The following is a 219,819-nucleotide window of genomic DNA, read 5'->3' as shown; positions in this document are numbered from 1 at the left end:
TTCCTTGATTTCGTAAAAACTTGCAATCATATGAAAGAAATAAAATAATAAACACGCGGCGACTCTCACTTCGCTTCTACTGGTTTCGTAGATGCCTTTGGCAGTAATTATAAAGGCGGAACTTTCTTTATTACTATGCTTTTCAAAAAGCAACATTTTTCTTTTGGTTACTATTAATTAATTGCAATCGTTCAAACTTAGAATGTATTAAAAAAAAACCTCAATAAAACTTATTGAAAGTATAGAACACACATTTGTACTAATGTAAAGATACTAATGTAACATCTTTAGTAGCCGCTCCGAGAGAATCCCGAGCACGTGGGCCTCGCTTATGTCGCCGCACGTGAGAATGGTGCTTTAAGGTGCGTGGACACAGCGGGGGCTGGTACGAGGTAATCTGAGATGCTCCGCTTCTTATCAGATCGCATCTCTGATTCGCGTGCCTTGCGGCTAAACTCTTTGACAGTGCCGACACGTATCCGCCTTTTGACCTCGTTTTTCTACTTAGGCGCAGCAGGAAGTAAAAAAAGAAAAAAACATATATTTTTGCGATTTACATTTTGTATATTAAACGATAGAAGATTTTCAAATATAATGGGAATAGCGTGAAAAGAGATAATGCAAAATTATATCTGAAATTTATTTTCAAATCTATAGCGTGCGATTTCGGTATTATTAAAATATGTCAGGAATATATATAAAGAATCAAATATAAATTTGTTTTAATGTAAAATAAGATATTCATTCAGCACTCGAAAAAAATCTCTTCAAAGAATGATAAATGATTTAAAATATATAATAGATACATCTCACAATCAACTTTATTGTTCGAACTATTCCCTTTACATTTAGATAGTCAACCATGCGAATTAAAATAGTGTTACAACAGAATTATTACTAAGTAATATATAGACGTTCTGCTCTGAAATAGTTTTTAAGTTTTGTTATTATGTTACGTTTTAATTATAAGTTATTATATATATATATATATATATATATATATATATATATAAATCAGTTCGAATACAATTATATTTGCACCTATGTGTTATATAATGGAACAAGTTGCAATTAAGTATGCTAGTCATAAAAAACTCTTCGAGTATGGAAGGAGTTTCGTTTAATAATTTTTTATAATAGTGATAATATACAGTCGGAGTTTATGAAATATTCATAAATCAATTATGCAATCCGAAAGCGTATTAAGTAGACCGTCACGATTTCGTCTGACTCACTGACAACTTCGATAAGAAGTAAATATATTTTAATAATTTGCTTTCCTTTTTATATACAATGCATTTTCTATTATATTTTGTACTTGTATACAAAATATAATATAAAATGCATCGTATATAAAAAAAGAAAACAAATTATTAAAATATATTTACTTCTTATCGAAGTTGTCACTACGTCAGATGAAGTCGTGACGGTACATATCTATAATTTAGGAAAATATAACTAAAGAGAAAAGTGTTTTATATGTACATATAAAACACTTTTCTCTTTAGTTATATTTTCCTAAATTATAGATATGTACCGTCACGACTTCATCTGACGTAGTGACAACTTCGATAAGAAGTAAATATATTTTAATAATTTATTTTTCTTTTTATATTCGATGCATTATATATATATATATATATGTATGTACAAAGTGACGCGTAATTGGTGAAAAATCTGCTAATGGCAGATTCTTGAGATCATTTAGAGACAATTTTTCACAATCAGCGAAAATGTCGAGGCATTATTAATTTCCGAGTTATAAGCGATTAAAAAAAAGGCGATTTTCGCAAACTAAACTTTTTGAAGTTAAAAAATGACCAAAACTACATTCTTCAATTAATTTCGGATAGAGTTTACTGTAATAGAATTTTAATTTAAGGCTTAATTACAAAGATATATAATGGTAAAAATTGGAAACTTGCAAAAAATGATGACGTCTCTCGATATTTTCGATGCGGAAAAATCGACTCCAAATGATTTCAAGAATCTGCCATTAACAGGTTTTTCACCAATTACCGGACACCCTGTACATATATATATATATATATATATATATATATATATTATTTATGGCAACACAACATCAAATTAAAAGTGTCATTTTTAACGAAATGATTCTTCAAATATTCATCAATTGTGCGCATCTTTTAAGTAAATTATGTTTATGAAAAATAAATTTCTGACAATTTATAATTCTAAATAAAAAGGTATTCTAAGGTAGACAGTTACAAATGCACTTTCAACAGATCGCGTAACAGTTCATTTCATACATGATCGGACGAGACTCGTTCTGCCTGCGACTTGGACATATGGTTATCTTGTAGCAATGTGATTTAAATATGCGGATTTCATGTTAATATCTCTTATCTAATTATGCCCACGTTTCTCGAAATCTACCATCTGACAGACCGCGTTACTTACAACGGCAGGCAGGGAGTCACGCCAAGTCCTAATTATTTAGATAACGATCATAGCGGTTTTAATTATTATTCCCTCTCCCTTCTATCGTTGCTCCGTTGGCCGTATGCTAATGGCACTTAATGCAGATAGCAACGCCGATATTAATTTTTTTGCCGTACCGCTTACTAATTGCGAACTCATACTTGCGAGCGCGCGTCCAACGGACGATGATGGATTTGAAAATCCAAAAAGGACATGAACCATCAACTCTGTTATGAATCTTATTACGTAATATGTTCGTTTTTCCAGCTAGCTGAGATAAAGTGCAACTGCTTATTTATGTAAATTTATTAAATAGTGGTACTGTAGATTAATGTTATAGATTACGAATTAAAATAATGTAACAGAGAGAAGTAAAAAATTTGCTCATTTATTCTGTTTGAAATACATACGTTACATATATATCTGTTGGATAATCTACTGCTATAATGACTTATTTATAACAATGAATGCAAATTATATAATTTTCAATCAATCTTTTCACCTCCGGATAAGTTGGATCGTTCCCATAAAGGCTGTTGAAAAAGGTGAAAGAAAGAAATGAAAAACACAGCGGATGGTTCCGCGAAGATCCGTAAAAGAAAAATGGAACGAAGCATATTAAATAACGACGATGTCGATTAGTATTGACAACGGCGATTAAAGATCCCGAATTGCCAGTCGGTAATGACTGAGCAGGCTGCGCGAGCACAGTGAGCACTGTAATTTCATTGATAATATTTAAATACGGGCTTTTGATAGCTGTCTTCTCTTGGCTGGCATTAGCGCGGGCCTGAAGGCTTCCTCTCCCTCTCCTCCCTGCCCCAACTGTTCGAATCATCCGCCCCTAAAAGAGAGAGATGAGCAGAGAGGCGTACTATTTATCGACCTGGTCCCATCATTATTTCATCGAACTCTTTCATCGCCTTGCCTCGTTAATCGATGGCCCGTAAAGACGAAACTCGACCGCCAGAAACTCGAGCCAACTTATCATTTGAACTGCAACGAAAAATTGTTTTTCAATCTTAATACATGATAATTAATTTATTTCTATAATCCTTTAAAAACTTCACGCTTATTTCCGGTTTTGATTCAGATCAATCGCGCTACCAATTTTACGAATAGCACAGAACATGTTCTAAAAGGAAGCCGGGGAGAGAGAAATAGAGAAAAAGAAAGAACAAGCGATGGTGGACGAGAGATTGGTGGAATTATAATGTAAATGAGATGCGATAGTTATTTGCTTAAATATACACGCGAATTGTTTAGCGTACTTTTAATTAGCGCGACTCTGCTGTGATCGTAATCGCGAGCCGCGCGATTCTAAGGTTAATGTGCATTTAATTCACAATACGGAGAGAAACAACGCGAATAGCATGACCGACGTATTCCTTAGACTTTAGTCGGCCAACACGATCTATAATTCAAGTACCGAAGTGTAATCGCTTTCTAAGAAAATCCTGATGTGTAACGCACGCAAAGAATGATAATGTTTTTTACGCATAAAATAAGTGATGTATACTGATTACGAGATAAATATAAAATTGTTCTATGTAAATCACATGGCACAACAATTATATTCGTTTCAAAAAAGAAAAAAATTTTTTTTTCACATATATGAAACACAAAAATCAGGAAACTAAAATATAATTATTAAAATGTAATTTTGTATATTTAATATTTAAATGCGTAATACTTATATATTTTTATAGAGGTAGTAGAGTGCAAAAAATAATACTTTAAATTTCAAGATGTAAATTTTTTGTCCCGTGTCCCGCGACATCATATTTTCGAATGCATATTTGGAGAAATAGGAAATTAAAAGTAAATAAATAGGATTTTTGCACATAAATACAATTTGATTGGATATGAAATTAAGTCAACGAAATTCCAATAAAAATACAAGCGCGAGGCGGTGAAATTTAAAATTTATATCTCCTGTCTGCACAAGCGGGCTGCTTCGCGTACGCTGATGCATCCGTCATCTTTTTCTACAGAGTAAGAGTCCCCTGAGTGCATAATTGCACTACTGTATACAACCTTCTCGAACAAGCATCAAGCGCTCACTGAGAAACTTCGTCGTTTTGTTAAAAAAAATATTTAATCAAAGCAGCATTTCTTACAGCGCAAAGAAGTTGAATCTACCGTCGTATTAAAAATATACAAACGAATTAATGACATCGACAAAAGTACAGCGAGGCAAATAATGAATAAATAAGCAATTTGATTAAATTTTGTATATATGAGTATAAGAAGTGGATAATATAATGTTTATTTAATTAATAAAATAGAAATGTATAATAATTAGATTAATAGTAATAAACTATAATTAGAAAGAGACAATCGATCTCATTTTTACGTCATGGAATTTTCTAATCCACAATATATTACATCGATCAATTCACGATCCCGTACTATGTACGTCAATGCGATTGATTTCCTGCGATTTTAACGGTTCACGGTCACGAGAAGGCGGAGATGTCGCGTGCTTGATCGCCGCACCCAACATCTACCGTTGACGTGAATGACGGTAGGTTTTCGTCGATTCATCTCGTCTGGCTCTGTTCCAGTCCGGTCAGGCGACTTTCTGTGCCAGTATTGGCTTAAGTATATCTCTGTCTAAAGTAGATCCTACTTCTAAGGTCAATGCGAGATAACTCAAGCGTGCAAGCTATCGCATAGACAATTCCTTATCCAACTGTATGTCGGTTATATTAAATGTAGCTTTTTGTAACAAGTTTGATCGCCATAAGAACAAAACAACAGATTTTACAGTGTTTTCGTAGCATCCTTTCCGTAGCGCGGAAACAAATTGTTTCGTAACGATGCCCGATCGTTTGATTCTCGCTACAATCGCTCGTTTCGCGAGGTGCCCCGGTGTTTTAAGACGAGACGAAGAAGACGGAGGGAAGAACGACAGAGAGAGAAAGAAAGCGCGGCGCTTCTTCTTGTCGGTCGGTTCTTCGTTTCGATGTAGGTAATCATGCGCCGCATTCCCCGAGTGCCGTGGAGATTTTCGGTTTCATTGTATGCGAGGGGTTGAGCCCGAACCGAGAGGAGTCCTCTCTCTTTCTCTCTCTCTCTCACTCTCTTTCTCCCGGGCTCGAGGCAGGAAAAAGAGAAGCCGCGAGGCACTGGGAGAGGAAGACGTCGCGCGGAAGGAAGGAGAGAAAGAGGATCACGCAGATGAAGAAGGGGAAGGATGAAGAAGAAGAAGGAGAAGAAGAGAGACCGAGGCGGGCGGACGTGGAGGAAAACAGGGGGAGAAGCGGAGCTGCCGGCAGATTCATCGTCCGTCTCCGTGGAAGCAAACGACGCAAAAACTGGCGTGCATTGTCCCCAACTGGGCGGGGGAGAGCAGAGAGGGAAAGAGAGAGAGAGGAAGATTATCTGGCGAGGAGAGTAGCAGAGAGAAACGAGGAGAACCTCTGTGTTTCTGTCGTCGGTAGAGCCACACGCATACCAACTTTACGTCCACTACGTTCTACCGAGAGAAGAGCAAGGGTGGCGAGAGGTAAAGGGGAGAAGGAAGGGTGATTTGATTTTTAAATGCAAACAAATCTACATCCCGTGGCAAAAGCGCCGCCGATCGACGTTATTCTGCTACTGTCGCCGCGTCGCGTCGGCACGATAGAAGGACTAAGAGCGTCATCGTCAACCTGCCGGATATTTTTTTCAATCATCGAAGACCGCCACGAAGAGACTTCTGGTCCTTATTCTTCTGTTTTCCACTCGTTTCGTCGTTTCTCTCCACGCGAGAGAAACCAGTCAACTTCACTTACGATATAATCGTCAGAATTGTAATTAAAAACGGATAAGTATAGTACCTGATTAGATAATGATGAAAGAGAAATAATATTATAAACAAGCATTATAAACTTATTAACTATAATTAAAATTGTAATAATAAAATCAATTAATTATGGTAATAATAGAATTAATTTATTGTACTAGAGTCAAGGTCGTCTTTCTTTCAGCCTTTATTTAGAAAATTAGCAATTTCGAAAGTATCTAAAATTTAATTTTTAAGGTACGATATCAGACAGAATTTCAAAAATAAAATCGTAATAAAAACCACGATCAGATAAGAATTCGTATGTGCCTTGTAAATTATTCGCGATACTCGATTAAGAGTCTTCCTCTTCCGTGCACTTCGAAAAATTCATCGACGGTTTCTATCTCGATTTCTTTCCGGTGCCGGTGCAGTGAAAAAAGAAAAGAACAGCCGGGCGAGTTCTCTTTGGTTCCAAGTAGGGTGTAATTGCCGCTTCCGACGACGAGAGGAACGATCAACGCTTGTCCCAGCATTGCTGCATGTGCGCGTCGACATTCATAAGTTAAGGAACCGGCGGATAAAGTCCTGCTCGATGTCAGTGCTCTCCCGCGCCCGCAGAGGTTCCTCGACCGCGGAAGGAAGAAACGGAATGAGCGATAGGTCGAAGGCCCAAGAACTCTGGGAGCGAACACGCGGCCGATCGAAATGGCCGAAGGGTACGGAGAGGGAGGGGGGGAGCTGGAGAGTTGGAGTCGGGGAAGCGAGTAGGGCATAATTGCCGGTGGATTAATGAGACGGCATAATTGCACGATAATCGACGATCGTTTTATTAGGCGACTGAATCTTCTCTCTTTCCTCCTTCCTTTCGGTCTGGAACTCTGGACCGCAGTACACAGAAGACACCGCTTCATCGCGATCGCATATTATTATGACGAGAAGACTACGCTCGGAGGGGTGCGGTAGACAGGTATGTCAGGCTGGCCAGAAATGACAATTACCGAAGACGCGGTTAAACGCCATCCTGTCGTCTCCCTCGGCTGTCGATTCCACGGCACTCGGAATGCAATGTCATTGCTGTTTAGCACAGCCGGTATTATTGCAACCACATAACAAAGTGGACTCTTCTCAGCAATATCAGAAAAACGGCACTTAAAAAATAATGTTTAGAACTAGGAAGATTAGAATAATGTAAATGTTTCGATGCTATTCAAATATATACATAGATAAATAGATGTATATAAGCAAATGATTATTTTAGGCAAATGGCTTTCATTCGTTTATTTGTGTTCAAATGCTATTTTCCTAGGCAAACAGCATTTGTCTGAATACTATTTAGGAAGATAGAAATAAAGATTATTTTGTAAAGCAAAAATAGAGTGGAAAGAGTATTTCGGTTTAATAGGATTAATAAGATAATTAACTGAAATATATTAAAAACCAATCCAGAATTTGCAAGTTTATAAAAACATGCTATAGATATTATTATCAATGTGAGGACAAAATAATATATATAAGCCTAATCAATTCAGTCGCTAGTAAAGTATTTATTGTTGTGTAATGTTCTTGAACATAGATATTTGAAGAAATGTCAAAATTCTGTATTTGTTAAGAGCATTATTTTTTCTAATTGATGAAACAAAAAAAAATCTTAATTTAAAAAAGCATAAAGAGAAAATTTTTACAATAAAACATATTTATTATGAACTGTCATGCGCTTTTTAAATTTATTATTAATTTGTATTGTGAGGGTTTATTTTTTATACAATGTATATTATGTATTTAAAACAAGACTATGTTTGCATAGGAGTAAAAAATATCAAAGTAGTATATTTTTAAATATCCACTATTTTTGCTTTACAAAATAATCTTTAAGTATTTCTATTTTCCTAAATAGTGTTCAGACGAATGTTGTTTGCCTAGGAAAATAACATTTGAACACAAATAAATGAATGAAAGCCATTTGACCAGGTAGATAGCATTTGCCTAGTCTAAAGCTATTTTCCTAAAATAACCATTTGCTTACGACATATATATTTGAAAATTATATATATATACACATAATCTAATGTATGTATATAGATAGATAGATAGATAGATAGATATTATTTAATAACAGATAACTGCTATGTACACGCATAAATAGTTGATGTCATTTTAACTCTCCGTGAGATTGCAGAATCTCGAAGAGAACTAGTCTTGTGCCGGTGTCCGTTACTAGCTCAATCTCTAAGCTACTCTCGTATCCCTAGACGGTCGTCGAGGGCCGTTGGCTTCTCGGAGATGAGGGACTAAAAACTCGCGGACGCGCATTGCAGAAAGACATTTAAATGATGTCGCGGCTCGACTTGAGAAAGAAAAAGAGAATGAGAGAAAGAGAGAGAAAGAGAGAGAGAGTTACAAGCATCAGGAGTAGGAATAACTCAGAGAGCGATGTGCTTTCCCTCCCGTCTCACTCGTTTCCCGCTCTCGTCTTCTGCCACCGAAGGAGAGGGTTAGAGATGAGCTAGACGGACGGACAGAGGAAGAGACGCGGCTCAGTCAAGACGCGGTCCAGAGTGACATTGCGGAGACTCCTCTGCATTCCCTCTTTTCTCTCTCTCTCTCTCTCTCTCTCTCTCTCTCTCTCTCTTTCTCTCTCCTGATATTCACCGTCATTCTTTCCACGACGGTGACGAAAGGTGAAGTGGAGCGAGGTGGAGCTCGCGACGGAAGAAGGAGGATGCTAATCAGATGCCGACAACAGCGGCGACATCAAAAGGCGGGTAGCGTCAGGGCTTGTCACCAGCTTTCTCTGTTTCTCTCTCTCTTTCTCTTTTTCTCGGAGAGCCCACCGCGCCTTGCCTTTATTTGAATGCGCTATCGTCGGAATATGCGACGATGACGAGCGCGCTTTTTTGGGATCCTCTAGAGACCGACAGAACGACATATGACGGGAATTGTTTCAGGAATCTTGCCAAGCAGTATCGGCTTCGTCGATTGCGAATCGTTATTTTGAAAAGGTAGAATGGCCAAAGATCAGGATAACGCGAAAAATTTTTCTCGCCAACGATAATCCAGGCTCTATATATATAATTTAAAATGGTTGGAATGAAATAGATAAAAAAATTGTCGAGCAGATAAATATTAAAATGATGAATAACATCAAGCATTCTGTCAAGACTCTCGATGACTGTGATCAATATTATGTAATGTGAGAAGGAAGCCCTTTACACTATTGATAACTCGTTTATGCGAACAGGGTGGGAATCTATTATGTAGTCGCACGCGCGCCTCGAGGCAATGATCGGATCTCAACTGAAATCAGCGAGGATAATTGTGAGGTTGCCGACTGGCTGTTTAGCGAACTCGTCGCGTTCTCGTGTTACGGAATAATTACACGGAGCCATTAGCGCCGCGGCGCTAATGCTTATAGGGATGTTTGTCTACGTCTGCGATCTAACACAAACCGGTAAATGTTTCTGGTAATTATTTCCGTATATTTTTATATACAGCACCGTATGTTTTAATACGCGCGGTCTCCGATTTACTGAAACGGAAGCGCTTGCATCGGAAACGCTTATCGCGTTACTATTTCGTATTAAACCGGAAAACAGAAGATATTTGTGTGCGTGTGTGCTAACATAATAGAAATTAAAATGGATGATGTATTTACATGTTGTAATTGGATCGTAAATAAAACGTGCCTCTAGAAAGAAACAATGAAGTTCATCTAATATAGTATTGGACGTTTATGTAGAAGATATTTGCACACACCAATCGCTAGTACATAATTGAACTATATAAAGTAAAAGAAATAAAGAGAAGATTAAAAAAAATGTTTAAATATAATTTTCGGGGAAAATATAATTTTCGCTGAATTTTAATTAAATGCCTGTCATGTTAATATGTTAAATGTATTATTGCATTTCAATACAACACAAATAAACGAACAGATATCCAGATAATTTTCGGCAAATTTTTTAATCGATGCTCCTGCGATTCGAGGAAAAATCAAAAAATGAAACAAGACAGCGTTGAATATACATACGCGAATAAAGCGTACTAAATAACACACGTGTAACGCCGATATTGTGTATATACACCGAGAAAATATATTATATCGCACGAGAGAGAGAGCGCGCGCTGGTTAAGGTTAAGAACGGGGCATAAAGATGTTGTTTGAGGCGTCGGACACCTGTGCCCCGGCCTACCTAGGCCTCTGCATATACTCTCTTCCTCCTTCCGAGATTTCTCTTCCTCTCTCGCGAGAGAAAGAGAGATTCTTCCCCCCTTCCTTCATCCCGCGAAACGCGGCCGTGTGGAAGCACACGCACGTAACGTACCGCTGAACGTTGCACGTAAAACGTATCCTGCATTAAGATGCAGACGATGATAAGGACGGCTTTACGATCTCACGCTCCGACGATTCATAGCCCGGCCGATGTATGAACGGTCGTCGTTCACCAGTCTTTTCGCGCGAGTTGCATCTACCGACTCTTCCTTTCGCAGAGCGAGAAACAACCTTTCGGTGAGAACGCCCATCGTAGATTGATTACAGATCAGGAAATGAGAGAATCGCGGTCGCGAAAGATGCCCAGCTTCCTATTCTGTTGCTTTTGACGTCGGCCCATTCCCGTGATACGTGTAGACTTATGCATTTAATTAGCGTAATTAATTTATCAGAGTATTGACATGATAACCGTTACGTTAATTATCGTTATATATAATAGATTGTATACCGAATCTGTAATATTTTTGAAGAATTACCAAACATGCAAATTTAATAAAATATACGAGTAATTTAATTTCAAGCCAAACGGATTAAAATATTTAAAGTTTCTCAAGAGAGAAAAGACTTGGTGCTCGATTGTTATTTTCTTTTCTATACCACTTTCTAGAAAAATGTACGTCCAAATGTCGGCAGGATGGACTCGTTGTATCACACAAGAAGAAAGAAGAGGAGGAAGGATCATCATTGACAAGTGTACAGGCGCGTACAACGAACACGAACGGACTGCGAGCGCGGATGACGCCTGCTGGATGCGTTCGAGTAGTCCTGGCGCATCCTGTTGCATATTTCACCTGGAGAACCCTTTTAGCCGTTTCAGCGCGGCTACGGAGCGCACGGGCGTGTAAATCAAACGCGCGTTGCCCGCTTGTAAATCTCCGGGTAAATACACACCGCCGAGATAATTTACGCAGCCGCCGAGCGCACTCTCTCGCCCTCCTCACCCTCCTGCGCGATCTCTTCGTCCTTTTCTCTCCTCATCCCTTCCTCGTATCCTTCGGACGAGTCGGTTTTTCGGACCACGCGGACCGAGACCGTGGATCCGGGTGTCCCGGAAGGCGAGGGCCCATCAGGACGTCTCGTTATATCGTACCGATCGTTACGCTATAAGAAAGTCGATACGTTGATAATTTGTGACGTCAGAAAGCCGAATTTCTTCCTTTTTTAAAATCGTATACGTTACTTATCGTGCGATCAGCGCTGTGATATTTGGTATTGTACTTTAAGTATTATATTCTTTTTTATATAATATTATATAATATTTTTTATTAATTTTATAAATTATAATATTTTTTCTTTAAAATTAAAGAATTTTTGAAAACTTGTATTTTTTCTGGATGTACTAAAAAAAAGAGTAATAGTAAGAAATTTTTATTATTTGAAAAAATCAAGGAATTCCCAGAGAAGTTTATTAAGACTTGTAAGAAAATGTCTGCCACACATAAAATTATTTCTTCGAAGATTTAATTTTTATTTCACGAGTAAGCGAGTCACAATGATATGACGATAGCAAGTGTAAAGAGTAAATTTGATCCTTAAGAATTTTTTTTCAAAATATGCTTATTTTATTCTGAAAAAAGATAAAAATTATATACACACAAAATGAAATTTCTTCTTCGCTTTTGAAAGATTTATGTTAAATATTTTTAATACAATACTTGTCAAATGATTTTTCTCATCAATATTTAAAACGTTTAATAAAATCTTAATATAAGTTTTTAATTTGGAAATTTAAATTTAAATAAAAAATCAAAGAATTTTTTTCGCTAAAGTTGAAATATAAATATCCTACTTTTTTCCTATCAACACATCTTGTCCTCGTGTATGCTCTAAAAAAACTTTGTTCGAAATATGCACTTATTACGATCGCAGTCGTGTAATTACGGGCGACGTATGCGAGGTCATAAATTCTTCCGACAAGCGGTGTAGTCCGATGAGAAATATCGCGAATCTTATCAGACACAGCGCGAGCTGAGATCATCCGTTAAATCGTTCGCTCGTATTTTATCGCATCGCGCGCGCCGTAACTGTGGCGTACAATTCGCGAGTATGTATCTAATGCACATGCTGCGCACCAGCCAGATGCATCAGGATGCACGGTCTGTCGACCGGTGGTTTAATGGAGGCAGCGAGGTGACGACAGGTGGGCCAGTTCCTTGATAAATGGGGTGAGAACTCGCGGCTACTTATCCACCGATGCATCAAATCTGTCCACACCGGCGCGGCGGATCGGCTGTATTAAAAGTAGCAGCTACATATCCAGTTATCCGGTTTATTTCTGCAATGTTTCCTCACCCGATGATGAGACAGAGACGTTTTACGTAACGGCTGATAACAGCGATAACGATACGCTAGCGTCATGTGTACTTTCTTCTGTTGACTCATACAAATATGTATACTCGTCCCTCTTGCGTGGTATCATTGAAATCGGGTTTACATTGATATTTTCATGGAAATCATGCCACAAGCATTTTTACCCATATGATATTGCGTTGTAGAAACTCTAGAGCGAATGCAAACTTTACTGCAACGCCAGGCGAGACGCAGCTGGGCGGGCGTAGGGAGCTTTCAATTAAACGCGGATTAAAGACGATTACTACGCGGCACTTTGCTTAACGCGTTGTCCGAGTCGCGTCTATGGAGACCATTCCGGTTATACCGGACACCGGTGAAAATATCGTCTGCCGGACGTCCTGCTGGGCGTAGAATCTAGCATCGAGTGCGCCCGTAGCTGCATGCTCGCATAACTCGCGCTCTACTCTCGCAACCGAGAGACGCGTTTACGCACGCTCACGCGTATACGGAGTTTATGCAGAGCCACTCTTTCGCCTTATTTATCACTTCGACTTACCAATACGCGCGCATTTTTCGAGCGATGCCTGCAGAAATCATATCCCGGTCGTTTTTTCTTCGAGGTCGCAAGGTCAGTCCTGCTCGCACGATCCTTTCCGCGTCGCATCGATATTTCTCTCGTATTTGAATCAATACGATACGAGAATCAGGCCTACTTTATTTTTCCACGATAAAATGCCTAGAAATGCTAGATCTTGCGGTGTAAGTGAGGCTTAACTTAGTATGTATATTAATTAATTATTTTTATATAATAAATTTATTCTTTCGGTCTATTTAAACTTACGTTTAAAGTCATATAAGAATACAAACGAATTTCTGTATATATTGAGTTTTTAAAAAAACAAGATACAAGATAACTTTGATCTCTCATTATTAGTTTTAAATTACAAAATTGGTCAATAATTATTTCGATGAAATCTTCGAGCACCTTTTTTGCATGCAAGATTCAGATAAGTAAATCGCATTATATAATCATTCCGCGTTGCGTACTGTATGAATGCCAATTTTTATTTGCGCGCTTCCATCTACATCTCCTTCGGCCAATCTTCCGCACCTGTCGATCGGCCGGTCGTGAATTACCATCGTGCAAACCTCGGATTGGTCGTGCGTCGATGAATGTACGTAAGGTCTCGGTTTCATTTTGGCCGGGAGCGTCGGGAGAAATCCTTTCCTGCACCCCGTGCACAGCCACCCCGATGGCAAAGTATAAGGCTCGTAACACCCTTCACGATCGGCTGCGCGCTAACGACTTTTAGATCATTAGTTACTGAAACTACCAATACAATTATCGGGCCTGGATATTTATTCCCTTAATCTCAGCCCCGGCACTCCGACCAAGATTGCCGACCGCGCGAGCAATTCGGCGAGGCCATTTCCGTGGCGTTGTTTAGACCTATCGACGTGCCCCGTGACTGCCTTTTATATCCGGGCGCGTTATATCGTAAGGTCTTAATTAAGCCGCCGATTATCATAATAATCCGCGGCGCGTAAGCCGCCCCCCCCCCCCGCGCTTCTCCCTCCCCGTCTGATCTGGATGATTGATTGCGCCGTCGCCGTTTTCAACTTTTTCGAGCATCCTGCGAAAATTATACAGATCATCCACGAAACCCTCGTATACCGCAGGGTATCGGTGGGAAGATTCTTTTCTTTGCGTCTCAAAAACGATTAGCGAACGATCAGACAAATTATCTGCCAAATTCTTAAGTGTTTAAAAATTATAACACAACATGAGAATTATTTTTCTTTAGTATTTATCAAGATGTATCTCCCCTAACAAGTAAAAAGCACTTTGAGCAATATAATAAAAATAGAATATAAAATGTTTCAATATAATGTTTGTGACGTATTATTTTAATGTTTTATCTTTTTGCTCTGTAAAATTTTTTTAAGTATTTACCCTTTAAACAGTTACTGTAATAAGCTCAAAAGAAATATATTTCGCGCTATATTAAACTAGAATTTAAATTTACATCTTGACATATCTAATATAAAAAGAATATAAGGACATAAAGAGACGAAGTTAATCTGATTTTTATTGCACAGTTAAAAAAAATTAATACTTGATATCATACGATCCTTAGAGAATAAACTAGCAAATGTCGCGTATAACAATTAACTGATTTTCGGCTTGTAGCTGATGACACCGCGCGCGCAAAAAAAAAAAAAAAGAAAGAAATCAAGAAAATCCCCTTCTTTCGTTCGCGTTACATCCGTGTAGCTGATTTACCGTCGTGGGTGTGTGCTTTCCATTGGACGGAGTGTGAGGAAACGGAAGACTCGCCCGGCGCGGGAAGAAGACGGGAATTCATTGGACGGCGTTTGCAGAGCAAAGAAGTCATTATATTTTCTCGAAGCGTCGCGAGGAGCTTAATCAAGGTGGCAGCCGAGCGGAATCAGCAAGGACCCCATCAGTTTTACGTTTCGTCCTTTTTTCTCCGCGAACTCCTGGCTCCTTTATCGTACCGGGGACGCTCAGACTCCGGGGACTCATTGTCCAACCTAATAACCGCAACTTTTAATTGAATTTGCGACCGGCGCGAGTCAACTTTCGGCTTCTTCGGCCCGTTCTGATTGGCGATCATTCTTGTCAATTGGTCACCTGGCTCGTATCCTCCGAATTTCCTCCGGCTATTTTTGATACGCTCTTATCGCGCGCTCGAAGAATATAAAACTATATATATCTTTGTATGGTTTATCCACATTCAAACACGGTTTCATACAATTCCTCCATCACCCGCGGTAAAACATTGTAAATGCAACAATTACTAGGACTATCATAATCTTTATCCGATTCACAGTTTTAATAAATCATGTGAAACAACGTATGCTATTATTATTGTATAAATGAATAAAACACAAAGAAAAAAAAAAAAAAAACGAAACGAGAAAGTCAAAACAGGATCGAGAAAATACTGGTGTGTTTAAGCTTGCCAATTAAGCGTGTGTGATTGTCCTCGCGGAGAATTTGGATCGACGCGACGCTGTCACTCGAAACGAAAGAAACGACCGGCTTATTTGTTTTAATTGGCATTTCGAGTGCCGCGAAACGAACATGGACTATTGCACATCGACTGACGACGACAACGGCTGATGGATTATTGTTGTGATTATGTTGTTGTCGTTGGAATTATAACCGATGATGCAGCAGTAAATAACATTAACTTGGCTGCTGCATCTTAAACGGATATTGAAATTCACCGAAAATAACATATTTTCAAAGAAGCAAAAAAAAAAAAGAGAGAGAAAAGGAGAGAGAGAGAAAGAAGGAAAATTCATGTTTTCATGTTAAACTGTCATCTCTTCAATTTTTCTAGTTACTATTATTAAATAATAAAAAATTGAAAATAGAGTCATAAATAAATATAGCATATAATGTATTTGCATTTTTTATAAATATTATCGATTATTTTATTTATGTCATTACAATTTTGTATGTTATTAAAATATTATTAGTGAAAAATTGTTATTATAGAAATTATTTTTTTCTTATGCCAATCAAACGGAACGTTTACAAAGTATATTGGTTTTTAATCGAGACTTTTATCTCGTTTATTTCTCTCTTTCTCTTTCTCGCTTATTTTTGGATTGACTTATTAATTCGCGCGATATTTACGGCAACAGCTGACTCGCATCGTTCATGAAAGAGATAGAAGAGCTATGTAACGGGAGAAGAAGAAGAAGAAGACGAGAGAGGATTATATCCACTTGAGTGTGCGCGTCTGCACGCACCTGACGAGAAGCAGCGCATCGGTGGCTAAAAGAAGAGAATGGCCGTTAATTACAATATATGATTCGTTTAATTGCATTCTTTATGCAGCCGCTTAGTTGGAACGATTTCTTTTGCGACGTAGTAATAGTAGTACTAATCGTCACGAACGAAGACACGAAAAAGTTGCACGGTCAGTATCATCTCAGCTCTGTCGTTTCGAATAAGGATTATTTTAATTATTATAATGATATATAAACCACTGTTAAGGATTTTTTTCATTATTATAATGATATACAATTACAATGTTTAATAAATTTGAAATTCGTATATTTTAAATATACTTTTATTTCTAATATTTAGAGGTATCTTCCACAGGTACATCAATTATACTATTTTGCTACATTTTATGTTTATATAATTTTGATTGGATAAATATTCTCGGGACTCATAATCACGCGACGGCCCGTTATTCGGCCGAGTCCATTGATTTTTAGATGCTACGGAATTCAAGCAGTTGAATTGTCTTCCTCAAGATGGCAGAATCAGCTCTTTATTTTCTGTATCTAAACCTTGCGTATACAGTATGACGAGTATGATATTGACGAGTATTATATATGTATGAAACATGTATTCGCACATACACGCAGAGAAACGTGCTATGTATAATCCATAATAGTGTTATTGTTTTATTATACTCGGCATTAATGCATTACTTTTTTTTTTAAATAATTTTTTTGATTGCATAGAGGAATAAATCCATCAATTAATTTATTAAAGAAATAAAATCATTACACACATATATCTCACATCAATCATTTAATTATCCAGAATAAACCCGTTAATCGTTATCTTGTCGGTTTTATCGGAACGCACATTCCGATGTGGTCGATGCGTTCTTTACGACAATATGTGATGTCATTTTTCTTAGCAAAGCGTGACATTGTGCTATCATCGACGTAGGTAGGCACCGTCAATATGACAGGTCATACTGACTATTAAAAAAATCTGCTCATGTATAAGATATTCCGAAAGAGAAAAGAAATCAGCACATATAAAATAATAAAGCTGAAATTTGATCGTCAGATATTTCGTGAAAATATTTATCAAAAATTCAATTTTAGTATAGATTATCATATATTTTGTTATATTATTTCATGTATGTACAACTTTGTAATTTAAATAGATTCTATTTACTAAAACTAACATTGTATATAGCACATGTATGTTATAAGAGTAACGATATTTATCGAACAGATAGAGTATCGTGACTGTCCAATAAATATTATTATTTTCATAACAAGAGTTAGAATTGCATAAGCTGCAGAGTTCTCTGGTTCGCGGATACGCGGTAAGAAGTCGACGCGTACGACTAGACAATTAGCGGAGCGAATTTATTACCGGCTACTTTCTAGAAAATCGCCATTTAACTTCAATTGCGCACTGGAGATCGTTTCGCGGAGAGAGAATCTCGGTGAAATTGTCAAGGTGACCGAGAAGGAGAAGACGAGGCGAACTTCCCGAGTCGAATCCCGTTGTCGGGAATGCGTTGGAGAAGATGGGGAAGACACCTTGCTCTTTTCCTCTCAGGATCCCCAGTTGGCCGCAATTAAAATCCAAAGGTACGCGGCAGCTGTGTGTCTTCGTCTTCGTTTCCTACTTAACAATATCGCGATCTCTTGCTGCTTAACGTACAAATAAACACGCATTTGTTGACGTTAATTATGAAATTCAAAATAAACTTACAAAAATGTTGATTTTACTTACGATAATATTACGATGACATTCTGTGTGATTAATGTAGGTATTGAAAAAAAACTGAACAAAATTAAATGTGTGATGCACACTCATTGTCAGTGAAAAATATTTTCTGCTTTTCTCTTTCCTATCGCGTATTTTTTCATTCAATGAAATTATGTATTTAAAAATAAACAAAATAAAAAAAAGATTTACATCTTAAAAGGAAAAGGGCATTTAAAAATAAAAATTATTTTTATTTGAAAGAAAAGTAAATAAATATTTTTAAACATTTTGAGTTGTACAAAATAATTTTAAAAAATGTACTTTTTTGCGAAAATCATACTGATACATACAATTGTTATTATATTTTTATTTGTCAAAAAGAAAGTAAGCTATAATTTGATTGTTGAATTTAAAGAAATTGTAATTTTACAATATTGAATGTTACACAAACGATCAAAGTTGCCAAAAAAGTTTATTCAAGTAATAAAACAAATTTCTATCGCGATCTCATCTTACTTGAATATAATTAGCTGTATTGATACGGTGGCGATCGACGAAAACTTGCTTCGTCAGATTCACCAGCGTCGCAGGCAGCTCCTTACAGTCGGCACTCGAGTAAAGAAGCATGATTCCCTTGCCAATTGCCAGACTCCTTGTTCCCGACTATTAAGTGCCCGGTGTCAGGTCATGTTTTGTCGACTAACACGAAAAATGTTCTCTTCGAAAACGCACACGCTCCTTCGCGTCCGACGTTCGTGTTTATGTATGTTGTACCGCGAGCTAGAGATAGCGTTACACGCATCGGCATAATTGCTCGGTAATTATTCATTACGTTTATGTACCATGTTATTCAATAACCCCAGGCCCTGTAATTTACTTACGATTGAGCATTTCACGCTTCGCAATGACTTACTCGCCGCGCGGTCGTTCGAGCGCGGTATGCTCGCCATTAGCGGAGCTGCAGCGCGCATATGCGCGCGGCAATCCTGCATTGTTATGCATTTATGGTCACTTGGATCATAGAAAATCTGCGAATCGTGCGAGAGACCGCGCGCACGAAAAATATTTGTCGAGAATTATTTATAAACGTATAGAGATAATATACGTTGTAACAAAGTGCAAGCTTTTGTAATTAGTATGATCTGTTACGAAAATTATTGAAAATGTTATTAAAATTAAAATATAATAATTATTTCAACTTATTATTTCATCATAAAATGGTTTTGATGTAATTATTAATTTTTAATGTAATTATATTTTTTAAATTAACTTTTTAATATGATTGTTCTTCAATTTAATATCATTATAGTGGTAAATAAATCTTATTGTAATTCAATGTGTACTATATTCGGCGCATTATCTCGCGTATACGAAAGAAATAATTGAAATCTACAAGTATATCTAGATTGTGATGCTTTAATTGATTCTATAACATGTGCATGCAAATATTTTATCTCATAATTAAACAAACTAGAAATAGTTTATTATTTAAATATTCATATTACAAGTTTATGTCTCTTGTTACATTTACTCTTTCATTAATTATAATCTAATCAATAAAAGATAACGATCCAAAGAAGTTGTATTTTTCAAGATAGTACGTCGAGGATTTTTTATCGAATCTTTTGTAATCGAAATCTATCAGTTACGTATATGCTTTACAGAAGGATGAATTGGTCAAAGAATATCTTTCGAAAGATTACATAAAGAAATAGCTATACATCATAAGCATCCTAGCTACGTACATAATTCTCACGGGTTCGATAATGTGACTTTGAATCGAACATAATTGGTCACGGTGCTGGCATAGCTCTCCCACATTAATGTGAAACAGTTAGTGCAATGACGGTGGTCATTTTCACGCTTGCGAAATGCACGTCTCTGATGACGATCGAACATTTATCGTTTGCATTTCGTTAACCTATCATCATCTGCATCGACATTGTCATTTTATTTCTTTCAACGCAACGGGCTACACAACACAAATCATTTTTCATAATTTTACATATATACATTTATTTTTTTCTTCTTAATAATTATATATATATATATATGTATGTATATTCGATTAAGAAATATATTATATATATATATGTATATGTAATATATGTTTATTTAATCGAAAATCTGAAAATTCCAATTTTTCATTTACATACATGTGTCATTCGCAATCATGAGCGTTCAGTAATCTCAATTAGTCGGCAATTCTTGAAACAACGTTTTCGCGTCGGCTCACGTGTGCGACACTCGTATAGGCCGCGGCCATTTATGGCGATTTTAACCATTATATTACGATGCCTGTGGCATAATGATGGTGAGTTTTTCTCGCGGTTAGACTAGCCGAGAGTGAGCTTCTTGACCCGTTGTCGCCGTGGCTACGGCGCATAAGCAGTTCCAATTCTCACGGTGTCCTTTATGGAACGGTCACCGCGGGACTCCCACCATCGACACGCAAGATCACTCGAGTTTCTTTTTGCCTTTTTGCCGGTCCGCCTTTTCCCCGCCATCGAAGAGTAATCGTCGCAAAGAATCACTATCGCGACGAATGTTTCAGTTACTCGAGGAGTTCACTTGCGTTCATTGATTCCGCATTGAATATATCCGCACATTTCTTAATGACTTGCAAATTATTCTTTTACGTAGAAAAGAATGTAAAAAAACTAAAATCGCAAAAATATTTACAAATAATACAATTGCTAAAATTTCAGCCAAATTAAATGATTAAAATTATATATATATTGTATACAGACATGTACTAAGTTATCTGCCGGGATATATTTATCAATTCGATTAAATTAACGTTGTCGACATGATTTTCCATTCAGGCATTCTTCTATTTTTAGCATCTCTAAAGTTCGCGATGTATCTCGTGTTCGGTCTTTCTTTCCGCGACGTCCTTATCCTTATTATTCCATCGGACATGTCCGAGTGAAATCCGGTGAAAGGTATAGCGGACCCGACGGTAGGAGGACATTACATTCTTCGTACTTAGTCGTTCCTTCATCCTCCCCCTCGCCGCCCCTCGCCCTCAGCCGTACGTCGTTCGCTTCCACCCGATTCCACCCCTCCTATTCTCGCGTTGAGTGAAAAGTTTTACTCGGGATATTACGCCTCAGCCTCCCGTGACGTCGAAGGATTCCGCACCCTCCTCGTCTTGCGATCGTCCTGGCCGCCTACGCGGTCTCCCTTCAACCCCCTCCGACCTCTTCTCTTCCTCCTTCTTTCTCTCAAGTCCGCCGCGGCTTCCTTTCGTCGGGAGAAAAGCGCGGCGCAAACATAATATCATTACTATTTCGAAGTCCCGTTTTCTTATGAGTTCCAGAGAACATAATGTACTGAGGTCCTTTGTTTGCTATTCTCGTTGTTTCTCGAGGCAAGTGTAGTCGACTCTCCCTACCTTCTCTCTTTCACCCTCTCTTTCATGCTCTCGGACGAGAGAGGTAGGAACGTCCAACCGGAAAACTTTTCGTTACTCGCCCACTCATCCTCCGTTCGCGTGTGTATTCGCGATCGTCTGCGTAGGTTGCGAATGATTAAAAATTTACGCTGAAAGGGATTACAGCTATTTATGCTTTCGAGCGTTCGAATTTAAACGATTTAGATACAAAGATATTCTTTTGTTGATTGCATAAACCAAGACAATATATTTTTAATAATATAAATTAATCGTCAGAAGGAAAGGATAAGTTAGTAATAGATGATATATTAGAATGGAAGAAGTAAAACAATTTCAGATTTGGACTTTGAGCGCATTAAAGTACTTACGATAACTTCATCGACAACTGAAAACTGCAACGAAATACGTACTTGGCTTAGCAGGCGTGATAGCTGTCGGAATCCGGTCGTTTATCTTTCAAGGTAGCTTTAAATTGAAATTGTTAAATCGTCCGTATTATATAACGTACGAAACTTCATACATCTTATATATCATCAGTTTTAATTTCTGAGATAACGTATTTTGTATCCGAGTGTTTCAACACTTAGCTATTACTACTTTTTAATTGAAAAGGAAAGAATAGCATCACCATCAATTACAAATGAAATAATAACGGGCAAATTGTTCAAATTGAACATTCAGCTACATAAACAATATTTTATTAAAATTAAAAGTGCAGTTTACTGTATTTTCACATTAGTATTTTCACTCTTGCTATTTCTAACTCGTAATTGGCGATTCGCCATTTTTTAGAATCTTGAAGACGGCGTTGTAAAAAGATCCACCCTCGAGGACGCTCGCGTAAGCGAAAACGGAGGGCGATAGGCTACGGCAACGAGAAGGGTTTTTCATGGAGGGATGAAACTGACGGTTTGGTGGGGTTCCCGAGGATCTGCATACGATCGCGCATACGCACACAACGGGCGCGTAAATTTACGCGTAAATGTGTGCGTGACAAGCAGGTCGCGGAAGGGAAAGCGAGACGCAAGGAGCTTTCGCGGAGAGAATCGTCGCGTTGCTATCGACCAATCGTTGGCAGACCTGCGTACATCAGCGTGCCGCCTATAGGCCACCCTTGCCTGCCACCCCCCGGCCATATTGTAAAATATGGATCGCGGAGGTGTACAACACCCCACCGCCTCGAGAACAACCCCCGACCGCCGCTCGCACCCCTGGCTGCTTTCTAACATTGCCTCGTGCCAAGCACGCTTGTACTCGTGTCAGAAAAGAAGTCTTGTCGAAAAAGAAGGCAGCGAGATATATTTATTTTTTCTACATAATTTGTTTTAAATAAAGGAAAGTTATTCTTTTATTTTATTAGTTTATTTTACTCGAAAATATATATAAGAAGTAATGTAAAAATTAATAAACTCTGAGTAATGACTTTTTAATGGCTAGAAATCCATATTCAATCGATAATTTCAGTGGAGAAAATTTTGTTTAAAAATAACATTCCAATATCATGAAATATAAAAAGGAAAGAAATCCTACATTATTGAGAAGATATAGCGGATATTGCTGAACAAGAAAACATTCGTATCGACGTGGCACGAGCGCGAGTCATGTCTTTTTGCGACTTTGTCACTTTTCGCTCGCCCGCCTGTAATTGTTACTCTTTACGACGGAGAAGAATCGTTGTTAGCCGCTGGAGAGGAATTCCAGTGACTTTCGCATTTTGCAGGATAAAGGAAGAGCCATTGAGGCGTGTATAAAGACAAGTCAACCATGCGGAGCTATGCCTTAGTTATAGCTTCGTAAAACGGATATCACGGAGATCAGCGATGAAAAAGTGCATTTTACTCGTTTTTCATGGCTATTAGCACAACAATAAAGTATAATTTGCGTTGACACGTATACATCACAATAGTCTAAAATGATTTCCAGTCCTTTCTTATATCATGCTACTCGCTCGTCGAACATTACATTTTCCACGAAAGACATTGTTTCTACAATCGTGGAATAATTTAATAAAATGAATTCTTACGTCCAAATAGAAATGTCATAATATAATTATTCTAATTTTATCGATATATTTATGCATCCAAATTGATATCTGTCTAGTTCTTCGTTATTATATTTCTTGGCAGACAGCTTGTCAACGAAACGTTAAACGAACGAAGACGCGGGTAAAGGGTGTAGAAAATTTACGCCATTTTTCTCGCTTCGAGAAATTTACGGCGCCTGGCGTTGCTCCAGACTCGTAATTCCGCCTTTGAAATAAACATCCGGATGAGATATCGCGATCTTATCGGATTGAAGTTATCGGGCTGACATTGTTGTACGTAATAGAGTTATTTACGTGGTTACGCACGCATGGCATGATCAATAAATTTGTGTCTACGTATTTATGTTTCGCGCCTAAGTGTAATACAAACGAGATTTATATACTGTTTTTTGTGTTTTTACATTCTGTATGTGTATATAACTTATTTTAATAAATATAAAAATTTTGAAATTGTTGATATGCATTATTTTTTTTAAGTCTTTCTAATAATTTTGATAAATCAATCTAAACTCGCAACAACAATTTAGAAAAACAGTTATCTAAAATCTTAATTATCTTTCAAGATCAAAATTATTAATAATATTGAAATTAAATTTCTGATGCAATGGCAACATGTTAGCTATCTCAATATTATCAATCATTCATTATAAAATTATGTTCTCATAAAAAATATTAGATAAACTATTTTACAAATTATTTTCTCAGTTATATAAAAATTGTAATTCTTGCTTTTGAAAAAAAAAAAAAAAAAAAAAAAAGTCAATTAAACTTCACTTAATTTCAAGCAATATTTACGAGAAATGTTCATGTTTAAAATTTCAAACAAATATATGTGCGTTAATTCGGATTAAAGTCTTGCAAATTCCGGGGCCACGTTTGTGCTCCTTCAACTAAGAATCACGTCCGCGAGCGCATCATCAGGTTGTAGCGGCGGCGAGGATCAAAGGACGCCTCCACGCGCAGGCGGTCTCGTCGTAGAAATGCCACCGTCTCGCTTTATCGTCCGCCGGAGGTCTATCCGTTCATCTCCATGCACGCATGCACGCACGCATGTCACAGGCGACAGTTGCCGTAATATGCATTTATTCGCGCGTATACGGCGAATCATTAATGCCACAAATCCCGACGATGGTTGGCACCTGTATCGAAAGCGGCACGTCGCGTATTGCTTGTCTCTCGAAGAGGCATCAGGAAGTGAGAATACCTTCGAGATACCTTTTCGAGATTCTCCCACATTGCATCATTGCGAATTCTTTCGCTTCTTGCTCATTAATGCTTACATAACTACGTTTATCTACGCATTATTCTATGGATAGCAAACCTATAATAAAAACAGAAAGAGAGAGAGGGAAGGTATTTTAAAAAATAGCGTTTTATAAAATTTTTAATAAAAAGAAAAAAAATTGAGAAAAATTGTTCATAGAAACCATAGATAAAGAATTATAGAATTCAGTATACTTATATATCGCGTTAGATCATGTCGCGAAATCTGAATTCGCGCGTGTCGGCTTAAACAATTAGATATCGCTTACCGAGATAAATCTCGATTTTCAGTACTTAAGTGACAGCGATGACCATTAATCTAGTCGATCGGCGGAATCACGACACCGATCTCTTCCGAGCTTCTAACGAGCGGGCATAATGCCAGCCTTTGCCTGCGAGGATCTTTCCCCTCTCACTTCATTCCAAAAAGATGCGGTTTTTTACTTGGAGCAGACGTTGTTACATCCATACGTAAGTCTTTCTACGTGTACTTGTACACATGTATACACAGATATATGAAAATAAATCGTACGATAAAATTAGATCATTTATAGAAATGAACATAATTCATAAAAATTTAATTACGATATTTTTAGATATTTGACAGATATATTCTTAAAAGTTTCCTTGTCTATATTAATTTTAATATATATGTATATAATTGTCTAATTAATACAACCTTTTTCTCTTTTCTCTTTCTCTTTTTCTTAAATATTTTACATTTTTGTATCTTTTATTTTAAAAAATTATATATTTAGAATATTTCTCATCTTCGCTGAAAAATAATTTGCTATAACTGCGAGTTTTATTCGATCACAAGTAACGCTCGTATTTTTGTACATTATCCACACGTATTACGATTATATGCGTGCGTGCGTACTCACACGTTCATCGATGTATGTATGTATGTGCCGCGCACGAGGAAGTGAAGAGAAAGGGACAGATCTGGAGGGTGGTTGATATCTGCGAGAGGGCTAGTGACCAGCCACCTTCGTAGTCCGTATAACACCGATAATGGGTGACCGACCACCATAAACTCTCGGTCTTTCACTCTGGAAAATATCCCTTTTTTTCCTACGCGCGAGTATTTTTTCGGTCCAGTTTTAAAATTTCTTATAAATATTGTCGACTCTGGTTTTTTCTTATTGGGTGTTGTTAGCTTATTTATTTATGTTTGTTTGCAAGCTTGATATTTCCAATTCAATAAAGATTCGATAAAGAAGATTTATAAGAACAAGAAGGTTATATATAACTTTTTACTAATTCTTTAACTGATAAGACAAAATAATATTTTTTTTATGTAAAAGAAAGTAAACATTTCCTGAAATTTTTTTAATACGATTCTATCAAATTTAAAATGCATATTTGCATGCACGTATAAATTTTTGCAAAAAATTCCAACATTTTTATTTTTACATCCGTCATATTAATTCCATTTCGAATTTTTAACATCAGATTTATTTATCGATTTCAGGAAAATCCTTACGTTTAAATAATTAAAAATTATTTGAGATATTCTCAATAATGTAATTTTCAAAACTTTCCACAATAGATATTATATACATATTTAATCGTAAATGTCTTATTAGTCAACTGAAAAATTTAATAACATAGTTAACTTTTATTGCAACAACTTCTCTAATGCAACATATACTAATAAAATGCACTAAAATGAGTCTTTTTATAATTTTAATGTCAAACTTTTCGAAATTATGACGTAATGCAGTAATTTGAAAGATAAAATTGTATTATAAAGAAACTACGAGAAATGATTATTTTCTTTCTTGTTTGTTTTTTTTTCTGTTTTATTAAACGGTATAATTGTACACAGCAAGCGTTATTTCTGTAATATTTAAAGTTTCTTATTACTATATCAAATAAAACTTGAAATAAACAATTTTTGTTCTGCTACGAAATAAAAGTGTCCGTCATACGAATAACTAAACTTGTGAATCTAACAGTTCCATGGCGTATAACGATCAACCGCGTGGATGTGCTTTCCACATTAATGTTAGTTTACCGTGGTATTTTTTTTACGATTGCGCTTTGCGCACGTCGATAGCGGAATCCTGTGTGCCTCGTGGAAAAAAAAAAATTCCCAGCTTCTTCGGACTTTACGATCAACTCGTCGTCGTATAAGCGTGCCGCAGTACAACGACGCGTCGCGGAAATGGTTTAAGAGTGGAGCGTGTATTCGTGCGTACAACCGGGTGTGCAGCTGAGTAATTATTACTTAGAACGATATATGACATCGGAGACAGTTTGTAGCCGGCGCTTGTGTCGCTCCGATTTTAAGACACAGGATTATTGTTTTTACAGCCAGCCTCCGCTGCGTGCTCATCGTCGGTGTGTGGTGTAATATCGCGGATTTTACTCTCCTGCCGCGCTCTCCTCTAACGACCTACGTTTCCGGAAGGGATGCGAATCGTCACGCAAAGATCGAACGACGTCCCTTCTGTGGTTTTAATAGTGGATCGCCGCGGGTTAATAATGGATTTTCAACTCGTCCTTACCTTTACGAGACCCTTTACACAACCTACCTGCTGTATACATACATACGGAATAAGGCGAGCATGTGCGCGGATCGATGTATGATTCGAAATGGTTTTATGCCGCTTTTTGCCATAAGTTTTCCTAAACGCGTGTTCCAACAGGATGTTCACGATCTGAAAAGTGGCAATGGATACGTAGTACAAACAAGATATATCGATCGCGAGCATATATATCTTGGATTTTTTCGATTAGAAAAAATTTCTGGTCTCCTTAATCCTTTTCCTTTTCCATTTTCTTTCTCTCCCTTCTAAGCAACTTCAACATATAAATTTATATCTGAAAATGAAAAAATAATAATAAAAAATATAAGAAATATTTCCTACAGATTAGATTCATAAATGATATCTTTTTCGCTTCTCGCTATGTTTAAATTCATTAAAATGATATTAGGTAAATATTAAAACAATGTGATCCATAATTATAGAGAATCATTATTTCAATAAAATTGAAAAATTCGAAGGAATCTTGCTTGCTGTAAGAATAAGTTGCGAGTGATTTCGTGACTTTTGCAAGTCGATTGCAACGCTATAGCAGGCATAATCGTGCCCGTGCACATATACGCGTATGTACTGGAGCGCACATAGAAATCTGTGTCCTACTACTCGTCCCGATGGGCGGAGCGCATAGCAAAGACTTTGCATACTTGATGAGCACTCGAGATGGAGGCGGTGATGCAGTTTGCATACGGTTACGGTGGCGCAGCCTCTTCATTGGTCCAGAAACATCTCGCTGCATCTCCCTACTGCTGCTGGAGCGCTGTTTTTCTCTCCCACTACATACTTCGCCCCTTCTCTCGCTTATCTCATCGTCTTGGTCCAGCGCGTTTGCGGCCTCGGCGCGCACGTAGCGATGGATTGGATCGTCACGTGATGCAACTCGTGACTGCAATAATGAACTATCACCATGTGATTTTACGTTACGAGTGCGATGGGTCAATCGCTCTAATTTCTTAATCGATATCTTAAATATTTCCTACGCTCGTGAATTTCGTATATTTGCATATTTTATATAAACGTACTTTTATATGCATAATTGTCATGAATTTTTACGTGTATAAAAAAATTTCTTAATAAATTTTGATCAGATTTTAATGATTTTCTTATATATATATATATATATATATATATATAGGTGTATATATAAATTTTTTGAAATAGTCTTTACTAAATTTTATCCCCAGCTATATGTAATATAATATAAAATTTACAGTTGAAATTTATACATTTATGTGTACATCGGATGAAAGATGTTCCAGTCCGCGATGCGTTCGCGACTGTCGCTGCGAGACGGCGGATAACATGTCATCGAAACGAGCCGACCGGAGAAGAAGGCGGGATACCGGGATAAATACGAAATCGATGATAAACTGACCGGTCCGTAGGCGGTTTCGAGGTAGGGGTAAAACGACACCTCCTTAGAGTCGGAATAGCTCCGTATATACAACGACCTATGGTATCGTGGCTCATACGGGTTCTCAAGCTACTTTTTGCTTCCCACGGTTCTGGATCTCGTCGCGGCTTCTACATTCCACGGGACAAGTGCGTGCAACTACGTAGCTGCACAATCTGAGCAAGCGCGGCATGGACTCGAATCTACCGAAATATCGCGCATCTTCTTTTCACACATAACTCAATCGTAAATCAACGCGATGAGCTAGAATTGTCAACATCACGCAAATGCTAATTTAAGAGATGGTTGTAGTATTTGAACTATTCGAAACCCATGTTACATTAGCATATAATTCATATTATTTGAAGCTTGTTTCTATCTTAAAAAGATACCGCTATCACATGTTTGATGGTCAAATTAGAATAACGATAGAATATTAAAATGCAATAAAGGTCTAAATTTCTATTAAGACAATTTAATGGACGCATAAGTCGATCATAATGAAGATAAACGACAGGATGCCGTCGAAATTACGTTAATTTATCAATTAGAGTCGGAGCTGTCCGCGTTAGCGTTTGTGGAAACGATCGACAGCTAATTACTCCTACGGTCGGTATGGCTCCCTGATGATTGCCCAACCTAGCTCAATTGCTTTAACCAACTCAAGCGATTGCGTGACTTCTAAGTACCTTTTAAGCAATCCAGCGAGAAGAGAATCTAGGTAGATCGTAAATCACTCTATCTTCTAAGCTTCGGTCTAACCGATGGTCATCTTCGATTCGCCACTGCATTCAAAGTCTTGAATAATAATTCGATTGATTCGATGGATATTAAAAAATTGTTGTAAACTATATAGTTGTTTCCATTAACGTCGCATTTGCATCTATCTTGAGTATCATCCCTTTAATACAATCGATGACTATCATGCGCATCCGGTTGAAAGTTAAATTACCCGTGTATCGCTCGATCGAGGCATTATCTCAGAGGTCAACGACATTCTCCGTCTCGGACATTGTAATTCGTTAAGATTAAAACAACAAAATGAAAACATAATAAGAAAGAGAGAGAGAGAGAGAAGAGAAAGACATGAGTGCAAGATAAAGAAAAAGATAGATTTACGCAAGCAGGCTCTCGATGCGACGAGAACCACTAGGCGAAAAAACGACGCGAGACAATCCTTCGCTTTACAATTAGAAAGACCCACGAGCCGTTCCCCCTCCCCTGGCACGCACGCACATAAGCTACAGGACATATTAAATAATTTATAATTGTTTTGTCCGACTCGGTGATACACGTCGGCGAGTCGTTTACACAGCGAAATACAACGCGACTTTTTGCCAGGAGCGCACTGACAATGATAGATAGTTCGATCCGCGATTATGAAGTCGCAATGCCTTGTGGTTAGGTTCCCCTCGTGTTATCACACATCACTTCGAACAAAAGCACTTTGTGGCATCGAATATCTAGATAATTTGAATCAAGGAACTATAGCTTTTTAATTAATCACGCGCGACGCGATGTATAATTATTGAGTTAGCTATAATAGTATCATAAATTGCAAAGCGTGTTCGAATTTCCATCAATCGAATCAGTAATTTAATTAATCATTTACTTCTCTCTTTCTCTTTCTCTCTCTCTCTCTTCGCATTGATGTCATTCTTGCAATCATGAGAATACACACAGTTCGTTAAATTGCATTTTCGTCTGTTAACACGATATGACGTAACTGTTGTCAGATTTGACGTAATGTGTTTATTTCTAGAGGATGTAAAATCAATCGCTGCCGGCGATTGCGTAAGAACCTAAGAAAACATGTGAATGAAAAGAAAAATCCATCTCAGCGATTTACACCGAGCCAAGAATCATACACAAGACCAAGTATCGTGTGTAAAATTAAATTTCTTAAAAATAGCAATCTCACCATTTTACATCCAGGTGTTTCGAAAATGGATAGTGCGTAAATTTTTCATCAGCGACTACTCGTTGGTGGAACATTCGCTCGCGTCCTTTCGATACATTCGCGGGATCTCAGCAAGGATTTCTTGCTGGCCACGCGCGGATGGTACAAAGGATCCCGAGACCCCGAGATCGAACGCCATACAAATTCAGCGTGTTCCTGTGATGCATCTCTCCTTCTCTCTTTTTCCTCTCTTTCTCTCTCTCTCTCTCATCTTTTTTTTCCGCCTCACGACATCGACCTATTTATTTGCCCGTCGTGTACGGGATACATGTCGGTAGGTGAGAGACCAACTAAAATTCCAGCAGCGTGTCGGTCCATACATATCGATGAGAGACGAACGCTGTTTAAGTAGCGATCGAAGCGTCGCGCCGATGTAGCTCGTACAAGTTAAAGGACGTGTCCGGGAAGAATAGCGGGAAGAGGGGGGGGGGGAGGGGGACGCAAGAAGGACCGATCGCTCTCCTCGTGCAAGAAGGACGACGGAGATCGCAGGAGCGGCATCCTGTGTCAAGGATGACGTATGGCCCGACTATCAGCCGCACCTCTTCCTACACTTTACCTACCAAACACGATCGATATCGTCTTTAATTTCGTTGCATAATCCAGAAATTCACGCGTCAGGGCTAATAGCAAAATTTCAGATATTTTAGATATTCAAAAATATATATATGTAGTCAACAAGAAAATTTTTTGAAATGATTGATTTTAAAAGCATCTTTTAATGTGTTCTTGCATTTTATACTTATTATTAGTAATAAAAAATGTTATTTATATAGTAATATTGGGTATATATTTTCAAACTATTTAATGTTACTTCAAATATTGTTAAACATTAATTTAAAGTATTTGCAATAAAGTTAAAAATTAAATATTTAAGATTAAAATTTTAAATTAATAATAATAGTAATTAAGTTAAATTAATGTATTTTTCAATAAGAAGTGTTGTAACTATGAGACAGTACTTTTCGCATTTCGTGACCAATGTACGTCAAGTATTTGATATATCTATGGATCAATTCAGTTGACAAACTAAGTTCGCGTGCGTTATTATCAGCTGGAGAATAGAAAAATGTGTACACGCACGCACGCGTACGCTCGGGCACAATATCTCCGATAGGACAAGTGGAGATCCTTAGTAGCGGATCGTAAAATTATGCAGCAGCCTTCTTAGTAGACAGAGGGGACACTTGACAACCCGTTTAACCTCTCGTGCTCTCTTGTTTATAATAAAAAGAGGACGAATCCAATAGAGTATAATGCGTGTTCGTGGATTATTAAAGATAGCGATTGCGCGTACTCTCCGCTATGTTTTTTTTACCAGACTAGACAACATCCATTATATCTGAATGCATCTCGTGCGCTGCTGCAATTAACCGCTTCTTATTACAGAGAAATAGCCGAAGAAAAGGAAATTCAATCAAACGACGATATAAGCAGTTAAATATCTACAGTCAGGACCAATCTCTATCACGAGAGCACGCGCAAACATTTTTGCGACGCGTCATTCTTATCGTTCGAGGACTGGCATATCAACTTGGATGTCTAACGTTGTCATCCAGCGAACAAGATACTTGAGCCTGAGAAAGAAAGAGAGAAGACGAAAGCGAACAGAAGAGAGGAGGGTGGCATCCGGTTGCCCTCGTGCCTGGCGTGCCTGCTGACGTCTCGTCGACTTGAAACGCATGCACGTCCGACATCCGACGTCCAATGTATATAATTTATGAAGTATCTGCATTCCCCGCAAGAATAAATCAAGTCGCCACCCCAGCAGAATCCGTGGACATCTCAGGCGACCCACGTTTCGATAGCGAACATTACGAATGTCACATGTGAAAAGGCGACATAAGTATATTTTTCCTGGAAATGATATAGGATCGATTGATTAAATCGCTGCTGAATCATCACATGTTCAAGATACGATTCTTCACCCCTCTTAGATATCGTTTCTAAATTTTCTGATAAGCTTTCGTTTTCTTATGTGCATTTCATTACAAGCTATGCCACGATCATGACAAGTTCAAAAGTGCAATGATTTTCCATCATTTAGTCTCCGTCGATTCATTAAAGTTACTCTCGTCTAGATTCCAAGCATCAAATGACGACGGCGACGCAATGACGATCACTATAATTGAGCTACAAATTCCGCGGTGATCAACCGGTTGCGTTGCGTCTCATACGAAATCAGCCTGTTTCAGGTCGATGGCGGCCGATAACAATCGCGACGGGCTGCTTGCCATCGAGATACCCAGGACGATTCAAACGAACCGCCGTCCCGGCATTCTCGAGGGACAAAAACACAGCCCATGCATGGTCACGTATGGGCGTGCAACGCCGCGCAACAACGTGCACCTGATACGTATTCATACTCTCGATGTCGTTTGACAATGAGAAGTCGAGGATTCAATAATACAGTAGAATCGACAACGAGTCACTCGATCGCGCATATGAACTTTTCGCAATGATCTCATATAAAAAATATGGTTACATTTTTAATACATAAAAATAATATATGCTGGTAATTAAATAAAACATTTTGTTTTAGTGTAAAGAACAACTTGTAAGAATTTACGTGGTTAAAAAATATGGAATCCTAATCGGTCGATAAAAATTTCTCTACTCATGTTACATAATTCAGACTCTTCAAATGTCAAAACTTGTCATTAATAATTGCCTTTATCGCTCCCGTTTTCTTTATCGTGACGCCCAGATTGCAGTTTTACGAGCGGCAAATCGCAAATGACCTTCGTCATGCACCAGTTAATCGTCCCGCGCGACGAATCGCCGAGAACAAGCGGGATCAGCCGGCGGCGGGTGAAAATTAGCTCAGCGTTTCAGCGCCGCGGGAGGAGGAGGGGCCTTTGACAGCGCGCCGACTTGATAGAGCGGAAAGGTAACGGCCGCGAGGATCGCAAAACGCACGCGCTGCGTCCCGATACGGCCATTTCTGAATCGAGGAGCCTCACTGGAAAATACCGGGCATAGCGATGAATCTGACGACGACGACGACGACGACGACGACGACGACGACGACGACGACGACGACGACGACGAAGACGAAGACGAAGACGAAGACGACGACGACAACGACGAAATCGTTGGCGACCGTGAGCGGGCTTATAACCGCCGCGTCTCAGGATATAAGCGGCTCGTTGCAGCCGCACTCCTTCGGCTGGCCAGCATCAACCTGGACCGACCGGCCAGCCATGAGTGAGTTGAGTTGATACGATTGTTTTTACGGGCGCGCCCAATGCGCAAGAAACTGTCCTTCGACAGTGACGCTCACGTCGCTTTCGCCATTTGAATTTGATGGGACGACGAATCGCTTTGAATCCTTTCTTACTTCAAATTAATTCAACATTTAAGGATGAGAAATTTAAAATTGTATTCGATTTCTATTTTTTAACGACATTTAAGATATTCGTTAATTCTTAATTTTATATACAAAAATTACCTGTAAATAGATTATTATGTCTACTCAATCTTTCTTCTTAATCAAAAATATTTTTTAATCGAAGATATAAAGCGAGAAAATAATTTATTCACAAATAATGTGAGGAGTTTTTACTAAAATACATTTTGCAACAATGCTATATTCGTCAGTGATTGAACAACTAATAAAGATACTTTTTCATGAATTTGTAATGTGAATTTTTCGCGCGATCAAAATATACATTCTGAAATAAAACTTCTTATATTATTTAAAAATAGATTATTTTCTTACTCTATAGTTTTTCGATTAAATAATATAAAGATTAATTTTAAGAAAAAAGTTTTGACAAGTCTTAATAATATATTTTTACGATCTTTGTATAGAAATAAAAATTAGCAAACGTCTTGCTTTATTAAAAAATTATGTGCTTTGGAGAAAACAATTAGGAGAAAATAATTCTTGAAACGTTTTTCTTCCCTCTGCAAAGACGATTATGCGAACCACTGGGGGCGAGTTGGCGGGAACGCAGCTGCTGCTCTGCCGGTGGACGTCTTTGAGTGCTTCGTTGCCTCCTTGAATTGCATTCACATATTTATGCGCGCTATGCAATGTTCCCATACTCTCTTTTTCTCTTTTGAGACACTGCCTTTAATGGCAGTTAGCTCAAATGCATTTGTTGTTTGCAAATATATTAAAAGTTTTTGAATCTTCGATGCATTTATATCGCATTTTTTAATACTCTCGCTTCTCTGTGATTCATTTTTATTTTATTTATTATATCTAGTATATGTTCAATCTTTTCTTTTATTTAATTATTTAATACGTATATAACGCAAAATATCTTATTTACAAAACGTGTCGCAATTGCATCGTCTTCTCAACAGACTTGCATGTGTCATCAAATGTGTTTATCAAAAATCACGCAACATTTTACCTCTGTTTTACGAAAGCGCATCGATATCTTTTATGGAGATTTATGGAGCAGTCGGAATAATAATTTTCAAATGATTGATCGATCCGTGATCTACGTTTAGCTACGCGCGCGTTCGAGCGGGTGGAAGAAAAGGTTCTCCTCGCGAATCCAGGCGATGTTCTCCGGCTCGCAGAAGAAGCAACGTGCCCAGGAACCCAAGTGCGAACGGAATGCAGTCCAATCCATTCGCGGAATCCGATCTTGCTTTAGTAAATCGCAACCGCGGAAAAAGTTCACGGAATAATGCAGCCCCGCGCGATCGGCGAAATTGTCGCACGAACAATTCGCCGGTTTTCGGGCGATTCTCGAACTCGATCTCAGATCGTCACCTCGACGAGCGAATCAGAAGGCGAACGAACCGAGAAGCAGCGGACCCGATAATTCGATTTTGAAGAGGCAACCTACTCGCGAATTGCAGTCTCGTATAAGAGTTTTTGTCTTCTTGCCTAATAAAAAAATTCCACTGATTTATATTAATAAATTCATGTAATGACCACCACAGAATTACTAGGCAAATAAATGTAATGATTAGATAATTATATTTATATATATTTCATATTTTACAATAAAAGAGAGGCAAGAATAGTCTACTGCTTTTATCATTAAAAATAACTATACAATCATACTTCCCGTGTCAAATTTTTCTTCTACGTTTGATTGTAATTTTCAATTTAATATATTTAAGTCAGATTATTCTCTTTTGGAATTATTTAATTTATAATTTTGTTAGAAACTTTTTTAAAAGTAGGAAATTATTCATTCATTCTTGATTTCAAAGTAGGTTGTTATAAATTTAACTGTCCTAAAATTTATAAATATAAATTAAGATTTAAACTTTTGACCAGGATTATTTTGCAACATTCGATTTCTTTTGGTTCAAAATAGCTTTAGAAAGTTCCTGTGACACACGCGCAATTTTCGCGCAATAGTCACTCACGGTACCAGAGAGAGTTTCATAGCACACTTTTAGAATTTTTTTCCCGGAAATATCAGTTAGAGCCGACTTGAAACGGGAGGAAAAGTACGAGCTGGTCGACCAACGATTTCCCCTCGTTCATCACAAACGTACTTCGTTCCACGTGCTTCGGCCCGTCAAGCTGAAAGCCATGACAACGACGATACGACGGGGTGAACCGCATACCTACAACACGAACAATTTGTAGCCGAAGGAGATAAAAAGCGACCAATTAAGAGAAACTCGTGAACGGAACAGTCCTTTGCTCGTTGTCAACATCGTTCAAGTACCTGCGTGTGTATATTTTCGCGTGTACGCGAACACACATCGAGGATGAACCGCGGTTCACAATCTTTCTCGGTTCTTTCAAAGATTTTTAACGAGGTTCCGCCTGTGACGTTTAAGCCGCGAATTATTCTGTCACCGCGCGTTAACGTCGCCTGTTTTCTTCACCGCGTCAGTTACGAGCCGTTAATAGGCCGTGTGCTAAGCCTGGCTTCGTTAATTTCACGATTATAAAAATGACGACTTCATGTTAAGTCGCCGCTGCCGGTCGTTGGTTGCAGGAAACGTGACGGACGCGATTATGCTAGGACGCGACTCACATGATATTATGTAACGCAATCAGTTAACCCATTTATTTCTATAAAACTAAGCTGCGAAATCCTCTCGTGTTCAGCTGTTTAGCTGTGAAGGAAAATAATTGAGATCTCATATTGCTACTCTTTAGAAAGTTAATTAAACTACTCATTTTTCATCCAACGTTAGCTTTGATAATATTTAATAATACATTGAAGATATCAGAGGAGATAACTGGAATAAGAATTTAAAAGAGGTACCTTGAATAAGTTAAAGAGAAGAAAATTGAATAAGAATTGCTTTATCTTCGTAAACTTGTGTTTACATTTAATGTTTAATTGAATTCATATTTAAAATGTAAAATTAATTTTGTATATTCATCACTGGAAAATTTAATTCTCGCGAAATTGTGTAAAGTACCATTTAAAATATTACATTAATAATCCAAGTCGAAATCTTGCTTCTATTTTCAACATCTAGAATTTCAGAATATTTTTAATCATTGTAATTTATGTAAGAATTGTTTCTACTTTCTACCTCAAATAGGCAGTAAACAGTTTTTCACACTTAGGGATTTAAAAAAGTTGTAAATCCTATAAATTAAACACATTTAAAAGAGAACATAATCTAATTGCTTAAAATATCAAAATAAATGTTAGATTAAAAATTGAGATAAAAAATAAGAGATAAATTTTTTCGACTCGCGGGGAGGCTCAGATATGTGCGCACAGATATTCAAAAAATTCCAAATATTTTCGCTCTTATAATTTCAATTTCCGCATTATATTGCGTTCGTCGTGCGATAAATTCTTACAACTTCTCGAAACAGGGTATTCTTCTTTCTCCCGCGCGGTTGAAACGTTGTTCTGAGGGGCCCGTGTGCGCGGGTCCCCTCACGGTGCTTTATTTTTCTCCCGCTGTGCGCATTTGCATGGTGCAATATCGTACGTTCTTAGGCGGCCAATTACGCGAGTCGATTCTGGGTCCGATAGGAAGTCGGGTCCCATCGAACCAGACGCCACACGAGTATCCTCCCGACGTGGCTGCGCCGTCGTCCTCCCCCTTTTTCATGATATATTGCGATCGCGCACGCTAACCCGGCGATGCTCCATATGTTGCCGCGAGTTTCTATAGGCCCCTACGATCGAGGTGAAACGATGAGGCCCAGAACGGAAAGGTTAAGACCGAGGGGAAATGCGTTCTACGCGATCATTAGCATAGGCAGGATGTGTTGCAGTTTTCGTGGCGCACGCGAATCCGTCCCGCAAGCTTATGCATCGTATGTCATATCCTGTATTTACCATCTGACAACTTTGCTCTGAAACTACTTAATTCATCAGGAATGCTTTTGATATATATACATATGTGTGTGTGTGTGTGTGTGTGTGTGTGTGTGTGTGTGTTATATATTATATATAATTACAGGTTACTATATATTATCTTTTATATGTTTATCTGTAAAACACACTGATAAAAACGTTAATTACTAGCCTTTACTACAACTTAATTTATTCTTGTGTAATAAACTACGCACACTTTTGCTGAATTACTCTGAGTAAGATTCCGACATCATTTTGTACGTGGTATCTCTATTTATATATTATTATACGGTCGCCCAAAATGTCATAAAATTTTTAGTTTAGCATAGAATGTGCTTTTTATCGGCTGAGAAAAAAATGAGATCCTGCGAAAATATCATCCAGGAAAGAAGGCATAGTTAATCCCGTGAGATCATCAGCATTGGCAGGAAGTTCCGCGAGTTTCGCGGCGCACATAAAGCCTTCTCTTTGTCTTAACCGCAAACTTAGTAGCGCGAAAGCATCGTAATCGGCTCGATATACGTCAAGTGATGCATAAAAATTGCATCTTTATATCTTTATTTGTTACAATGTTATTACGGAGAAAACGCAAAACACGGAAGTATTCCACGGACATAATTATTTTATTCCGACAACTAAGCGTATAATTGTTATACTCAGTAACGTAAATATTTATAACGCACTTAAAACATGTTCGCGAACTAGTTCGTTGCAAAGAAAAATAATTTTATTGTAGATAGATAAGAGAAAGAAAGACATAGAAGTCTTGTATCGTTAATTCGTTCGCAAAACCGTGAACGCGCTGACTTTAATTAAAAATGGAGTACGTAATTGCAAATTCTAGCATAAGAATATTAAATATATATAAATTATATTATATAATTATAAATTATAAAATATATAGTATATATATATATATATATATATATATATATATATATATATATATAAATTCTTCTTAAGTATCTCTAATTGACGACAAACGTTTATGCTATTTTTATTATACCTTGCCTTCTAAAATTCTTTCTAAACAAAATATATCATTATCACGAAACGTTGATTGCAAACGTGATCGATTATGTATAACCTATTATATAAAATAAAAATCCGAGGATTATAATATACACTCCGTATCTAATACTCGCGAAATGAATCGAGCGATCGCGTATAGGAAGGTCACGCTCGAGCGGATCTAAAATCGCTATTACAGTCAACGAGGTGCTTACCGTTTCACGGCGGGAATAAACGGTCGTCCGGCTCCACACGCACACGTAAAACGGCTAACGTAACGTAACGCGTGACGCGTTAGATAAGATCCTCGTGATGGTATATAGCGGAGAGGAGGATATCGTGACGATGGGGCGAAACGTATGCAGGAACACGTAAAGGCTCGACGTTAACTCGAGCGAGCCCGAACAGGCCGGGTCGGCCAGCTAGATCTCTCCGCGAGCTGGCGGGTGTAATTGGCCGGGGCCCGAGAGATCCTATCGAGACACCGGATCGAGATCCTCGCACCCGCGACTTACGAACGCCGCGATCGCACGACCGGTACGCGCGCACCTTCCATCGGATTGAAAACGAGTGGATTTGCAATACTTTTTGTCGATCCAATAATCACTAAGATTTTTTCCATATCATTTTTATAGCTATAATTTCTCGTCTTATTTTTTCGTTTCTTTAATAAAGAGACAATATTATAGAAAGAAAATTCTTAATTTTCTTCTTTTTTTTTCTACGAGTCAATCTAAACATCTGGGATTTGTGAATAATTTTTAGAAGGTAAATGAGTCTGCTGCATAATTAGAAAACAATTGATTTTCTGAATATATTTTCCTGTATTAATATTGTACGGAAAAACTACGTTCTAAAATTACATTTATTTTTCGTAAAAAAACAAACTTTTGTATTTCTAGAAAATAATGCAATTTTAAATGAAAATTCACTATAAAGTATTACTAATAAATAAGTCTGCTGCATCATTAGAAAACAATTGATATCCTGAATATATTTTCCTGTATTAATATTGTACGAAAAAACTACATTCTAAAATTACATTTATTTTTCGTAAAAAGGCAAGCTTCTGTTTTTTTTAGAAAACGGTACAATTGTAAAAGAAAATTTACTATAAAGTATTACTAGAATATTATCGTATTAAAACGGAATATATAATCTACGCGTAAAGCAGCATAAACTGCTATCTAGAGCAAATGTTCTTTTTGCCGCAAAATAGGGTGCGGTTCCGATATCGGGCGTGATAGATGTACAAGCTAGGAAAGCCGTAACCATCTCGGATTCTTGTACCACCCAGCAAGTAAACTGGTTTTACACCGCGCCACACAATAGCAGTATCGCGTGTGCGACGGACGGGTCAATGAGGTGCTTGTTATGGCAAACACGAAACACTTTGCATACACCGTAGATGTTGATCGGCCAGCGGGCGTGCGCGAGTCGCGATCAAATAAAAAAAAAAACCGGAAACGTGCGGGTTTATAAGTGGAAACGGGATCGACGTGTCGTACTTGACACTTAAATAGCATAGCGCTCCAATCATCAATTTATTTGGAATATTTTGCTCTTCGTGTATATTTAATGTAGGTATAAATTTCTCAAACAGATTCTTGTAACGTATTATTTGTATTATATTTTATTACCATAATTGAGATCAATTTTCTTTTGCAACAATCTAATTTTATATAATATTATTTCCTTTAGTAATTTCTGAGATCTATCGTAAGATTGATTATATAAAAATCCAATTCCGATGCTGAAAACAATATATTAAAAGAATATATATAGCATACATTATTGCATATATGTACTATATATATATATTTAATTAATTTAATATATTAATAATACAGATAAAAAAATTGTAATATATTTTTAATATATTACTTTTTCAAATTACTATATATATTTTTAATATTATACTTTATGTGTTGTTTTGACATTTAGAAATGTCGAAACTAGAAACCGCGTTACGTATTTCACTTTCAATATCAAGTACGATATCTTAAATCTTAATTCGAACGCGCGAATTAGATTGCGAGTCCACGCGAGGAAATTTCGCACCGGGAGTCTGCATCTTCTTTTCATCTATCCCGCCATATCAGAGACAAATGCCGCAAGTTCGTGCCCGTCTCACCGCATAGTTACCGGCAATCCCGTATTACAAATGTTTGTCGATGAGCGATAAACGCACGCATCGTAATTATGCGCGTAATTCACTTAATTTGACGTTTCTCCTTCGTTACATGGGGCGTGCGTGTTCCCGGAGGTAACGAACTTTATTGGTAAGAACGATTTATCGTTCCTTCCAATCTCGCACAACTTTTGCCCGCTTCTGCGAGAAGCGGCGCACTATTTATACGTGAATATGGCAAGAGAGAGAGGCGGGAATTTAGCGATTTGTGTGCAAAATGAATATTTAATTTAAAAAACAAGTCGATATAACACTTTGATAACGATTTCTTAATTAATGAAGGGTACAATTATTAAAATTACCTAGATCTGCTTATCTTGTTTATAATAGAACGATATGGCACATTTTCAATTATAATGGGCATTACTTACATTTCCCTCGTTTATACGATCCATGAGTGTTAATAATCTCTAAGCAGATTATACGAAGCCTGCTGTATGACTTATCGGACATCAGGACGAGAGCCAATAGCATTGCAATTGTAATGCACTTTATTCCTTCGGCTCGGCAAGACTGCATATCGCGCAAAGCGTTATTTATATGCGCGTTGCGGCGGATGAGCGTCCGATAATACGGCACGCAAATATTACACTAAGACTCGATTCATGTATCTATTCGCGACGGTTTTATCACGCGATGATATATCTTTCCCAGACACGTACGTACAAACATTCTATCGCCAAGGAAGAATCGTCGTTGATGCCGATGTAAGAATTATAATAAAGAGCACTCGGAAAAGGAGAGTCGTAAATGAAATTTCTGATCCGATAATTGCATTGTCATATTTAAGATGATTAATCCTAAAGAGAGAAAGAATGTTTCTGATCCATCCAACGCGTCCACAATCCTAAATAATGAAATCCTTCCATTTTGACTCACGTTTTTTTGACTCTGTCATGTTGCGAACTCGGAAGGCTCGGAAAAAAATTCTTCTCGTCGCACTCAGTCGAGCGATAATCACGCGTGTCCGTGCGTGTGTGCAAGACTGCACGCGTGTACGCCTACTCGCCTGCCTGCCCGGGCACCCGCACTGACAGCCCATTCCCGCGGGCAAAGTTCAATGTTAGGAGCTCCTTGTTGTTTTATGTACCGGATTACGCCTCGCCTACCTCGGAAGTCGCCAGTTTCCCTGAGGGCCTGCCGGCGAAGGAGAGTGTGCTTGCCGTGATCGAGACATGGCCCTTCCGCCACACGGATTTCTCCGAGCCGATGGAATCTTAATTCTCTCCACTCCTACTTTGCGTATCAACCGCTACTCGGCACGATTCTCCGCGTACAGTAGAAAAATACGTACAGTGTGTCTATATTAATTCTGTATGTATTATATTAAAATGGTTGAAGAATATTTTGGTATGTGACAAATATCCTTTATAATTTAGCAATATTGTAAAAGCTTTCGAAAACGTTAATTATTAATATATAGCATTTTTAATATTAAATGATCGAATAAAGTGTCTCAAATATGTGACAATTTTCATGTATACAGAAAAATTAGACTTTATGCGAAAATTAAAGTAAGTAGCTTTGTGTATTAATTTGAATGATATTCTTGTTTAATTAAAGGAATTATATTTTCAAAAAATATCATTTTATTTTTCAGCATTATAAAATGCTGAAATTTTCCTCATAAGAGTCCAAATATTTGTATTATATGATCTTCATCTTTTTTTAAATATAAAATAAAAATTGAGTTTATATTTCACACGCAGTTTGTATAATAAAATACTAACTGGTTACTGCAAAATTGTTATGTTTATATTAACATTGATTCTAAATTTAATAATTATTTTATCCAAATATAAATAGCACAAATCTTTACAGCTTGCAGTATAAATTTATCCGACCGTCGAGTGCTTCGCGACGTACGGAGATATTCTGAAGGCAAAACTAAACAAAGACGTATACGTCGGCGGGCTAGCCGTCGTTCTCTTTAGAAGGTCGGACGGATGTACATCATCCACGTGTCGAAACAACGAATTGGATTGCGAATTTATTCATCGCAATCATCAGAGTCTCTTGAGCGACCGCTTGATCTCCGCAAGTGTTAACATAGCGGGAGACGTCGCAGTAACGAGGATCGAATGGATTATACGTGCGCGTAATGACGCCGCTCTGTCGAGGTCCCCTCGGTAGCGACCGGTAGCCGCACGCCAGGATTGAACCCTATCAGCCTTCCTGTGAACCCCGCGGACGAGCCGCGAACGAGATGGCTTGCGACACGGGGTTAATAGAGATCGCGTCAGTATACCTCTCTCTTCTCTCCGGCCGTCTACATATATAATATTCCATGGAGTTAACCAGTGGATCGTCGCTGTTGGGATTCCTTCGCTGAGTATAAAGAGCGCTTACTCTTCTCGGCGAGCAAACCGTTACGTTAAGATGATGAAAATAATTACACGCGATATTGTTATAATACGTGTTATAATATGTTTCGATTATTTTTTCGGAAAATAATCATAGAATTAAAAGACCATCGTATCAATCTCACTTTATGATGCAGTTCCTAAATTTACGAGCAAAACGAATTAAGACTGTAAGAAGAAAAATTGCATCAAGAGCTATTATTCTTTGTTTTCTTTTTATTTGAACATTCTATGGAGAAGATTCTATATGTCTGTAATAATTGTACTATCCGCCAAAAGATATATCAGCGAATTGCGCTGAACTGATCGAATCGGTGATCGATGATTTACCTGGCTAAGATGAATCACGTAGACAATAATGATATTTCCAATATTGTTTGCGGGCTCTATTTACCTGTAAATATTCGTATTAAACGATTTAACGCGAGGCAAAGATAATACGAGTACAACGTACCACACTACAATTCCAAGGACTTCGAACTAGATTACGCTTTCTTCCTCATCTTTCCCTTGGATCGTTAGGCAGTGTATTATCCATTAATCTAATCGAATCGCGATCGCGTAACGAGCTTTAATGCGAAATCGAATTTACGGACGATTGGTAACGGTAACGAAATTATCCTGTCCACGCCGATGATTGCTAATTGATCCTTCCAGGTACGCGTCTTTCTCGGTCGCATTTCGCGAGTCATCCTTAACGATTATTGAGAATCTTTCTAAAGCGTAGTTATGATTTTTTTTTTTTTTTTTCAATTAAACACGTGAAGAAATTTATTTAATAAGATATCCTGTGTACGCGAAAATATTATTTCAGAAGATTTAGAAATTTTATTGGAGATAAACATACGTATTTAATGTATGACAAGTGAATAAATTACTTGCTATTGATTGGTTTTAGAGTTGGGAAATATGATTTAAATGCAAACTCTGTAAGTTTTTTAATAACTGTAAACAATGCTTGTGATAATTTATTCTCGCGCAGACTGATTTTCTCTATTTTTCTTTATTTTTCCTCGACTCCACGCGAATCTGCTCGTTTCCTAGCTAGCTTATTATCATTATTTTGTGATAAAGATACGAAACGATGCAGACGTTCTACACTTAGCCTCTCACGGAAGGAAAGAGATGAGGGAAAAGAAAGATAAGACGGAAATATATATCTAAGTGCTAAGTATGATATTGATGCTGATACCTAATAGATCGAGATACAATCGAATATCATAGCTAACGAGCTGTCACGCCTGCCTGAACACGCTCTCTCGAAATCATCATCTTTCCCGTGAACGAGATCCTTCACTTTACGCCCCTCTTTCTTGCTTGATGCACCATTTGTTAAGTACAGTTGATTTTGTTGTTTATGAGATACGCTTTCAATGAGTTCCGGATACTTTTTGTATAAAGTTTGAATGCTTGTTCGCGCCGTTTATTAACTTCATTATATAATTACATAGTATATTAATATCGTATATTATTTGCACACAAGGAAGATATGTATTTTGTTTTGTAACAGAACAAATATTTGTAAAAAAGCTTCTTTGCAAATCGTTATATCTTTCAAGAAATGATTGTTACAAACAAATATAATGTGTTAAATATTAATTGATGCAAATGTTTAATCTATAAATTTCGTAATAGTCATTAATGTGCAAAACAGCGAAAGAAATAAATAAGCTCAAGTAATGCACGCAATTCTTTGGTGTGAAATGGATACTAGTGCAAGAAAGTAGTGGCGGTACGCGGTCTTAGACATGATGCAAAAACGCTTTTGTCGACTTCGCTATTAGAGATCGAGAAGGAACGACCAGATTGGTTAACAACGTGGGAACAGCCCTGAGTATCATTTTCCAGCAACCAGCTGAGTAACGAGATCTCCGCGAAATTCTTTCGTCCCTTTTCTGACTCTTCCAGTGAAATGACATCATTGAATTGTTTATAAGTAAGAAATTCCATCGGTTTTACTCACAATCAGCCTTGTTCTTTCGGTTTGATTGGACTAGATGCCCTTGCGCATTCGTGAATGTATCGTTTCTTATAAAAAATTAACATGATGAGGGACATTAGAAGCAAATGTTGAAGCGATCTATTCAAATTCAACTAACGTGCGAATACATTAATTGCTCGCGTGATATATGTATATGTATGTTTGACAGAAGATGATAAACTCGAATAATCAAAAATTTGAGACAAAGAAATCTGTTCTCTTAATTAAAAAATAAAATCTTCTTGACATTCTAGCAATTGTTACAGCCTGACTGAAGTTTAAGGATACTTGAGAATACTTGTTAGTTAACAGAAAATATCATAATTATCATTATATTCAAAATAATATGTGGAATAACGTCGCGTAAATTCTCAACAACTCGATAAATAGTGTACCCGATAACTCGATTAGCAGCGTATGAAGTCGACGAAAGTTACTTTTAAGAAATAACAATGTTTGTATAGAAACACGTCTTGCTGCGGAAAATGATTTCGTGGAAAGCCAAAGATCTGCGCTAATCCAGCAACGGATGACAGTGTTTTTTGTCGATGGCTGTAGTTGATGCCGTAAAAGCAGGCAAGGAAGCTGTGCAACGTCCGACGTTGCAACGGCAGTACCGTTTATATACAACAGACGTTGAGGGTCTCTCTCGTGTCGGCCGTCGCGTCGGTCGGGTCACCGTATACGGCGGAATATTACCGTCATTAATCAACGACAGACCGGCGCGGAGGTGACGACAGTCTGACAGTTCTCTCCCGCGGCGCGCGCCTCTTTGCGCCCGCACTTCGCAGGGAATTCCGCGTGTTTTCCGCGGAAAGAGGCGGATTCTTTGACCGAGGAAAGAAAAAAGAAACGGAGAAATAAACGAAAAAGAGAAGCAATTGCACTGAGAAGAGAAACCGGCATTGTGCGCGGCTACACGATATCGCAGGACGAACAAAACGTGGAGGTGAAACTGCGTTCGTCCAAGGCGCGAGAGATTGGTGTCTCTCCGATGAAAAACGAGATTTACAAATTGCCGCGCTTTTACACGGTGATTTCGTTTGGAAAGTGTAATTGCGGTAATGATTTTCAATGGTAGCGAAAAGATGAAGCGGATCTTTAATAACTAATAAACTGTCTCGCTTGAGCTTCAGCTTAAAAAATAAATTGTCATTGTTCAAAAGAGAAAAAACAACTTTTGTCAATCATTCTTCATATATATTTATATATATAAATAATATAAATATATATTATATGTATAAATAATATAAATAAGTTATGAAATTATTATTAAATTTAATGTATTAACTGAAAAATATTACATTTCACCATCAAGGAAAATGTCGTAAAAGTTATAGAGAAATAATTAAAGACATTCTTGAAAAGAAAATGATATGATGTAACTTTTATAAATTTTTGGATACGATATTATTTTGTTGCAGGTTTATATCATTTATATGGCTCGGCGTTTTTCGAGTAAAATTATAAGTCGCAGCTATGAATCTTATAAATGACCAGCGTGCCTTTATCTCACGAAGGCCGTGACTCGGAGGGCTGGCGGAGGGCATCTTCGAAAAACAGTTCACCGACGCGGAAGATCGGAGACAATGCCCGCCGCAATAACTCGCCGTAGCTTGCGAGATGTGTTTTTAATTCCGCATAAGTCTGCCCGGCCTGGTCGATAGTGGGGGTTGGTTTTCCCCGGGGAAAAGACGTTATTAGCGGGGGCATTAATCAGAGCACGCCTAGTCGGTCTGGTCTAGAGGTAAGAGAGAGAACGGGGCCGACGAAAGGGGAGAGCAAGTTGAGATATGAAACGAAGGAAAACTTAGCGAAGCCACGTTCCCCTCCCCTTCCGGTCTTTACCTCGGACCGGCTTCCTCTTCTTCCGCCGTTTCTTTTACCCTCTCCTTCTCATCGTTCTCTTTCTTCTTTTCCACCTCCTCCTCCTTCTCCTCTCTGTCCCTTTTTCTCTCTTCATCGCTTTCTCTTCACCGTCGAAGTATCCGGAGGAGAAGGGCAGCGCCTCGACGCGGCTCACAGATGAACCGTTTTAATGAAAAGATGGCGTCGCGGAGGGGGTGGGAGGAAAAAGGTAAGGGCGGCTCGCGAAGGGAGGAAGAGGAAGGGTCGGCGGCAGAGGAAGAGGGTTGCTTTAGTTCGCTCATCAGAAACCACTGCATGAGTCGAGGCTCAAATGAAATTGCCGCTATAAAAATGATGCCTGTGTATATGCCCCGGGTATTAGGTAACCGGGGAGGCCGCGGGTATAAAGCCTCTTCGGAATTCGTTCGAAGCAGCGCACGATGCACGATACATCGCCTCGCATAACATTCTTCAGGACCTTTTTTAATTAAGTTTATTGCATCCCGAATAAAAATTAAAAGTATAACAAGAAAAAAATATGCATGGATTATTTCTTAATAATTATTTGTTTTTTATCAATCTACATAAGATACAATCGTATATCCAGAAAATATATATCCATTAAAAATATGCAAAAGAATTTAAACCCTCATTTTTTAAATAAACGATGGCCTTCTTACTCATTTATAAAGTTAACGATACTATTCTATCTATATTTGTGATCGGATTTTATTTTATATACATATATATATATATAAGATCGCGTTGATTTCCTAAATCGATTGCTGATCCAATGGCCAACAACGTATGATGTCAGAGATGGGGGAGGATTTCTGGTATACACAGTGGTGACGACGCCACCTGCGGCACCCATTCCCTTCTCCCTCCTCGCTGCAGGAGAAGAAAGAGCGCGCTTTCATTTTTCTTTTACATTCGCGAGCGCGGAAAGAAAAATCACCGGTTCTCATTACGCTCGACACGTAGGCAGCTTTATGAGTCTCTCCCCTGGTCCCTCGACCTTCGCCATATCTTCTCCGACGTTCTCCGCACGACCCTACCCCCTACACTCTCCTTCGTCTTCTACCCGCTCCCGACTCTTTCCCTCCCCCTCCATCCCTCCGGCGAGCGGCGCGAAGAAGAAGATATTATTTATTTCGTAAATTAACTCCTGGCCGTAGTGAACGTGACTGGAAAATCCTTCGTAGTTTCACACCGAGCTTCTTCGCTTTTATTAATCGGCGCCATTCGCTTGGCTAAGAACGACTCGCGCGCCTCCCCCCCTCCTTTTGCGCTGTTCTGGAATCATCTCTCGCCGTGACGTTATATAATTAAGGGTACGAATCGCGTCTAAACTCGGCAGTCGCTAAATTGTTGTTCGACCGAAAAGAAAGTCGACGGTAAATTTTAAATAAACTTCCAAATGCAATCTATCTCCTTGTACGAGATTGTTGTATAATTCTATTGCATAGATTATTAATTCTTCTGGTAAAAAGTAATTGAATACTGAAGAGAATACTAGAGAAGACAGTGATTTTCACCCTCGTCTTCGCTCGAGTCACGACAAGGCAAACCCTCTGTCCGATCCTCCCTCCGCGATATCCCTGCGTGATTAAGCTCTCCTTCTCACTTACCCCCACCCACTCCTCGTCGTGATTCGGCGTGGCACATTGCGTGCGTGACGTGCGAGCCAAAGATCAGTCCGCCATTCTTCATTTATATTTCGCTGATTGCCGTTATTCCTTCCGACTCATTAACTTGGACCGCGTTCGTCTACGTGAGCTTATCGCTCGTCCGAGACAGAAACGGAGAAAAATCGAGACGGGAACGAATAACCACCGCGAAGAGACGATGTACGTAACTTAATTATATCGATATCGAGGAAGAATAAAGGGAACAAATGAGACGACGCAGGAGATCCAGCTGATTCGTAAGGTCGCAAGGAACCGCGGTATTAATGTGAGAACAATCATTGCGCGCATAGCACGTTGTAATTAAAAACGATAGTAATCAGCGCAGCGAGAGCCTCTCAAGTTAATCGTAGGCGATCATTAGTTGCGAGCCTCGAACGCATCTAGTTCTGGCGGAACGATCAATTCTTATCGTTCATTATCATGAACTATATCAGATACTTGTGTAATGCATTGCATACACTCCATGTTTTTGTTTCAACTTATCAGCTGATACGATACCCATCGTTTCGACCCACTATTTTTCTATTTGCTTTAGTAATAGACGGATGATTAGACATTAAGTTTCATTCCTCGTGGAAATGTGTGTGAAACGCGGTTTAAAATTACATTTGTTAAACGCAGGGAACAGCTAAAGTAATTAAAACTGTTGAGAAAAAAAGTTGAAAAAATAAAAAGAGATCATTTCATCAATTCATCAGCATAACGTAACATTATTTTTGTTTAATTTATTGACAGTAATAATATATAAGAGAGAGCTTATGTAATGTTCAAATTAATATTGTTTTTGGTACAAAAGATGCGATAACAGTATAACATACGCGAAAAAGGAGAATACAACCGAGCGTTCTCTGTACCATTGTGATAAAAATCACGGCTAGTAGTTTACGATCGGCCTTTATATTGTCAATATCTAACCGTTTGTAAGAGGGGAAAAGGGGTACGAGGCGAGTAGCGACGTTTTATATATGCGATGCTTATCTATGGGACACAGAATGTAGCGCGTTCGCTGTCATCGGCCACATCGTTGGACTTTTGTTTCACTTATTTTTTATCATGATATAAGCGCGCGCACAAAAACACGCGAAATTTCCAGTCGTTTTTCGCGCGTTTCATGTATATTTTTCCCCCCATTTAATATACATTTATTACTGATATATTTAAAAGTGATTGCTCCTCTCCGCCCTAATAAAAAGAATAATTAGAATTCAGGCGCTAATTTTCTCGCAAGAGGCTCACAGATTTTTTCTCCATCCTTCGAGAAAGAGAGCGGCGTGGATTAATACGCGATTCCACAGAATGAATTAATATACTACGTCGAGGACTGAAGAAACCGCGGCAGGGGCGATATAATCACGGTCCGCCATTGGGATCGGCGCTGTTATTACTGTCCGAGCCGTGAAAAATGGTTTCCCCAAACAAATTTCTGGGAGGAAAGGCCGGTTCGGATTAGGTTTAGCTCCTACATCGTTGTCTCGTCATAATTATCGTGTTATCTTAAACGCGGCGTCCGGCAATTATGACGAGCCGGCCGGCCGGTCGCCCTTAAAAACGGGGCATCCTGCGAGGGTATCCCGCATCCTAAAAGTTCCTATACGCGTATCCTCCTAGATATTTGGGAAATTGTTGAGCCTGCGGTGCTGTCCTGTACAAATCATTCCTCGGTCTATACTTATATATAGACACAAGAGTCGCTGCGCGCGCTCCCGCGACGTATACAAATCATCCTCTCGGCCTGTACTTTTTAAGACAGCCGTCGAGAGAGAACGATAAAAGTCGGCGGCAGAAGGGGAGCGCCCCGAGGTAGTCCGGTGGCCTCAAACACGCGTGTGGGGGAGAACTGGTTATTAAGCTAAGACGTGCATTGGCAAACTACGACACACGCCGAGCAATGTTTGATTCTTGGAACACGCGGTGTCAAGAGTGAACATTCTTACGCCGCGACCTGCCATCAAATTGATAATTGCCACGGATTAACGCAACGGATCAGTTTCGCGGAATTCAATTTTCGCATTGATAAACGTGTAGCAGTCGTTATAGTACAAAGAAGAAACTAAACACAAATATGTAAAACTAAAATAAAAAATTTATGAAATGCACATTTGATAAAAATCTGAAAAGCCTGAATGTATAAGTATATATTGAAAATCATTTCTTTTAGTTTAAAGAATTTTATAATAGTATATTATAATGTATTAAATTATTTTATAATAGTGTCTTATAATAGTATTATATACACATCTAATTCGCCGAATAACGGAATGGCCAATTTCCACTGACGATCGTCAACCGATGATCGTCGATATGTTTGTCGTTATTGAGTCTTTTGATGGGTTCTTCTTCCCATCTGTCTATTTCTCTTCTCCTTTGCCCTCGCGAAAGAACTTCCTCCTGTTGCAATTAACGCGAAAGCTATAGGCAGCACACCGTAATATTTTTTTATTTATATTGTTATACATTAATAAACTTTTTCATTGTAACAATCATGTGTTATGATAAGTAGCTGTAACTTATAGATTCAAAATAATATTAAGACAATATTAATAATTTTATGGTTTCTAACGTGTAGAGAATTAATAAAGAAAATTATTTTGAGCCATAACTTTCCTCACGCATATCGCGTAAAACGTGTGTTACTTAAAAAAAGTAATGTTAAATACAATACTTATAGTAAATTAAAGTCTTTTTCAAGTTTCTTTCTGTTAGCAATAGTTGTAACAAGACGTAATATCCAGTAACATAAAAAGCATAAAATTGACGGATACTGTGTTTCCTAGTCACGTCACACTGTAAGGTGCTGCTATTACCCACGGTATTACTAATGCTAGTTGGAATTTTACAACTGGAGAACGCTAAGTAAGAACATGCAATCGTGGCAAGCAGCGGCAATGCATTGAATTGCAGATATGATAATTTAATAACGTTAACGGTCCTGCTTACCGACCCGGTGCTCGTGGGGGTAAAAGGGGAAACGATGGTCATGCTCTTATTATTTCTTCAACTTTGAAAACGCGCGCTTCTTCCGAGACTCGAGATTTATAGTCTAGGATCACGATCGACGGATCGACCTAACGATCGATTCTAACGATCGAGATAATACCGATTTATTTATTGTACGAGAGAGTTGTGAGTCGTTTCTGCATTATTATCGATGCCAGTGTGTTTTAGATCGAATAGTGATTCGTCCGCTGATGTAATATTTCAAATCCTGATATAATAAATTGCTTTGATCTTCTTCTTAATGAGACTGTGGAAAAGACGTGACTTCAGGTACAAGAACCTATATTTCTCGAAAATTACATAAAGAATATTAATTCGAGGGTATACTTATTTATTTAAGTAAGAAAAATCATAATAAAGAAAATATATTTAAAAAATATTTAAATTTAAAAGGTTTTAGTTTAATTTAAAATATTTTATGTATAAGTACTGAGAAAGCTATACAATTTTAATTAAAAAATATTAATTTATAAATTCATTCAGGTGTACGTACGTTAAAATTATAATAATTTTTGGAAAATTTAACTTTTTTTAAAAATTTAAAAATTATACATTTAAAAAAAACTATAATAAAAATTTATTTTAAAAAACTTAAATTTTTATTTTATTTATTTTTTATGCAAATATAAAAATATATAAAAATCCAATTAAAAAAAAAAAAAAAAAAAAAAAAAAAATTCTCCGCATTCTACAAATGACTTACATTAAAAGAGTTTTACTTCTATTTTGTTTAAGTACTAACAAATTGCCATCCGTCTCTCTACTACTTTGTTTCCAACACGTACAAATATATAAATCGTATATAGCAGGCGCTCGCGAGTCCCATGAATTATATATTCGTGCGTCGAGAACCAATAATTCGATCTTCGAGAGAGCATTTCACCGAGAAGAGGCGCAACGGTAACGACCCCGTGAGATGCCGAGGTGAGCCCCGGCTGCCGCGGTGGTGATTCAGGACGATCCTGCTTATTAAGTGGAGGCGAGTCCAGGGACGCAGAGGCCCCGGTGTATTATGGCCCCGGATGAGAGAGAGTGGCGGCGGATGGGTAGATGGAGATAGGTGGGTATAGTATATATACCCCCGTCTCTCTCACCCGGACGCTCCACACACAAACTGCTATTATTTATATTAAGTTTAATGCAACTACGTGACTGAATCCTCCTCGCCGGGCCGCCCCGCGCGGACTGCCTCCCCCTTCCTCCCCCGTATCATTAGTATACGCCTATTATTGCATTACTCGACGGTCGAGTCGAGTATTGCAACGATGTGCGCACAACCGGGTGGACGATGACCGCGAAACACCAGACTCTCTTGTGTAGTATCACGGCGGAGAAATGATTCGCGCGATTCTATCGACGACGAGATTGCCGCGCTCGTATTTTCGCGCGGAATCTTCTTCCCGGTATGCTAATGATATAAAAAAATGACCTCATCTCCTCCGTCTTACATCTTTTCAAAGCGGCAAAATTAAATATTATTTTTTTCCTCATTAGCATCTGATCCCTGAGTTCAAAATTCATATTGTTTCTCAAAACCACACTTTACACGACATGAAACACATTGAATATGTATGTACAATATATTTGGAGATATTTTACATTCGCGATAAATCTAAGATAAACTCTCTACGAATACACAACAGAGTGTGAATTGCCTGTTTCAAATTATAGGTGTGTATGGTTCACGCCTGCTTCCTATGTTCTTAGTATCATGACTTAGCCCTTTCTAAAGCAGATAAAAAAGAATAAAGAAGACAATTACAGAGAATTTGTATACACTTGTGGAACATTTTAAATTGGCTTCTATCTTTTTGTGTTACAAACATAGATATTATTACCGGTCTTATTAAATGCAGATTGCGCAACTCGACCGACCACAGACTCGCCTCTGTGTTTGAGTACTTGAAACTTTTTAATCGCGTGAATCACACTTTGTGATAGATGTAGTCAAAGATATAAGTAGCACTTACGTAGGATAGAAGTTATATAGCGGATTATAAGAGCACACGAGACAATAAACGGTCAACAATTCGCGATTGATGAAGATTATTAAAATTATTTTTTCAACAATTATTTTATGACAAATAAACATTCATATAAAAAGATAAACATTTTTTAATGTATAATATATCAAAATTAATTTGAAAAATCTGCGTCAATTTTCTTACATGCCGTGCAACTTATGTTTTTTTCTCGCGTAAGTATAACTGTCACCAGTTTATAGACAATACGTTAATTCGACACGAAAAGCACGATTTTAACAAGCTTTTGCGGATCGATAATAACTAGTGTATCGTGCGGATACTGGATTCATGGTATTATGTTCTGTTGGACAAGATTGCAATAAGATCGGTCATCATTACGGCCGAGATCATTTCACGCGCTTTACTTCGCAAACAATAGCTCGTTTCCCGTACGATCGAACGAGAACTTTGCTGAAAATCGCGTCAAGATTATCGTTTCTCACAAAATCATAAAATGTACTATTATTTTATTAATTATTATTAAAAGCTTGTACTTGAAAATGTGGATGCAGTGTTCGAAACGTGAATGTTTATGCTTAAAAAAAATGTAAGGTCAAAATTAAAAAACTTGAGGACGCTGTAAGAGATACTGAGCTTGAGGACGCTATAAGAAACGCAATAAGAGACGCTAAGTTGTTATAAAAGAGAAAATCATATAAAAATTTTATCTTTTATAATTTTCTCTGGAACAATAAGCTTATTTTTATTATGAAGCGAAATTAAAGATAGATTATGACTCATATGGGAAATAACTGGAATTTAACTTTTATATAAAATTATTGAAAAATTATTTCGTTTAAGGACTTTACACGTAATCGCGATCGCGGATCGTATCATTCTCGCCCGTTTCGTCGGATCTGGTTTCCACCGGTCGGATTTCACCTGAATCTCGTTAACACCAAGGCATTGTATTCCGCGCCGTTCTGGACGATGTTTACGTGACTGGAACGGTTTTCATTGTGAGCAGTTACACCTCGCTCGCGAGACCTAAAAAACATCCCTTACCTCTAGATGTTCCTGGAACCACCAGCAGCTTTTACGAGCCGCGTAAGTCATCGTGGTATGATCGTTTTCTTAGAGGATCAGCGTGCGACTTGGCATCGTTCACGGAATATTTCTATCGTAGTTTCGATAAAATACATACTTTTCATTTCGTATGTTTAAAATGCAGTTGTGGAAATTTCAATTTTTTGGAAGCTAATGGAAATCTGCGCGCGATGAATAGTAAAAATTAACTCCAACATAACTTTATGATATTGTGTTAAGATACATGCAAATATGTTAATATATAAATATAATAAAAAAATATTGTATAAAATAATGCTATGTATAAATGTTATTTTTTTTTTAAGACAATGCATTAAATGATTAATTCGATTTTACATGATTTGTCGATGCAATTCATCAAGACCACCCATACGTTGATACAAGGTCATTTTAAAAATATCTTTTGTCTTAAAATGAGTGAAGCCTGGCAGGGATTCGTGAGAAGACCGCGGCTCTTTCAACCGGGTGGGTAATTTGGCGTGCGTATACTGACGAATTTATGAATGGCGGGAAACATTTGAATGTTGCCAGGAGGGACGGCTCGCGTCTAGCCGCTCTCGTCTCATCGCAGATATTTAGGCTGAGAGAGTTAGAACTAGACTAGGCCGACTCGCCAGGATGTAAATCATCCCAAGATCTCTAGCGCCACCCCTATAATCACTCGGTCTTGGTTATGCCGCTTCCTCGACCAGGAATCTCTCGACAAATTTGCGTCGACTTGCTCAACGAAAGTCTTTCGGTATGGCTTTTGTGTGCTGAACCTTTCAAAATTGCATCAATATTTATGACTCGTGCTTCTTTATTACTGCGATTAAATATAATATTTTTTAACTTTAAGTATTTCAATCGACTTGCGAAAACTATTAAGTTTAATAATCTTTGCGTTTCTTTTTTCATCAAAAATTATAAATGTTTATTACATTTAAATTTATTAGCAGTTTGTTCTTTGATCGCAATTTTGAACACAGTTGCCATTGATTATACATGCCTCTAAGTAATGATTCGTAAACGATTTTCCATAACAATTCGACCAAGTTTACCGTTTTCGGAGGTGCTTTACTTGCGGGGTGCGAAGGCCACCGGTAAAATGAGCGAAGAAAGAGCTTCAAACCGGGTTAGCCAAATTACAGCTTCCATGTCAGGTGGGGTGATTGATGTCCCGTTGCCCCCAGAAACCACCGTGGCGCTTTCCAGGAAATTAAATAGAGCCAAGAGAGAGAGAGAGAGAGAGAGAGAGAGAGAAAGAGAGAGAGAGAGAGAGAGAGAGAGAGAGAGAGAGAAATCAGAAGGCCGGACGTGGGTCAGAAAAAAATTAAGCGAAACGTTTGCGGTATCTTAAAAGATTCAAGTCTGGGTGCATTTTAACGCGTCCTTAGCGCAAAATTATTGCTAACAAAGCATTATTAGGTATGCGTAAACAGAGCGTTAATAATCATGTTACACGCCCTATTGTAAGGTATAGAATAAATTTTAACATCGACCAGATTTTTTACGGCAATCGACAGACTACATAAAGCAACGGTCTATTCTTATTACAGTCTTTGTTTCGTCTTTCACACACTAGCTCGTCAATCTATTTCATCATCATGCCAATTAGATATGAGAAGTTTATATTGTTGCTAACACAAAATGTCAGACGTTCTCGAAAACAAAGCAATAAACTTTCATCAGCTTCATTATGCTCGCAACTATATTTTGCACTTACGATACTATCAGTCGCGATATGAAAATTCACAGCACGGGCAGGATAACGGTTCATTCGAATCGCGGAGGGCACCGACAATGTAAATCGTGCATCGTGAATAATATTCAGGTCGCTCGTGATGGACGGTATGCCCGGCTGGGCTCCTTCTCCCTCTTCCCGCCCGAGATTCACGACCGCTTCTGAAAGTTCTGAAAGTGCAACGCGCTCGGGCCCCCGTAGCCGCCGCGGTCCCGCCGTGAATCGTGATGCAATAAAATAGCGCCACCCACCAGGCCGTCGCTATCTGCCGAGGATCTCCGTAATGCCTCACTTGGGGCCCCACGGCCTCCACGGTGCCCTGAAAAGATGCGGCCCTCGGCCCGCGGAGGGCACGGATGCATAATGAACTTGTTAATTAACTATCAGGAAGCTGGATCGAATCTGATAAGGATCCCTGCCACACGACGCGCCTTTCTCTCTATCCTGCTGAAATACCAAACACAAGTTCCAACCTCTCGCTGATCCACTACTCCCGCCAGATATTGAAGTAAACATTTTTTTCCATAATTTCATGTTATTCCTTCCTGCAGAATTTTCTAGTTGAGAGTATAAAAAGTAATTTTTATTAATTATAATATATTAATTAATTATTAACATGTATTCATTACATATTAATATTTAATAATTAATTATACATTTTATAATTAATACATATATATAATATAATAATTAATCGTATGTAATATACTAATATTATTAAGTAATTTTAGTTAATTTTATTCTTAAATAAAGATACTTTTTCACGAATATTATTAATATTTTTAATATTTAAAAAAGGTAACCTGGTTGTCTTTTTTCTTCTTGATTCTACCTTTGCATTGTGTAACAATTAAAGTTAGATGGCTATTAGAAACAGGCGTGCCTTAGTTTGAATTGCTTCAAAGAAATAAAAGGAAACTGAGTTCAAATATATCTTTATTTATAATCTTGATGCAACCATAAGATATATATGTTACTATTATCTCTTACATTTTGTTTACTGTTTATTTAATTTTTCTTTTTAATATATTCCTTATTTTTTTTTAAACATGCAATGCACCTCGCATCGTATTCCACGAGCTAATGTAAATCTTATTGTATATATTTCTGGCAGTCTTTTTATCGCAAAGAAAAAAAAAAAAACATCATTTATTTTACATAGTTTTTCTACATTTGTATATCTGGCGTATTACAACATTGTTATACTTATACTCGCGGCATTTAACGCAGTAACCGTTGCGTTGTTGCATCAATACTTAGTAACACTCGACGAGTTATGTGCATTTTTAAATAACGATTCGCACGATTCTAGCTATAATTATTTCCACGATAACGCGTCCGTACCGTATCGAGCTCTCCATCATGGGCATTGTATCATCTAGTTGAAGAAGAAAATAGCATAGAGGAGAAGAAAATCAAAAAATGAATCTACTTTACATCGAGCCATACGTATTTACGTACATATTTTCGCTTGCTATTCACGAATGTACAAGATACACGATTCATGCGACACATAAGTCATGGAAAATTAACATGTTACGAAAATGTTCCATGTATTTATTAAGGTTCTCGATGAGTAGCCTATTCCTGTACCACGAAATTGCACACCTTAAATCGAGTGGGCGCCCAGAAAAACGTAATTAGCACCCGCACTTAATTGCTACATTACTTATGCAAACGATTGCACGCGGAGCGAGTTAACTACAACGCAGCCGATTCTTGTGACAAGATTTACGTGCAAGATATCGTGATGACAACGAACGGATTGGACAATAGCGGACAGCCGAATGTCACTTGGCGGAAGAATGACCTAATTCTCGATTCATGAGCAATTAATGAGTAATAAATAAAACATGCTTTCGAAAAATCTTGAAAGTACAACGGCTTCTCGCTCGAGTTTGACGAGAACTCGATCGCACTTTGACCGCCACTTTGAAAAGTGTTTGCTCTTCATTATCCGCGAATTAATGGGACGACTTCGATATCCAAGGTCGCCGTCTAGAATCGCTCGAAATCGGAGGAAGCGGTCAATAAATCAAGTTGGGCGCATTTAAAAGCGCATCAAAGCACCTCTCTCCCTCGCTCCTCGCGCGAATCCCAACTGATTGATATGCGTTTAATAACAGAGATCCGGTGCCGCGAAAGGCGCTCTCGTCTAGGAAGTTTATGAGTGCTTCGGGAATAGAGATTCGAGGAGAGAGAAAAGCGAAGAGGCAGGAAGAGAGAAAGAGAGAGAGAGAGAGAGAGAGAGAGAGAGAGAGAGAGAGAGAGAGATCTGGGACTCGATTAATCGGAATCTCTGGAAGCCGGTTGCGGGTGGCACCCCGCTCTCTGATACACACATACACACACACACACAGACTGGTATAATAATATGGTTTTATTCGCGAAGGCTTCCGACGCCGGTATCGCGACGCCTCTAGCCTTCTCTTCATCCATCTCGTATCTCTACCTTGCATCGAAGGATCATATAGATTATGCGTGATGTATACAGACGCAATCGTTTATACCATTCGATAAAAAAATAAAATAATATAGTGTATATTATAAAATTATATTGAGACAATTCGATATAAAATTCATAAATATTATATAATATTAATATAATAATATGATAACACTTATTGTTAATAATTGAAATGTTACATTTTTTCAACAATATTTCGTAGAATATTTGAAGGAAGACCTTGGAAAAGAAAAGTAGGCCCGGCGAACCTTGTGGGCTAATTGCCGCCACATCATTTGCATAGTTATGTAAATTGTAGGCGAGACAGTGAAGCGCGCGTTTCCCCCGCCACCTTTCGCCTATTTACTTTGCGAGCCGGAACATTATAGCAAGTATTGTCTGTCAGCCAATGAAATTGATGGTGAAAGCTGTTACTATGTCGCACAATACGAATATGTAATATGAATAAAAAGAAGATTACACATTAGTTGCACGTTTCTATCATTTCTCTGAAATGATATTCAAATAGTTAAATAATGCAATAAAAAAAGTAAATGTTAAACATTTTAATTTTGACATAAACTTATTAAAAAAAAATGATGTCTTTCTAAATTATAATGTTAAAAAATTGTTTATTATTCGCAAAGATGCATTACGAAATAACAAGGATTCATCGATTCGCTTAACGATCGCAAGATATGAGACGGGTTTATTTTAGCCATCGTCGAAACCAAACGTTATGCATGCAAATCCGCCTAAATGTCGTTGTGGTGTCTGAATAGAAATGAGCTCTCTTGCTGCGTGCCGAGCGCGAATATATATTATTATGCATTCAAGGCGTAATTCGTTGAAAGCCGCAGTGATCATCACCTGCTGGGCGCGATCGATGGTTGAGCGATCGATCATGCATTCGTGCACGATCGGTGCAATCGACCTCTCGCTAAGGTAATCCATCGTATTTTTAGCGTTAACAGGAAGTACCGGGAATATCAGCTTTCTCGTGTCGATTTATATTATAGAGGGAAAAAATGTCACACTCTCCATCTATACAATTTACGTTAGGAAATAACTAAGATTGCGAAAGATAAATCGTTAACCGCAACAAGGCAGTAAGTACAAACAATTAAATATGTTACATGTTAATTACGTTAAAAGTAGCCAGCCATTACCCTATTATTTTCCGTGCAAGAAAATTCCGCTAATTATCTGTTATAAGAGTGAATTTATCTCCAACACATATATATTTAATTGCGATAACTGTTGCACATTCCATTAAATAGAATATATTATTAATAGCGTGTGTGCATGACGAGTTAAAACTGCATGAATTAGATATAAATCAAATAAAATATGCCTCGAATATAAGAAGAAGGAACAGAAGATCGGTGAGACTTTCCCAAGCAGAGAAAGCCTCAGTAAAGAAAAAACGAGAGTGCTCCGTGCAACCGAGAGGTCGTTTCTTCCTTCGTTCTCCGCAGCGGAATCTATTCATAAACGTGAGCCGGAATAAATAAATAAATTGGCTTTTATTTACGTGCGCTATTGACGTGCGAAAGACCGGCTTGAGTTTCTTCTTAGATTACGTACATTTTGATGCACACGCTCGTAAATCACAGCCGAAACGGATTCGTTCTCAGAAGTTCTTCGAGCTACACGGTTTTTAAGTTGATAATAACTGCGAGTAGGAACACAAACAATCCATACGAGAATCTCATTTATTCATATTCATCTTGATTCTTTTTTATTTTATTTTCCAATATTATTTTCCTACCATTATATATTTTATATTTTAGAAAATTAATTTTTAATATAAAATAAATTTTTAATATATAAAATATAATATATTTTATATTTAAGTTGTACAAAATTAAAAATAATATAGACAATATTTTTAAATCGTTTATAGATTTTAGTCCAATTTTTTTATAAAGATGCCAGTTTATAGCATAATTATAATTTCTTTTCAACTTATAAATTAATTAGTTATAGCTTTGATATGGAAATACTTGTGTTTCTACTTTCTACATATAATATCCTGACATACCCGTTTCACCTAAGATAAATAATTGCGATGCTTGTTTCATGTATTCACATTGCATTTCCGCATGGAAGGTTACGGCCTGCCGGTTAATTTTCATGCAGATAATGACGGTGTGAAAAAAATAAATAATTACTATAATTGTAATAATCAGCATAATTGTGTATATAATAGCTATCTATGCGGTTTGCTTCCGATTCCGTAGTCTATTTTATGCTTTAGTTGTAATTTATATTCAGACACTCAATATCTCTACATCTTATGAATTTATTATTATGTGAAGGACTCTTTCTCTTTGTATAATACATATCTCCAAGAAAGTCAATCGTTATATACATGTATAATTTGAATTCTTTTACTGTATAATATTTTGAAATATCTCGATTTTACACAATGTTAATAAATTACGAACAAATCAAAAGAGAGAGGATGAAGTCTGTTTCTATATCTATTGTTATAACTCGTGATTTTTTTATGAGTTTTACAATTATTCTATTTTTTCTTAAGTTGTATTTCCTCTTCTTCCTCGATTTAATAAATCTTTTCTAAACGTTGTGTGAAACTTTGCATATAAAGAGAAAGAATTTAATTAAAAGCAAAAATTTAATAGACTTTAAACTTAACAAAATTTCATGTGATATTATTGTTTCATGTGTACAACGTTAAAAATAAATTATTGATAAAAGTTCCAACAAAAAATTACATTGATATTTCTTTTAAAAACTCTTTATCTATTCAGGATTAATATACAACTTAATTATATTGTCACGATTGCGACAATCACGATTAGGCTATGCGCTACATATTGCATGTGCTCTTTGCTTAGGAGAAATATATACTGTCGATCGCTGTTCGATATGTCCGTGCTTGGAATATTGCGCGGACGCAGTTAGGAAACGACTTTCAATTTTTATTTGCATCACATGCATACTGGGTGGCATTTGTGTATCGACCACGAAACTTATTACGCATATTAATGATCGTTTTCAGGAGATATTTACCGGCATATGCGACGCGTGCAAAGCACGTATTCAGCCATGTAGTCCAATCGAAACATTAATACATCGCAGTGCGTTTGCACGCGAACGCGAAATGGAATTGCATTGCTCCTGAGAACTTTCATGTGAATGCGAAACGTCGTATAATGACAGAAAGTATTAATGACTAAATTAATTCAAGTTAAATATTCAAATTGGATAAATTCATAACTGGATCAATTCTAGAATTAGAATGCTCTCTGGCCATTTAATACAATGAAATTCGATAATTTTCTTTGAGAAAAATTGAAAAAAAATACCATCTGTAACAAAGAATATCTACGATTCGAGGGCCGACTTTCAATAATTTGTGCGAAATTGCGAATTGAGCGAGCATCCCGATGTTTCTTCTACTAAGAATAATTCTTAGCTTCTCGAGTAGTTTCTTTATTTCACGTCTGCGCGGATGTACTTGCGTTATAATTGAGAAAATTCGAAAGGAGGGAAGAATGGTTTCCAAGAAAACATTCTTGCTATCGGTAGGATCATGAGCGATGTTAATAAGCTGCACGCGGCATGGTGAGTACACAAAGAGTTACCCGCTCGGAATTGCGTGTTACCATTTCGTCCCTCGTCCGGCGTACGTGTATTTAAATAATTAAGCACAAATTTTGCATTTTATGTAGTATAAACCATAATGAAATTCAGGTACGAAACGTAACTTCTTATCGTTGGACGTACAGAGTTCATGATTTCCAAGCAAATGTTTAATAAGAATAATCATGGCCTTATAATAATTTATAACAAGTCGACCAATTACACATTTTCAAATTTTCGGACACATCTATATTTATATAAAAAAAAATTGAGAGATATATTTTTTTTATTAAAAAAAAGTATACAAGATTTTTTTTATTATTTTGTTCTTACTTTAAAATTGGGATATTAATTGTGACGTTTAAAACGGTGGTAAATTAAAAAAAAAGAGCATGGCATTTTATGCATCGTCGAAACATTCTGTATGCGCGTCATATCACCCGTCTTGCTCTTGTAAATAGTGAGGTCAGTTCTTTCGATTAAGAGGTATTATAAGACACAAGAGGAAAGAGGGAGCGACTGCGTTTGCATGCGAGCGAGCATTCTGAGAAATTCTCGCTTCGCGCTCGCGCATATGTACGCATGTACAATAGGTATGTATGTCGTGAACGCGTATGCATATATTGCATATCGCCCGGCGAAATCAGTTGGCAGCTTCCTACGAGAGACAAGTAAGCACGCGCGTAGGTAGGTATAACACGCAGTGTATTCACCTGGCTGCATCGCGCATTATCTGACACTTACGCCGTAGGTAATCATATGAGGGAAATTATATTAAGTTTTTTCCATTTTAATTTTGACAAAAATAAAATTTGAAATTTGACAAAAATAAGAAAATAATAACTTCAAAATTATTCTTTATAAGAAGAAAAAATATATCAAAGAAATCAAATTCTTATAAGTATGACAACAAAATCTAATTTAAATAAATAATTAATATAGTCAGTTTCAAGATTAAATAACATCTAACAAGCTAATTAATATTTTGCCAATACATATTGTAAAATAAACAGCAACTATCACTAAATTGAAAAATACGTATTATGTGTGTCCCTGTATGTATTAAGCTTTAAAAGCCTATCTGGAATTGCGAATTGTAGGTCTTAAACAATCTATAATTTTCAATAAAATTCAAAATATAATTCTATTTATAATTTCATGTATCAAAAATATCTTAATGCAAGTGTATATGTGTATCCTGACACACACACACACACATGCATATATATTATATTATTTATATACATGTATATTTTACTTTTTCTACAATTTTTGCGTTACATAGCACATAAAATTAAAGATGAAATTTTGTTTAAAATTTTATCGCAAATTATAGGTCGTCTAAAGCCGGCTGAAATTTTAGAAACACGTTTCCAGTTGTCGCACACGTTTCCAAGCGACGCACTGCAGCGAGTTCTTTACGGAATCAGAGAGAGTGTAGGCAGACTGCTCCTGACAGAATAGGGTAATTTGGGGTTGGTACGTTCGCCGAATGTGGAACGAAGGCAGTCATCGCGTCTTTTTCGAACGTCGAGTTAAATCGCGTCTCTTTACCTTTGCGAGTTCCATACGCCCAATTTCATCATCGGCAAAGAACCAGCACAATACCACGCGTCTGCGTTTTCACGTCAAAGTAGTAGTACATCTAAAGCATTCGCTATTCACTATATTCTCGTACATGTTGCCATCGCATGACAATCTTTGAACTACGTGTACCGTTACAAAAGAAGTGTGATTTCAAAAATTATATAGATGTGTTAAATTTTTTTTATAAACCAATATTTTTAGAAATTATATTACATTCATAAAGCTATGAAACATACGTGATTTAGGAAAATATGTAGCTATGTATAATAAATTGAAATATTTTTTAAACAAATATATGTTTTTAGAAATTAAAGTTTCTTCCGTTTAGTAGGCATCATACAAACGCGTATCAGGCTACGTGTTTGTAATGGCAGTCGCAGCGATGAATATATGACCGCGGCCCACACAGGCCGCGAGAGAGGAGCGGACACACTTGCCGCAATTTTATCGTCGGGAAAGAAGACCGTACATAAACGATCAGCCGCTGCGCGCATCGGCCTCGTACGCACCTGGCTGCAAACGTGTGCACCGACGACGGTCACCGTATTCCTTCCTAAAGAAACCGTCAAGCGGAAGAGGGTGACTAATGCCCGGCCGTGAGGCGAGCGGAGATCGGATTCATTTGCAATTTCCAATTGAATTTTACTGGCGAAGTAAGCGGCTCTCCCGGAAATGTTGATCGATGCGTCGGCATGTTTTATGTATCCTCAATTTTATATTGCTGCAACGGTGATCACTCATACAGAGCAAGATGCAGAAAAAATATATGACATTTCTTTCTATTTTGTGAATATTGTTTTTCGATAATTAATCTAATTAATGATTATATATGATTTAATTTTTAATTATATCATATATAATCTTTATTTCTTATTTATGTATTATTTATCGTTATAAATTAATATTATAATTATACAAGATTTAATGTAAAAAAAATGATATTCATGAAATGGAAAAAACTACTGTATTTTTAAAATTTGAATTGCTCTATATGAATGATTATCATTATAAAAAGTAAGGATATATACAACATACTATATTATATACACACACATGAATAATATATTTTTGTTGAAGATGAAATTTCTCTTAACATTTTGATATACCCGCTTTTTTATTCAATTCACCATAGATATGAAATAATATGCTTTGTAATAATATGTAATATAATATCACCGTTTTACTGTTTGATATAATCAAATTACGTAAAAATACATATTTATGATTTTTACGTAATTTGTTTAACAATAATCAACTAAAAAAAATTACTTGGCTGATATAAAATAGCTTCTAATTAAAAAATTTAATTATTATAGCCGCACTATAAATGATCTTTTGAATTTAAGGTACAAACATACTGTTATTTAAAAAAGCAAATATGTATGATTTTAATAATGCCAACAAAAAACTTTATCAATTATTTCAAGAACAGTCAAGTTTTTAAACTATTTACATCTCAGCATGTGTAGATATTTTAATTTTTTTTTATATAAAATATACGACAGATGTTATATTTTAAAAACTTTGTGCATACATTTGATTGCAAAAGTTTCAGATTATAGCAAGCTATTTGTAGTTCTGACTCTAGCAAACTTTAAAAGAAGTATTTTCTTTTCATCGTGAAAAAAACTTTAGAAAAGTATCATAGTATTTGCATTTTACAAATAAATAAAAATAAAAATAAAAATATGTTTATCTTACTGTTGCACCTCTTATCATTGCGTGCTCTAAATTTTATATTAATAACAAGAATCACATAAAAACAAAATTGAACGTTCGATTTCTTTCTATAATATATATATTTTATACATACATCTTATATATGTATAATATCTCATGCTTAAAATAATTTTGGCAACTTTCCATATTATCTCAAAAAAAATTGTATAAAATAAAAAATGTAATACTCACTGGTACGATACACAATAGCGGAGTTGTAGAACACATTGATCTGTAAAAGATATATATATATATATATATATATATATATATATATATATATAAATATATATATATAAATTCAAACAATGTCTAAAATAATCAATATTTTCAAAAATAATTATATTACAAGCATCATTAAATTTATTTAGCATAAATAATACTTCATAAAAAGATTATATAATTTACTAATTAAAAACGTTTTCTTGCGTACACAAACATAAATATTTTTATAAAACACATATAATATAAAACTAAATACCAAATATATACATATATATATATAAATGGTCTAATATAAGTAATTATAAGTATCTTTAAAATAATGTTGATTAATTAAATTATATTTTAAAAACATTTTATTTCACACTTTAGTGTGATGTGCGATAAATAGCTAAAAGTTGTAAAAAAGATATCAGTGTATTTTGTTTTAGTTTTTATCTGCATACCGAGTTCAGAGAAGCCGAGTGATGCTCACTCGAGCGTGCCTTTTTAGGAATTAAAGATAAGATAAAACGAGAAGGATACGATAAGGACGCGAGAAGAAAATCCGAAACGCCAAGATGTTGGATATTTCACAAATCGACGAAATCACTGCTGTGATTTTCTGTTTTCTTTGGATCAAGACTCAAAAGACTATGATTATCTCTCGATGATTTTATGCGGATTATCTAGGAGAGGAAATTTGGTACGCTATAAAAAAATATACCTTGAGACGTGCGAATTAAATAAATCTCTGAAACAAATTTTTTATTGAACTATGAGAGTAAAACGACTCTCTCTAGAATTATTGACTATCAATTGATGACGTGGATTATTTAATTGAGATAGTATACGATTAATAATATATATTAATCATAAGATTAATAATATAATATATTACATATATTATATATAAAATATGTAAATATATATATATGTGTGTACGTGTGTATATTTATTAATTATTATAAATATTTAATATTTTAAGTATTTTTAAATAAATTAAAGTATACATTATTTTATAAGCATTTATAAACTAAAGAAATTATATTTTTACCTCACGATTGCTCCGCTGTTGCCCGACGTTTCCCTGGGCCTTTTTTCCTCTATTATTTATCTTTTTGTTGCTCTTGTATGACTGGCACTTGTACAACACTCGCGGAAATACGATTAATTACGATCGCGCGCACAGTAATCGACCATTCCGCGGCACTCCCGATGTTAATTATATGCGACACGCACTTTATTATATTGCGAGAGAACAACGCGAAAACTATGATCGTACGATGGCTTTGTAATTCTCGTCCGACTCCTACTTGAGATAAAGCGCGCAATAACTCAATCTGATCTAGTCTCATCTACCGCGACAAACGGTCTTCGCCTTATTACGCTACAAGTTATTAATCGGTCACACGGGCTAATAATTCCTATTTGTAATAATTATCCAAAACACTCACGGGTTACGTCTCCTGATACTTCCGTGCGATCGCGTCTCGAAGAATGATACGACGACGCGTAAAATGTAACGTACGTCACACGTCGTGAACCTTGTCACACAAGGCATGACAAGGCGACCCCGCATATAAACATAGTAAGCTATAGTGGCGCAAAAAACCAATGCCGAATATACCATTTGTTTCAGTTAATTCGTTGCCTTCGATATTTATATTTATTAAATAATATATGTCGAATCCTCTGTTCCTCGATTTTCCAATTATTATAATAATTATTATAAACGATTAATGTATCTCTCTCTCTCTCTCTCTCTCTCTCTCTCTCTTTCTTTTTCACACACATTGCTTTAATCACGATTTGTGTATTACTGCGCGTTCTCAAACTGAGTGATTAACTAATTATAGTTTTATAAAAAAAAGTACAACACGAAATAAATTAATAAAGGTCCAATATATTATATATGTACATATATTCATTATTTAAAATTTAAACCATTCGACGATGCATATATTTCGATGCGTTCTCAATCTGAAAAAGGACGGACAAATTACTTTATTAAACGCCGTGCAATTATATTGTGTTTATTAGTGTGCGCGCGATCATAATTAATAGTGTCTTCGCGAGTGAGTGTCATATAAATGTCTCTTACATTGTTTTATTACGATCTTTAATTGCTTACATTCGAATATATTGCATATCGTGCTTTAAGCTTTCTGCCGATTTAAAAACGTTATTAGTCAGTCACTTTCGGTTTGAGGACATGCAATAATACATAAGATATTGAGTGATTAAAGTAAAGAAAGAGAGAGAGAGAGAGAGAGAGGTGAGAAAAGACATCATCCGGTAATAATTAGTATAAAATTCAAGACAATACCGAATATTCAGCATACGTCATTCTATAGCGCATTAAATATCGATAACGATTTTTTAATTACTTACATTCAAATATCGCACCTTAAGCTTCTCGCCGATACGTTATTAGTTAATCTTTTTTCGGTTTGAGAACGCGCAGTAAGATGGAGTGACCAGTGAAGAAAGTAAAGGGTAAAGGAAAAAAGACAGAGAGAGAGAGAGAGTGAGTGAACGGGGGGGGGGGGGGGAGAGGTAAAGAAAGATATTCTTATCCGTGAGCAATTAATATAAAATTTGAAAAAGAGAAAAAAATAGAACATTCAGCATACATTATTCTACAACGCGTTAAATATTTCATAACGACGAAATAATAATTGTCGCAAAGTATTCGGTGTTCGTTCGCAACGCGCTCTATTTACATTTACGCGTCTTTTGTTGGTTACGTCGCCGCGGCGTCACCTTGTCATTCGCGCGGAGACCTTGAGCAGGACTCGACGGGTTCAGTCACATTCTGCGTGGTCTCGTATTACTCTTCGAAACGCGATCATACGATGGTGTCGGGATATATAAAACGCGATTATTGTGAATTTATTGTACGATCATAAGTTTCGCATTGTTCTTTCGCAATATAATAAAGTGCGTGTCGCGTACAATTAACATCGGCAGTGCCGTTTAAAGTGTCGCGCGATCGTCGTATTCTGTTAATTAATACGAGTACGTGCGCGATCATAATTAATCGTGTTTCCAGGACTGTTGTAAGAATATCAGTGCTATGAAAAAGCAACAAGGATGAATGGAAGAGGAGAAAGAAAGCTGTGACATCGGGCGACAGTGCAGCAACTTTGAGGTTAGAAATTTATAATTTATTTAATTTATTAAAAATAATATATGTATCTGTAATAGGTGCTATAAAGATCTAAATAATAAGAAAGTGCGATTTAATAATTTATTTATTGTAAAATTAATTTTTCGTCCATCTTTACGAATAGTCTCTACTTTCTTATATTCATAATATTTTCTAATCAATTTAATAATTTATTTAATAAATAACGCGTGATTAATAATTGTGTTTAGCTTATAATACAATAGTTATTTTAATTTTTCATAACCTGTTCACCATTCTATTCATGTTTATTAATAATTGTACTGTAGCACCTTTTAAGATTTTTTTCAAGACAAAAGAAAAAAATATTTAAAAGTTGAGGGAAAGGAGAAGAAATTCTAAGAGTAAAAATTATTAGAATATTAATAAAATCATTTAGATTATCCGAGATGAGAGACGTGCAAGTACCAAGGACGCTCTCCGCTCATCTATATATAATAAATTAATTGTGTATACAAACTGTAAAATGATAAATTATGTATTTGTTTTATTGTTTGTTAACGATTTTGTATTTATTTGGACGTCAAAATATTTGAATTGGAATATTCTTTTGCAAAACATAATATAATAATAATCATATATTAATATTGGTATACATATATTGAATAAAAATATCTCTTGATGTGATTTCTTATATATATTTGTTATTATAATGCACTAATATTATATATTAATAATATTATATATTTTAATTTTTATTATATTTTTTCCACATGCATAGAAAAATTACTACTGTATTATTATTATTTCATCGCGGAGCAAAGAATATAGAGAAGTAACACGTGCAGGGCGAATCGTATCGCGTTATAGGGAAAAACATAGAAATAATTCCCAAATTGGTTGACAGGCGCTGCACGCAACACAGTCGCACCTACCGTGCACACGCAGTGATGCCAGGCACTGCTGTCATCTTCCCTCCACGTGTTTTTGGGTCAACTTCAGTATGTGCACAGCAAAGTCACCTAATATCCGCGGAATGAAGCCAAGTCGAGGTGAGTCGAGTTATGATTGCTCTGGATCGTCGTTTTTATTAATTTTAAAGACAAACGTCGCGTACATACAAGCGTATGTACATTGGAAGTGAATCGAGGTTTAAGGACGGGCGATAGTCTCGAGACAGATTTGTTCCGCACGCATTTGTGCAACGATTGACGTTTCGCGATCTTCGAGATCATTCGTGCAACTTTCGTCATGTTCTACGCTGTTACTTTTGCGCATATTTCGGCTGTTATTTATTTGACCGATGAATATCTCAAAGTCTAACATTTCGAGAAGTATCCCGAGTGTCGATGGATACCCACGAATATCAAGAGAGGATCTAATAATGATCGCGATTTCGTCGGAAACAGTGATTCGGATTGCGGGAAAGGGGGAGGAGGGGAGTGAACAAATGTCGGGACGAATGTGGAGAATGTCGGCAGCGCTGAATTGAAAGACGGACGTTTTTATTATGCATCTATTAATCCCCGAAAAAGTACACATTGAATTTTTTGTATATACATATGAAACGCTTCGTACGCGATGATTTTATTATCATTCGTGCGATGACACGTAAGCAGAAAGGTACTAGTCCGATATAGAATTCGTGTATCAATAAACATAATGTATCGAAATCGGGAATGTAAAATGTCGCGCGAGTGTTTTGTGAATGCATTTAAAAATGCGTCAACGAAGGATTAGGAGATGAGCAGGTCTGAAATGGCATCGGGCTTTGCGGGAACAATCAGATAATTTATTACATACGAGATAATTTATTACATATTATTCGTAGAATTATTTTTTTCGTGATTATCGTATAATATATTTTGTGTAATTCCATTTGAATATGTGTGAACTGGCCTTTTATTTGGTGGAAAGTCATTAATTCTTGAAAGTTTTAACTTTATTTTTAATAATTTTACAATTCTTGATAGATCAAACAAATAATATCAATAATTAAAAAACTAGGCCGGGAAAAATCGAGACAAACTGACAATGAGAAGATAGATTCATGCTACGTCTCATTTTCAATGATTTTGTTCATTTCTGCCAGATTTTAAATGCTTGAAAGTTCCATAGTAGTTCTATAAAAAAAGTTTTATGCGTAAAAATTATTGGAATATTAATTATATAAATCTCATTTAAAATCGATAGAACTATCAAAGTACGACAAATGTCTCACCTTGGTACTATGTTCGACATATCAGGCGATCTAATTTCTTTAATAAATATTCTAATAATTTTTGTGTAGAACTTTCTCTGGAAATTAAAAGTGATTTTAGAATAATTCGAAATCTCATTTAAAATCGATAAAACTGATAGCCACCAGCTTCATATACATTGCTATATTTGTCACTCCAGAAAATTAAGAGTTTTTTGAAATTCCTCATTACAGAGAAACCAATTTGGAATGATTTGTGAGACCTGAAAGATCTTTATTTAAACCAAAAAACTCACGTGTGTTTTAAATGTATGCTAAATACATTATTGTATATAAAAATTTTAATTTAGTAAAAAAATTTTATTTTGCATTTTTTTTAAGAGTAAGAAAGAATTTACTTAAATTACATAAATATTAATATTTAAATATAAAAATATATTATTATTAATATATATTTTATATAATTACTATAAATAAATATACATATATGTACATATATTCTACTACTTCTTTTATTTTTAATTTTATATAAAAAAAATATATTTCTCTTCTATACAATTTTTTTTATTTATCATAAAGTATTTAAGGAAATACAATAGTGATTTTTATTTTTGGTATAACACTGACTTTTCATAAAGATTGTAATATGTTTAATGTGTTTTATTTCTTTATTATCTACTTTTATTTCAAGTATTTATTATCATAATTTTCGTAATCATTTTTCGTGTTTATGTAGCTATTTATGTAATGTGTTAACAAACTTTAAAAAAAAAATTTCGCTTAAAAAAAACACTCCAAATATCAATCAGGTTTGATTATTTACACATTAATGTACAATAATACGTATATCTTTATTGTTGTGAACCATATGTCATACACGTCTTCGCATAGTCATGCATAATACGAACAGCAGTTCACAGGTTTTCATAATTCATATGAATGAAAGTAATCTTCACAACGACGCAAGACGACACAACGCGTTCCACCGTGTTGTGTTTCATCATTCTTGTTTTCCACAGATTTCGCCGGATCCCTAAAAATCGCTCCGGGCACGTGCGCGGCTATGACGCAATCGGACAATGACGAGAGGAAACTAGGGAGTTAACGACGCTGCAATCGCGTGAAACGTGTGTGTTACGACAAATTTGCTCGAGTGTCAATCGCGTGATCGTCTTCTTTTGTTGCGCCGACTCGGAGAGAGGATAAGATAAAATTAAAGTATAGACGTGAAAATATTGCTAAGTGAAAAATATTTAGAAAAGAGGTTTCTTCCAAAAGATTTTAACAATTTTATATCTGTTACAATTCACAATTTTTAATTACTCTTATTTTTTTAATACCAAATACCGAGTATATACATATATTGGCTCACAATAATCATAAATATATATTGCATTAATAAGTATAATCGAACTTCGTTAAAATTTTATGCGGTTTTTAAAGTAAAAATTTGTTAAGACCACATGAATGAGTAAAGTGAACGTCTCTATGTAAAGATGAAAAACAAACTAAATTTATTTTATATTTTGTTCTAAAATAGAATTTCAAAGTTTTTTATTATGTCGCATCGATTTGCAAAAAAAACAATATTTATCAATTTTCAAAAAAGAAATTCGGCGATGTGATTGTTCGAGTGAATTTCAGGAATGCGCGCTTCGACTGTCAAATTTATAACCACTATTCGATGCACTTTTAATAGCCGTATAATCTGCAGGTAAGAAAGATTACTGACGGTGCGGCGCGGTAATGTCACAAAACCGGTGGCTTTACGATTCATTAAAATACCATTTCTTATGCAGCGCACTTAATTACCCACTGAAAAAATATCGTAGCAACACCCTTTCACTCCCCTCTCATTTCTCCCGTCCCTTCTTGACATGTCCTTCTCTTCACCGTTTCTCTCGCTCGTCGTGCGAAACGCATCGGCCGGCCAGCTGGTTCATCGTAATGGTTCATATTATGGTAATGCAAGGCGTTTGAATCCCGCACGGCCAACCGTAAAGCCGTAAACGAGTCTCATACCGCCTACGAATAACGCGGAAAGCCCGGCTACGTGTTTGAAGAACAATACCGACATATCATTATAAATCATGTCGGCGGCTTTTCACGAAAATTTTTCTCGTGTCTTTACTGTCACCGCCGCCGCCGTCGCATTAATTCGTCTTTGTCATATGGCGATCTTACATTTGTTCTTTACATACGCATACGTTTATTAATAACCAAGAGCTGAGAGTATGATGGAAATACAGCACAAAAGATAAATTTTAATCTCGCGTCACTATCATGAGACGACGAGAGAGTCTATTTTCGCGGGCGATCCGTAAGATCGCATTATTTCCAAGGTATCTGCAATTAATTCCGGAATGAGAAACGGTGGCGAAGTCGTTTCACACCGGCCCCGATCGGCTTCCAAATACCGATACCTGATCCGCGTTAGCTTCTTTCGTCACGCTCGCGAACAAAAAAGCACAGCCGGTCCCGAGGAGAGAGAGAGAGAGAGAGAGAGAGAGAGAGAGAGAGAGAGAGAAAGAGAAAGGGAGAGATACCATAAGGCCGCTGCGTGCGCGTATTCACCGGATGAATTTTCGAGGTGCTCGCTTGCAATTACAGCCAGCAGCGCATCGCGAGTAATAAAGAACGACGGCTAACTCGTTGCACGATCGACTACCGAGTATCGTGTTAGTCCCTTTTAGTCACGGTCCGTAGAGAGAAAAGTCGGCAGCGTGCCGCCGCGCTAATAAAAACTCAGCCGGTGCATAACTTGCAAATTCGCGGTGTTAGTCGAAGATAAACGATCGTTCGCATCGCTTGACGCGCCCAATGTTCGTATTTACGATCCCCTTACTCTCGTCATCAGGCCATTATTTTTTCAGAAATGACGATAGCAGAAATATATCATGAGAGCAAAATTATTATAATTAATCTTGTTTTTTTTTATCATAAATAATAGTCACACATTTCTGATAGTGCCACACATATATTTATAAAATAATATAATTCTATTACGCTATGTAAATGTTATAGAAGCACATATGCAAATTATTTTATTTTTCATTTTTATAAATATATAAATCCATATACGGTGACGAGTAGAATATAATAAATACAAATTATTTTTCAAAGGTTTCGTAAATACATTTTTTTCCCTTTTCGTACTGTATGAACCTCGTATAGCTCATTTTACATCTACTTGTAAAGACAGAAAGAGAAAAAGAAAGAGGGGAAAGAAAGAAAGAAAGAGAGGCAAGACGAAGCGAGAATAAGTGAACGAATGAATGGCGAGAAAGAACTCCGTGGATGAACGAAGAAGACGAGAAGCGACTGCTCGTCGAACTCGATGCGTGGCAGATTTGGTTCTCCAATCTTCAGTCCCGAACACTTTCAGACTCACCCCCTTCGGCCTCTTCAGACGCGGCCGCCGCCGCGCATCGAACTGTCCGTGCAAATTTCAATTTTAACTGCTAATCTGCCAGCTAATAGCCCCCTGTTTCTCGTCCTTCTGCTCTGCTCTCCCGCGTCTTTTCTCCATCGGCAACTTCCATCTTCATGCCGATTCTTCTTCTTTGCTGCAAGTGTTCCCTCGCCACTTTAAGTTGAGTTTTAGCACCTCGTCTGTATCGTTAGAAAGAGATATTCGTCTAAACTTTATTTGGAGAATAATTTATTATTACGTGTATTAATAGTTTTCTTCATTCTTGCTTCGTCTTCTTTCGTTCTCTTGATTTCTTATTCTTGCTTCTTTATTTTAACTTTGATTGTTTTAATTATGTTTTATAATTTCTTCATTATATTTGACACTTATATATTGAATGTTTTTTTAGAAACTTTATAGAATATTTCCTTCAAAATATAATATATTTATTTTCTGTTCCCATTACATCTTCTATTCAGTTTTTCATTCACATAAAAATCAATTGTATTAGATACCAACTGAAGGAGTTATTCGTCCATGAATTTTAATCGCTGTTTCGATCGTTGAACGGTTATCGTTCATTTCATTTTTACTCTTATCCTCGCGCTTATTCCGTCGGTTAATAAATATATATTTCCTTCTAGCAAACTCACAATTTTTGAGAAAAATATAGTAGTCATTCATGAAATGTAGGGGACTCAGGTATGCTACTGGGATAATTATATGTCTTGGAAAAATCGAACAAATATTTCTCATGTCGATTATTTAAAAGGATCGAAAACCGTTAAACTGAAATTTCAACGGATAATTGATATGAAAGTTAAAAGCGTATAAAATATGCATTTGAGTCTATTAAATATATTATATTTTTAATATCAACACGTACGATAATGTTGAAATTGATAAAAAATGTAATATAATCGAAAGAAAACGAAAAATAAAAAGTTTGATAACATTAATAGACAGAATATTCACTTAGCTCCATTTTTTCGAATTACGACATATTTTTCAGATCTTTTCAAAACGATATAAATATCTCGAAGTGTCCTCTGCATAAACATTCTGTCATTTCTCATCTTGTTAATAACGCAATGATTAATATTATTCCTTATGAAAGATGTTGACACTCATGCAATCATCAGTCTCTTAACTTAATGTGGATCGCGAGACTTTCGTTTATTCTCTTTCTTTCTGTCTCGCTCTCTTTTTAACTCTTCTTTTCCATCCTCTCTACCTTATTCGTAGCTGCAACGATGATTTATTGCAATATTTTGACGTGAAATATATATATATATATATATAGGAAAGATGAATTGACAGGCGACTCTTTATGACCAAAAGTTTGCCACCCTCCTCGCCAACAACCCCTCTAGACGCAACCGTCAGTTACCCTCACCGTCGTCGACGGAATCGGGAAATGCTACGGGCGATTAGCTATTTTTTTCTAATTTGGATATTAATCATGCTAGGCGGACAAGGGTCGTAAAGTTATCCAAAACAACCGGAATCGTGGGACTCCTAAAAATAATTTAATCGTTTTTGTATACGAAATATAATATATCAATTAAGTTATTGTTATTATACTTGTTATTATAATTTACGTAAGTGAAAAATTTTCAATCATATTACTATAATCAAAGTAACTGTTTGCTTGTCGCTAACTGCAGAAATATTTCTCTCCTTTTTATTGAACCTATAATTGGAAGATTAGGGATTTGAAAGTCTAATCTTTAAAGAGCTTAAAACGCCCAAGGTGATATTCGCATCCATCGATCTCTCACGCTACGTTCTCATTATACGCAGCTTATGCGTCTTACGCGAAGCACGCCCACGCATCTCGTCAGCTAATCATCTAATAAAATAACATTCATCCTGCGGTACAACGCGTCGGTCGCGCGCATATTACCATTCGGCATTCGAGGGAGGTTCGTTGCGCAGAGGTCGCGAAGTCGCGATGCCATTATTATAGGAATGCATTACACCCGGGCGATGCATTGTATTCAGATGGTCCGCACGAGAGCACAAGCCCGGGCAACACGCCGCTACCTAGATACAGCACTGGGCGCAAAACAGCGACACGTACCCTCATTTGCCATTCATAGGAGCGCAGGAATGTGATCGTGCCTGCACATTATATCCACGATTGGTATGCGCATTTACCGTTTAAGTGAACTGTTATTATACTGGCATGATGAAAATTTTAACTTACGTAAATCGTTATATTTTTTTTAAATTATTTTAAATAGTAAAATTATTCGTATATATTAAAATATTGTGAAAGATGTATTTCATTTGTTATTATAAATATAAGAAGTATGAAGTTTGTATGTATGTATGTATACATATACATACAGACATATATACATATAATTGTTAATTCTCGTGAAATTATTTGATGCATCAATTATTAAAGTTATATTATAATTTCTAAATATGGTAGTCAAATGAAACATGTTTTTCATGCGCGATTCGTCTTTTTTCGATTTTTCCTTTGATCTAACTGCAATTCACGCTAAAGAACAAAAAACTGTGCTATTACAATGTTTTCCTCTTTGCAATTACTCCCCGATTTTATAGTCTCTATAAGAAGTATCCGAGAGAGAAAAATCACATTCCGAAGTTCCGTCTGTGTGAAGTATCCGTCAGCTGGTGCGTTTCCGATGAAAGTTGAAAAACCAAGACGGGATACTCGATAAGGCACCGAGTAATTACATTTGTCACGTCCTTACGTTTTAATCAAGCAAAATCGATGAGAAGCGAATGGATGAAAGAACAGGGCCAATACTGCCTGCGTGGCGCACAATCGTGATAAGGGAAAAAAGACGATAAGACAGAAAAAGTAGAGCGAAATGGGCGTGCAGCCCTACGCAACTTTGATTTCGTGAGATCGGGGGACTCGAACGCTCGTCCGATGCATTATCTTATTCGACATTTTGGAAATTACAGGCCAAATGTGCCCAACCAACTGTCAGTTTGGTAAGGTCGGAGAGAGAGAACGAGAAAAGAGACAGAGCGAGCGAGAGAGATGGTTAGAGAAAGGGAGTGCGTGTAGGGGACGGCGGAAAAGAAAAAAAAAAAAAGCATGGAATGACCGTCAACCAGTCACGCTTTGTGCTCGATATGTAGATGCGAATAAAGTGTCCATTATAGCTCTTTTTTCAGGGCTTTTGTCAGGGAAATCAATATTTGCATAAAATCACAATCGGCTTGAGAACCCATGACAAATAAATGCATTTTTACGTTTGCATCTCACAATTTTTTACGCGAATCATACAGATGCGTGTGAAACGATTACAATTTTTACGGTGTATTTAATCCATGCCGAGATTTATTAATAGGGTACATTTTTGCGCCAGAAATATGCATTGAATAGTTCATTGAACAAACAACTTTTTGCATATAAATTATATTTTTTATTAAGTAATTTTCTTATTAATGATTTTTTTCTCTCCAAGTATGTATATAACTGTCACATGCATGTTGATTCTTAATAGTTATTAATTTCATAATAATTTATGTATAGTATTAATTTTGATATAAATTAATATGAATTTTTCACATTTATTCTATATTTTTTCAGACCTGGTGAAAAATGATTATTCTGTATCGCGGCGTGTGGTCGGATTATATCAAGTAGACGACGTCAATGTAACTTCACTGGCGCCATTTGTGGTAAGCTTAAAAAATCTGATTATTATTTTACTCAGAACGTTAGCGATCGCCGGGAATCGTTCATATCTCGACAAGCGCGCTTTATATCTTCCACTTAATGCGAGCGCGGCACGCGAGGTTTAAGGACCATCCATATGCTTGCTTTGTTTCATATCAGTTCTTATTTCCCAGAACAGTCCAGTGACTAGCGATCCTCTTGATCAGAGATAAGGAATCGATGTAATTATCTATCGATTTTTTTTCACTTATAATTGTTTTTAAGCATGTAATAAGATTCTTTCCCTTTCTACATATTTCTTTCTAAAATTGCAGAATGTGTATATGAACGTGTATTGTTACATAGTTGTTTTGTTCCTAAAATATTGAATCGTTATTTTATTTTTACATTTTTTATTCGTATACTTCTTAATAATTTAATTTAATACATGAGGTAAGAAAAAAATAAATAAAAGACATGACCTCTTTAATGTTGCTTTTTGAACAAAAAATTACTTTAAAGAGATTATGTATTTGACAGTTAATTAAATTTAACTCTTCTATATATATACATATATGTTTATTTTTAAATCTTAAGCCATGTCTTATTTTTTACGGTACATTATAATTTATGAATAATTTGTTGCAATATAAAGTCTTTAATTGCAAAGTAGAAAACGATAATTTCACTTACATCGGTCTTTTGTCCGCGTGCAGCGAGCTTGTAAAACGAGAAACTCATAAGAAATTAGTCCCTTTAGAACGAACGCCTGGCATTGATCGCGTTAAATTATCATGCAGAGAAGGAGAAAGAGCGAGCCTCTTTCGCGCGTTGAACGTCCTCCGCGAAGATGCGTGGTCCTCCCCCTCCTCCTCCTCACCGGTCGCGCTTTTGCCTCGCTAATGTGGAAACTCGAGGACGTTAAGTGGCTCAACTAGACGACTCTTCTTTGATGTTCACCGCATGCCGTGGTGCGTATACTCTCGTGCCACGCAACTGCGTAACACTCCGCGTATGATTCCTTTGCCGACCACGATCATCTGTGTCAGTGATGGATTTAGGGCATCGAGGACCCCTAGCAAAATGTTTTTAGAGGTTTTTGTAATTTCTAAACAAATTAAAGCACAGACTGCTGAAAAATTCATTAACGATAATTACAAATAATTACAGTACAATATTTACTAACTCTTAAGGAACTAAGTTGTAAATAAACAGAGAAATTTATGAATTTTTTAGCGATCTTGGAGCTTCAAATATTTCTTTCGTCCGTTTCTTATCTGTTGGCGAATCCATTACTGGCCGGTATTATCGCGGAATTCTCGCGCGCACAATTACAAAGTCTTTCCTCTCTCCTTACAAACAAGTCGCATAAGCACGCGACCGTGTGTTCCTCCAACGCCACTTACCATTTTTTTCCACGAATCTCGTTACCATGATCGGCAAGAACGCCCGGTGAAGGATTGCTTCAATAATAACGCCCCGTTGGTTAATTAACATCACTTTGTTGTCGATTGTGAGACGCGTATCCGTCGCAATAATATGCCTATGATATCTTTAGTTGTCGACAATTTTTTCATGAATCTTATCATCGTTAATAGATTAGCGGTAATTTCTACAAAACACTATTACTGTGCATTCGATGCTTTCTATTTTTTTTCCCCAAATGTTTTACTTTTTTATTTAAGCAATAGAGGAAACTTTATTCTTCGATTATCTTACAAGTGTTATATATAAATCAAAATAATATATTATCCATTATTTTACGATCGATATCGCAGGGAATAATATTTCGTATTTCTGGATAAGTTTCTTAGCAAGGAGAAGGAATTTTTTCGACTTACACTTGATATTTTTCACCAGTACCTGAATCTCGATAATGATCGGCGGAACGCGTTTTGACGTAGAAATTAATTCTTCCGGCCATTAAAATGTAACTCGTTAACTGTGACAGTGGCTGGCAGCTGGATTGAATTGAGGCGCGTGCTATATTACGCTTGATATCGCTGTGAAACTCAACACCGCCGGCTTAGACCTCGACCTCTTAGGTCGTCACTATTGCTACCGCTTTGGCTCTATTACCCCACCAACGAAATAGTATATTCCACCGTTAAATACCGGTATTCCATCAAACAGCTTTTGATTTGCGCGATGTGTTATAAAATATTTATACTATTTTTTATGTAAATATTATATTTTTTTTTTGTCTACAATTCTTACGATAATAATTGTTAAATATTACATTGCAATTACGCGAGATTATTATGAAATATGTATTTTGAGTTGAGCTTTTATTACATATAAAATATTTTACTAACATACATAACGACACGTTTTTAAGTATCGAGCGACATTTCTTCCGAAAAGTAGGAATATTAATTTCATTGAGATTGATATATATCCCCAAGATTATTGTTTGTACAACTAGATCTGCCTCGTGTCGTGACGAATTAAATTTTTTCTGCCCGACACTAATGCATTCACGCATTTATGCCACGATCTTCGATCGAATTATTCAGTTTTCTCTTTTTTCTTACTACGACGTAACTCAGTGTGCAGTAGCGGTTAATAACGACAGTGCATTCGCGCGTTCTTCGCTTCATCAGAGCAAAATTGAGAGATTATGTAAGAGCCGCGCTCTCGGCGTGCCGTCTCCGATCGCTCTCACGCCTTTACGCGCGCGTTGAGCGTAAAACGCGCGGTTGCACCCACGCAGCAGTTGCCCGCGCGCGCGTGCACAATTACCTTAATCCGGTGAATATTCCGACAGTTAAAAGGGCCGCATGCGTGGAAGGGGAATCGCGAGAGAGCTGAAGGGAGAGAGAGGAAAGAGACGTTGGACAATTGGTAAATCGCGAGACCGGGGAAGATCGAGGCAGAGGTCACTTGGCGCTCGCGTTCGCGAAACATAAACGAATGTCAAGAATGCGCCCCTGCTCATTATACAGTCCTCGGGATAAACTTGTTTTTCGCCGGGTAGAACAGCAACAGCGATAACGAGATATATCCGAGAAAACGACATTACGTGTCGCTGAAAATGACATAAATTCTAGAAGTGTATATATATATATATATTGATTGACAGAGATTTTAGTATCTTTTTATTACGTTGGAAAGATTGCATTTAAATTATTAAAAATATAAAATAAAATCGATTTATTAATTAAATTATTTATTAAATTATAAAATTAAGTTAATGTTTTACTAAATTTATTTGTCAAATTATTAATTTCTTCTATTCAGAGAATAAAAGTTATATGTCAGACATTTCTTTATATCTATAGTCTTGTTTAAATTTAAACATAATGAGATTTTTGAGAAAAATTTAACATCACGGTTATTTAGGAAGGACTTACAATTTTACAATTATAATTACAAATTTACAAGTCGACTTAGACTTCACCACCCGCCCGTCTCGTTTCCGCGTCCTACGAGAAGCGCATATGTTCCGAGAGCGCGATAATTTCTATAATCATAAAATGGTAAGTAGATCATCGCGTGCCGCGCTTATAATTCGCGTTGCAGCTTCTGACGGCGTCCTTCTTATTGTTATGATTTTATGTTCACGCAGCGCGGTGTGGTAAACGAGCGTGTCGAAGCTTTCATGTCGGCGACGCCATTGCTTCTTTGGTTCATTTTGTGTGATGTATATAAAAAATACTGCACGAGCGCACGCGCTTAATATCTCGGGAAGGTGCAGTCACACACACACACATATATATACACGTATGTCACACTTATCCGAATTCGTCGGCCCGAGACTGGCCTTGATCCGCTAATTATTGCGAGAGAACCCGCTCATTTTGTAATCGCACATGCGTAATATACGCCGAGAAAATTACCGCTCTCGTTCTCTCTTCGCCGTAAGAGTCTTCGTGTCGTCGTCACGCGCTCGGTATCGCGCGAGTTGCACGACCGGCCGCGCCGCGAGAATTGAGAGTTCCGTTTCCTTTAATGCGAAACTTCCGCAAAGCCGAGGATAATCCGTCGTTCTCTGAACCAGTTTGGCGGCGAATGAATCGTACACTTTGCGCCGAGTTGCCTGGAAAAACGCAGATAAATATCTAAACCGTTATTTTTTTCACAATAAAAATTTGATATTTTGATTTATATTTTTATCTCGATATATGTATATGTAATTCATAGAAAAGCATACATACAAAATTTATCGATTAAATCTTATATAGATTGGTGAATTTATTCATTTTTTATAATGTAATAGATTTTATAAAAAGAAAAATATATATTTAATACAATTCATATAATTTTGATTTTATATTATATATATTTATATAATATTCTGGATATTATATATTATAAATATTGAAAAAAACATAGTCCCACGTTTGCTTTTGATTTTAATCTGTGTGTTTTTAATCAATTATAAACTATAATCTTCGTAAATCGTTTCTGAATAAAAAAAAAAAAAAAGAAAAAACCCTCACAGAAATATCTCTCAAATTTAAACGAAGGTAAAAGAGAAGAGGTAAATAAAGGAGGCCTCATTTCTTCGCAATTGACGGAATGACCGCGTAAATAAATCTTCCGTATAAACTGTGCTGTATATTAAATGCATGCGGAAAAATATGTCAGAACATATTTTTCGACACGCGGAAAGGTCAGCCGTGTGTTTCGTAGGTATGAGAAATGAATTATCCGGAAAATATATATAGAGAAATCGCAGGTGCCTGAAAGAGGCTTAATAAAATAAAATTGCAAGAGACGATCTGGGAGAGACGAGTCGGCCACGGCTCGCGGCTCCCTTTGATCCCCATTCACATGTATACCAGCCCAGCGTTTCGAAAGCGAAATCTCATTATATTTCCCGCGGGTTGAAAACACATACCTGATATATCCCGGCCGCGGCGTTCCCGATTTCACGCTCGTGGCGCTGTACAGATTAATCGTTTCTCGCTCACAAACTTTTCCCCACGTGCGGTGAAAACAAGCGCGACCGAATGTTTTCCGCTTAAGAATGACTAGTGAGTCTGCAAAATGATGTTTAAAATTTCTCATTTCTTCACTTTTGAAGAGATCTTTTTGGAGAGTGAATCTTTTCTTGAGATAATTAAAAAGAACCATGAACATTGTTAAAACAAAGCAAAGAAATGTTTACTATGAATAATGCATAACTTAATGAGATACATAAATTCTAATTATATACCTACACAAAGTTCATTGTAACAATCTGCAATGATTTTAAATTTTAATTTTTTCACAGATTATCGTATCTCTAAAATCTTTCAAATAGTTACAATAACCATTTTTTATATGGAAGATTAATTATGAAATTTATTGACATTACTTGATATAATTATCAAGTTTCATAATTTTTGTTTTTTTTTCTTTTCTAATTCTTTTCTAGATATCAAAATTTAATTTTTTATTTATTTATTATATACGCTTTATGATACTACGACAAAAACAAACGTGATGCTGGGAAATACAAGGTCTTTTTTTACATAAATTTACTACTGAAAAGTTGTAATGCTTGTCAAGGTTTTAAAAACATCATCAAAAAGAGAAAGTTCTCTATTGTTCAAAATACATCATTTCTTTTAAAAGAACCGTAGCTAAAACTTTATTATTTACATTAAAATATATTAAAGTATGTCTATTGTAAAAATAGATAAAATAAGTAAAAAAACAGTTGAATATTGTTCAGCATGTGTATAACATGTTAAGTTTTTGAAGAATCATAAAAGTATAAAAATAATTAATGAGGACGCGTGTCAAGTCTCTATAAGAAATGACATGCCGCACGAGGTCAATGAGACAGGTACAAGAAAGGTAAATTTTTAAATAATAAAATTTCTTTTCCAATTAACACATTGTATTTTTTATTAATTTTATTACCTTTTTTCGTAAATTTCATGTTTCTAAATCCTTGTATCCATCAGACAAAGAGAAAGAGAAAGACAAAAACGATATCTTTGATTCGACGAAAATAGCAAACCGGTAAAGTTCGGCCCAGCTCTCAGAAAGTTCTCCATGCGAGAAGTGCCGAGAACAATCACACCAGAGTTCGCCCTGAGTTTTCATGAGCACGTGAAGAATTTAAAAAGTACGCGCACACATAAAATAAAATTAGCTCGTCGGAAAATGGAGAGGATTCATTGAATTGAATTTGAGACTTGTACTTGTGACGCGGCACGATGCGAAAACGATGCTGGAGAAGTGTTTTTCTTTTTATGTGTGTTAGGTATTATATTATAGATTTCACGATTTCGCGCGGTACAAAATCTTGCATCGCTAAAGGCTTGACGCATGATAAGTTTATTGCACGTCTAACGTGAGTCAGTAAAGAAATTTGTTTGGCACACCTGGCCTTTCAAATGTTTTCAAAGGTTCTTACTGCGCTAAGGGGTGTTTAAAATGTTCATGGCCAAAAAAGAAATTTTTTTCGTTTTCTGGTGTGCGAACACTCAATTGGGATCAAACCCTCTAATTTTGGTTGTAATAGCTCGTCTTTATTGCTACTGGAGGGTGGACCCTTGCCGAAGAATTTAAGGAAACTCACAGGAAGTTATAGAAGGGTCTTTGGCGCGGCGGGTTTTAGATAAATGGATGTCGGTTGTGTTTTCTTTTTTCGAGATTTTTAAGAGGCGAAATCGTTGTAACGGCGTAAACGAAATGGTACATTTCAATCGGGAGATGTTGTCGTCTCTCTTATGTTATTGGATTGTGTTTATAGTACTTACCCGAAATAAATAAAAATAATTTTCGGGTCATATATTGTGGGTGTTACAATAATACCTAATAATATCTTTGTCAAATGTAAAAAAAACCAAGCAGTTTTGAAGTAATCGTATAGATTGCAATTATAAGATTATACCATTTAACTCTCAGATAATACACGTATACATATACTAGTACAATTATATAATACAAATTTATTATCAAGGTATTTATTAAAAAAGTAAAAATACTTGAAGTTTTATATTTTAAAATATATAATCCCTTAAAAATATTTAATCTAAATTCATGCATGTGCGTAAATTAATTTATTAAATACAAAGATTCAATTTTTTTGTAATCTTAGATAAAATAAGATTATAAAATTAAAGACTACTAATTATAATAATAATTTACAAATCGTAAAAAAGAAAGATTTATTTATCTTAAAATATTAATAAATTTTTGGATTCGTGTGTATGAAAATTCTTACCTATATATAATTAAACGATATATATAATTATAAAATGTATTGATTTATATATATATATATATATATATATATATATTTATATACTCTTTAATGTTTTATAAATATACGCATACATACACTTCAGTTATAAAGCATATTCATTATGCTAAAATTAATGAATTGTGTTAATTTTCAAATAAAACTCTAACAATTTGTAAGAAATTGTTTGAAATGATCAGGTAGATCATGCGCTCACCTGTGTCGGTGACGAATCAGCGACGAAGATCAACCCTTCCTCGAAATGCACATTACAAAACAGGTACCTATCTATTTCCATATAGGCTCGCTCCTTCTATTGAATATGGAGAAGGGGAAACTCGGCACCTGTCATCGGTAGCCATGCAAATACTTGCTGCACGCGATGAATAAAAAAGAGGGTTCTCGTATAGCTAGGGGAAAGGGTTCTCTCGCCACTTTATTCAGATTAAGGGCTCGCCTGTGGCATTTAAATGCGACCCTTCGGTAGCGCCACTTGATCCTTTTGATTTTACACGGCAAGTGTATTTTCACCCTTCATCGCTAGACGGAACTCCGCCCAGGGAGCGATCTTACCGTTCCGGAACGGACCGCATGTTTCTACTTTTCTTTCCTCCCCTTCTCGCTATACACTTTGATAATTCGTATTAACGATGAAAGATATTGACGTCGCGAGATAGGAGATGTTGTTGGCACGACATTGTTGCGACATTACGGACATTTCTCGAAAATGATTCTTCTTTTCTTTTTTGAAGTGGTTCTCTCGCGAGTTTACTCGATTTACGTCGACGAAAAGAGAAGAATATCGTAAGAATATCGTGAGAACATGGTCTAAACTTTGAACATTTTGCATCAAACATCATTAATTTCAAAACATTTTGAAATATTACGTATCCGTAAAACTCTCTATCGAAGGACTTTCTTTTTTGCGCGCATTTATAATATAGCTGGCTATTACAATCAGAGCGCGTACATATTATTCACGCCTCTCTCGTGACTTCATGTCGGTAGGGGCGTCATTAAAATCAATACCGGCTCGCTCTTTCCTCTCCGCTTCTTTCTCTTTTCTTTCCCTCGCTATTCTCGTCCTCGTTCCCATATCATCTCCATCCTCGTCGCGCCACGAACGCGAGGGTGGCGGAACCAAGGTAGGGGTTGCCCCTTCCTATGTATCCGGTCTGGCATGCGAGGCGAAGGACGAAGGAAATGTTAGTGGGGACCAGGACGAAGGAATGAGAAAGTCGGCGAGAGAGAACAAGAACGAGGAAGACGAAACCTTGAGGGGGTGTAAGGGCGGACGAGGGGGAAAGGATGGCACGATAAGAGGAAGGCTGCGTTTGTGATGTGAGGTACGCGGTACATGCGATAAGGAGTGGGGGATAGCGTTCCCATGGCCAATAAGAACCTCTTTAAAGCGCCCTTTTTGCGCACGGGACTGCGCATGCCGGATTCAAATCTGGGCGAGCTAGGTATCGAGTGGAAAAGTAGGGGTGGAAGTGAAGGCGACGGCGACGATGGTGGTGGCGGAGACGGCGGTGGTAGTGGTGGTGATAGCGCCGGTGGTCGTGGTGGTGGACGTCGGCTGTATGGAAATATGATAGCGCGATAAGAAAAAGAAGAAAGGCACTCTGACGCCTATGTGTGTGCAACGCGAAGAGGGATAGGCATGAGTGGGGAGAGCGCTACGGTTCTCGCGACCAATAAAAGGGCTAGTTTAAAGCGTCTTATTTTTTTGCACCGACACTGCGCATGCTGAATTCAAATCTTGGGAGTGGTGAGGCTGGATGGATTTGTATGGAAATATGATAGGTGAGAGGTGCACGGGTCGGAGGCATGGCGGCCGATAGGAGGGTTTATGGACGTTCGACCACCCTCGTCGATATTTTCACGATACATTTTTATATCGCATCTATAACGTTGCTATCGATATTTTGAGCAACTAGAAAATTGCCTTGAATCGATATATTTAAAAAATTCATATATTCTAGTAATTTATGATTAAATATAATACATATGAACATTAAATACAGGCACACACGCGTATGTCAAAAAATATAATGCATTATTTCAAATATAAATAATTTGAAATTAAATTACATTTTTAACATACAATTAATGTGTCATTAACGTTGATTAACATTGTGTCATCACACGCATACATACACATAATTACATAATATTACATATTTTTTGAACAATACATTTATATTAGTATATTACTTTTTTTAAATATATTAAAATAATAGAATATTATAAATTTTATCCTTAATATAATTAGACTATTACATACAACTTAATTTCTTTTAAAATTTCCAATAAAGGAAGTAACAATAAATATTTTGTATTATAACATACGATTTGTAATGCATGTGTATATAATTGAGTATAATGTCTCGTATTCTTACTAGCAGGAACATAGGTCAGCACAATAATCACATTGTTTGGCAGATCGCCCTCTCGAATAATCTCAACCTGTAACTGTACCCACCTGCTGCCATATCTCATCGAACCGTAATACAAGCTCTCAGTCTTCAGGTATATCAATCCTAAAGATCTCTAGAGAAGAAATCTCAATGCATTTATTATGATCTAATGATGAACGAATTGACATACATTCTTAATAATTATTCTAAATATTAACTGATTGGAAAAATTACAATAAATTAATATTGATACTTGAATTTTAAATTTTAAACATTTGTAAAATGATGTATATTTCGATATAAAATTATATAAAATTCTACGAAATTCATCTTCTCTATTCATATAGGGTAGAATGAATTAAAATTAATAAATTGATTTAGAAGTATCGATTCTGAGGTATTTCGGTAGTCGATTACAGCCATAATGATGACAGTTTGCGTGGGTGGTCCAGCGTGAGAGAATTCTTGCGGCTATTCCTCCAACTAACTTCATCTCTAACTCTTTCTTATGTCCGCTAACCGCAATATATCTTACATTATCTGGTAATTGTACGACATGTGCGTACGTGTGTGTGATATTTCAAAATATTTAAATGAATACAACACGTGCATTTTTTTCCGTCAGATTATTCAACACATTTTGATTTATTCTGCAGTGAATTTTTATATCGATCTCTGTTTCTAAAGCAATAATTCTTCCTTGATAATTCGAAGTTAACGTTTGTCACATCCGCATGAAAGAAAACACGCGAGGAGAAGCATGCGAATCGAACCGGTCCGGCGTGACTCGCAGCGGATTGGACGGCTGCGGGAATCAAACCAAGTTTAATTCTTAAGCATCGGTCACGGAACTGGTCCTTAAGTATCAAGGTCTAATCGACGTCGATTTTTGCAGAGAGTGGGGCAGGTAGCGCGACGATTGGAGGCAAGCGTTGCATATGCAAATCCGTTTGCTCGCTCTCTCTTTCTCTCTCTTTCGTTTTCTCTTTCTCTTTCCCTTTGACTTCGCCGACAGCAATCGCGGCCGAGATGCACGCGAGATGAAAAAGGCGCGCTCTCGCTCGCGCGAGTTCCGGCGATCGGAGAGCTCGCCTTTGCCTCACCGGGCGGAGTCGCGTCTCCCTGCGATTGGAGGCGTCGTTCCCCACCGACGCGTCGACTACCCCCCCCCACTTGCGACAATCGTGCAGGCTGTGTGTCGGTGCCCGCACCGCCGAGCTTCTGGCATCACGCGCGCGATTCTCTCCTTGTCCCGTTTACGTCGCTCTGCCGTGGACTCGTCGACGCTCCCTCCTTGTCTCGCTCCCGCACGGCCTTTTCCTCTTCCTTCCCGGAGAGAGACCTAACGACTCCCCCACCTAGGCTTACACCGATCCGTGGACGCGGCCGCGCTCGCCGTGGCCGGTAGGCGGCCAGGCGGGCGTACGTGAGTCCTCTAGTGTAGCTGCACACATGCACGCGACAGCATCTGACCGCCGTGCCACTAGCCGCCGTCGTCGTCGTCGTCGTCGTAACTATCAGAGCCGTTGTAGCGCGTCGCATAATCTCTCTCTCTCGAGTGTGTTACACGCCACGCGAGTAACAGATCAACGTCGGATACAGATCGATTCGACTTGTCGTTGGTTGACAGTAATCGCAAGTAGCCACCGTGTATTTTCAACACCGGCGCCACTATTTCGTTCTGTGTCGTAATCGACACTGATCATTGCGTATGATGCGACTACCCGGCGAGAAAAACAGAACGATACGAAGTGAATCGGTGTAGTGATCTGGCTGGGAATCGCGAATCATTGATATCGACGAGATAGCGTTTGTTGATGATTTCAGCAGCGAGCGTTCTTATCTCTGGCGTTTCGATGACAGTTGCGAATGACATTGACGTAAAGACTCGTACGAGTGTTTGCAGCGAGTGCACATCGTCGTGCAAACTCAACTTATTGTTAAATCAGAAAGATTGACAGTGTTAACTACAGCGTCAGTGTTTCGTGTGCTTCACGGCTGATGGTCATCTGACAGAAACGGTGTTAAGATCAAGAGACAGAGCTCACAATGATGCGTTTGTGATAAAGGTGTTCTTACACAAATAACAACGACGGTCAGGTGTTTTTAAAGGTGGACAAGTCGTGGATTGAATAATTGTAAACCGGGATACGCGTATCGTTATCCGATTGTGTACCATTGTTAATGTGAGCGTCATCAACGGATGTAGTGCGTTTTTAGCAGTACTATGTTTTATCAAGAAATCGAAGACATTGACTAGATTCCGGGGGGAGAATCATGTTGACGCAGTAAATACTGAAAGGTGTGATTTTCGTGTTAGAATCATTAGATATAGCATCCCTTGAGTGAGATATCTTGAAACGTTTTACGAGCGATGATAGTCAACGCGAATCATTGAGTCATCAGCGTACGACCTTTCGTTGCGTGGACCGGCGCAATTCTTCGTCAACAGCGAAATCCAGCAGGTCATCACGTTGGATCTCGCGGCGTTGGCTGCTTACGGGGGCGTTTCGGGACCCAGAGTCGCGGTGGCGGGCACCGGGGTCCTCGCGCTGCCCGGCTTGATACCCGACAAGGGTCTATCATCGCCCGGAGGCCAGTCAAAGCCAAAGTCCGCAGGGCTGGCGGGTCTTGACAGCGAGGCGGTGCGCCGGTGGGTCGCGGAGGCCACGCGGACCGTCCGGCAGGTTCCGCCTCCGATAGTTGTGCCTGCCAGTTCTCCACAACAACAACAACAACAGCAACATCATCGTCAGCCCCAGCATCATCAGCAGCATCATTCCGCTCACAGGCAGCATCAGGAGGCTAGCTCGCCGTCGGTGGGAATATCTTCCTTCGTACTGCCGGCTTCGATGACGCAGACTCCCAGTATGCATCTGCTGGAGAATAACAACCTAGTCGAGGTCGCTATGGCCCAGCAGCAGCAACAGCAACAGTCTCAGCAACAGTTGATACAGAAGCAGAAACAAACAAGCCCCACGAACAATAACACTATAGAAGCTTGGAGATCGATTCAAGGTGGGCATCAATGGTGGAGTTCACCAGCTAGCGTTCATCAAGAACAGCAGCAACAACCATCGATTGCCCAAGTTTCTCAATCGCCGAGTCTGGTAGTCGGATCGGTGTGTGGCCAAATGCAGAGGCATCAGCCGCAAGTGCAATCAGAGATCGATCAGCCGCTTGATTTCTCCGTTGGCTCCCTACAGCAGCAGAGGCTGCATTCGCGCGTGAGGACTATGCACGAAAGACATCAAGGTAGGATGCACGACAATAACAACGGCACGGTAAGCAGCCAGAAGGTCACCAGGGGAGATGTTAGCAGGCGAAGCTACAGCCCCAGTGAAGTTAGCACTAGTAGCAGCGAAGATGAGGGTGTTTCTACCGGTGGCAGCCCTTCGGGACCTCTTCGGGGCGCTTCGGGTGAGTGTGAACTGAATCACACAATTCATTATAATATGGAATATATCCAGAGTTATGATTCCTTAATAGATTGTTATAAAGTTTAGAGAAACAGAATATGAGACGAGAGACAGAGAGGGGAGAGAATTGCTTGATCGATGTGTTTATAATATTGAATTTATTAATATCGAGTTTATAAAATGCCTGTATGGTCTTGAGCAGTCAATTCGTTATTAAAAATAATATGCATGGCATGTAGATACGAGACATACGGTGACAAATATAAGCAAATATATGTCTTATCTTATAAACTTTCTCGTTTCGCTTAAACGGAAAATTATAATTGTGCAACGATTAAACAATTTTTATTATCGTCATTGAATCGCTTTAAACAATTAAAATTTGATTAAATATAAAGTAAAACGCATACATATAAGACGAAGCAACTGGCAGAAATCAAGCGTTTTGTGGAAAACGCTTACGTTCGTCAGCTGTCAGTGCAGTCTGTCTGCTTCCCTTCTTCCCTCTGTTCCCTGTTCTCGACGCCCCCGCATTGCATTGTTACTTTCTGTGGATGTATTGTGCATCAAGGCATTGTACGAATCGTGCGACCCCCAATCGCGAGAAACTGATTTATCTGAAACAGCCGGAGTTTGCATTTATGCATTTCGTTTATACTATTTTTGTGCGCAGAACGCGTGCCAATTGTGAATTTGGGACGAATTTTAGTTTAAGATTTTATTTTAAAAGAAAGATAATCGACATTCTTTCTTGTTCGCGTATAAGACCATTATTTTCAATATATTGTTCTATAATAATTTTAAATATGATACACTTACACGAGACATTCAATATTATTTATAACCATCTTGAAAGTGAAAAACAACAATTTTATATATATACATATATATTTATTTATTTATTTATTTATTTGATTGATATATTGAACGTTAAATTATATTATAGATTATATACAAAAGAATAATTTAATTTATAGAATCAGATTATTGCAGATTACATTATAAAGATATTATGACTTTTTCTCACGCTGATGATGATGACTAATCAATCGGCTATCATGTCAATGCGCATTCGCGTATTTGTAAAATTAGTCCGAGTGCTATCTGCGTTAAGGTTGAGCTTGAGGATCGATATCACGCGCGCATTGACGGATCAGCTGACTCATCGTCGATCGCTTTGGCGGTAATTTCCATGCTAAGACACATCGATCGTGTAATTTCGACCTATGTCACTCGCGTCGATTACTCGGTTATAACATATATTATCAAAAAATTGCAAGTTTATATTAATAGCCGCGGTTTTGCTTCCGAATCAGAATTACTGGTTTTTAATAAACTTATGATTCATGCTGTGCATCATTATATATTTGTCTACTCGATAACAATCGGATAATATATTTAATTTAATAATATAAGCGAATGTTTTGTTTCATTATTTTCTCAAAAATTGACTAAAAAAGAATTTATAATCAAGAAGTATGGATATTTTTGTGATTCTCTCGTTAATATTATTACATATATTCTTACATTGATGTTATCATTATAGTATATTATCACTCGTATTTCAATAAAAAATTTTATTAGGAAATATATTTATTAGAACAGATAACGATCACGAGATAAAAGAAAGAAAAAAATATTGATTAAAATGGATCGGTGTTCAGATCCCCGCCAAAAGAACGTGTAATATAATTTTTATACAAACTATCTCTATTAACTGCGATATGCGACGCGATAAATCGAAAATTAATAACGTAGATGATGTTGTTAATGTACGTTGATCAGCTACGATAAGCATTAGATCCGAGAAATAGACAGAAAAATTGCCAACCATTTGATACTATTGATAAAAATGTGATATTGCTTTAGATGATCCGATGTTGTTAATCTATAGCAATTACGCGACATGTATGTATTTCTTGTATTCAAGCACCTTTTATCGAGGATTATGATAAGTCTTCTTTATACATATATTGCACTAATATTACAAAAAAAATAAATAAATAAAAGTGCAAATACGCATGTGCTGCATATGCGAACGGAAAGGAAAAAAGCGTTATCGTATCTGCCGATAACGTCTCAGCTCTAATATTTGTTTGAATAAATATTCCACGTAGACTTGCGTGATTGCATGGTTATTTTCGGTGTACGCTGGAATCGTGACGCAAAAATCAGCTTTCAGTGTAGTTTTATCATCGTCTGTCATCAACAAAGTATTCGTCTCGTTTTGTAAATAATTATTGCGTCGTAAAATATCAACAATTAAAAATTATTGGAGATCGAGAATAATTAGTAAAGGAGCTGCATGTATCTACGTCAGCAATATATTATACATATAAGAATTCATATCTGACACGAACAAGTGGGAGAACTCGATGTATGTTCCAAAATATTAACATTTAATGTTTCCCGGTTATAAATTATCTTGATTACATCTACTCTCATTTTTCATGATATTCGTAATCAACGATGATGATTTCGCGTCTCGTCCTTGATGAAAATGCGCATAAGGCATAGAGTACGGGCAGTTCCAGGTATCCGTTTCACGGGCTCCAAGGACCTGTTCCGTGCTCGAGCACGGGTGTATTACAATGTAACCTGATACGATGTTTGATTCTATATTATTTACGAGCAGGTGGATCGGCGCGCAACAATGTTTATCGGCGTAATTAGATTCTACACCTATACGCAATCTTTATCACACGTCGATGAGTCGAACCGCGGTGAAAATCATGCTTTCAGAGATATGCGGCTGTACGATAATAATAGTTTTCGCGAACGTTGGCTCTACATTGATTTCTTAGTCTTTGCCCCCTTTTTTTCGTCTGATGATTTATAAAACTATTTTAAGCTAATTCGCATATTTGACTGTTTTCTCAAATGTTTGTACATTAAAAAAAAAAAAAAAAAAAAAAAAATAGTTAAATAACCATATGTCTTTAAATATTGTAGATGAGATTTCTACAATTAAAATATTTATCAATAAAACATGAGTATTAAAACGAAAAAAAAAAACAGTTAATTATGCACACTATGTGTGTTTAAATATTTTAGATGAAATTTGTACAGTTAAAATATTTATTAATAAAACATGAACATTAAAATAAAATAAATTAAAATAATTCTATCGCGATGTAATTATATTAATAATAAAGCTTGCTTCTCTTCCGTTAGTATTAATAATGTATATTTGAAATAATCATGCATTATTATTAAGTAATTTAAGATGTTCTTAAGGAGAATATCTTTACGCGATTAACCATTCGCTCGCGTTTCTGCTTATTCGTGCTTAATTTAACTGAAGGTACACACGCGAATCCCTTTGATGTAGAGCCCTCAGCGTTAGAATCATCCTTATTGGGATCATCTTTTTCATCATGATCGCTACCATTAACTATCGCCAGGAGCCGAGTACGAGTCCGAGTTCTTTCCTTCATTAGCGTTTTCTGTGATCCGTCCAAGCGCGCTCGAGTCCCGTCGGATCACTCGCGTGCGGAAAATTAGACGGCCTTCCGATTCGTGAGAGTACTCACGGGGTACACGCCGCGATCCCTCTCGCGTTTCTCGCTTCAGTGATCTTCGAGCTTCGAATGTGTCGATGGAAATTCCGCGAAGTCCATTCTCGTTTGGAACGAGACCCGAGCCCCCGAAGGATCTCGCTATATTTAAGTAGCCATTTTCTTCCCGATGCGCCTGAGAGCCTCTTATTTTTCATTGTCTAAGCTTCCTTATCTCTCGATATCATGCTTTGTAAAGATTGCAGTTTTCGGAATAACACGCAAATATCTAGTAATGTGAGAAATTTCGAAAATTTAATCCAACTTTATAAACTTACTCTTCAATTGTTTATCCACTCTCCGTTCCTCCCTCTTCCTTCTCTTTCTTTCTCTTTTTTCGTCTTTCCTCTTTACAAGTATTAAGCTGGCATTAACAGCAATTGAGATTTTTTATGTGGATATAAATATCGTTATAAAGGGTATTTGATTATCAATATTGAAACATATCTATGACAGTTACGATCGTAACTCTATATTATTATATAATTCATAATTCATTCTAATTGTGACTAACGAGATAATAATTAATATTATTTATATTATAGATAATTATATATCTATATTAAACCGCTCAACGTAACATCGTCATTTCTTATGCCTCCGCGTATTTATTAAATTTATGATTCGCTGTGTAATGTCGGGTTGCGCATCGAAAAAAATTTATATCGATGTAGCTGGTGCATCCGCGCGACGTCGCGTCGATTCGTCGATGACGGATAAGATTGCATTTATTGACTCGCGTCGGATTAATCGCGCGACCGAATAATATATTTATCTTTTTATATATACGGGCCCGGCCCGCGAGTCTTTGGCCAAGCCGTACGAGTGAAACGGCCTTTATCGATCGACGATCTCTCGCTCGCGTCACTCGAGAAACGAAGGCTTGGCTCGAAGATAAAAAGCCGACGCGCTAAAGAAGCGGCCGGAAGCGCGTTACCTCGCACGGCTAATACGCACAATGACTATGAATACATAAAGACACGCTATCAAATGGGATTTGTTTAACGGATGACGCGGTCGGTACAAAAGAAGTGTATATATTATAAAAAAAAAAAGAATTAATATTTTTTCCCCACGATGATATCTTATAAACTTGAAATTATTATCTCTTTTGTCTCTATCAGTTTCTTTAGAAATTTAAATAATTTAACAGCAAAATATGCATATTATATGCAAATAGAAATGTGATAGCTTTTTATCTATGAATAAATTGATAATGAATTTATTTTTTTTTTTTTTATATAGAATTCTAATTCACATATTTTTAAAAATTTTTTAAAGATGTCATTATATATGTATAAAATCTTGTGGTATCTTATTAGATTGACATAAGTAATCTACCGATGTGAATTTGTAAATAATTATACAAAACTATATCCTCTATCATATTGTTTAATCGTAAACAGGAATTCTAGGAAACATGAAGTAACACGGCGGATATGACTGATCATATCGAAAAGTATTCGCGTCGCTTAGCGATGAATTTCTGTCGCAATAAATATCCCGAGAATTTATACTCAACGAGTTTAATTAATCTATGCACAGCAATATAATCGCGCGCGGATGACAAGATATACGTAGCAATTGATTTTAAATAATTGTATTACAAAGTAAAACCACACGCACAAACACGTTACTTGCGACCTATTTCTCTATGCCTGTCGTGTAATTAAAGTTTAAATTAGAACATTTTCTCTTTAATTTACATTCGATGTATAAAATCACCGCTCTTTCATTAAAACTCTCTAAATAATTGTCGATGTGCGTGCGCACACAATCGCCACAGTTGAATATGTGATGATATGATTTTAATGAAAAAGTCACTATTCCTCGTAGAAGCCGGAAGCAGTCAAACCGCTCGGGTTGCGTCACCGGCAGCACGGTATAATGCCTCCTTATTTGCATTGTATCCGCCGGGTTTCCGATTATACCCTGTGCGGCTCTCGAATTAAGGCCCTGGCCGTAACCTGCCCGAAACGCTTCGGGCTAACACACCGAATCTCGATTATTACTTGGGACGTAATACACTTGCGACGCGCCTTCCGAGGACGATTGCCGACACGTGACTCGCTGAAGGACCCGTCATTTGAGAAGATCCGTAAAGTAACGCCGCGCTTCTTAAGATACCGCTTCACGCTATCTGCGTTATAATAAATGAGATAGAGAAAGAGAGAGAGGGATAGATTGACAGTCAATTTCACTTAATGTCCGTCAACTTCAATTGCAGTTTGATTTTTTATTTCTTTTTGAATCTAAACGAAAATATTATTTAAACCAAAGTTAAAGTTATTCCAAACAAATTTGTGTCAATTGAGTAAATTATTATTCAAATTAAAAGTCAACAAATAAATGTAATTGATATATTAAAATTGACAGTTATACTGCAGCTTTAATAGTAGGTGGTTTCACGTAACCGTTGCTCTGAAAATCTCACCTGTTACTTTGGCAGACACGAACTCGTCGCGCGGAAAAGCTTGAGATACGTGACCTGTACGAGGGGGAGGGCCGAATGGGTGGTGGACACACCGGGAGACGGGTTTTTCGCGGGAATGGGAAATGGCAATGCGGGGATTCCTTGTAGATAGGCAGAGGCAGTATAAGGAAGGTGCCTATACAGCTCAGTGGCAGGTAAAGCCGACGGATAAATCTCACCTTGGATAGGTCAGGTTGGAGGCCGGGAGGATTCCGCCGGGGAACGGAGGACCGTGCAGGGGTCACGTGGCGGCGCTCCGTCCTTTTCCTTCGCGTCTCGTGTCTCTTTTCTCTTTTTCCCTCTCCCTTGCGTGCGTTCGGCGCTCTTTTTCTAGGATACGCGAAACCCACGCGGGCAGGTAGGTCTTCTCTTCTCTAACCCTTCCCGAGGATGCGTTTCGCTCCTGACGCGACACGCGTGCGGAGCGACGTGTGCGTGCACGTGTGCGAGAACAGCCAGCTGTTCACGTACACGCGGCGACAAATCACTATTGCGACGTGACACGCGTCCGACTTTCTCTCGCACCTTTTTTTAACCCTACAGAACTTAAGCTATTTTCTATAAAAGATATCCTATTTATACTACTTTATACCTATAGGTATGCATTCTTTGATGAGTATAGATTTTTTTCTACAGATACATTAGGAGCTTAATTTTTAATTCAATGAAAACTTAATATAAATAGCATTGTGTAATACTTAATTATAACAGTATTTAATGAAAACCGATACAATTTAAATAATTTAAAGAATTTATAATAACGATAATAAAATATTTTGTTTCAATACTTTGTGTTTACTCTTTAGTCTGTGTCGATTGAGGCAAAATATAAAATAAAATTACACATATATACACATTTATAAAGAATATGCGAATACGCGACGATGACTGATACATCTCAGATTCGATGCGATCGTAATCATCGCTAATCTCTGCTCCGTTCGCGTGGAAATTTTATCGACACCGCGTCATAACTCTTCGTTACAGCAACATAGTATTGCTGCGCGCGACATGCAAATTACGACTTGCATCGTTACCTCGTTCCACCGACCGATCGATACGATCTCTCTCGCATCAATGACGGACGCAGCTGCTCCGAACGGATGCGGCCACTCGCGTCGGGAGGTGCACGGACGACCTTGCCTTGCCGTCTTGCATCGAAAAAGGAAGTGCATCTCACTCATAATGAAACCTCTATCGTCGCACACGTACGTCGCATAGCGAGATAATGTGCCGAGGATGCTGTAGAGGCACCACACATGCTCCATGGGATTCGACGCGTATATCGTACCCGCAAAGCGATTGCTTATGTAGCCTGCGGAACACATCTTGATTTCTTTTATGAGAAATTTATGTTGGGCAATTATGCACGTATATATTTAATGGTAGAACATAAGAATATCTTTGCAATTTGAAGCTTACGATTTTATTAGTAGACAAATAATTGAACATTTAATAATTCTCTTTCAAAATAATCGATCATTATTCATAAAACTGATATATTTTGTATGAATAATTTTTCATTAAACCACCTGATCAGTGGCTTTACTAGTATTAAAACAAATTAAAGCGATGAGTCGATAATATTCAGACGATAAAGCTTCGTTATTGGTATCGTCTTTTACTTGAATTCCGAGAACACATCTCGTTTTAAGAATCAATTTCAATATATTTACAATATATATTTTTCATTGCGAGATCGTGACGCATACATGCAACTTCAAGGACCATAGATGCGTTTGCACCTTTAGCCGAGCCGGATAATTGATGGAAATCACTATATTTATTGCACTTGTCGACATATCACTGTCATCGAGTCCGTATTTGGCGGTAGCGTATGCTAATATTCGTCGTCTCGCGTTCGATTGGCAGGTTGAAATAGCGGCACGAGTTAAAAGGACAAGCTGCATAATCCAGCGATCTCGTTTGACTTTTCCCCGAGTGAATTATTCCTCCGACGAAAGTCCCGCGACTGCTGGAAACGCGCAACGAAATATCCGTCTTGAACGCGAGATAACGAGAGAGAAGCAGTGAACCATAGTAAGAGCAGTAGTTAGAACCATGGTAGGAGAAGGTTCTGCAAAAGGGAACGCGATACGCGACCTTGAACGCGCGATAATTCCGACAAAATGAAATAACGACGTCGTTCGCTTCAACATATGCGCGAGATTGGAAAGTGATCTTTCTCACGATTATATTGATAATTTTGCACGGCATCGCAAGTAGTAACCGAAGCCGGGAGACGAGTGAATCAGGAATAATGCTCGCGCAGATTGCGCCAGCTTCTGTGATTTTTACCCCATGGGAAGTCTATATATCGTTCTGGATCATCGGCAAGGAATGTAAGGACGATGCGCGAGACGGAACGTCGATTGCCGGATTCCGATAGGGATTGTGAAAGTACTCTACTCGGTCTCACGTCACATTATGGATTCTTAGCGACTCTTACGAAAATTCGAAGGTCAATTCACCGTTTTTCTTGCTTGCGAAACTTTTATCGCAACCGTAATAATGAAGGTTTCATTTATCTTAGAACTTTTTTAACTTAATGGAATAATTAAGCTGACTGCTTTCAGGAAATAGAAATAAGATTATATACCTAGAAAAAAAAAAGGATTACACAAATAATCTCTAAATATAAATGATATTTCTTTACTTATTGTTGGCGATAATATTTTTGTTTTTTCATTATTTTATTTATTACTACATCAATTTATTTGCTTGTTACGTTGAAAATGACTCGCGCAATACTTGTCCTTTCTGAATTTACATTGTGTAAACGATCGACTCGAGCGGGATGATTTACCGTTCGAAATATCAAGACTACTAAAGGGTATTATAACTTTCGAATATTTACAATCAAGGTTTATAAAGGAATCGATCAAGGGCATGCTTTTGAAAAAGCAGACAGTGTATGTATATCATGCCAGTTAAAATCGACATTCATCTGCTTGTTTAAATCGTTTCGTCAGTCATTGCGGTTCCCGCATCCTGCCGCAAATTTCGACCTGCATGCTTCTGAAAATTTCGTATGGTTCGCATGCCATATGTTCGTATGCAAATTGCACCTATTATAGTCGTGAGTAAATTTCAGCATGTACGATCGTAATATTGTGTCAGTTGAATCGGCCGACGCGAAAATGCCAATCAAAGAAATTTTATATTTGCTTTCACAGCTGCATCAAAGTATTAAGTCGCACATTCCGCTCGTATACACCTATATGTCTGTGAATGCATTTTTAATTTGACGCGATTTTTTGTGTCCGGAAGTTTTCCGATTTTTCTCCGCACGATGCGCGATAATTCGTGAGTAGCAACATTGTGTAAAAACTCATGTGCAAATTAATTGATGCCTGAAGAACCCGGCACGCATCAACGGCATTTTAATTGCGTCATTGTCTCGTGAGACGATTCTGCAATTAACGCGATTAGTATATAATTTAAATAATTTAAGTGAGATTTACATGCAATAGAAGATGAGCGAAAGATTTATCGGTGCATATTTATCGCGTCGAATCGCGATTTAGACAGGATTAAGGAAATCTTTTTATACAGCAGTATAATTTTAACCACACGACGTTGCACTCTATTGCACGCACGTGACTTCGTTATAAGTGCATATTCAGCGAATAATTTGCATTCTGTAATGACTTGTATATTACTATCAACCGGATATTTTTATTATCTTTACGATTGCATTGTTGTTTCTAACAATTAATTAATTTAGAAAAATAATCTATGTTAATATAATATAAGATATAAATGATTTATATGCATATAAAATATTAAAATTCATGATGTATAAAGTATAAAACGCACATGCAAAATACGTGAAGAATGTAAAATTGCATTAAGGAAAAAATTTGCATTTTGAATATATCTTACTCTTTCTTAATAAATAATTATCATAAGTCGAGAATCGCCGAATTTTTTTTTCTCGCAGTGATCATTCCGTCGAAAAATCGATGCTGATCTAATGACGTTTGCAAGGATACGCGCGGAAGGTCGTTTCAGATTTCGCGCCATTATATGAGTCAGCAATAGGGTGATGGTAGCAGCCAGAGACCGGGGGTCGTTTTAAGTAAAGATAATGACAATGTACACAGAACATGCGTGGCTAATGCCGACACACGTCTCCGAGGTTCGCTCACCGCTTCCTGCCTCATGTATTCAAATTAAACCACGTAACACCGTCATGGAGCCACGTATAATGGTAATGATGATAATGGTAAACGAGACCCATGGACGCCTTCGTTCATCGTCGCTAGATCTCGGGGAAAGCATCGTAATTTCACGAGCCGCATGACGATGCACACTTTCGATCGTCGCGATAATTTACAGGATACCGCACATCGCATTTATGGTTAATAATTAATTCTGGAAATCATACATCTCCTCCACTCTAATCAGTTAATTTAAATCTCTTTATATATAATCGGATTATTACTTATTGAATTAAAAAAAAGTATAGCAAAAATTGCGGTGATTTTAAAAATAGAAACAGGAAACGTGATTAATTACATGATGCGAAACAGCAGTTCGTAAAATGTATTCGGTCGGTTAATAACGACACGAGGAAGAGATCATTGCCCGGCGCGCGAAGAAACTAATCTGTCGTCGGGATCATTTCGTGATTCCTTCGGATCTGCTTCGTCCTCCCGTCTCGTTTTCTTTTTCTCTTCGCGTCGAGCCTCTAATAACCTCTTCCGGACCTACGTTCCGAGGACGTCGTTTCACGAGCGACATAATTAAGTACGACGCTTAATGTAATTTTAATAACTGGATAAATAAACATAAGCGTGGGCAAGGCGGCGTAATTTGAATCCGGATGTGCCGACGATGAGCGGCTTCGATAAAACACAATATTAATGCCTCGCCATAGAGAGAAACTGCACGCACCTCTCTTTCTCTCGTGTTGTCTTCGTCGCCCGAATCGTCCTTCTTGTCTCGCTCATCGCATCGTTGCGTGCGATGCGTACATGCGTGCGTGCGTGCCTGCGTGTACGATGATGTTATTTCGTAGTTTATGCAACGTATGTTAATCTAAGCGCATTGGCCATTCCCTAAATAATGAATAATCAGAATCGTGAATCGTGTTAGCCAAAAATTTCGCAATCTATACATTACATGTACATTCTCTTTTAGAATTAATGCAAAGTACTGAAAGTTCGATTTATTATCACGAATTTTTTTTAGAAAATTTTCTTTGAAAATTAAACGTTATAAAAACATGCGTAGAAAAAACATTAATTATATATATATATATTATATAATATTTTTAATCCATCGAAATTATAATTTACGAGTTTTCGAGAATTTCTTGTTAATAACAGCGTGACTTATTAGATCTGCTTCAACTGGAACGCCGATTTCTTCCTTCGAGCACGCGTGCAATGACTTTATCATTAATTCTTAATTCTCTAGAAGGAATAACAAAAGAGAGATAGAGAGAGAGATAGAGAGAAAAGAGATAATCAGCTTTTTTTCACGCCTTCTTCTTTTTCCATTATTCCATTTCGTACGCCTTGACTAATGTGCAAATGATTAGATATTCAGATCGTGCGTCTCCTTTACAAGCTCTTATGGTATTCTGCCGCTCTCTCGGGCACGGCTTCGACTGAAATTAACGATGAGATTCGCTGTATTTAATTATATCGAAGCACTTTTAATGGTTATGCACGAGGTTTTGCTTTTTATGGAAGCAGGTGTTGAAAAATGACGAAGTAAAAGCTATCTTTCTTTCATCCGACATATCTGATCGACGATCAAAGAGAATAGACGAGAGCATTGAGAGAATTCTTATATATGTTTCGATAATAATATGCTTTTTTTTTTTTTAACATAGTTCAATTATTATCATGCTCGCTTCAAATCTATCAGATTCTCCTGCTCGCAACATCAATTTATTGCTAGTTTTGCTTTTCCGAAAAGAAAGGATCGTTATGAATTTTCACGGACCTCTGCGCTCAAGGTTTTTAAACCGTTTTCGCTGTAGTTAATAAATCGCCTGTCGTCATGCAACGCGTACAAATTTGCAGCGAAGTTGTGCGAGCAGAGATATCGTCGCGTTAACTCTCGCGCAGCCGCTACGAAGATTGATGGAACGCGAGTCGCAGGCAGGATCGCGGCTACGAGAACGATCTTTACACCCTTGTCAGCGTTATCTAGATAGAGATTCAAATTCGCCATTCGCTTAGACGCGCGTCGCTATTAATTAATCATAGTGTGCTCCAATTTAAAAGGAGGTAAATCGCGATCGGCAAATACTCCTATGAACCGACGATTTATCGATCCTAATAATGCCAGGATCTTTGGATTCATGCCAGTGTAATTGCAATATAAGCGCAATTATCTCATCTAACAAAACGAATAATCAATTAGTCGCATTGTATGGATCAACGCATCCGATCATTGTCACGATTTGAAGCCTCCACGTTCTTGACCCATTATACGCAATTTGCATCTTAAAAAAAAACCTCTTCTTCTTGCATTCTGATGATTATTATTATTATTCTTTTAGGCAATATATTTGTTTATTCTTAATAAATTGCATAATTCAATATATTTTGAGAAGAGAACATCTTAAACAGAAAAGCTAACAATAAGTATTATAAACAACATAAATATTATATTTTAAATAATATATAAACAGCTAAATATATTATAGATTATATCTCTCTTTTATTACAAATATCTTTAAGATATTTTCACACGGTTTCATATATACAATATACACTACATTCCATTACAATAAAAACACTGTAGATGTAGTGATCCAACGTCATCGTGGAGTGATAATAGCAGTGCATGTCGACACCCTTGTCAGTCGATGTTATGATGAGAACGCAAATTTATTAATCGACAAAATGGTCGTTTACTAATTGGCAATATACCTGCGGCATGCATAACGATCCAATTTTTCATGGATCTTCAATCAAGTCTCAGAGTCTTTGCGAAGACGGTCATGCATGTATGTAGATATGGCTAATATCGGCGCTATATTGTTTGTGTGCGTACATGTATGTATGCGTGCACTTAAATGCATGGATTCATACATAAGCATAACTGTAACAATTTAGATGTCCGCTGATTAGCCGCTCGTGTTGTTCCTGCGTTACATGAATGTGGCTTGCATGTCAAGTGTGTAGTATCTGTATATCGGCACATAGGGTATGTCAAAAGTCGAGCATTAAACACGAATATAAATTCCTTTTGTGTAAAAATAAAATTGGATATTATTTTTTAAATTGTGATTTTATATCGCGCAGTAATTATGTTATAAATTTTATTATATAGAAACACAGACTTAAGAAATTAACTGATAGATAAGATTTTATTAACACGCTTGGGAGATCAGTTAATAGATAAGATTTTAGTTGTGATCTTACAATCGAGTTTGTCTCTGAAATTTTCAGTCTTGTAACCTGTATATTATATTAATGCGTTGACAGAGAAACGAACATCTTTCATTTCTGTTTGGCAGGTATTGATTCAGAAAAAGAAGCATTAATTCTAAGTCACCCGATATATTCATATGCATATATTACGTTTATGTGTAAACATGCTTGCGCGTGTTCTAAATTTTCTGACACACCGAGAGCAAGCCCTTGCGAGTCGACCATTGTTTACGGCGCTTTAATTAGCCTGTTAATGTGACCAGAATAAAACCATGGATCTCTTATCTGATACGTTTCCGGCGAATCATGGGAATTATTTCCGTACATGCAAATACTAGCGAAAAGGCGACTCGAGCTATGCTTCCGGAACGATCTTGCCATGTGATAAGAACGACCACGCGTGACTAAGGACAGATTTTCATATACTATTTGTACGATTTCTACATGCAAATTACTTGAAATAATTTTACAAAGTATGTCACAGATCTCTTTCTAAAATATATTTTTCATATTTTTCTTAAATAATATCTTTAAAAAAAAAATACATCTCTGTGGAAGGAAATTATATAAAAATCGAAATAAATTATTTACGTAACTTCTTTTTTTTTTATGTTTGCAAAATAAAATTTACAAATAACACATTTCGATCTCGCATTAGGCTACATTTAAGTCATTACTTCAAGCGTAGCATTATCTTTTACGATTATCTCGTTTTATCACGATATCTAGAGCCGACTATTTATAAGCAATCTACTCGTAAATGATATGGATCGACGTTCTTAAGATCTCGGTCACATTGCAGCTAACTCTAATCGCGGATAAATAAAACGTGCACAACTTGTTAAGAATACTTAGCTTTTTTTACTCAGAATACGAACTGCCTAATTACACATACCCGCGTATGGGGATTAAATGTATCCGAGGCTCACACCCGGGACGAGTAGCGATCCAATCACGACTAACGATCGCTAACGGCCCGTAGTCGTCGCGAGAGAAATCGAATGTTAATTATATTTTAAGAGAACGAACTCCGGTAATTAGGATGCGGGGAGAACGCGCGCAAGGACGTTCCTTTGGGCGATGTGTGATCGCACTTAAGGATAATATCTTTCGTATATAGTGTAGTTGTATATAGTGGTACATATTAGGCGATTCTTAACGAGTCAAGCGTGCTTAACGGCGCGTTGAGCAGTTCCTTGGGATTAACTGGCCGTGCCTAAACGCGTTAATGCATTATTGTACCGGGCGCGTACAGAAAGACAGAAAGTAATTAACCCCCGCACCTCGTAACCAGCGATATTTTAAGGTCCACTTGCACATGTCTTCCCGGTGACTTCTTAATCGACCGTACGGCTTCATCACGTTGATTTCATTCCGACGTCTTTTCTTGTGTTTTTTTTTTTTTTTTTTTATCACTCCGGGTATATATGACGTCGCTGGTTATTAGCTCATCGAGGGCAAGGTTCGAATTGGCGACACGTTGTAAATTTTCCACTTTTGCGCGATTCGAACTTATATCACACAAGTAGTAACGTCGCGCTTTTCTAATTTTACTCGTTTATTAAACGTTGATGAAACGCAGTAACTAGAAATATTTTTTTTTTATTTTGCATGCAATTATCCTCTATCCTTTTGAAGGTTCTTCCGTGCGTTTTCCTCACAATGATGTTTACATCCGTTCAGTCATTCGATAGTATAAGTCGTTCCATGCGGGTGATTCATCGACTAACTGCATGCGTACGCCGTGCGTGAGAATAATACAGGGTAGCTGAACATTCCAGCTCGGAACATCGCACCGGGACGGCGCTTTATGCAGAATTTCCACGGAAAGGGGTCACATGTGCGGAAAGATGGAAAATAACGAAAGGGTATTTGCGATGCTTGCTCGTGACTCGTTACATTAATCCTTAACGTACATACTTTGTTTATTCATAAGCCTATTTATATTACTACATCTTATACAGAGTAAAGATATAAAAAACTATACTCTTTGATTAATTAATATTTAGCATGCGCGGTAAATTTATTATATACAAAAAAATGTAAATCTATTTATAAATCGCGCGTTTCTTTACTCTAATATTAGTATTTATATTTGATATCATCACGTATGATTTTATCTTCGAATTAAAGCGAACAATATCTTTGAATTAAATTGAATCAATCAACTTGAGTGTCATTGATCGCGTAATTAAATTAGCTTGAAATTTAATTAACTAAAAAAAATTGAAAATTAATTATAAGTAAATTAATCACGAGATTCGCGCAAATCGAGCGTCAAGTGTTAACCAAACCACTTTGAATACTCAACATTTACTTAAATTCCACAATCATAAGCATTTCTTCATAAGATATCTCTTGTTCAAATCTCGAAATGATATCTCTTTCGTTATTCTGAGAATCACATTGTATTGTCAATTCGATGATATGAATCTGGTCGGTATAGGAATAATCAAACGAATTCTCAGCCGCTTCTCGATCGTTATCTTTTTTCTCGACCTCAGTGGTAAGTCAAATATCGTCAACAAGAATCCACGTTATATCCTAATATCGTCGACACTTTCATGAAATATCATATAAATCTTTCCTTCCCCATTCTCTTTTCCTCGTTAAATTGTAGTTAGAACTATCACTGATTTGCGCGATGTAGGAAAACCTCAGTGTACATCCTTCTTTTCACGTTTGTTCTCATTGTGCCGCGGCTTGTCGTGCGCAACACAGAGAGGAAATTAATCCTGAGAACACGGCTTTTTGTCGACATGAACACCCAAGTGGCCGCGAGCGCGTGTCTTAAACGCGCAAAGGTTGGGTGAAGCAATTTGCGTCACTTAGGTGTGTTAATACTCAGCTCGTCGATCTACACCGTAGGAGCTCGCATCTCTATACCGCGTAAATTAAATTTTAATAAACTTGTAGCGTGATAAAAAATTAGAGTAATCAGATCTTATATTGAATTCGATGAATTTAAATAGCGTAACGGCTCTAGATCTAAATTTAGAATATCATCCTTCATTATAAAACACACGTGACGTGTAATACATCCTTTCAATAATAGTTCCTTTTTTTGTATATATTCGTAATTTGACTATAAATTAACGCAATTATATTGCTTTCCCTTACCTGGGATACACTCTCGATTAAATGTGAATTGCCAGCAAGGATTCTAGGGTATTGATAAAAAATGACGCCGAAGGTAAGAAGAGAGACGTGCGGAGCCCCTCTGCAACCCCGCGAAGAGGGGAATCAGATTCAACGGACATAAGAATGCTGCGCACGCGTGCAAGACCCGGGATTCGGTCGTGGTTTACGAGTCGCGGCTTGCGAGCGGTCGTAAAAGTTTACTATTTTGCGCGCATAAGCCGACGCGCGATAATGATTACTACTTCCGCGCGGCGTGTTTCTCTCTTCTCTGTTGATGCGCGCCGAGAGGAAGTCGGCGTCTCGCGGATCTCGCCGTATCTCACGATCGACCGTCGCCGTTCGAAGCTTTTGTTCGCGTCCCGATGGGCGGGCGGCCCATTGTCCAACTCTCTCTCTCTCTCTCTCCTTCTCTTTCGACGATCTTTCTGCCTCCGTTTCTCTCTTGAAACGGTCGCTACCTAAACTCTCTCCCGGCACGAAAATGCGTGCCCACCACCGCGGTCGCTTACTTTTTTGCCCACGTAACTCTCATTTTGATCAATTTGAGTTTTTTGCCGGGGCGGCAACCGTTGACTTTACTACCGAGACCTCATCTCTTCTCTCGCCCGCTCGTCGCGTCCTTCTCTCTCCTCTTTCGGCCTTTCCTCTCTTTCTTCCTCGCTCCCGCTCGTTGATTACCTTTCTCGGCGATCCCGTCTCTCTCTTTCTCTCTCGTATATAGTACTATGGTACTATGTGTGCGCATACGTTAAATCTCACATCTTCCATCCCACGTGCTCCTTCCGTCGGCATAGTGACTCACACACGCTCGCTCGCTCGCTCATGTTGCGCTTCCGTGACGTCCGGGCTTCGCCGCTAGACGGAGAAGGGTACAGTGACGGATTGTTAGCCGGGGGCGGGTCTGATAGTTGGCACTCTTCTGTCTTTAGGATCTCGGCGGAAGTGCCTCGTAACTTGCGGCGAATTTTGTGTATCTATAAGCGCACGAAACGCAATGTGATTACGTCTTCCGGTCGAATTGCTCGCCATAATTAGTTTATATCGCGATCATAAATATTCATTTTTCAAGACTGCTAGAAGCCAAAATGCTTGCTGCTGATCTAAGCAATGTATTTGATTTTATTTAATTGACATATAATCATGTAAAGTAAATACTCATTAACGCCTTGTAAATTGAATATGATAAAGAATCACGAATGCAAAACGCATTGTCACTTGCTCTTTTGCGTTTAACTGTTCGGTAAACTGGTCGAATAAAATCTCTTCTTGGAACTTGTCTAGCTAATCGTAGAATCGTACGTGACCGATCGTCCGGTCTTGTCGATTCGTGCTGTAAAGCGTACCGTGAACGGAATCGTGAAGTGTCGAAGACCGCCGCGCAGTTGGACATTCTCTATTTGTTACGGTCAGATACAGAGAAACGCGTGTATTTTGCCACCGTTGTGGGTGTAAAAATCAATAGTTAACAGATTTTTCCCGAGCATGAGGATGGCAAGAGTCGAAGAACGTAATTTTATTAACCCAATATAAGAAGCTTTTATTTTATTTATTTTAATGCATTTAGACAATTTATTGAGACAAATCAGATTTGTGTATATACCTTTGGTACAGAGAGAGTGACGGTAAAAAGTATCGCATATATTCCCGTCAAAACTGACGATTTTGCGATGATTGATAGTCACGCGACATTTGCTTATTGAAAGAAAACATAAAATCGCGGTGAAGGAGACTTTCCCATTATCGAGTGGGCGAATGGAGATTGGCCTCCGTGTAACCGCAATAAGTCACAGAAAAAGAGTAGTCGATGCTCCCGGAAGTGGAGTCGGCGGCGAATAAGCTAACGGATGGACAACGCGGACTATTATTTAACTTTAATTGATGATAGCTCGCAAACTGTTCCACATTGATGGTCATCGATAATCGCTAATGATTCCGATCTCTAGCGCACTGCTGAGGGGCAGTTACCGCGCGAAACAATCCTCTCGGTACTCTCCGTCTTTCTCTCTCTCTCTCTCTCTCTCTCTCTCTTTCGCGCGCGTGAAACATCTTCAAGTATACGCAAGCGTGCGATGATCGATATTTCGTATCGATACTTCGACACATGGATACTTCTCTGTTCCTTTAACGGTACCGAATTTGGGCTCTCATACCTTTCACGGCCTAGTTTACCGAGACACGTGAGTTCATTACAATATAGAATAGAAATCAATCTCATGCTATGTTTTCCGTTCTTGTCCTTTTTATTATTTTTATTTTGTAATTTAATATAATGAAAACAATATTTTTAATTTCTCGTTTATATGCAGACACGTTTTTTAGTTAATATTAATATTGATTAAGATGCTTTGCAATATTTTGGATAGGTAAAGTATTTTTTTTATTTAAAATACTCACACAAATTTACGTTTTCAAGACATGAGGGACTATCTTGTTGTAACTCGTCACTCGTCGAACAACGCAAGTAATCGGTTAATCGATAGATGGACGTATGATACGCCATGAGAAGCGGAATTCGCGTTGGACGAACGAGATCGTTACATTGTTTCTGCTATTTCGTGTGCGGGCGGGAAAGAGAGGGAAGAGGAGAGTCGAATGACGTGTTACAAAGGTAGTTAGCGGAAGAGGTCCTCAGGGCTACATACATACATTCAAGCCTATTGGTATTTCCCTCTTTCTCTTTCTCTCTTTCTCTCACGATGGGAAGAAAAAAAGGACAGACGTCGGTGGTACAAACGCACCCGCGGTGATGATTAACAACCGGGCCCGGGCAGCATATCTCCGGGGCCCAACCAGCGAGGGTAATCGATTAATACGCGATATCGAGCCCTCTCTCTCTCTCGCGGCCATTGTTTGTTGTTAATTACACTGATACATCTAATCGACAAGCGAGAATCGGGCACGGTTATGATTCGGCGATTTGACCGGCCGCTGGATGCGGACTCCGCTCTCGAGATGTAAATGTTTCTTTAATGCAGATATCTGCGGCGCTATACCGGTCGACGTCTAGAGATACGGCGGCATTGTTTGGTAACATGGTGACGTTGCACCGCTCTATTTATCTGCGGCGGGCATCTCTCGGGGATCCGGCATTCTAATTAATACAAGTCGACGCGTCACGCCGACCGGTTTCATTATGGACGTGGTATGAAGCGAGAATCGACATTATGACATTTATACGCGAGAGCATTTATACTTTGCGCGCAAATTTAATCAGACAGTTTGTTAACTCTCTCTCAAATTAATTCGCAAGATTGTAATTGCCTTTGGAATTTGCGATTGAATTGCATTTGCGCGAGTGTGAATGTTCTACATTGATAACACATTATCGATAAAGATCTAATCGATAATATTTTCGATATATTTTCACCGATGCTATTTCGTTGACATTGATATGTATATCGTTACACATTAATTTCTTTATATATGTATCATCAGAGATTTTTTTATTTCTTACAATTTTTTTTTTTTTTTTAGAGAAGATTTCTGTGAAACGAAAAATTATTTTTTCATACAAATTTATTTCGTGCTTACTTAGATGTACATATATGGACATGTATTGGAGCGTGTATAAGTAATATTTATACTAATTCAAAATATTTGGTGAAAAGATACACAAAAGTGTCAGTTAATGTATAGTAGGTCAGTGAGTGTTATGTTTATGTACAGGAATACGCACGTACTATCAATAAAGTTCGGTCTTGCCTAATCAGTATTGTTAAAATAGTGTTGGTGAAAACATTATCGATCTTTACGAGCAATTTTCTGGATATATATAGTATACATAGTCATGTATTTGATTTACATAAATCAAACGATTGATAACAAAATACAATCTCATAGATTTCTTGGCAAGTAAATTTATCTGTTATCTCATGTGCGTGCGCGCGATGTATTGTTCACCTGATTATTATATCGTGGATGATTTATAAATATGGAAATCTTTACAAAGCATAAGCTAAAGTGCAGAATAATCTACAATTTCAAGTTTCCGTTTACATTGTCTCGTATGATTGCATCGTGATGTAATCGTCGTGCTTATGGATGCTTAAAGATAGATATCGTGTGTAACATTGTACAGGATGTTAAAAAAAGAAAAAATTCTAGGTCTTATTCTCATATAAAGTACGAGTTTATTTCATCGCGAACGTTCACTTCGCCTCCCACCTGTTAGGTGCCGAGGTTAACTGTTAAATCGCCAGTTAATTGCGCGCGCCCGCTCGCAAGAACAGAGCCGATGGTGCGTGGCCGAGGCCCCGAGTGTCGCGTTAATTACCGAGCGTTAACGGCAGGCCCCTCCCTCCTAGCGTATAGGTAGATGGATGGATTACTTAACACTTGTCACGCCTCGCTAATTAACATTCAGTCATCTCTCTCTTGGAAGTGTTGCCCCTGCCCCGCTGGCCGACGATGACGATGCGACAGGTGGAAAGTCGTTTAATATTTATCGACCATCACTCCCGACCCCGTTGGCATCTTCGGGGCCCGCACGCACCAGCAGGCAACTGGTCTCCGGATCGTAGCTCAATCAGAATTCACGTTGGCGCGCGACGCTTCACGGAAAATATTAGAATACGAGACGTCGCGCGGTCGCCGATTAGTGACGGATAAACAGACGGGTATTCTTCTTTTTTTTTTTTTTTTTTTTTTTTTTCTCCCCGCGACTGTCAGTGCGGGAATCTGTGGATGGGTCTCGCCGGAATTCCAGATGCAGGACGTTTCGTTCCATCGAATGTAATCTGCCCGTTTGATCGCATGGATCGGGTGTCGTTGAACATACGCACATTGTTGTCGAACGCAGGCAGGCGTTCATGTGGCAACTAATATAACTTAACACGTTCAATGCGCTGTAACGTTGCTTGGCTAATTTTAACGTCCACGATGAAGATTCCTGGAAGATTGTCGCAAAAAATGTTTACCGGAGTTTTTTTACTGGCTGCTTATCTGGAGGAGAAACTTGTCAGCTCGAATGCAAATGAGATAAATAAAACGCGCGTTATTTTGGCAAATGTGCGGCGCGTATAAATGAAATATTGTCGTATCACTGTCAAGGACGTCGATTAGAGTGACAATAATAACTGCCAGCACTAACTTCCGAACACTCCGTCTGTTTCAGTTTCTGACAGGTTCTCTTAATTACTTTTGATTCAAGTCATTCCACTTTTAACAATTTTTTTTTTTTTTTCTAAAAAAGATACAATTTTTCGAAAAATATATCACTTTACATTTTACATTTCTTACATTTATGATATCATAATATGATAATTTCTGTAATAAATAAAATTACGCAAAGTGACATATATGTATATATTTTATAGATATGAATCGTATATATATCTATAAAATAATAATAGTGCTGTCAAAATGGTCACACATTACTGAATTCACTAGTGGCGGAGTTGAGGAGTTAATTAACAAACTTAAGCAACATTTGATACGGTCAATGCTTGAATGGTTGACAGCCTGGGAAGACCGTGTCCCATTGGCGCTAATGCCGAGGCTAATGACTGTAGAAGTCGATGTCATAATTGAGAGAAAAAAAGATAATGCTGGTATCCTGTTTGAAGAACGCGACGTCAGACGAAACGGTTATGACATAATTACGCAAATACGTCGTCTCATTTCACGCTTTATTCATTCAGCTTATGTTTTGCTTCGATCTGAAAAAAAAAAAAAAAGAATTAATGATATCATGTTTATAATTTTCTAATCAAATAAATTTAATGATGATAGAATCAATGGACTTGATATGATCATCATGTACTGATAATGATGATCGAGAAAAAAAAAAAAACTCGCACGTGATAAAATAAAAGTGGAGTCGCTTGCAATCTCAGTCCGTTTTACAGAATAATTATGGCTCTCTCGCGTCATCGATGGCCGTTTGATCGCAGTATATACGTTACTGCGCCGCGACATCTAATGAGGCTATTAACACGCTCCGCGCCGCTGAGGAAACTTGGACGGTCGAGCGTTTATGACAGCCGATGACCTACCTACCTACCTACCTACCTACCTAGCCAGGCTTCCATTAGAGCCGCGTACGAGCGCGGTTGAGTGAGACATTTGCCGGCTCCCGCCGAGCCGATCTCTCTCTCTCTCTCTCTCTCTCTCCCTCGTCTTTAACGCGCAGGTGCCGTCTCGGGCAAGAAGGTACCATTTAAAACTTCCTCGCTTTTACGCTGTACCGCGCGCAACGACGCGTGCCTTCGGGCCCGATCCTGAGACGCGACGACGCTATTAGCCGGCTCGGCGCATTAAGCGAGGATCTCCGGCATTACGTAAGGTTCCCCATTGCTGCGGCCGCGGATTACAAACGACTCGCTCTCTCGCGGTCGGTTAAAAATCACTTACGACGATCGGCTCCTTTGCCGGCGCGGCGGAACCTGCGGTCGGATAGATTATCGCGGGAAATTCTCTCTGAGCGTATGCAAATTACACAAACCGGGAAGGCGGGGGGGGGGGGGAGACGGGGAGGAAAGAGAGGAGGAAGAGAAAAAGAGACAGCCCGTTGATTGCGTCGTAAGATTGCGTCGATTATATCGCGTATACCACTACGTGAATCACAGTCGAGCTGTGCAATCGTCGCGGATGAACGAGCATATCGATGTGCGTAACCTGTGTCATTGAGCGGATGAGAATTAAAAATCAACGGCAAAATTATCCATCGGTGGCTTCCTCTACACGACGTGACGTCGTGTAATTTAATACACATTGTTTCCTTCGATGTGAATTCACTCGTATAGAGCTATCTCGATATGCGTTCAACCTTGCCGGTTAATTCTCTCGAAATGAGATAGAGTTAGTTATTATTACTATCGCCGGTAATTGTTTGAAGTTATGTCGACAATTGGAAACCATAATGATGATTCCGTGTGTATCATGTCTCATAATAGATCATTGAGTTTACGTCTATCATGCGCCTGTTACTACTGTGGAATGAAATTGTATAAAAACTTGGCAAAAATATCTTTTGTCTCTTTTTATAATATTAGCGCAAATAATTTGATGTATTATCATTTATCGAATTTATAATTATATTAATGATCGCGAAACGCAAGCTCTATATTTTCATGAGAATATTATACGATATTCTATTTAAATCGCAGCGAAGGCTAGCTCTAGTATCGCATACGAATAATTAATCGTCCCACTTATGGTCACAGTGCTATGGCTAATCGAATGCGAATGTTTTCTGTTGCAGACTCGTGCGAACCCATTGCGGAGCGACCTTATGGTGAGTGACTCACGATCTCAATTTCCTTAGAGATTACAAGACCGTACTTACGCTACTGTAAAAATCGTCGCGGAACCTTCTATTCAGTATCATCCGTGAAAAAAATTACCCTCTCCTATTTCGCAGCCTATATGCTTCTCGAATCGCGTTGACTTGACTCGTCGTCGACCACTCGTGCAATTCGCTTCCATTCAGGTGCCTCATTCGCCGTTGATTTCATATGGCATTGCGAAACGCAACGTAACGCCGTTGGGTGCCCGTTCTCTCTTTTTCCTCTCTTTTCCTCTCTTTTCCTCTCTTTTTCTTTCTTTTATATAGTGTGCACCGGCTCGATCGCGCGCCTATGCAAACGCGTAAATTAAATCGAATTCTCGGAACATTTATTGCAAACAGAAAGTATCCGACTAGTTTTATATCGCAAATATAGGTATATAGTTCGGGCAAAAAGCGGCACAAGTGTTTTAGATTGTATATAGGCTACGCGGCTGTATTTCATGAATACCGATTGACTTTTCTTTCATTTATGTATATAACTTAATGCGTGAATAGCTTGTAACAAATTCTTTTTAATATAAGAGTTATTTCTTCATTATAATGTCATTTCTTTTCGTTAGTGAATTAAAAATTTTGGTGGTTTAATTTTTGATTTTGCCGCTTTGTTCTTTCTCTCTCTTTTGAGATCTTCGTTCGTCGACACTCGAGTAATCGAGTTCAATGACGGTGAATCCGACAAGCGAATCCGACGATGGTTGAAGAGACGTTTCGAAAAACCGTCCATCTCTGGGCGTGATATCAAGTCAGGGAGAGGGACTGTTAGAAGGACATAAAAAGTCGCGTTGCATCCGGTCGCGTCTCCTCTATGCCAGAAGTCATAAAATTCAGCGTTATGCGATTCGGGGCCTGTGTTTTGTCCCCCTTTCGAGATTATGATTATCCCAGCAGTGGCGGCAGCCACCGTGGCTAATATCACGCAATAAGCACGCCGGAGCCCAAGAAAGCAACGGTCTATCTTTCTCTCTATCTCTTTTCTTCTTTCTCTCTCTCTCTCTCTCTCTCTCTCTTTGCCGCTCAGTCTCTACCTTTGGCTTCGTTCGTCTTCGTTCATCTTAACCTTCTCTTCTTCTGCCTTCCTCCTCTGGTATATAATATGTGCCACCAAACTTGATGGTGTAAACGGCCATCCAGTGGAAACACGTGAATGGTCCAGGACAGAGGAAGAGAGAAGGCCATCAAACGAACCGCGCAGCCCCGCGGAGGGCATTCTAACTTTCCTGAAGCGACTCCATCTTCACGGTCTATCGTACGTTTGAGAACACCAAGTCGCAGTAGTCGACTAAGTGTTGCGTTGCTAATGGTACTGGAATGTTTTCACAGAGCTTTTTGAGTTGTTTATATCCTAGTGAGACAGAATATTTTATGATAATAAAAAACAAAAAAAAAAAAAAAAAAAAGAATCGTTTTCCTTATCTGTTATATTTTTTTACATTTTTTCAATAAGAGGTTCTATTTTCGGCTAGAATTAAAATTCACTTGTGTCGGTAAAACACTTTTGTGTAAGCATGCCCTTTGAAGAACTCTCGTAGCACGCGTTTCGGCGAATTGAGTCGAGGTGGTCGAGATTTTCGGGGGTTGTCGAATCAACAGGTCCCGGTTATGAGAGTGTAAAGCGTTTTGAATCTGACCCCTCGTGAGAGGGGCATGAATCCTCGGGCGCGAATCTCAATGTAGGAGGAAAAAAAAGGGCGAATCTTGTCCGTGGGGGGTCGTGTCAGGCAGCTCCTCTCCTGATCGGTGAAATCGCGCGCGTGTGCTACGCGCGCACGTATGTATTAAACGTTGCGGGGGTGGTCCGACCACCCCAGGCTACGGGGATGGCTGACAGCCGATTAGGGCAAGGCGAAAGGGAAGCCCCCACGGAAAACTTAAAATAACATCGCTCGATCATCCGGGTGTCTTCGCAGACAGCCGACGACGTCGTGCTCCGTCATTTAAACGCTTACCATCCCATCACCTTGCTGCTATTCCACCCTAGTCCTGGTTGATTGTCAACGAGTATTTTATGTCGCGAATCAAACTCTGCTTTCAAAAATATGTCGACTAAGTTGATTAATTCATATGTATATATATAATACATATATTATACATTAATTGATGAAACGCATATTTTTCTAAAAAATTATATGTATACATATAAAAGGAAATTACGCATCTGTAATCAATATTTTAAGGTAGATGTAGATTATTCATAAATTGTGTAATAAATTTTATCATTTATTTTACGACTCTTTTTAGCAAAATTAAACAAACATATATTTGAAATACTTAAAAAAAATAATCTTCTATATATTCTTTCTTTTTGCATTTTTAAACAAAGTATGTATAAAGTCACTTTTTGATGATTCGCGAGTGATAAATTTTAACATTTATTTAAAAATTACTTAGATCGCGAAGAAAAGAAGATATTGTTAAAAGATTCTAGAATTGTTTTTGATGTCAGGTAGGAAAATTTATCAACCAGTCAGAGGTTGAGCACCTCTTCGATGCTCATTACAGAGCGTCCCGCCCCCGGCGGCGGATAATCAGGGTGTGTGGGGGAGTGAGGGGGGCGGGGGCGGTGGGTGACCTCGCCCGGGGCCTTTACTCTTCTCTTCTTCGCCCTGCCACTTCCATGTCTCTTTACTCTTTTCCTCCTATCTCTGACGAAGTCTGCTCTTCTCGCTTCTCTCGCCTTTATATACTCTCATCTCCCTTTCTCCTCTTGGTATCCGCAAGTCCTTTTCTCTCGACGCTTTCGTCTACCAACTACCTGCGAAGGTGACGGAGCAGCAGCTTCGAGTTCGCTTTACGAATCGCGACCTCACCGGTACTTTGCATTCGGTGTGCATTACTATCATTTTATCCTTCGTCGTTTCTCTTCGAAATTAGAAGTTCCATTTGTATACAGCAGCGTCATTTTATGTAATATCTTGCATCAGTATTTTTCTAGTATCTAACAAAGTGTAATATAAATATTTATATAAATTTTATTAATACCATAGCATGTATGATTTTTTAGAAAAACCATAAAAAGATATTATCTTAAAAATATCACTCTATTATTATATTCTGTTAATATTTTTATATCATATAAATATCCAAATTTATTATTATTGAAGGAACAATTTTTTAAATAATATGTCTTTATCGCGCGTCAGAGCAGCCGTTGTATTGAGCCTCAATATTTTTGAGATGAGAAGATTAATCAATAAAGTGAGAAAGAGAATAAAGGAGAGCCACCTGCTATTTGGCTGCGAATAATAATGATTATGGACAGATTATGGACCTTGAGCAGCAAGCGGCGCGTTGGTGAATATTGGTGAGGGTGGAAAGTAAAGTTTTTTTCATTCGCAATGCGACAGCGAACCGCGCACTTGCCTTGCTTTCTTTTTACAGTTCATTATCTATGCAGAATTTTATAAGGAGAACGCAGAGCAGATGTAGGGTAGAAAGGGGGAGGAAAGGTCCGGGGTCAGGAAGAATTGAGAGAGTTTCAGGACACGCCGTTGAATAATTGGAATACAAACAGGGGAATCGGCGCGTGGATTCTCAACCTGAGGATCCACAGTGAGAGAGAAAATTTAAAGATCAAGAGGCCGAATAATTTAGACGCTTCTAAAAACTAGCATCGAACGGAAATCCTTCGAGCTCGAGTCCAATTTGCAAAGAGCGTGCGAAGAAGGAGCGAATCCTTTATGCAGAGAATCCGTTACGGTTCTCGCATATAAGTGCGATCAAAGAAATCTCTTCCGCGAACAGTAATTCCACGAGAGCACCGATAGAGCCGCTCGCCTTTCTCAAAAACTGTATGAACGTTTTACGAGAGAGCGTTTCCGAGAAATTTTACATAACCGTCCGTCGTTGCCTATTCACAGTGTATGCTCCGTCGTTCAGGACGAGAGATATGCACTCTTTTCGCCGTTACGTATCGGAATGCGACTGTACTAGGATGATGCTCGTTCGCCTGTTTATCCCGTTACGAGATTCTTTCTTTCCTCCACGAGCGCACCGGTCTATCGCGAACTCGTTTGAAGGGGGCAAGAAAATGTTGATGTCACTCTAGATAGTCTTAGAAACCCTCTGCGCATCCTTTTTCCCTCTCTAAGATGGTCAAGAAAGTTCAACGAGTCGGAGAGCTAACGTAAACGAAACCTGTTTGAGGGGATTCATCGCAGATTTTACAGATTCTAATGTTTGAAAAAAAAAGAAAGAGATAACTTTACATATTAATAAATATGACACATTTTATTTGAAAGCTTGGCCGAAAAAATATAATTTAGTCGATTCTCTATTGTATTTTATGCTCTCACACAGATACGTAAAGTTGAAAACTATGCAGCAACATACTTCCAACGAGAACTCGTAATTTCCTTAATTATCCCCTCTCTTGTTTCTGCGAATTTGCATACGTGACCGCAGACAGACACGCAGCTCGTCGCCTTATTTAATCTCTCGGATAACAACGAAGGAATGCGAGAGTTTCCGGAATCTGTTAAGGAGCGAATATGAGAAACGATGTCGCTGTCCGTTTTATCCGACCCATCTCTGACGTGGCCGATGTTCATTCACCTTCGTCACCTCACGTCAGGAAATGCATCATGACGTAGTTCGGGGGCTGCACCCGGCACCTGTGGACGATGTTGGGTCCGTCGTCACTTTGCCGCGAAAACGGTGGCGCCATTCAGGCACTCTCCGGGCCCCATTAAAGAGTCCAGACGGTACCCGTGTCCCTTCCGAAAAAAAAAAAAACAGAAGGGACGCAAGAAGAAGATGATTCGACAGCCGCGGTAGTTCTCGGCACAATAATTTTCTATGTTCTACGCAAATTCGTAGATTGCCGTAGATTACCTTTTAGAAACAGACCTGAAAGAACACAGGTCTGTTTCTAAATGCACATTTGCGTCAGTTATTTTCTTGTTGAGAAAGAGAAAGAGAGAGAGAGAGAGAGAGAGAGAGAGAGAAGAGAAGGATACGTTAAACAGAGATAGGGAAGATATTTTTCTTCCTTCAAGTATTGATGATGAATGACAGCTAATCTGCTTTCATCCCAATAATTCATAAACGAATATCTTTGACGCTTTATCGAGTAAAATTGATTGCTCGAGAGTTAGAATAAAATTTCAGCTCGTGCAATCATAAATTGATCGTGCAATTACATATTTCTTGAATGTACGAGAACCTTCGATTAAAATTTGGCAAAAAAATACATTTCCTTCTTTCTATTTAAATCGCTTTAATATTTAATTTAAGTAATTAGCTATCTTCTTTAACATCAGATTATTATGGAGCACTTATTGTTACTTTTTCCGATTATTATCAACAATCTCTCTCATCAACGAAATTGTGCTGCGTTGGAAAGGAAGTGATTAACCAATGAATTTAATTTGGTTCGCGCGAGATCGATCTATATTCTCGGCCCATTACTTCTCGTTCGATTTTCAATCGCGTTTGTACGTGGCTGCATCTCGCTTTGAAAGCATGCCGAATCCGAGGATTCATGAATGAACTATGCGGCGAGCGCGCGCGGACGATAGTCCGACGGAAGCACTATTATTTAGCATAGCCACTTTTTCTCGGGTCGTCGTTTCCCCCTTGCGACGGCGGCGGCGGCGGCGAAGTTGTATCTCTTTGTATCGAGGCGAGTGATGACGCTGCAAAGAGCAAGCCGTGCGTCCCGACTCCCAGTGGATCTGGAGCAGGTTCGTTTCTTCTCTCTCGGAGACCCTCGAACGTAACTAATGGACGCCACTTTCGCCTCGCTAGGACACTTTATTACCGTAATTCGACTTCTATTAGCGCGGCGACTGAAATTGTTCGACGTGTCGACGGGACTTTGCTCATCGAGTATATATTTTGAAATGGCCGACACTGCATTAAATTCGTGCTTCGATTTATGCATGTTATTTGCAGTCATAAGTAGCAATGATAAGTTTATGTGTAAAAACTTCTTTCGCGCAAAATTATAATATTTAAAATCATTTATATATGTCGCATTTAAATTACCTTTTTAATAAAATGACTAAAGAAAAGCCCGCAATACGCAATAACGTCGTATATTTCTTCTCAATAAGCTTATATTTTGTATTTAAAATATTTTAAGGGAATTTCGAAATCTTTTTTTCTTGTTTTTTGTATTCGAAGTACATTTTTTCACGGTACAGGTGCCTCGAAAGCGAGCCGAGAACCAAGAGAATCGTTCTCGCTTGTAACTCTTGTGCGCGGCGAGTCTAATCGCGGCCCGATAAAAGGCAAAGTCGCATAAGCGAGCGTCGTAGAGCTGCCCAGAAGCAATCAAGCGAACAATGACACCGACACTGGAGGTAACTTCACGCGTCGCGTCGACTCGCAACGCTATGGACATTGTGCGTAGGATTAGCTTCCGGCCCGCGCACGTCGTAGCTTTTCTGTCTCTCTTTCTCTCTCTCTCTCTCTCTTCTCTTTGTGGAACCAGGTGGGTCCGGCGCGAGTCGAGAGCCGCGAAAGATGAGGAAATCGAAAAGGGATCCCGCGCGAACGCGAGAGTCGTTACGGGGACCTCTCAATGCAAACATGGCGGCGAAACTCGTTGCATCGGAAAGTCTCGCGACACGAGGCTTGTGTTTCGCCGCGTTATTGCGTCGGATGACCGTATTTACGACTTGCTGGAAATGCCGTAAAAAAAAAAAAAAAAAAAAAAACGCGGCATAGCGGCGGCAAGCCCTCCTCTCACGTGAGAACACTCGTAGAGGGCCCGTAGTAGCGACTGGGGAGGTGAAGAGAGGGTCTTCTCCCCGTTTTCTTATCCGCACCCTCTCTCCACCCGATTCTTCCTTTCTCTTTTTGCGCGCTCGTCACACCCGACGCCTTATTAAACCCGCGATAAAAAGCTAGACGCACCACCGGCGAGCTGAGAATGGGCCCTTAACTGATTCTCCCATCGAGCTCTTCTCTACGCGACCTCTTTCCTCGCCGCTCCTTCGTCCTTCTCGCACGTTTTTTTTTTTTTTTTTTTTTTTTTTTTTGCACGATGTCTTCGCTCGTTCTACCCTCGACTACGACGGTTTTTGCCACAATCATACGACGCGACGAAAACGATGCGTTTTGCTGTAGCCAAGCTCGCTTGTAAATTTCCGTTAATCGATTTCTTTTATGATTTACGGACGCAAATAATATATCTGGACGTATTTTGTATTTAATATTTTAATTCTCTCTCGGAGAATGTAAAAAGAATTATTAGTCATTTCGCGATATACTCGCGGTACCCGAATAGCCCTCATCGAGCTATATTATTCGCAGTTAGCGCAAGGTGGAGTTCATGAACATAAATTACGACGCGAACGGGGCTTTTAAAGCGCTTGGTCGGCGCCGCCGCGCCGTCGCGGTATCGCCGACGTGTTGCGGTTTTCGGGCGATCCGATCCCGAACCGCAGAACGGCCGATTACCGGGCTCGGTCATCCGGCAAACGACTATTAATGATATTTCGTGTCGGATCTGCATGCTCCGACCTCGGCAAAGGGAGCCGACCGCGTGCCCGAACTTTCCGTGCATTACCGGCGAGATTTTTACGCGTGTTCCGCGTGTCCGAGCGGAATGGCGTGATCGTGAAAAGGTGGAAAGGCCGGGGAGGGGGGGGGGAGGAGAACGAAAGGTCCGGCTGTTCGCGAGAGTCCACGTTTCAATATAATGCGATAATAACGCAATAGAGAGAGGATCGAATCGAGATGCCGAGCGCGGGATCACTCTCTTTCCGCGCGCGCGGGACCTCCTCGTTTTCCTCCTCCAGGTGCGCGTATTATTCTCTCCTTCCGCAGAAGGTATATCGACTCCACCTCCGCGCGGAGATGCAGAACATCCAACGATCTGCCGGCTATTTATCGAGGCAGAGATTCTCAATGTTACTCGAGGCAACGTTGCTCCTCTTGTTGTTCCAATATATATTTTTATATAGGCCGTACATTTGCGCATTAATTATATTTGTATATTAATATTTGTATATTAATATGAGTCGAAAAACAAAAAAAAAAAAAAAAAAAAAAAAAAACGAATCTCTAATATATTTTTGAAATTATTTTTATAAAGAATTATTATGAAATTATTAAATTATAATTGAATGACTCGATAATAATGCGACGCAACTTTGCATGTTATCGAAGTCAATTTAATTGCAATGGCGAAACGCGACAGGTTATTCGCACTTATGCGTAAGATATGTTACGTAGAACGAATTTTTCCGCACGTTTGTCGTCAGTATTTTCTCACGGTGCAAGAGCGAGCACACTTCATCTCTTTTTTCTCGTAGCTTTCCCTTTGACGATTCTTTTTACTTGCTTGCCGGTAATTCGAATGCACTCGGGACATATGCAATAAAGTTACGCGGCAACGAGGTGGGTGGATTGCGTAATGCAAGTTTTAAATAATGATCGGACGCGATTCTCTTCGGCATGTTTGCGCGCGCGCAGGAGCAGAAGACCCAGCAGGATTAAGAATCGATCCCGGCTTTAACGGCGGATCGCACGAAGGCAGATACACAAATCAGGCCGTAAAGCCGATCAATTAAACGGCAGGCCGCCGATCTGCCGCGCATTATAACCGGTAATTATCCGTAATTAAATATTGGCCGCGACCGCTCGGCCGGCCCGACCGAGCGTTTTAAGGGGTGTGTTCGTTGGACCCTTTGCTCGTATTCGTCTTCTTCATCCCGTTGTTCCTACTTTGTCTCTCTGCTCGATTGCCGCTTCTTTCTTCTCTTTCCTTATCCGCCCCCCCCTCCCCCTCGTCCCTCGTTTTTTTTTCTCCGCAAAGAAGCACCTTGCGTCGCGACGCGAGTCTGTTCCGGGTGAGAAAGATCAGGATACCTACCCTTTTATGATTAAAGTAAGTTATTTTATTACAACTCAAATAGACAACATACTTTCTCTTCACGTAGGAAATGAAAGTTACATTTTAATGATTATTTTCATTTATATTAATGAATATGAAACATTCGATTAGAGAAAATATTATCATTGTATTTATATTAAGGTGTCGTGAGTTGTGGTAGAAAGCAAATTTTTTTTCAAAAGATGCTTCTTTCGCGAAATAATTTTAATAATTAGTCTTGTAGAAAATAAGTATTTTTAATCGCATATCTCCCTGATGGTAACAAACCATATTGAAAGACAGAATGTATTAAATCCTGAGAATCGTATATTGTTACGACGTATCTATGTCAATTATATTTGATCATACGCTCGTCTTATGAGAATAATTTGTGGTTTCGTGCGCGGATAGTCAGAGCGATGTATAAATAAAAGATGGCCTTCATAAGGAAACACCGCGTGCACTAGCGCCGGAAAGCAAGTGATGCTCGCGTTTCCTTAATTGCGAGACTTCTACGAACTTGTTAAAATTACGGCGACGCTTCTCGTCAGCGGAGGAAACATAATGATAGTGCCGAATGGCGTGTCTGAAATTTATGTGGACGCAAGAAGGTGGGTGGTTGCAGCCACCGGTAGGTAGATGGGTAGGTAGGTAGGTAGGCAGACCAGCATTTTCGTTCGTTCTTCTTCGAGGGGACTTCTGCGTCCGGACACGAAACTACATTCATTGATTTATTTCCCCAAGTTCTGGCGAATAGAAAATTATTTAGCCTGTAATTAAAAGAGCGCGGGAAAAGCGCTCACACAAATGATATATACGACAGGTGGTCTCCTCACTTTGCAAAATGATCGTTCCCTTAATTAATTAGATATCGGAAAAATGTACGCTTTAAATTACAAAGCGCGTGCATCTTCGACGTTAATAATGTTAATTACGGTCGCTTTTTCGCGTTGGTAGGAAAAATATTCTCTCGCAGAGGTAGAGATATAGCCAGCGCATCCCGTCGGCGTCGGCATTCCATTTCGGAGCCGAACGAAGTCTCCGTTTAGGCATCGCATGACGTTCGTCTATTTATCAAGCAGTATCATCATTCGCCTTTCCTCTACCGCGATGCCGCCCCCTACGGCGATTTAATCTAATTTGTATCGCCCTTTGTTAATCGCGGCCGCGCCGTTAATTCGTTCGGGCTCGCAAACCGGGGCCCCATCTCGCTCACCGCCCAAATAAACTACCGTACGTTCACGCTCCGTCCGGAGTCGTCATAATAAACGTAAAGGGGACAAAGGGGACACGCATCGCTCGTTTTTTTCTCTCTCTTTCCGAAGAAGCCCGGAACGCGCGCGGCGTGATCCGAAAGGATAATGCACCGGATACCGGAGGTTAGCATCTTCGAGCAAGGATCGAGACGGGAGAGAATCGTCAGACGATCATTAAGCTGTCGCGCGATCGTTTCAAGCGTTGAAGCCAGTGCCAGTGCGTAAATATGATATTTTTACAGACTTTTTACACGCATTTGATTAACAGGTGGAGACAAATTTTTTTGAAAAATTATAGTTTTTTTTTTAAATTATAATATAATTATAATTTTACTTTGTTTATTGCGATTTAAATACTCGCGTGCAAACTAACGCATTACGAGAGATGTAGAATTCGAGCACATATTAAGCAGGATTATTTATTGGCTCGGCGTACGAGCCTTTGATTTGATTTAACAAACAGCGTTCGGTAACAAATTGATAAGCAGTTGCGGTCGGCGAAGATCAGAGGCCCGGTGCTAGTGAAAGAAAGGGGCCGAAGGGGGTTGTATTTCATGAAGGTTCGGGTCAGGGCCGAACGAGAACGTACCGTGTGCGGATACAGATAGTATGTGTCTTTATCTCTCTCTTTCTCTCTCGCTTTTCTTCTTTCCCTCCCTCTAAGTCTTCGTGAGAGGGCACCATTAGCATAGGGGGACCCCCCACGGCGAGTTCAGAGCCCGCTGGGCCCTCCTTACCAATACACATTGCATAGGGAAGGAGGGGGAGGAGAGACCTGATATATAAACCGACTTCATTGATTTATGAATCAAACGATTCCTTTAATTATAATACGATATTTATTCAGATGAAGAGCCGCGCAGCCGCTTTCGGAGTCACGCTGCTATGATAATATGCGCTCTGCTGTATTTGCTGAGTTCTTGCCTCCCACCCCATTGATTTATTTTTCCCGATCCGACCTTCCTCTCTGTAAGTCGTTTCTGTTTGTCCTTTGCTCTGATAGTGCCATAAGTGTGGAGTAGCTGAAGATAAGTAGTAAAAGCGCGGTTAAATCTGCGACATAATGCTTACAATTAAAAATAGCTTAAATATAATAACATAAACGTATCTGTTAATTATTATATTAGAGATGATAATGTCAACATTTTTTTGATATCAGGCGCGCAGAAATATTCTTACTGTCGAAATATCGATGGAAGATTATAACGGCATCCCGTAAAGTCTTAACATAGATCGAAGATGCGCTTTGCAATTCTGAATAAGATATATACATACATTGGATGTTGCGCCAATGTGTATGTGTGTGTGTGCGTGCGTGCGTGCATGCATGCATGCATGCATGCAGATTTACGATTATAAAAGGTTTGTTTCTATTGTATCAAGTCACGACTAACCTTCTGCTATTTTTTAACGCCCACATAACATTTGGAAGAAATAATTTGTTTATGCCAAATGTATAATAATTAAAAGCATCTCTCTCTCTTGCCCAGACTATAAATGCATGTCGATTGGTGGAATATCGGCAAACAAAATAAACGACGATGTGTGTGTGAAACTGGCCTCTCACTTCGTGGAAATTCATTAATTGTTGAGAGTTTCGACTTTATTTTTAATAATCTATCTAGAATTCATAATAAATTAAACAAATAATACCGAGTCATCAAAAGAATAAAAAAATCTGAGAAAACGAATGAATGGACAAAAGAGTGGACAAAGGGAGTGGACTGAGGGAGGGAGATGCTTCACGCTGCATCTTACTTTATCCTTTTAATGATTTTTTAACACTTTTGCTAGATTTTAAGTGCTGCTATAGTTCTTCAAAAAGTTTCATGCACAAAGATTATTAGAATATTATATTAGCTAATTATACAAATTAGATTGCTCGACGCTGCAAATGAGATTTCATGTTATACGTCTCGATGTAAATATTTAATAAATCTTTTAATAATTTTTATGCATAGAACTTTGTTCGGAAAGTATGTGATTGCAGAATAACACAAAAAACTAACATGAAAAATTATTTAAAGTCAGAACAATCGAAATACAAAGAGGTATCTAATCTCAGTACTTGTACGTTTAGCGTCTGGGGCAATTTAATTTTATACAAGCGTTTATAGACGATATACAGGCAAAAATGATAGAGTAAAAAATGTAGAGACGAGAATGAATCTCAATCGCGTTCTCACACTAGTCATACAATTGATTTGACTCGGTAAAACACGTGTAGATAATTACCAACATGCAATATGAACTCACGATATTAATCACGATTAAGTTGATTCCGAGGCGTTTGGTGCTTGTTACACTGGATCCACTTTCGCGAGGTTTTATCCTTCTTGCTTTGCAATTTTTTTTTGTTCTCCACTCACACAGGGTCGACTGTTATCTTTTTCCTATCATTATCGTAACATTTAAAATATAAAAATTTGTACATTACTGTAGAGTAATAATTCACATTAAGATAGAGTAAAATATTTGATATTAATGCAATAATTATATTTTTAAGTTTGTGACAGTATTTGATCGATAAATCAAATTTTGATCAAGTTTCTCATCGAAGTTATTATAATTTTTATCCAATTTTTATCTTGAAATATTGAGTTATTAAAGAATGTGTGTATTATAAATTTTTCGTTTTATTACTAGTGTCTTGTTGGTATTATATTATTAACATAACTCTATCGGCTATACATAAATCGTAATAAGGATTGTGAAAACTTGTGGCTGATTTAGAAACCATTTCTCAACCTTTTTATCATGTTTCTTACGGCGACTCGTCCGGATCATTCGCATTCTACCTTGACATATTTAAGATTTGCGCTGCCATACTTTTATTCTCTCATATTTCGTTTTCTGCCGTGTTTTTTCTTCCGCTTCTCTCCGCGTATGTACACACGCACGTGCGTGCATACGGAGAGCTCGCGCTCGGTAATATAAATCAAACGCAATCCCGTACATTCCCTCCGCAACTGAGGATCGATAGGCATCCCGGGGTCGCGATACGAGGATGACAATGGCAGACATTTTAATCGTAGCTCTCAGGAAACATCACGATTTAATTTTTCCATTCCGCAGTTTTAATCGATACTATTGAACAAATAATGATTTATTTGCAATTACCATATGTAAAAATTCAGGATTGTATATAATAGTTATTATAAAAAAGAGAAAATATTTCCGACAATTTTAATTCAAGTTTAGCCGCGCTAAACGCATGTCCCGACGATGAGTGGACGAAGGAACGAAGGATGGGCAGATACTTATTACGTGTAGTCACGTGTGCATAATTAGAGGCAAACCGATAACGGCTCGCAACGCTTGTCAAGCAGTTAAGTGTTACCCGAGGCCGCGCAGCCAGGTGGACTAATGATCTCCTGGGGCATCCTCGGCGCATCTTCATCCCCCTCCTCTTTTTCTTCTTCCCGCGTTCCTCCCTCTTCTCCATCTCCTCCTCTCTCCATCTCTCGTTTTCTTCGTTCATTCACGAAGGCGCGGGACGCATTATCATTGCGCTCATTGTTACCACTACCCGCGATACGACTTCATCTCCCTGCCATCTGCGGCCGACGCTGCTACCACTCAAGAGCCTGTCAGTACCGCCTGATTACCGTGATAATCTGCAGGAACGGCAACGGCTTTCGGCCGCGGATATGAAATCATTACTGCACCGTGCAGCGCGAGATACACGCACGGCTCTCGCTGGCAATCTCGATTTCGTTGGTAATTGAACCGTGGAAATTATCCAGGAGCGCTCTATACAAATGATCGTGCATTTCCATGCATCTCTTTTGAGTAGGGCGGAGGGAGGGGAGGGAGGGAAGGGAGAAAGGAGAGGCAACTGCTTGTGTATCTCGCGTCCGACTTTGTAAATTAGATTACCATCAACTGTTAACTGTCTACCGGTGTTATTTGCAATGACGAAGCGCAAGAGAAATGCTCGAAAGTATACCTCAACGGATTATTGCAAATTATCCTTAATTCGCGTAGCTACGGAATTTTGCGAAGGAAGTCGACCGATACGTCAAAGTCGATTAACATTTCTTCGCGCACGAAACGAGCAAGTTTAGACAAGAACGATATATTCTCCATTTTATTCTTAATATTTTGTTTATTAATGGTTCTCGAGGTGCATGTCCTTTTCTTTTAATGTCATGTTATAATTAAGAGTCATGCAACTCTACTCTTTTTATCAAGCTATCTTATTCGCAATGTTGTTTATGTGCCTAAGCAAATATTTTACTTAATCGTATTCGACATTTATAAGTTTCTTTATTTTCTTAACATTTGAAAAATTTCATATTATTATATTAATCTTCTAGTAGATTAAAGATTCATATGTGTAAAATACTTCATTTTCTTTATTTGTGTTGTCATGTTTATTGTTGTTTTCGCGCTGGTGAAATATTTTAATTTGCTCTTTTCTCATATTCATTCCTCCTGCTTTTTTTTTAAACTGTCACCTCATCTTTTATCGTGTCTATAATTTTTTTCTAATTATATGTTTATAGTATTACCTTTATTAGTATATATACATATGCATTTTGTGTATTATTATTTCTGTTATATTTTTCTACATCTATAATGCTGTTAAATTCATAAAGAATGGACTTAAAAGTGCAACTTTCGCTGATTAATTTGTTGTTTTTCGTTTATATTTCTAATTTCTATAAATGTCACGTTATTATTATTTTTACGTCCTTCGAGAAATTAACCGGACGCACGCGATAGCGGTGTAGTGTGCCGCGGGTATCATAATCCGCGTTTTGCAGCGCGTTTCAGAACCGCCGACGCAGCGTTGCGTGCGTCTCGCTTCGCTCGCCGGTCGTTTTTTCTTCTTCGTCGCTCGCTCGCGAGCCGCGTCGTGCACTTTTCGCCACAAACGCGAATGCTTTAACAAAGATTCGAGGCCAAGATAGTTGAATAGTTTCTTCGTCAAGCGAAATGCCTTTTGACTTCAGCATCTCTTAGCAGTCGATCGTTGCGTTAAATTGTGCATCTTTCTCGAATCATGTGTTTTATTAACTTCTTTCTCTTCATTTTTTCTTTACCTTAGCCGTCCCGAATTGTTATCACGTAGTACATTGAAAAAAAAAGAATATTAAAAAGTATTTATTGTATATATTCGTTCTTGTATTATTTATTACCTTAATGTGCATATTAATTAAACGTGAAAATTTTGCAATTATAATTTTTCGTTTTATATATATATATATATATATATATATATATATATATATATGTATATATATATATATAAATGAAGAAACGCTAGCAGTTCAAAAAAAAAACTCGTAAGAATATCAATGCTGTGATCATCATTTTCGAGCTAAAAAATATTTCGTAAGCTTAATTTGCATAAGTTTTCATGATTTTACGAATTCAAAGGTCTTCACTGAAATTGCGGTTGCTTGACGATGAATATTGAAAATATATTGTATTAACGATGGCTGCGGGATTCTTTGGGATATATAACTCGCATATAACTCGCTGATTGATATGTTTGCGGGGCGGTTATCACGCGGTGGTTAGACTGTGAAGCCACCACACATCCACTCTTGCTTGATGATTTAAGGGCCATATATTACGGGCTCTTGGCACCACTTGGAGTACTACTCGCGCTTTGGTACCTGTATTATTGAGACGTCCTCGTACGTAGGGGAAGAGACAGAAGGGAAGAAACAACGATAATATAATCTCTCTCGCGATCGAACAGTCATTTTAAATATCGATATATTTTTACCTTGTTTTGCAGTATTCTTGTCCAATAATACCGTTTTAAAGACCTTTAAATAAAATCATCGTAAAATCATGAAAATTTATGCAAATTAAGCTTACGAAATATTTTTTAGCTCGAAAATGATGATCACAGCATTGATATTCTTACGAGTTTTTTTTTTGCAAAATTATGAAAATTTGTGCAAATTAAACTTGTGGAATATTTTGAAAATAATGATTGTAACGTTGATTTATTCTCTTACTATTTTGATCAAAAACAGAGTTTTTTACATAATTTTTACTTATTTATTTATATTATTTTAGTATGTAAATTAAGTATCCAATATGTAGTTTAAATTACTTTATTTTTCTCACTAATATTAAAATCTTTTTTTTTTGGAATAATTATAGACAAAAACAATAATAATTATTTATTGCGTATGTATATAAAAATGATATAATACAATCTAAGTAGGCTTGTGCAAAAACTTTTATTAGGTGCATTCTACTAAACTTTAATTCGTATTTTTCCATCGTGATTAAACGTAAAATCCAATCGCGTAATTGCTGATTATGCGCTATCTTTGATAATACCGCGTATAAAAGATCATTAACGTACATTTCGTTCAGCATGAGAATAAGCACATTAAGAATTAGATCTAGATAATGATGTGGTTATTGCCCCATAATGATACAATTTTTCAGATTACAACCATATATTGAATTACTAAATGTCTACTCATCATATTGCCTGTGCACATTTCATTGTCAGATTGTATTATATCATTTTTATATACATATGGAATAAACAATTAGTGTCCTTGTCTATAATTATTCATCGAAAGAAGATTTTAATATTAGTGAGAGAAATAAAGTTACCTACAATAGAAATAATAATATAAATATAGTATAAAAGTTTTAATTTATATTTATTAAAATTGCTATGTATTAAAAATTATTATAAACATTGCTGTGTGTGTGTGTGTGTGTGTAAGAAAGACAGAAAGAGAGTGAAATCTAAAGATTAATGATTGCAAAAATTTTAACAAGGATCTAAGATATAGCTGTGACTTTTATGATATCGAGAAAACGAAAGAGAGAGAGAGAGAGAGAGAGAGTGCTTTGCAATGATGCGTGCAACATAAACGTAAAGCACTACGATAAAGGCCTCGTATTTCCTGTCGGAGCAGCGATTTAAGTGCATTGTTAAAAAGCGGGAGCGATTTATTTGACGAAAATGAGGTCGCGTGACCGGCATTCGAAGACATTATCGCGACCATCACGTAGTCCAATTAAGAAGGTGCTGACTCGTTTCGCGGAAACGAATAAACAGGTAATAAAGCAGCATCATCAAATTACCTTGGCAAATAAACACGGCTCGCGTACTCGCAAGCCGGCATGCAAAGTCCGTAGAGTCGTCGAACCCCGCTATTTATCGCGGAACACCGGAAAACAATAAAACCCAGGCACCTTGCATATGTTGTTACATGCAACAGCTACACTATCGGCATCTTGTAATTGTCGGTCTCACGTATAATTATCTGATTCATCGAAGCCTTAAAATGTAACTAACTGCGGTTAGAACTCATACAGCGGAAATTATATTATAATATTAGTGAAACTTTCACATTTCATATTCCAATCTGACTTGTTCTTGAATGAAATGTCAGAAATTTCGTTTGTTATCGAATGTTATGTATATTATAAATAATTTATGTAAATGTGTACATACACATAGTTATACAAAGAATATTAAGTATAAAAATTACTTTTCTTTTATTGTTAAAACTTGACAAAATTACAAATCTAGACGATTTAAAGAAAAACTTTAGCCTCCTTCTTCTTATTAAATTACTAGTCAATTATAACAAGAACGTTTATATTGGTTAAATTAAATTTATAATTAAACAGAAAAAAATTTCTCTTGATATCTTTGAGAGATCGATAAAGAAAACTGCTTGAGTAGAGTTCTCTTTACGCTTTAAAAATCATATAGGTATTTAGCGCCTTGATTTTGTATTATCGCTCTTCTGCAAAGCATGTAATCCCTGGTCTGGAAAATAAATTAGAAAGAAAAAAGGATCACTCTTTCAAACGCGTGACGAAGCCGACAAGGATAATAACCCAAGTAGCCATACAATTCCGGAGGTGGTAACGACCTCGAGATCAAATCGTATTCCCGACAAATCATGAGATACATCGACGGAGAATCGATGAAGGGAGCCGCCGCCGCCGCCGCCGCCGCCGCCGCCATAAGGCTATTTCGAGCACAGGTACCCCTGCGGAGGCATCGACATAAGGTCGTGACGCTCGCGAAGGTTATGACACTCGTAGGAGGACAGACGAGGTCGAGAACATATAGGTTGTTCGCTCCCGGAGGTTGATGGATGGTCTCAGGCATCGGAGATATGAGGCGGCGATTGGTCGACCGTAAAGCAGGACGCGGTAGAAGCATCCGTGGTAGAAGGATCCCTTTCCTCGCGTCTTCACCCACGATCGCGTAATCCGTATACCTTTGCGGAACTCCCTCGATCAGCCTTTATCGCCCGTCCTTCGAATATCCCTCCTTCGAATACGAGTTGATCTTCCGGTCGGCGATTTTGTTGCGCGCGATTCGATCGTAAAAAAAAAAAAAAAAAAAAAGAATTTGCGCGCAGTCGCGTGTGATACACGCGATATTACCATCATTTGCGCACGTGCTTACGATTGATCGTTTTACTAAACTTTTATCAAGTTTAGATAGGATTTTACTTTCGAACGGACACGCCAAATTATTCACAAGATTTACGTGGCATCTGCTAATTAATTAATCGTCGATCTTTGTATTGACTTTGATATATTCGCGATCTGGATACGGTTGAATCATATAATTATCTTCGCTTTTAAGGAGATGCGGCCCTGTACTCTTGTAATTACGATGGATTGATGCAAAACACAAGTCAATTCGATCATCTTATTAATTCGTTATCGTATTATCTTTCTTGTACTTTCTCATGTTCGCGTAATTATGCGGGTTCGAGGATTTTGCTCTTATGGGCTTGGATAAATAATTGTTACGTGGGTGGTCAAAATCCTTCTTGCAATCATCGATTATTTTACAATAAATTTAATCGAGAGAGAGGGAGAGAGAAATCGATCGTATGTTTTTCTCTGCTTACCGCTACATTGCGTTAGTATGATTTCGAACGGTAAATATCATTTTTGAAACAATGAGAGCAAAGTGCCGGTTAGATGTGAATCATCATTTTAATGATATATGTATCTAATGCTATTAAAATATATCATTAAATTAATTATACACAACACACACATACAAGTCTGATGATAATTTTTATTTAAGCTTTCTTTTTTAAGTTACGACGTTTAATTACGAAACTAATTTGAGCGATATATGTATAACAAGCGAGTTAAGAAATTAGTATAATAATTATATAATCCGCATTTTTTATAAGATTTGACTGGAGGATTTGTTATTAATTGTAGCGTAATTAAAATATATAGTATTACGTACAAAGCGTAATTACGACAAAATATGAAGCTATAATAACGCGATTTCTAGGAATAACTTCTGTTATTCTTCTTACACAATAGTTTGATGTTCATTATTTAGCGTTGTGTGTAGCAATTATTAGGCTGCTAATTGTATTACGAATCCACTAGTATGCACAGATTCAATACATGCACGTTAATTGCGAGTAACGTCGTCGCAGTAGGAGAAAAGATACGAAATTCCACGAGGTTGAGTGATGCACTACCTTGAGTGAAAAACACACTTATAAGTCACCTGTAGATAATTAACGCCTCCGCGGATTGTATATGACGTCTGCGCGAGCGAGATGCACAAAATCGTTGCATAATATCGTTACGTTGCAACGCAATTTTTATGCCGCATGTTAATTAGGATGCTTATTATATAGAAAATCGCTCGCGGCGATTACGAGGGAAATCCCCTTTTTCTCTCCTTCCATTCTCCACCCTGGTAAAAGTTGGGGAAGTTTCGCAAATGCACAAAACGCAATATTTCACGCTAAGCTTACTCAATTAATTAGCGAATTTGCATAATTAATTAATCAAAAGTCTCTCTCTCTCTCTCTCTCTCTCTCTCTCTCTCTCTATCCGACACGCATTACGCTTCCCGGTAATGAACCTACTTCGTATAATATTCATTGATTTCATTACGACGTGTTACAAAACTCTGAGCGATATCAACGTATGATAAACATAAAGGTTTCCAAATCCTGGGCAACACACTTTCTCATATTTCGCTTTAAATAATGTTGATTAGTAATATAATGGATTGCGAAAATTGTACGATATAACTTGTTACAAGCTTGATTTTCGGCTCGCGTCACGTTTGTCATTATTATCGTATTATGCGATAAACAAATTTTTTAAGTTACATGGAAACCTAATACACCAGATCGAGGGCTCGGCAAGTTAAACGAACGGAAGTTTGCAAGGTGTTCCCGTTTCTCAGGCGTGTGATAAAATAACTAGAATAAATAGCGGACGCGAGGCGGGACCAACATACGAGACGGAAGGAGGAATAGGACGCAGGACGAGAGGCCGGAAAGGACGTCACGTGCGGGACTGTTGGCAGTCGCTTTCTCTGTGATCGCCTTTCTTTTTTTTCTCCCTCGCTCAGAACTCTCGTGATCTTCCTTCTCTGTCGCCGCGCACAAAGTTCAGCGCGAGCAAACAACTTCGGAATTCGCTGTCTGATGAAGAGGTCTCGTTTGTTTAGTCTCTCCTTCCGTCATTCTTCTCGTTCGATCACAGGCTGTCCCTATACGATATTTCCATCCGCGATGTAACATTCGATATCGTCTAATCGTTCTAACTTACAAATCTCATTCATTTTCTTACTATTTCTCAGAAAGATTTTTACTCTTTTACATTTATGCTTTTAGTGCATACGAATTTTAATTAAATTTGAACGACTCTCTTGAATGAGAAAATGATTACGTTAACAAATTTGAACAATTTAAAGACTTTGTAAAGGCTTGTATATCGCTCGAAAGTTACATTAGAAAGCTATGTTCAAAATGTCTCTCATCGATGATATGTCAGATATTGAACGTTCGTTTCTCATGTAGGTATGACGTGACAAAGGTTTCGTGCTCGGAAAGTCAACGTTCGCGGGAGAGAATCCTCGAGGTATATTGTAGACAAAGAGATATCCAGAAGACGTAGGAGAGGATATCCCGTCGAATACCACGGAAAACGTGTTTTACTTGCTCAAATTCAAGATCGGTGAATTCCGACGATCCGATTCCGTCTTGTGTGCGCTCGGCTTTCAGGACACGCCAAAATTTCCAGCGGAAATGAGAGAGGCGAAGGAAAACGAAGGAGAGAAGAAAAACGCTCTGCCAGGCTCTCCCGGGAGACCTGCCACGAGCAAAAGGTCACGTTATTTTCCATCTGAGCTGCTATCCGCGAGGCGAGCTCCTTCGAATAATTCCGCGGCAGAGAAGCCGGCCCGAATAAACGGAAATTTTCCCTTTAAAATGCGGAATGGCCGAGCGGAGCGCCGGCGGTCGATATAGCGGGAGGGCGCGGCCGCCCATCGTCTCTCCCCCTTTCGAGGACCCTCTTCCATTGAGTCTCGCAAATAGCTCTCGTTCCTGAAAGACCTCTTTGCCTTCCCTTTCTCCTGCTTCTATCTCGTGCGCACGTCGCGTCTGTTTCCATCTCGCGAGAATTTGTTTCGCGTGGCGACGTCCGCCGTTACCGTAAGTTGCGCTAATTCTGACGTAACTATCATATAAATAATAATGAATGAAAACAACGAGAGATTTAAGAGCAAAGAAAGCAATTTTTTGTGAAACAAATATCTTGAAACATATTATAGTATTGCGTCCCTTAAATTACACGTTTATTTATTATCCTAAGGATTTGTCCTTTGATAAATTAAACCTAAATTAAGAAATTTCTAGAAATATTGCTTGACTACACATTTAGATACTTTTACCTTTTCGTGCGCTGTATACGTAATTTTAATCGTTGTCAGATTTCTCTTTAATAAATATGTTTTGCTCTCGATCTTGTCGGAAAATTTCCGCGCGTATCCAAGATTGTATCCAAGAAGAAGGAAAGCGGAAGGCGCGTCGTGTATTTGCTTGGAATAAGCCAGAACCCAATTCAATTACACGTCGTGGCCGCACTCGAGGGGGTTGCTGGCAGTCTGGCGTGGAAAGAGGTTCCGCAGTTTTCTGACAACTTCTGCAGCGGACGAGGTCAGTCTCGTGCAACACGTTCGAAACGATGTCAATAGCCACCAGAATCAGATATCCGTAAGAGACATTTTTTGAAACGCTGTGTGACAGTCCGCGTACTGTCTGAAAAAATTATAATATACATGTTTATATTTTTTCTGAAAAAAAAAAAAAAAATTATGATTAAGAAAAAATGAGAGATTAGAAACACAGACATTTTATGGATAGCACAATTATTTTGACAGTTGAAACACATTTAATGTCATCAAAATCTTCATTTTTTTTCTGAAAAATAAATAATATATTAATTTTATTTTTACCGTTATTTATTATATATTGTTGCGTATGTCAAAGGAAGGAAAATCAAAATGAGTATACGCACTCGGAGCTTTGAGCAATTCTCAGCAATTTAAAAAATGTTTAATATTTTACGTGCATTGACATTACAAATATTTTTGTGTTAAAATTTTGTGGAGCTCAATTCGGAATTCTACTACCAGAGAAAAGAGCGATTATTGTCTAAGCTTTTACTTACGTCTAGACGATATTATCTGTCCTCTTTTTAAAAAGAAGAAAGCTCGTGTGTTTTGCAGAAAGTCAAGCGAGAAAATCTCTCACCTCTTATCGTCATCCCATTGTATCGACGCGCCGGCGAGATCTAGTCTTGCGCGAATATAAGGGCGGTCGAGAAATTGCCCATTTGCAGCCGGCCATCGAAATCTTTTGAGGTAATATTTACCTTCAAATCATCTACGATGGAAATGCCGGGAGAAAAGAGAATGGAACTAAAAGGAATGCATGTCCACGGAGTGTTCGGGAGGGGACGCGAAAAGTGGAGACAACCCCTTTATTAGATTATCGGACGAGTGTCGCAGCATGGGCACTCTTTGAGTTCCCGACGACGACCCTCCGGGCTTATTGTCTCGTTTCCACGAGAACCTCACCCTCGGTCCTCATCCGTGGGCTACGCCCACGTCCAAATCTATTTATTTACGCACTTTTAAGGCGTCGCCCTCTCGCATTCAAAGACTTCGTAAATTGGCTGGAAATTGATTTCACCGATCTCGCTCTGCTTCCTCGCTTCGAAAAGAATAAGAAAAGTCGGACTTTTCAAATAATTGAATGACTTTAATTGCCTGATTTAACTTTTTTAGAAACATTTAGAAAAGTAGCATGTATATTATAAAGAGAAAAACTTATTCTACATTTTTATACTACGATAGTTTGTTGTAAAGTTTCCGGCTTGCAAGAGTTATGGTGACGACGCCGGTAATGATGGGACAGCTGCACGAAGCGATCCATTGTTCGTCACTGAATTCACCCTAACTGAATTTTGAAAAGTCACATTTACGTTTGCCGATCGCTAGCACGTGCTATGTTGATTGCGATTTTTCAGGCATGAAAAGGGACGTTTATTATCGCACGCGCGGTATAAATTTTTTTTTCATCGTTTCTCTCTTTTAATATTTTCCATTTATAATTTTACTTAATTCAAGCTAATCAAAATTTTTGAAAGTTTTATTCGACGCTACATTCTTCTCGTAAAACAAACATTTTGTCTAAATGCAAGTTTTTGATTTAAAAACTTTTCAACATTTACGAAGATTTTCTTTAAAAGGTCTCGATAAATTTTCAATCGCTTTATAAATATCAATTGTTACTCGAAAGCTTTGCAGTTTACAACCTCAGAATACTTGTTCAAGTCGCTGCACACGACATGCATCGCGTTGCATCGTAAGCGACCCGTGGAACGAATCCTCGACGAGGATACCTTGATTTCAAATCCCGCGTCTTTAATCTCTACGAGCCTTAAACGCAACAGTTTCGTATAAAGAAAGACGGTGAGGGGAGGACGAGTGTGGAGCATTCGTCTTGATCCTGGCTTAGACGGCGTACCGCGCCAGGGGAGGAAAACGTGAATTAGGGGTGGTTTATTTTTTTTTTTTTTTTTTTTTTTTTTTTTTGTGAGGCAAGAGAGCCGCTCGCGACCGCGTGTACGTGCATATATGTATACATATACATATATAGCCGCGCAATAGAAAAGGCGGGGGATGACGAGTGAATGACAGGACAATGAGCCCGGTTTGATGCACGCGAATGCTTTATGACGATTCAATATGTACGCTCGGGGAGAAAGAGAGAGAGAGCAGTTGCACTTTCAATGCACCTACGGAATCTAGGGGGAAGGCTCGAATTTCTTTTTCCACACATGGAAAGATTCCTGCGCGTCCGTCGGCGCGGTTTGATAGAGCGATCGAGAAAGCGATATTTACATTCGGTATATGATATAACCGGTAATGATTCCGGAAGCACGATCTCGATTACACTTCCTAATATCTCGGTTGTAATCTATAAAACTTTTAAGGACGCATTCCTCGCACTTGATACGCGTATAATTTAATTGATGTTATATATCTTTGTATATGAGAAAAATTACATATATTATCATGGTGATTATTATGCACTTACAGAGATATTTGCTTACAGTAAATTAGAGTTATGAACAGTGTTTGAGGAAAATTGACATGCTAAAGTATCCGAAATAGAATTTGTACAAACGCACTTAAATCTTTTGATATGTTCATATTTTCGCGGATGGCAACCAATTATTATCAAGGGTCGCAATTATGGGGTTCTATAAAATAATTGCGAATTTCTCTCCGCATTGTGTCTTTGGAGTAATTACGGCGGACTTATCCCGGGCACGATCTTGCTGCTCGCGTAGTTTCCGTATTTGCTGTCATGGTAATCATGGTAATAATCTCACGGCGTAATTAACTGACACCGCCAAATGTGCGTCTAATTATAATACAGGTATATAATATAGCGCCGCACTACGGGGACAATTTTGAATTCACAATACGTAGTTCCTCGTCGCGCACAATGGTGCCGACGATCGCTATCACTCCCGGATTGCACGCGAATGAATACATGAATATGTATGTAGTTATACATAGTTGGCGGATCCAAATGTTGTTCGTAAAATTATTTCATCCTGATGCTGTTCCGCGCAATTCGATCGTGCAAAGATTTCTCAGATACATTTCCAATGTATCAAATTCTTCTTGCGAGATTTGTTGTTTTTCAAATACAGATTTCAAAGTCACAATTTTTGCACATTGTCACATCGAAGAACACTCATTGATAGAGCAACACAAATATGAAGGAAAAGCTTTTCCGAGATGTATTCGAAATTCCGTGTGAGTACAAACGAAATTTTCCGCGAGAGATTCGATATTCTGCGCGCAATCGTCACGAATCTACTGCCCTACTTTTAGAAATTTCTACTTTTCGAGAAAGGAACCCTTTTCGGGATACGGGCCGCGCATTAATCGATCGAACGAGCACAGGTGGGGTGAGATCACGCAACGATGAAGAAGATTCTGAAAGCAGCGACAGGATAGAAGTAGTGCGGGACGAGAGGGGAGCGAAGATGTTAAAAGAAGGAAGAAAAAAAAATCAGTTTCCAAGATCGGGGCAACGCGACGCATTGATCGCGATACCTTCCCATGACCCAGAAATCGGGAATTCTAAAGGATCGTCGGATTTGCGTTCAAAAAACAGACGGTTTTACCCGTTACGGACCCTTTTTAACCTCCCCTTTTTCAACTTTTTAGGGTGAATGGCTTCTTCTCCCGGGTTTTTTTTCTTTCCACGGTACCCTGCGATTTACAAAAATCCGGTGAATATGCAGGATACGCAGATCCCTACCTCTCCCGGTCCGCTTCTCCATCGTTTGTGTACGCGATCGTCGATGATCTTCCAGAATCACGAGAAAATTTACCTGCACCCCGCCATGCTTTCGCGCCTCTTTTTTCAAATAGGGGTTGCTGTTCGCGACAAGAGAAAAAAAAAACGATCGCGCAGCGTCGGATTTCACCCCGAAATAACGCTTTTTCACACAGTTTTTGCGCGTTTGCCCCGGCGGGGGGTTCGAGCGTCGGAAAAAGGGGGTTGCACGTTTTTTAAAACGCCGTGATGCCACGAGATAGCAGTTTTCGAACGTAACGAAAATTCTCATGTTCGACGACTCATCCTTCGAAATCCAACCATCGAATTATTCATAAATTGATATTGGCGATTATTTTTAATTCTTACAATGCAATAGTATCTTTCTATAATTTTTTTTATTACTACCGTAAATAATATAAAGTATTATATTTCTCTGATTTTTATCTGTGATCGATTTTTAACTTACTATAATAGTAGTAGAAGATTCAATTAAATAAAAAAGTTGCTCAACGAAATACAAGATTAGGGTGATCATATACCAATACCCCTGAGATGTCTCCACTTTTTTGTGTCTTTGTTCCGCTATGGCCACTCTGTGGTCGCTAAATAAAACTTTTGTTCGTATAACTCACCCTTCGATTAACCGATGTATCAGCCAATGATACGAAAAGAACGATGCGCGAAAGTAATAAAAAAAATGACACAATGATACTCATCTAAAATCGAGGGAACAATCTAGGGACGCGACAATCTGGGGCAACTTTTCAATATCGATTGATATTGCGTTCAATTCTGACATACTAACAATTTGATTGAAATCCGAGAATATTGTGCTCGTCGAATTGGATTGTTTATTTAATCGCAACGGTTGATCACGAACAGAGATAACGCACGATGAAGATTAGAAATAAGATTAATAGATTATAGATTTATAAAATTTCGGAAATAGATTTTCGGAAATGAGAATAGTATTTGAAGTTAACCGATGAAAGATAACACGTGAATTTATGACGACATAAATAAAACTGGTGCTTATTCATCAGCTTATCGTTATTAATTATTTAAAAATAATGCATTTTAATATTTGGCGTAAAACATTTGAAAGAGAGAGAGAGAGAGAGAGAGAGAGAGAGAGAGAGAGAGAGAGAGAGAGAGAGAGAGAGAGAGGGAAGTAGACAGTAGGATATCATGTATATACTTGATTACAGAGATTAAACTAAAAATACCATCATTTTTTCAATCTTGAAGTGACAATAATTGTTTAGTTATCTACGATTAAAATTAATATATTTTGTAGGATAAGAGATCTTTTACATCGAGAATTCCTGCAATATTTCTCCCGTTCATCGAGGTTATCGATGCGCGAGTTTACTCGCGCAGTAATATTTGTTTTAGTCGGTGTCGTTCAGAGCGATAATCTTATTGAAGTTAAACATGTAAACGTGTAAAACCGAGGCGCACCTTCAACGTCGCGTCGTTATCTCTCGGAGAATCGACACATGATAATTCGACGCTTAAAGCCGACGCAATGCGTAAATATGCGAGACATTTCTCGATTCAGAATCTATGAGTTTTATTATTGGAGCTTTTGATTAACGTTATGAAATCAACGACGCTTCTTGAAGGGGTACACGTAATAGCTCAAAGAATTTTCCTATCAATATTCATATGTATTCTAGGATATCTTGTGTACTCTTGCGACATATATTGTGACATCAAAATGTTCGAGACGGTGCTTGACTATCATATTTGAAATCTTGTTTGCGTAAATAAATAACTTGGAGTGTTTCATAAATCTTTTATCTTTCGTGGTATAACGAAATCGATGTCACATCAATTATTGACAAAGAATGCAGAGAATATAAACGAAATAATAATTATTTCTAATAATTAACATAATGGTATATAACACGATGATATATTGATCGTGTGCAAAATCAAATTTAGTATTGATACTTCTCGAAGATGTAAAGAATTTTTAGTCGTTAATTGATTTAAATAATTTGAATTAATATCGCATACGAAAGTTATTAAGATAAAAAGATCAGGATTTATGGCTTATGCAAATGAACGGAATATTCTAGAGCCTCACGCACAAGGAGAAAGTGCTCCAGGAAAAGCGAATAATTTCCAGGAAATGGCGAGATTTCTTATTAACTGATGCGTTGCAACAGAAATCACGCAGCTATAGTACTAATCAGATCTCTACGCGCGTATACGAAATATTTTCTGCATTATTTTACTAAAATCTAGTTTAAAGTAGTCTTATCTGAGGTAGTAAAGTACAAAAGTACAAAGGAATTAACGATGCGAAAATATGCGCGAGAAACGAGAGAGACTTTTAATTTGACATACGTACCATCACCTTCAGGATTACCTGAAAAGAGAACTCGCTCCCAAGCATCTCAAGAAAACGTCTTCTTCCATTCGATCGTTTCTTTGCCTCCTTCGGAACCGCACTCCGTGAGAAAAATCCGTTCTCCTTCGATCGCGACATCGGCTAGTTCTTCATTTCCCCTTTTCTCTCCTCATTCAACCTCACCCCCTCGGTTGTACAAGTGCAACAGGATCGAGAGAAGCCGTCGTATCGGCAAAGAGAGAGAGAGAGAGAGAGAGGGAGAGAGGAGGGAGAGAGGACGGACCCGCAATGGCAATGCGGGCGACCGGTGGCCGGCTACCAGTTTTTGCGACGGTCCCGCGAGGACCCATACACGCGTGCGTGCGTGTACGCATAATATGCACCCACACATTGGCGCGCACCTACGTGCATTACGCATGCACGCCGCCGGCGCCGTTGCGTTTTGCGCGAGGACGCATCGCGAACATCGCGTTTACGCACGCACGCACGCACGCACGCACGCACGCACGCACGCACGCACGCACGCACGCACGCACGCACGCACGCACATACGCATGCACGCACACGTATAACGAGCGAGTCGGTAGAGCGACGAGACGCAGTGTGTGCAGCGAATGCATTCGCGGAGAGAGCGCAGTTGCATTGGCGGCGCGGCCAGCCAATCGGGTTATCGGGCGACGAATTCACCCCTCCAGACCATCACGCCGAGCTTCTTCGAGGCGAACAGTTTGCTTTAAAGATCTCTTCGCGTTCGTTTCTTTTTTCTTTTCTTTCTTTTTTCGCCTTTCCTCTCTTTTTCTTTCTCCTCTTCTCGTCCCTCAGCCTCCCTTCGCGCTCGTCCGTCCGTCAGCTCGTCCGTTTGCGCTTCCTCGTCTCGTCGTCTCGTCGTCTCCTCTTTCTACGAATGCAGCGTCTGGCTCGGGAGACGCAGCTGCTCTCGGCGGAGATCGAAACGGGATCGGAAAGTAGCGAAGGGAGTGCTAACAGGGGTTGAGGAGCTAAGAATTATTACCGCAATTTTTGTCTCGAAATATATATTGTTTGATTTTGTAAGAAATATAAAACGAATATAATTTATTTAAATGTGAATTTCGATTACGATCTGCTGGTGGTGGAGTGAAAAAAGGGAGACTCATCGTTATCGCGTTTCCTTCCTTTCTACCGTAATTTTTTGAAGCTGTTTGCGTAAATCATGAATAAATCAGATACATCGTGTGGATAACAAATTGCCCGTGCATCTTATCGCGTCGCGTGTATCACGGTAGCGAAGTCGAACGCATCTCGCGTGATATATTCGCAGAACGTCGATCGGAGAATATTACAAAGCATTCCTTTATTTGACTTACAAATGATGCCCGATTATCAGCGATGTACTCGCTCGCCTTTGACGTCGCGTTGGCGGAAAGGAGGAGCGTGTTTATCGTCGCGTCTCGCTTCTCGAGAATAAACTCGCTCACGCCATTCTCATTCGACTCTATCGAAAGAGAGGCTACTCGCTACTGCTGATTAATATGCAGCGCGAATGACCGTGACTGGAAAATGCGCGGCAGAACGATGCATTGACGGCGAGAGAGATGAATTAGCCACTTAATGAAAAAGGGAGAAACGAAGAGAGGGCCCTTAGATGATTACGATTCGGCGATTGGTCGAGCGGAGAGTCGGGAGGAATTTAATCAGAGTTGGTTGGAAAAGTCCGGTGAGTGAAAAAACTATGATAAATTCTGGTTTTTACCGTCTCAGAGTTTATCCAATAGAGTAGCTGGTAAAAATAACTAATATGTAACACTAAAATATATTTATATAAAAAAATCATATATAATACTATATATAACTATTATAGTTTAACAAAATAAAACTACAATATAATAATAAAGTCTTTTAATTCATATTAATATGTGAAATATATTTTTAAAGTACAAACTTTGAAGATATAAATGTTACTAAATTTAATATTAATTTTTAGCTTAATGAAAAAGATCTAATAGTAACAGAATTAAAAATTGTTATCAATATGATCCGATCCGCGTTTATCATTCAATACTTATCTTACAACAAAAAATAATTTATTTGTTATGTCTATTATGGATTTTATTTTGGATAAAGTTTAAATTAGAAAACACACTCTCTCAATTGACGAATATTGATGAAAAGTTTTCTATTTATGCTCATATTTTTAATAAGATTAATTTTTGCTGGTTTTTTTTCCAGAAAATACTGGTATTTATTACTAACATAGATTTTGTGAAAAAAATTTGATCAAAACTGAAATTAATAAAATCTTCACATTCGCGTTATCGACAATTCCCACGTTCTTTGCGTTATTTACAGCGGATGCGTAATAAGTGCGTATCGTGAATACGCGTTCGTTGTTCGCCCGCAGACACGATTTCATCTTGGACGCATACATAACACGCACTTTTGTGTAAGTATATAACTCGGGAAAGTCTCTTTCTGATGGGGTGGAGGGGACGTACTCGGCGCGCGCGTCTCGACCGAAACAGAATATCGTATTACCATAGTTAATCACCGGGACTCTCATTAAACGGTCGTTTCGCGATGCATCGTACGCATGCAAGCGACGCCTCTGCCAATTAGAACGATAGTGATTTTCCAGGAACGTGCACGGTTCGTTCATTACGAAGAGAAAAACGGAAAATACCGACATCACTCTTGATTAATATTCGTTATTATACTTATTGTTAGCATAGTTTTAATTCGGGATGTTGTATATTTTAAAGGCGTGGAAACATGTAAATATGTAATTTTGCTTCGATAAATAAGTTTAGAGAAGCGTGAGCATTTCATAAAAAATATATAATTATACATATAATTAAAAATAAATATATAATTAAAAAAGGTATAGTAAAAAATTTAAAACTGATATTATGGTTTGATAAAAAAGTCTTAATGTGGATAGCGCGCGGTATACATATATTGTGCCGATTAATTGGCAACGATTAAGAAAAGACATTCCAAGGGTGAAAGTATAGCGTCGCGACCTACGACTGGATCAAGCAGCCACTAGCCTTTGATGATATATTATATTTCTGTCATCTCGCCGTTAATAAGTTCCAATTTCTCAGCAGGAAGTTCCATTACAGTTATCAAGATTGAAATTCCGAATATCCATTGAATTATCATAGTTAATCACTTGCTGGTAATGATTGCAATTCTCATTACTCGTTAATAGTTGTTTTGATTTACATTGTCGGATACATTAGAGTAACCAATTAGACTAATGAGTGTTAAATATTCCTGACTTTCCAGAAACACATTCTAGTTTCCTGTTATTTTGCATGGAAAAACAAATAAATCAAGAGACATAACAAATGTCGACATAATTGGTATCCCTTGTAGTTTTGCACATTAATTTGTATTGTTCTTGAAATGTATAAAATTTTTATACATACATATAAAAATATAAATATATAAACACAATATAAATAAAACATGCATGTATATATACATTTGGCGTAAGTAGTAGTAAGTTTTAAGTTGTAATTTTTAACACGGTTACACAAACATTACAAGAAAGAGAGCTATCGAACAATCGAAAGCCACAAACAGACACAATCTCCAGCACAAATCGCTTATTCTGATACTCAAAAATCACCCGCAACGAGGGGTGACTTCGTCGTGCCAATTCAGTGTAATGTATCAAAAAAAAAAAAAAAAAAAAAAAGAGAGAGAGAGAGAGAAAATATTTCGTAACGGTAGACTAGCATAAGCGAATCGTATCGTAGCCCTTTTGGAACTTGCTAAGCATCGTTACAACGCAGCAGAAGGGGGAGGGGAGGGGGGGATTGGAAAAAAGTTTAGAATGTTTGAGGAAAGGGTGGCCCGATCAGGGTCCCCTCCTCACCGCGGGCGCGTCACGAAAGGTGCAGGGGTTGTATTCCTTCGGAAACGCGTGCTACGTCCGTGCCACGCATGTCCGTGTGTGGCTCTCACGCACTCACGCACGCGTTCGAGAGCCTTTAGGGCTCGTGTCTCCCGCGCAGGCAACCGAGATCAGAGCGTTTAGGCGCGCGGCAAACGCAGATGCAACGGTAGGAGCGACGCCAGCCGGTGGCTGACGGGAGGGACGGCGGGGATGAAAACGGATGGATAAACGCTGGCGACGTGTGTGTCTGCCATTGTGATTTTAAAATCGCTACCCCGACCGCCGTCCGCCCCTATCCCTCGTTAAAGCTCCACCTATGTTTCGGAAACTTCGAGGTTTTCACCCCTTGGTTGGTTTGTCGATGACGGCGAGTCTGCTTCAAGCAAGTCGAGAATCGGTATAATTATTAAATCCATTTTTCATTGCGTGATGTCTTGTAACACACGATTCTTTGAATATCTAAACAATATCTAATGATTTGTTTAATTAATCCTTAGATTAGAGATTAGATTTTTAGATTATTAGTGCCTTTATGAGGCGATTATTTGCTGAGTATATCGAGGAAGATATGTTTTAGTAAATATGTCTTTAAAAAATAAAATAATTTTTTTCAAATGTTTAAATTCTTAATTTTTTGATAAAAAAAAAACTAAATTTAAAGAGAGAGAATATCGATTCTTGAAAAAATATTGATATAAAGAAAGAAAGAAAAATATTTTCTTTTTCTATTTGGATATAAAAACAAATTTTGTAGCTTCGTGCTGTGAAGAAAAATATTCGACAGTATTGTTTTCGATATATGACTTCAGCTGTGCTCACAGGGCTTCCATATCTTTGTATACGAGAAATTGAACAGCACAGAACTCTTGCCTTTCTAAGTAATCAATTTAAAGTCTGTATCTAATAATCTAGACTTGCAATTTCATAATAACACTCATAAATTCATAATTGCGCTCGATTCTCTCAATACTTTTACTTCTGCTTCTTATATATCGAAGTAAAGGGTTGCGCAGTTCCACCCCTTGGATTGTAAATCTCGCTCAAAATGGCGGCTCGTCCCGCGAGTTACATGCAGATTGGTTGGGTGTCGGTGGAAAGGAGTTATGCCGAAGGGTGGTATCCGACATCCCTCGTTCGCGGGGCGGTTTCGCGCTTGCGCTTACAACCCTTGCCGCGTTTCTTCAGCCCCTTCTGCCTCAGCGGATGAGCCTCTTTATTATTCACGTTTTTTTATTGGACGAGGCGAGATCAGGTATATCTCATATTAACATCATGGCGCTCGGTAGAGAAGAATCAATCTCATATATATTAAAACCTTATTTTTTATTCAAGTTCAAGTAAATTTTACTTAAATTAAAATATTTAATAGTTGTTTAGTTAGGATTCTAATATTGAATTATAAAGAACATTGAGAAGTAGTAGCTCTTAATTACGTTTATTGTTAAAAAAGATATTGATCTTAAGTTAAACCAATATAAAAATCTCACTATATTAAAAATACATAAAAGTACGAATTTTGGGACACCCTAAACTTACGAGGGTGTTAAGGTACTCAGAGTTGCGTGGGGGGATAGGGGGGTCGGTTTTATCGATCGTCGTTCCAACAAGGGCAACCAGCAAGAAATAGGGAAACTCTCGACGAATGCTGATCCTTTGTCTTTTTCCCTCCCAGACATTGAGTTTCCATCAAGAAAGTGAATAAGGAGTTAAAAGAATAATTCCGACGTGAATAAAATAAGTAAGAGAAATAAAGAGAGGTAACTACACAATATTTTACAGATATATTAATATTGTACTCGTATATAATGTATTATTTACTTCGATAATTATCTCGGTAACAGTTTATACAAATTATTAGTCACGAACATGTGTAATGCCACTAACCAGTGATAATGGCTAAATTTAACGTTAGACTTTGCCTCGAACTCGTAACTTTATCACGATTATATGTTAGATCAAGAATAATTACACATACAAATGTATGATTCATGATAATGTATTACAACAATACATTTGTAAATATATGCTTTTTATATTCTTAAAAATAAGACACTTGTCTCGCTTGTCTGAGGAAATATGTGATATCAGGATATATATAGATAAAAAATACTACATAGATACTACTAGAATTAGAATAAACAGTATAAATTTTCCATACTATCATAATGTCACATAAACATGTGCATCAGCAGCTATATCGTTATTTTTACAATTTTATTTTCCTATAAACAGAAAGAAAATAGAAAAAAGTCAAATAATTAAAAAGTTAAGAAAAAATATTTTATTTATAAATATTTTTATTGTTGATATTGAATATAAAATATTTATAACGTAGAAACTCTTATTTATAAAAAGAAAAATCGGTCTACATATTTTTCTGATATGTTATATACATATACATATACATATATATATATATGTATATATATATATATATATATATATATATATATATATATACTATTATAGCTATTATATACTATTATACCATCATAATGTTATTAACGTTATACAACATGTACATCGGTAAGTGCAATGTTATACAATATTTTAATTTTTTATTTTTCTAAACAAAAGAAGGTAGAAGACAATGAAATGGTTGACGTTAAAAATATAAAATATTTTATTTAAAATATGTAAAATGTAAAATATTTTATCTAAAGATTTTGTTATTGATATTGAATGTTAGAAATAACGTAGAGAGATTTTTCTCTCTTTCTAAGGAAAAAATTCTATTTATTTTATATATATACGCTCATATACATACAAGTTATTGACATAACTTGTGTGTCTTTCAGCAACTTAGCTGTATTGACAGACTGTTAGTAGTATTTATTAGCATTACGAAAGAAACAATCTCAAGTGCAGACAGCGGATCAAAATGTCACAATGTCTGGGTGTTTGATATCGTTACCTTCGATCTGATACCAAGAAAGCAGTGACTTATCAAAGATCATTCACAATTTATGAATATTCAGTCTGTACGATATATTTTGTTTATCAAAAAGTATCATTATAAATTGTCTCTTATAGAGAGAAGATATTATAGTAAAAATTACAATGCAATTTTTGTAATCGTAAAACATATGAAAGAAATCATCCAATATTTTTACTCAATAATATTACGTACGTTTTATATTTTACAAAGAATTATTAATTATTCAAATATTTTGATGCACAAGCAGATGCATATGTATACATATATACAGTTGGATCTCTTATCCTACGATATTTTCGGTCCAGAATCTTCCCCTTAAACCTCTGATCCTACGACAAAAATTTGAGAGTGGGGGTATAATTCCCCTTTCGCGGTCGTAGCATGAGAGGATTTTTTGTCGTAGGATAAGAGGTCTGACTGTAATCGTTTTTACATTTTTTATAATAATAAATATTTTAATATTGTTATATTTCAATTTTACAGTAAATGCTGTAAAAAAAATGTGTTTTTTATATAATTGTAAAATTTTTTCTGTGTATCGGAATTTTTACATTAAATTTTTGTATCATAGCTCGCACATAAGTGAATCATTGGTTATTCTCTTACTCTTTTAATCTCTACATTAATTAATTAATATATAAAATTATTAAATAATATAATAAATTTATATTTAATAGTTAAAGAAAGAATTATATAAGATGAGTAAATCGTTTTTTATCGTTTGTGCGTATAACATAATTCAATATTTTGCAAAGTAAAAGTAGTTATATTTATTAGTAATTAAATAATATTTCATTATGTTTATATCTTTGAAATTGTGATAAGAAAGCGATATGGCTTAAAAGATAAGATAAACACGTTAAAAAACCAAGAATTTAACATTTTATTTCTATTTCTCATTTATACTTATCGTTTTATTATTAAAAAAGAAATAAACTCTCTTGTATAATAATATTGTACAGGTAAAGTTCTGGATTTGTATAAGAAAGATAATTATAGTGTAAATATTAATACTTTGGCTACTTTCTATTTCGTTTAAAGAAGATAAAATCGAGAGAAAATATAGAAACAAGATAATCGCGCAATTACTTCCGGCGTTCGTCGCTACAAATCGGCCGGTCGATTTTAATCCGTACGTTCGAGCTGAAAATCGGAGACCCACAGACGGCCGGCGATTTATTTATTGAAGAAAGGGCTTCGGGGCTGGTACCCCTCTCTCTTTCTTTCTCTCGACGCTTCTTCTATCCTAAGCAGGATTCAATTTGGCCACTGCCCACGGTTCTACCTTCAAAGAGGAATCACCATTGCCGTCGTATATGGCTGAACAGCCCTCGACATGCGCGGGACTGGTCGGCGGCCTCTAGCATTAATCTTATATCGAACGCTTTATCTCCGCGTTCACTTCCTCGTCCCTTCTTCCTCTTTCCTCTCCTCTCTAGCCATCACCCTCTCCATTCTCGACCTCCTCAACTCTTAGACGAGCAGGAATTTTCAATTCTTTCAAGTATCACGAGGAGTGCAGTTTAGTTGGGGCGTGTTGTTCTTCCATGCTACCGGCTGGTATCCGGAAGCTGGAATCAGCAAGGTGTTTTAGTTGTTAAAAGAAAGGAATACGTAATTAGATAGAAAAATTTCAGATATCGAAGCATGATAGTTTTTAATAAAATTTCGAATATTCTTTTGAGGTATGTAATTTATGTTTATATTATTAGTACGCGTATAATTTCAAAATTAACATATAACTTTAAGCGTCTAATTTTTCATTCGATTGTGAATAACTATTTTTTATTACGGCCTTTCTATTTCGATATTCTTATTTTCGCGTACGTACGATTAATCGCGCGCATGAATGGTAGGACGTAGAAAACGAGCGGCTTCTCGCCGATCTTTTGCCGAGAACGAGAGCGAGCTGCTAGCAGGACATTGGCCAGGACGAATAAGTAATGTAGAGGTCCATTATGCCGAAACGGTGAAGGGTCTCCGGCCGGGGTCAGCCAATCCCCCGGAGGGCCGTTAAAGTGAAATACTCCCGAATGCAAGGTGGCTGCCCGTCTCACTCGCCTTCTTCAGCCACCCTGTCATGGGGTTTACCCCGTCTCTCCTCTCTATCAGCCCTCCAGACGCGGTCTTCCACCCGGTCGGAGCCCCAACCCACAGAAGTTTGCGTGTAGGTAAATCGTTGTTATCTGGACAGTGATAAACCCGTGAATGGAGTTCGCGCCGGATTCGAACGAAGAACGAGGGGGGAATGCGAAGGCTAAAGGGAAATGGTTCTTCGCGAGGTTTATACGAGAGGGGTAAGAAAGGGACGAGTCGCGAAATGAATGGCTCTGTTTATGCAGACTGGTTTCTACTCGGACGTAGAACCGCGTGACCCTCATTGGGCGAGAAGGCAAGAAACGACGTCGGGGACGCGTAGATGAGGCCGATGATCGCCATGGAGTCTATAAATGGGCAAGAGAGACTGATTGTCTCTTCTCTAAATGATATTTCGTCAAGAAATGTAAAATTTGAAAAAGATTTATTTTATATTGTATTTATCCAGACAAAATAACAATAATTCATTACCTTATATAATTACTCTTTCTCGTTGATATAATTTTTTCGGACTCGCATAATTAAGTTTTCTGCAGACTCGTACGAGACTCTACAGCGAGTTCACCACTTCTTTAGGATGCGCTTTCATTTGTCTCCATAGCGTTGAATGAAATCAGGCGGCCATGCAAACACCACGAGATTAAAGGAGGGCTCTGTACTGTGGTTCACATTTTCGGATCGTAGCCTCGGGCAAGCTATTCTTGTAGAAACGGCATCCTGGTGACGTTTAATAATATTCTTCTGAAGGTTTTAACTCGAAATATTGATAAACCATTTAATTCGAATTTTACATTATTTTAAAATATAATGTTAGCTAATTTTACAATTATTAATCAAAGAGATCTCAAAGTTCTACTTAGTATTGTTTTATTAGTAATAATTTGCAGTATATCTCATTCTTATACATATAATATTTACTAATAATAATTAAATTAGGAGTAATATTTTAATTTGCATTGTATGTGTCGCATATGCATTTGTACTTGGAAATTAAATTTTCTTACCTCGCGGCAGAAAGGAAAATCGAAATGGTTCGTATACGCGTTCAGAGCTTGTTCGAAGCGCGGAATACCGGACAATGGTCGATCTAGCGGGGTAGATGGAGGTCAGCGGCCATTCTCTGATGATATTGATTAGCCGACGCCCTTAGTTAGCGCCGGCTACACTTTCTTCAGCCCCACCGTTCTTCTCCCGCCTCCCTTTTTCCTCTCGATAGGAAAAACGTTCTCTCTTCCTCCCGCGTAACCACAGACTCCGGTTACTACCCTCGCTGTATCTTCGTCGCTCTCCTGCATGCTGCTAAACCCCTCACTGTCCCCCCTCCCCCTCCGCTCATCCCTATTCTCTTTCCGTTTTCTGGTTACTGTATTTCTGTCTCTGGAACAACGCGCGCTTCACTGGTCGTCGTTAGCAAGCAGATAGAAGAACTAAAAGAGAATATTGCACTAGGGAGTGCGAGAAAGTAGAAAGGGGGTGGTAAGGGGAAGCGATAGGGAAAAGCTAGCTAAGTATCTCGGGCTAAATCATTCGTCAAGCAAATAATACCGAGTCTGAGTCACGTCTCACGCATACGGGGGTGATACGGTATTCGCGTGTTCCATAAATCCGAGATCTCGTCACCTACGGGGTGCTCGAAAATACACGACATGGACATTCGGGATTTCACACGCGACAGATAATTGGTGAGACATAATTTATTTGCAAGTGATGTCGATTAGAGCCATATTAAACTTAATAAAACTTTTTAAGTGATTAATAATACACACATATATATATATATATATATGTATATATATATATATATATATATATTAATCAGTAATATATTAAATATGAAGATAGTTTTCTAAATAATCTTTCTGATGATTGCTAAATGTAAATGCAAGTATTTATGAAGCATATTTTATTGAAACGTAAGTTGATAAAAATTTTTACATCGTACCGTATAGAGCCTTTTTATGTTTGTCTTCCGATTACGCTGGTAAATGTTTCATGACGCATTTACAAACTTTGGCGCACCCTATACATCGCCCTTACAAATTTGGGAAGAAGAGGAAGAGCTCGATATGCCCCCGTGTAATTAGACACTGCAGCCTGGAACAACATCCAGAGCTGGGCATTGTTCCCAGAAATTAAGGGAAACGGGGGAAAACCGGGAAAGCTGGCAAGGATAGGGGATTTGGAGGGTCGCTAATTACGACGAGTCCGTTCGGGGGAGAGAAGCCATTTTCTGCACACGCATAGTCGCGCCTGTGTGCGTTATATTAATATACGCGCAGGGCATAGAATTTATCTCGAGAGCCTCTCTCTTTTGCAATTTGATCTTCCATTCTTGATAAAATGAGATGGCGTATACTTTTCTCTTTCGTATTTACTCCATTTTATATTATATTTTTTTATTTTGTAAGATTATAAGAGAGAAAAAGAATTTTTTTACAAGAAAAATAATATATTTTTATTGGATATATAATTATTATTTTAAGTTTTTGATGATTTTATGTAACGATATTTATATATATCTAATTTCTGTTCGATTCATTTGCGCAGGTAAAGTCTGGATTGGTGACAATGAAGTCGCGTGGCGGACGGACCAGTCTTTCAAGAGGACATCACCCTTAAATCCTTGTGCCACAACGACTACCACGACGACGACAGGTGGTGGGCCACTGATACATCCCCACCTGTCGCCACCCGTAGCTGCCCCTATTACCACCCCCGATCATAGAAGCCCTAGTAGCATGCACGCGAAGCTCGGCATCTCACCCGGTAAGTAAAAAAAATCTCGCGAGAGAAACAACTTTCGAGTATACAATAATTTTTTTGAGAGAATATTTTATCGGAAATAAGTAATGTGCGTTACGCTATAATTTAACGAAACAATTTAACGGAAAAATTGTGTAGCGTTTCGATGTTTTCTACTTTCATTCGATGTCACGTCTTGAAGAAATAACGAATTCACACCCTCGCGGTTCATCCGTGAGAAACCTAGTTTGTGCTGTCTCCGACGACACTCTGACAATCGAGGGTCAGTGGCTTAAAGCAGTCCTAAAGCGAGGCTCTTTAAATAATACAATAAGCTTGATGTTATTTGTCGGACAATCAGGGGAGGAGGGGGAGAAGAATTCTTTTTACGGGAAGGCACCAGTGAAATTGCCTCTTGCAGGTGCGTATTTCCGACCCTCGATAAGCTTTACCAATCACGACACGAAGATTCGCGACGCTTGTCTTGCTGCGTCTTTAGCAACTCGCTGACGATATAATGATTATCAGGGCGATTTAGCTTTGCACTTTAAGAAAAGATAAAATGACAAAAAATCTGAAATTACATTTGATATCATGAAATTACATAAAGTAGCTTCATACGATATATCACATTTAAAATTTTGAACACTGTTATTTCTTCCTGTATTTATATATGACAAAATGTGAAGTGATTGTTATTATTTAAACACAAAATAGCTCAAACTTATCTTGTGTTTAAATAAAAGTGACTATGTCATCATTAACATTCTTTATCAATTAATTTTTAAATTGTTTTTTTCCTCGATGCTCAATAAAATATGGAGGGAAAATTATTATATAATTATTTATATTAATACAAAATTACTAATTAATTATTTATATTAATATAGTAGTAATATACGTTATGTACACAAAAATTCTTTGTGAAGAAATTCTTTAAAAATTTCCGGGAAATATGGGAAGATAAAAATGCGATAAAAGTTCAATATGTTCTTATCGTTCTCAAAAGCAAATTGAAATATCTATCGTTGTGGCGTCTTTGCATTATGATGGCTATCGATTAGAATTTTGCTTCGGAAGTTGCTTCATGAAGGTCGAGAAGTAAAGGTACGGTCCTTTTCGTTTGCCTAAATAAATACAGCTCGGACAGCGCGGTTCCCCTCGCGTTGTTCGGGGCCCAAAGTTGGCATTGGTTATACGATCGGGCCCCGGACCTCGAAAAGGAGCGCTTTTCGTCTTTTCAAGCAGGGAAGTTGCAATCTCGCGGGAGGGGGAAGGAAGCACTCGGCGCGGCATGTTTAATGCATCGCTCAACATTTCCATGTCAAACATCGCTTTGACTCGCGGAATTTAAAACCGTCTCGCTGCTGCATGCTCGGGATATCGTGTGTACGCGTGTGTGCGAGAGAGCGATGACGGAGAAACTACTCATCTTTATTTACTGGATAACCGCCGCGCTCGACAAGATGCGTTAAGTCCACGACGCGGTCGATAAGGGTCGAAACTTAAAAGCCACGAGGGTGAAACCGGAGACTGAATGAGATTCCAGAAGCGATTTTAGAAGGTAAATGATGTTTCGACAGTGTGCCGGTTTTACAGCGTGAAAGAACATTAACTTCTGTCTATAGTACCATTTTAAAATAGATTCCGGAGTACACGATCGTTATGTAATCTTAAATTTTCATACATTTCTATTATAAACGGCAATCATTCTGTCCGAATTATATTTAAAAGATATATCATTTATTGCATTGAAACAAGATTGATTTAGTAAACTATATTTTGCGTTATAATAAAAAATATCTATAAAAGTCGTCAAAAATCAAGATCAATACTGCTGAGATATAAAATTTGCTAATTACTTTTTTAAATACTAAAACCTTTTTTATTTCATAATCAAATTTAATGAAAGATTATGACTTATGGTAGTTTAAAAACACAGCAATTTTTACAGTAAAAATTAAGCTAAAGATTCGATTAAAATCATCCTCCTTGTTATTTATCAATAATCTAGTGTGTCATAGAATATATTTAATAGCGTTACTTTTTACTATTTCATATGAAAATAATTCATCAAGAGAAAGTCAATTTATTTTTTCTTTAAACGTTTGGAATGAAGGGGAACTTTTGTCGCAAGCGCTGTTATCAGCACTGAGCATAGTGTCAACTTTAAGAAAAGAAAGATATTTCCCCGGACATAGGGTCCTACCGAAGCTATTTGCCTCGCAAAGCCGTCCTGGCCTAGCTGCCAAGTGTGTTTATTCGGTATATCAATAAGGACGAAGTGGGCGAGAGCGCGTCCCCCGAGGACCTCGTCCTTACGTGGTGGCGATCGGCAGCGACTCTTTCTGGACAGCTTGATAACATTATGTCGCCTGCGCCGACATATGCACTGGCTAGTTTTTAAAGGACGAGGGCCGAGAGGGCTCTCCCTAAAATATTACGGGCTTGTGAACACACTCTCGTAAAGACACATGTGTTACAACGATATGTCTTTTCCAAAAAATGATACGATAACCCTTAAATATAAGTTTAATACAATATACTTACAGGAGAACAGTCGATAGATAGAACATAAATCACTCGTTCGGGCGACACAAGTCGATATAACGCGTTTGTCGACGATTATTTTTCGCTTAATTTCAAATAACTTTAACGGAATTTTAATCGAGAGATTAATTACGTAGATATTTTTGATGTTGAAAATTAAAGGTAGTGGGAAATTATGATGTATCTCGATATGCGATGCAATTACCGAGAAATTTATAATTAAAATAATTGACACACGTTTACTATCTCCGACCCCAAAGTGTATTTACACTTTTGTATTACTGTATATACTGAGTATATTCTCGGACAGTAAACATGTTAATTATAACGTACTTATTTTCTTTTTGAATAATCGATAATTAATACATTTATTATCCAACAATGTAAACATAATGTATACATTCGTGTTAAAATCATATTTAGGTCAGAGATAGTGAACATGTTTAATGTTAATAAATGAGATTCTGTAAAAGAAATTTTGAATAACTTTTGAATGATAGTAATTGGATACGAGCATTAACAAGTAATAAACACAGGTATTTTAAAAAATAGTTTCTAAAATTAATGTATTCGTATGACCGCGTTTTATTTTCATGTAAATTACGCTCGTCGATTATAGAAGAATTCTTTCTTGCCAGACGGCAAGAAGAAATCGTATTCCTCTCTTGGGACCATCACTTTTCTGCGTCGGATCGCCCTCTTTCCCTCGAAGTATGTAAATTCTGTTTATTCGACCGACCTCCTGGAATTATCTCATGTCTCTGAATACTCCACTTGAAGCATGAGAAACGCACTGATGCCCACAAATACGAAATATTAATTATAAAATTTATCTTTATTTTATATTACAGAATTATATGAAATTTGAATGCATTTTCTGATAATATCTGTTTTATTATTTTTGCGTTTTATTTCTCTAATAAATATTTGTCATTTTAAAGAATATAAAAGCTTTATTCTAATTTCTGGCACGACACGTAATTTACTTTGTGCGATTAAAATTTACTCGCGTTACTCACATGGCACAAAAATTAATGGCGCTTTTTGAAACACGCCCGCTGCGATTGCGTTTATATTTTCATTTCGCTGGAATATGAAATATCGAACGGTGTCCATATGCGAACCAATAACTAAGAAGCTACGTGTCGCTGGTACACGAACGCCGCGCCGTCCACGTAAGGGTTGGGGGACGAGAAAGGGTGGCTTGAAATATTGGCTACATAGATTTCGACCATTATTGTCGCGTGTAAAACACGGCGACATTTGGCGTTAAATCGATCAGGGCGCACTGTGGCGTTGTGCGTGAACGTTGTTTCTTTTCGCCGGACGAATGAATGCGCCGGCCGATTGTAAAATGCAACATAAACGCCATAAATATGTTCAACGAGACGATTCGAGCGCCGTTTTATCGCGCGCAATCGATACCTTTGCATTTGCGCAGTTGTTTCAATAAGCTTACAAATTCATTTTAGAAATTTCCCCGGATATTATATATTCGTTGTTAAATCATACTTTTTATTAAAACGTAATTTTTATTAAATTCAAATTTTTTTATACATGTATTTATTCAATCTTTTATAATTGCCAATTAGAAAAAAAAAATATCTTTTATATAAAGTTGATGTTTTAACTCAAGCTCGAGTGCTCTCACGTTTGTCTCGATGTAGTTAGTTTACTCTTTCAATATATGCCAATTATAGTGAAATACCGTATACCGATCGATTTGGAGAAATCGCTCATCCGCGATAAAGGCGTGCCTTTGACCATAACGAGCGCGCCGTTTAAGCAGCGTGGAGTAATTGCAACGATAACCAAGCAGAGAACATATTCACGCGCCCTCGCCGCATTCGCCAAAAAGCAGGTGTACCGCAAATTAGCATCGAGCTGTAAACGCTTCATTCACGAACGATTCACCGTTCCGGCGGCTTGGGTGCGATAATTGAAGAGCTAATTATCTCGCATTAAAGTCAACCGCTCCGATCAAAATCCATTCGTGGGTCGAGTGCCCGCGAGTCGGAAATGCTCATTTGTCATCGTGTTCAGGTGTTCATGCCCTTTGAAATTTATTGCGGCAAAATACATTGTGGCTCGTCAACCTGCCGTAAAGGAATCATTAAATCGTGTACATACATACGTCAAGTATAAAAAGATAATAACATGCGCTCTTACAAAGTTTAAAGAGAGTTCATGTACCTAGACTAATATTTATCATATAGTATTATATAATTTTTTCATTACATACAGCTTTTATATAGAAGAGCTTTGCGATAAATAAATTCATTCGAAAGATACATAATAAGCGGCGCTTCGAGGATTTAAAAATAAAAGCTTGGGAAGGGCTTTAGCTGGCGCGGCCAAAAAGGTACCAATTAGCCGCGAAATTTATAATAATACGCAATTTGTTATAATTAATCGGTTGTGCGCGCGCACCCGACCTCTCGCGTGCAACACACACACACGTATACATATGTATTGTATAATACATACACATACGCGCGCGCGAACGGTCGGGCACTTTTTCAGATCATAATTTTAGATAGGCCGTTCTCTTTCTCTTTCTCTCCGTTCTCGCCGAGGCAAATGGCGGCGTGTAGGCAAATTGAGGTGAGATTGGAGGTCAGGATTGCACCAGCCGTTACCGCATCGCCGCTATTCACGTTGCCGGGACAGTTACAAAAACGATTTGCTAAGCTAGCAGCTTGCTATCCGCGCGCGATCTAAGTCTAGGAAGGGCGCGATGCGTGAAAACGAGAATTAAGAGGATCTTCTCGATTGAACATATATACGCACGCACACACACACACACACATACACACACGTGCGCGCGCAAACGGCAAAGCTGACTTGTTGCGGAAAACGACCACAGTCGAGACGCGATAAATTTCTTCCAAAGGTTGGTAGCTGGTGGATTAGATTCAATCCTGATGTATCTTGGAGAGCAACAGTGATAAAAAGAACAAGTCAGGATTTCGTATATTCTGTCGCCATGTGTTGTCGAATGTTACAGAGATTGCATTGCAATATCAATTTAATTTGATAATAGTTTAATTTAATAATAGATCTTGTTACACATTACAGATTTGGTATTTCTAAAATACTGCTTATATTTTCGTTTTTCACAAGGCCGTTATACTTATTCAATGTATTGCCAGAAATTGTATTTGCTTGATCAGTTGCGTGAAAGTTGCAATGGGAAAATAGATGGGAGCACGAGTCTATTATACGGATCCAGTTGTTAACTATGTACTTAACGAGTAGCCACTTTGTAATTACTGTCCATTGTAATTACGAAAATCCCATTAGGAAATCATTATGAGAAATCGCGATCTGCTTTCCGTGCGAAAACGCTGACGTCGATATGAGAGAGTATCCCCGTGTAGAAAACTCACTACTATCGTCTAGTTAGAGAAACACGCCTAACTGAACCTCTAATTAAAAGCATGTACCCGGAACGTTTTTCCGAACATATTCGGAACGGTTAATCTGCTTCGACAGTTGATAATTCTTCTGGTTTGATAATAAACGATCCTGAACGCTATATTTTACGGAGCGCAAAGTAATGGCCGTGTCATCCATCAATGTCATTGACACCAGGATCAGGAAAATATTAACGCGTGCAAAAGGCAGCGCGGAGAATATCGAGGAAGGCCGCGTGTCTTCTCGCGCTCGTTTTCTCAATCTCTTATTTTATTTCTAAAGAGAGAGAAAGAAAGATCGCCGTTATCTCTCGACGGCTGCACGTGAATACGTAACGACTTGCGCGCCTCGCTCTCACGTGCTTCCTCATCTTCCACGGGCTCGCGGGCTCCGAGAGAAGTCGAGGGAACGAACGATTAAGATAAACCGAACCGCTAATTAAGGGGGAGAGGCCAGGTAAGAACTCCACGCTCCGTGTTCTAGGCCACGCATCTCATACACTCGAGCGTGTAACAGCTTCTTCTCGTGCAGCCAGCCAGCCAGCCAGCCCGCTCGCTCGGCCAAATGTCAACCGACGTCTCTCTCGCATATACGCGGTCGGTCAGTTTGCATCTCCCCGAGTGAGATGGCGATCGCGATCGCGATCGCGTACGATAATAAGTACTACGCGAAAAAAATATTTTACGGTCAGTGCGGAACCGATACACTCTGCGTATAAAGAAATTGCGCAGCTGCGTATATCATATACTCGCAAGATCGGAATGCGAACATATTTGATGCGACGTAGTAGAGCGTATATAACTTTCGACATCTTACGAGCAGCATTATTCCTCGAGAGAGAAAAAATATTCGATTTAATATTAGCGTATACACAATGTCAAAATTAACATTTGGCACATTGAGTAAAAACCAAAATTTTGAATTTTAATCTAAATTCTTCTCTACACAATAAATATTATTCGAGTATATTATAAGATCACATTTGTCGATAAAAATATAGATCGACGTAATTCGTTTCGATTTGTTGCGCATCACATTGTTGCAAAGCATGCGGACGCTCGGCGTCACCCGGTATGTGATTTCGCGCGAGGCACCGCGTAATACCAAGGGATCACGGTGGACCGGCTAACGTGATTATTATAAAGTCAATACGTTGCTAACTCATCAGCTGGCTCCGCCCTCTAACAGCCCGGTAATATGCACCGGCCAAGAAGTCAGTTACGCTCTATCAAAGAGTGTTCGCTCTCTCTCTCTCTCTCGCCTTCAACCTCTCTTATCGCGTCCCTCGCGTTTACCTTCTCGTCCCTTTCTCCCTCCGTTCTCGAGCGCGTAGTCTCCCTTAAACACGAATGTGTCTACCTATCTACGTGGATAGGTAAGTGCCTACCTACGCGTGTAACCTACCGACATACGTGCGGTATATATACCTTCCATCTCGCTTCATCGCGCGTCATCGCTGTCTCTCTCTCTCTCTCTCTCTCTCTCTCTCTCTCTCTCTCTCTCTCTCTCTCCGCAGAGTCGGTTTCTCTCTTCACCGCGTGCTCTCCACTACTTGCACGTGCAATACACACGCTTCGCCGCACGGTCCGCGGTATCTGCCGGCATCAGAACGAGCTGCACGAAATCGCTGTGTGCCTGCAATTATCCCTGAGAAATATATTACTTAAAGGAGCGGTGTGTGCACGCGGGCGCGCGCGCGCTAAGGAAACGAGCCGGCGCAACTATTTTTCGTGGTCGCGCGATCTCTCTCTCGACTCCCTTACGTACGGTACGCTTCGAACATTATCGGGATTCATTTTGCCGATTTTTGAGGAAACCGCCGCTGGATCGTACTCAAGTAGCCGAGGAAACTGCGCGGACCGCAATTTACTCCCCCGAAGGGGAAAGGGGTGTGTTGTTTCGGGATGAGATTCGCGTTACGAAGGCGAGTATAATGGAAGTTTTGCGCTCGCCGATTGCTTTTATTACGAAGGCATTGCATTGTCGAGGATCTTGCTTCGAACATTCTTTACATATTTGCTTTAATCGAACGGAATCCATCCGTAGCGCTATCGCGATCTTATAAAATCAACCCGGAAATTCTCTTGTTTACGATATTCTCATTTAATTAATTATTTCAATGTAGAATTAAAAATCTTGGAGTCTTAATTTAAAAAGATTTTGGGCTCTTTTATCACGATATTACATGGATCATTATCTCGATTCTCGCGAGCGTGTTCCTATTAACTTTCGCGCGGTAGGCGAGAAGCCCAGCATGTAATTTCTAAGAGCGTGCTCATTACTTTAGGATAGTTCGTTACAAGTGAATTATGAAAGCGACGTAGATCACAGTTACCTTTGAACAGTAAAAATCTTAACTACATTCCAATTATTTTCATCAAGGTTTCGCTTGATTTATCAAACGCGTGTTTTAGGAAAAAAACTTTTTCCACAGTCAGATTATGTTTAATGGAATTGTATTATGATGTCGAGCATGATTTTTGTTGTACGATAGAAACGATATCTTTAATCGAAAAGATTCTGTTTGCTAAATAGAAAGATTTACAGACCGTGAAAAATTGCTAGGTTAAAATAGCGTTGATCGTGTTAACGGCGTCGGTAATTCTCTGCGAGAACAACATTACGGAATTATCTCTGCTTTTTCTCTCTTGAATTTTCTCTCTCTCTTTTTACGAGCCGCGTGCATCAGTGATCTATGAAAATTATCGATACTTATCGCGCGGCGGTTGCGCGCACGTGATAAATGCACGCACTAACGCACACGTGTGAGAGGAAGAGAAATAGAATCGCGAGTCCGGGGAGTGTAACCGATAACGTAATACGGGAAAAAGGGAAAAGCAAGAGACCACGCGCACCACCTCGCCGTGGAGTATCTGTTACATGCCTTATGGACAGCGCAGAACGCGTTATTACAGTCGAGGGGCGGTACGGGAGGAATCGCGCCTTTTTTCCCCCTCGACGAGCGGGTTCAAGGTCAGGGTTGGGCCCGGGTCGTTTCATTCATTCGTGTGAAAAGTATGCGTGTAGAGTCAGTCGGACCGTGCAACACGCCGCACGTACGCAGGTAGATCTTAATAATCCAGCGTCTCGATCTCTCGAACACGCTCCGCGGAGGAGCTGCAGATGCGTGATTGCTTTTAGATCGAATGTGTGCATAACGAGAGAGAAAGAAAGAGATCCGCGTTATCCGCTACATATCTGACAAATGAGTAATTCACTATATTCGAGTATAATATGTATGTCTCGGAGAGAAACTGCTCGTTAGTTTAAATATCTTTTCCAACATGTATATTTAATACGATATAGAGTCAACATCTTAAATTATTTACAAGTTTTTTTCCTAAATCATAAAAGGAATCATCCGATCTCGCGTTTCCATGTGGATGGTTGAGAAGTACTGTGACCGGCATTCAATCGTCCATTCGGCGATGAGCCGTATACGTAATGATGTCGTTACGCTGACAGCAAATGTAGGTGCTCGAGAACGCGTTCCGAGGTGAAGTCGTTAAATCCCACGAGGCATCCGGACTTCTCGTTCCAAAGGGACGGGTGTGTTCGCGCGTCTCGACAGGTTTTCGTGGCTAATTTCGTAGGGAAGCGCGACCATCGGTTTCTTCGCCGCGGCACGTGAGGATGCCCTTGGCATATATGTGTGTGTGTGTGTATGCGCGCGCGCGCGCGCGCGTCTCGTGGGTTCAGAGTCAGAGGTTAAGCGGCGTGATTGAGTCTTGCTTACAAGGAGCCGCCCTTCGTTGCTCCTCTCGGGCCCTACCTCTTGGGGAAGGAAACCATAATGCAATTTAAGCCATAATACTTGACTTTAAATTGAAAAGATTGCCCGAGGGATGCGAGGGAGCCGGGGCGGTGCTTGTCGTCGTGTCTGGTGGTGGTGGTGGTGGTAGTAGTTGCTGATCGAGTCTTATGGAGGATGAGGCGGAGAGGTTGACCAAGGAAGATCGTCCAGGAAGATCGTCGCACATTTGCGCCAATAGAACATCGCGCATCGTGTCGGGCGACACGTAATTTTGCACGGATGTACTTATTAGATAAATGATCATGACGCCGCAGGGTCGATATCGCGCCTACACTCGCGTTAAACACCCAATCTTTGAACGATCTATGAACTATCTTCTCGCATCTACGTCTATCCCTCGATATCGCTTCTGACGACGATTAATAAGAATCGCTCTTTTCATCAACTCTTGGCGTGCCTTGCTTGTTCGAGAAAATTGCGCGATTATGTGACGTGTGTCGTGTCATGAAAATGTATATAGTTTGGCCATGAAAATCTATACTCTCTGCATGATAATAACTTTAGTTAGGGATTGGAAGAAAAGATAATCGAGTATATATTATAGACCTAATATACGCAAGTAGTAAGAAGATCCTTGTCCTATACGCGCGCGAGATGTGGAAAATTTTCGACATTAACGCTTATCTGAACTGTACACGAAGCTAATTCCCACTCACACACACACATACACACAGCAGAGAGAGAGAGAGAGAGAGAGAGAGAGAGAGAGAGAGAGAGAGAGAGAGAGAGGGCTCACATAAAAATAACTCGCGGTGTAAAGAGAGTTAGAACGTGACCGGCACCTTAGACAGGTGTTAAGTTAAGGCTGCAATCAGCGGAGACGGCCGGAGTACATAAGGTGGCGAGTCTCGGCGTGGCTCAAACGGAAAGCAGTTTTCCCAATTGGCGAGTTTCTCTACGCTGACCGTCGTGCTGACCAGCGGCCATCTGTCGGTCTGTACCAGCGCTGATGTCCTGCTTTTCACCCGCCTCGCAGACCCTGCCCTCGTCGTCCCAACATCGTCTTCTCTTTTTCGCTCAAGTCGTCCTATACAGCCTCTCTCTCTTTCTCTCTTTCCCTGTGCACGCTCTCCGGCTTACATTTCCAATCAATAACCGATTGAACAAACCCCACCCCACCCCACCCCCATCTGCCTTCCCCATAGCATTCCAGTGAACTAACAGCCAACCGATTCCGCGTTTCGCAGATGTGAAGTTTATCATTCGCAGTCGTAGTTTGCGAGAAAATAAAATTTCAATTTCGAAAAATTATCGGAAACAATGATATTTCTACTTGTGCTATAATAATTACTTTAGAAGATACATGGTCAATATTAAAAGAATACTCTATATAAAGCATAAAATAATACAATTAAGAAAAAAAAAGCATTTAAAGCTGAATATTATTGTATCTACATTTGACAAAAAAGGGAAGTAAAGATGTCAAGACATAACAAAAACAAGTGCTCCCTCGAACGCTTTTGCAACCCCGAGTACACGTAGGCGAGAATTTCTCTCATCAAAAGAGATTCAATTAACTGATACTTTAATCTACCCACGAAAATCGTATTTTTCCTGCTTTTTGTTTCGCGCGCGGTGTTTGAGTGCCAGGAGAGGCTCACGATGACCTGCACAATAATTATACTGACGAGAAGTTTCTTTCTCTCTCTCCTCTCTTTTCCTCGCGGCCAGTTTCTTTAAGAAAAGGAACGCGCGCGGCAACGAACAGGGTGTTCCTGCGGGGCAGTCGAAGGTTGGGAGGAGAGCCCTTCTCTTCGTCGGCAACGCGAGATGATAAATCAGATAGGTGGCGGCAGCTGGTCCCCGGGAAATTGCCTCCCCATTGTACGAGGGACGTGTTATTTTGGAAAATCATCTCTCGGCTCTTTGCCTGCTAATTTCGCCGGGCCCTACGCTCGAAATTACTACCTACTTCCTGGGTCGCGGACCCACAGTCGCCTTCGGTAAACGCGAAGTCGACCTGGGCATATGGAATGCGGTTTATGCGCTCGACCTATCGGCATCTCCTCGTCGTGAAACTCGTTTCGGTATTAATCGGAAACACGTGTACATTTTCATCGATTTCATTTTCGATTAAGTCTGTCCGAGAATACCCGACTTTATCAATTTTGTGGTTTTCGTTAAAAACGTAGATGGTTCCTCTCCTGAGTATATTTTTTTTATTAAATATGAAAAAGTATAAGAATTTTCTTTATTATTTTTAATCTTTATATAATATTGTATTATTCCGAAATATGTAGGTAATAGTGCATATATGATAGAGAGTAATATAAAGACGACATATTTTTGGTTATTAAAATAATTAATTATTAAAGATTTGGTTATATAATACAATTGGCATGTCTTATCTAGATAATCATTCTTAGAATAAAATAAAGAAAAATTTAATAATGATGATGACATTTTAAACTATATGGATTATAATACACAAAATATTATTTTACAAATTTATAATAATATTGAGAGAGGTTACTTTATTTAGAAATCAAATTTCTTTTTGCATATTTTTTATATGATGTTATACGATTAATGTATATTATAATTATAATGTATATTATATTTTATTATATTCTAAAAGAATGTAATAATCTGTTTAAATAATTTTCCGCGCACAACTTATTTTACATAATGGTAACGGTTTTTTGAAATATATTTCGAAGTTGTAGAAAAAAAATTCTTTAGAAAGCGTAAAATATGCTGACAGTTTAATAAAGATGCAAAGACGCTGACAGTGAGCTACCTGCAGTTTTTGTTACTCAATCTTCAGAATTCATAAAATTTGTATAAATATGCTTTTCATAGAATCAGTGAAGCAACTGGTGATTTTGCTTCATTTGCAAGTCGAAGAATTTCGGAAATACGAATCTGTCGGAAACGTGAGACTGAATATTAAAAGATTCCTTTTGTTAGAAAAGAAGAGCCTTTTCCTTTTAAGGACCTACAGCTGTTTAGTACATATTAGTATGTCGAAAATGCATAGCCTATGAAATCGATAGACCGATGGGATACATTCTATATAAAAAACAGTTACCTTTGACTTCTCTTCAGGTAGTTCTACGATTTTATTTGTAAAAATTTAAAAGGCAAAAATTTTTCTTTTATATTTTTTTTTTTGTATCATAGTATTATTGCTATAATACTGAAAAAGATAAATCTAGAATAAAGCTTAAATAAGCAACAAAAATGCATTTTGCATAAATTTAACGTAATTTACCATAGAAAATTGTATAATTGAACAATCACAATAGATAAAGGCATATTTATACATATTGATCCTCGTGTGTTTTCTTTCTTTACCTCCTGCGGTTCGCTTTTAAATTTATCATAATGAGGCGTATAAACTGCCCCCAAAACGAATCATCGAAAAGACGACCTCTGACCCAGCTGACCTCTGACAATCGCGACACACGCAACATACGAGCAATATCATTATACAACATACAATGACGCAGTTCACTGCACCCTAGACCGATCTCGCTTGACCCTCGATCTCTCGCTTTGTCGCTGGACAACATACGGTTTCTCCCTTGGAAAATAGGTTCGTACCAATAATAATACACGTGACTAGGATTATCTATTTTATTATCATACAAAAATTTTATAAAAATATATTAAATAATAAATACTAAATGTATAAAATAATGTTATAAAATATATATAAAATTCTTTTTATATATACATATGTGTATAATCTGTTATATATATTTAACAGATTATATACATGTAACGCATTAAAATTACATATATATATATATATATATATATATATATATATATATATATATACATATACATGTATGTATGTATGTGTGTATTAAATATATAAATTATCAATGCATAAAATTTTTTTGAACAAATTTTTATTATAAATTCTTTAATAATTCAAAATAAAATTACTGTCAAAATCATATATTTTATTGTAAATTTTAATAATCAATTTACGTCTTGTCGAAATTGCGTTTCCTGCAAATCGCAAGATATATTTCTCTTAAATAGACGATATTCTCGGTTTCCGAATACGGCATTAACGCAACTTCCTGAAAACATTCAATCGGTTTTAATTGGCGGAAGCGTGTTTGGGTCGCGTGTGGCGGCGTCACACGTCGGTCGAATCCCCCAGTTAGTTCATAGAATCGCGGAACGTTTCCCGCCCGGAAATTTGTCCAGTCTGCCTATTACCGTACGTTACAATTAAAGCTAATAATTCACCCTCAGCAGAGGTAAGGGGTCGCACAGAGGCCGATCTGGCACAAGCCGGATGAAAGGACAAAGTGTCTGCGCTCCACATTTTCAAGTGTGTCCATTTTCCCTGGTCGAACCCAACGTCGATTACGATGATGGCGTGGAGCCGATGCGGTCCTCACATGCGTAGGTAACAATAATGGCCACTGACCATCTTGGCCATGAATATTTCACTCCGTGTCCCGATGATTCAATCCGACAATGACCCATTTCTCCGGACAATACTCTGGTCAAATGCACTGCTGTTGACGAGAAGGGGTGGTTGCAAAATAGGGATGCTCAGAGACGACCTCTGACTCTAAAAGCGTGGGTGAGACCGCTTTTCAGTCGAAGTGACGGTTTTCGTACGGGTGCCTTTTGCCGAACTTCTTACAATAAAGTGATTTTCGATAGTGAAGTAATAATGCCGCAAAAAATATATATAATATACAATTATTGTTAACATTAATTTTATTATTATTAATTAAAATTATTTTATATAAAGGTGATATAATTTCTGCTCGAGATGTAGCTTTATAAGAAAGTGTGCATATATAATTAATGCGCATTTATAAGAGTTTATTCTTAACTATAATTTTGCCATTATAAATTAAATAACGATCAGACCGAACATGCCTTGCAGAGCTTTTTGAAAAAATTTGTTTAATGCGAAACCCATTAGTCACACGTTGATCAGACGATATAGAGAATAAAATGTAGAAACACGCATCGCGATATCTGCTGATACACATTGCTCGCTAGTAAACGTGATAAGCCGTCTTATTCGAGTAATTACTGTTTTTGTGTACTCTTTTGCAGATTTACCGCGCATATGTTAAAATGAATAGCACGAACGTTCGCTCTCGGCTTGATGCACGAGTCTGCCATTACACGCACTCAGGCGTATGAATAATGAGGGATGGGCGTTTAATTATTATACTCATCGTAACGTATAATATACGTTGCATTGGAGCGATATCTTTTACCCTCTGTACGCGATATACGCAGATATATTTTCTCCGATCAATTATTTTCCACGCGCGCCCCGTTATATACGCGATTATCCTGTAACTTCTTTGCTTGTTTTTTTAAATTCACGTAAAGAAAATCGGACGCGTCTCTTTTGCCTATTAGAATATTTCGGCATTTACACGAAATTTCCATAATGAAGAATTTCATTTTGTCTCAATAAAATACTTAACAATGCTTATTTACTATTTCGAAATGGAACGAGAATTTGCAAGTCGTGCGCGTCAACAAGAACGATCCATCATTGACCGAAGGTTCACGTTTGGGGCAGATTGTAGGCTCCATCGGGGCCGGCTGCATCTGTTTCCCTGTTTATACAATTCTCCCTCGTTCTGCATCTCTTTTCTCTTTCTCTCCCGTCCTCTGTAGAATGTATGTACATACATTCTCCTCGCTGGAGTTACTTCCCTCGTACTATTTCTCGTTATACCTAATAATGTACTGCTACATATTTCAAAACTCGTTTGAGAAAAATCTCAGACTCTCGAATTTCTGTCATATTATTTAAATAATATTTTTTTTAACGATTACTTTAAATTAGAAAATTAGTTCTTCATTTTTTTTGCAAGATATAATTTTATTTGACTAGAAAGAGAAATTTAATTAAAATGTAAAACATAAATTATTAAATATATATTAAATATATATAAATGTGTATATTTTAATTTTCTGAATTATATAATATTGGATGGAAATATTTCTGTTTGCATGATGAGTCTCGAGAAAACGGGAAACGCTCGCGTGACAAATTAATAATGATCAGAATCGTAAAGGAGACCAATCTATAATAAACTCGATTATATTCAGGAGGCATATCGAAAACGATGAAGGCGCCTCTACGTATTACCGAACCCGGCCGGCATTAATTAAGACAATTGATTAATTAACTGAATTAGATAATCTGTAGATCGATCCGTGCGTAAAAGTAATTGAGCGCCGACGTATCGCTTCTTTTGCAGGCAGGCTTTTTATTTATATTGTAACCGGCGATAAAACCAATTCCATCGCAATTGATCAATTGACATTCGCAATTATTATTACGAGCATGCAAGTCAGAGGGAATTTATTTTAGATATTCGATGTTAAGCTCGGTTCGAAAGAGGTGATTATAAAAGCGACGTAAAAGATATTTGTTACGTAATATAGGCAAAAATTTCATGCACACAACATACGGTGACAATATGTTCTTCAAAGGCGGAGATTGCCTAAGAAAATCTCTTTTGTAGTTTCTATATATTGAAACTATTTTATATATTGAGAAAACAAGTTTTTTTTAATGCTTACCATGTTATTCAATTTTTGATAACCAGAAATTTTTGAGTAATTTACATTGATTTTTGAATAACTGAAAATAATTTATAAGCTTTTCAAACTTTTTATTTCATAAAAGTATATTATTTATAAAGAATTATGTTATATTTATGTTTTTATATCGGAAATTTTATACTTTTATGGTAATTTTTTAACGAATATTTTTACGCTTTTTTATCTAGCTCTAACCGAAAAGACCAAGATAATTGACGTGATTATATTTTATTGTATAAGATATTGTTTTTTCTAACAATAAGATTAAGATTTTGTTTTCACACTAGAAGTTTTCCAGAATATATAAAAGAGTTTTTTAAAGGTATATAAAATACTTTTTAACACATTTAAAATTGAAAAGTATCTTTTTAATATTATTTCTAATCTTACGAAATTATGTAATTTGTAAAACAAAATACGTTAGTAACAACGAAATTAAAAATAATTACGAATTATGTGAGGAACATTTAAAATAAGTAATTAAAAATTGTTATACAATTGAAAAATGTAGCTATCTGAATTTTTTTCAGGCCTACAATTTATTGAATAAGCAAGTTTAACAATTTTTAATGGAAAAAAATCACGTTATACAAATATAAAATAATTCTTAAAAAATATTATGTGTGAAAAACTTTAATTGTTGCTCCAAAGAAACGTTTCCAACATAATTTTGCAAATTGCTAGTCTGTCTGAAATTAAAAGCTCGTGTCTGTTGCCATCAAAGGAGAAAGATAGGAGAGACGTTTCTATAATTCAGTGAGGTACCTCTCGAAACGTTGGTTGAGCGGGATCGGGGATCAGGGGTGGATAATGTATGTACCCTTGGCTGCACGAGCAGGAAGAAGGCGAGAGTTTGGGAAGCACGTAGGGGATCCATGTCTCTCTATCTCCTTCTTACGTTTTCTCACTCTCTTTCTCTTTCTCTCTTTTTCGCACTATTGAAGATCTGCGGGGGTGGACTCTGCAGACCAGATGAGAGGAGGGGCAGTGCTGACCGATCGGGCTACTCTTGGTATATCCCAGTAGTAAAGTTGCCTCCGGCACGTTAACTTGAGGCTTCCTTATTTAAAAACAAAAGGAAGTAATAGTTTTCTGCTGTTGCAAAGTCGTGTTTCACGAGCATTAATTAAGAGGTACATGAATATTCCAAGATTAATTCGTAGGATTAATGAATCTTGAAAATATTGCTGAGTTTTAAGTGCCATTTAACAAATAAGGTGTTGTTGTACGCGAATTATTTTTTTCCCGGTTTTCTTAATTTGATGAATCAAGAAAAGATATTGATTGAATATTTGATCGATATTATTATTTGACTCTTTTACTTTAACAAACCCGAATACTCGATCAGGAATGTGCAGTATTAATTAGTTGTACAATCAGAATTAAAAGTACTAATGTCGTCGAGTGCATCCATATCCACAAAGATACTTTGTAATATAAGATTCATCGATTCTTTTTATTTTTTTATAAAATAAAATAATTGAACCAGTTTAACCTGCACTAAGTAGCACGAAAAAATACATTTCTCAAAATTATAAAGAAATTTGGTCACTGTGTATGCAAATGGCTCTTGATTGTATGATAAACAAGTGACGGGTAAGCGACAGGGCAAGTGTTGTTGCAAAAAAAGGGAAACTTGAAAGGCTTTCTATTGACATCGAAGAAGAAATTTTACCGCTTTGGATTTCGATTAATGAAGAGAATGTACGGCGAAGGAAAATCGTTCTTGAGGATAAGTAGTAAGGATATTTTTTAATTATAAAAAAATATATTTTTAAACAAAATTTAAAATACCGATTACTCTGTCGACATGTTTTTACATTTAATTAAAAGTTATTTAAATTGAAATGTAACATTTTGATATTAAAATTATCTTATTAATAGACTTTTTCGTGTCTTATGAAATATTTTATACAATTACTTCTAAACTCTGTATAAAATTTTGCATTGTCTTTTTTTAAGTTTCTGAAAAATTTTTAGACATAAATGTAATTGAAAATTATCGGCTAAGTTAGTTTCTCAAGTCAATTGATTTCCATGTCAATTATACTGAGCAATGCTACCAGCATAATTCAAACTGTCTCGCTGGTTTCGATGAGTTTTTTTAACGAAAAAAATTGCCTCTCCCGCATGTGTCGTTTTAAATTAGCCATGATCGCCTCTTCTCACAAAATTCTAACGTATCTATAAAAAAAATTCTAGAATTCAACCCCGATGCCCACATTATGGCATGCTTCGGGTCGTCTATAACTGCCATCATTTCTTCCCCTTTTCATCTCACCATGCGACATTGGCTTCGCATGTATCCCCAGTGTGAGCATACATTATACAAGTTCCATCCTTATTGGCCCTTCGACTCGCCAAAATTTCGTCGTATTATGTTTTGTTTATAATCTAATATATATTTACGGTACGTGCTTTATTTCTGGAAGAATAATAATATGTATGCGATTCAGTCTATAAACTATATTACAACTAGGTTTTAATACTTTTTCAGATTGAAATATTGAGAGCTTAATTTTGTGACGAGTACATGGTCAATAGTTTTGCCGGCACGATTTAAAATGCAAACCCAACCCCCTTTCTGTGATTAGAGCGTGTGGCAATTGGGGTTGCTTTTAGGTTGTGGGGGGATGACCTCGCTATTTTAAACGTATGGCTTCCCTACATTTTCTATTGCTCCGAACTTTGGTCGTCCCCTATCCGCTTTGGATAATCCGTAGATGCACTTGAATTATTCGAATTCTCGTCACTCTCATCGACGAGATCGGTTCTTGCGATAGTGCCTTTCACAAATATTCTTCGTTTCATCATTTTCCATTGTGTCACATACACTTACTTGATTTAATTTTACGTAAGAGCTTTGCGTAAAAGATGAAAAATATAGATGTAAGTCATTTTAGGAATTGGATTTACTGTCGGAAGAAATTTTTTTAAAGTTAACTCGTATTTCCGAACACGAGTGTAACATTAATAAATTTTAATTTTGAAAAGCTAATTAGAGAAAAGACGTCGAGCACTTGCGATGATTCCAGGGTAGGCTTAGAAATTTAATAGGATTATACCGGGATAGACGAAGAAAGAAAAAGTCGAATGTCCATCATGCTTTACATTATCAGCAGACTTGTCGTGCATCTATTGATTCCTAAGCGAAAAGAGATTATAAAATTAAAAATCAGAGCTGTGTCTTGTGGTTTAAAAAAACTTTGGAAATTTTATATATAATGTACAGATTTTCTATTTTAATAATAATGCAATATTTGTTTTTTATTGAACAAGATAAATAGTATGGATTATCTTTTATAATTGAAAAGGATTATTCAATTAAGATTTTCTATTTATTTTGACCAATATATTATTCTTTGCAATTTATTTTCCTAGTATTAATAAGTTTATATGTATAGTACATTATACATGCAAATATTTCTATAAATACTTAATTTTTTTTATTTATTTAAAAATGTATATAATACATATTATTACATAAAAATTCTTTTAATAAGATGGAAGTTTAATTTGACTCCAGAATTTATTCGTAACACCGTGCGAAGTTTACGTCTTTCCCTTTATGGCGCACGTAGTCTGCTCGCGATCTTGGGAGGGCGGTTTATCAGATCGTTATCAGGAGATCTGAACGCGTTCCTGCCCCTGGGCCGGTCACGATCGGGGCCCGATTGCCTCTGGCTCTCTTCTCGCTTCTCCTGTTCTCGTTCTTACTTTGTAGAGCACCTTAATTAAGCGTTATGAGTTGAACTCCTCGTTAACGAAAGACTATATTCTCTGTCGGACAGGTAGTTAGTTACAAAGGTAGTCACACACTCATATATATATATATATACACACACACACATATACAAAATAGGAATAAGATTTTTGATGCACCGCGTCTAATAATAAGATATATTGAATGAATTTTATTGACAAGTTGTTGCCATGCATATATAAGGATTAGGAAAAAGCACAAGTCAAGAATCTAATGTCATCGTCACAAAGGAATGAATTATGGCAAGCAGAGTTTTCTGCAAAGATACAGATTAAGAGAGAATTGGGACCGCTTAATTTTCTGCCTGCCTTTCCGCTCTGCCAAGCGTTCCGCACTCTGAAAATAATATTTCTCCGTTCGGCCGTCAGTAGCAAGATGGCGTTCTCGAATTAATTAATTACATCCCCGCCGGCGCGCTAGTACCTAACTCGATTTCGCGCAATTGAGTTGTTCCTTTCCAGGCGCGGAGCCCGGCCCACCGCGTCTTACCCTTCGCCCTCCTCCCGTTTTCCTCTTTCACGTCGGGTTATTATCGATATTTGCACGCTACAATAATTATCGACCAATTCCATTCGCAGCTCTATCTCTCTTGCCATTCCTCTGCTCTCTCGCGAACCTCGCCCTTCCGTCTTTTAAAACGATATTTCTTCGACATTTATCGCGAGATATTATGTCTCGAGTTATATGTTATTGAAAAATTGGAATTAATACAATGATAATTTTTTTATATATAGGCAATTTCTTGGAAGCTTTATAATATACATTTTTAATCTTTTTTTTTTAATATAGGAAAGTATTTATGAAATATTTTAATTGTTGATGATAACAAATTTCTACTTGAAACATATATTTGCAATTAAATAATTATAATATATTAAAGCAAATATATAATAATGTTATTAAAGCCATTGTTAAATTTCGATAAACAACAAGTTTAAGGGAATAGCTCGGTTGAATCGCCGTTCATGGCGAACGAATCGTCTAATCGGCGCGAATGCGACAAGAAATTTACCGTACACGACGTCTAAATAAAAGTTTCGATGAAAAAATCAGTCTCCATTACCCAATGACTTCCTTTCCTCTTCGGATATTCTTCTCATCGTGGTAGGGAACAGGTGCCTCGCGATGCACGTACGTGCACCTCGTTACATACATATCTATGTGTGAGTGCGATCGCGCGATGTCGGTGCTGTCTGGGAAAACGATATGAACGCACGATATGAACCGCGCGATACCATATCCGGCCGTGATGGAATCCAACGATGGACCATCATTTCCTTACGTTTCTCTTTTCAATGGAGCTCGCCGTCGTTTTACACCCCGCGGTGTTGCAAACCGCGCTACAGTTACGCTACTCGCACCCGTAATTCGTTATGGTGTAGGCAACGTCATAGTGGCTTTTTTTTTTTGGAATTACAGTTTTCTAAACTACTGCTTTTTTTCCAGGCTTCTCTTAATTACACTCATTATTCTTCCCCGCTGCGCGGATATTGTAACGAAACCTTAATTTCGTTGAAGACAGCACGAAAGGTACCGCAAACTTCTTTACGCGACACACACACACACACACACACACACACACACATACACACACACACACATCACGGAATTCCGAGACCGAATCGTACGCGCCATACAGCTTCCGGTTGGCGCCAGAAGCAGAAACTCTCGGTGGGTGTAATGTATGATGCGGATTAGTGCAAGTCCTTCTTATTGTTTTCAACTCTTGCGAGGAAAGCGAAGCACACTTCGCTACTATCCCTACCCCAATCCAGGTTTTCTGGCCACCCCCAACGGAGGGACCATCTTCGTCGTGCTACGCCCACGCTCTCGCCCTTAGTTATAACTTAATTACAAGAAAAGCTGCTCGTACAGAGAACGGAACCGCCGGCTCTCGAAGCGATATATATTAGATTTTCCGTCATTAGAAACTTCTTGCCCCGGGAAATTATATCTCGGTTGGGGAATGGGAAGGGAAGGGGCGAGAAATAGACGAGACGCGGGTGGAAGAGGGAGAAACGACGGCGGGATATTCGATTTCTTTCTTTGCCGTACGCGCGCGCGCGCGCGCGCCAGACGAAGCGGAGAGGGGGAGGGCTTCTACGCGCGCGGATTTCCGGTTGATGGAACAATTAACAACCGAGACATAAGGTTCTGGATCGAAAACTTCGACATATCCTCCTGCCTATGTACCTCAAGCGAGAAAAGGAGGTGCTCGAGCAAGTTACGGGCATCGGCTTTAAGAATCAATGACGTACGCGAATAGTTTTTGCGAGATAAATGTGATCTATTTAGTTATATGTTCTAATTAAACTAAAGCTATGTATTACGCAAAAATAATTATCTGTAGGATAAACTAGGATATGATGGCCATAGGCTGTAATTTTTTCAATAATCGCTACATAGTGCGTTTTTTTAGTCATTATCAAAGATAATCGATATTTACAGTAGTTTATGTGCATACATTGTTCGAAATAACGATATTGTGAATCTTATATCATATTTTTACTTTTGACTACCTGCAAAGTTTTTCGTTTGTCCACTAAAAACTGTTATAACGTCGAATAAATTACAATTAAGCTATCGTAATCGACGTTAGACATATTATAAAGATATGTAAATTGTTATATGACTTATAATTTTTATTTTCGTTTTCACTATTTTTTTTATAAATATTATGGCCATCTTTCCGTCACTATGGTCACTTTTTCCTTAAAAGTTGGGTAAGATGGCCAATGCTTATGTTGTACTATTTTGATAGTATAAAATTTCTATTAAATATTTTCCTTTTAATTTCGATATTATTACGTAATTTAAGCTTCAGTGAAGATAATATGTCAAACATTATTAAAAAATAACAAAAATAAAAGTATGTTTTTGCATTTTAAAAAACTATGGCCATCTTATCCGAGTTTACCCTATTCTAAATTTTATTTTAAACCAAATTATCTTAAGGCTTGATCAACGGTAGAGAATAATTCCTTATTCTAAAATAACACGTGGTAGAATAAACAAAGTTACTCGCGACATAAATATATTCAATTTGTGTAAACAAATATACAGTTTTGATATAACAATAACAACAATAATAAGCCAAGGATCGAGCTAAAAGCTAAATTAATTATGACACATTAATTATAGCAGTATGCGTTATTTCTGCAACTGCGCTCTACAAAGTAGACTCGAAAGAATCTTATACTTGATATGAGATCTACAGAAGGCAGAGAGGGTTAAAACCTTTGTCCTCGAGAGAAACGGCGCCGGAGCGAGTATCCGTAGGATCAAAGGGAAACGGCGGCGATACCGGCCGATACCGCGCGGCGACGCGATGATATTCAAGATGTTAATTGCCGACAAACCTCTCTAATTACCGCGTAATTATGAGCAGCAGCAGCCGCGAGCGCGAGATAGGCTTGTATACGCACACAGGATCTCCCGCATGTCGCGCTTAATTGTCAGGATTGTATACGGGAGCGCCGGCGCGGGTTGGCTATTGTGCCAATTAAGGCAAATTTCCGTCGCTATTCTTTTTTTTTTTTTTTTTTTTTTTTTTAATGGTTTATACACGCGTCATGCGTGTTTTGCATTCGATGAATATTTCATCCGCGCGGATCGTCTATTTAATTGATACGCTACGTCCATTAATTAATCGTCCGCATACGAATCGATCGACTCATCCGATTGTGAGATAAACGCAACACTGTCGTTCAGGAAATGTCGATGAAACACAGAATACTTGATGACGACGGAGATATCGTTTTATTGTTTAGTACTTTGGTTCATTTGAAAGTTTATCGTATTGATTGACTTTTCACTTTTACTTCATTAATTTCCTTTAATTATTATAATTTTATTCCGCGTATTTGACAAGTGGTTGACAAGTATATTGATGACTATGTTAAGGCCGACATTATTTGAACATTTGTATCACCACGACGTTATTAAGTAGATTTTTTTTAATAAGACAAATATTCTTTGAAAAAAAACAGACACACCGGCAGTTAGTCCAGACGCGGCATCGCACTTTCGATATTAGCGTACTATCGTTTGCCACAAGATCTAATTTAAAACTCGTTAATCACAATCTGCCGCAATTTATGGCGATTTACAGCTGCTATCAGAATACCGTGACGTCTTGAGTCTGCATGACAAGTGGAGATCAGTAGCATGGTATATATAATTTTAAAAAAGGAATTAATGTATTGAGAATTAAAGTATTACATACTCGTTTTTACTGTTAAATATCCACTGAAGAAGGAAATTAGAATTTTTAATACGTAATGAAAATAAAAAAAGAATATAATGAAAAATGGTTAAAATGACTTAGCATGCGCTTAGTCGTCACAACGATGATGGAATATTTTCATCTCGCGAATAAATTAATCGTGGATGTTTCGCTCAAATTATCTTCTTTCGACACTCTCGATACGTCGAATATTTCGACGTTCTTGAACAGCTCGAGTGTTCCTAGTCGAGGAGTTTTTCTCAGAGGAATAAGTCGGCTCCATTACTTCGCCGCGTGAAGCACTTTTCTTCTCCCTTCCTCTGCGTGGAATACAGTCCGCATTCCCCCCTCGGGTCCATGGAAAACCACCCCCATGGGCGACATGTTGGTATACGCGTCTCTGTTAATGGCCCCTCGTTCTCCAACGTACGTGCAACGAAACCGGCGCTGCCCCGTGGACGTGTCTGCGCACTATCACGGTAATTTGAACGAAAAGACGATAAAAATAAGGTACGTGTGAAATAGTGCGCCGCACGCGAATCGATTATTGTTGCCGTCGCCATTTTTCGCGGAAAATCTCACCAGAGTCAACGGAAGGGGAAGTCTCAATTTTTTCAGACGTCAATTTCGATAACTACGTCGACCAACGGAAGGTGGTCGGATTCAAATCGAATTAAGACAGAAAAATTATTTGTCTAAGAATTTAGCTTTTTGATTTATCACTGATGGATCCACTCTAATTCACGAATGTGCATGATTCTGGTGCGCCATCATGCGCAACAAAACAACGCGCACGGAAGGGCGGTTCGGAGGGTTAAAGCGTGATAAAAAAGGGGTTGGAGTCTTTTATGCATCCGAGGTGTGGCACGCGACCCCAACTCTTCCGAGTCGCGACGGACTCATCAATTTCAAATCGCTCTTCTCTCCCGCGTGATCGACCATCCTCTTTTCTACCGCCTTCGTCTATACGTGTCTCGTTTATTCGCGACACCCCGTATACATCACCGTCCATCATCTGCCTAGGACGCAATTATTACAACTCCCTTCTGTTAATCCCCTTGACGGCAGTTATTTCGAAATCTATCAGTTTCTTTCGTGAGATTAAATGCATTTAATTATCGCATGGACAAATTTAATTCGTCGGATATTCATTGTGTAATATGTAGGGTGAGGCAATTTGGATAGCATTTTTTGCATAATATTAAATCTTATCACATGTGTATTAATTACAATACAAGACTTTTGAATGCTTATAATTTATTGTTTAGAGCGATGATGATTTAAGAAAGAAAATTGAAAATTAGTGTCGATTTATCCAAATGGCCCCGCTCTAATTGAAGTGTTTTAATCCTAGGAAAAATGCATTCGATGCACACGATGGCATGACGATTCAAGACGTCCAAATATCGGAGGCTGCATCGGAGGCTGACGCAGATTCCCGGAAATGTTTCGAAAGAAAGTGTAATTACTTTATGCGAAAATATTATCGTTCACGAAACGCTCGTATATAATAATTGGAGGAAAGAGAAAAGCGCTGTTGTTACGTTTCGCGGAAAAGTGATCGACTGATAAATGTACATTTCTTACCCTTTAATTATGTCGATATTTTTGTTAACACCATTTATTTCTTGCATACTATATAGTTATACATATAGCTATACATACGTGCAAGAAACAAATGTATACTTGGGATCTCTCTCTTATCAAAAAGAGTATCTTATACGATGCCTATTGTTTGTATCAGTTAATTGAATTACGCGATCTCTCTCGAAAAGAATATTTCTTTATTTCTGCAAAGTACATATTTAATCTCCCATCAGAAAAAAATTATTCGACATATATTTCATATCTTAAATTTTATTCCTTTTTAAATCTTATTCCTTTAAAATTCTTTTTTTTTTTTTAAAGCTGAGAGCCAACTGCGGATAAAGTACATCAGCGTTTAAGGGTCTCACATAACTTTGTTCGTCTTTAACGCCTCCTGCTTTCGACTTATCGAGTTATCATTAAATGTGCGTTCTGAAAATGCTCGTCCGCTGAAGGGGCTAAAAAGAGGAAAGAGAAAGAGAAAAAGAGCGGCATCCCAACCCTTCCGCCCGGGTGGAGCAACTCTCATAATAAGAGAGAAGGTTCGCAACCACCACTACCACCACCCTCGCCACTGCCACCCCCGCCGGTCCGAGTCGGCGGGGGTTCGTTGGACAAGGCGGTCGCTATGGAAACGGAAGATCAAGTGGGTTACCAGCGTGGCTCGCCCGGCGGGGTGAGACAGGGGTGGCTGCGCGCCGGGGTGGGTTGATTTCTTCATAACGGCCGCCATTATCGCGCCCTCCGACCATGCCTCCCGCTTCCTCATTATGTCCCGGGGCGGAGAGGAATATTCTTGTTTCAAAAATAATCGCCGCCGAGCAGCTCGCGAATGGCGCCGTTTGTAATTGGAAAAAGTCTCGGCTCGCGTACACGAACTTTCTTCTCGTCTTTCTTCCTCCCTCTCTCTCTCTCTCTCTCTCTCTCTCTCTCTTTCTTTTTCTCTTTTCCACAACATTTTCAGTCGGTTTCTTTCCTCTTCCGCTTGAAAAGTTTCGAATTTAAATTCCCATCTAACCTGTGGATTTTTTAAAAATACGCGTAAAACTATTTTCGCGATTGAATGTTATGATAGTTGATAGTTATGTAATCGCATATTTTTGCAAATTGCTACGAGGTCTTCTGAGATGGTAAAAATTTTGCGAGAAGCCTTTCTCTTTCCTGCCAACATTGTAAATACATGAGTATCTCGGCAAATGTCAATTTTCAAAAATCGATGTTCCCAATCGCGGCGTTATTTCCGCGTATCGATGCATATAGCTTCGTGTTAAGAATATTCGTTGTCCAGCTGTACTCTCTCGGAATAACGGCGCTGAATCGAAGATCTCAAGGATCACGTGCGGGCATCGTGTTGGCCGTCCAATCGGCTTTCGGCGTGAGTACTTCGCCGCGATTTCTCATCACTATTCACGCGCGTTGCAGGACGGCGTATGATTTTCCGTGGTGGCCGGAACGTTGGTTCGCGTCGGTCGACCGAAACGTGGTTTCCATATCAGTTATCGGCGCCGGGGTGGCGGTGCATACATATCGTCCGAGCGCGGGTTCTCAAAAATTGATGAGAGGGCCGGACTGCCGCCAAGCGCGAGAACTAGATGTATCCAGGTGCCGCATCTCGTATTCATGGTCGCTCGCGCGGCGGACCGGGGACGGCAGAGCAGTGGACCGAGGGGGAAAAAAATATGGAAAAATCAAGTATTGCATGGGCAGGGACGCGTCGCGTCGCGTCGCGTCGCGTCACCAACGCAAAGTGTCGCGCACTCTATTCGCTTACGGAGATGAATCATTTCTCGCGATCGCAGGAAACGTCGGACGAGCAGATTAAATGTCAAACATTGCACTCGTTCGGTGTATCTTTGTCGGACAATATTTTGCACTCGAGTATCGACTACACATAAAAGTAAATGCAAACGTGACTTTATTACAAAAATTGTTTCTGTATTCTGTAGCACTATCATATATATCATATTGTTATATATCATTTGAAAATTTAGTTTACTTTGTGACATCCGAGTGCATCATTATTATTATCTTGTGTATAAATAATTGTAGGTTGTAAAAAGTTTAAATCTTTGACGGATAAATAGTTTATTACGGAGCACGCAATATGCGTTTAATTAAAAAATCAATTGTTATTTTATAATATTTTATTTTGAGCATTAATTGTTACAATATATACATATAACTACGCATGACAAGATTGGCAAAATCGTGCGCAGCGTCCCTGTCGGAAAGCCGCATCCATTAAAGCGAGAGGGGCCGGAGTGCGGTTAAACTACCGCAAAGCACTGAAATGTCAGCATTAATATTGCAATCGTCTCTTGCAACCGCCGGCCAGCGGTCGCTCTTCTATGCTTATTATACTTATTGTATCGTGCCGCGGGTTTAAATATTAAAATCTCGTTTCCGTCCGCGGCAACGTATACGGCCACGCGTCGGATTGATCGAGTTTTATTAATCGACTTATTCGAGACTATTTCGCGATATTCCTATATCGACGAATGGCTCAAATTCTCGGAGAAATCGATTCGAAAACTTTGCAATTTCGTTCAAGCAAAATGCAACTTATCACAAATTTTCTCAACATATATGTTTAAATTCTATTCACGATAAGTGAGCTTATGTATTTTATTATACTTCACATATTATACGGATCATTGCTTGTCGACAATATGTGCACGCAGGCTAATCGATCTTTCGCGTTGAAAGGAAAGAAAAAGATCCGTCCGATCGATAATCGGCCTCCGGCGAAACGAGATCGTAATCGCGAAATAATAACGGGCTCGACACGCTTCCGTCTTAGCGGCCGCGCATCGAACGTGCACCTGTCCGCGATATTCGAGTTATCGGTTACAGGTGTCACGTGTATATGTATATACGTCGCACTGAGTGGGATCGTTCTTGATGGGTGTGCGCGCACGAAAAGCGCTTGTACAACGAAGTATATAAAGCCCCGTCTGTGCCCTTTATGAATACCGAGGTGCAGGGAAATATTCAGGGCGGTATAGCCGCAGACACGCGATTCTCCGGCTGCTGGCGCGGACGTGTCGAATTAATAAGTGAAAAAGTGAGCGCCGACAATGTCGTGACGTACTCGAGAATTGATGTCCAACCGCGGAAATCTCGGCATTGATCGCTCGAGGAATCGGAGAGAAAGGATGTATTTTATTTGCCGGTGCCGAATGTTTTCAGATCGAATAAAATATAAAGTTTATAAAAAATTTAATTGTACGCAACCAACGGGCTTGAAATGTCAAAGTGTCAGTTAAAATATAACAAAAAGATGCATATTTTTATGTATTTCAAGTTCTGTTACGTGTGAAAAAGTGATGTCAGAGTAAGAATTTGTCGATCACCGTTGAAAGAACTTTTGTGAAGATTAAGGGCGATTAGAGTTTTTACGTGGATAAAAATTATCCATGATTATATATGAATGCTAGGTGTAATTACATCTTTCGACATGTGAAGTGAAATAGAGAAGAAAGGAGAAAGTGCGAGTATATGTATAGGACTACATTCGTTCGCGTGATACGTGCAATGAGATAAAAAAAAAGTGCATGTGCAAACCGTAACTTCTTTATGGTCCTCCAGAGAGTCGCCGAACGAGGCGAAGCTGCATCGTACTTATCCCTGTTCATTCCTATTTAAAGGCGGCGGGCGGCTCTTCGACAGTCAGTATTTCATTTTGATAAATTGTCGTACCTGCTGACGTTTACCATTAAACGAGAATTTTGCGAGACTTTCGTATCGTATATAAAAGAGTCGCGCTAAGGCAGAAAAGTTGATCTCGACACGTTAAAAGATATGTTTAAAAAATCTGTATTTCTTATCTTTACATTGTTTTTTATATTTTATATGCTGGACAAAGTTTACACATACACATAAAGGCATAATCGTTGCTGAAAGGATAAAAACACACCTTGCACTGTGAGAGGATCATATCATCCATGTTCTGTAATATGGAACCTACAATCGATCGATCGAGCGATCGCTATTGATGAATTATGCATCGGGTGATACTCTTCTCCTGTGATACTTTTTTTTATAAAACTGCAAGAAAGATTGCCCGGGGCATTATTACATTTGTGCACGAGGAAAAGAGGAGCCTCGGCACGAGACAAATTCTAGCTGGATATTCGCGCGAGGTCGCTCTTCATATTTAATGTAAACGCGTACTACTTTCCAGAAACAGTCCTTCGCTCGATAATGAATTGGCCTCGTCAAGGAACTCGCATTGTTTAATTTTGCATCGACCTGGATATCTGGAATTGCAAGTAAATCGCCAGCAAGCGACAGATATACGCGGTGTCTCAAATATTCTTTTGGTGATAGGTTTTTTGAGTAGTCGATTCAAAGGTAATTTTTTAAAAAAGAATATTGATGAAATTATCATTTATTGTTTGTGTAATTTTACAATTCTTGCTATGCTATATAGTTTCGTAAAGTTTTATTTTTAAGCCGTTAAGGAAAAATCAAGACATCCTGTATATAAACAATTTATATGCGAGGATACATTTTCTCATCGTTAGATAATTAAATGCTTATGTGTACACCTTGAAGAATAAAGGAATAACTGTACATTATATATTGGTCAATCGGATTTATCATACGAATGAAACTCACTAATCTTTCAATACCTATATTGGTCCGAATGCGAAAGTCACGACTCTGAAATCCTTACCTCATCCCTTTTACTTCGAAACTATCTATGTGCTACGTGGTCGTTACTCCGGCTACTATTTTCCACACAGTGGACACGTATATCCGCTCATATTTGTGGCGGGTTATCCGGCAAGAGTATGTATTGAAATGTCGTCGTCCCGGGCACAAATACGACGGAGAAAAGGAAAGGAAAGAGGAAAGGTGGGATTATCTGAATACAGTCGTTTCAGGGGTGAGTTGCGACCCCCCAGGGGGCAGTAGGTGGTCGCCCCTGGAGTCTACCGGACCCCCACAAACTTGTCCCTCTCGTCGAGTGACGTATGGCGGTCATCCTCGCGCCGAATTACCACCATCTTCCCTTTCTCGTCTGCTCTTCGGAGAAGGGTCCGTCAAATAGATTATTTGAATATCGATTGATCGCGCCGCCGTCTTATTTTCGGGAAATTGCGATTGGTATATATTTTACTATGCGACGATCGCCCGCGTTTTAGCATAATTCGACCCGCAAAGCCTGATTGATAAATGCGTATTCCGATGCTATCTCGACCGTCCAGTCCGGTTGATCCCCCGGTTTTAATCAGAGCAGATGTGGGTTTCCGCCGAGTTAAAGTATGCGACATTCGTAATACGACCATCAGAGACATTAAGAAAGTTAAACAATGTTTAACTGTCGGCAAAAGTAAATTTCACATATATGTATACGCACAATTTGAGCAATAAACCAGATTCGCAGAGTTCGAGATATTATTAAAATGATAATGAATACAGCAAGAAATACGTTATTCCAGTATCTGATTATCTCGAATCTGTATTGAAATTCTTTTGACGATCGTACTTTTTGCCGCCTTGTACTTGTATATGTATATGCGCTTCTTGCCATATTCTTTTATAATCCTAATAAAATCAATGAAGATGAGAAGCTTGCGCAAAAGTATTAAATCAATGTCTTCGTTATCGTCGTTTCTTCATCGATCGCGCATCTTCTTTTATTTTTGAAAAAAGAGAAAGCAGATATACACATAAGTAACGTCCTAATATAATTAAGATAAAACTGTATAATGTGTATACGCGTGCGCGCGCGCGCGCGCTTGGCAATTCAATCGAAACGAGAAGTATTTGGTATTGCGTGCATCTTTCTTATGGGAAACGAACGATTTTCCCGATCAGTTTATAGCACGGTGTCACTAACGAAGGCGCTTTTTGTTGCAGGCAGCGACGCGCTTGGTCGAATCGATAAGGAGGAGCCAGCCTCGCCAGAATCCATACAAGGTGAGTTTGCAGAGTCTCATCGTTCGCTGTCTTACGTTCTCGATACGATTAACGTATCGATGGGTTTAACCTTCGCCTTTACCACGCCGAACATAAATTCCGCGCGGAGATAATGCGGCAAGGAAACGGTCTATCGTCGCGATGATGAATCCGCACACGTCGTTTTCTAAACGTTCTTCTCTCTAAAATACTTCTTATCACGTCTCATAATTTTGAGCTATCAGTTTTATCGGATCTTGTTTCGAATTATTTTACATGATATTAATTCGTATAATGAAATATGAAATTTTTAGAGTTGGGTTTTAGACTTTTGAAAGTTACAGAAATATAATTTGATCGCAACATCTTTTGCTGTCTATTATTATATAATTGTTTTAGAAAAAGATGGTAGGTTGTAGATCGCGTAAAAATGAAATACATCTCAATTGGCAGTAAAACTTATATTATTGGCACATTTCTCGATTTTTTTTTTTTTTTTTTTTTACGTAAACCCACCGCAATTTCTTTTGAAGCCGTCGGTTAATTTTTTCCACGTAAAATATATCGTAAACCCAATTACATTTGGTAAACCTACCGCCGACTCGGAATCATAGCGATTTGTCATTTACCTCGACGAAATCTTTTGCATGACCGGGTCTTTTATCTTCGAGACATTATTTACCAGTGATGTGCATTTGTCCACGAGATAAATTTTTCGTTAGAATTGTAAAAAGAATTATTAAGAAGCGTATCTAAATCCTTTTGTCCTTTCTTTGGCAATTTAAAAAAAAGTTTATTTCTTTTTTTACGAACCTTTTACGATTTTTACGAAGCGGAACGAAAACGAATTCCAGACACTAAAATTGCAAACGACTAACTGGATTCTCACGCTACATCTGTTAAACAAAAAAATACTAGAGATTTCTAATATTACATGGCGTGAAAATAATTTCGGTTGGTGCTGCGTGACTATTATAGCAAACAGAAATTTGGGGAAACCAATCGGGCATATTATATATCCTATAATTTGTCTATAGATTCTATTTATATATGTATAAAAAAGAATTTATGCATATCTTTCTAATTTTATCGCAACATTATATATTTTAAACTGGAATCTGCTCGATCAATATTTTCATCAAATAATTTAATGTAATTTTTATTTAATTTAATTTTTATATTTTAATCTAAAAATTGGTATTAAACATTGTTGAACAGACGTAAAAATTTTTGGTAAGAACTTTAAAAGTCTAAGCGTATATTTTATCACAAAATATACGTCTTGTAGATATTAATATAATGCATACACTATACGCTAACGTCTAAAATATACCCAGTCGTTTAGATTCTTGCGTGTTTGGCAAAACAAACTTTTGTATAATAAACCTAATGAGGAGAATCGTTAGTTCCATGAACGTGCGTTTTGAGAACAACAGGACGAACTCGAAGAGGGTGTCACGCGTCACGAGATCTGACGTAGCGTGTATCGTTGTTCGCAGAAAACGCGCGATAATGAGGAAGATGACAGAATATAACGAATGCCGCCAAATAGCTGCATCTGCAAAACTGAGAAACTTGCTTGATGTTAGAATTATAGTGCGTAAGTCTGTAAATAGAATTATCATTTTCATTATGTGATGACAATGGTTCTTTTGCTTCTTTATGCTGTCGACATTATATATAATACAAAATTTATTTTTATTACAATTATACTTAAATATACTAATATTGTCCAAAATATTCAAAATTGTTTTTAACATTGACAATATATTATGTTGCATTATATATATATATATGTAATTGGAATAATTAGATTATTTAATAATAAGAAAAATAAAGTATATATGATCCATTATTAGCGATGAAAAATTTTTAACTCAAAACTTGAATCCATCGACGGAACAGTAGACTTAATTGTGAGTCTCGCGAGATCCGCGAATCAGAAAAAATGAGTGAACTCGTGGAAACTAACAAAAATGAAAAGAGAGCTGACAAAAAATCTGCAATTGGATTGAGCTCTCGGAAATGCCAAACCGGTCGTAAACAGAATTCGCACTCCTCATCCCTGCGCGAACTCGTAGCTTCTCGAAGAAGGAAAAGAAACGATTGGTAAATAGAAGGGACGAAAGATTCAATGGGGCCCGACAAAATGGAAGGGGAGAATGCGAGGAACATCTCGCGCGGTCTGTGTTTTACTTTATAGCATTTAGTCCGCTGTTTGTCTTATATTGCTATTAGCCTCCACCAATTAGTAATTGCATTTTTAATGCCGATTCCATGAATTGGGTCTACCACCGGCTTGACCGGGTCCAATCTTGATGGTTCGCGAATCGGGCCTGAGTGAAACGAATTGGTGGGGACAGAGAACTGCGTTCTCCCCCATGCCGGTCGGTCGGTTGGTCGGGCACCGGTCGTTGCCGCCGGGAGGGGGGCATGTCATTAGGAGTCATTAATATCGTGGACCTTTGTAATTTGACATACTTCCGATCGCCTAGCGCCACCATCACCACCACCGTCGCCGCCACCCGCTCCATTTTTCTCTTCTACCTCCGAACCGCTTGTCCTGCGACTACTGTAGAATCTTCTGTGTCTTATTTTTTGCGCTTCTTCACGAATTAGGAACGGTCAGAAACTGTCGACGAACGTCGTTCGCTCTGCGACATAATATTCGTGTTATTTATTTTTTGTGTGATAATTTTTACGAAAAAAGTAATCGCCGTTCTGATTTTGTCAGTTTCAAGAAGATTGTGAAAATAAATTTCATAGCTCTAAAGGTTGATCCTTCAAACTAATCCGAGTCTCAGTCTCAGTCAGTTCACATGTGTGAAATGATAAGATATATTTTATATATACATATATACATACAGAGAGATTTCTTATATCCTTTTCATGGAAAATTTATTTTTTATAAAGCACAGAAATATATAAAAATAAAGAATATGTGCTATTAATTAATAGTATTGTTAAGAAGGTATTTTTTTTATTTATCGCGTGCTCGATAATTGATTCTAGATTATGCGTGCGCATTATATTATGTACTATATGCGCAATTATTTCTTATTAGCCGTCAGGTGAATCGAGATGTAATGCTCGAAGCCAATACGTGTTTGATTACGAAATTGTACGCGAGCGGATGCAGCATTGGCAATACGTATATATGTATATATGTATATATAGCGGCGATTAATATGATCCGCGGATGCTAATCGTTTATTCCCGCATCGTACCCGCACACCTGTTCGACCGATATGGTCAGACCAGGGATTCTTTTAACGCGGTCTTCTCCCGCGAAGATCATTCGAACGGTCACGTTACTCATCATACTTTCTAATGTGTCGGCGCGAGCTTTTTATTTTCATAACGAAACGATGTCAGCTGCCATTAACTGTGAATCAAAGGAGTCGCTAACGTCGGCTTTGATCTGTCAAGTGAAAGAAGAAATACAAGCCGTCGTATATCACACTTATAGTTTATCTCTTGTATAAATGTTTTAAAAACGTCATTTCTTAAAAAAGTGATAAAGGATGGCGGATAATTAATTTTTTTAAAAATATTTTATAAAATATTCTCTTTTATTCTACAATAATTTATTTTAAAAGAGAGATATTGCATTATAAATAAATTATAAAAACTAATATATATGCATATATAATATAATGATTAATATGAGCGCATTTAATAGAACATTAATTACAAAAATGATCATTATTTTACCAGTAACATTACAATAATTTTTTTACATTTTGTGAGCATCTAAGAACAGTTGGTTGAATGAAATGTCATTGGGGTTTGAAGAGTCATCTTCGCGTTCGTATTCCGAATCAAAGTAAACGACGGTGGTCAATAGAAATTCTGAAGGATCGGATCGATTTCGCTTGGCATGCAAATATTCTTGCGATAAACTCGTCTGAAGACTGCTCGCTCATGCGGACACAAACGATAGTACGTCTTCTTGGTGACTTTGTTATTCAAATTACTTGCCCGGCCGAAGACCGAGCATGGAAAACCGCTTTTGAATGTCAAAACGCCCTTCCGACTTTCCCACAGGAAGTTCTATTCACACCTCGCAGTCTAAAACATCCGGGCTTTTACGCATTGACTCGTGAAAATCTGATTTTAATTTCCCATAATTTTCCTTGTGCATTTTATTCTCGAATTTTGCGCTCGTAAGTTAGCTGGAATTTTATTAATAAGAGTTATTAATACTTGTATTTGATCGATTTGGTGAAAGAGTTAAAAATATCTCTCATCAGTCATTTCATGTAATTTTTTTATTGAATTTTTCTGTATTTTTTGTCGTTAAGATAAAATTAAGTTTATATATTATTCTTAGATTTAAATATATCTTTAACTGTTATTGATAATAACGCATTAAATAAAAATACATTCCATGAATTAAAAGTGATATAATTGCTAAAAGCTTACTTTTTCATTTAAAGGGGAATCATATTTGATAAATCGTGTCATCGTTAAAATGTATTCTGATCGAACTAGTTGACTTTGTTATTCGGATCGGAGGAGTAAAACGAGGTGATCTTCCTTTGAATATCGAGAAGTACTTTCCTTTTAGCTTTTCGGGATTCATGTGTCACGATCACAACGCGAGACGGAGCAAATTCAAATTCCGCGATGGGATTTCTCGGGGATTTTCAGATTTTTATCGCTGACATCCACCGTCAAATGTCCCGTAAACGGAATATGCTAATTCTGCCGGAATGCTGACTGCGATGTTGACTTTTTTCGGCTTGCTAGAAATTGTCTTCCTCGGTATACGCTTGCAAAAATTTATGCATACCTAAACGTTCCTATTTTCACTACGCGAAAAGTTTATGTATTAAAGACTTTTATATACTTTTATTATAAATTCTTTGCTTATTACTTATTATTAGTGATAGGAAAGCCTTAGTTTCAACTTTTATTTTTGCTATGCGGTTTAAAAAAGTTAATTTCGAATTTTATCTATTATTATTATTATTCTCTGTTTATTATAGAAATGCAGATTTAGTTAATTTAACAAGTATATTAAGATTTTCTAAGAAGAAAGAATTGTGTGTGGCCCGAAGATGAACGCATTCACGAACGAAAAACCGCGCAACGGATTCGCACAGCGAACCAACTCAGCGTGATGTTTTCTCCTCCGCGCGGGACCGGTGTATATTTCTCACGGTCCGAGGACGACTTCCGTTCTCCGTTCTTGTTCTCTGTCGGAGTGCGAGCAAACAGCCCCCGATTCGATCGCGGGGAGATTAATTCGTTCGCCCACGCGCTACGAAAATTGAGGGAGCGTCGCGGAGAAGCGCCGTGAGAAATTGTACGGTCGATGAAAGGAGAGAAAGAAAGAGAGAGAGAGAGACGTTATTTATGAAAATGGTGTTGATCGACGGGTGGGTGTCGGCATCATTGTCGCTACGCGCGACGTTAGGGAGGAGTTAAAGAAAGAGGCTAGCAATTAGCAATTTAACCAATAACTCTGCAATTGATGATTCCATTAATGGAGAGCATCTCCGTTCCCACAGAGAACGGAGAGCGTTTTTCACTGTTTTTCTGATGAAGCCGCATCAATTACCTCGTGAACTATAATTATCGCATTAACGCGAACAATCTCCCTTCCGCGATTATCGATAATTCTCACTTCGTTTCCGTTTTTAATGTGCATCGGGGTATCGTGTCGGGAGCTGGTTATTCTCGCCTTTCTTCTAAACGCATCTGTAATTTCCTCTCTCGAGACGATGTCTTTAAGCGTTTCTCATTCGACGTTCCAGAAATGAAACCATTCGTTAATTCGAGAACTGCAATCGAGCAATTGGTTAGGTTGGTGTTCACGAGAAAGTTTCGAAGACTTTTTAAAAACAGATACTCTCTCATCTCGCGTCGTATAATTGTTCACGCAATTGGGCTCCATATGTAAAAAGTAAAGGATGAAGATTTTTTTTGTGAATCTTTTTATTTGTTTTCATGGAAGACCAGCTTTTAAATCTTTCTCAATTGTATAAGGGAAATGGCCCTTTTCTCTCAATTCGAAACTATCTATATTTTGCATGACGCAAAGGGCTGCAAAGGTTAACAATGAGGAAGTGAAAGTAAGAAATATATAGTTTTTGAGATTTGTAAAGGTCATGTAAGATTTTTTTATGTGTTTCTAACTAAGCGGGAGCTTGCCTACTGTCTATTGGGTACAAAATAGGACTTAAGAGAGAGCTATAGGCGTAACGCGAAAGAATTTCGGAAAAAAGGGTCTGAAAAAATTATGTTCACCATTCGTAGCGGGTGGTAATTAAAAGAGTCGAAAGTTGCCTGCATAATCGCAGAAAAAGAGATCGTTAATCAATTCCTGTTGCGTTAATGGGTGAATTAATATCCCACGCGCTCGATTATACATTAATTAAATAATCAATATTTATTAAACTCATTATTGGACGCGATCGCGCGAGGCCGGGAATTAATTCGATTGCGCGTTTATATATTGAGGTCGAACATATTTCGCTTAAATGGTCGGCAGCATATTGTTCATAACGATGCAATAAATATGGACGCGGCCAAATGAAGACGATAAATTACCGAACGCCCCCGCTGTCAACACCAAGAATTCACCGCATGTCCCTTTTAATCTTTTTGTTGAGCTCTCTCGATTACCTTTTATTGTATCTTTCGTCACTTTTGTGAATATACAATATTTTGTAAAGTTAAATTTAACCATAACTATATAAATTTGAGTAAATGTTGAAATATATATAATTTTCACCTTCTGAGAGAAAAAAGAGAGAGAGAGAGAGAGAGAGAGAGAGAGAGACTATACAAGTGTATAAAATATTTCAAGTGATGTGGTTAATAATTATATATCGTCATATTTCTTTTTTAAAATTAATTTACAAAACATACAGATAGAAGATATTGAACGTCATACTTTCTTTTTTTTAAGTACAAAATAATATTAATTATTTTATAATATATTTAGTCGTTTGAACAATTATTTGACAATCTCGTTTTACGTGTTTATAAAAATTACTGTTATTAATTTTTTAAAATAAATTGTCAAAAACGATGATACGATAAGATTAAGATTTCTTATAATACCGGAAGTAACAATTTAACTACTGGTTAAACATTTAAATGAAATGAACGTGGCTTCAACCCCACGATAGAATCTACGATTCGACCCCAGTTTTGCTTCCGCCTTTCCTTCCTCTTCGCTTATTATAATCAATTAGCGCCACGTTATCTACCAGCACGCGATTGTACAGATCGTCGATACGTATAGTCGCCGTCGAGGGGTGCAACCCTCACAGTTTTTTATATACACTGCGCGTCCGTGGGGGTGGGCCTGCAACAGGCTGATGAGTAGCGATCTTTCTACGATTCTTTTACTAGTCGTTTTTTTTTCGTGAACTGTGATGTATATTAGCAAGTTTACAAAACATATGTAAATTTTGTTGAATTACACATTGGTCATTATTAGTTACATTACATGAAAAAGAATTATTTTTGTAAGTAAATAACTGTGAAATTACTTGAAAAGCCTTACCACTCTCATAAAGAAAGAATTATTACGTAAAATATAAATTATACCTGTAAATTTTATTTAATTTTATAAATAAGAGTTTTTAACTTTTAAATAATTTTGCGATTATTTTAATCAATTATTAAAAAAAAACTAAAAACAGTTATTGAAATATATCTGACGATTTACGTGGCGCTAAAAAATATTTGATATTTCTTTAAAGTAGACAAATTTTTCGAATATTTCTGTAATTATATATATTCAAGCATCTTAAAATCGTTTCTCTATCAAGGGCGTTAATGACATCAAATGTATCGCAAGGAAGACCATCTCTCTTTTCCTCTGAGACTAACGTACGTCGGACGGATTAAATTGCGCGAGAAATACGAGATAGTGCGCGTTTATCTTAAGCGCGGAATTGTATGAGTCAACTGACACACGGAACTGGCTTCTACAACCTAGGGTATGTATGACTGTCGTCCGTAGGTTTCGTTTACTCGCGGTAAGGGTGTATCCGCCGGTGAACGAGAAAGAGTGCGCATAAGAGAGTAAATGAGAGAGAGAGAAGACAAAAAGAGTGACGAAGATAGCACCCATCGCTCTTTCCGCGCCTTTCCTCGAAGATCTTTTACGCTTCGGCAGAAACCCGATAGCCCCGTCAGCCATTAAGCCAGAGCCGTGCCTAGCGAAAGGTTGGTAGGGTAGTTGAAGGGAGTGGAGCGCCGGTAACAATTGAGGAGGTAGAGAGCGGAGGGGAGAGAGAAAGAAAGAAGTTCGCTCCTTGCCGCGGCGTGTGGAGGAAAGAGGGTGGTAAAGTGAAAGAGGGAGGGAGGGGGTTCCGGAAAAAGGAAAAGAGCACACCTCAATGTGTGTGGCTGCCTTCTCGTACGCAGAATCTCGTGATCGTCGTCATCTCGCGAGCACGTTAACATCGCAGGTATTGCCGTGAATGTCCGTTAAAAGATAGATGTGATTTTTCCCTCCCCGAATACTATCAGAAGATCTTCGTGCCATCGTAGATCCGTAATCTTTATCGATCTTTGTATTTTGAATACTTTTTCGAAATATATTGTGTGAAAGAGAAAGTGAGTTTTTTTTTTTTTTTTTTTTTTTTTTAATTTAATATATATATATATATATATATATTTATAGAGAATTGTGTCGAAAACGAAAGACCTATTGATGAATAATATCGTTAAAATGTTTATATTTTGAAATGCTTGTATAATTCATTTCACTAGAGTCGACGAGGGGTAATTTGTTGGCCATAATTTCTCCTTTTCTAAAGATGTGGAAACAGATTCACAGAGTATTCTGTCACACACGTTTGTGAGAAGGTCAGTGTGCGGTAAAAACTGGCCTTCAAAAGAGATCCAAACGACGTTGTGTGTTTAACCGAAAGAAACGACCGATGAGATGATTCTATTGCCACGTAATTGTCATTTCGCGGAGGAATAGCATGTCTAGACACCACTGTAATTGTTGTAAAAGGACAAAGAACGACGCAGGTAAACGTCACCATTATGTCTTTACCAAGATGACCGTCTACGTTGTCATTGTGTCGTTGCTAAAGTAGTGAGAGTCGGAATAATTAACTTATGACCGCCTAATTTTCGTCGCAAAAAAAAACTGTCAAAACTTAAAATTGATTTAATCGTTTTGCCAAGAATTTCATTAATAAACGAATAAAATAGCAGAAAGAAAAATGATAAATATTCAAGATATATATTTGCGAAAGAGAGAACACATTCTTTAAATTAATTTTTTATTAAACGTATATGAGGACAGCAAAGTACTTGTTATCTAAATCTCTTCCTCGGGAAATGCGAATTTATTCACGAATGCGAGAGAAATATGAATGTAGGTTAACTTTAATGGATTTACAGTAGGTTAACATAAATGGATTAATGGACGTGCGTTAGTCTCACAGGATACAATTTTCTCCGTTCTAATTTTTATTCCCAACGTTTCGGAGCGGAACTGTTTTAACAATGGCCATAATTACGCGATGCACACCTTGCTATTCTTCGGCAGCAGATTGTAACACATTAAGATACGCTTTTCAAGAAATGTAATCTGGAGCCAGTCATGATAAAGCATTCACTAAGTGATGCTATCACTTTCCTGCCATCTGCGATCGCTTCTGGTGGTTAAAAGGGTTCAATCTTTGCCATTACATTTATTATTGCGAGCATTTTGCGATTTAAAAGCATCAAGCCTGCTTTTAAACCGCAAAATTGTGTCTGCTCTCGTCTCGCAAAAAATCGGATCAATCACGAGCGATTTTGAGAAACGATTATTAGCTTTCGTTTGGTGACATTATTTTACGTAAAAAATGTGGAGTCGTGTGTCAATGTCGGTGCGATCAGTATAAACTTAACTAAAGAAAAAACTTCTGCGAAAGCCTGATAAGCCACGAGGTATTTCACACTCGGACAGCCTTTTGTATCGCGCGGGGCGCTAATGTAGCGTTATTTAACTCGGTTAGAAGTGCTCTCCCCTTGACTGGACGGGCGTCTGCTTCGCGGGGAACCCCTGAAAGAATCCCGGGGTGCTCACCGTCCCGTGAAAACACCGTGCGAGGGCGGTGACACGCATAAAATAGCCGGCTATTTCGTCTATAACACGTCAGGTGGACGATCACGCAGAGTTGCTCTTTGTCAATCGTTTAAATTTAGATAGCCATGTGAGTGAGATTGCCATATATAATTTCCATGAATTTTATCGATAATATACTCTCAAGCATACACATATAATTATTATTAATAATTATTATATATTTAATTGATAAGTCAGAACCATTTTTCTTGTCTCGTTAAAAGTTTTTCCATTAATATAATTTTGCGGAAAAATGAAATGTTTCCAACGAATAGCTGGCTATTCGGAGCGATCAGTGCTACTTTAAGAACGCCGATAAATTTTCATTCTCACGGAGGATGAATATCGATTGAGTAGGTAGCACGTGCCAAAAGGCAATATCTGGCGAATATGTGAAGGAAGTCGCATACATCGGGGTCAGTACAGCGTGAAAATAGAATGTAAAGTGCTCGCAGGCCTTCCCGACTTGTGCTGACCGACCACGAGGCGGCCTTAGACGCAATAGGGTGGTTTCCACGGGGGGTTGGTTTGACGTGTATGACGTGCCGGCCACGTGACCAGCCTGCCAAGTCGACAATCACTGCCCCGCACTACGCGGGGCGAATCTTAAGTATGGAATATTCAAATAATCTCGGCGTTGCTTTTCCGCTTCGGGAAACTGACAAAGATTTTTGCGCGATTTACGATAGTACTAGATTTACGATAAAATTTAACATAAGAAAGTAACTGTCAAAATGACGCAACATAAAATATCATAATCATCCTTGTCAAGAAAGAACTGCAATTTTCTGCGCGCTTAATAGTATCTCTTACCTCATCTTAACGATTTAAAATTCTATTGTTCGGCTCTTTCCCCTCGGAAAAAGATGTAAAAATCAAATTTTGCTCAATCCGCGGGAAAAGTTGTTCATAAGAGGCCGGGAGTGGTCAGTACGTGGGTTTACCGCATCATACATCACTGCCAGTCGAGCGGCAAAGGGTGCCGATGCGAAATGGTGTCGTGAAACTTCCCCTAACGCTCTCTTTTATATGCATAGTTTCATTTCCTCATCGGAAATTTACGGCAAAGATGGAACAAAATTTCCCCATATTACACTGTAATCTCCAATCGTTGGTCATAATTTATTTGATATATTTGCAGTTAATATTTAAATGTCACTTTATTTAGTAGACCTTTTTTATCAAAGATGAATTAAAAAAATCTGCTTTTTAAAATGATTCTCAATCTTTTTTTTTTTGAAATGTTTGAAAAAGATATTCAGAATCATAAAAAAAAAAAAAGAATTTCACCAAGACTCTTAAAACTTTTAGAGAGATTACCAAACAATCTGCATCCAGCAACGGCTGCGTTTGATCGAGAAGCACGTGCCGAAGGGCCCGCACATTTGCCTTCGTCTAACGGTATTACGGTATACACGCGTTGATGATGACGAGCGATGACGGCGGCGACCTAACTGTTATCCGGCCGACTGTTTACCGATCCCCTGCATCTGCCGCGCGATCGACTATTTTCGTTTTCATCGCGCTGCAACCGCGGCTAATGGCGCCGCATGCGTCCGAGCGTCTCTCGCTGCTTACCTGGACCCTTAATTTCGGGTTTCGGTAGGAGTTCCGAGCAACAATGATCATCGAATTTCGTCGATCAATAGCTCCGGGCTCGTCGCGCTCGCCGCAACTCCAAATGAACGGAATAAATTAGGTTCCATCCGCCGGCGGAATCCGTAATATCTGTTTAGACATTCCTTATACAGTGTTGAGGAATTTCTCACTTAGATGTAGCTAATTAAGAACGAATCTATTACGAAAGAATAAATTGTTAGATCGTTCTTTTTATTTGGGATTACTATCTTTGAATGTTTTGTATCCATTAATAAACAACATTCTTTTTCAAAACTACATATCTCAAAAAAAAAAAAAAAAAAAAAAAAAAAAAATTGAAAGAAAAAATATTATATTTTAAAAACAGATTTTTAAAGTAATTAATTTGTGACAAAAAGTCTATTAAATAAAGACAAAAATCGAAAAAAAATGAGAAATTGCAAAAATTCTCTGTAAGAAAGCATAAAGATTATTCTGACGTATGTAAGAATATGTAATTACAACGAATGTATATTGGAAGAGTGAAGCTAGAACTGAGATTTAAACGTTCTGCGTTTAATCTCAGTTCGCGCAAGGATTCTTTCGAGTGCATCTTGTCGCGCGTTGTTCAGGACACGTATGTGCGCGTGCGTAAAAAAAAAAAGACACGGGCGAAAAGGGGAGGAAGGAGGATGGCCACGTGCCTCCTCGTAGCACGCGACCAACCTAACGGTTTTAGACTCACCCCACACACGCCGCGCTTGAAAACCAGTCCACCCCTTCTCTCGTCGTCACCCTTTGCCGAGCCGCCGGGCAATGCCGGTTTAAAACACGCCAGACGAAACACTGTTATTCTATTGGCTCTGCTATCTATCCCCTTCTGATACCCTCCCCTTTGATACGCTTCTCTCGTCGTCTACAGTCTCGTCTCGGTAACTGCCGCGATTCTCGACACCAGTCCGGACAATACTTATGCGGCTCGTAGTCCCTCATGCCAGGAATCCTGACATATTTTCAACTGTAGTTTTTATAGATTGAGTTTGTTTGAGTACTTGTAAGAAATCGGGTTTTATTCTTTTATAAGTTATAAGATTTTAGAATAAATCGAACAGATATTAATTAGTTTGCACATTATTTGCACATTATTTGATATTCTCTGTCATTCTCTCGTTTTGTCTCTAAAAAAAATCTCCAAATTATAATACATATTACGTTTTAGTCATATTTTTATATGAATTAATCATAAATCTCATATTGTATTAAAACGCTCAACGTAACGACGTAGAAACCGATCGAATCCGATTCTTATGTCAGACATTTCCTCACGGTAGTGAGGATCGGGTCTCGCTCTGAATGAAAATCGGGGGCCCGGCCAAGCATAATCGAATGACGTAAGGCCCTAATAAAATCGTAAGTCGGTTGACAGGCGGTGCATATACCTCGAGAATAATAGCCGGGGAATTCCTCCCCCGTAACCCGGGCCGGGTTGCATTGTCGTCGCCTTACGTAAGAATGGCGACGAAGAAACGACGCGTAGGGCAGATGCTGCTTAGACATTCGGTCGCGTTGCTACACGAACCAGAAAGAAGAACGGCCGGCAGGAGAGGAACCCGGCTCTAATGCGATCTGCCATCTTAGAGGGGTGCGTCTCGCTGTAAACGCGAGTATAAAATCGGGGAAAAGAGATTCTATAACGATGTGAGAAACATGTACTCGCGCTGTTGTCATCTTATCGTCGAGTAAGAACATGCGCAAGCGATCGCAATATTCGCAGCAACAACGAAAGAAAAGTTAGTACATGATATCAAATCTCATATCTATTGAGATATTAATAGATCGTAGTTATTATATAAATATTAATAGATTTTATATTAAATAAAGAAGCGTTATAATAGTAAAATATTTTGTAATCGAATTTGGAATTTGATTTGTCTGCTGATGTCGAAACTTATTATTTCTGAATGTATTCAATTCTCCAATCGAGAAAATAGATTTCACATTTTTTCATCGCTCGAAGAAAATCGAAGTAAAAGAAAGTGCGATGAACTCGTCGGCAAGTATAAGACTTTACGCCAGACGGTCCTGGCAGGAGCGTCTGTGCAGCTCGTGATCCCAATATGCGGCAAATTAATTTCTGAGAAAGAAGTATAATTATACTCGGCGTCACGAACGTTTAAACAATCGGTTGTAGGAAAGAAAATTCCCATATTCTCAAAGAAAACAATGGATTCTAACAATACAATGCTTATGCATATTTAATGATACTTATAGTCAGCAAGTGTTATCTTCACCGATGAATATAATTTTTTACTCGATTAAGATAATCAGTTGCGATTGAAAAAATAAAAGATAGAATTTGTTTACTATTTTATATATCACTTTATCACGAAAGAAGGAATTGCGAAGAAAATTGATCAATTATGAGACCACCAAGGAACAAAGAGAAACAATGCAAGGAAGCGAAGGAAGAAAGAGCGAATCGCCGACGAGAGTGAAGGTGAGGTGCGACAGAGATCGCGAACTCGCGGGTGCATCGAGACTGCGTGCGAGGGAGGGCGAGGTAGATGAAACAAGGGGGGGAAAGGGGGAGAAAATACGGGATGCAACCGCGAAATCGGACCGAGCCGTGAAAATAACGATTTCTTCTTTGTGATGCGCTCCGCGTTAAAGTGAGAAGGGCCGGTTGCAGTAGGAGGGATTCATCATCGGGCCCGCGTGACTCGTCGATATATTTTTCTCGGGATGCTCCTCGAAAATCGATATTTTATGTAGATCACGCGGAAAGGGCAGCACGCCCTCATCGCCGGTGGCTATTCTCGCCTTGGCGAACAAAAACACCCTGAATTGGAGAATGAGCGGAAGAACGAGAGCGAAGGAATAGGGGGGAAAAAAGATGAGAAGAATCTATAGGAGAAACGGATGAACAGAGAGAGAGAGAGAAAGAGAGAAAGAGAATCACCGTTTAGGGAAGAGATTTTAGTTGCACGGTGCCGTAGCCAAATTCATCCAGAAAATAGAACTTTTTCATAACAATTCCTCGCTCACGAGCGGAGAAAGCAGTCTGTCGCTATTCATTCGCCGAGTCCGTCAATTTAGATGGGAATATATACGCTACTGTTCTGTAAAATCGTAATATTATGATGGAATGAATTGTAACGTTAATTTTACAAAAGTAATTTTGATATCTAATTTAAGGTGAATTATTTCGTTTCAAACTCATTGATTAGTAAATAGCTTTTTGGAAAATGTATACAATCTCTATAAAAAAGAAATTAATATAATTCGTAAAGAAAATAAAACTTTATGTGCAAATTTAATCTTAAGTTTTTATATTCTATAAAAGAAACGCGTATTTTTTTGACAAGAAATAATAGTAAATTCTAAAATTTAATAATTAGTAATAAAATTGATTATATTACAAAGCTATTAGTGTTAATTGACTTAATAATTTTTTTTGTGTTAAGAATTTTGTCAACTAAATCCTGAATTTATAAAAACATTCCGATTTCACCAAACATTATTTGTGAGACATCTGTTGAAACTTTTGATTTTTTATGAATTATAGTTGTGGGAACTTTTGTTCTGCTTATGATGTGAATACAATATTTATGAGAGGCGGTGCATAATTCAGACGTTGGTTTGTATGGATATCAGAGAACACTGTTGTGCTACTTTGGATTGTTTCTCGTACTGTAATTTGAACAATCAAAAAATGTTGCATTAGGACTTAACAATGCGAAAGAGACATGTTCTAGTAAAAATTATCTTCATTAGAGTATCTTCATTTGCAGTGATTTAGCAATGCAATGTTTCTATTTTCTTAATTAAATTTCGATCAAAAAATATAAATTATATTTTCTTTCCCTTATTAACTATTTTCATTTTCACGTTATTATCCAATTATAATGTGTGTGTATTTTTACTCGACTAATATTTGCATTTAAATTCTTAACAAATTTCTCTACCTAATAGGCGATAAATCGCCATGATCAATCTCCTTTCTTGCTATCAGATTTAATCGCAACAGCAGGTTTTGGCGAAAAACGCGTAATCCTCGGTGCGGCGGCTCTTCAGGTGCGTCATTGTGCCATTTTATCACCTGACGGACGTGACTCACTCTCTAATCCTGAGAGATGCCCGCGCTCGGGTCGTCGGCCACGTAGTTTTCGCCGTGGGTCACGCGAGAAGAGAAGCGGCCGTTCTTTCGAGAGAGAACAAGAGAAAGAGAGAGAGAGAGAGAGAGAAGGCGAAGGTCGCCGCCACAGCCTCGCATCCTCGACCTCCGTTCGAAGGAGCGGGCACGTACATACAACACACACGGAGGCTGCATCTCTCCAGCTGCATGCACTCCCCCACCGACGCACGCATTCGCTGCGACTCGACGACGGACGGCAGTGTTGCTCTTCTCACGTGATCGCGATCGCGCGAGTGTGCGTGGGTGATGGATAGATGGTTACCGTGTCACTCGTGCGAAGCGCTAAACGGACTTGAATGGCCCGAAATTGCACGGGAGACTGCATTGTGGCCCCCGCGTCCGCGCACAATGGACGGTTGCGCGAGTGTGCGCATGCCGGTGTGTGTATGCAGATGCGGGACACAAAGAGAGACCGGGGGGGGGAGGGGGAGGGGATCCGTCGGGAGATAACGATCTTCCAGATGATCGACGTTCTTTCGTACGGGGCTCGATATCGAATCGGGCCGGCTCGAGATCGGCGGGCGGATCGCGCTTTCAATGTGCGTGCTTCTTTGTGACATCCGATTGTAAGATCGCAGAAGTGAATTCGCCGGTATTTTAAAACCAATAATAAAACTGTCGTAATTTATTTCTAGAAAAAAAATTATACATCTTTATGAGAGAAATGGAATGTTTGTTTGAAAGACTAAACAAAAAGGCTTCTTAAATCTTTGTATGACAAAATGCATTTTTTTTTACCTGAAAGTCTATTCTTTTCGTAACCGATTGGGCAAATTTATAGAAATTCGTTAAAAGTCCGTTGACCTTCGTCCTTCTTTCTCTCTCTCATAGTCTCAGTAACATGCGTCCTGTTAAAAAAAGACTCTACGATATATATCCGTTGGCTTGTTTTTAAATCATCACCTCTGATTCGTCGAGAGCGAAGCGTCGGTTACTCGCAAACTTGCTGGAAAAAAAAAAACGAAGAAAAACCGTCGCTTCTCCTCCTGTCTCTGTGTGCGATTCCGCACATACGTGCGCGGTTACAAAGAAATAGAAATCAATCGACGGTAGTTTGATTCGCGAATTATTCTCTTCTTTTCCGTTATCAAAAACGTCGCACCTGGTTAATACGGACCGCCGCCATGTTTAACGCGTTACTTTTACGGTAACAAAGGAGAGCAAGGGTAAAGTCGAAACCGGTAAAAATTACCCCAAAAATCTTGGACCCCTTCTTTCATCTCCCCACCTTCAGCGCGCTGTCTTTCCTATCGCGGAGGGGCCCGCAGATTCTCACGGAAAAAAGCGTAATTTTCGATGAAAAAAGGGAGGGACGATGCAAATTCGTGGATGAAAAGGGAAAGCCGCGTGTGAGCCGCGCATGTACCTGCCGCATGTATCCTGCGTGATGGAAAGAACGAAGGAAGAAGGGTCCAAGATACGCGTTTACCTCGGGAGAGGTAGAAGACGGAACGAAATTTTATAGGGATTCCATACCAATGCCGTGTGTTCGCCCGTCAGTTTCCTGGAGGTATCCTACCTGACCTGTTGCATCTTTTTTTTCGTCCTTTTTTTTACGATTTTGGGGGAATCCTCCCATCAGGTAACCGTCAGATGGAGAGACGAAAATCGGGTCGGGATCCCCGAAAAGTGACGCGCTCGCAGGATTCACAGGATTTTGAATTCCTTCACCTCTCTTCTCTCTCTCTCTCTCTCTCTCTCTCTCTCTCTCTCTCTCTTTGCCTCCGCTCTTAGCACACCAATAACGATCGTTCCCGGCATCCATATCCCGGAAAGCACATCCCCGCGTCGGATCCGAAGGATCGTCCCCACCTGCGTCCGCGGCAGCGCGTTTTTATGAGGCTCTCGCGAGCGTTTATCTCCATTTTCGGTTTCTCTCCTCGGCTTTTATCCCGGAATCGAGAGTCGATGGGAAAGCGCCACGAAGAAGAGAAGCGACTCCAAATGGCTAAGCGACTTCCACTTTTTGGCATCGCTGACCCTCGTCCCCTTCCTTCCCCCTCCCCTTCCTCCCTCTCGTCAACGACTTGGCTCTTCCGCGGTTTTCGTCTTTCCCACAAAAATGCGAAGAAACAGCTTCTTCTTATGTCTTTAGTCGCGGTTGATTGCTCGCTTTAGTTTACGTATTCTCGCTATTACGAAAGATAATTAAAGATTACGAAGAATATTTAAAAGAATATTCTAATTAAGCAAGGATGCGTGCAATTTTTACATATATGGCAAAACTATCAAGGCAAGTGTATTATTTAATGTAACTTTTCAACTACATTATATATCTTTGTAACTTAAACTTTAAATAAAAAAGTATATTATTTAACTTAACTAAAGAATATAGTTTTATCTTTTAGAAGTTTTATTCTTGTTCGAAAAATCTTTTTTCTTTCTTTAATTTTAATCGTTTATCATTTAAAAATTATTGATTCCTCGACAGTTTTGCTAAGGAAGAATCAATTCTAAATTGATTAATAAGGAATCTATTATTAAAAGGTCCTTTGATTTAAAACATGTTGTATATATTTATATTTAATCATATCTGATATACGCTATATAAATATAGAAATAATTCTCAATGAGAATTATGTACTTTCTAATAGCACATTTAAAATTTTTATCACTTTAATATTTATACATACATGTACGCGTTATAATTAGATGTAATATATTACAAGTGTACAAATCTTTCTGCAATTAGTTATATACAATAAGACATGTGCAAGAAGTGCGTTGGAAAAAAATCCCAAGCTTTAACGATCCCGATAATGTACGAGGAGTTTCGTCGCTTCGACAGCGGACGCGAGCATGCGCGACATATGACGTTGGGCATCATAAATCCCTTGAAAGTAGCGTATCGAAATATTTATTAAAAATCTCGCGTGCGGACCAATCGCGGCGCGTAAGCCAGTTTTCTGCGTATCGGTTCCGTGCCATTATCCCGACAACCCCGGCGCGAGCGAGATGAAGGAGACTCTCGGTAAAGGGGTGGCGAGGGAGAGAGAGCAGTCATAAGATACGATGATGGATGCTCGCGAAGGGTTGCCGTATTCGAGTAAGGAGGAGAAGGCACACCGAAAGGGCAAAAGGGTTCGTTGCGACCAATCGGTTCGACGTAACCGATGCGCCCAACCAATCCCTGGGACCGGTCGAACCACGTGGTGGTGGGGAGGGTTGATGCGCCCTTAGTGGCACGGTTTCGTTGCGTCACTAACATTCGTTCTGTATCGGTCCGTCGACAAGGACCGGTGTATCTGTGGTGATCATCGCAATTCCATGATTTCTTTATTACTCTTTTCGATTGATCGTGGAATCGTATAAATATTAAATGAGGTGTTGAACGAACGATAATTACATTCAAACGCGTTTGATTCAAATTTAGTGAACGTAATTAATACGAAATTATCTCGTGCTAATAAAGGTGGAAAACCGTCGGATTTTTTCTTTGGACCGAAGTGTGCAGCCTCTTTTCCATTCCGATGTCTTCCGAAGCGGGATGAGATCGTGTCGATCGATAGATCAACCTGGGATCGCCGAGCGCGATCCTTTTCGCTTTCGCGCGAAAAATCGAACGTCGTGTTGTTGGACCTCGAGAGACGTCTCGATGTAGGGACGGTGAACGGACGAGACGAAACTATGATGATGTTCTTGGAGGAGCCGAGAATGATTTTTGCGGATATGCGTCTTCATGCTACCAGCACACCGACCACTACCCCCACACATTATCACCACCATCGGAAGTATAGACCGCAGAATAACAACAATTGTACGGCGAGAGCGATTTTTTTAAATAATTTTTTTCTCTAATAAATTTGATAAAGCATGATATGAAGTTTGAGAAGACGCGTTTAAAATATCTTAAATTTATATCTAAATATCGTCTAATAAAATTAATGTATAAAGATTTACATACATTTATTAAGAGATGAAAGATTGAGGGCGTATATGTATCTCTAAATTATTTTTCATGAAATTTTTTGTTTGCTCTTGTTACAGATGCAGACTTACACGGTGATGTTGACGGCCCAGAACTCAGCGGTGATGACAGGAGTATCGCAAGTGATATCCATGATGCCACCGAAGCGCACTTTGATAATGACTCTATGGACTCGGACAAGGAAGCCCTCAACTTGGTAAATTACTTAATTCTATATATATTTCCTATATTCTATTTTATTTTATTATTATTCCTATTCTATTTTATTTTACTCAAATTGGAGTCAATTTTATTTTGAGAGAACCTTAAAATATTTTTATCTGATTATATCAATATTTTATAAATTTATTAAATTTACAATTATTATTAGAAAACAGAGAATTATCAGATAGAAACACTATCATGCAGTCACACTGCAAGTTAACGTTTCTGATAATTTGCACGTCATATTGCATGCGCAAAGTTACTACAACTGTTTAGATAATATGCGCGAAATTAGTTGCTCTTTTTGGTTTCGAGACTCATGTCACAACAGATGATATACATTCTTAATAAGGAACATTTACAGCCAAATGATTAATCATTATGAATAACGGTTATATTATATAAAACATAAAAAAACACATCTTAATAATATAACGAATATATAATCTCTGGTTGCACCATCTCATTTCATTCTATTATACTCTAACATAAAAGCATCAAATTCCCTTTAGTTGTAAAATTTTTAAAAATAGAAACTAAAAAATAATTTTACTAAACATTTTTTTTTAAATGAATTATATTTATTTACTTCCGTTTTTGTATAGAAAACGTTATAAGTGTTTATAGGGATTTTTTAAACAAATGTATTTTGATTTTAATTACTTCTGCATTTTATTTATTTGTTATTATTAATTAATATGTTTTCTTGTACTTAACTTGTCAATAACGTTTATAAAAAATGATTTTCTTGAATGATTCAACTTCAATGGTATTTTAATTCTACTTATTTTAATGAAAGTGTGCTTTGTCATATGACGTATTATCATACGCCACCTGCGTGCGTTGCTTAAATGTATCAACAACGGTACCAATACCATTTACGAGCGTAATATCCGGCATGCTTTCTTTCGAGAGGAACGTCCCGGTCGTGTCTTCGATTTTTTCTTACGGGACGCTCTCTCTCTTGACGGGCGTAAAAAGCACTGGCGATCAATATTTGACAAATAAATAAAGGAAGCCACTAGCGAGATGAACGACAAGAAGGGACGACGACACGTAGGGAGAGTAGGTTTTATAAAACACAAAAGAGCTCAGGATGGACCATAGTGACCAATATCCTGACCTGGCCGAGTGTAAACACGGCTTTGTTCGACGGCGAATTTACTCTGTAATATTAGGGAGGGTGGCCTTCTTCGCGTGACTCTCGGCTGATTCTTCGTGTTCTCGGTCCCACATTACAGTGTGAAATGCGTTATACTCCGCATTTCGAGAGAGGGAGTCAGAGACTGTCAGTTGATAATCTCAAGCGATAAACCATTCAATCGTAGAACTTCGAGAGTCGTCGGTATATCATTTGACTGATCGTAAAGACTCGTGATCTTGACTTTTAACTTTGGAAGATGTGCCTTTCCCGAGTTGCAGATATTTCGATGACGATAATAAAATACACATTTATTATAATTTTTCTGAATTTAATACATAAAATTATTGACTGACAAATATTGTAATGCAAATTCGACGACATTACTTCAGGTCACGGATGTCTCGCAACGAAATAGTAGTAGCGGTACCAGCGGCAGCGCGTCTCCGCCGAGTTCCGTAGTCAGCACCCAGCTTACGGGTAATCATCAGCAGCAGCAACACACATCCAGCCAGCAGAACAACAGTAATTCGCAGGCAGCGTTGGCCGCTCAACTGGTCGGCCAACAATTGCTCATGCACGGCTCTCTCGGGACATTGAGATCGCCACAAGAGATCCAAGCGTTCGCCTCGACGCTGCAACAGCAACAATCGTTGCTGCAACAACTCGCCATGTTACAGGCCAATCCGGCGGCGGGGCAGCTTCCGGCACAGGCGCAGTTCTTTCTGCAAAATCAGGTGAGTTTATAAAACTCGCTCTTTGATGTAGATTAAAATAAAATAGAAAGTGAAGGAGGTCGGAGGAGGTTGTATTTTTCATCTTCATATCATATTGTTGACATTAATATATTAACACTACCGATAATACTAATCTGTATCGAATTATCGTATCCTTTTGAATCGCACATTATAATTCATGCCGTGGCGATTTTGACGGTCGAATCAAGAGCCGATCGGCGTAGATTGTCGAAGAAGCGACAATTCGGTCCCAATCCGGTTGTGCTATCTGATCGGTGCAGATCCGACGAGAACGAACGTCTTATTCTTTCGCGGACGGCACTCTCGTGATTCGACGTTGAGATAACCGGCTTGGCGACGGCACAAAGGAGGCTGGGGTGCTGCCTTCTTCGTTTAGGCTTCGCGCGCGTAGCCGATGCAAAAGCGTCAACTTACGATCACATCAAGACTGTACTTGCGCTCCATTACGCCGCATTAAAGTCTCTTCGAGAGTAATCATCGAGTCTCTTTCGACGGCCTTCCAGAAGGAGGCTGCTTTGCCTGATATTTATTCAGATTGTACATGTTTCTATTTTTTGCGTGGACAATAAAAAAAATATATAAATTCATCGTAAAAATATTAGTCGAAGAAATCTTAATCGTTAATTGGATATGACAGAATGAAAAAGAGATGTGTAATAAAAAAATTTGAATTTTAAAATACTTAAGTTTTTAATAAATTATTAAACCTATACTGACGTAGCGATATAAAAAAAACTTATGAAACAGGTAATGATTGAAAACGTATCCGGAAAAAGAGTACAAAGAGATTTCCTGATGTTTCTCAATAAATATCACATATCGAGCCTTAAAACGTGCTTGACGATCGTCGAAAAAGAAGCGACATATTTATCAGTCGTCTCGCAGCACGCATTTCTTGGATGAAAAGAACGTTTCACGATTTTCTCACTATTTGTTCGTCGGATCTTTCGAATCGAAGAAGAAGGAGGAGAAGGAATCGATCCACGATATCCGGGGATACCGTTGAAAAACGATCCTGTTTCCTGGATCTCTCGCTCTCTCTCTCTCTCTCCCTCTTTCCCTCCCCTCTTTGTCCCCTCTTCATCCGTGCGGGCCTTCTCGCGGACGATTTGAATGGACCAGGCTCTGCATTTACGAAAAAAAAAAAAAAAAAATGCCTATAGAAAATCCGTCACGACGTGCGCGTGCAACTATATAGTCTCCCGGAAAAATCAACAAAACGACTTCGAGCTTTAGCACATTTAATGGGCGGCCGCGTTCTTCATGTATTATACATTTATTGTGCACGCACATGTACACGCATATTTGCGCGTAGGGCCCGTTGGATCCTAGATCTTCCCCGTCTCTTTCTCTCTCTCTCTCTCTCTCTCTCTCTGTCTCTCTTCTTTCGAAGATACCGCACAGTGCCACAAGGCGAGCCCAGGGCCCTTCGGCACCTTGCCACGGGGTGCCTTTTGTTACCTCACACGTGGCCAGGATGTTTCCTTTTTCTCGTCCCGCTTCTTCTCCTCCTAAGCTTTGGAAGGATTCTTTCCCTATGTTCCTCCTTTTTTTTATTCACGCGGAGCATTAAGAAGGGCACACGACCTTCTTCACTCGGGGAACCGTTTCGCCGAGTACAACCTGCCTCTTCCAACCCCTTCGCGGGCGGTTACGTGTGCGCGCCACGTGAGGGCCTTTGTGGCTTATCTGCCGCAACAGACATTTAATTTCTTCATTCGGAGATCACCTTTTGCGGGTCCTTTCGCTTTGATCGTCATGCCTAACAAAGAGGATTTCATAGTATCGTTTAACATGATATGAATCAATTTTTTCCACATCCGAATAATTATGGAATCATTTTGAAAATTATTATATATATATATATATTTATATATATAACGTAATAAATATCATTGTAATTTTTAACGAAATCTCGGGAATAAATTAAAATAATAAAAAATATTATGTATTTTATCTTGTTTTTACTATATATATTGCTTTTATGTTTATTCGCACTTTTTAATTAAGTTTCATAAAATTTCATGTATATCTTGACTCTTTTTATCAATCATTATTTTTAGAGTGCACAAATATTCACGTTACACATATCTAATATTTCTATAAATAAATATTTAATAATAAAATTTGTAAGATATTATGGAAGATCAGTCGCGCTTAAAAGTAGATGGATGTCTTGGGACTTTAAACGATAACCTGTCGCGGTTGATCCCGCACGTGGCTCAACTCGAGGCGTTTCCGTAGGGTGTCTTCGCGGCCACAATACGCGCATAAACTAGCTGCGCGTATGCCAACGACACGCGACCAACCCCGAACCCTTTCCGATTTGTGCCCGCAACGCGAGCGAGCCTCTCATTCTCATAATCGAGCATCATGTTCCTAAGGAAAGGGTGAAGATAATCGATCGGACAGATTCGACCCTTGGAATTATATATATATATTTTTTGTACCTGTATATGCGACACGTGCCGCGTGTTCCAACGTGAAAACACTGAGGCATTTATCTTCATCCGAGATTGACGGGCGTAAAATTGAATGTAGCATCTACCTAACTATGACTTTGAATCGCGAGACTCGTAAAAGAGAAGGAAAAATTCTCATTACGAGTAAAAACGGAACATAGATGACCATTATATTGATTTTCACCAATGGTCGTCGACGTCTTGCAGGGGCTGTTGCAGAGCGGTGGCTATCCAACAAGACCGAGTCATCCGCGCTCACAGTCCATGCAGGTACGGTTTAAAGTAGAATCGTGTCCAGGAATTGTTAATTTCGCGAATGAAAATGACGCAGATTATTTATTATACTTGAATATAAAAATTTCTCTAAAAGTGATAAGAAGATTTAAAATGTTTAGAAGAGTCTCGATACAACTCTAATTCGCATGTTTATAAATTTTTATATAATCGTGAGCGATTCTAATCATTTTATGTATTTAACTTGAATATTCCGTTTGAATGCGTTTAATTTATAATTCTAAGAAAAGAATTAAATATTACTAGGTGCAGCAAGCGGTAGCTCAGGCAGCCCAGCAGCTACAGGCTCTGCAGAAACAGCAGGCTCTTCAAAACAGTGGCAGTTTAGTCGGGCGAAGTTTGGCGCAGAGATCACCACCACCACCGAGCACACCACCAGCAGTAAAACCGGTAAAGTTAGAACCCTCTCCGGAGGAGACAACGGATCTCGAGGAACTAGAACAATTCGCCAAAACGTTCAAACAGAGGCGGATCAAGCTTGGTTTCACCCAAGGAGACGTAGGACTCGCAATGGGCAAACTCTACGGCAACGACTTTTCACAAACTACCATCTCCAGGTAGCTATATACTCTCAATTCAAACTACGATGAAATAAATGAGAATAGTTTTTATTCAGATAACGCAAACTTTGAATTATATATAATTTGTACATAATAAAAAATAAAAAAGTTACTTTAATTAATTTTAACTTAATCGAATAACGTTTTAATTTATTAGCTTTAAATTAGATAAAATTAACACTTGTGCATTTCAGGTTCGAAGCGTTAAATCTTTCTTTCAAAAATATGTGCAAGCTGAAACCACTACTACAAAAATGGTTGGAGGATGCCGATAATTCCTTGAACAATCCCAATTCCCTATCAAATCCACTTACGACACCGGAAGCGATTGGCAGACGACGGAAGAAAAGGACATCGATAGAGACTAGCGTGAGAGTGGCTCTAGAAAAGGCTTTTATCCAAAACCCAAAGCCCACGTCTGAGGAGATAACTATACTAGCAGATAGTCTTGGGATGGAGAAAGAAGTAGTTCGCGTATGGTTCTGTAATAGGTGAATATTTTGAGATTATTGGAATACAGTTGTATCATAATTTCTATTTTTTTTTCCTTTCTCAAATATATGCATTATTCTCAAATATATGTATCATTGGTTTTTATTTTCTTACACAGAAGCAAATTGATATATAATTTATATTTCAGAAGGCAAAAAGAAAAGAGAATCAACCCGCCAACGGCAGCGATGGGCAGCCCAACGATGACGTCGCCCGCGCCTTCGGTGTTCGCCTCTATCGCCAGTTCCATGTCCGGCAGTCCTCTAGCCCTTACAACGCATTCTTCCGGAATGGGACATTCGCATCCTCACCCAGCATCTTTAAATTCATCTTTGCCTCTAGCTTTGGTTGCTTCGGCAGGCGGCAACTACCATCCGCTAAACAGCAAATCTCATGAGTGACACCAGGAAACGACCCATCAAAGGGACGTTCTTTATCATCAGCATCATCATCAACAGCACTCACAGCAGCAACAGCAGCAGCATCACCATCATCAGCAGCAGCAGCAGCAACAACGACGTTTGTGCAATCTACCAGAATTCTATCATTAGCCGATAATCTGATTTTTTAAAACTAGTAATGGAAGTAATACTTTCAAAAAATTGGATAATAATTCAAATTGAAATTTAAATCACAATCAGACTTTCTTATTTCTTTATACGAAACCGAGTGGAAGAATCGTTTGTTCAGCTTGATTATTTTTCTTCAAATTTTACTCCAATATTACTTAAATATTTCAATGGACTGAAAGAAAAATCAAGAATAGACAAATTAACTCGATTATGATGAATAAAGAATATGAAAGTATGATTGTATTTCAAATCGATAAGATCACAGTCATTGATGACGCTAAAAGAATCATCAATAATCGTGATCTTTTGATGATATCATTTTAAATTCAAGTACGAGAAATAAAAAATCCACGAAGAAACCATAAAGAAAATTCAAAATAGGTAATCAGTTTTACAAAAAGCTAAATAAGAAGTGACTGAATGTATAAGCAAGAATATTAGTGAGAATGTAAGTGTGCGAAAATGAGAGTTAAGTGAAATAATATAAGTGAGTGAGTGCATAAATCCATGTTGGTCATTAAATAATCCGGAATTGTTATAAGTATCTAATGAAAAGTATACGAAGACACGCTGCGTTTTGAGTGAAACACGAAAATTGATAAGACAGTTTTTATTGTAAATGTGCAACAAACTCTTTCGGATGCACTAGTGCACACTGATGCATATTAAAGGCTATCGTAAAAAAATCACAAAGACATAAGTATGATATGTAAGTGGCCGATTCTCTGCTAGATGCTCAACATATCTTATTATATTGATACATTATTATATGTTAAGCATTCCATCAATCAGAAAGACGCTTATATTATTTCTTTACACAAGTAGTGTACGGCCGATTTTAAGATGCATCAATACACACTGGAGCATTCAATTGCGCACGCGAATCTGTCAAAAGATTTTTTAGGATTGTAGGTCAATCAATATCAATTATAAGAGATTGATTATTATTTTTTTTTATATAACTTTGATAGATTTTCAAACATAATAGCTATAATTTTTTTATTTGAAACTATTCAATACCAAATTATAAACGGAAATTGCATTTGAGGTTCTGCAATTGAAACGTTTTAATGTTAACTGTGAGGTAACAATAACAGAAAAAGTTTAACAACTTTTTCATTTTTATCTTCTAATTGCAACGATACTCATTAAATTATATATACAAGAACATCTTTCCATAAACACGAATTTATATAATTTTTATAGAATTATTTTCTGATATATTTCAGCTATATAAAGATGGGATTAAGTAATACTGATAACACTTGCAGCATGTTTAATTTTATAATAATTTTATAATTTTATAGGAATTTTATAACTTTATAAGAATTTAGAAATAAAATAGCATCAAAATGTAATCAAAACTTTCTCTGCTGCAATCGAATCTACTAAGTATTGCGAAATACAATATCATAATGTAATCGAAATTTTCTTACAATTAAATTTGAATCTTTTATATAAATACTTAAAAACGCAATAATATTTGAGTGGAATCGAAATTCTATAGTATATATACATATATATATATACAATATATTTATATGTATATATAAGATGATTACAATTCACATCCATTATAATATATTCTTTAAAATTTTAAATCTACTTAGATATTATGTTATACAGTATCCCTAAAAGATTCAAATACATTTTTATAAACTTTTGATTACATTTTGATACTATTATGATTTGCTACATTTGTTTTATTGTTTTACTTTTTGTTTTATACTTAATTATATGAAGTTTTTATATTGACGTTAAATGCATACATGATTTTTATATTGTTCGATTCCAACAAAGTGATATTTGGAATTATATATGATTATAATATTGAGAGAACTAATTGTAAGATCCATAAATACGTATTAAACTTAGTCCCATTTTTACATTTACATTTCGGGAGTTGATAATTGAATTTATTTGTCTCTTTTTGTGCTCTTTTTACTTCTAAACCAAAGTTGATATCGTTTTTAGCACTGTCAAATTAATTGAGTAGTCATCTAATACCCTGATACATTAATTCTATGTGACTGTTGAAATAAAATTCGATCGGCGATCGATCTTTTCTTTTCGTCGTATAATTGCATAGTAGTATATTTTAGAACTCTAGCATGAAAGAATAATATTTTGTAAAGATATTTGAACGATTTTGGCCAATTTCACGCTGGCAGAGAGAATATCATATTAATAATTTCTTTTTTTTCTTGTCAAGTAGTTTTAAAAATGATTTTATTCAACGGCACATCTTTGGCAAGCAGGGTTACGGTGTATCTTAACGGCAAAATGCGGCGAGGTCCGACAATACAGTTGTACATATATATACACGTAGGCGTGTCTGTCATCGTATCGTACATATCTGTGTCACAGGGCTGTATATACTATTACGTGAGTTCAATACCACCGAGTGTTGTACCGAGAATCGCGATGTCCACGCGCGGTGCCGAGCTCCGAATTGAATCACGATCGATATACGTTATAATTCATGCCAAAGTATATTGCCTGTACAATAAGTATTATGTGTGATCTATATAAAGGTGTACATTCGAGAACGGGAGAATTTCGTAAAAAATTCGGAGCGACGTGACGCGCGTGGGAATATTTGTATGTTGATGAGAAATACATATTTCGTGCGAGCGATAGTTGATAATATTGTAGATAACACGGTACCTAAGTAATACGTAATGTATATACAATTATTTACACTATATACATACATGCGAATTATATGACGTATGTATATCCATGAATCGAGAGATTGGCGCACGAAAAAGAGAAAATTCGGATCTTTCCGATATTTTAGAAAGAAAAAAAAGAGAGGGAGGAAACCCCTTTTTTATGAAAATACAATAAGATATGTAATGTATTTTAAAATATGTTTTTTAATGTATTTTAATATATTTTTTGATGTATAAACGTTTCTTCTGTGCGCTAGATAGATAGAACTATCGATTTTCACGCTCGTTAAGATCATGCGGTTTCCGGTGAACTCTCGGTGATTAATTAAGGGCTATGATTTTAGATTATAGATCACACAGGAAACGAACGTGATAATATTAATCATATACTTATTCCTAAAACCCATGCGTGTGTATATAGATTTCATTATCAACGTACAGAATTTTGCGTAAATGTATACATATAACGATTATAATGTCACATGAGTATCGTCGTATATAAACTTGTGCATGCATCGACGTGTGCATATACATGTATACATAAATGTATAAACGTTGTACATATATATAGTACATATATAATAGCATAAGATAGGAAATCCGTTGCGTCGGACTGTTAAGAAATATTATTCTCATCGTCATGTCATCATCATCATTATCATCATCTGTGTTAATTGAGATTACTATGTAATCACACGATACATGCTACTGTTATTAATGTCGCTTGTCGTGTAAATTGACTTTTTACGTATCTGCAACCAATGCTTTACTTTCTGCATATCTGTACATAATTCCAAAATGAGGGAAACGCGCGCGAACTGTCGATCCAACAATTTGCACGACACTGTGCCAGTGTATAATTATGTTGCGCTGCAAAATAGCTCCTAACGTAACAATAATATTTTCATATGTACGCGTTAGCTTTAATTATGTATTTCGTTTTTAATTTGTTATTTTAACGAATCCGGATAGTTAACGCGTTTAGAAAATTCCTTCGCAATGAGAATTTGTGCAAACTGTTAGATTATGTAGGAGCAATACGTTCCCTCTTCGACTCATTTCACCCCTCATCTCATTTTTCTAAATTCCCCAAACTCCCAGAGTCGTGGACCAAGCTATAGCGAAAATGTCGACAAAAACACGCGCGCGAACAGAAAGGCGAACTATAATAAGACGAGAGGAGAGAGAGAGAAAGAGAGAAAAAGAGAAAAAGAGAGAGGTGAATAAAAAGAGTTCCTAAAGCCGTATATTTGTTGGTAGATGCGCGGACGACGATGAGTGAAAAGAGGACAAGAAGGCAATCGGGAAGAGGAGATAGTTAAACGAAGAGAGAGGGAGGGGAACAAGGTTTTCTACTTTTGTTCATCAGGAGTGCTTGTAGATAATTAACAGGATAATAATGTAAAGAGATACAGATACACCCACTCCCCTCTCCTCGCTACGGCATCATTGTCGATCGATTTATTCGTTCGATATGTTATAATGCATTCGATATGCGATACACGCAGATGAATAGGCGTTTTATTGATGATCCGTATTAGTTACATTCATTAATATAATTATTATTAATTATTATTAATTATTATTATTATTATTTCATTATATTTTAACTTTTATTATTTGAGAATAAAAATGCTAGAGAGCTTTCAGTTACTTCAGCATTTTTTTACCATTTTTAATTTTCTGTATAGTCCCGCTCCTTCAGTCCCTTCGCAGTCACACATTTCAGTTTGTATTTTTGTGTAATAAAAAGGATATAGAGAAAATCAGCGTGGATTAATATCGATGAGAAATATTGATTTCCTAGCTTTGGCGATCGCCGCGCGTTCTTTATCTTTGCGACCGTGGTGTCGTGATAGAAATGTATTTTTCTCCTACCGTCCCGTCACCTTCTCATCTGTGTATATACTACCTGTATATATACAACTTGTAGTAGTAGATAAATAATATTCGATACGCCATATACATGCATAAGAACCAATTTACGATCGGACGGAATAAGAAGCAGAATCAAAGATACATCGATAAAGCAATTTTTAATTCTAAATTATTTTCAAATCTTCTATAGCAATATCAATAGTTAATTATAATTCTCAGTATCAATTATCAGTTATAAATTAATAAAATTTATTTGGACGACAGTTTGAATACTTAAGCAACATATTTGTTGCTCTCGTAAAAGCTATCTTTTATGAACATTAAATTTAGAAGCAGGTAAATAAACGCAAAAGAATTACGATTATCTGCTTTTTATTTCTATCCACGATAATTGGCTTAAGACGATCCTAGATGTTCAGTAATTAGGAGAAAACGAAGCTACAATGCTCCGAGTATACCAATTAGTCGACTACTCATAGAAGAGTTTATATTCTCGACGTAAGACACCATTTGGATACTTTAAACCATGATGGTGCTAAATGTCAATTGAAGAAAACTCAGATAAAATATAATTTAAAAAAAAATATATAAATATCTAATCTCTTTTAATAAATATAAAACTCTGTCTCTCTTTGTGTAGTAAATTATCAGAGAAGTACTATGACATATAAATATAGATTGTTATAAATTCTTTTCATTCTTCTAGAGAGACAGATAATTTTATTTAGTACATTGCGTGATTAAATAAATAATTGTAAATTGCCTCATTTTCGATATTTTACTTATTTCGCGTTTAGAGTATCCAATTTCTTGACGTCTTCGCGTGGAGGATTATAGGATTATCATAGGTTTTACTAACGTTCGATGTGTGTAACACGTTATCACGAGGCACATAACATAATCGTGTAAGAGTAATATACGCGAAGAGCACGGTATGACAGTTCTTAAAACGTCGAGACGATTGCAGAATCCCGTTCAAACGAGAACGAGAAATCGTTTGACTATTTTGTACTAACAATAAGAATTATCGACTATACACGTCTGTGACGAAAGCGATCACGAACGACGATGTCGCAAATTTGCGAGTCTTTCCGTCGACGGACTGTAATAATTAGACAAATTTCTTGCTATAATGCATGTCTGTGCGATTATTGTTTTTCATCTTTTTGATGAAAGGATAATCTTTATAAAAGAGAAAGAAAGACAGAACAAATGAGATAGAGAGAAAGAGATCGAAAGAATGAGAATATTGAATGGTGTATAAATAAAATCATATCAATCGTAAATAGTTCGTGTTATCTAGATATACTACGATTATTACGATTATTATTTATCACAGTATGATTAGCGAAGAATATTGTAATTGTATAATAAACTGGGTCACATAGATCATCTCTGCTGTCCCAATACTTTTTTATCTTAATTCACATATGGAGAAAAATTTGAAACTATTTTTTAAACTTTATATTAGTTTTTTAAAAGAACTACGATTTTTTATTTATACTAATTACAAAGCAAATTTTCTTAACATTGGTTAAAGAAACTTATTTTAT

General features: G+C 37.9%; 1 protein-coding gene across 4 annotated transcripts; it reads left to right on the top strand.

Moving 5' to 3' along the window:
- Nucleotides 1–90,966: 90,966 nt before the first annotated feature.
- On the top strand, nt 90,967–215,214 carry LOC140669791 (uncharacterized). Of its 4 annotated transcripts, none has more exons than XM_072899904.1 (11): nt 90,967–92,002; nt 115,771–115,803; nt 155,421–155,639; nt 187,395–187,454; nt 206,715–207,059; nt 207,290–207,426; nt 208,968–209,312; nt 212,003–212,065; nt 212,336–212,646; nt 212,844–213,140; nt 213,290–215,214. In XM_072899904.1, the coding sequence occupies exons 1-11, from the start codon at nt 91,435–91,437 to the stop codon at nt 213,540–213,542; spliced, it is 2,631 nt and encodes an 876-aa protein (XP_072756005.1). In that variant the 5' UTR covers nt 90,967–91,434; the 3' UTR covers nt 213,543–215,214. The 4 variants fall into 4 exon arrangements, with proteins under 4 accessions (XP_072756005.1, XP_072756006.1, XP_072756004.1 ...); XM_072899906.1 differs by lacking the exon at nt 90,967–92,002 and adding an exon at nt 112,083–112,417; XM_072899905.1 differs by lacking the exon at nt 206,715–207,059 and having other exon boundaries at nt 213,290–215,212.
- Nucleotides 215,215–219,819: the final 4,605 nt, after the last annotated feature.

Source organism: Anoplolepis gracilipes, chromosome 9, assembly GCF_047496725.1.
Source record: "Anoplolepis gracilipes chromosome 9, ASM4749672v1, whole genome shotgun sequence".
Classification (NCBI taxonomy): domain Eukaryota; kingdom Metazoa; phylum Arthropoda; class Insecta; order Hymenoptera; family Formicidae; genus Anoplolepis; species Anoplolepis gracilipes.
The sequence above is the reverse complement of the archived record's forward strand: the minus strand, read 5'-3'. Positions and strand labels throughout refer to the sequence as shown.

Bases quoted from the DNA above. Each gene is read 5' to 3' on its own strand.
- LOC140669791 (XM_072899904.1), top strand. From the start codon at position 91,435: ATGACGCAGACTCCCAGTATGCATCTGCTGGAGAATAACAACCTAGTC. The intron at 207,060-207,289 runs GTACGGCGAGAG...CTCTTGTTACAG, and splicing joins ACCGCAGAATAACAACAATT to ATGCAGACTTACACGGTGAT. The intron at 212,647-212,843 runs GTAGCTATATAC...TGTGCATTTCAG, and splicing joins TCACAAACTACCATCTCCAG to GTTCGAAGCGTTAAATCTTT.